A 288358-nucleotide genomic window follows, 5' to 3' on the forward strand; every position below is an offset into this window, starting at 1 on the left:
AAAAAACCATGCCGTACTGCATGGCAACTGAACCCATGGGTTTTTATTCACGTTTTTATTCAGAAACATAGAGAAGGGGTGGCACAGGCCGAGAGCTCTACCCATCTACCTGTGTTCCCTGAAAGGCTCTAAATCCAATCACACCAGTGAACCCACTGAATTCCTCGGAGAAAATGCAGGTTCCAGAGTTAGTGCAGAGAAAATGTAAAGTGAGCCCCAAACTAATTTCTAATACCAGAAAATAAGGAAATACTAAAAAACTGAGGCTGTCAAAAGGACATGGGAGCCCATTAAAGAAGCCTCTACAGGCTGAATCTGGGATAATTTGAATATGAAGTAAATATGAGTGTAGGGTATTTTGATCTATCGAATAGAAAAAAATCCATGCAGATAACTAATAAAGAAGAGGCAATATGTCCTTACAGTCGAAGACTAATAAATGTAACACAATGGAGTTTTAAAAACTGACTCAATTTGAATCAGAGGATTACTAGTGGATATTAAAGTCAATGGATGAAAATTTAATAAAAATTATAGTATGTATAGGGTTTCACGTGTCTAACCAGACAAAACTTATAAATCAGAAAGGGAAAAATGGCATCTTTACAGAAGAGAAGCCTGGTGAACACGAACTTAACTAATTGGGCATCAGCGATAAGAGCGCAACTGCATACTATGTGCTTCCAAATGTGAAGGATCGAGGACAAGTATCACTAACGCAGTGTTCTGCTGGAAATGCACAGCATGAACTGAATCCTGAGGAAACGGCACACAAACCCTCGTGAGGAGACAGCCTACTAAACTAGAGACCATCATGTACTTCTTTATAGATTGTTTAAATAAAGTCCACGTTTCCTGGGTTTTGATACTTTTCTGCATTTGTGCCAAGTACGTCCACTGGGGTAGTTTTCACAGGTGAAATTACTAATGAAAGTTATGTGCATTTTTATTTTACTAAATATTGTCCACTTGCTAACCATAGAGTTTTACAACAAGACTGATGCTGAACTGACTGTTTCCAAGTGAGATCTGTTTCTCTTGTTCTTCCTTTTGTGTAGGTAAGTGTGAGCAGAAAAAAACAGCCAAAGATTAGGAAAGAGGAATAACAGGAAAGGTATAACATGGCACAAACCTTGCAAAAAAGTAACTTTAGCATATAGTCCCAAAAGCAAAATGAGTGGGGAAAAGTGCCACATGACTTTAAGCTAAGGAAAAATAGAAAACTTTATTTTACGATTTTCCAACAGAAAACATCATCTACATCTCACCAAAATTGTTTTATACATTAAGTTAAACAATAGTTTCAAATGTGGGTAAATATGTCTTCAGTTGTAAAATTTCAGAGACAGGCTGTACTTTTTCCTGATAAAAGTCAAGACCAGTAAGAAGTTCCACATCTCGGACCCGGGCGACATGTGCTTTAAATCTTTCCTCAACCCAGAGGTCTTCAGTTGTATTTCCCTGAAGAAGAAAGAAAGAAAGAAACACAAGGCTGTTTTCCCACAAGACATAATCTTTCACTAACAGAAAGACATTTTATTACTTAGAAGGTGCCTTTTTTATTGCCTTAAATCTTCATTTGATACAAATTAAATTTAGTTGTTTAATAAAACAAAAAGTACGAAATATAAGAAACACAAGCCACCATAAAACTTAGCAATTTTTTTCTTTCTTTTTCTCTTTCTTGAGACAAGGTCTCACTATGTACTTCAGGCTGGCACTGAACTGTGTGGCTCAGGCTGGCCTGAAACTCGTGGCAATCCTCCTGCCTCAGCCTTACCCATGCCAGGATCACAGGCATGCACCATCACACCCAGTCCTGCTATTTTTATATTTACTTAGGTATACGTTTTTTAAAAAAATATGTGTAATATTACAGATGAAGTTAAGCCTCCAAAGTTTCTTGGTTCAGAGTCAAACATTACTCTGAATTGGTGTCAATCCAACGTTTTTAAAACTTTTAGCACACATCAGTATATAATATATAGTATTGGTTTATAAGTTTTCAACTTTACATAACTGCCATTATAAGTGGTATCTTCCATTTAGTTTTCATTGGCTTGTGTGTTTGTGATCTACCCACAGTGTTCTAGCTAGGTCCAGGGAGGTGGTTTTAAGCTCTAGTGTTCAATGCTCCCTTGTTTTACTGTAACAGCCAGTTGCTCCCCGCAGCCTACTGCAGGACTTTTGCTATTGGAGGACACTAAGGAGTAATTTGGCCCCTGCCTCACCCGTGAGAGCACAGAAGTCTAAGATACAAGAATGAAACTACATAAAGTGCACAGGACTAACTTTATCAGAGCTGAACCTTGCATTCCTCGAAGTGATGGTGACAGTGCCCCCTCACAGGCAGCTGATGACCCCCGGGACCCCAGACTTTGTCAAACTTCGGCTGTTAAGTAGCATTCTATGCCTGCATACATTTTATGACCCGAGTATTATTATAGCTCAGGATCTTTTCAGATATTTCTTGGGCATTTGACTCTTAACAAGTTTTTACTCTACAAAAGTTCCATCATTTAGATCCATGGTTTCTGTGACACCCTGTTCTCTGTTAATCTCCTGACAGTCCTACAGAAGGGCTGATTTTCAGTTAAATGTCCCTCCCACACACCTGCCGTGCCCAACGCAGCTATACCGCGACCACTTAAAGGAGACCCTCGGACCGAGTGCTCACTTCCGGTCTCCAGCAGCCCTGGGGCATCAAAGGAGATGCCCATGGCCTTGACAGAGCTGAGTGCAGCCTCCATCTCCCTGCCAAAAAGTCCTCATTCCTCCTTTTGTGTTTCTCTGAATTATCTGCATTTAAAACCTCTGATTGGTCTTTAAATTTCACTTTTCCTTTGGCTCTTGAATCCCATCAGTCACCAATTCTCCATTCTTCTCAGCCTTTTCCTGGTCTTCTCAATGCCGGGCCTTCTTCAGGGCCCAGCTCTACTCCACCTTACTTTACGTAACCTTTACTCACCATTCAAGCCAACCATCAAATCCTCTTAACGGGATTTCACAACTGAGCCCAAATTTGTGACATTTCCTAATTATTTTTATTTTTTGGTTTTTGAGACAAGGGTTTCACTGTGTAGTTCAGGCTGGCCTTGAACTCAGTGATCCTCCTACCTCAGCCTCCTGAGTTGTAAAATTATAGGCGTGCACCACCACACCTGGCTTTTCTTAATCTTTAAACTACTTCTTGTACTATGAACTGGCCCTTTTATATGCTTGTATCTCATTTATGTGGCAACATTGTATATGAACTTTTTTTCAGCACATAATGATTACACACCTTATGTGTAGTTGGTACATGTGCATAACTCGTCTTAATTCCTTTTTTCATCTCCTTAAGGGAAGGCACAATGTATGCTCTGTGTGTTCTAAAGAGTTCCTATCATGATATGTGCTTAATAAATACTCAACATATTTACTGAATGACTTCAATAAAATCCAACACCCAGTATATTTTTTCTATGAAAAATAAATTTTTAAGTTGCAGTAACCATTTACACATAAAGTTGCCTTGGTTCACAAAATTCTTGAGGTGGGCCAAGAATTTAGCTCAGTGGTCCTCCGCCTGCTTTGCAACCACAAGGACCTGAGTTCGATCCCCGGCACCAAAAAAAGAAAAAAAAATTTTTTTGAGGTGATCAAAAAGTGATCTTAGTTGAACCAATTTATCCCCCTGTACATGTGTGTGCACGTTCATGTGTGTTTGTGCATGTGTGTGCATAAGTGTAAAACAGTTCATGCTTCAAGTTGTTGGAATATTGACATTTACATATTCTTTCAGGAAATATTAATTCAATGCCAGCTTTGGGATAGAACCTTAAGATTTGCATCCAGAATAAAAAAATTAATGTCATAATCTCTTCCCTAGTGAGTATGAATAAAATACATAGAAATCAAATATATAAGAATGTATCCAGGTTTGGTGATGCATGCCTGTAATCCCAGCACTTGGGGGCTGAGGCAGGAGTATCATCATGCGTTTGAGGCCAGCCTGGGCTACATGGTGAGATGCTGTCTCAAAAAATAAAACAAAAGACACGCAGACATAAATACATGTTCACATATGCAGATACACTTTTGCTATTAATTGCACAGAGATCAGTCATTACAGATAGCCTCAAAGATGAAGTCACTTTTATTACAACTCTGTTGTGGAGCACTGACACAGCCAGTCCTACGGAAGCCCGCAGGAGCACCACATAGCCGTCCCTATGAAAGCCCACAGGGCTCTGCCTAGCCCTCCATCCCTGGCCACTCACCGGGCAGCTCTCCACGTTGGTGGGCCGGTGAGGGATGATGAAGGGCAGGACGTCCAGCTGGCCGGGGCAGCTGGCGGGCGCGGCGCTGCTGTCCTCACAGCTCGTCAGCACCACGAAGTAGTGCGTGGGGATCGGGACGCTGCTGCCGGCCACGTGTCTGCAAGTGAAATGGAGACGGGTCCTGTTGTGCTCTGGCTCACGGACTATAACTGTCTTCATGTAGTTTTAAAGAAATGCCAGGGTAAAAGAAAGTGATAGACAGGGAATACCAAGTTTTACCATGTTACTTCTTTTACTTTAACCAGCCAGTACAGAGATTTAGAACCGTAGAAATCTAAGCTTGGTCTTTCTAACATTGTGGGGAAATACTAGGATTTTTTCCCCCCAGTACAGGGCATCGAACTCTGGACCTTGAGCTTGCCAGGCAGGCACAGAGCCACTGAGCTGCAGCCCCAGCTGGAAACAAACAAAAAGGTATAGAATTCTGCCTCCTATGTTTCTTTTCTTTTTCTTTTTTGAGACAGGATTTCACTATGTAGCCCATGATGGCCTTGAACTTGTGGCGATCTTCCTGTCTCAGCCTCCCATGTGCTGGGATTAAAGGCACCACTACCATGCCTGGCTTCCGACGTGTCCTAGTTTTGTTGGTGTCATGCTTCACAGGGGACTTTCCTTATAGAGCAGGAACTGGGGTTAAGGGGCACTTGGAATCACGCCCTAGATGTTTGGGTGCCTAATCCTTTAACATCCTAGGGCTGAGAACCCTCAGACCCTGTGCTGTCAACTCTGTGGTGGTGGCGTGGGGAGAAAGCCAGATAACTGTAAGTAAGGCAGTGCTTCCATTTCAGACAACAAACACTAAAGTGCTTTTAAAAGTTTTCAGTGCAAAATATATGGAAAGGGGCCAAAGATTCAGCTCAGTAGTTCCGCTGCCTCCCTCGCAAGCCCAAGGTCCTGAGTTCGATCCCCAGGACCAAAAAAAAAAAGAAAAAAAAATATATATGGAAGGTATTAGTCTGAGTCCACTGAGAGGAACAAGAGCCCAAGTGGCAATATCATCACCAGGATTTGGAACATGGGCTGTCGAGGTTGATGCTGTGGAATTCAGACAAGTTCTTAACCTCTCCATCCTCCAAGTTCTCATCCTCGACTGGGGCAGTGCACCTGACCTATGGCTGCTCTGTAGATTAAATTTGGGTTTAAGTATTATTTGCCATTCTTGTGAAGTTTACTGAAGTAAACTCAGTCTAATTGTTTTCATTTATGATTGGACTGGTTGATGATGATACACTGAGAGTTCCCAATCTCCTTAACCTCCATAAAATCTTATTCTATCTTTACTCGTTAGTTTAGAAATTTTTCAAATAAAAGTTTTGCCAAACTTTGCCTGGAATTTTTTTTGCCCATTAGTTTAAAATTTTCCATGTAATATCTGTATCTATCTAAATATTTAAAAAGACTACGTTGAAAATAATCACCAATAACATCTGAATATTAATATATTGTATAATAGGGACAACACAGAGCTCATATTTAAAATATTGGGATTTCCCCTTGGGATAGCCGATTGCTGAGTCCAAAGGCCGGATTACTTACTCTGTAATTTCACTCGGAGCATCAAAATGGCCATCATAATTATAATCAAATATTGGTCCACTGACCACATTGACCCCATTTCTCTCCACTGCATATTTTATAAGAAGAACATTATGGAAGTAGTCCCACATTTCTAAAAATAAAACAATACTGTGTTAAAGATATCTACCTCTGGTGAACATGGAAATATCTTCTGTTATAGGCAGGTGCATTTACTAACATCAAATCCTACTTCAGTAGTTATCAGTGATGACTGGGTAATTCTACAAGTAGTCCATGGAACAAAAGTTAACTGCCATTAGCCGAGTGTGGTGGCACACACATGTACCTCAGCTCTTGGGAGGCTGAGGCAGGAGGATCACCTGAGTTTGGGACAGCCTGAAATCCATAATGAGTTCAAGGCCAGCGTGAACTACATAGTGAGACCTTGTCTCAAAAAAAACATAATTAAATTAATTACTTAATTATTAATAGTCATGTTGATGATAGCTTTTTGTTGCTATAGGGTCCATCTTCAAATTAGACTTAAGAATCTCTTTAGATTCCTTCCTAATGCAGAGTTGCCTGGGGACCAATGAGTGCTAAAAATGTACAGGACAGGTGTGCTGCCTTACTGATTTATACTCTGAGGACAAACATTCACCTTTCATTTACTTATGATGAATGGCAGTAAATTTTAGTTTTGTGAATAGCTTACTACAGTTAAATTAAGAGTTAAAAATTATCAAGATTCTAGCAAAAAATCAGATTTGATGCTGAAAAAAAAAAAATTGTGCCAGAAAACCTTCTGTATATTTAAAACATTAGAACAAAATGACTCGTAACATCAGGAGGAAACAGCAATCAAACATTTGGAAGTTCAGGGAGTCACGGGGAATTCAAGGTTAATAATTTAAATACATACTTACTTTTGAACTCTTCATACATAGGGACCAAATTACTCGTAATTAAAGCATCATATTGACCATCGGCAGTTTTACTGTTTGCTGCAGAACAAAAATATTTTATTAAATCTAGGTAAGAAAAAAAAGTCACACTGCATATAGGTCTGTTACTATTCCGTGTGGATTTAAGTTTATTTATAGTCAAAACACAGAAATACTGGGTACTTTCCAATACAGATCATGGCAATGCAGGCAGCTTTAAACATGGGTACTTGTAGTGGGCTGAATTGTGAGCCTCCAAAAGATTCATTCAAGTCCTCTTACCTGAGACTGCAAACTTGTTTGGAAATGGAGTCTGCAGATGTAGTTAAGAATCAGGATGAGACTGTTGTGGATTTAGAGTGAGTTCTAAACTGAATAACTGGTGTCCTCATAAGGAGAGGGAGATTTGAGAAAACACAGAGGGAGAACATTATGTGACGATGAAGGGAGAGATGCAAGTAGGAAATACCACATAAACCACTCAGTGCCGAGAGCCAGTGGGAGCTGGAAGAGGGAAGGAAAGATTCTCCACCATAGCTTTCAAAGACAGCATTGCCGCGTCAACACGCTGATTTTATTTTATTTGTTGATTGTTTCAGCTCCTTGATGTAGTGTCTTGTTCTACAGCTCAAGCTGGCCTTGAACTCACAACGTGGCCCAGGCTGGCCTCAAACTCACAGCAATCCTCTTGCCTCAGCCTCCTGAGTGCTGGAATTATAGGTGTGTGCTACCAAATGGACAATATTTGGATTTCAGATTTCCTACCTTCCAGAACTGTGAGAGAATATATTTCTGCTATTTTAAGTAAACAACTTGTGTTAATTTATTATAGCAGCCCCAGGAAACAAATACAAGGCTATATATAGATGTGCTTTTTTTTTTGGTACCAGGGATGGAACTTGGGTCCTTGTGCTTGCGCAGCAGGTAGCGAAACCACTGAGCTGAATCCCCAGCCCCTAAGGCTATATATAGATGAATAGTTACTGATTGTTCACAAAATAATAATGTTGTTATAAGTAGCTTCCAAAACAACATTTTCTTATGTAAATGAACTTCTACTCAATGAAGACTGCTGATGGAAATGTCATCTACCACAGTGAGTGTTAAGCAACTGTGCTATTAAATGTTTTTTAAAAGCTTTTATTTTGGTGAGAACACTTAGCACAAAATCTATGCTGAACAAATTTTTAAGTGTAGACAACTTTACTGTTGACTCTAGGTATGGACTAGTCCATTTTGTGTGGCTCTAATGAAATACTTGAAGCTGGACAGTTATAAAGAAAAGAAGTTATTCAGCTCACAGTGTTGGAGTTTCACAGTCCAAGATTCAGGCAGCCCCAGGTTTAAACCTAAACCTGGTCCCAGGATGGAGATAAATAGAAATGGTCTCTTGCAGAAGAAATCACATGGAGAGACAGGAAGCCAGAGACCTGGGGAGGGGTCAGTAGTGCTCTTTTTGTAACAACTCACTCGCTCCCAGACACCAGCATCAGTCTCTTCCAGGTCAGGACCTAATCACCTCCCACTAAGCCCCTCCTCTGAAAGGTCCCATCACCCCCTAACACTGCCACCTTGGAAACCCAGCCTCCAGCATGGGAGGTCCAGGGGGGCAGACCAGTCAAGCCATAGCAAGGTGCAGCATTATACAGAAAGTCTCTAGAGCTTGCTCATCACGCTTGACTGAAACTTCATGCCCAATGATAATAACTTGCTGTCGTCCCCTACCCCAGACCCTGAAAAACACCATTTCACTCTCTGATTCTATGAATTTGACTATTTTGGATGTGTCAGTATGCGACAATATGGATGAACCTCAAAGACATGATGCTAAGTGAAAATAAACCAGTCCTAGACAAATACCGTGTGATTCCATTTCTGTGAAGTAACTGTTGTAACATGTTTCATCTTTAAACTCGACCTGGGTGTTCTACCTAAAACTTACATGAGAGGCCAAGGCCAATGAGCAGGCACCAAAAGGCAAGGAGAATCAAAACTGTACGTCGTGTTCACAGTACAGACACTCCTCATTTAACGCCAGGCCAGAGTTCCGTTCCTGCAGAGAGTTTTTAAATAAATTGGCCGCTAAATGAGGAAATGCATGTCCTGTGTCCTTTACAATATTCAGAACAAAGAAGTGGCCAAAGGAAACTCCAACTTGATGACTTTGCTTTTCTTTGCATAACTCTTACCTGCAGTACTGTAATGTGTAACAGAACATAAAGCTATAGTACTGTACAGTACAGTACCACCAGCAAAAATGACAGGACTGTGTATCCAAAATACAGACGTTGAGGCTCCACAAACAAGATGCACATAAACATACCAAAAAAACCAAACAAACCAAAAAAAGACAGATTGAGAGCAGTGGGCAGTAAATTTGAACAGACTGTTCTAAATCCAAACAGTCGTTAGCAGGTAGCTCCTTAAAGGAGGAGTACCTGTCCTCAGACCCGGGTTAGACTATCCTGCTTTCTAAACTAGGCCCGGAAAGACGGAAGGGCTCCCAACATCTGTTGCAGATAAAAAGTAAGAATTTACTTCTCATTTCCATGTCTAGTACATAGAATTCAGAATGGGAAGTTTCATTTTATCCTTAATATTTTGAGGTAAGTTGTATAGTTATTTCATTTCCTAGTCATTGTAAACACAAGTATCATAGTGGAATGGCTGAAAGTTTACATGCAAATTTTAAAATTTTATTGATAAAATATTGCAACTTTTAAAGCTTTCTTCTATGATGTACATAAATTTGGGAGCCCCAGTTATACGAAGGTACTTAAATATTCATTTATTTACCCTAATTCTGCATCAGAAATTTAGAATTGATATTCTTTCAGTTAAGACTTTTCAATTAAGCCTTTTGAATCTCTAAAGTATAAATCTCTAAATTGATCATCTCTGGTCATGGCTTCAAGAAAGAAATGAGGCCATGTATCGAGTAAACTCATTCCCAAAAGCTGAATTTATTGAAAATCTTATAAAAATGTTATTTCCTGAGTTTTAGATGGTACTTCCTGAGTTTCAGAAAATCTATACTGGCTTTTATGTATTCCCAAGAGGGATCCTTTCTTAAAACAAAACACCCTGACTTGCTGCTTAATCCCCAGTTCAAAGCTGTTGAGCACAGCATGAACCATGGGGCCACAATTCCAGCGCCCCTGCTTTCCATGGAAACAGCTGGAATTCAATGCAGACCTTAGTTGGGGCAGTGGGGAGGGGAGTGTTTTTAGATGCTTGTGTTGCTCTCCGGAGACTTCAGTTTTAAAATTAAACCTAAACCTGCCTGTCTCTACACATCTGGGCCAGATTAGCGGTGCTGTGCGCTCCGGGGCAGCAGCAAGGGCCTCAGGAAGCCCACAGCCGGGAGCCTCGGTTGCTGGCTCAGCCCCGCGGGGCTCCGGAGGCGAGGATTTGTCCATGCCCGGGCTCACAGCCAGCTGACCGGGCCTTCTGAGCTGCTCTAGGAGCTCTACTCACCCGGCGGGTAGAGGAAGCCGTGGGTGACATTCCTGTCTGTTAAGTAGAGGGGACAGTTTTGGCTCTCGGAGGGAGCAACCCTGACATCAGCCCGCAGACAGTCTGGGAGCGTGGGAGGAAGAGGCGATGTGTCTCCCTGTGGAGAGAGAGCAAGGAGAGAAAATAATTACACCCACAGCCGCAGCGCACCCGGCTTCATGGTGTGTAACTTCCCCGGAGTGTTTTTCTCTTAACCTCTTCCTATTTTCTTAGTGAATCAAGTCTGCACAGCAATGGAAATGGGTGTAGCCACGCTTTCTTCTGAGGTTCTCTTCCGTTTAGGGGATGTGGGGGTTGGGGATCAAACAGGCTTGGCAAGGAATATTGCAGAATCAAACCTGGGGTGATGGGGCTGTTGCTAAACAACAAGGCCTTGTCAGGACCTAACTCAGGTGGAGACACAGGCTGCACATGCAAAAAAACGGTGAAGATAAAATATGAATAATCCATTTTACAAATGTAGATATGAACTTGCTATGTTACTGTTTAGCTGGGCAAGGATTTCTAATCAGCCTAAAATTAATTTCAAAAAGCTACAGTTGTCTAAACATTTTTGTATTTAAATAAATTCATAGCTATGCTTCATTCATTATGAAAGAGGAATTTTTAAATAACTTTCTTTGTAACTCTACTTGTAAATGCTAGTCACAATAACTGATTTACCTGGAACACCCTCTAAATGTGCTGCCTAGCCTCTGTATTTAAGGTACTTATGGATACATGGCTATCATATTTTGATTATGTAATCATGGGTCAGTGAACATTGTAGCTATTTGGTTCATTTTTTTTTCAGGGATTTTGATTTACATGCCTTCTACTGATCACAGTGGATTCTTGTTTTATTTAGTTTGATTTGGTCCTGTTTTCTGAGACAGGTTTCACTATGTAGTTCAGGCCTTGAGCTCACCGTGTAGCCCAGGCTGGATTTGAACTCACGGCAATCATCCTGCCTCAGCCTCCAAATGCTGGGATTGCAGGTATGCGCCACAACGCCTGTCCTGAATGGATATTTTTAAAACAAACATGAAATGGTATATTCAAAAAGAAATTAAACTAGGTTTGTTTTTCCTTTACGTACTCCACTGTGCTGAAAGCAAAAATGAGCTGTGTTGTCTAAGGTTTACAAGATCGACCCACAAAGCAAAGAGCAGCGTGTGTCGTCTGCTGTCCTCACAGGCAGGAGAGAGCCGTGCTGAGATCTAAAACCGGTGGGAGCTTGAGCCGAGCAGGCCCTGTGCGTCCCCTTCCCACGGTGCTCTACCCGGAACACGTCCCTACCTCACAGTAATGAAGTAAACTTCTCAGTGTGACTGAGCACACACCTCTATCTTTGCTCCCTTCTAAAAGCTCATGCACGCAACAGTAATAGTGAAGACACATAAGAGTGAACAGAAATACTCTGAAGTTGGAAACAGAGCAGCAAACGGTAATCTAATGGCATAGGCCATAAACGCTGGCCAGCAAGAGGATGGAAACACATGAAGACCTGGATTCCAACCGTGGAGGCTCCAGGCCCTAGAGCTGGCATCTTCTAAGAACAGAGAGTGTGGGATTGGAAACCAGAGGAGAGGTGAAAGTCTGCAGAAAAGGCTGGAGTGTTTACTCTCTAGAGTTTAAGCCAGAGAGACAACCAGAGTAAAGGACACAGGACACTGCAAAGAGCAGGTGTGCCATATTGGAAACCAGGGCCCAGCACTTGGGAGGCTGAGGCTGGAGAACTGCTGTGGGTTGCAGGCCAGCCTGAGCTACATAGCAAGACCTCATCTCAACACCTCCCAAAATTTGGTGATCGATGACATGGGAAATATATACACATGTCACATATATAATTATGTGTATATCACATCTAGGGAAGCATTTATCAAAGTATGCTAGATTTTTCTCTTTTGAAAAAGTCCTTTGATTTTATATTAAATGTGTAAAGTATCTACTCTAAAGAATTAGAATTCTTGGATTCATTTTCAATTTCCCATCTAGCAAGAGAAAAACTCATTTGCATCTTCCCACTGAGCATACCCAATAAAGCCTGTCTAGCTGTAACAGTTTTGAAGCAGAGGTTGTAGGAGCATGACTTCAAGTCATGGCTACTTCCCCGGAACTGTTGTGAGATAACAGAAATCAGAAAATGCACCAAACCCTCAGCAAAACAAAACTCCATAAAAGTTAAAGGCACAGACCAATTGGACCCATGCTCCAAAATGTGCTTATTTCAAGTCTGAAGTTTCAAACACAGAGCTGATTTACAGCATTTTTATGTGACTCTCAAAACATCCTTGTATGTAATTTTCTTGGACCACAACACATGAACGGAGTAATTTCTGAATTAGAAAGCAGAAAATTGCTAGAATTCCATCCTGTTGTGGGTGAGGGAGAAACAGACAATTAGTTTTGGGATCAGAGAAAGGATGGGATCTGTTGGTAACAAAGAAGTCAGTTTTTAAACAATCACAAAGAAGAATTGTACCAAACTCCTAGTCCCAACCCACTTAAAAATCTTTCAGGCTTTGGTTTCCACCAAAGCTCATAGCAATTCAGGAATGCAAGACAACAGAGGAAAATATTAAAAAGCATAAGCTTTCCCTTTAACTCTTCCACACAATCCCTAGTACCTGTCTGGACTTTGCAAAACAGAGACTTGAATAACGAGCGAGCCTGACCTTGAATGTGCCACCCTTTTCAAAAACAAAAACAAATTATTTTAAGGACTGTTGAAGTAAATCAGAAACAACTGAACACGGAGACAAAGTATATATTAAGGAAAGTAATGTTGCCAGCAGCCACACACATAAACCCAGGACACTGTAAAATATTTGCCCAGCTTGGGAAACCAGTAACAGTGCTTTTACCGCGGACCACAATTGAACCATTGTAAGCAGCAGAGCTGCCATTCAGATCACACACAGCTTTAATTAGTAGTGGGAAAATATGCTTATTTGCCTCCAAAATTCTTGAATTGGAACAAGCAGAGTAGAAAAACCGGATACAACCAATTACTTCCTTTCCATCAAACAAGGGTGACCCTTAGCAAGAGCATTAAGAGCTAGAGTTTGCAGTCAGTGTCTGGATCTAAAGTACTATGATTTTTCTCACCAAAACAGCTTCCTGATTACTTATTTACCCTTCTGGTTGGCAGCACAGCTTTGTCTTTAAAAATAACTGGCTGGGGTTAATTCCATTCAGTTAATTCCATTCCATTCAGTAAGCGTGTACTAATGGGCAGAAGACCCCCATCCCTGAAGAGGGGTTTGGACTGGCGTTTGGCAGACTTTAAACTTTAGTTTACATTTTCCTGATTGGTAATGAGGATGTATTACTGGATTCGTATCTTTTGACCATTTATTAACTAAGGGACTTGTCAGTCTCTTGTTTCTCGGTAGAAATTTATTACCTATTCTGGACCCTAATTTCTATTCTGCATATTCATCACTTGTCTCTTATATGCAATGCAAATATATTATCCCCTGCATAATGGTCACACATTAATGCTAATATATTCATATTAGTTTCCTCTGTAAGTTAGTTATTGTTCATGTGTTCTAAGAAATCTTTCTCTATTCCAAGGTCATAAACTATGCATAAAGGAAAATAAGGATTTGCCATTCATTAATAGGTCTATAAATGCACCAGCAATTAAATTTAGTGTATAGTGAGGGCCGGGGATTTAGCTCAGTGGTTCCACTGCCTGCCTTGCAAGTGCAAGGTCCCAAGTTCGGTCCCCTGTACCAAAACAAAAACAACAACAAAAAAATTTAGTGTATAGTGAGGTAGGGATCTAGTATTTTCTTGGTGAGTAGCCGACTGAGAGATTCTTCTTGATGAATTCCCATTGAGGGAAACGAAGTTTGCCAGACAGTAAGGGGAGACGAGGAGTCATGTTAGTGGATTCTCAAGCTCCATCAGGACAGACTGTGACGTTCTTAACACAGCTGGGCATGGGAGTCTGGCCCACCTTGTAGAGCGCCAGGTTCTTCAGGGAAGGGTTATGTCTCAGGGTGTCTCAGGCTCCTTGTGCCTTCCCCAGCACGAAGCATATAGTAAAATACTTGTTAAGTGATAAACACATAGCCCTTTATAGCCTAGTGACATCAGCTTTGAGACACTCGCCACACCCTTGAGGAATACCCATGTGACCCTCTGCACTTGCTGTTGCTTAAGTTTGAACTGTTCTTCCCTACTTGCCTTCCAACTGGCAAACTGGCCCACAAAACTCTCATTTTTCTAGGCAAAGCACAGTGTTCTTCTTTTGCACCTGTAAACCACATGTAAAAACCTTCATGTGACACCTGGAACATTCTCCTACAAGCAACAGGCCAATTCCCATGGTGATCTCTGCAGCCAAATTAAACTCAAGCCTCAGCCTATGAAGGAGGCCCACGTTTTTGCCCAGCCCGCCAGGAACCCTGGACCCGGGGGCTTACCGGCTTGGACACCGTGTATGAGCTCCACAGGGGCATCCGCAGCGCTTTTGCAAACCCGCTGATGTACTGCCTGTGGTACAGGAGGCAGTGGTCCTGGTTCTCCTGCATGACCCTGGGCCTCCCAAATGGCAGATTGGCTTCCATTGTCACTGTTACTAAAATCAGGATAACATAAAATAAATACGTGTGAAATGAGCGTGGCCTCTGCTCTTGGATGACTTGTACTGTCAGGTGTTCTGACAGATAGTCAACATACTTAACCTGTTTAAGATCTCACAACAGTGCTGTGAGGTAGGTGTCATAATCTAGCTGTACCGACGACAAAACTGAGCCTTAGATGAATAAGTTGGCCAAGCCAGGGGCTCAGCAAAGATCTGAAGCCTGTGCTTTGGCTCCACATGCTTTAGAACTCACAAATGTATCTGAAGAGACAAAGCCTCAGAGATCAGCAGGGTGTATTTTACAACAAAGATGACCTACTTTAGTAATCGTCACAGGAAGATACTGGAACTTCATAAAAGAGGCCCCACTGAGATCCCTTGTCCCTTCTGTCACGTGAGGGTAGAGGGAGAGGGTCACCCATGAGGAAGCAGGTCCTGCCAGACCGAGTCTACTAGCAACTTGACCTTGGCCCTCTCAGCCTCCAGAACTGTTGTTTATAAGTCACTTTGTTTATGGTGTTTGGTTATAGCAGCCTGAACAGATGATGACAATGTCTTATTATATTTATTTTTACTTTATGCTGCTATATGGATTTCACCAACTACAGGTTAGAAATATATATATTTTAGGGGCGGGGATTTAGCTCAGTGGTTCTGTGGCCTACGTTGTAAGCATAAGGTCCCGAGTTCGATCCCCAGTACCAAGAAAAAAAAAAAAGAAATATATATATTTTAGATTGCACCTGTAATGGGAATATAAAGTTTATGGGAAGATTGCATGAGTTATATGCAAATACTGCACGATTTTATATACACAACTTAAGCATCCTCAGATTTTAGTTTTCTCCAGGGGTCTCTGGACCCAGTCTTCTACAGACACCAAGGGTTAACTGTATTCCTATTTTATAAATGATGAAACTAAGGCATAGTGAGTTGAATCCAATAATACTTAAGCGCTAACAGGTAACACTAATATTGCTACAAGACAGGCACTATTGTAGATTCTGTCCATGGATTAACTTTTTAAGCATTACAACTATATGAAGTGGGTGCAGTTATTAAAGGAGATAAGGAGCGTGGAGCACAGCGAGGTTGCCTGGCTTGCCCCAGGATGGACAGCTAGGAAGCAGCACGGTAGACAGAGTTCAAACCCAGGTAGTTTGGTCTGTTCACATCTTAGAAAGGAAATCTGGGGCTGTAGAGGGGCACAACTGTTTCCAGAGATTGATTCTGACCCTGGGACTGCTGTAACTGCCCTCATGCTTTCTGCTCCTTGTTATAAGATCTGTGGGATTTCTCCTCTTGCACATTGGCAATAAAATCTTTAGGTTCAAAAGCCTCTGTGAACTTATTTTGGAAAAATGCCAAAAGGGTGAGATTACATCATATTAGTTCTAAATATTGAACATTAACATATTTTCTACTGCCTTACTTTCTTCTTGGGTGAGATTCAGCTTCTGATTGACGTGCTCTAGTTGAGTATTCTGTAAGATAAGAAGAAGGAAAGAAAGTCAAAGTAATAATACACATTAATGAGTGATCAAGATTATTTCTTTAGTAATCACATGAAGTGTTTTCTACAAGAGTCACAAAAGTCTCAACAGTTTCAGCATTGCTGAAAAGTTCAAGTCCAAAGTCTCTTCTGAGGCTCAAGGCAAACTTTTAGATATGAACAAAGAAACCAGACTAGTTTGGGTTTAAATTTTTATTCTGCCACTACTCAGAAAAAGAAATGGTGCTGTTCCTTTCATCTTCTTTCACATAGGAGTTTGCAAAAGTAGGATTAATAATACGGCAAAACGTTCTGACCACAGCTGGAATCAACACCTGAGTTAGGATGGTGTTATGTTTAAATTGAAAATGTTCCCCAAAGTCTCATGAGTTTGGAAGGTGACTGGGTCATGGGGGTGATGTTCATCAGTGGATTCATCCATTGATGAGGTCCGGAGCTGAATGTGCTGACAGGGGTAGGGCTTGGTTGGAGATGTGGGCCAGTTGAGTCACGATCTGGAAGGGTAGATTCTTGTCCCCAGCTGCTCCCCTTTGCTTTCTGATTCCTGGCTTCCATGGCAAGAGTAACTCTCTTCCACCATGAACTTTCACCATGTTGTTTCTGCCTTGGAGACTGCCAACCATGGACCCACTCCAATGAAGCTGTGAGCCAAACAGACTCCTCTTCCTTTAAGTCATTGGTGTTGGGTATTTTGTCCCAGTGTCAGGAAAGTGATTAACACAGAAAACTGGCACCAGGAGTGGGGCTGTTCCTGTAACTATACCTGATCATATGCTTCAGAAGCCTTTGAAACTGGTTTCTGAGAGGAATTTGGAAAGGTTTGGAGATGGTGGCTAGAGAATCTTAGAATGCTGTAAGCAGAGTAAAGCACAGATTGATGGGAGATTCTGGTCCACGGTTAGAAAAAATCAGAATACTGGTAAGAATGTGGGCAGCAGGGCTAGGGATTTAGCTCAGTAGTTCTGCCACCTGCCTTACAAGTGCAAAGTCCTGAGTTCAATCCCCTGTACGCCCCCCCCCCCCAATGCCTTTGGGCTGAGGATTTAGCTCAGTGGTTCTGCTGCCGGCCTTGCAAGGTCCTGAGTTTGATCCCCAGTACCAAAAAAAAAAAAAAAAAAAGAATGTGGGCAGCAAAGGCCAGCCTCATAAGGTTTTAGTTGAGAACAAGGACTACATTAAACGTTGGACTAGAGGCCATGTGTGTTACAACTCAGGCAGAACATTTTACTCTTGTCTTAAGGCTTTGTGTAGGCTGAATTTAAAGGCAGTGGTCTTACTAATCTGGTGGAGGAAATTTCAAGACAGCTCAATGTTCAGGCTGTGGCACGGATACTGATGCATAGATTTAGCTAGATCTACAATGAGAGTCAGGAGCAAAATGCAAAGCCAAATGATGTGAAGACTGACCAGAAAGGAACCACATGCCTGTATAGCTGGGGCAAAGGAGAGCATGGTTGCTGAAAAAAATAGCATAAAAAAGAATCCAAGTATTTTGCATCAAGATAATAAGAAAGATGGCTTGAAGGTATCTCAAAAATCAGCAAGACCTCCTTGGGCTACCCACTTGGGACCCCTCCTGCCCATCAGGAGCTTTCCTATCAATAAATATCTTCCCACTTAAAAAAAAAAATCACCAAGACCCCATGCATCACAGGTTTAAAGGTGCAAAAGAGTAAACCTTTCATTTGAGAAGAGAGCTGATGAAGAAAGGCAGCCTTGCTGAAGAAAATCTGCCTAAGTAATTGGTTCATGGGATTCATTTCACCATTACCATGCTCTGCCATCCAGGCACTCAGAGGCCATTACAGCTATAGTCTAAGAGGACCCAACTACCACTATTGACAGCAGACCTTGGTGTCATCTACTTGGTGCTGGTTTTTCAGACATGCAGAGTATAAGAGTTGTGGGATTATGGAGTTTTACATTCAGACTTCAGAAGAAGCCCTGGGAGGCCAGGCAGTGTGTCCCTGAATGGGCAATGCATGAAGCTGTGAGAGTGAAGCTAAAAGTGTGGTGGAGACCCAAGAAAATTAGAGATGCTAGCAGTGTGGGACATCTACCAAGGAATGTTTCAGGCAGGAAGAGGAGACAGTGCAAGGGAGAGGCTACGTGGGTAGCAACTAGCAACGTCATGGGGTGAAGCTGCCAAAGCCCTTTGAAATTTAATCTCACCACAACCTGGTTCAGGTGCTGGATATGAGAGCTACAAGATTAACAGTTGCCCTCCAAGGTTTAGGTCCCATTCCTGTCTATCCTATTTCTCCCTTTGGAATGGGAATTTGTAATTCTATGCATTATATCTCGGAAATATTTAACTATCTTTTTGATTTTTACAGGAGCTTACATCTAAAAGTTTGCCTTGAGTCTCAGAGAGGATGACTTTGGACTGGACTTTTAGTAATGCTGGAACTGTTAAGATTTTGGTGACTCTTAGATATGGACTAATTGCGTTGTGCACAATGAGATGGGATGGCTCTATGCAGGTGGGGGAGGGGATGTTATGATTTTTGCATCTAAAATGTCCCCCCCAAAATATGTGTTTGGAAGGTGATTGGATCATGGGGGTGCTATATTCATCAGTGGGTGCTCGCTTCCGCAGCACATATACTATATTCATCAGTGGTTTCATCCATTGATGAGTTTAGTAGCTAAATGTGCTGTTAGGTGGTAGGGCCTTGAAGAAGGCGGGTCAATGGGGTTGCGACCTGGAAGGCTGTATTCTTGTCTTTTGTTTCCTTTTTTTTTGGTACCAGGCATTGGACTCAGGACCTTGAGCTTGTGAGGCAGTTGGCAGAACCACTGAGCTAAATCCTCGGCTTTATCTTCTTGTCCTTTGTTCCTCCCCTTGCTCTCTGCTTCCTAGCCACCATGGCATGAGCAGATTTCTTCAACTATGATCTTCCACCATGCTATTTCCACCTTGGAGCCACAACCATGGACTTAGTCCACTGAAACTGTGAGCCAAATAAACCTCCCCTCTATGTTGGGGGCATCAGGTATTTTGTTTCAGTAGTGGGAGAATGATACATACAGATGGCTACATCCCAGGGCTTCCCAATGCTTTGCTATGCATACAAATTGCCCAAGGTTTGTTAAAGTGCAGATTCTAATTCAGTACACCCAGGGCAGGAGCTGAGATTCTGCATCTCCACCCAGCTTTCAAGAGATGAAGACCTCACTCTGAGCGGCCAGAGGCATTCTTTACTGAGAAAAAACCTGGGTCTGCTGTCAAGATGGACCAAGCTTCTATGACCTTGGGCAGCTTATCTAATTTCCAAGTCTTCCTTTGTTTCTTAAATGTGAAATAAAGGCCCACTTTATTTTACTTATTATTTAATGGCAGTTCCATTGAGGATATGGAGCAGTAGGAAGGAAGCTATGGGAGCATGAGGAACACAGGTAGGAACTGCACATCCCTACTTTGATCTTTGCTATGGATTTACCATTTTTGACAAGTTTCACTAGACTTTTGTCCCTTAAAACCTCTGTTGGTTGAATATCTATTAACACCTGGGTGTAATGTTATTTTTAGGATTAAAGAGTGTAAAGTCACCACCAACTCTTCCCAATAAGAAACCTCATTTTTGCATGCTGGAGCAGGTGTTTATTTGGCTCGACAACCACCTGTTCAACTCGGCATCAGATGTACCTGACATTCATGCTAGCTTCATGGTCTTCTGATAACTGGGTTCCAGTTTCATTCTGAAATCCTAACACCTCCCGGGTCCTCTGATCTCATGGTGCAGCTGCCTCTTCCCGCCCTGCAGATCCTCCCATTGAAACTGGGCTTTGTTCAGTCTCCTGGGATCTGAAGTCCTGCTTCTGAACTCGGCACAGGGCCTGATGTACTAGAAAGACCTGCCCAGCATCCACTGTTCATCAAACAGCCGTACCTGACAGTGATTCTCCACTGCCACCCAGGAATAACCGGAGCATCTACCCCTGCCTAACACCAGGTTCCGATCTCTTTGCCCTCTGTTATGCTGGCTCTAAATAGCTGAGCACAACCATCTATCAGGGTTTTAAAGGGTGAGAAGACTAGTTTAGGAAGGAAGTCAAAAAGAGTGCCAACATTAACATTTTGAACTGTTAAGGACACCTCACAATGGAATGAAAATTCCTTCCCAAACCATGCTTCCCAGTGAACAAAGCATATGCATACACATACCTGACAGTGTAGGCATTATAATCTCTACTTCCAGATAAAGTTCACAGAGGCCATGCATCTTTACTTAGTAAACATCTGGGCCAGGACACAAACCTGACTGCTGGCACTCTGCAGACAAACTCGCTTGCACCTTTACCTCCTTGTGGATGTGCAGAGCTGCTACTCACATTTTGCAGCTGAGGACAGGAACAGTTCAAGGTGTCCGTGGGCAGCGAGGCAGTAAAGCCACAGATGGACAACCTGGTCACTTCCTCTGGATGGGACGGGTGGTAGAAAGGCACCTTCAGGAGATGGTTCAGGCTGCCGTGGGTACCATTGTTCGGTGCAGGCTGAATTCGCAGAAGATCTGATTTAGAAAAATAAGTTCAAAGGAGCTTTAAATTAGAAGGCAACACCTCCTAGGCAGGAGATGGGGGAAAACAAACAGCTACTGCTGTTCCTTTAATAAACTCTGCTGTAATGCACTCAAGCACTGCACAAGCTGTTCAGCTCCCTGGCTTTCAGCTCAGTCTCTGCATCTAGTCTGTCTACTTGAGATATTCTGCACAGACGAGCCACGGGCACTCCATGAACTTCCTCAGTTCCCCCCAGAGAAAAGCTTCATTGCTTAATCACTTTGTTTAAGCATAGGATGGTTCTGCCAGTGTTGTGTGCACACCTGTAATTCCCGTACTTGGGAGGCTGAGAAAGGAGGATCGCCCGCCATCAGTTCAAGGTCAGCCTGGGCTACATGGTGAGTTCAAGCCTAGCCTCAACTACACAGTGAGACCCTGTCTCAAAAAAAAACAAACATGTTGTGTTTTTACCCATGTTTATCCTATTTTGAAAAGTTGGAAGTTTTTCTAAATTTTCTTAAATTTAACTATCATATAGCAATGAAGAGAAAACCTGGGTTTCTGAAGATCTAGTATATTATTCCTAGTAAAACAAAAGGAATTCATTCTTTTGAAAATTATCTACCCTCGCTTGTGAATGTATTCATGTATACTTACCACACATTAAATTATAGACTTCAATATTTTCAAATGGTTCAGCTTCCATTTTCTCTTTAAAGCTGGGTCCATGTGCCAAAAAGATAGCCTAGGAGACAATGGTCGTGTTGTCACTCAATGACATCGACACTCACAGGTAAGTGCAGAACAGACAGTTTCCCCGTGATGACTCTGCTACCAGTATCTTAGGCCTTCGGAGAGATTTCTCTCCAGATTGAAAATGATTTTTAAATCATTTCCCTGTGATGTCCCAGTTCCACTCAGTACGCCACATGCTGTGTTTATTTCTGTCTCTAGCTGCTTCATCAGACTAGGGGGACAGAGTGGACCGGACCGTCCACACCACTATCAATCATCCTACCGCATCTGGACCATCAGTGAGGGTTCCGATACCACCTATACCCTTGCAAACGTTTCATTTCATTGCTCAAACATGTTTTGCACAACTTCCTTTTCATTTTGTATAAAGAGACCTAAGTTTGGGGTTTTTTTGTTGTTGTTGTTGCTGCTGTTCTGTTTTTTTTGAGATAGGGTCTCAGTATATATAGAGTCTTGAACTCACTATCTAGCCCAGGCTGGCATCAAACTTGTGGCAATCCTCCTGCCTCAGCCTCCCAAATGCATGCATGAGTCACCATGCCTGCTGAGACCTGAGTATTTAGATTTGTATTTACTTAATTAACACACACTTTATATTATTTATAATAAGTCTAATTATTTGAGATTGTAATCAACTGGAAAAAAACTATCAAACATAGATAAGCATTCTTCTTTGTTAACAGGCTCATATAAATTTTTTTCTCCAAGAAAATAAGTAATGAACTGGAGGCATAGGTTATTTCTTACAGTTATGAATTTAATTGTCACATAGCACACTAATGGAAAAATCTGTTTCTAGAGAATTTTCAAATCTTTACAAAAATATATAATTCACCATGACAATGCTAAGGGGCAGTGTGTTCAGGAAGAGCCTAATATCCATTCTTCTATTTGTGTGCGTGTGATGAACGGAACTAGGTAAGACCATGGATTGCAGACAGCAGAAAGCTCTGCCTGAGGCAGCATCAGTGCATCTCCCTCGTGGGCTTTTCTGTATATTTTCCTCCTTCTCAAACTCCTGGTCTTTCCCTCTTCCTTGCCTGAGCCTCTGTGTCCAGCTGTCCTTGCCAGTAACCCTTTTCTCAACACCTCCAAATAGAAGCACCCCACATCCAGTACTTGGTCTTCTTCAACCTACACTCCATCCCTGAGGACCTCACCCATTTCCATGGATTTTAAATAGGTTCTAAGGAGATCCTGGAAGATGGCAGAGTGGTGAACAGCAGAGAAACACCCTCTTCAAGATTTTGAGTCCAGATGTTGGAAAATAGCAATGTGAGGAAGAGAAGGAAGGAAGTTGGGTCCCCAGGACCCAGAAAAAATGTGAAGCGAGAATGAAGCCCATTGGGAGAGTGAAGAGTCCTCAGCTCAGAAGAGGGAGGTGGCAAGCGGTGCTTTCCCTGAGCCCTCACTCACTGCAGGGGAGGCTTGAAACTGCAGACCCACAGTGACTACTGGTGACCCTAGAGGCTTCCATGGAAGAATATTACAGAGCAGTAAATGCAGTGCACTGCAGTAGCTAGTGAGTTATTTGGGTTCAGACAGCCCCCAGAAGAGGACAATTGGCTGATCACCATCTTGGAGAAGGACCCTTCTCACTGAGCTAAGAACTCAGAGCAAGCTGGCTCCATAAGGGTGAGGTGGAACCGAGTTCAAGTCAGCAAGAGATCAAGGAGCCAAGTTCAAGCCAGCAGGAGGCACACAAAGTGTTGCAGGATGAACAAAATAGGTTCCAGCCTCACAGCCAGAAACCAACATGAACTTCAGAGGAACTAAAGGTGCAGGCTTGCTGCGATTATCCACTACCCCACCAGAAGAGTATGGTTGGCTTGCATGATTAATCAACACGGATCTGGGCTCTGATGGCCCACTCTGTGTACCAGTGACAGCAGACACACCCTGAAGTGCTGGACTTTTTTTTTATTTTCTTTTTTTTGTTTTGTTTTACTTGTTTTCTTGATTCTTCTTGTTTTTATATGAATATGAACATTGTTTCTAGATTTTTGTTGTTGTTCTGCTCTTGTTTTTATTTCTTCCTTCTATTTCCCTCTTGTCTTTTTCACTAGTTTCCCAAGTTTTTGTAATCTTCCTTAGTCTTCCAACCTTGCTTTTAATCTCTTCTTCTTTTTCTATTTCTCTTTTTTTTCCCCTAACTTCTTTTAAATTTTCTCCCCCGAGGGTATAATCACCATGTTGAGGACATCTTATACAATTTACTGTAGACAATTTTCTGCTTTTAGATTTTGTTATATAATCATAAATCTAGTTCATACAGTTGAAGGTGGCAAATTAATAGTTACCACAGTTTGTCATTTTCGAGGCTGTATTTGATACTATAGTTATTGCTGATTGTACTACTTTAGCCAAGGTGATATAATTGTTCTAATCAGTTAGTTGTTCTTCCTAGTACGCCAAAACTGAGACTGCCTAAAAATCATAAATAATACTATAGCCCAGTGCCAAAGAACAAAGGGCTATGGGAAATAGGCAGCAGCTTCTCATCCCCAATAAGTTGAAGAGGTAGGATCTTGCAACAAACTCAAAACCCAAAAGCCAACTACACCTTGAGAAGAAGTAGTCATTCCTACGGGCTCTAAAGGATAGCAATAAAGTTACTTGCCATGAGCAATTTATAAGCATCGACCCAGGAATGAAACTAAAAACAGAAAATGAGAAGACACGGAAGCAAGATGAAACCCCAGGGTTCCAGCTCACCAAAGGCAAATGCAGGGGGCAATGTGGAACAAGGTGAAAGCCACCCTCCTGGACTCTCTGAAGTGGTAACAGCAGAAGTGAAAAAGCAGATGAATGAGACTCCAGAAAAAAATCAAATAAATAATTTCTCAGATAACTACAGAGATAGTGACAATAATGAAAGACATGGTTAGTGACTCCAGAGCAGATATAGATTTAAAAAAAAGAGAGAAGCTTGGGAAAATGATGGAAACCATGAATGCACAAAATAGGAAAGAAATGGAATCCATGTAACATTCAAACAGATATCCAGGAGATTAAAAATTCCATTAAAAGTATATGCAGTAGAATTAGCCAATGTGAGCACAGAATTATCAGATATAGAAGACAGGATTGTGGTTAGCAAACATGAAAAGAAAGATTTCTTAAAAATAGCAAGGGACCAAGCTGGGGATGGTCATGCCTGTAATCCCAGCACTCGGGAGGCTGAGGCAGGAAGATTGCCCCAAGTTCAAGGCCAGCCTGGGCTACATAGTGAGCTCAGGGATAGCCTGAATTACAGAGCAAGACCCTGACTACACACACACACACACACACACACAGCAAGGGACCATGAGAAATCAATTCAATAGCTGCTAGACAATGCAAAGAAGAATGACATAAGATTAATTGAAGTCAATGAAAAAGCAGGAAATAGCGCAAATGACATAGTAAAATCAGTTCACAGAAGTAATGGCAGAAAACTTCCCAAGCAGGGAAAAAGAATTTGACATACAGATAAGTGAGGCATGCAACTAATTAGCCACACACACAAAAAAACCTACACCAAGGTATAATAGTCAAGATTCCAGATATTCAACAAAGGAACAGAATATTAAAACAAACAAATCACCTATAAAGGAAAGCCAATGAGAATCACAACAGACTTCTCAGTATAAATCCTCAAGTCAAGGAGAGCATGGAGTGAAGTATTTCACGCCTTAAAAGAAAATAATCTTCATCTCAGATTGATGTACCTGCAGAACTATCTTTTATGATTGATGGAGAAATAGGATATCTCCATGGGAAAGAACACCTGAAGAAATTCATGACCACCAAACCAGTTCTACAAAATGTTACGAAGGACATTCTGGAAAGAGATAATGAGAACTACAACTCCATAAATCCCAACAGAATGAATCTACCAGACAAGGCAAGCAATTAAACAAAGGGGGGAAAAGGGAACTAATAACAGGAAAATAACATGACAAGAATAGTCAATACATGTACATATATCAGTTATAACCACAAATGGTCTCACTTCACCAATCAACAGAAATAGACTGGCAGAATAGATCAAGAAGCAAGATCCAAAAATATGCTCTATACAAGAAATGTTTAATTAAAAAAGAAATTCATAGACTGAAAGTCAAAGGATGGAAAAAAATACATGCCACAGCAAACTGGAAAAAAGAAAGGATAGTTATTCTATTTGCAAATAAAGTGGATTTCAAGCCAAGACTGATTAAGAGAGACAAAGAAGGTCACTATAGCCTTGTAAAGGGAACAATCCAAGAGGTAGAGCTATCATAAATATATATGTACCAAATACCAGCACACCCAACTATACAAAACAAGTATTAATGAACATGAAAAATCAAATACACACTAATACAACTGTGATGGGGGACCTCAATACCCCACTGTCACAAATAGACAGATCAACTAGACAAAAAAAATCAACAAATATCAGAACTGAACCAAACTTTTGGGCAACTGGACTTAGTAGATGTCTATAGAGTGTTCCAGCCCAGAACATCAGAGCATGCATTCTTCTCAGTTGAAAACAGGACATTCTCCAAAACAGTTCTCATACTCACTCATAGAACATGCTTAACTAAATGCAAAGGAAATGAAATTATGCCATGCATATTATCAGACCATAGTGTAATGAAATTAGAAATCAATGGCAAAAGAAGCCAAAAAACTTCATAAACACATGGAAATTAAATAACACCCTCCAGAACAACCAATGGGTCACAGATAAAATTAAAAAAGAAAAGAGACAGTTTCTACAATTAAATGATGATGCCAATACAACATATCAGAACTTACAGGATGCAGTGAAAGCAGTCCTATAAGGGGAATTTATAGTGGTGAATTCTTTTATCAGAAAAACAGTGAGCTCAAATAAACAACATAACACTGAATCTCAAGCTTCTAGAAAAAGGAGAGTAACTCAAACCCAAAGCTTGTACGAGGGAAGAAATGATAAAGATCATAGCAGAAATTAATGCAATGGAGACTAGGAAAACAATACAAAGAATCACTGAAGAGTTGATTCTTTGAAAGATTAAATACAACTGACAAACCTTTAGTAAACCTTATCAAAAAAGGAAATGGCTCAAATCCATGCAATTAGGAATGAAAAGGGAGAAATCACAATAGTTCCTGCAGAAATCCAGAAAATCAATACCTACCTTGAGAACTTGTATTCTAATAAGATGGAAAATACACAACAAATGGCACAGGTTCCTAGATGCATAATTGCTAAGGCTGAATCAAGATTGAAAAATTCTAAATAAACCAGTATCAGCCAATGAAATTGAATATGTAATTAAAAACCTACCAACAAGGACAAGCCCAGGTCCTGATGGATTCACTGCTGAATTCCACAAGAAATTTAGAGGAGACCTCATGCCACTACTTCTCAAACTCTTTAATGAAAGTGAAACGGAAGCAATACTCCCAAATTCATTTCTGGAAGCAAGCATCACCCTGATACCAAAACCAGAATAAGGATCCAACCAAAAAAGAACACTACAGGCCAATCTCCCTAATGAACACAGACACAAAAATTCTCAGTAAGATATTGGTAAACAGAATGCGGCAAATCATCAAGAAGATTATACACCATGACCAAGTAGGATTCATCCCAAGGATGCAGGGATGGTTCAACTTACACAAATCAACAAATGTAATACACCATAATGACAGAGCCAAGGACAAAAACCATATGACCATTTCAATAGATGCAGAAAAAGTATTTGACAAGGTCCAACACTCATTCATGCTAAAAACCCTACAGAAAATTGGAATAGATGGTCTTTTATCTCAACCTGATTAAGGCTATCTATGAAAAACCAACAGCCAACATCATTCTAAATGGTCAAAAACTGAAATCTTTCACACTAAAATCAGGAACAAGACAAGGATGTCCACTATCACAGCTTTTATTTGATATAGTTCTGGAAACACTAGCCAGGGCAATTAGACAAGAGAAAGAAAAAAGGAATAAAAATAGGAAAGGAAGAAGTAAAATTATCATTATTTGTGGATGACATGAAACTCCACATAAAAGACCACAGAAACTCCACCAAAAGATTACTAGGTTTAGTAAACAAATTCAGTAGCATAACTGGATACAAAGTCAACATTCAAAAATCAAGAGCATTCCTGTACATGAATAACACACTCACTGAGAGAGAAATTAGGGAAACCCCACCTTTCATGATAGCATCAAAAAACTGGAATATCTAGGAATCAATCTAATGAAGGAAGTAAAAGACATTTACATTGAAAATTTCAGTACTCTGAAAAACAAGATTGAACAGCAGATCAGAAAATGGAAAGATAACCCTTGTTCTGGGGTAGGAAGAACCGACATAGTGAAATGGTCATACTTCCAAAATTGTTTTACAAATTTAATTCAATCCCGATCAAAATTCCAACAGCATATCTCAAAGAATTAGAAAAAACAATTAGAAAAAACAATCCTAAAATTCATTTGGAACCAGAAGAGACCTAAATAGCAAAGGCAATTCGGGGCAACAAAGGCAAGGCAAGGGGCATCACAACCCGACTTGAAACTATACTACAAAGCTACTATAATAAAAAGAGCATGATACTGGCAAAGAAACAGACCTGAGGATCAATGAAACAGATTAGAAGATGCAGAAACAACTCCAGATATACTCAGCCACCTCCTCTTTGACAAAGGAGCCAAACATGTTCACTGGAGGAAAGATAGCCTCTTTAATAAATAGTACTGGTAAAATTGGGTTTCCACATGCTGGAGATTAAAATTGGACCCTATGTCTCACCATGCACTAAACTAAAATTGAAATGGAACAAAAATTTAAATATTAAAACGGAAACACTAAATCTGCTGGAAGATAGAATAGGTAGAATTCTTAAAGACACTGGTGTAGGCTGACTTTAAAACAAAACCCCAATCACACAGGAACTATCACAAAGAATCAACAACTGGGATCTCATCTTATTAGAAAGCTTTTGTACAGCAAAAGAAACCACCAAAAGAGTGAAGAGACAACCCACAGAGCGGGAAAAAATTTTTGCCAGCTGTTCCTCAGACAAAGAACTAATATCTAGAAAATATAAAGAACTAAAAAAATCAGACCCCCCCAAATCTAAAATGATAGACACTTCTCAGATAAAATAGAAATGACAAATAAATATATGAAAGATGGAAATTAAAATGCTGAGATTCCATCTCAGTCCAGAAAGAATGGCTATTATCAAGAAATCAATCACTAACAAATGCCGGTGGGGCTCTGGGGAAAAAGGAACCCTTCTCCACTGTTGGTGGGAGTGCAGACTGATGCAACCACTGTGGAAATCAGTGTGGAGATTCCTCAAAAAATTAAAACTAGAGGTTCCATTTGACTTAGATATTCCTCTTTGTAGTGTCTTCCCCAAAGAATTAAAAACTATTATATCATAGTGATATATCCATACCTATAATTATAGAGGTGCAGCTTGTAATAGCTAAATCTTGGAAACAGCCCTAATGTCCATCAACCAATGAATGGATAAAGAAGATATGATTTGTTTCTACAATGGAGTACTACTCTGCCATAAAGAAGGATAAGCTTGAGACATTTCTAGGTAAATGGGTGTACCTCGAGACCATACTCTTAAGTGAAATAAATTGGATACATATGTTTAAATACCACATTGTTTCTCTGGTGTGAGAAACTAAAACTGTAAATAAGAACCAAAATGTATAATAGATATTGGGAAATGAGATGAAAATGTTCATTTTTTTTTTTTGTACCAAGGATCGAACTCAGGACCTTGTGCTTGTGAGGCAGGCAGCAGAACCACTGAGCTAAACTCCTGGCCCAAGATGAAAATGTTCAAATGAGAAGGGAAACAAGGTAGAGGGAAGGGGGAAAGGAAGGAAGAATAAGGATAAGAAAAAAATAGAAGGAAAAAATGGAAACAAAGCTTTTTGTAATAAGGAGGGGAAGAGGAGTCTAAGGGAGGGAGGAATGGGAAAAAAACAAGCAAGATACATCATGTACAGGTGCAAATTCCCTATGATGAATGTGATCCTCACCTGTATCTAAAATGTACCAATAAAAAAATAGTTTCCAAGATTCAGGTTTTATTCTCGGGACAGACTCCCTGCAGTGCCCAGGCAGCATCTGCATGTGCTGTGTAACAAACACTCCCTGTCCACACGCAGCTGCACCCCACCCTCATCCTGCAGTCACTGAGTCTGCTGTGGGACACTGAGCCCCTGGATATTTGCAAGGCTACATCTGTCGCCCTCCCCAGGCCCTTCCGCCCTATTTAAAGTTGTACGCTGCCCCCAGGCCACACACAGATGACCAACTGCCCTCACTCCCTCCACTTTTCTCTTAATCTCCTTCAGCTCTTCGTCTAACATACCACCTCCCGCATTCTTTGTGGTCCCCTCTGACACTGCAGTTCTCTGAGGGCAGAGGTATTTGTTTTCTGCACAGATTATCCAAGAGTTTTGACATCGTTTATCTTGCTGCTCAATAAGGATCTGTTTTCAAACCAGTGGTTTGATAGGGCAGGTGTAATCCCCTCTGGGAAGGCTGAGGCAGGAGGATCACCGTGTGTTCGAGGCCAGCCCTGTGCTACACTGTATGACCTTGTCTCAAAAAAGTGAAACAGGGGCCGAGGATTTAGCTCAGTGGTTTCGCTGCCTGCTGCGCAAGCACAAGGACCCAAGTTCGATCCCCGGTACCAAAAAAAAAAAAAAGTAAAACAAAAAATGTTACAAGCCAGCAGTTCCTTGCCTCCATGCTTTTAAAGTCGTTGTCATAGCCGTGGGTGCCGCCTCCGCAGGACGTGCTGCCTCGGGACCTGTGGAGAGAAGACGTCACTGGGCACCTGGCTCGGGGGAGCCTGCTCCCACACAAGTTCCTGCGGGTCCTCAGGGAGCTGCTTTCGCCAACAGCAGCATGAATGTGTTCTCAGACTCAGCTCAGCACCGCAAGGGCTGCACGCTTGGCAGGGCCGAAAGAGAGGGTGGGGGTTCCGGGTTCTGTCCACAGGACCCAAGCCTCCCTCGGCTCCCGGACTTGCACAGAGGAGAAACAGCAGGAGCTTGAAGCTGAGGAAGGAGCGCTTGCTCCCAGCGAGCCCGCCTCCCTCCACCATGCCCGCAGGACTAAGGAGCTTGGGTAACCCGAGACTTTACGGGTCTCCGTGCGTTCGGAATACACATTTGAAACTGGGAAACAGTCTGGATTCGTATTTTACAGCAGAAATGTAAATATAAAAGAAATGCAATATAAAACAGGAATAGAGAATACACAGGGTGGCTGGGCGTGGTGGCACACGCCTGTCATCCCAGCACTGCTGAGCGGGGAGGTCGAGGCAGGAGGATTGCTGAGAGTTCGAGGCCAGCCTAAGCTATATGCCAAGATCCTGTCTCAAAAAACAGAACTATATATATATAATTCCTACTGCACACACACTCAGTTTTGCAAGGTTACTGGAGTTATCCGATTGAAGTTAACTAAGATTTAAATTCTGCACCATAAGCTGGAGCGCTCGCTCATTGGAAGGAAGTATTTTGGACAAAATTTTCTAAACTTGGTCCTATATTTTAAATTCTATTTCGAGGGAAAAGACTCATTATTTGTCATATTTCCATCTCCTAAACCACCCATTAAAGAAAAGTAGTAAATAATGCAAACTTTCAGGCAGAAGCAAAGCGGAAACCACCACCTGCAGAAGGGCTGCTCTGCAAGCGGAGCCAGGGGGTCGCTGTGAGTCCGAGGCCAGGAAGGACGACACGGCCAGACCCTGTCTCAGAACAGCAGCAAAGAACAGGACAGCGCACAAGGGCGGGGCACAACCCTTCCTTCTGCAGCCGCAGCTGAAAACCTCACAGTTGGGCCCCCCTTCCCGACGTCTGTTTACATATCATACACCTAAAGTTCCAGCACACCTATGTCTGTTATGATAATTATTATAATTTTGGTTTTTGCAGACAAGGTCTCCCTGTGTAGCCCAGGCTGGCCTCGAACTTGCACTGATCCTCCTGCCTCAGCCTCCCGCAGCTGGGATAACAGGCGTGCGCCACCACGGCGCGGCTCCCGAGGAGGGGGCCACTGCCACCTAGTGACGGCGGGCGGAACTGCAGGGAAACGGGGCGCCCACCGGGCCTGCACGTAGGGGGCAGAGCGGACCGCAGTTAAACGCCGCGTGTGAAGTACACGCAAGCCACGAAGAAATCAGGCGCAAAATAAAAGACGGATAACAGCACACAGGGAGGTGGACCTTCAGCGCATGGGAAGAGGACCGCGAGAGGGAGGGGAGAAATGTAAAAGCGGACACAGACACGCGGTGTGCATGTACCGACTCCCCACGCCGGCTGTGACCACGACGCACCGCACACGAGTACTGACACAGATGAAAACCGCAAAGTGGGACTGCCAGGCGCGCTGCCCACACCTGTAATCCTCGCGCCCGGGAGGCTGAGGCAGGAGGATCGCTGCGAGTTTGAGAGGTCAGGCTGGAAAAGGCCCGAGATCTGACCTCCTGTCGCTACGCCGCGCGCGGACAATGAACTGGCCCGGGGCCTTCGCGTGGGCCAAGTGAGCTCGTCCGCGACCCCGGCCCGAGGACACACGCGGGCCCTGGGACTCCCTGCGGGCTCCGGGCGGCCCTGCGTCCGGCTGCGGGGACGCAGGATGGGCTCCTTTCCCTGCGAACACGGTTTTCATACGGGCTCAGTGATCAGCATGAATTACGATTGGAAATGGTCATAGAGATCAACGTTATGACTAATCGGCTGGCTTGGTCTTAACCACCGTAAAGCAGCTCTTTGTTTTTGAGCCAGGGTCTCACAGTGGAGCCCAGGCTGGCCTCAGACTGGCAGTGATCCTCCTGCCTCAGCCTCCGAAGGGCCGGGATGACAAGAGTCCACCACCACAGAGGATCCAGGGCTCTTTTACGAAAACCAGGAAGACGACGAAGTGCTTAACGAGCTGCGTGATGAGCCAGTCTCCCAGCTGGAGATAACTCGGCCCGACCTCGCGTCCGGGCTGGGAAAGGGCGCACCAACGTCCAGACGGGCGTGGTGGTCGCCTCCTCCTCGCTAGCTCGGGAAGATGGGGCTGCCACGGCGCCACCCACCACGGCACCGAAGGCGGGGAGCGGGGAGAGCGCCAGGGGGCGCTGAGGGCGCCTGCAGGCCCAGGGCGGGGAGCAGGGGCGGGACACCGACCTGGCCGCCAGCCACTGGCGCTGCACCAGCAGCTGCGCCCGGTCGATGCGCACGTTCCTGGCGAAGTGCAGGCGCTTGGGCAGATCCGGGCTCAGGTAGGGCTTGAAGTGCTGGTTGGGTCTTCGGCACTGGAGAAAGAAAGGGTGAATATTTCTCCGGTGAATTCAAACTCTTCATCTTGAGACAGTTTACAAAGCACTTTTTTAAAATAAAGGGATTTCAGCTCAACTAATAAAATGGGAATATTAAACCTATTACTGAGGATCGCTGCGAGTTCGAGGCCAGCCTGGACTACATAGTGAGACTGTCTCAAAAAAACAAACACCCTATTATTAACACGCTCAGATTCTCTATATTTTATTGTTGCAACAATAATTAGGTTGGAAATAAAATTTTATTTAAATCATGATTAGGTGTTTGCTGGTTTATTCCTGAATATATATCTGAAGCCACTGTAAATCTGCCCTCTCTTCTTGGTAGAAAATAGATGTCTACAGTTAGACTGCAAACACAACTGTTGAGCCTAAATTATATGGAAAGCAAACACATTAGCAGGTATAGTAAAAAATTAAAAATCAGTTTAGTTGACCAAAAATCTCTCCCCAACTGACAATTTATCTTTTTAAATAACTATTGGTTTAGTTTTTAAATCAAGTCAATAGCTTTTGAAACCTTCCTATTTGAAAAATTCACAGGTTTCACAAATTGGAGCAGAAAAAATTTTTTTCTTTTGTTTTCTGAGACAAGGTCTCACTATGTGTCCAGGGTGACCCCAAATTCATAAGAGTTCTCCTGCCTCAGCCTCTCAAATGCTGGAATTACAGGCGTACACCACAACACCAGTTTTATGAAATTTTATTTCTGTAATACTCAGTACTTTAAATATATGGCATATGTTAAAATTGTACAAATGCAAATCACATTGGTATCTATTAATGGCAAAGAAAAACGAGGATATGAGAAACAGGAGGATGCTTTCTCTTGTGACCTCTCTGAGAAACAAGGGGAAGAAATAAACACCAGGGAACATGGCAAAGGGAGGTTTCTGCTCTTTCAGTTTCTCATATATTTCTGAAAAGTACAATATCTCATCTGGATTAGAAATCCAAGTCACACTATCTCAAACTCACCTAATATAAGAAAAATGAGAAACTGCAAAACGCAACTTACAAAACAACATTTAAGAGCAGTATAGACTGCGCCAGCCTCGCCAGCGCAAGGTCCTGAGTTTGATCCCCGGTAGGAGAGAGGGAGATTCGGAAAGAGCAGTCAGCATTGTACTGGCCTCCTGCCACTTTTCTCCTTGCCCATTTTGATATGTTTTCAGCTTCTTATTTTCCTACTCCTCCATTCACCCTACACCCTTCTTAACCTGTATTCGTCGGACTTCCAGGGGCTGGGCCTGCAGCGCCCCAGGTGGAAGGGGACGCAAGGAACCTGGAACAGCGCTCTCCTCCCGGAAGGTGTAGGTAAAGCAGGACCAAAGGAAGCTGGGTGTAGTGTCAAAGGCTGAAGAAGTACGAGGTTGTTATTTGCATTTGAGAACTGAGATGAGGAAAACAGACTTGAGAGGAAATTTTGGTCACATCTCAGGAGGCTGAGGCAGGGGGGTCGCCATGAATTCGAGGCCAGCCTGCACTACATAGTGAGAGCCTGTCTCAAATAAACAAAACAAAAGAATAAAGTCGGTGCTGACGCCTTTGATGCAGCCAGGATACTGTGGGACTCAAAGAGCGGCCAGCTTGGCCCGGCTGGTGTCCAGTCCGTTCGTCCTTCTTCCTCTCAGGCCCGCAAGACAGCGCCCCCGTGTGGACAATGGGCGCTTCGCGACGCGGAGCGCTCCGGAGTCCCCGCAGGTGTGGAAGTTTTTGTCTGAGGTCCCACGTCACACAATTTCCCTAGTCCGTGCTGTTCAGTCCCCTGTACTCCTGAGATTATCGGAGATCTGTTCCTTGACCACCAGAAGCCCAGCTGGCCGGTGGCAGGCGGCGAGGGGTCAGCGGGAAACGCGGCGCGGCCAAGGGGCTGGGATGCCCGGCCCCGCTCCAGCAGCCGGGCGCTGCACACGCGCTTCACCGCTAGGGGGCGACGGAGCCGCGCGGTCCGGGCGGAGGGAAGGAGGGGAGCTGGGCGCCCAGGCCCTGCTGAGGCCTCGCCCGCCGCCATCGCTCCGAGGAGTTCGAGCCCCAGCACCACGGAAACCCGGCCCACCGGAAGCACCCACCGTGCGGGAGCCGGCTGGGCCCCTCCCAGAGTGGCGACCCGCGCTCTGAAAAGGACCCTTCGAGCTCCCTGGAAATTTCCCTGCACCTGTACTTACAAACCAGGATGTGGGAACAAATCAAAAGCAATTGTAGGATTGGGTGTGGTGGTGCATGGCTCCCCTGTCATGCCAGCACTCAGGAGGCTGAGGCAGGAAGATCTCAAGTTTGAGCACAGCCTGGACAACTGGGTGACTTTGCAAGAGCCTATCTCAACAATGAATGGATGAATGAAATGATTTTAAAAGGCTGGGCCAGCATGGTGAAGCATGCCTGTGATCCCGCACTCAGGAGGCTGAAGCAAGAGGATCACATGTTCAAGGCCAGCCTGATCTACATGGTGAGACCCTGTGTCAAAAAATCAAAAAAAAAAGTTTTAAATAAAAAATAAATAAAAGGCTGGGCAAGTGGCTCAGTATGAAGACCTTGTGTTCAAAGCCAGCTACCACCCCTCAGAAAGGCAGTTATATTATACTGAGGGAAAAGACATTCTCTTTCCGACCTGTTAAAAAAGATCTAAGCTCTGCACTCGCTGTGAGTGCTGAGACACGTCCAGCACAGTCACGTAGCAAGGACCTGGCCAGCAATGGAAATGAGGAGTCAGCGCCTTGGTGACCCCAAGCTGCTCCCCAGGATGGGCTGGATGCAAAATCAAACTGAGACGAAACCAACTCCTGTGCTTGCTGCCGGAGATTCTCAAAAGGATTTACAAGGACGGCAGACACAGAGCCACACAATGTACCTTTCCCAAATCCAGGTTAAGGTCACTACACTAACTGGGGCAGATTGAGGAGACTGTAATACTTACACTGAGGTTTCTGACAATTTCTTCAGAATTAACTGTTCAGAAGAAAAAAGAAAGAAAGCAATCACAACTGCGAAAACTGGGAACAATGCAGGCAAATGTCACACATCCTTTAATTTACTGGTTGACTTAAACAAAAGTGACTGCAAACAAAGAATTACTGTGGTGTTTCAGAACAGAGTAACAGATACTACATGTTGTGCCACATGCCTCTAATCCCAGCTACTCAGGAGGCTGAGGCAGGAGGACTGCAAGTTCCAGGCAGCCTGGGCAATTTAACAAGACCTTATCTCAAAATAAATACATAAACTAAAAGGGTTGGGGTTGCAGGTCGGTGGTAGAGCACTCCCCTAGCATGCTCGAGTCCCTGGGTTTGAGTCCCAGTACCACAAAGGAAAAAAAGAGAATATACTTTATCCAAACAGTATTAAATAGATGTAATAGACTGATTGTGTGTAAACTGGGAATATTATTGGCTTTTGTAGTCTTCACAGAAAAGTCAGAGAGGGCTGATGAGCTCGCCTGCCCTCAGAATCAGGGAGTTAGGGTCGACATGTTCAGTATCCCCAGACCCCTTCACTCGGGGTTCCGTACTCACAGCTGTGGAAGTCCTGTGGTATATTCCGAGCCCGGATGCGGGGAGCGGGCCCCTGATACATGTAGAAGTTGATTGTGGAGAAATAATCCGACATGTACTCCACCTTGTCACAGTAGGTCTGGTCCATTCCTGAATGGAAAGAGACACAGGTAGAAGAACAGGAAGAAGCCCCCACCCAAAAGCCAGGCATGGTGGCGCTCGCCTGTCATCCCTGCACTTGCAGGCTGGGTCAGGATCGAAAGTTCAAGCACAGCATAGGTAACTTAGCAACTTGCAAAGACCCGGTCTCAAAATAATGAACAGAACGGGATTTAGCTCAGTGGTTCTGGCGCCTGCCTCACAAGTGCAAGGTCCCAAGTTCGATCCCCAGTACCAAAAAAAATAAAAAGATCAGGAAAAGTATTGTAAACAGCTAAGTAGTTAAAAATATTACAGCAGCCAGACAGGGCTGGCCCTCGAAGAAGTTGATGCAGAAGACAAGAACACATCACAACTGTGGCTGGAGGCTCAGTCTTCCCAGGAAAGTTGGGCCTCGAGACAAAAAACTGACTGCATCCACACACTTCCCTGGGGATGAACAGCAGTGGGTGATTTCTAAACAGGCATCAATCACCTTGGGTGGGGACAGAAGTCCCCCGGCCCATTCCTTCCCAGGAAACCCTTGTTCATCCCGTGCTCTCCTGCTCCGTGACTTGCTTCCCCGTCCCATCCCCATTTACTCAAGAGGGGCCGAAGTGAAGCGCCAATAGTCCTAATCTTACTGGTTGACCAGTTTGCCCCACCTCATACCCACCTTGTGGATCAGTATTACCTAGGCATGATGCTTCTAATCTTATTAGTTGACTGTAGTTTTCTACCTCCTCGAACCCGCCTCACCTCGTGGCTTTGCTCAACAAAACACGCTTGAGAAGCGGGGTCCCCGGGCAACCCACTTTCCAGACCCCCTTCTGTCTCCCTTAGGTGGAAGCTGTCCTTCTCTCAATAAATTCTTCCTACTCTTAACCTCCGTTGTTCCGAGAATTCACTCTTCGACTTGAGAGAACACGACACCCAGCAGGCTGGGAGTTGTAACATTTGCCTTACATTCTTTGTAGGTCCACAGATCAGACGCCCCGTATCACCAGGACTGGGAATATCACTCAGTGCTACGTTGGGAAGGCGCTGGGTGCTCAATCCCGGGACCTCAGACAGGAAAAATGGTGGCGGCACGGTGTCAGGGCGCCACTTAACGAGTTCGTTCCCACTTATTTTTATGACTTCCTGTGTGCGCACAAAGTGACTCCACCCCTCGTGCCGTAACACGCCTCCACTCCTGGCTGTCACCCCGCCCTCCGACTCTCCTCTCAGTCCCCGTCCCTGTGAGAAAGCACTGTCCACCCTCTTTGCTTTTCCTCTGGTTCGTACTCCGGGTTCCTCCTATCCTCCACCCAGCAGGTGGAGCTCCTGCCTGCCTCCTCTCTGCGTCTCGGTCTGAGGGTCCATGGGATGCACACTTGGCTCTGGGGTCTGGGGCACGGGGACAGGAGACACAGTCCGGCCTCAGCCTGGCTCTGAGTGTCGCCCTCGAGCGGGGCCGGGACAGGGCCAGGCTGACCCTGCATGGAAAACACTTTGACTCGCTTTTAACGTCCAGGTTAACTGAACTCAAGAGCTATCTTAGGGAGATGCGTGGAGACAGGGACTTTACAGACAAAAGACAATAATTAAAGACACATTTACTGACAAAACTTAAAAAAATATGCAGCCAAGTGTGGTGGCACTTGCCTATGATCCCAGCACTCAGAGGCTGAGGCAGTAGGACTGCTGCAAGTCCAAGGGCAGCCTGGGCTACACAGGAAGACCCTGTCTCAAAAAAGCCACACAGAGCCTGGCCAAGCTTGCCAACATGATAATTGGTAGCCAACCACCTGCTGAAAAGAAGGCCCGAAAAGCATTTAGACTGAAGAGCAACCCAGGAGCATCCCTGTTCATTACTATCAGCCCCACTCGCATGGAAAATGAAGCATAAATGGGTAGACTGTCAGAAATGTTAAATAGTGAAACTAAAAATTCTAACAGTCCTCTTTTTTCATCATCCACCACAAAATTCACTTTACAAGGGCCGGGGACTTAGCTCAGTGATTTCGCTGCCTGCTACGCAAGCGCAAGGACCTAAGTTCGATCCCTGGTACCAAAAAAAACAAATTCACTTTACAAGTTCAAGAGCTCCTGGGTCTAGAAATATACTTTGGAAAATATCACAATCATCGGTCGTGGTGGCGCTGGCCTGTAATCCCAGCACTCAGGAGGCTGAGGCAGGAGCACTGCTTCAAGTCCAAGCTCAGCCTGGTGTACACAGTGAGGCCCTGTCTCAAGAACCAACAAAATGATGGCCCTAAGAAGCAGCATACCGTGGTCGGCCAACAGGATCAGGTTGACGCAGTTGTGCAGGTTCCGCTGTGCCAGCCCTTCCATCAGCATCCCAAAGGCCCTGTCCACCAGCTGCAGGGCCTGGATCACCTGCACAGGGGTGGGGAAGGGCAGAGTGTTTCAGTCGGCCCCGTCATCAAACGGGGCTCCTGGGACCATGGGGACCCAGAGTTAAAGGAGCACTCTGTGTGGCCCGGAAATTCTGCTCCGCAAATTGTCCTCAGGGAGTGCTTGGGGTGCGAATGAAGGCATCGTGACATGCACCACATGCTAATTCACGGTTTGCATCCCGGGAAAAATGAGGCACGACTTGACTGTGACTCTACTGCCCTTCCAGAACACCTGGAAAAGAGCAAAGGTACGGGAAATGCTCGCCGCTCAATGCCGACCCTGAGCAAAAGAAAGGCCAGGCGCTCGGCCCACCCCGGAGGCAGCTGGCAGTGCGCTCCAGCATACGGAGGGCTCTTCGAGAACACAAAGCGCACACAGGAAACTGAAGAAAACACACCAGGGTACCAGGAACAGCGCCCATGTCTCAACAGTGAATTACAGCCCGTGTTTACTCTGCGGCTTATGTTCATTATGTGTTTAAATTTTTCTAAAAAATAAATAAATAAAGTTTTCTACACTTTATCCAATAGTCCCCTGCGCTGACTCAAAGTTTAGGTCAATTTCACTGATGAATAGAAAAGTCTAATAGCAGATTAGGAAAAATGTTTAATGTCTCCTAATATCGTTCTAGTAATGACTGCCTTTTTTGCATTTGTTTTGTTTTGTTTTTGAGGCAGGGTCTCGCTATGTAGTTTGGGCTGGCCTTAAACTCACGGAGCCCAGGCTACACAACTCTTTGCCTCGAACTCCGAGCAACCCTCCTGCCTCAGCCTTCTGTGTGCTGGGATCACAGGCCTGCACCACCATAGCCGCAGGATTTCTTCAGTGCTCTGAACTCTTCCCTGCCCGCAGGAGCATCGCCAACATTTCAGTCTGTTCCCAGCTTTCTTTTCTCCCACCCTTTCATTCCTTCTAAGATGCAAAGACTCTCTTGCTGGTGTGAATAGCAGCTGAATGCGATCGACTCGTGGACGCCATTATTTAGGGTCACTCTCGACCAGTGAGGACGCCCTGTGGCTTGTCCATCCTGAGTGCCAGAGCACCATGGGAAAACGCTTGTCAAGCTAGAAGCCTCCTCCAGCTTCCATCATCCAGACCCTAACACCCCCACTTCCCCACTTCATAACAGGTAAAACTGTAACAGAGTGGCCTAGGTCATGAATGAAGAAAGCAGTATTTAAACTCACTCCAACAAAAATGGGCCTGGGAGGGGAATAACTCTGTGTGAAGCAGTAACATATTAAATCACGTTATAAGGAATTCGGGACCCTGTGTGAGTAGGAAGCCAGTGCACCTACAGGCAGCTTTGCCTGAGCATGGCGATCGGCACATGGCATATATACGTACGTACGTATGTACAATGAATGTATGTGTATGTGTCTACTGAGACAGCCTGGCTATGTCATTGAGGCTGCCCTTGAACTCTCAAAGATCCTCCTGCCTCAGCCTCCCAAGCATGTAGTGTTGGTGTTTCCAGCATATATGAACCAAGAGCACCACTTTGGAAGGTTCAGTAAGTGACCATCAAATAAATGTTTATCAAAGGACTCAAGCGGTGCCTAGGGAGTCCTTCCGAGAATTTTAACCAGTTCGTGGTTTAAAAGGACTTCTTGAGCCTGGTTATTCTGACCGGTCACGTATCCATCGAACTCGTTCGTGCTCAGTAGGAAGAGCACCGTGGCCGCCTGCGGGTCAGGGCGAAATGCGTTTCTGTGATCCCAAACTCACCCGGGCACTGACGGGTCCACTGTTGTGGCCGGCGGAGTCAGGCTCCTCCACGTAGATGGTGTAGAAGCTGGGTCTGGGGCGGAGACAGAGGGGGAGAGGCCTGCAGCAGGCCGAGGGGCCTCCCGTCCCCGCAGGCTCTGCAGCCGCCTGTGCAGCCGGCCAGGCTTCCCGACGCCTCTCCGTCTGCCCTGCTGCTGTGCCGGGTCCGCTGCATCCCCGCAACCTGGCCCCCTATCCTTCCAGGGGCCCTGGCCCCAGCCTGACCCTGGCCCAGGGCCGCACCTCTGGCTCCTGGAGCACCCTGGCCCCCGAAGCACGCGTCAGTGCCCTGTGATGACTCTGCCTGCCACAGCCTCCCCCTGAGCACTGGCTGTCTCCGCAGTTAGCAGTGTTACTGCTCCTCACGAGCAACAGCTCTCAGGAATAACTCCTGAAAAGATCCCCTTAAAAGGCAGTTCCAGCGGGTGCAGTGGCTCACACCTGAAATCCCAGATCAGGGGAGGCTGAGGCAGGAGGATCACTGAGAGTCTGAGGCCGCACTGGGCTACACAGTGAGTTCAAGGCTGGCCTGAGCTGCATAGTGAGATCCTATCTCAAAAAACAAAAAGGCATTGCCGAGTTTTTTTCAAAAACTGTCCCTGGCAATCGGAATTGCATTTCTTACCCCGTCCCCGCCAGGCCCGACCTCTCTGCCCTGGGGGCCGTGGGTTACCTCTCCGCCTTGGGCAGGTCCAGCCACCTCAGCAGTGTGGCGATCCTCTCCTCATAGGGGACGGAGCTAAGGAGAAGAGTCAAATGCTGTTTGCGAGCCGATGAAATGAGGAGCGATTCCATTCTGTCCCAGCCCCAGGCAGCCTCGGGGGCTCCTGATACTCGTGGGGTCCCACAGTCCACCCCAGCGTGTCCTCCACCCTCTCCAGGCACAGGGACAGGCCGGGCCGGGGACGTCACCCTCGCTCTGCACTGTTTACTCCAGTGGGATTTACACGCCTTCCGCATCTACTGCTCTACACCCCATTTGTTTGAAACTGAATTCCCAGGGAGCAAACAAAAGATTACAGCTCAGTGGAGGAAGACAAGCAGCAAACAATGGACTAACACATAGATTCTAGCGAGTTCCATAGGCCGTGGTGGCGCATGCCTATGATCCCAGCACTCAGGAGGCCGAGGCAGGAGGATTGCCGTGAGTTCAAGGCCAGCCCGGGCTACACCTCGAGATGCTGTCTCACAAAATCAAAACACCAAGTCCTACTCATTCCCGCCTACATGGAGCCAGATCTGAAAGTTGCCTACCCGTTGTAATCCCGGTACAGGGTAGGAAAGGAACTATTGATGGCCACATCTGATCCAGGCCAGTAGTAGGAGGCAGCTTTTAACCCTTGGTACATCGCTGTCAGCCAGATCTGGAAGAAGGGAGAACTGAGGTTAAGCAGAAGGAGCAGGGTAACAGGTGTGCGGGGTCATAGTGCAACCTTCTGGGAACAATTTTCGCTGCAAAATTTGTTGCAATTATTATGATTTGTCTTTGTGGCAGTTAACATGTATAATTACCCAAATACCTGCCTCCAAAATAAAGAAGCGTAGTAAGGTAATAAGAAGCAAGTTCATTTTTTTCCAAACTGGTAAAATTATGCAGTTCTCCTTTCCCTTTAAAAGAACTGCAACCGGGGATGGTGGAAGATGTCTATAATCATGGCATAGTGGGAGGCTGAGGGAGGAGGAGTACAAATCGCAGGCCGGCCTGGGCAGTTTAGCAACTTAGTGAGACCCTGTCTCAAAATAAAAATACATACATACATACATAAGTAATTAAAATAAATTGAAGGGAAACGAACAGATAATCTTTCTATGTGCTTTGCTGTTTGTTGGTTGGTAGTTTCTTTTGAGACACAGTCTTGCTATATAACCCAGGCTGGCCTTGAACTCACAATGATCCTCCTGCCTCAGCCTCCCAAGTGCTGGGATCACAGAAGTGTGCCACCACGCCCGGCTCAGACTGATCTGTTTCTAATGCATCACCCAAGTTTCACAGGAGACCATTTGGATGAACAATCATCTAAAAAAATTCAAAGTTTACTGCCAAATCACGGAGATACAGCTTCACACCCCAACCCATGGCAACCAGCAGAGTGAAGTCAAACTCAAGGTGGGGGGGCCACTCACCGGCTGCCCACTCCACCAGGCGGGGTTGAACTTCTCCTTCGAAGACAGCGAGAAATTCTTGTTGAGAATCACGTCATACATGTTGTTGTCAATGATGCCGTGGGATTCTGGGTACAGCCCCTAAGTGTTGGTTTCAAAACAGATTAAGATAAAGTAACTCTGGGAAAACACGTACTGAAGTGAAGGCGGGCTTGGAAGGATGCCACACCTAGGAAGGAAGCAGATGGGGATGGGTGTCCGTCTGTATAAAATGCTGGCTCTGGGCCCAAAGGCCGGGAGGTAGGGAGAGACTCGGGCGGTCTGTACTGCTCTTCTTAGAGAATAAGGTGGATGCTTAGCGATTGTCACTGAAGTTTCCACATTGCAGTGGTGATTAACCATTATTAAATTAGCCATATTACAAAAATTTATTAGATAGAAGCATTTATTCATTAATTTATTTACTTTCTTTTTAGCTTTTGAGACAGAGTCTCACAATGTATTCCAGCCAGGCTGGCCTCAAACTCATGGTGATCCCCTGCCTCTGCCTCCCAAGTGCTGGGATCACAGGTGTGCGGCACCACATCCAGCTGAGATGTAAATTATTTCATTAATGAGTTCATTTATGAAATGGAAGTCTTTATCAACTCAAATAATCCTAAAAATACCAGGGAAGGAACAAAATTTCCACCCCAAAGTTGTTCTCTTGAATAGTCTACTATTCCCAGCAGGCCTCGGTTAAGTCAAAGGCATTTTGCATGGAAGAGTTTGTCTTGGCCGCTCACAAATGTGAATGACCTAATGTTAGGACCCTCATTCATGTTAAGGCCTCATGGCCCTTTATTGGCCTCTGGTACCCTGGCCTTCCTGGCCTGAATCGAGCCATGAACCAATGCGGTGTGTGCTTCTGACCCAAGCCTGTCTATGTGACGCAGCCACTTCCTGTCTGTGACCCATCTGTTTTTCCCGGCCACTTCCTGTCTGGGGCCTGACTGTCTCCCCACTGGACCAACAACTCACCGTGACGATAGTATAATGATTTGGGAATGTCTTGGTGGGATACATAGCTCTCATGTATTTTGAATGAATTCCACATGTTTCTGCAACAAAACAGGATGAGTAATTAGAAAGTTATTTCTAAGTCAGGAGCATTTTGGATAACTAAAACTCTGAACATGAAAATCTTCCAGAAAAACGGAAAACTAACAAGAGTGGATTACAGATAGAAGGAAGGTGAAATTTTAACCCCTCAACTTCTTCTACTGCAAGGAAGGTCAGTTTTTGGGAGAGGAGTATGCTAAATCAAAGCCTATAAACATTTTCTGTAGAGCCAGATGATATATGTTATATTTTAGTACCTTTAGATGCAAACAAATGAGCATGGCTGTGTTCTAATAAAACTTTATTGATAGACATGAAACTTGAAGTCATATAATTTTCACTCCTTAAAAGACATTCTTTTTAAAACCATTTAAAACATAGGACAATTGGTACTACACGGCCAGCCATACAAAATCAAGCAGAATCGGGTGTGGTGGCACGCACCTGTAATCCCAGTGCTTAGGACGCCAAGGCAGAAGGGTCGCTGTGAGTTCGAGGCCAGCCTGGGCTACATAGTGAGTTCAAGGCCAGGCTAAACTACATAGTGAGATCCTGTCTCAAAACCAAAAACAAAAACAATCAAGGAGAATGGGCAGGGTTTGGCCTGTGGCTACAGTATTTGTTTCTCAGCTGTTGGATCCTGTATGTAAATCATCCAATACCACAAAAATCAACAGAACTGGCCAGGTAACTGAAACTTATTTGACTTCTTCAACTACATGAGCTGAGTCACACAGTCACACTTACAAAATGCTTATTGTGTTCAGTTCAGTTCCCATTTGATCTCTGAATTCCCTGTAACTTGTTGTGGATTTGGCATTCATCTTGCTCTCATTGTTCTGCTGTTTTCCACCTGCGCCACAGGGCAGAGCTTCCAGAGCACATTCCTATTTCCTCTTCACAGTAAAGTACTTTAGAAAGAAATTTCCCATACCCAAATCTCACTGCCTCTACCTTGGAAAGAAAGCTTCCCCGTGATAAATTCTATTTAGCGTAAAACAAAAAGTACAATTAATTGTTGGAAACAAGGAATGTTTTTCCCAAATAGAGACAGGGTTGGTCTCTTTCCCAGCCTCTATTCAGTTTCCAGTATGTTCCAGTAACTTCTTCCTCTGCGACCTTCTAGGCCATAGCAAGCACAGGACATGGGACCCTTTGGTGGGAGGTGGAGGGAAGGGAGATCCACACAATCTACATTTATTTGTTTAGTTTAGTTTTGTTTTTTTGTTTTTGTACCAGGGAATCAAACCCGGGACCTTGCACTTTTGAGGCAGGCAGTGGTACCACTGAGCTAAATCCCTGGCCTGTTTTGTTTTTTGAGACAGGGTCTCGCTATATATATATAGTTCAGGCTGGCCTTGAACTCACTATGCAGCCCAGGCTGGACTCAAACTTGAGGTGATCCTCCTGCCTCCGCTTCCCAAGTGCTTAGGTGTGCACCGCCACACCCAACAAAGCAATCTACATTTTGAATGAGCACCCCAGATGATTCAAATACAATTAAGTTTAAAAACTACTCTCAGACTTGATTCACAAAGGATAATTTAAATTAAAATAACCTTTATTTTTCTTTTTGAGTCAATAACATCTATAAATAATTCATGTCCTCAATCAGGAAAAAAATGCTTAAGTCTGCTAAGAAGTCATTTATAGAAAAAGAGGCAGCCCTGTCTTGAGGGCTCACATTCTGTATCTTTGAGTATCTACTTTTGAAATTCTGCTTAGTAAATCTCTTTATGCATCTTACTGACATGTGCGAAAATTATCTGCAACCTGTCCCATGAGTGGGGTGAGGAAAGGCTCCCCATCTCTGCTGGGGGCTCCCTGGACGCTGGGCAGACCTGTCCTTTGGCGAGCCAGCCAGGATCACAGATGCATCAGGACTGTGACCTCGTCAAGCCCAGCCCAAGGTTTTTCAGTTTGTTTCTCACCACTTCCCCAACCCTGTGCGCTCTTATTCCTCTCTCTCTTGCTCTCTCTCTCACTCTGTCTCTCGCTCCCTCTCTTGCTGTCTCTCCAGCTCTGCAGCTTGGGTTTTTTCCTTTTCAGCAGCTACAGACTCCTCAGTCTCCAGAAAATGAGTGCTTACACAAACAAGCACCCAGGTACGAAGGCCTGGTTCCTTCTCATCAGAACTGGGGGGAGAAGCACCCTGGGACAAGTTCTGGCCTCACTAGGTGTCCCCTTGGAAGTAAAACTTGTTCACAGAGAGACAGAGAACAGATCACCTGGTGTATCAGGCTTTCTCACACACTGCTGGACAGACTGGTCCTAAGCCACAGTGGGGGAACCGGCCTCTGGACCACCCTGAGGAAGCGACCTCTGCAATCACACACACAAATCAGTAGGTCTTTCACATTTTAGATGAAAGGTGACCCTCCACACTGCTCTTTTTCTGTTTTGTTTTTTGAGACAGGGTCTCACTATGTATTCCAGGCTGGCCTTGAACTCACTATGAAGCCCAAGCTGTTCTTGAAGTTGCAGCGATCCTCCTGCCTCAGCCTCCCCAGTGCTGGGATTACAGGTGTGCACCACCACACCGAGCTCCACACTGCTCTTTAAATTATCTTTCTCTCTCCCTCCTTCACCTCTCTCACTCTCAAACTAAAGGGCATAAGCTCAGTCCATCTAATGCCACAGCTCCCCTTTTTGGGTGGCTGGGATATGTCCCAAGCCATGCACATTCAAATTTAGATGAAAATTTATTTACATAATTTAACATTTTAGCCAGATGTGGTGGCACACTCCTATAATTCCAGCACTCAGGAGGCTGAGGCAGCAGAATCATCTCGAATTTAAGGCCAACCTGGGCTACATAGTGAGACCCCAACTCAAAAAAAATTTTTTTATAATTAGAGGTAACCTATTAAGTTATTTTACACTAAAATGAAAAATTGAATATATTTTTAGAGAGATAATATAACTTGATGGTCTTGGTATAATAATGTCATCATAATTATTATCTTCAAATGCTGTGTCTGGTCTTTTTGTCTTTGTTTCGCCTGCCTCTTGCAAAACTTCGTAACCGCGGTGTGTGAACACATTACAGCAACGATGGCGAACCTTTTAGCGCGTCGGATGATAACAAACACCCCGTTGCAGCACGCGTGCCATGGCTTTGGCAGCCCTGCAAATGAGACCTCTGACAGAGGAACGAGCAGTGTGCTGAGATGGCGACCACCACCTCCAGCACAGAGAGAAGGGGCCGCCGACTCCCCGTGTTACGCTGACCGCCACTGAGGGAAGTGGCAGCTGCCCTCTGGTCACATTTCGCATTTCAGAGTGCCTGATACCCAGAAAGGGTTGTAAGAGTTAGGATTAAGACCTACTTACTGCTCAAGGTCAAAGCTGACACAACTGACCTCCCCAGTGTTCAACAACTGAGGCTTGGAGAGCAAAGCTAAGGTAAAAGGGCTACAAATGCCCAGTGTTCCAGCCCTGGGCCTCCAAGGACAGTTGGGACCCCGGCACACAGGCACCCTCTGACAGTACCCTGCCGCTGGGGTGAGTCACAATTTAGGAGAGAAGGCAAAGCCCAGAACCCTGGCCCCAGGAGAAACTGATTCAAAGGTTTCCAAGAGTGTTTTTTGGTAAAACATCTCAGATCACCCACGTAAAAACAAACAAGACAAAAAACCTGGGCTGGGCCTTTGTCCTATGAAATGGGCCCTCCTTCACCCCGGAGATGAGGCATTCTCTTTCTACCCATGGTGGGGCCCTCACTTGCCTCCTGTAACCAAGGCCACACTTGCTACAGATTCGCAAATGCACAGATTTCTACCACCAAAGCCACAGAACGACTCCCAGCTCCGGACTACCACGCGCCCCTTTCTCTAGGGCCTGCACTTTGAGTGGGTACTTTTAAAATTCTGCCTCCTAAATCCCTGCATGCCTGATTTTTTTTTTAATGTGATCTAATCCACTATAGAATTAAAAGAATTTAAGTGGGCAAAAAAGTCAGACAAGGAACAGAAATATAATGTCAGTTTCTGTTTTTATTTCCCTGAAAGATACGTGGGAAACTCATTAAATGTCCAAAGCCACAGGCCAGAGAATAAAATGCAGCTGTGTTGCCGGCATTGTGCAAAAGACACCGCCCTCAGAAGCCAGGCAGGACACACCTGCGACTCCCCAAACCCCACTTCCGGTCGTCTGCACCTGAACCAGGCTGGAGCCAGCCCTTCTCCAGCGCTTAGAGGGCTGAGCTACAATGGCACAGAACTCTCTGGAGAAAATCAAGCAAATCAAGAAGGCCGCTTCTCACAGGAAAAGCAAGGAGACAGGGAAGAGATTATGCTTGTTTGTCTTTACTATCTACCTGGTAATGTGTGGTTCTGAGATGTTTACCATGGGCACAATTTACTTCCAGAGAGCCATCATTTTAGTTTCTGTCGTTGCTGTTGTTTTTGAGACAGGGTCTCCCCATGTAGTGCAGGCTCACCCTGAACTCACAGCAATCTTCCTGCCTCAGCTTCCCAAGTCTCGGGATTACAGGCCTATGCTACCACACCCAGCAAGCAGATTTTCTTAACAGAAACTTTGCCAGCCAGAAAGAAATGGGATAATATGTTCAAAGTGCTGAAAGACAAATTTCTTTAAAAAAAAATTTTATTCCAAAATAAATAAATAAATAAATAAATTTTATTTTAGCCCATTCCCCCCTCAAGCCTGAAAGACAAAATTTTTTAACTGCCAACTAAGAATACTCACTGTTGGGTATGGTGGCACACACCTGTAATCCCAGCACTCAGGAGGCTGAGGCAGGAGAATCACCATGAATTCAAGACCAGCCTGGGCTACAAAGTGAGTTCAAGGCCAGTCTGAACTACATAGTGAGACCCTGTCTCAAAAAACAAACAAAAAAACAAAACAGAACAACATCCAAGTACTCGCCAACAGCAGGGATGCAGTTGAGATCTGAGGACTTGGATAGGCTGAGAGCACAGGAATGAAAAAGGAGAGTTTCCGTCAAACGGTATCCAAAAGAGAGCAGGGGTGGCTAAGCTTATGTGAGAAAAAACAAACTTTAAGCCAACAACTCTCAAAGCCGATCACGAAGGACACTGTATGACGACAGAAGTGTCAATCCACCAGGAAGATAAAACAATGATAAATATACATCATAGAGGCGTCTCGAATCAGAGCCCTGAATACATAAAACCACTACAGATGGAAAGGAAAAATAGACAGCAATGCAGGACTAGCAGGAGACTTCAGTGTCCTGCTTCCCATAATGGGGAGAAGAGCCAGACAGGAAATCAATGAAGCAACAGTGGACTGGCAGGTGTGGTGGTCCCAGCACACCAGAGGCTGGAGCAGGAGGACTGCAAATTCGAGCCAACCCAGGCAACTTGGCAACTTAGTCTCAAAATAAAAAATATAAAAGGAGCCTGGGGATGTAGCTCAACAGGAACAAAAACCCAAAACAACAGCAAACAGTAGACATGAACAACACTATAGAACAAACAGACATATCAGAGCATTCGGCCACCCCTATACACACGTTTTTCTCACATGCACACAGAACGTGCTTCAGGATAGATCACATATTAAACAAGTCCTCGAAAATGTAAGGAAGATGGCTCCTCTGCAAAAGGGAAGGGGACCAAGAGGTGGAGGGAGGAGGCGAGAGGAAGGAGAAAGAAAGGTCTGAAAAAGAATGAAGACGAGCTACATCCATGCTCCAGCTCCCACGATGAATGCAATCACTGTGTGCTGCAAACACGGGCCCAGAGAAGACAAGCTAGACAGGGCTGGGGATTTAGCTCAGTGGTGCCACGCCTGCCTGGCCAGCACAAGGTCCTAAGTTCGATCCCTGGTACCAACAAAAAAGAAAAGAAAAGAAAAAATATATCCTTCAAAAAGGAATTTAAGAAAACTGGAATCATACGAGGTATCTTCTCTAACTACAAGCGAGTGAAACTGGAAATCTGTGTATTAGAAGGACAACTGGGAAATTTACAAATACATAGAAAATAACACATTTTTGAACAACCAGCGGGGCAAAGAAGAAATTAAAGGGAAATGTAAAAACATCTTGAGACCAGACAAATGAAAATGAGAACACAGGATGCCAAAATTTACAAGATGCAACAAAAGTTGTACTAAGAAGGAAGTTGAGAAGAGTTAAGCGCTTAAACTTCCTAAGAAGAAAGATTTCAAATAAACAACCTAAGTTTCTAGCTCAAGTACCTAAAAAGAAGGGCTGGATGTAATGGCACACACCTGTAGTCCTAGCACTATGAAGGCTGAGGCAGGAGAATCACCGTGAGTTTGAGGCTACCCTAAACTACATAGTGAAACCCAGTCTCAAAAAAACACCCTGCTCCCACAAAAAAGTAACTACAATGAGAACAACAAGCCAAACCCAAAATTCTAAAAGGAAGGAAACAATAAAGATTGAAGATCAAAATTAGAAAGTAGAAAACAAGTCTACAAAATTGGGAGTTGGTTTTTCTAAAAGGCAATCAAAGGCTTTAATTATATCAAGATAAAAACTAAAAGACTCAAATTAATAAAATCAGAAAAAGAAATATGACAGCTGATACTGCAGAAAATAAAATGGATCTGAAACTAAAATGAATAATTACACACAAACAAATGGAAAATCCATGACTGCAATTCATGGAAAGATACAATCTATAAGACTGAGTCATGAAGAAATAGAAAGTCTAAACAGATTTATAACAAATGAGTGGACTGAATCAATAATCTAAAACCTCCCAACAACCAGGCATGCTGGCACATGCCTCTAACCCCAGCTCTATGGGAGGCTGAGGCAGGGAGATTGCAAATTTGAGTCCATCCTGAGCAACTCAGCAAGCCTCCAAATAAAAAATAATAAAGGGCTGAGGATATGAGGATATAGCTCTGTGCAAAGAAAGAAAGAGAGAGAGAGAGAAGGAAGGAAGGAAGGAAGGAAGGAAGGAAGGAAGGAAGGAAGGAAGGGCGGGGGAGGAAGAGAAAGAAACTTTTAAAGAAAAGCCCAGGACCAGATGGCTTCACTGGCAAAGTTAACAAACACTTAAAGAACTATTGTCAACTCTTGTAAACTCTTCCAGAGCATGGAACATGAGAGCACTTCCAAGCCCATCTCACGAAGAGCATTACCCTGATATGAAAGCCATATGGACACCACAAAAAGAGAGCACTTTAGGCCAATACCCCTCATGAAAACAGATGTCAGACTCCTCAGTAAAAGACTGGCAAACGGAATTCCACAGAATATCAGAAATACTGTACATGAAATTGAGTGGGATTTGTCCCTGGGATGCAAACATGGCTCGACATATGAAAACCAATTCATGTAACACACCACATGAATGGAATGGAGAGTAAAAATTACAGTAATCTCACTGCATGCAGAAAAAGCCTTTGATAAAATTCAACATTTTCATGTAAAAGCTCTCAGCAATCTAGGAATAGAGGGAAATTACCTCAACATGTTAGTCTATATGTGCAACCCCTCGGCCAGCATCCTGCTCAGTGGTCACAAAGAGCAAGCTTCCCACTAAGATCAGAAATGAGGCAAGGACATCCAGCCTCTCTACATCTAAAATGCACAGTTGGGCCAGCCTGTACCACACCAAGACCCTGTCTTGAAAAAGAAAAAAAATTCCTCAAAGTTGCAGGATACAAAATTAACATGAAAACCAGAAGTTTCTATGCACTAATAATGAACTATCCAGGGGCCAGGGATTTAGCTCAGTGGTGCCACTGCCTGCCTTGAAAGCACAAGGTCCCAAGTTTGATCTCTGGTACCAAAAAAAAAAAAAAAAGAACTATCCCAAAGGGAGTTCAGGAGAATTATCCCATTTATACTACTATCAAAAAGAATAAAATGCTTGGGAATAAATTTTATTAAGGAAGTGAAAGACTTGTCCACTGAAAACTGTAAAATATTGGGGAGAAAGAAACAAATGGAAAGACATTTGGTGCTCATGGGCTGGAAGACATATAATGTTAAAATGCTCATCCTACCCAAAGCTATCTATCTATAAGATTCAATACAATCCGTATCAAAATTATAAGGGTATTTTTTACAGAAATAGGAAAAATTCAAAAATTCATAGGGAACCACTAGAGGCCTCAAATAGCCAAAGCAATCTAGAAAAAGACCAAAGCTGGAAGCTTCACACGTCTGGACTTCAAAATGCATTTCAAAGCTACAATAGTTGAAACAGTGGGGTACAGTGTCAGCATAGACAGACGCATAGACAGACACACAGACCAATGAAGCTGCAGAGCGCCTAGATGTGAACCCAGGTGCACGTGGCCCCCAGCAAGGGCAGAAACACACACAGGACGCACGGTGTCCGCAATAAGCCGTAAGAAAACTGCAGATGTTCCCACGCAGGAGAATTAAACGGAAACCCTTATCTCATACTGTGTGAACACAACTCAAGTCAGAGTCGCAGATTTAAGTGTTGAGATGTAAAACTGTGAGACCCCTACAAGGAAACTTAGGGGAAGCTCACGACGTTGATCTTGACCTGTGCTCTACACAGCACAGCAGAGCAAAGATCAGCAGAGTGGAAAGACGACTACGGGCGGGAGAAATATCTGCAATTCACATCCGGTAAAGGTTAACAGCTAATACAGATGAGGAACGCTTGCAATACAATACCAAAAACTAACAGTCATATTTTAAAAGGGGCAAGCCAGGCGTGGCGGAGCATGCTTGTAATCTCAGCACTCTGGGAGGCTGAGGAAGGAGGACTGCAGGTAATTTAGCAATGCAACAAGACCCTGTCTCAAAATAAAAATAAGAAAACGGGACGTGAAGGGGCCGGAGACTGCGCGGTCCCGGCGCCCCTCGGCCTTCACTCGGCCCCGGGACCCGAAGGGACCGCTCTGGGTTGACGGCCTGAGCCCGCCAAGGCTTTGGGGCGCTCGGGTACCTTCTCCGGGCGCAGAAGCAGTGGGGTCTGGAGGAATCGCCATTGCGCTCTAAGTCCTCTCCTTCAGGGAGGTCCCAGCAAGCTCCAGATGTCTCGGAGGCCTGCAGCGCCCATTCCGCCGGACCCCAGGATCCGCCGAGGGCGGCCCATTCCGGCCCGCGCAGGCAGGGCGGGTGCCAGGCATTGGGACGCGGCTGGGACTGGCCGATCATTCCTTTCCCGGAAGCCTACCCCAGTCGGACCGTGGGGGTCGTCTCCCCACCCTGAGTACTAACCTTTCGCCCTTGCGCCTTCCAGACGCAGCGCTCCCCGGGGTTGGTAACAGTTCTGCTAGCCGTCCTCGTGGGTGTGGCTTCCACTTGAGGCTGACCGCTCGGTGCAGCTCGAAGCTGGGAAGTGGGCCACAGCGGCGGGCCTGGGCAGGCCCAGGCCAGGCTCCCGAATATGTGGACTTGGCTACAGAGCGGCCCTAGCCGCACCGTGCCTCTGCCCAGGAGTCCAGGAGCGGGGAATCGGGCTGCTGCGCCCCGGCGAGGCCGTGCCTGTTCAGGACAGCTGATTCCTAAGACAGCTGGGAAAGCTTCGACCCACTCCCCAGGGTGTGTCTTCCTCCACAGGTACTTTAGGAGCACCCTGGAGATGGCATAATGTCTCCATTAAAGGATTTTTCAGTTAGTGGAGACGTGGAGGTAGTGGAAGAGATGCGGGGTGCATCACAACCTCTAGAAATTTGCTGAATGATCTTGAGTAAATCGTTTCTCCGAGTCTCTTGATTCTTGGCTCAGTATAAGGGGTCCGAATTTTATTAGCCTCAAAATGTACTCCCATGATTCCTGTCTCCTCTAAATAGATTTTAAGTCCTTACCTAGTTTGTGAAAATGTTTTAATTAACAGAATTTTCTCAGTATTTTTCTCCCATGTGACCCTTGTTGCTGCTAGGCTATACGCTTAACACAAGAAGGTGTTTGTTATTGCACCAAATATATTTAGCCCCTTTCAGTCCCAAATGGCAACCAGAGCCAGAACAGCTGGTCTAGATGCTGTCTTAGCAGGCTCCTGTGAAGATGCTGTCACACTGGCAAATCATCAAGTCTTTGTAGTTGGTATTCTGCCAGCCAGAGGATAATCTGGAGACACGCTGGGGTGAAGTGTATTATTTGTGAAGCACTGTGGATCTGGTTGCTGAAAGTGATTCAGCAGCAAATTTGGAATTAGTTTTAGGGTTGTCTAGTTCTGGCATCTAAAGGAAGTGCTCACTCTAGATGGAGCCTTATACACTTTCTTTTCCACCTCCAAAATTGTTTTCAAGGCCTTAATGAATATGCAGAGGCTTAAGGAAATATACAGTAATGTGCCTTAGTTAAAAAAAAAAAAAAAAGAAAGAAAGAAAGTGGCTGGTGAGCAGCTCAGTGTGAAGGCCCTGGGTTCAATCCCCAGCTACCTTCAACCTACCCAAATTGTTCTGTTGCTTGGTTTTTTGAGACAGGGTCTCACTCTGTAGCCCAGGCTGGCCTCCAACTTGCAGTGATCCTCCTGCCTCAGCCTCTCAGAGGACTGGGATGACAGGTGTACACCACCAGGCCCAGCTCCAAATACCTGCTGACAGATGAGCTGACACTATAACAGCGGTGATAACGTGGGACACACATTTATCATTTGGCCTCTAAAAAGGAGGAAATCTTGTAATATGTAACAATGTGGATAACCCTTAGCTAAGACATTACACTAAGTGAAAGGAGCCAGAAAGAGACACACAAATATTGCAGGATTCCAGCCATATACGGTGTCTAAAAGTCAGATCTGTCAAAGCAGAATACAGGATGGTGGTAGCCAGGGACTGGGTGACGTGGAAAATCATTAACTAGTGGGCAGAAAAATTTGGTTTCGTAAACTGAGTAAGTCCTAGAGAACCGCTGTGCGAGCCTGCAGGTACAGATAACAATTCTGTACTACACTTTTGCTTTTGTTTTTGTTTGGAGACAAGGTCTCACCACGTTGCCCAGGCTAGCCTTGGACTCGCAGTGACCCTCCTGCCTCAGCTTCCTAGCACCACAGGTGTGCGACACCATGCCAGACAACGATACTGTGTTGTACACTTAGGTTCCCAAGAAGGTCTATCTCATGTCAAGTGTCGTTATGAAGACAGAACAGAAGGCAAAGCAGACGGCCCCGGGCGTGGAAATGCCAGGCCTGCTGTCTCATCCTCGTCGCGCACATGCTGTCCGTCGGCTGCTGCCCATCTTGTTTTATCCACCAAACAGTGTTTCACTTCGCTTTCCCCAAGCCTGGCTTCTCACCCAGGCCACCTCCCTCTGTCTGCCTGGACAGAGCCCTGGTCCTAGCCTGGGCCCTTCCACGTCTCCTACACCTTTCAGAGGCCTCACCGACGTGTCCAGGCCCAGCACTCCTGAGAGCACTGTGGCTCAGCCGGGCAGGAAGGGGCTGCCACCCCGGCCACCAGAGCCCTGACACCCGCTCACACCTGCTCTCACTGGGACCCGGGCATAACAAGGAAGTTAGTGGACCCAGTAGGCGCGGGTAGTTAGTTGTGCATTTACGCACTTGAGCATAGAGGTGATGCTCGTCTGACTAATAGAACTATTTTAAACATCAGAACCAGACAGCTGTTGATGGTACAATCTGTTTTCATTCATGTCATTTCCAATTCTCAACTGGATGAGAAAACCAAATAATTCCACCTGAGAAAGGATTCAGCTCAGCCTGGCTGGTTCAATTCCCTATGGACTTGGGACTTGACAGCCAAGATATCCAAGATATTGAGGTAACTAAATAGAAACAGAGAGGTATTGGTTACTTTTCCTGCCCAGCATCACGCAGCAGAAAGAGGCACGTCCTGGGTTTGGAAAATTCTCAATCTCTTTGCTGAAGACCAGCCTTAAGGGGAAAGGAGAGGCTGAGGACAGTGCACCTTGTATTGCAGGGAAAGTACAGTAATTATCTTTTACAGTCGTGGCAATTTTAGAGCTGGAATTAACAGAAGGAAACATTAGAGCTAATCTTATTCTTTGTTGTTTTTGTGGGAGTTTTTTGAGATAAGGTCTCACCATGTAGTTCGGGGTGGCCTTGAACTCACATTGATTCTCCTGCTTCAGCCTCCTGAGTGCTGGGATCACAGGTGTGAGCTACCACCCCTGGCTTCTACTCTTTTTGTTTCATGAGAAAACTCAGGCCCAAAAAAGTCAGTCAACTTAGAGTTAAACAGCTGGGGGGTTTTTTCAGCTGTTTTTCAGTAATTTGGAAACAAATTTAAAAGAATATCAGTAAAATTATCATAGAGCTGGGCATGGTGGCACATGCCTGTGATCCCAGAACTCTAGAGGCTGAGGTAGGAGGATCGCCATGAGTTCGAGGCCAGCCTGGGCTACATAGCAAGACCCTGTCTCAAAACAAAAAAAGGATCATTGGCATAAAGAGATTCCCATAGGACAGGTATTATAACCAAATATGAAACAAATCAAAATACATAAACAAAAAGATAAACCAGCTGCCAAAAAAAGGAGGAGTCAACAGTTATGAAAATCCTATCCCTACTGAAAATCCACAGGCATCACATGGTAAAATCATCATGAACTTGAAAGAGCCGGGGCTACAAAAAGCACTAATGCTGGAGGTGAGAAGGAACATTGGCTCGGCTCGGCTCCCCGAGCACTGGGGCTGCGCACGCTGGAGGCAGCACTTACTCAGCTTGTTGATGTTCGGCAGCAAAAGGCTCCACGTGTCCAGGTACTCAGCTCGGAAGCCGTCCATGGAGAATAAGATCACCGGGGGCAGGTCAAACCTGGAAGAAGCAACCAAAATGCAGTCATGATTTGGATTTTCCGAAGATACACTTCGCTGCACTGCTTACAATTTTCTAATCAGAAAATGCCTGGATCAAGGAACACCTGTTGAATTCTACCACCTTTTGAATGGAATTATGGAATGGAATCTAGAAACTCTTTTATGTGATGTCTTATGATTCTAAAGTCCTATGTGTTTCAACTTAGTATCCCAACACCTGAGGATATGAATATATATCTCAAAAGCACCTCAACTGCTTTTTAAATTAATATTTAAGGTAAAATGATAAAAGGTAAATTTTGTGTTGTAGCCCGAGATTGTCTTTTTTAAATTTAGTATTAGCTGAATGTGGTGGCACACACACTTGTAATCCTAGCACTCAGGAGGCTGAGGCAGGAGGATTGCCCCAAGTTCAAGGCCAGCCTGAACCATACATGAGATGGAATTTAGAAATCAGTTATGGATGTTATATTATTCTAATAGTATGCCAGCATCTAAGGATATGGATATATACCTCAAAAGCATTTTACTTTCTTTTTACATTGGTTCTTTAAAGGTAACTTTTGCATTGTAGTCAGACTGTCTTTTTGCACTTTGGGGGTTTTACCTGTAGTCTGCATACATGTGTGTGCTCACACAATGCATACCTGATGCGTTTTTACCAACTGAACCCTGCCTTGTTTCCATCACCAAGCACAACAGACCTCACCACCCCTTAGGAGCCCCCTGGGGTCCCCTACGGTCACTCAACCCTGTCTAACCTCAACCAGAACGAGCAGTGTCTGGACTTCTAACAGCTTTGATTAGTTTTGCCTGCCTTTGTGCTGATGTAAATATGTAAATTATATGCAAATCAAACATGCAAATTGAACCACAGCAGGGCAGTGTCTTGAGCCTGGCTCCCTGGACTTGCACTGGGTGGGAGGTGAGTCCCTCTCATTGATGCACATACATCACATCTTCGGGCATCCTAGAAACACTAGTAATGATAAGCCACAGCTTGCTCTTTCCATTCTTGACAGATGTTTGGGGTTTTTTTTTCAACTTGAGGCTATTATGAATAACAGCTATGTACACAGTTGCTTTATTTTAAATTCCAAATACAGCATATGCAAATGAGTATGCCAAAGAAGTTATTTTTGACTCTGTGCCCAAGCAGTTGTATTACCTAAACTTTTGAACAAAAACAGATTTTTCTAAGAAATTTGATTAGAGTGGAGCTGTTAAAATTCTGGAAAACTACCCAAAAGTGATTAAAAAAAATTCTGAATGCTGATGCCAGCTTATAATACGAAAATGGTGTGTGTTTTCCAGGGTGCTCGAGTAAAGCTAGAAAAAACACGGGTGTTCCTGTCTAATGGCACACTGCAAAAGGAACTGCGAAGGAGGGGCCCACCCAGCTTCCCAGAGCATATTTATTGTAGAGCCATTCATTTCACAAACATATGAGTCAGACATTGTGCTGGATGCTGAGAACGAGAAAACAAAGGAGTCACAGTGGAATCTAGGAATGGAAAGTGAAAAGTAAACAGGCATAGTTAAGGGCTACCTTTGAGTGTAGAGTTCTATTCAAATGTACAGAAGGAGAAGGACATCAGACAGTCTTTGTAGGTGACAGCAGGCTCAGCTGGAGGTGTGACTAAATTCTACAGAGCAATGTACCCAGCACTTGGGAGGCTGTGGCAAGAGGATCTCTGAGTTTAAGGCCAGCCTGGGCTACACAGTGAGACTCTTGTCTGTTATGGCTTGTGTCTAGATGTCCCAACAAAGCCTCATGGGGTCATAGATGAGACTTTTCGGAGGTAGCTGAGTCTAGGGTGTGTGATGCTGGGATTGAGTGTGAGTGCTACCCGCCCTACAGTTGGGTAGCCTGGATAAGATATTAGACAGAAAGAGGCTTGTCAGGAGATGTTTGTCACTCGCTTGTTGCTTATTGCTGCTGCTGCTTATCTTCTGCTCTGCGGTGCCCCTCTGCCACGATGCCCTGCCGTGGAGCCAGCCAACTATGGACTGACACCTCTACAACTGTGAGCCATAAACCTTTCCTCCTTTGACTTATGGGTGTTGAGTATTCTGTCTCAGCAACAAGAACGGTAACTAAGACACTGTCTCAAGAAGCCAAAACAGAGCAATGGAAATAAGGTGGAAAGAAATTGGGACTCATGTTTTAATCAGGGAAAGACATTGTGCCAAAGCCCCTGTGTGATACCTCCAATAACATTTATGAGTCTCAAAACCATTGGGTCAGGTCGAAAAAGCCAGACTCAGGAGAACACATAGAAATTCTGAAACAGAAACCAACAGTGGTCAGAATCTGAACAGTGGTTGCTTTGGAGAGTAGAAAGTAGAAAGAGAATGGGGGCCCCTTTTGGGGTGGTATAAATATTCTGTATCCTGGAAATAGTCTGTCCATAGGCTGCAGGTCTATGAGTTTCCACTTCTCATTATGCTATATATTTGAGATTCAAGCATTACAGTATGGACTATATCTCAGTCAAAAAATGAAAAATCAAGGTGGCATGAAATGCAGTATGTAGGAAATTCATGACAAAATTAAAGAGGCCTGGAGCAATTACTTATTTTTTCATAGTCATTAGCATAATTCTTATTTTAAAATTTATATTTAATATTTATAGATATGCCATCATAATATCCTTGCAGCTTAAAGACAAGATCACCTATCTATGGATCCAATACTATACTTTTTGTTTTGTTTTGTTTTTGTGTTTTGGTACCGGGGATCGAACTTGGGACCTTGCGCTTTCGAGGTCTAAGCCGAGCACTGAGCTAAATCCTCGGCCAACTACACATTTTTTTTAAGGCAGTGTCTCACTGTGTAGTTCAGGCTGGCCTCAAACTCCCAGCTATCCTCTTGCCTCAGCCTCCGGTGTGCTAGATTACAAGTGTGTGCCGGCACACCTTACATCTCTTTCTTAAAGGCCCCCTGCCTCTCCAAGTGCTCTGCCTGGCCCTTCAGAGCACATTTTGTACTCTGCTACCATGGAGATCCTTGTAGTTAAAACATCCTTAGTTATGTCCTTTGTCCACATTCCTAAAGATTAAATCTCCTGCTCTGAGAATAAGTTGTCACAGGAGTCACAGTTCCCTGCTGACGGTCCCTATCAATTTAATCTTGTGATTGAGATGGGTGGCTGGTACTTCATACAAATCATCATGCAGTGCTTATTTCTGGAGTTAAAATGCTATCTTGTTTTTTTCTCTGATTGCTGGTACGGTTGGACACCGGATCACGATATTTTTATTGCCTGTGATGAAAGTTGAATAAAAGCACTCAAGGTGCCAAAAACTGTCATCTCACACCTCATATTCTGTGTTATCATTGGCAAAAAGTAAAGTAACAAACAAACAAAAAAGTAAAGTAACAACCGCATGGAAGCCAGATACTGATAACACCTTCAGGTAACCGATGAAATAGGAGAGGGGACCAAGTAACTTTTTTAAAAAAAAAAAACTAAATATTAAATTTTAATCTGCTGGAAGATAAAGTAAGTTAGGTTTGTACTAGTTTATATTCCCAGCGTCAAAGAAGAAGGGTTACTTTTTCTCCCACAGCCTTGCCAGCATTTGTTGCTGATTTCTTGACGGCCAGTCTTTCTGCAGTAGGATGGAATCTCAGTGTTGTTTTTATTTGTGTTTCTCTAATGGCCAGAGATGTTGAACACTTTTTCATGTATTTATTGACCATCTGTACTTCTGAGAAGTGTCTGTTCATTTCAGTTGCCCATTTTTTAGACTGGATCTTTTATTCTGGGGGGGTCTTGTGTTTTTGAGTTCTTTATATATTCTAGATATTAGTCCTCTGTGCAAGAAATAGCTGGCAAAAAACTTTTCCCATTTTGTAGGTTGTTTCTTCACTCTGTTGGTTGTTTCTTTTACTGTGCAGAAGCTTTTTTCATTTGATGTGATCCCATTTGTTGATTCTTGGTGTTATGCCTTGTGCCACAAGAGGTTTTCTCCAGAAAGTCCTTGCCTAGGCCTATGTCTTCAAGAGCTGTACTGTGTTTCACTGGACCACTGGACAGCACAGTCAAGTTCTCTGCTTCAATTTCCTCATCTGCAACCTTGGCCATCACGTCTCCTGCGGCATGCCCAAGCCCCTGTACATGTTCTGGTTTTCATAGCAGCTGCCACACTTGACAAAGCTATATAACTTATTTTTATGGTTTGCCGTCTGCTTTGTCTTTCAAGAATAAAAATCCCCCGAATGGACCAAGTAACTCTTTATTGTCCCCTGGCAGGAAGGGCAGGGCTGGGCTACTGGTGCACATCTGGCTGCCGTAAGGCCCCAGGCTCCTTTCTACACTGTGATGTTGAGCGAAATAGCAAAGCAGCCGGGGTGACAGCACCCACCAGAGGCAAAGGATCTGAATTTCGAGGCCAGTCCGACCTACCTACCTAGCAAGTTCAAGGCCAGCCAAGATTACAGAGGGAGAACCTGTCTAAAAACTACAAGCAAGCAAAAGCTGCCCAGCAAGAGAGCTGCATGTAATATAACATCTCCAGAAATTGTTCCCAGTGAACACGGCCAACACTGGGCAGAATCATGGTACAAGTGGCACACAGGGCTTGAGGGTATGCGTGAGGCCTGTCGCCAGGGGTCACAGGGACTGAGGGAGATGCCTGGTGTGCCACGCCCCATTCCTCACCAGTGCCCTGTCTGGTCTTGGCTTACTTCAAGGGTGCTATCACATTTAGATCTAGATGCCCCCTACAGCCGCCAGCCAGGATGGGCAGGACCTCCGGGAGGTGACTTGCTCGGGAGTGGGGGCCTAGCCGGAAGAGGAGGGGCACTGGGAGCTGACCCGGAAGAACATGTCTCCCGGACAGTCTGCTTCCGGTTCGCCACGCCCTGAGCAGCTTTTCCTCCGCCGGGCTCCGGGCTCCGGAGCTCTGCTGTCCCCGCTGGGAGCCACCTGACTATGGACTGAAAGGTGAGCTACAATAAAGCTCTCCTTCCCTAAGGTACAGCTATTGGATATTTTGTCCCAGAGCCATCCTGCAGTCTTGCTCTCAGCCATCTGGATTTGCCGAGCTCTTAACACGAACCTCAGTGAAAACCTTTCTGCTCCCCGCTGTCTCCTCCCGCTCCCCACAGGAGGGAAGTCTTGGGGACCCCTCCAGTACAGGGTCACAGGCTCCGACTGTCACTCGAGGGGGTGCCAGACCAGAGACGCTCAGACCGGCTGCCTCAGCTGTCAGACTGTGACCTGGGGCGAGGGTTTGTGCTTGGCTTTCCTTAGATGGCTTTCATTACCAGGGGACAGTGGCAGTCCAGCCACGGGGCTGCTTCAGAGCGCTTAATAGCGTAACATGCTAGCTGGCTGTTGTGTAAAGATCATATTGGTTCATGACAAGAACCACACAGGCGTCAGCTATTCTTATTTGGGGGCTGGGAATTGAACCCAGGGCCTTGCCCATGCTACATCTACATCCTGCCATTGAGCTGCATCCCAGTCCACCTGGAACTGTAACTGTGCCACTGTCAAAGATGAATTGAGGGCAACTTGTGTATGACCCGGAGAAAAGGCCGCCTGACCCTGTGGTGTTTGGTTCTGGGCACATCTTACGAGGTCTAAATGTCAGGTTCCATCTAACAAAACAAGCACCTGAAGAAAAATCCCACTAGGAAAAACATGAACAATTTTGTCAGCTCCTGCTCTGTATTATGCACAAGGACTCAAATTAGCCAGTGCTCCAAATGAAACTTAGAGAAATGACCAGTGTGAAGCCAGGACTCGAGGTCACACATCTTTCACTCTAAATCTGGAGTGGGCAGCTGGATCTGTGTATTGGGGAAAACCAAACAGCACTGTACAAAACAAAATACTGCTGGGCATGCACCAGTAATCCCAGCACTCATGAGGCAGAGGCAGGAGGATGGCCATGAGTTCGAGGCCAGCCTGGACTACATAGTGAAACCCTGTCTCACAAAAACCGAAACCAAAACAATAAAGCAAACAAAAGCGTGTTCTCTTTGAATCCACAAGGATTCTAATCCTGTGCTAACTACTTGTGTCAAAGTGTCAGAGAGTGGTGGGAATCCCACCCTCCCCCCTACACCGCAGCCCCATGTGCAGCTGTGGAAATGGCACTCAGTCCCCCGAAACCCCGGGCTCACCCTTCGGGACACTGCGGCTGCTGGGCCATCGTGCAGGCTTCTTTCACCCAGGGGGTCTCTCCTGCAAGCAGAGGATCACAGCCTTTAGCCTGGAGTCCCACAAGAGAGCAGAGTTCAGGGCACATGCTCTTCCTGAGCAGCTGACTGATTCTTCCACGACACGGTACAGTGCTGAGTCACATGATAGAAGGGCAGGGCCGCTAATGACTTGCAGACACCAGAGTACCAGGAGCCAAGGAAAACTTCTGGTCAATAGCATTGTTCCCTCTCCGCCCTTAAGGACAGTGTTTTCCCAAGTGCTAAAATACATGGGTCTAATAAATATAGATATTTAGCCTGTAATCCCGGGGCCTGGAAGGCTGATGTAGGAGGATCAAAAATTCCAGCTCAGCCTGGGCAATTTAACCACTTAGCAAGATCCTGTCTCCAAATAAAAAATTCAAGCCAAGCGTGGTGGCACAGGCCTGTAGTCCCAGAAATCAAGAGACTGAGGCAGGAGGATTGCTGTGAGATCATGCCCAGCCTGGGCTATGTAGCAGGACCCTGCCTCAAAAAAAAAATTTAAAACAGGGTTGGGGAGCCCCGGGTTTCATCCCCAGTACTGCAAAACAAATATACAAACAAAGATAGATATACAATCTGAATAAGAAAGGAAACCATGGAAAGTAGAAATAGTGATATCAAACGGGGAAACTTCAGCAAATGGTTAAAATCTTAACAAAACATTCTTGCTTCATAGGTGTTTCTCTTTCTAGAATATTCTAGCTAAATAATGAAGGAGAAATGACAAGATGTCTGTCATCATTTACAGTACAGCCTTCATGGATCTAGGAGTGATTACCAGTGACTAACACCCCCAAAGCCGCAAGCCAAAAGGATGGGACAGAGTTACATCCTGCTACGAAGGATACTTGCAAAACAAAAATGAATAAATAACATCAGAATCTCAACAGTCTTCGGGATCTAATTACTAATTTCCAGGAAATATATGGGATGATACATTGCTAAATCATAAAGGATGCAATTAGCAAAACCTAGCTGGAAAACTCTATAGGACAGATGACCTCCTTTCTCCAATGATAAATTACAAAGAGCGAAAAAGAGGAAGGGAACATACATATTTAGAAGATTTAAACTATTTTAGCCACTTGCAATAAGTCACATCTATTTGGATCCTATTTCAATTTTTGTTTGATTGTTGCAGGGTCTTGCTGTGTAGCCTAGGGTGGGCTTGAACTCAAAATGATCCTCCTGCCTCAGCCTCCCAAGTGCTAGGATTACAGGTATGTGCTATCTTTCCCAGCTTTTTTTCTTTTCTTGAAACAGGGCCTCACTATGTAGTCCAGGGTGGCCTTGAACTCCTGGCAATGCTCCTGCCTCTGCTTCCCAAGTGGTGGGATTATAGTTATGTGCCATTGTGCATGGCACTTTTTTTGTTTTGGTACTGAGGATCGAACTCTGGACCTTGTGCTTGTGAGGCAGGCAGTGGAACCACTGAGCTAAACCCCGGGCCAGTCTTTTAAATAATATTGTATGGGGCCAGGGATTTAGCAAGTACTTTAAGTTGCCCAGGCTGGGCCTGAACTCAAGATCCTCCTGCCTCAGCCTCCCAAGTGCTGGGCTTACAGGTGTGCACACCATGCCTGGGTGGGAAGTTCTACTGTCAGCATGACAGGGCTGGCCATGAATTGCTAAGTGCTGAATAAGTGATGAACAGATATGTGGGGAAAAAAACCATACTATTCTATGTCTGCATGTAGTAAAAATTTATCAAAAAGTTTTAAAAGTTTTGAATTTAACAAAATATAAAAGTGACTGGCTAGTTTCTTACAAAAATATGATTCAAATTCCCTTGAAACTACTCTCTGAAGATTCAAGTAACAAAAGTCATTTAACATTTTTAAATTTAAAGAATTGAATTTTTTTAGAGAGAACATTTTCCTTTATGTTTAAAATAAACTGAAATGATTAAAGTAACTGCATTGTACTGAGTGCTAATGCTCAACTTCAACCCTACTTATAAAAATTACTCTTAGGGCCGGGGATTTAGCTCATTGGTTTCATCGCCTGCTGCGCAAGTACAAGGACCCAAGTTCGATCCCCGGAACCAGAAAAACAAAAAACAAAAAAAATTACTCTTTTCTGTTAGATTCAAGCGCGCTCTCTCTCTCTCTCTCTCTCTCTCTCTCTCTCTCTCTCTCTCTCTCTCTCTCTCTCTCTCTATTATATATTGGTAACGGGGATCGAACTCAGGACCTTGCGCTTGCGAGGCAGGTGGCAGAACAACTGAGCTAATTCCCTGGGCCCAAATTCCAGCAATACTGTGCAATAAATTCAGTGGAAAACTTACAAAGTGACTTTAATGACAAAATTATCAGTCTTGCTACAAAAAGTCAAAGTTATAAAACTGGAACAGAAGAATGGAAACTACAGAAGACAAGTAGTATGATCAGTGAAATTAGAAAAATAAGCAAATTAAACTTATGCTTACTTTTGTGAACTTTCAGGAATTTTTAATGACATGATATTCAATATTGAATACTTACTATTTTTAAAAGAAATTACTGCATCAGGCTATTTCCTAATAAACTTTTTAACTGACTTTTAATTATACTTTACATTAAAACTGATTCATCTATTAGTAGGAAAATTATTTTCTTGTAATCCCAACACTGGGGAGGCGGAGGCAGGAGGATCCAGGAGGATCGCTGCAAGTTCAAGGCCAGCCTGAACTACACAATGAATTCAAGGCCAGCCTGAACTACAGCAATACTCTGAAAAAACAAAACAAAAATTTTATATTCTAATAGAGTGTGGTTAATGTTTCTAGTATAACATTTTCCTCATTTCAAAAGTCAGAATTTTTAGAAGTATCAGTTTATTTATCTGGTTGAGTGTGGTATTTGAAAAAGCAATCAGTAATTTGAAGAAATTTCGTGGCTAGTATGTGCATTTTTTCATATATTTCATCAGATGTTGAGGGATCAGTGATTTAAAAAAAGAATTTCACGGGCCGGGGATTTAGCTCAGTGGTTCCAGCGCCTGCCTCGCAAGTGCAAGGTCCAGAGTTCGATCCCTGGTACCAAAAAAAAAAAAAAAAAAAAAATTGACAAGAATAAAAAAAGAATTTCACCCAGCTTTCAGGAGGCTGAGGCAAGAGGATTGCCAACAGTTTGAGGCCTGCTTGAACAACAAGTGAGACCCCGTCTCAAAACAACAAAATAAATGAATGAATTTGAAGAGCGTATGCAACCAGGGGCTGGAGAACTTGAACTCTTCCTGAGCCTGTGCAGTTCTCGGAGGCTCCTCAGCCCTGGATCCAGGCAGGGCAGTTGATTTGCGCATGCGCTGGTCGTGAGCTAGCCCTCGGTGTGCTCGGTCCGGGTCTCAGACCACAGGTCCATCTGGCGCGGTCACCGGACTCGAAGGTCAGACGTGGGCCTGGCTGCCCTCCTGTCTGTCTGCACGGTTCGCTCCTACATATGCACACCCACCACGGCCTCCTCGCCCAGCCGCGCCCTCATCACCCCTCTCCCTGGCTCAGGAGCAGCCCGGAGGACCCTAGGAAGCTCCGGCCCTGGCACATGCACACCTCTCACCTTGGCATGTGCTCCGGTAGTCGGTGCAGCAGTCCCCGCGCTGCACGCAGTCGTCCGCGCATGAGCACAGGCTGCGCTCCACGCGCCTCTCGCCGCAGCGAAACAGGCTGCAGGTCCATAGCCGAGCTGCAAAAGTGCTCCGTCAGTTCTGAACATTTGATGCATTTTCAGTGTGCAGTAAACAAAACACAAATGTCATGCATGTCTCCTGTATTATTATAAGACAGTGACATTCTCTGCATTGAGAAATGAAGGCATATACGAAGCAAGCAATCTGTGATTGGTCTCCTGAGCATGGGTGGCAGAGAAACGCTGTTCAAAGCTGCACAACCGGCCCAGCCCTCGGGCCGCTCTGAGTTCAGAGAGGCCCCGATCAGGGTCCTTTTCTCGCTCCAGGGCTCCACCTCGTTGTCCCTGGCTCTCAGTCCTCGTTCTCACCCAGCAGCAGCTTTGCCCAGTCTCCTGCAACCAGAGCCTCAAACCTGCCTCTGGGCTCCGCTCAGGCCTTGGAGTCAGCATGACAGCGCTTAAATGCCACTGCTAAAAGTGGCAATAAAAGTGGGATGCCGTGGTACACACCTGTGATCCCAACACTGGGGAGGCTGAGGCAGGAGGGTTGCCACAAGTTCCAGGCCAGCCTGGACTACAGTGAGACCCTGTCTCAAAAATTAAATTTCAGGTCGTGGCAAGAGGCTGGAGTAAATTTGCTTCCTCCTGCCACCTGCTATGTAGGAGACCGTGATTGATTAAAGTCCACCTCAGCAGCCAAACTCATTGGACTGGCGAGTGTTGTTTTCCTTGTGCAGAGTTCTGCCTTGCCCCCAAGATTTGGGGAGACAAAATAGAGCGAATACAGTTTGCTGGCTCTAGCGGGTCGTCTCTAACGGCCTTTTCAGGAAACATCAACGACTCCGCTGTTCCATCTCCATGAGCCTGACCACTCCCCGCCCCTGCCCCGGACACTTCGGTATTAAATACTGGAAACGGCCGGGTTTGCCCAGAGGTCAGTGGGCCAGGTGCTGTGCACCGCGGGCAGGGATGCGCAGAGGGAGGGCTGTGCAGAGACCAGGACCTGGGCGAGGGGAGTTTGGAGCTGTGTTACTGAGGCAGGGGGCAGACAGCAGGGAGCGCTCCTGGCCTGGGCGCGCAGCAGGCAGCTGCCCTCCTGGCCCTGGAGACAGAACATCCTGCTCTGCCTGCTTCCTCCTCGAAGTGGGATCCCACCCTTACCTATTTCCTTAACATCCTGACAGCCTAAAAATAAGCTCTGGGTCCAGTGGAATTTGTATTCCAAGTTTTCTTGAAAAATCTCCACTGGTCTCTGAAGGACTCCGACTGGCGCCATCCTGATCAGAGAGCCCTCTAATGGCCCTCTCAGCACAGCCCCGCCTGGGGACTCCACAGGGTCAGCCCGCTACTGAGAGCAGCCGCCACACCCTGTGCTTCCCGAGCCTCCTTGGGCAGCCATCACCACTTGTGCCCTCTCCTCTGGAGCCTTGCTCCTGGCAGGGAGCCACAGCCCCTCTCCCTGAGCGCCCCCTGCCGGTGACCCTACAGACGACGCCACGGCCCATCAGAGCACCTGGTCTGGCCTCTAAAGCCAGAGCGGTCCCTCTCGGGTTTGTTCTGCAGTAAACCTGTCCTGTAGAGCTCGTACCTGTTTCTTCTTCCTAACAATCTCCATAGTGATTGGACAAGTTTACCCTCCCACCAACAATGGTCTTATCATCAGCATTGCAGAATGTTGCTCTCTTTTGTAGCTCAGGCTGGCCTTGAACTCCTGGAGATCCTCCAGACTCAGCCTCCCTCATGGTGGTATCACAGGCGTGCACCACTAAGCCTGGCACTGCAGATTTAAGCCCCTCTGGTAGCCCGGCCGGGTTGTCTACATCTGGGCGCCCGTGAGTTCTCCAGCTCCCCTCCTCAGCTGACTGGGGAAAAGCCCAGCCGGTTACCACCCCGGCCACTCCCCAAAGTCTAGGCTGGAACTCGCTGTCCTTGCCATCCCCGGGCCCTGCCCGCCCTGTTCTCGAAGGTGTACGTCCCTACCCAGTACTGGCCCACTTCACTCCCGAGTGTTCTTAACCTCAAAGCTGAAGCAGAGGGGCTGCTGGGAGCCGGGCTCCCCTGGAGAGCTCTCCTGGGAGCTGCGGCCCGGTGGAGTGCACTTCCCACCTCATAAATCCTGCCTTTCTTATTCGGTTCCTCCTCCTACAGACTCAGTCCACTGCACAGGACCCGAGGGGCCTGGATATCGGGGAAAACAGTCCAGCTGCTTCCTAACTGAAGAGCACTAGATTATTGCCAGCAACCTGGTTCCTGGAACCACACAAGGACGTGCCCCACGCCTGACTGGACTTCCGCGTTGTGAGCTCACAGGTCTGTTACGGTGGCCCCAGGAAAGCAGCGTGTGTGCAGTTAAAAGCGCACACGCACGCGGGATGGCACAGCCGCTAAGGCCTACTTGGCTCCACACAGCTTTTCTCGAAGTCCCAGCAGCAGTCGCGGCGGCCTTCACAGCCCGCGTCGCAGCGGCAGCCCTCCTGGCCCCGGACGGCGGCGTCGAAGCATCTCTGCCTGCAGCTGCCTGCAAAACAAGGGCGGGCGGGCTGCGGGCAGCAGTCGCAGTCGCCGGGTGTTCGGAGGCGCCTGCGCAGTGCAGAGCCGCCTGGGTGACCCGCGACCGAGGGACTCGATGGTAGCAGGGGTTTTAAATTAGTGCTGCCAGGAAAGGCCAAGCTTGGGGGGCAGTAGGTGGGGCGCAGTGGCCGAGGGGCTGGGGTCAAAGGTCGGGACGGGGGGGGGACCGGAAGCGTTAAAGGATAAGCAGAAGGAAGCCGGCATGCAGCTGAGGCAGGAGGATCACTGGGAGTTCGAGGCCAGCCTGGGCTACCTAGTGAAACCCTGTCTCAGAGAGAAGAGAGAGAGAGAAAGAAAAAGAAAGAAAGAAGTAGCACGAAAGATGCTCTTGGAAAGCAGCTGAGACAGCAGTAATGAAAACTTCAGTCGAGCGTTGAGTCGGCAGAATTAAGGTCCCCGAGGGCATTCCACACCCTCATCCCCGAGGTCATGATGTTCTGGTCTTTTGTGGCAACCAGGCTGTGCCAATCGGATTTTATTTTATTTTATTTATTTATTTTTTTTTTTTTTTGGAGACAAACTCTCACTGTGTAGCCCAGGGTGGCCTCAAACTTGCAGGGAATCTCCTGCCTCAGCCTTCCCAGTGCTGGAATGATGAGCTTGTGTCACACACCGGGGTGAGACCGAACAGTTCTGACGGGGAATTAAGGTAAAGAGGGAGGGCCAGGGCTCGGAGAGTGTGGATACTTTCGATGCCAAGTGGCCGGACACCCTGTCAGCAGGGGTTACAGTCGCAGCCCAGCTGGGGCAGCAGAACGCCGGTGATCCGTTATCAGCGCTCGGACGGGTGACCGGGACCTCTCGGGCGGGCGAAGAGCAAAGCGCAGAAATGAGCGTGAAAACGGAGCCGGCACCGGGACCTCTTCACAGCTGAGCTGCAGGGCCGGGGGAGCTGGCAGGCGCGCGAGGCGTGGAGTGGGAGTTCCGGGGGCTCAAGGGGGAGGAGGAAGAGCGGGGCGTGGAAGAGGCGGACTGCGTGTACCTTGGTCTTCTGGTTTTCTCAGGCCAAGCCCCAAGCCTAATCCAAGCGTCACAATCACCAGCAAAGCCAGAAGAACCTTCGAGAAGGGAGGAAAGACGCTTTATAACTTTTTCAAAAGCAGAGTGAAAATAACCTACGTCTAGCCAGCCGTGCAGGAGGCCAGACGGAGGTGCATGACTCATTTAACGCCTGAAAGATCAGAGAGAAGGCTGGGAAATGTTTATTAGAGATCTCCAAATTCAGACACTGTCCTTCAACTACAGCTAGCTTAACCTAGGTGGAATTAAAATAGGAATTGGGCAGGGGATTTAGCTCAGTGGCACCACCTGGTTCACAAGCGCAAGGTCCTGAATTCGATCCCCAGTAGCCAAAAATAAAATAAAATAAAATAAAATAAAGAAAGTAGGAATGAAAACCATAGGAGTGCCAGGTATGATGGTGCATGCCTGCAGTCCCCGATACTCAGGAGGCTGAAGCAGGAGGATCACAACTTTTCGGGTAACCTACCAAGACTCTGCCTCAAAATTCAACTTTAAAAGGGCTGAGGATATAGGTCAGGAGTAAAGGGCCCCAAGGTTCAATCCCCAGTACCCAGGGGAGCCATTTACCTTTGCCCATTGATTTTGTTTTTTTCATTTTATTTTTAGATTGATTTATTTATTGGTTTTTGGAGACAGAATCTTGCTATGTAGCCCAGGCTGGCCTCCAACTCGGGTGGGCCTCCAACTCAGGGGTGACCCTCCTGCCTCAGCCTCCTCTGTGCTGGGATCACAGGCGTGCGCCACCACGCGCGGCTGTTTTTCTTTTTTTAACTGGGCATTTCTTTGGAGATCGTTTTCGTGTAGGCATCCGGCATTCAGCAGAGCTGTGAAATCCTTAGCTACCTAGGGCGCAGTTGTTTCCTTGTCCTCCGTCCGTCAGGGGGCAGCACTGAGCTGTGTCGCTCTGGTGCCAGTGCGCTGCGAACGCTTTCTCTGCGGACCAAGGTCCTTGTCTTGGACTTTGGACTACAACTTGATTAAGCCCCTGCGCCACCAGGTCCTTCTCCGATCCCCCCCCCAACGATATCCTTTGATAACTTCCAGGTGGCAGGGCTGGGAGGCGGCTAGTGCCATAAAGAGCAGCGACAGAAGACAGACGCACAGAGGACTTAGGCAAGGGTTTATAAAACCATTAACACCGTTGCCATAGCGCGGCGCGGTGGCACGAGTTTGTAATCCCAGCATCAGGAGGCTGAGGCAAGAGGGTTAGCCATGGGTTTGAGGCCAGCTTGGTTTACAGTGAGACCCTGTCTCCCAAAAACCAATTTTAAAATTCCCCAAAGGATAAGGAATAAACAAAAGATCTTGAGGGTTTATTCTATTTTTTAAAATCTTAAGTGTTTTATTTATTTATTTTGGTACCAGGGATCGAACTCGGGACCTTGCGCTTGCGAGGTAAGCGGCGGAACCGCTGAGCTAAATCCACCCCGCCCTTGAGGGTTTATTTTGCTTGTCAGGAGGCACAGCGCTTCACTCAGCGCTTCACCGACTCGTCTGAGCGATGCAGGAGAGCCTGGATAGCAATGTCTGCGATCCCGCTGAGGCAGGGGGAGCAGAAGTTCAAGTCCAGGCTCTGCCACTTAGCCATTTAGTGAGACCCTGTCTCAAAATGGCAAGGGCTGGGAATGTAGTTCAGTGAGAAGGCCAGGGTTAACCCCCAATACTTAAAATGAGAAGTGCTGAGAGAGGGGGAGGCGGACTCTGATGAGGCCACACAGGGCACGCGGGGGAGATGCAGCCCAGAATACAGCCGGTTTTGCATGGAGACGGGGAGGAACCAGGCAGGAGGCGTTGGAGATCCAGTGACAGCGACTCCGAAAGGACTTGGAGACGCCTCTGGGGAGCTAGGACTTCATAGCTCCAGGATACCGAGCAGCTACACCTTTTCAATCCCTAGCCAGCCTTTGGGAATGTTTATGGCTAAGGTACAATGAGAAGAAAGATAAATTGGCCGGGAGGGTGGTGCACGCCTGTGATCTCAGTATTCTGGAGGCTGAGGCAGGAGGAGTTCGAGGCAGTCTGAACTACATAGTGAGACCCTACAAAGTTTAAAGAAAGGAAGAAAGGAGAGGAGGGGGAGTTCAACAACTTACAAGCATTGGTATGCGACTCAGTGGGAGGAGGAAGAGGGGCTGACTGTTGGGGGTGGAGTAGGAGGTTTGGCTTCAGGAAAATGAAAGCAAAGCCAGAGCCTGAGGGATGGTTGGCTGCTGAGGAAACTGAGGCTGTGCACAGAGCCTCCCCATTGCCCCAGAAGTTTGATGGGGAGGGGAAAGAGCAATAAAATCAAAGACAGCTCTTGATTCTATTCTTTAGGACAGGGAGCTCACACCCCATAAAAGGACAAGAATGAGGGCCGGGGATTTAGCTCAGTGGTTCCGCCGCCCGCCTGGCAAGCTCAAGGTCCCGAGTTCGATCCCCGGTAACAATAAAAAAAAAAAAAAAAAAAAAAAAAAAGACAAGAATGAGGGAATAGGCAGAAGAGACTACCTTTGGAATTTAAGAAAAATAGGAAGAGTTCAAGGGCCGGGGATTTGGCTCAGTGGTTTCGCCGCCGGCTGCGCAAGCTCAAGGACCCGAGTTCGATCCCCGGTACCAAAAAAAAAAAAAAAAAAAAAAAGAGTTCAAAGAATATGAACTAGGGTGATTTGAATTTCTCACCCTCTGGCCTTAAAAGACTCATGCAACGGTACAGACTCGGGAGGTGGTCGTGGCCCGGCGGAGTGCGCTGCAGAGCCCGGTGGGGACCGGCAGTGACCTGTGGCCGCTCCCTTTTCCTCCCGGGAGTCCGGTGACAACAGCAGCGCTGTCCCAGGGACCGGGCTGCACAGGGGGAGCCTCCCGGAGACCCACAGCTGTACTCACCGCGGAGATCTGCCGGTACTTCTTCCCGCTGTCCTTGCCAACAGGCTCCTCCTCCGCTGATAGAGTCAGCCGAGAATCCATTGCCTGGCCCTCCACAAACCAGTTTGATAGGAAGCCAGCGGGTCTGGCTTTCCTCCTCTCTGCAGAGGAACTGCCCCAGCCGCACAGCTGTGCAGGGCTTAAATACTGCCCGGAGCAGCGCCTCTGTGATTGGGCCGGCCCGGAGGCACAGAAATGTGCTCAGCAGTGTCTCACCAAAGGGTCAAGGTCCGGTCCTGGTACAAGCGCACGACTCAATTCTTTGTCCCCGTATACTTTTTGGTTTGGTTTTGAGACAGGGCCTCCCTCTGTAGCCCAGGCTGGCCTCAAACTCACTGTGTAGCCCAGGTTAGTCTCCAACTCCTGGCAATCCTCCTGCCTCAGCCTCCTGAGTGCTGAGATGGCAGATCTGGCTCTCCTTATACTTTATAGTGAATGCTGATCAAGAATAATATAATCATCTAATTTTGATGTAACCTGATCATTTATATCTATCTTCTTTAAAAATAACCCCAACCAAGATATATCATGTAAAGGTACAAATTCCCAATGATGAATGTCATCATATTGTACACCTAAAATGTACCAATAAAATTAATGAACAACAACAACAAAAACCCCAAAACAAAAAGTCTTGCTACAAGGTGTTTCTACACTGGCATAGACTTCACGTCACAGTTGAAAGTTAACATATTTAAAAATGTGTTTTCTCTGAGCGTGGTGCTGCATGCCTGTAATGCATGAGCCAGCACTCAGGAGGCTGAGGCAGAAAGATCAAGTTTGAGACCAGCCTGGACTACATAATGAGATGATGTCTCAAAAAAAAAAAAAAAAAAGAGCCTTGCTTTACTATTTTAAGGATTCTTTTATTCTTTTTTATTTTTTTTTTTTTTGAGACAGGGTCTTCTATGTAGTTCAGCTGACCTTGAGCTCACTACGCAGCCCGGGCTGGCCTTGAACTCATGACAGTCCTCCTGCCTCAGCCTCCCATATTTTAAAAATTCTTAAACTGTCCTGAACCACTGTAAAGTGTCGAATTCTGAGACAGTCATGTCTTTCATTTTACAGTGTTCACAATTTAAGCCATGTTTTGATAGCGCACTTCAAAACTAACAGTATCCCTGCTAACCGTTTTAGTCTGAGTTACAGCTCTGGTGTAAATTGAGGGACTTAGTCCCCGGAAATCACATATTTATGAGGTGCCAGAACCAGAGCTAAAGCGCAAACCTTGTAACTGGCAATTCAAGGCAGTTTTCACTCACCCATAAAATTCCCTAATTTCTGATGTACATAGCCCCGGGGTTCCAATACTCAGTGCTGACAAGAGGGTAACATGTTTATGATGGTAAGAGATGACTTAATGCCAGTGTGCATCGGGCAGGGCATGGTGGTATTATAGATAGATGAGCCAGGTAGAAATATTACAGGCAGTCAGATAGGGCCAGGTCCTCGAGAGGGTCAGGACAAAGGTGAAACCCACCACAGCAGTCCAGAGACACATCGGCTGAAAACCATGATAAACACACGATGACCAGACCTGCATGCTTGCTCAGAACAAACACTGGGCCTAATGAGGTGTAGACAGACATCGGCCATCCTGCTGGGTGACCAGAGAGCTCTGGACCCACCACTTTCTGGGAGAATCCTTGTTCTTTCCATCCACGCTTGCTACGTGAGTGACTCGCTTCCCAGTTGGCCTGCCATTCCCTGAGGGACTGTCCTTGTAACCTTGTTGGATGCTCAGGGCTGCCGCCCACATTGTACCCATGTGGGTTCGGGTTTCACCCTATAAAGCTCCTCTGTGAAGTGGGGTCTTTAGCTACCCACTTGGGTCCCCCTCCTGCCCCTCAGGAGCTGTCCTATCAATACCTTCCTACTCTTAACCTCCCTTGTTCCTAGGACCCATTCTTCGATTTCTAGAGAAGAACTCGGCGTATCGTAGAGTTAATGGGTTGAGAGATAGACTGTTTCATGTTTCATCTCCGGTATTATTTCCTGTAACAGTGGCACACGCCTATGATCCCAGCACTTAGGAGGCTGAGGCTGGAGGATCACTGGGAGTTCGAGGCCAGCCTGGGCTCCATAGTGAGACCCTGTCTCAACCAAGACCAAGAGCACACAGAAAGAGCCGCCACTTCTGTCCTCTTTACTGAGACTGCACCGAGCTCTCACCAGGCCCAGTGAACAGAAAAGACGCCATGGCCCACAGGCTGCCAATGAGGCGGCTTTCTAAAACGCACACAGCCGAGCCACCCATGGCCCTGGCACCCATACACCTTCCTTTAAAAATTGTGTAGTCTTCTGGGGATGAGTGGGCCAGAAGGAAGGGAGGGGGGTAAAAGGATCAAGAAACCGTGTATCTCTGTGTAGCCAGCATGCTGGGCCGCACCGAGGAATGGACTGTAGAAGTTCCATGCATTTGTTTCCTTTGCACACGAGAAGCTGCTCCAAACTTGCTTGAGCCTAGAGCTCGAACCCCACCTCTCCTGGGTTCCGCCCAGAAGATGAGACAGAGATAAGGGGCGAGACAGAGATAAGGGGCCAGAGGCCAAGGTCCAGATTTATCCCAAAGGCAAAGGAGGGAGAGGTCCAGGTACAGGAGGAGGACAAACATGTCTGCTATTTCCTTGTGTCCCCGGCCACAGCTGTTTGCTGCCAAAAGATGACCGGAGGAGACAGGCATGGTGGCTGTGGGACTGCATAACTCTGTAATCATAAAACTCCCCTAGCCCCAACTGTGATTGAATGTGAGTAAATAGATAAAGATGCTTGCTAGTTCCTGGACACTAGATAAGATCTGTATCAGCCATAAGGTCCCAAAGTAAATTACTCAACTCTTTGTTCCGAAACTGATGTTCCAGACACCGCTATCTATAGAACAATCTACAAACATCTGCTGACCATCAGTATGTGTCAGCTGACCACTAACCTTTGTTCCTCTTCTGTAAATTTCACCTGTTAACTTCCCCTGCAACCCCCTATAAAAAGAGCCTCGGACTCTGGGCTAGTCGCCTCTCTAAGCTACTTTGCTTTGAGAGTGCCGTCTGGCCAGACTAAGGTCCGTTTTACTTTCCAACTTGTCCGGTGTGTTCCTTCCTGGGTGTTCTTCACTGCAGTCAGCTCCTCAGAACATTTGGTAAGACCCTGGGTTTTACAGTGGCCCACGCCTCAGGTCCCAGCATTCCGGAGGCTGAGGCAGGAGGATCGAAAGTTCAAGGTCAGCCTGGGCTACTTAGTGCGTTCAAGGCTGAACAACGGTAGGCAGGTAAGCTAGTTAGAAAATATTCGAAGGCAGTTAGGCAAGGCCCGGCCCTCAGCACTGAAGATAATTTCTGCCTGAGGCTCATTCACTGAAGGCCAAGTCTCCAGGAAAAGAGGAACTACTTCACACACACACACACACACACACACACACACACCCCTCCCCTAGGGATGAGCAGCAGTGATTGATATTCTAAATAGGCATCTCCCAGGGACCAAGACCTCCCCAGCCCCTCCCTTCCCAGAAAATCCTTGTTCATTCCATGCACACCTGCTACGTGATTTGCTTCCCCATTTGATCCCCTTTTAATCAATACTCCTATCTATACTCCTAATCTTATTAGTTGACCATAGTTTTTGTCCTACTTTGAGGTTTCCCATTGGATCGATATTACCTAATTGATGATACTTTTTGTTTGTTTGTTTGTTTTGTTTTTTTAAAACAATCTTGCCATGGAGCCCAGGCCCAAACTCACAGCGATCCTCCTGCCTCAGCCTCGTAGTGTTGGGATCACAGGCATGCGCCACCACACCCGGCAACACTACTAATCTTTTTTTTTTGTACTTCTAATCTTATTAGTCAACTATAGTTTTGTCCCACCTTGAACCCACCTCATCTCCTGGCTTTGCTCAATAAAACACCCTTGAAAAGTGGGGTCCTGAGGCAACCCACTTTCTAGACCTTCTTCTCTCTTAGACAGAAGCTGTCTTTCTCTCAATAAATTCTTTCCTCTCTTTCTTTTTTTTTTTTTGGTACCAGGAATCAAACTCAGGACCTTGTGCTTGGCCAGGCAGGCGCTGTGCCGTTGAGCCACATCCCCAGCCTCTTGTTTCTACTCTTAATTTAACCTCCATTGTTCCTGAGAGAGGAGACCACCCCTCCATATGGAATTGGGCAACTGTGGGACTGCATGATTCCAAAATCAGTTATTCCCCTAGCCTCTATTGTACTTGTAAATTAATGGTTAAAATGTGCTTGTTAGTTCTGGGATAATAAAATCTGTAACGAAACAAAGTTCCTAAGTAAAATTACTCAACCCCTTGTTTGTCTGGAGAACGAATGTTCCCGGGCCCACTACCTGTAGAACAATCCATCAATGTGTCTGCTGACCATCAGTACGAGACAGTTGACCACTAAGCTTTGTTCCTTTTTTCGTAAATCTACATGTTAACCTCCCCCTCAACCTCCTATAAAACAGCCTCGGATTCTGAGCTAGATGCCTCTTTAAGCTACTTTGCTTTGGGAGTGCCGTCTGGCCAGACTAATAAAGGTCTGTTTTATTTTCCAACTTGTCCGGTGTGTTCCTTCCCGGGTGTTCGTTGCTGCAGTCAGCTCCTTGGAGCATTTGGTAAGGCCCTCGGTCTTACACAACTATGGGTTAACTGTGTTATTAGGCAGCTATGGGTTAACTAGGTAACTATACTCTTTGCAGAATATACCTGAGCAGCCATGACAACTTCTATAATCTGTCACCAAAGGAGTGAAAAGGACTCAGAAAGTCCTGCCAGAACTCTTTGCTCTCCCCCTCTCTGCTGCTGCTCTGCTTTGTGTACAACCTGCTTGCCACATTCCCAGGGAAGAAAACTCCAATGGAATTAAGACTTGTAGATGTAAGAAGATATATAAGAAAGCGCAAAGTTAGATTGGGGGCTCTCTAGACTGACAGGAGTCACTCGCTGAGCTGCCGGCAACATTAAAGCTGCTTTTTGCTCCTATCTTTGTGTTAAAGAGTTATTTGTAGGGCCGGGGATTTAGCTCAGTGGTTTTGCTGCCTGCTGCGCAAGCGCAAGGACCCGAGTTGGATCCCCAGTACCAAAAAAAAAAAAAGTTATTTGTGGTGGGGTCCTCACTGTTTCCTGCTTCACTTCTAGAATTCATTTTTTGATTTTAGAGAACACAGACTCGGTGTGTCTGACATCTAGCAGGTTGAGAGTTGTATTATTTCCCTTACATTATTTGGAGGTCCATAGATCATACCCCCTGTATCAGAACTACATAGAGACCCTGTTTCAACAACAGCAATGAATTTCTGATAGGAACATGTACTAATGGTCTAGAGATGATATGGGGACCTCCAAATGATTCAGGGAAATATTTTAACTCCCAACCTGTTAGATATCCGATATACCGAGTTTGTGTTCTCTAAAATCCAAGAATGAATTCTAGGAACAACACGTTCAGAGTAAGAAATATTTTTTGAGGGAAAGACAGCTTCTGTCTAAGAGAGACAGAAAGGGACCTGGAAAGTGGATTGCACAAAAGCCCACTTCTCAAAGAAGTTTATAGAGCAAAATCGCAAGATGTGTACAAAATCAGGAGGTGGGCATAAAGTGGGACAAAACTATGGTCAACCAATAAGATCATAAATATAGTCACCTAGGTAATTTTGATCCAATGGGGAAGCAGGTCACGTAGCAAGTGTGCACCGGAAAGAGCAAAGATCTTTCCTGGAAGGCATAGGTTAAGGTCTTGGTCCCTCCTCAGGTGACTGATGGTTATGGGGAATACCAGTCCTTATGACTTATCCCTGAGGAAGTAGGTGGAGGCATTTTATCTTTGTTTTGAGGCCTGGCCTTCACAGAATGTGCCTCCACTCACAGTTGTGACATGTTCTCATCTTCTGCACTCACTTCTTTGAGGGCCTAAAATTGTTTGACAGCCTATAATATTTCTACCGAACTTAGCTGTCTATAATACTAATAAAAATAAAAATTTAAAAGAAGACTATTTCTGAAAATCACATCTAAACTCTTCTTATATTTCTCTTTTTTCTTTTTTGTTTTTGTTTTTTGAGATAGGATCTCACCATGTAGCCTGGGCTGGCCTCAACTCATGGCGATCCTCCTGCCTCAGCCCCACTGTTATGAGGCTCTTGAGTGCTGGAGAATCTTACAGAATCTTCCCGAGTTCTTGTTGTCCTGAACTAAGAATTGGTGAAGAGGAGAAAAGGGGGAGCAAGGTTTTGCATTTATTAAAAGGGTACTGAGTACAGAGTAGGCGGTGGACAGAGCTCCAGGGTTCCTGGAAGAATGGCCTCCGGCTAACCTCAAATCTAGGGCGTCCTATCCAAACTCTTCTTGGGCCGTGGATGTAGCTCAGTGGTGCTGTATGTGCCTCGAAAGTACAAAGTCCTGGGTTCAATTCCTGGTACCTGAAAAAACAAAAACAAACAAAAGAAAGCCTGCTTGCCTTTGTTGCCCAGAATTGCTTTTGCTATTATTCTAGGTCTCTTCTGGTTGCAAATGAATTTTAGAAATGTTTTCTTTAGTCCTGCAAGGCATGCTAATGGTATTTTGATTGGGATTGCATTATATCTGTATAACAATTTTGGAATTTTGAAATTTTCACAATGTAGGTTCTTCCTACCCAAGAACAGGGGTATTTTTCCATTTTCTGATAATCCTCTTTCATCTCCTTTTTCAGAGTACTGTAAGTTTCAATGTAAGGGTCCTTTACTTCCTTCGTTACATTGATTCTGGGATATTTCATGTTTGGGGATGCTATTTTGAAAGGTGTTGTTCCCCATGGATTTGAGTCTTTCTATTTTTTTGATAAGTTTGGCTAAGGGTTTGCCAATTTTATTTAATCTTTCAAAGAACTAACTCTTTGATTCATCAATTCTTTGTATTTTTTTTTGGTCTCTGTTGCATTAATTTATGCTCTGATCGTTATCATTTCCTCCCTTGTACAAGATGCACTTGACTTGCTCTTGTTTTTCTAGAAGCTTGAGGTTTAACATTAGGTTGTTTATTTGAGCTCACTGTTTTTCTGATATGGCAATTCACTGCTATAAATTTCCCTCATAGGACTGCTTTCTTTGCATCTCATAAGTTCTGGTATGTTGTATTGACATTATCATTTAATTACAGAAACTGTCTAATTTCTTCTTCTTCTTTTTTTTTTTTTTTTTGGTACCGGGGATCGAACTCAGGTCCTTGAGCTTGCGCAGCAGGCAGCGAAACCACTGAGCTAAATCCCCGGCCCTCTAATTTCTTCTTTAATTTCATCTGTGAACCATTGGTTGTTCAGGAGGATGTTATTTAATTTCCATGTGTTTATGAAGTTCTTGTGATATCTTTTGCCATTGATTTCCAATTTCATTGCACTATGGTCTGATAATGTGTATGGGATAATTTCAATTCCTTTGCATTTACTTAAGCATGTTCTATGAGCATGTTTGTGGTCTATTTTGGAGAATGTCCCATGTTCAGCTGAGAAGAATGTGTGTGCTGATGTTTTGGGTTGGAACACTGTATAGACATCTACTAAGTCCATTTGTTCAAAAGTTTGGTTCAGTTCCAATATTTCTTTGTTGACATTTTTGTCTAGTTGACCTGTCTGTTTCTGAAAGTGGGGTATTGAGGTCCTCTATAGAATTGTATTAATGCTTACTTGATTTTTCATGTCCATTAATATTTGTTGGTATAGTTGGGTGCGCTGGTATTTGGTGCATATATATTTAAGACTGTCATCTCTTCCTCTTGGATTGTTCCCTATACAAGGATGCAGTGACCTTGTCTCTTAATCAGTGTTGGCTTGAAAGCCACTTTAATTGCAAATAGAATAGCTACCCCTGCTTTTTTCCAGTTTCCTATCACATGTTCCATGTTTTGACTTTCAATGTATGAATTTCTTTGTTAATTAAATGTGTTTCTTGTATGCAGCATATTGTTGGATGTTGCTTCTTGATTCAGTCTGATTCTTTTGATTGGTGAATTATGACCATTAACATTGATGATTATAACTGATATGTATTGCTTTAGTCTTGTCATATTATTTGCCTGTTATTGCCCCCCCCCCTTTGCTTAAGTGCTTACTTTGCCTAGTGGATTCATTCTGTTGTGGTTCATGGAGTTATAGTTCTTGTTATCTCTTTCCAGAATGTTCTTCAAATATTTTGTAGAGCTGGTTTGGTGGTCATGAATTTGTTCAGGTGTTCTTTTTCATGGAGATATCTTATTTCTCCATCAATTATGAAACATAGTTTTGTGAGGTACATCAGTCTGGGTTGGAGGTTGTTTTCTTTTAGTGCTGGAAATATTTCACTCCATGCTCTCCTTAACTTGAAGTTTTGTGTTGAGAAGTCTGCTGTGATTCTGATGGGCTTTCCTTTATAGGTGATTTGTTTGTTTTCTCTAACAACTTTTAATATTCGTCCTTGTGTTGAATTTCCGGAATCTTGACTATTATATGTCTTGGTGTAGATTTTTTAAAATTGGAATTCTATGTACCTCACTTATCTATATGTCTAATTCTTTTTTCCTGCTTGGGAAGTTTTCTGCCATTACTTCTGTGAACAGGTTTTTTTATGTCATTTGCACTATCTCTTGATTTTTCATTGACTCTGATCAATCTTATGCTATTCATCTTTGCATCATCTAGCAGCTGTTGGATTGATTTTTCATGGTCCCCTGCTATTTAAGAAATGTTTCTTTTCATGATCACTAACTGCAATTCTGTCTTCTATATCTCCTATTCTCTCTTCATATAGTTTCATTCTCCTGCATATACTTTCAATGAATGTTTAATCTCCTGGATATCTATTTCATGGATTCCATTTCTTTCCTATGTTGAGTGTTCATAGTTTCCACCATTGCTTCTATTTTTTATCTGTATCTACTCTAGAGTCACTAACCATGTCTTTTATTAAGGTCACCATCTCTGTAGTTATCTGAGTTATTTCTGATTTGATTTTTTTCTAGCACCTCTTTCATCTTCTTTGTTACTTCCACTGTTACCACTTCAGAGAGTCCAGGTGGGTGGCTTTCCAGTTGTTCCACCTCATTGCCCCCAAGGTTTGCCTTTGATGAGGTGGAAGTGTATCTTGATTAAGTGTCTTCTAATTTTCTATTTTTTTTAAAGTTTCTGGGTTGATGCTTGTAAATTGTTTATGGCAAAGTTTCTGGGTTGATGCTTGTAAATTATTTATGGCAAGTGGCTTTATTCCTAGTCTTTAGAACCCTTAGGATATAAGTACTTTTCTTCCAGGTGTAGCTAGCTTTTGGGTTTTGAGTCTGTTGCAAGATCCTATCTCTTCAATTTATTGGGGATGAGAAGTTGCTGCCTATTTGGCCTAGCCCCTATTTCTTTGGCACTGGATTATAGTATTTTTTATAACCCTTAGGCAAACTCATTCTTGGCATACCAAGAAAAACTGATTAGAACAATTATGTCACTTTGGCTAAAGTAGTACAATCAGCAATAACAATATTATCAAATATAGCCTAGAAAATGACAATTTGCCACCTTTAACCATATGAACTAGATTTTTTGGTTATATAACAAAATCTAAATCAAACCAAAAAATTGTGTATAGTAAATATGTCCTCAGTATGGTGATTTTACCCTCAGAGGAGAAAATTTAAAAGAGGTTTGAAAGAGTGATATGGAAGAAGAGGAAGAGATTCAAAGTAAGGCTGGAGGACAAAGGAAGATAATGAAAACTTTGGGAAACTGGTGAAGACAGGAGGGAAAGAGAAAATGAACAAATAAAAGCAAGAACAGAACAGAACAACACCAAATTAGCAACAATGTTCACATTCATATAAACAAGAACAAACATCAAGAGAAAACAAAAAGAAAAAAGAAAAAAATGTCCACTTCAGGGTGTGTCACTGCTTTTACTGGTAGACAGAGTGGGCAGAGAGAGCCCAGATGTGAGTTGATTAATCCCAGTAAGCCAGTTGTAGATTTATGGTGGGGTAGTGGATAATCCAAGCAAGCCTGCATCTTTAGTTCCACTGAAGTTCAGGCTGGTTTCTGGCTGTGAGGCTGGAATCTGATTTGTTCAGCTACAACATTCCATGTGCCTCCTGCCAGCTTTAAGTCAGCCCCTTGACCTCCTGATGACTTGAACTCAGTTCCACCTCTCTTTGACACTAAGAACCTGCAGCTGCTCTGAGTTCTCAGCTCAGTTGGCCCTTCTCCAAGATGGCTAATGGCCAGTTACCCTCTCCTGGGGGATGTTTAAACCCGAATAACTCACCAGCCACTGCAGTGTACTTTGCCCACTGCTCTGTTCCACTGTTGCATTTCTCTGTGGAGGCCCCTGGAGTCGCTAGTAGTCACCATGTGTCTTCGTGTTCAAGCCACCCATCCCATGCAGTGAGTCAGGGCTCAGGGAGAAAGTGCCACCTGCTACCTCCTTCTTTGTTAAAGTCTCTTTGTTCTCCCCAAGGACTTCAGTTCTCACTTCAGATCCTTGCTGGTTCCCAGGGACCCACTTCCTTCCTCTTCTCTTCCTCACGTTGCTATATTCCAGCATCTGGACACCAAATCTTGGAAAGGCTCTTTTTCTACTGTTCACCACTCTGACCATGAAAACTATTTTAGAATTAGAAAACTCCATAGAGATTGTCAGCCCAGGATTTTAAAATTTTTTTCAGTACTGAGATGGAGCTCTACATCCAGGTTTGTTTGTTTGTTTTAATTTGGAGATCATGTCTGGCCAGGCCACTAAATTCTAAGGCTGGGCTGGATGTCCTCAGCCCAGTGCTGGCATCACAGGTGGGCACCACCTCCTGCAGCTTTGTTGTCCCTGTGAGTCTAACTGCTGAGCTTTAAAGGCCGAATATGGTCCCAGTGCCTTAGGCAAGCCCCAGCCCCTGCCAAGCAGACTCGAACATTTTCCAGATGAAGTCATCTGAGCAGCTTGGTCACCTCCATAAGGTCCCCCTGGCCAGTGCAGCTCAGAAGTGAGAAACCATGTCAGATAGCCCTATTGCTGTCCTAGCATAGGGATTTTATAAAACAAAGGTTAGGCTGATATCGAGAATGGCCTCAGGGCCGGGGATTTAGCTCAGTTGCGCTACGCCTGCCTCATAAGCCAAAAGTCCTGAGTTCGACCCTTGGGGGCAGGGGTTGGGGGAGGAGAAAAAGAAGAATGGCCTCAAAATTCTGGTATCCCTAGACACTTGGTTTTTGTATAATCACCTGTTCTATGCCTTCAATTTTTGTGGATTTTTGGGTTCTGATCTCCTATTTGTACTGAGGACACCCTTTCTACTCTGCCTAACTCTGGTTCCTAGGGCACTTACTTTTATCATCCCCTCTGTGATGGTTAATTTTTGTTGTTTTTGAGACAGACTCTCACTATGTAGTTCAAAATGGTCTTGACCTCATGGTGATTCTCCTGCCTCAGCCTCCTGAGTGCTGGGATTACATGTATACACCAGCAGGCCCAGCTAAATTTGTACTTTTAAAGCGACCTCAGATGGTTTCTAAGTTACTAAACTTGTATCCTAGCCTATCATGGAGATGCATCTCCATCTGCTAGGTCCTGAGGGAGCAACCTCAGGAGTTGGCCTGGGGAAAGACCAGGGTGACAGAGTAGCCATGTCACCACTAGCAAACATCTCGTCAGCTTTCCTGCTCTGGCATTTTCCCTCAGCCCTAGACACCAACTGCTTTTGAGTCTCTCAAGGTTTAGAAACTTGTTCCTAGCCTGGAGCGGTGGTGCATGCCTGTGATCTTAGCACTCAGGAGGCTGAGGCAGGAGGATTGCTTAGCTGTGAGTTGGAGGCCAGCCTGGGCTATAGGGTGATCAGGAAGCCCAGAGATGAAGAAAAGGCAGGGTGCTGTCTGGGAGAGGCAGTGGACCATGCACAAAGCAGGCCAAGCCGCTGGGCTCTGGCATGGGCAGGACGGACGTGGCTCCTCGGTGATTGGATCCAGGATGGGGCTGGGTGAGGACTGGCTGCCGGGCCTTGGTCAGCAAGACAAGCCAGGCCCAGGACGCTGGGCACGCACAGGGGCACGGCCACTGCCCTAGTGCGGAATGCAGGACCCAAGTTCTGGAGGCGAACTGGGAGGGACGTGGATAGCTCACGAGACAGAGCTGATGGGTTACTTCCAGACAAGGCAGGGCCCGAGACTGCGCATGCATGAGATAGTGGGCGGTGCCCGAGTGCGTGAAAAACGCCTTTAAAGTGAAAGGTGGAAAATCCCCTGTGGATGAGCACCGAGGCGGATCCGCAATCAGGCTGAGGACAGGAACTTGGTCTGCTGGCTGCTGCTGTAGGGCGACAGTTTCCCACTACACAATCAACATCTCCGCGGTTCTCGTGGGTCCCGGACCACTTTCCTACTGCGCCTCAAAGCAGAAATGTGCCCAGGTGTTAAAATTCCCGTAGCCAGGCAGGGGCGGTGGCGAAGGCCTGCCTTCGAGCCCAGGACTCCGGACTGAGGCAGGGGGGCCGTGTGGGTTCCAGGCCAGCCTGGGCTACGTGGTGAGATCCTGTCTCAAAAAAGTAAAATAAAACAAAATTGTAGAACTCCTCTCCTGCGCATTTCAAAATTCTGAAATAATTTTATTCCTAAACATTTTCCGGGTTTTTATGGTCTCTTCTTGTCTTTTCTTCTTGACAGTTTGCTGTGGTTCAACGTGCAGTGCTCGAGATTCAAGACCTCACAGCTGGAGTTGTCAGGAAGGGGGAAGCCAGATCAGTTGGCAAAGCCTCTTCACGCCCCATGGTCTTTGCTCTCTGGCGCATTTAATCTGGTCACCGAAGTGCAGATGGTGATTGGAGCCTGTGTCGCGGATGTCGTGCTCGTTGGCTGCGCTTCCACACCCCTGCCTGCCTCTGGCCTCCTGAGTCACCGGGGATCAGGTCAAGACGATCCGTGTTAGATTTCCACGTGCCGGGTTCACCCGAGCCCAATTAGGAAAAGCTCTGAATTTTGCCCGGGACCCCGGGTCCTGAGTGGGAAACTTCCCCGCAAAGGGCGCGGTGCAGAGCAAGGCCTGCCACACAAGAGACCGCCTCCTGAGAGACAGCGCACCAGATGCCGAGGGCTGGGGTTCGGCTGAGACCCCTGCCCCTCTCCTGCTGGTCCCGACACCGAGCTTCAAAGTCGCTGCACCTTCCCGTTTGGCAGGGTTGGCAGAACAGCTGCTCCAACGCTCTGAGCCCTGCGGCTGAGGTCCCGTTCTGAGCTCTTCTAGCTGACCCGGTGTCGCCCCCTGGTGCCTCAGGCCCAGGACACAGTTCCACCAGGGGCTGGGACGTCTCCGGGTCCTCTGCCGGGTGAGACCTGACTCTAGCTCGGCCCGCAGTGACCCCAACTCTTCCCAGCCCGCCTGCGTGGATGACGGGTTTTCCCTGCCCCGAGAGTTGGTTCCACTAATAACCGGAACGGGGGGCAACCTCCCGTCTGACCAGTTCGGCGGCCGTCCTGAGCACTGAGGCGGGTCTGTCCCCGGCCGCTCGGCTCAGGCAGCTTCAGCTGCGGGGGATCCACCTGGGGGGCGGTGGCTCCGATGGCGATATCACCAGCGCAGTCAGCGACGCCCTCGCTGCCGCTGTCCCCGACAGGGACAGGGGTCCCTCCTGGTTCGAGGTGGGGCCCGCGTGGAGTTTCACTCAGAGCACCTCAGTCCCCAGGCCGGGCAGCGCCTCGCCACAGCGCCTCCCCAGGGGGAAGGCTCGTGCTTTGGGTGTTCTAATGAGGGGAGTGAGACGGTCTTCTGTGTCAAGGTGATCCTCCTGCTTCAGCCTCCCTGGTGGTGGGACCACCACGCCCAGCCCGAGAAACAGACTCTTTTCAACCGACTACAATGTAGTGTGCGAGGTACTGCACGGTACGAGGTACTGCACGGTACGAGGTACTGCCGCGACCCGAAGAGACAAGAGGACACGATTTCCTCCAAGGAAAGGGATTCCGGAGGTCACCGAGGCGGCTGCCCGAGCTCTGAGCCGGAAGCGGACTTCCGGCTCCTCGGGCCAGGACAGGTTGGCACCAGTCAACGCCAGCCAGGAGGAAGAGCTTAGTGATGTCTGAGCTGTGACTCAGACCTGGCCCAGGGGAAGGACCTGCAGGTCCAGCCGGGAACCCGAGGAGCAGTGCCAGCCAGCGTGGTGGCACACACCTGTGATCCCAGCACTCTGGAGGCTGAGGCAGGAGGGTCATTCTGAGTTCGAGGCCAGCCTGGGCTACACAGTGAGACCCTGTCCCAAGAAACGGCCTCTACTCAAAAAAGTGTTACCTTAAAATAAATGGTCAGACAAGTCCAATAATCTATTCCCCCAGGCAACCAAGGTACTTGGTACTAAGGCATTATTAATTTTAGGCCTTAATATCAATTTTCTGTGATTATTGTCCCAAGTTACCACATATTTAGTGGCTTAAAGCAACCCAGATTTCTTACTTTACTGTGTGCTGACTATAAGATCTCGTTGCTAAATCCAGCATGTCGCAGGCCTGGAAAGTCCTGGAAAAACCCCCAGCCTATTCCTACTCTGGAAGCCCCTGGGGTCCTCACTTCTGGTATGGAAACCTCCCCTTCCTCTGGTTTTCTCCTGGCTCACAGCCTCCTGACTCCTCAGGGGAATGAACAGAGCAAGTGGCTTTGCCTGGTTTCCATGTTTGCGTTTTTTTTTTTTTAAAGACAGGGTCTCCCTGTGTAGCCCAGGCTGGCCTCAAACTCACAGTGATCCTCCTGCCTCAGCCTCCTGAGTGCTGGGATTACAGGCGTGCACCACCACGCCTAGGTGAGGAAAAGTTTATTTCAGCTTCTGGTTTCAGAGGGTTTGGCCCTTTGTACTTGGCACCATTACTTTTGGGGCTGGGGGAGGCGGCTCACATGGTAGGGAGTGGAAGAGAAGCTGAGGAGGGGCATTTTTTGGAGGGCTGTTCTGGCTTCAAACCCAGAGCCTCGAACATGCTAGACCAGCGCCCCATCACCGCACTGCACCCCAGCCCCCTTTCAAAAATTTAAGACAAGATTTGGCTAGGTGGCCCAGGCTTCTTTGAATCTGCCATCCTCCTGCCTCAGCCTCCCAAGTAGCTGAGATTACAGGTGTGTGGCTTCATGCCAGACTTTACTTTTATGATTTGCTCACTCTCTAAAATGACTGGACCTCTCACCAGAGATTCAGTTGTATAGGAAGACTATCATAGAGATCAAATGGAGAGAGAAAATCTTTATTTTGTTTGTAACGCCTTCAGAAAAGAAATTCAAACTTTTTAAATGTTTGGATTTTTTTTTTTTAAGACAGGGTCTCACTATGTAGTTCACAGTGGCCTCCAACTCTGGCGATCCTCCTGTCTCAGCCTCCTGAGTGCTGGGATCATAGGTGTGTGCCACCACGCCTGGGCTAAACCTAAATCTTTTTTTTAAAGTTAATTTTATTGGTACACTTTTGATATACATAAAGATCACATTCATTGTAGGGATACCTAAATCTTTGTTTTCTTCTTTTTTGGGACACGGTCTCACTATGTAGCCCAGGCAGTCCTTAAACTCCCAGTGATCCTCCTGCCTCAGCTTCCCGAGTGCTGGGCTCACAGGTGTGTGCCCCATACCTGGCAGAATACCTAAATCTTGAAGCTATGCTCCAGCACGAATTGGAATAGTCCGTCTCAGTTTCAGTAGCTCTTGTGTGGTGGTCGTGTGTGCACTGCAGTCCTTAGGAGACTCAGTTTCTGGCCAGAGAGGACTGAGTTCATCACCCTTGCACCTAGCAGCTCTGGGGCTCGGTGCATGCTCAGGAGTCTGCGGTGTCGAAATCCCTGGCATGGTACAGGCTTAGGAGCCCAGGACTCCTAGGCAGTCTCTCTGTGAGCTCAAGACAGCTCACTCCCCAAGAGGTACGTGTAGGTGTTGGAGGCTGGCAGTGACCATGATGTGTGAAGAAGAACACAACGCAATGCATAATAAAAAGCCCAACACCAACCAACGCAAACGTGGTTCAGCATGCCAATGTCCAGCAATTAAACTCACCCCACGAATGAAGGACAGACTCATTTATATCTCTTAAGAGAGGCAGAGAAAGCATTCCGCACATTCCCACGTGTGTTTATGAGTAAAATTCTTGGTGATGCAGCTCTTTCAGTCTGGTGGCAGCATCCACGAAGATAGAGCGGTCATAATGAAAAGCCTGCAGCAAGCATTGCATTTCATGGGAAAAGCCGTTTCCTCTTAGATCAAACACAAGGCACGAGTGAGTCCTGTTCAGCTTCAACACTGTACTGCTGAAGGTCCAAGGTGGTATAAGAGAGCATGAGATAGAAACAAAATTCAGGCCAGATGAGGTGGTGTACACCTGTAATCCTAGAACTCAGGAGGCTGAGGCAGGAGAATCTCTGCAAGTCTGAGGCCAGCCTGGGGCTACAGAGTGCATTCAAGGCCAGAATGGACTACACAGTGGGACCCTGTCTCAAATAACAAACAAAACAAAACAAAACACAAAACAGGTGGACGTAGGAAGAAGTAACTGTTTCCTTTGCAGATGATCATGACCGTGTACAGGGATTCTAAGGGATCTACAACAAAGTACGGGGCATTGAAAGGTGAATTTATCAAGGTGTCAGTTAGGGTTATACAAAAGTCAATTCTATTTCTAGATGCCAGCAAAAAACATTGCAAAATAGAATTTAAAAATACTATTTGAAATGGCATGGAAAAAGGATAAAATACATGTAAATAAATCTAACAAACCTATTCATGCTTGCAAGACCTGTATTCAGAAAACAAAATGTTGTTGAAAAAAGACCTAAATAAGTGGAGTGACCTACCAGGTTAATAAACTGAAAATTCAATGAAATTCAATGAAAATTCATTTGAAAAACTCAATTCCAAAAAAACCCAGTATTGATTCTAAAATTTATATGGAAATGTAAAAGACTTAGGATAGCCAATTTTGGCTGGCTTGAAAAAATATATATGAAAGCCAGGTGTGGTGACACATGCCTGTAATCCCAGCACTCAGGAGGCTGAGGCAGGAGGATCACTGCAAGTTCGAGGCCAGCCTACATAGTGAGTTCAAGGCCAGATGAACTACATTACGAGACCCTGTCTCAAAAAAAATTAATCCAAATGGATTGTAGACCTAAATAAACCTCAAAGCCAAAACTCTCAAATTTCTAGAAGAAAACACTGAAGGATAGCATCATAACCTTAGGGTAGTGCAAGATTTCTTAGGCTAGTAAAACAATAGCCATGACATTTTAAAAATAATTAACTGGACACAAAAGGATTAACATTTTCTACTGATCAAGGATAGCATCTAAAAAATGAGAAAGGAGGCCTGGAGAAAAACCATTACCATCATGAAAAACTTCAGTACAGAATGTGTTAGAGCTTCCGCAAATGAAAAACCTTATGAGAAACTGCAGGGTTAATAATGTGCAAAACCTTAAACAGTTCCATCATATAAACATCAAGAACAACTAATTAATGCTTATAAGAGTAGCATGTGTCTCATAGAGAGGCTGTTGGCTTGTGGGCTACAAAGTGGGGCATCAGTAACTTTCCAGGGTGATCAGAGTTTTTTTTTTTTTTTTTTTTTTTGAGACAGGGTCTCACTGTGTAGTTCAGGCTGCTCTTGGACTTTCTATGTAGCCCAGGCTGGCCTCGAACTCGCAGCGATCTTCCTGCCTCAGGCTCCTGAGTGCTAAGATTACAGGCGTGTGCCACCATGCCCAGTCAATGATTCTAATTAAAAATCGGTAACGATGCATGCGTTCCATTTTACTTATTGTTTTCCTATTTAATTCATGGAAAGCCTGCTGAATGTGCGTCCCCAGGAGGGGCACTGGGTTACAAGTGAACCCCAAATAGGAAGCAATTCCCGCTCCAGCCGGGAGGTGGCGCCCGGCAGTCGCTGGGACCGCGAGTGTCTTGGCGTCGCGGGTCTGCTTGGGGCGCTTCGGTCGTTTGCGGACAGTCCTTCCCCACCTGGAACCATCAGGCAGAGACACCAGTTTCCGGGGGGTTCGTAAAGTGCGCGCACGAGCCCTTCCCGGCTTCCGTCGGGCTCTCGTGTTTGTTTTCCGGGCTGTGTGGGGAAGGCGGCATCTCCGCCTTTCTGCCGGTTTCTTCCCGCGGCTGGGCCCGACTTGCCCCTGTCCCAGCACCGCGGAGACGTGGGGCGATGGTGCAGATGGAGACGCAGCTCCAGAGCATTTTCGAGGAGGTGGTGGTGAGTGCAGCTGCCGACGGTCGGGCGCGGGAGGCGCGGGGACAGCGGGTGACGACCCCGGCTCAGGCTCCGGCTTCTGTTTGGACGCCGAGCGAGGTGTGTGCGGCCCGGTGATCCTCGTCCTGCTGCCTGCAGACCCGCAGCACCTGTGCCGGGCCCAGCGGGGTCGTCGGTGTCTGCGCGGCCGAGCACGGCGACTCACTGTTCTCACCCCGCTGTTCTCGCTCGGATCCTTCACATGTTTGTGTTTTTGTTTTTGCAGAAAACAGAAATTATAGAAGAAGCGTTCCCTGGGTGAGTACATGCGTGGCCCACTGGTGTGTATTACGAGAGCCGATGTGAATTAGGTCTGTCAGGGACGGTTGAGATCCACTCTCGGGACTTGGATTACTTGCTTTTTAAAAATAACAAATAATGTGGTTTGTGTTTTGATAGAATGTTTATGGATACACCTGAAGATGAAAAAACAAAACTAATTAGCTGTTTGGGCGCCTTCAGACAGTTTTGGAGTGGGCTTTCTCAGGTGAGCACTTACATGCCTGTAATAGCTGGGTCAAATGGAGTCTCTAGTTTTAGTTTAGCTTTTTTTTTTTTTTGAGAAACCTGTACTGATTTCTATGATGTTTGTCCTAGTTTACATTTCCACCGACAAAGTAGAAGGATTCCTTTTTTCCCCACATCCTCGCCAGTGTTTGTTATTGTTTGTTTTCTTGATGGTAGCCATTCTTTCTGGAGTCAGATGAAATCTCAGTGTTGTTTTAATTTGCATTTCTCTGATAGCCAGAGATGTTGAACATTTCGTACTTATTGGCCCTTTGTATTTCTTCTTCTGAGAAACGTCTGTTCATTTCAGTTGTCTGTTTTAACATTTGGTCTTTTATTTGGGAGGGCTCTGATTTTTTTGAGTTCTTTATATATTCTAGATATTAGTCATCTGCTTGTGGAATAGCTGACCACAATTTTTTCCCATTCTGTAGGCTGTGTCTTCATTCTGTTGGTTGTTTCTTTTGCTATGTTGGTATGTTGAAGCTTTTTAATTTGATATGATCGCATTTGTTGATTCTCAGTATTATTTCTTGTGCCGTTGGGGTTCTGTTCCAAAAGTCCTTGCCCACGCCTATGTCTTCAAGAGTTTTACCTGTTTCATCTTTCAGCAGATTAAGTTTCTTATTTATTTATTTATTTTGGTACCAGGGATTGAACTCGGGACCTTGCGCTTGTGAGGCAGGTGACGGAACCATTAATCTAAATTCCCCGGCCCTAAGTGTTCCTGATTTAATATTTAGATCTTTGATCCACTTTGATTTTAGTTTAGTGCATAGAGATAAGGTTGTAGATTCAGTCTTCTGTGCGTGGAAAGCCAGTTTTCTCGGGACCGTTTGCTAGAGAGTCTGTCTTTCCTCCAGGGCGCAGTTCTGGCTGCTTTGTCAGAGATCAGGTGGCTGAGTGTGGCCGGAGTTGCTGCTGCATCCTCTCTTCTGTTCCACTGACCACATGACTGGGTATTTTGCCACTACTGTGCTGTTTTTATCAGAAAGTGGGAGATGTTTTTAAAAATCTCCCATAGTGCTGGGCATGGCAGTACAGGCTTGCAACCTGAGCACTCAGCAGGCTGAGGCAGTAAGATCACCATGACTTAGAGCCCTCCCTGGGCTACATAGTGAATTCAAGAACTGAACTACATAACAGGACCCTGTCTCAAAAAACAAACAAAAAACTAAACTAAAAATCTGACTCATGTTAGTTAATAAAAAATCATTTCATCCCTTTTGATTTACTTGAAACACTTCCAAACAACTGTTAAATTTTCTCATAAAAGTAATTTCATTTTTTACTCAATAAAAGCACATCATTGAATGAAAAATGACAATAGTACTGTAGTGAAGACACCACCATAAGGATTGAACATTCTATAAAGAGGATACACACCCAAGACAGATTACATAAAGGTACAAATTTCCAAAGATGATTGTCATTATACTGCATACCTAAAATGTACCAATAACATTAATAAAAAAAAAGAAAAGAGGATACACAGACACCGTAGTAAAAACGGGAGAAGAAACAGTAACCTTAGCAACAAAGAGACCAGAAAGAATGTCCGTGGAAAAGACTACGCTGTCTTTCAAGCGCTTGCTTTTCCGTTCGTACTACTGCAGGAAAACTAAGAGACTGGGGAGACCGAACCGGAGTGAGACAGGAGGATTTTATTCGTTGCACCATGACTCAGTTGGACTCTTGTCCAGGAGACCAAGTGAGCGCACAAAGGAAAAGGGCTCCCTTATGTAATCTTTGGTGCGAAGGAAGCAAGTTACAGAAATGAGAAGCGAAGTCAGGCGTTTCCGTGTCACCCCCTTATCTCAGCCTTGAAGAGAAACAGGCTGTGTTCCCAGGATGTCAGGATGTTACAAAACTAGTTCGCAGCCTTTAGCTGTGCATTTATCAGTCACAGGACAGGCGCTGCCTCCTCGGGAGGAGCTGTCGGAGATGGACTGCTCGGCCGACTCTCTCATTGCGCGGGAGGACGAGGGGGTGCGTTCCTAGGAGGGGGCGTCAGGAGGAGTCACCCGGCCCTGGCTGGGGAGGGTTTTGGGTCAGACGCTTGTCCTTTCTGAGAGTCTGCTGTATACATTGTCCTGTATGTAGGGGAATGACTTGTCTGTGAGCTGCTGGTGGTAAGATTTTCACTCTGACATGGATCCTAGAGGCAGTACATTCATTTCTTAAATCTTTGTTTAGAGGCGGCTGTGGGGGCACATGGCTGTAATCGCAGCGCTTGGGAGGCTGAGGCAGCAGGATTGTCACAAGTTTGAGGGCAACCTGAAGTACAGTGAGACCCTGTCTGGAAAAAAAATCAGTTGCAGGGTTTTAAGCATAATATAACAAATACTGAATCTGAACTGTTTTCATGTTGCTTTCTTAGAAATTATTTCCATCCATTTATGTTAATAGTAAAGTATTATTTACTTATTTATTTATTTTGCAGTACCAGGGATTGAACTCAGGACCTTATGCTTGCAAGGCAAGCTCAACACCTACTGAGCTAAATCCCTGGCCCTGTTTATTGTTTTTTTGAGACAAAGTCTCACCATGTAATTCAGGCTGGCCTTGAAGTCACTATATAGTCCAGGCTGGCCTCAAATTCATGGTGATCCTCCTGCCTCAGCCTCCCGAGTACCGAGATTGTAGACATGCACCACCACGCCCGTTGTCAGTGAAGTGTTGTGTAGTCTTAACTATATTGCTGGGTGTTAGTTACAGAAAGGTAACTTTAGACCTAACATAAAATCGTTCTCTAACTTTCCAGGAGTCTCATGAACAGTGCATCCAGTGGATTGTTAAATTCATCCATGGCCAGCACAGTCCGAAAAGAATTTCTTTTCTTTATGACTGCTTGGCAATGGCTGTTGAGACTGGTCTCCTGCCACCTAGGTATGTGTTTGTGTGCTTTTTTAATGGAGCCTGGGAAAATTCATATAATTAAATAAAAGTAAAATCTTCTAATGGGAGACAGTCCAGCAGAATCTTAAGCAAGTGTCCACTGCTGACCAGCTTTTGAACATTGTTGTCACCCAAATTCAGACCTCCGGGACCTTTGGCTGTTTTTATCACTTCAGTCTTTATTCCTCAGAGACAGGAAAACTTTCCTTACTGAACTTAACTGCAGCAGGCTGAAAATGTTTCTTTTTCTTTTTCTTTTTTTTTTCCTGGTAACGGGGATCGAATTTGAGACCTTGTGCTTGCCAGGCAGGCGGTGGAACCACTGAGCTAAATCCCTGGTTCATGAAAATATTTCTTAAGAAACAGATTGGGAAACAATTTAAACTCAGATACTTCTATACGTGACTGTATTTTTTTTTTTTTTTTTCGGTACCGGGGATTGAATTCGGGTCCTTTTGCTTGTGCAGCAGGCGGCGAAACCACTGAGCTAAATCCCCGGCCCTATAGGTGACTGTATTAACAAACCTTTATACTGTTTTGCATCATTTCTAATGGGGTAAAAGCTCTGTTTATTAGCGGTTTACATACTGCCACAATGGCAAAGAGACTGTAAGTTGCATAAATAGTACACTCGGGAGCATCCCACACTGTTGCCACCCAGGCACGTTTACCCATGGGATGAGCAAGCCAAAACAATTTTTTAAATACATTTTTGGGACTCTGCTGAGCTGGTTGTTGTGGAAGGATAGAAGAATGAAGATGAAAGTGAGGCTCGCTGAGTGACTGGGCCTAAGAGGCAGCTGTTTTCAGACTCCAGTGATTACAGCCGGCTGAGGTGAGGACTGGAGTGTGACCAAGGCTTCCGCGCTCCCCCTCGGTTGCTTCATCCGGGACCTGTGCACGGTTGTCAGCCGTCCCTACACGTGTCCTCCCCTTGGCCTGTGCTTTCTCAGCCTGCAGAAGGGCCTCGGCAGGAAGTCATCCTGCATCCTTTGCCGTAGGCTGAGGGCTGCCTGGATCTCAGGAGGAGGGAACATGGACCCTCTTTCTACCTTTTCAAGAGTCAGCGTCACATTTCAGAAGAGCATGTGGCATTGAAAAGCTTGGTGCAGCCACGTTGGAAGAGTACACTCTGCCTCCAGCAGATAGATGTTTAACCAGAAAGCTTTTCAGTAGTTTTCTTCCCAGTAAAAAGTTTCTAGTAAAAATATGTAATAAACTGTAATCCCACCACTCAGGAGGCTGAGACAGGAGGATCACTGTTAGCTCGAGGCCACCCTGGCCTAGTGAGTTCAAGACCAGCCTGAACTACATAGCAAGACCCTGTCTCAAAAACCCGAAAACCAGAAAAACAAAACAAAACACATAGTGAAGATCATTTAGTTCTACTTAATGTCTGACTTTTGTGCAGGTAAAAAGTGTAGACTGTAACACGTCCCTAAAAGTGTGGTCGGGCGTGCTAACTGTGAGATGGACTTGCTCTGATGAGCGCAGCTGCGGAGGATGCGCCAGTCTCTCTGCTCACTGACATGGGTGTCCCTCTTTTCCAGGATGGTCTGTGAGACCCTGATAAACTCCGACACTCTCGAATGGGAGCGAACACAGCTGTGGGCCTTAACATTTAAACTGGTTCGGAAAATAATTGGGGGAGTGGATTACAAGGTATTTTTTTCTATTTGCAAAAAGTAGTTGCTTGCAGACGTGACTGACTTTTCAGAGCGAATATCTTATTTTCAGGTGACAGAAACTGAGTGAAAGCATTTGTGTAATTTGTCTAATTTATGTTTTTGTTGTACAGGGGATTGAACTCAGGACCTTGCACTTTCGAGGCAGGTGGCGGCACCACTGAGCTAAATCCCCAGCCCTAATTTTTGATGTGTATTTCCTAAGGGAGGTTAAGATTTCTCAACTGTCCCCAAACCTCTGCTGTCCTCCCAATATTCTTTTTTTTTTTTTTTTTTTGTATCGGGGATCGAACTAGGGAACTTGCACTTGCAAGGCAGGCGCCATAACCACTGAGCTAAATCCCCGGCCCATCCTCCCAATATTCTTAAAGTACAGGTGGTCAATAAAGGAGGGAAGGCACAAAGCACGCTCCTTGTCTCGCACACCCCACGCCCCATGTGGCAGGGGCCCCTCAGTGAAGGCTCGAGAGGTGGGGTGTCTGACGGGGGGTGCAGACCTGCCTCACCAAGGCCTTGCTTTCCTGCAGGCTCATGTCCTTAACTTGTATCTTTAACATTCCACTCTTATTTTTTGTTTTATTTTGCTTTTTGAGACAGGGTCTTGCCTGTAGTCTAGGCTGGCTTTGAATCCAGTGTGGCCCAGGCTGGCTTGACCCTCCCAGCGATCCTCCTGCCTCAGCCTCCCGAGTGCTGGGATTCCAGGCATGCACCACCCTGCCAGCAGCACTCTGCTCTTGACCCAAACAACCTGCACCTGCGAGTTGGGCCCCTGGTCAGAGTTGCCAGTACCTGACCTTATGCCTTATGTCTGCATTTTCTCCAGTCTGAAGTGACTTAATGACTTAGCAGATACTTATTTAAACCGTGATTTAACTCATACTCGTATTCATTCTGAGGAGTTTTTTCTTTTTTCTTTTTTTTCCCTGGTATTGGGAATTGAACTCAAGACCTTGCGCTTGCCAGGCAGGTGCAATGCTGCTGAGCTACATGCTCAGCCTTCTGAGGAGCTTTTTCTGATTATTTTTTCTTCACTCCTACACAGTTTGTGCCTTCTACTTATTTGTGTGGTGCTGAATGAGTGGTATTCCATGTACCTGCCCTGTTTTTACAAGCTTGATCACATAGTTTAGACTCAGTAAATGCATGTTGAATACAATTTCTTGAGTGTGTCAGGAAATAAACGGGTGGAGATGATGAGCAGGCTAAGCTGGGGACCTGCTTGAAGGAGTACAGCGTGTGCTGGATGGAAGAGGAAGGGAGTTGGAACCCACTGAGGGCTGCGTGGGAACAGTCCTCCTCTGCCTCTGCGGAGAGCTTAGTGTAGCTGCCCACATTCTCATGTTTCCTTGTCCCGTTCAAATAAGTTTCTGCACATAGCACAAGGTAGGATTTTTGACCCTCGGAGCAGTAGAAACTCTTCTAATGTTTTGAGAGCCAAAAGAGTTTGGTGGAGTGTAGAAAGTTTAATTTCATTCTAAGTGGCTTTCTTTACTCGTATTGCCTGAAGTGAATTTAGGGTTCCATCCGGGAGCAGGACTCTTCTCTTGGGTGAGTGTTGGGATTGAAACGCTAGCTGACTTGAAAACTCCAAAGTGTGGCCTCAAAGGAGTGTGCATACTGAAAGCTTCGACTGTTTCGGCGAGCTTGGGGCATCGCTCTGTTTCAACCCGTGTCTTTTTTTCTTGGACCAGGGTGTTCGAGACCTCTTGAAAGCGATTCTGGAGAAAATCTTGACGATTCCTAATACAGTGAGCTCTGCTGTCGTACAGCAGCTTCTAGCAGCAAGAGAGGTATCTAGATGTGCTTCATTCAGATCCATTCCCACAGCCTCAAAAGGTCTGTAGGTTTAGTCAGGGCATGGTGGCGCCATGAGTTGGAGGCCAGCCTGGGCTACATAGTGAGACCCTGTCTCAAAAAACAAAACAAAGAAAAAAACAAAACAAAACAAAGATCTAGTTTTGCTTAGGTCTCTGCTCTTAAATATATAATATTTTGTGGAGTGTTTTATTTTTTCTACCAAAAAAGTCATTTATATTCTTAACGATGATCTTTCAATTTTATTGTTTTGTTTGTGCTGGGGATCAAACTCAGGACCTTGCGCTTGCAAGGCAGGTGGGGCACCACTGAGCTAAATCCCTGGCCCTCAATTTTATTGTATTTTAAAATGAAATTTTAATTTTCAATTTCTGGTTCTTAATAATGTAAACAACAATGTAAATATTAAAGTATTTTGAAACATTGTAAGACAGCCTATGAACCACTTTAAAATATTTCTGTTTTATAATTAATGTTGCAATAATTATTATTTTGGTCTATTGCTCTCTTAAATGAATGAATATTTAAAGCATTTTAAAGACATTAACTATCTACAGTCAATTCTATTTATTATCCTTCATTTTTAGACATGCTTAACATTCTTTAAAGAAATTCCTGTACGCTAATCTCCTTTTGTTTAATTGGCAAGAAAAATTATGTAACATATGTGTGTATATATGTTTACATACTCACTTTTTTTGTGGTGAAAACCCTTCAAATCTGTTCCCTTAGCAATTTTCAGGGATACAATATGGAATTATTAACTGTAGTCATTGTAATACAGTGGACCCTTGACTTACGAACTCGATTAGTTTCTGAGGGCTGGTTGTAACTCAGATTGGTTGTAAGTCAGTACAGCTGAGATCTGGATGTTTGCCTGGGTACAGGCTATAGATAACAAGCGGCAGATGAGTCTCCCACTAACCTAATTAACCAAGTTGTTTGTATGTCCGGCCAGTCGTAACTTGAGGGTCCACTGTACATAGTAGGTTTCTGAATTTATCCCTTCTGACTAATTAGCTGAAGTTGTGCCCTTTGATCAACATCTTCCCAGAAAAGCAGCCCTTCAGTTTTGAGCATTGATTCCGGTGTTGTTTCCCCTTGCATTTCAGGGGATGTAGGTGGCCTGGGGCGAGTGTTGTCCTTTGCTTTTTCCTAGGTTATTGCGTATATCCTAGAAAGAAACGCCTGCTTACTGCCAGCCTATTTTGCAGTTACAGAGATCCGGAAACTGTATCCTGAGGGAAAACTCCCACACTGGGTAAATTTTATATTTCAAAAAATTTAATAGAAACTTAAAAAATATTTATATTAATCTTGCTTAGATACTCATTTTATTTCATTTTATTTTATTTTTTATGGACTAGGGATTGATTGATTCTAAGGCTTTCTGTGCTTATATTAAAATGTTTACTTTTGTCTTTAGATAACATACACTTTTTGGTCATGATACGTTTCATTTCTCTCCCTGCCAGTCGAGACATGTTTCTGCCATCTGTTACTGCACAGCCTCCTCAGATGGCCGAGGACTCAGTGGTGTAACTGGGCTTTATTCAGGGATAGATGAGTTGAAAGGGAGTTTTCTGGAAGAAAGAAAAAGGGAACTAATCTCTTTGTGGTTACTGAATTACTGTCTGCTAGGCGTTATACTAAATCTTTTCATGTATTATCTGTGCACGTAGACGATCCCTCAATTCAGGGTATTTTTATACTTACCTCTTTTCTTTTTTCTTTCGTATTTTTAGTTACTTGGAAACCTAGTGTCGGACTTTGTGGATACCTTCAGACCCACAGCAAGGATAAACTCCATTTGTGGTAGGGTTATAACTATAATAAATAGTGCTTGGGTTTTGGTGATCTTTTTCTTTGGTTGATCTTTGAACACAGCACCTTTGCGCTAAGCCACATCCCTAGCCCTTTCCTTATTTTTTATTTTGAGACAGCATCTGGCTAAGTTGCCCAGCTAGAGCTGAGTTTGTGATCTTCCTGCCTCAGCCTCCCAGGGTACTGAGATAACAGGCGTGTGCCACCTCACCCAGCTCTGACTGTTGAACAGAGCGAAAGGATGATCTTTTATGCATGTCTTGGTGGCTTGTCATTAGGTAACGCTGCAGGAGTTTATTCTGAGGCTTGTTTTTAGGAGCTTTGTGAGCTGAGTGTAGGGAGGTGGAAACATCTGTGTGGAACTGTGGAACACGTCTAGGTTTTAGACAGAACCTTTCTAGGACGCTAGGACATGCGTTACCTGATGACTAGGAAGACATTTAAAGTCTCTGGGCAACTGGAAACCTCAGCAGACCTGGCCAAGGATGTGAGAATATCCCGTCCCTTCAGCTCATTCTGATTCACATCTTTGCTTTGCATTGTGCTTAGTTTTCCATTTTCTTGTATTTCATTTGATTCTCTGATCTTATAAAAATAGCCATGTGATTTGGCACTCTTTGCAATGTCCAAGTATACTGTTGAAATATTTCTAGAAATCTTGGTGGCCTCAGAAGTGTCTGGGAATAAAACCCGTTACTTACCCTCAAACCAAGTATCGAGCACTTCCTAGGAAGCTGCGCGATTCCAGACCCTGGAGCTGTAAAACGGAGCAGGCCCTGGACAGGTGTCCGTGCGGCCTCCAGCTTTGGAAACCAAGAGGATGGGTACTGGTGCCATCGCTGGGGCTGTGGGGGTGAAGCAGGCTTTGCGAAGGCTGATGTTGACTCAGCGTAGGACCCTAGAGCTTGCAGTGCCTGTGGACGGCTGAGTGTGGTATTCACGAGGTGGTCAGCTGTGCGAGCTGATGGTCTTGTGCTACAGCCAAGGCCGCCAGGACATCCTGCACAGAGCTGGTCACAGCGGCCCCGGCCTAGAGTTCCAATGTCTGCACGTGGCCACCTTGTCAGAACGCTAAGCTCTGTGGCCCTCGCAGTCTGCTGCACCTACTCAGCTCTGCCATTTTATTATACTGCAAGAGCAACTGGGCCCCAGTGAAACTTCACAGAGGCAGATGCAGCTAGACTGGCCAGTGCATTATAGTTTGCAGGTCTCGGCCATGGACCTGCAGACAGAATGCAACCTTTTTGAGTGTGGAAGCCCTGAACAAATTGATCTTCAGCCATCAGGATGAAATAAAATCAAAGAAAATTCCCATGCTTCAGTCTCGTTAGAACACTTTGAAAGCACTTTTAAACCAGTGCCTAGTTCAGCATATAGTTGTTAAGTATTTGTGGAGTGAATGGAGGGGTTGCCATTGCTGTGTTCACTTTTACTTAGACACATTTTTGCAATATGCACAGGTCGCTGCAGTCTGCTGCCAGTTGTAAATAACTCGGGTGCCATTTGTAATTCTTGGAAATTAGATCCTGCAACTCTTCGTTTTCCTTTGAAAGGCCTTTTGCCGTACGACAAGGTATGTTACCAGGGGGAGTGGAACTTCTGGTTCATGTGGAACTAGAGTGTGGGAAGTGTGACACACTGTGCCTTCGTGGTCTGCTGAAGTGAAGGTGTAAAAAAGGCGGTCGATCGTGTGTCGCCTTGCTCCGAAGTCCAGATGCACCTTGCTCCTTGCTCGGTGCTGTCATGAGTGTCCGTTCTTAGCGGCTCGCCTCTGGCCAAGTACTTGGAGATAGAGAATTCAGATTTTCAATCGACTCAGACCAAGGCCCCACATTCAAAAAGGGGTAGAGCAGAACTGGAACTAGTCTGATTCCGAATCCACACTCGTAATCCCTGTGCTGTCGAGTCATTTGTCCTCTCCTAATTTAGAAGTAATATTTATATTTTTCTCTTATAGGAGAGAGTTGGAAAACTCCCTCCCTCTTTAGATTTCTGAACATATAATTCCTTTCAGTGATGCTTAAAACTAATGGTATTGTATTGGGAGTCACGTTTTGACATTTAATTTTCAAGGGAAGGGGAAGTGCTATTGGGACCACAGAAATTTGGACGTTCCCTTTGAGGAGCAGCGCTCCTAGACTCTTGCATTAATCAGCAGTGTTGCTGACTGAACTACTACTTCTCGGGGTATAGTTGCTTTTTTTTTTTCCATTTTTAATTGGGACTTTGCTTTTGGTTTTTATTTTTTGAGACAGGATCTCTCTATGTATTCCAGGCTGGCCTTGAGCTTGCGAGGATCCTCCTGCCTCAGCCTCCCGAGTGCTGGGATCATAGGTGTGGGTCACCAAGCCCGGCTAATTGTGACTTTGGATCGTCTATAGAACCTTTATTCTTGTGTTTTTGGGTTTTTTTTAATTTTTATTTTTAATGAGTATATGTTTGCAGTACATAATATAGTCATACGTATTGCAACTTGATCCTTTTCTTACAAATGTATCCACATTAAATCAACTCTTGCTGTAAAGACTAGGTCAAACAGAACCTTGGTAATTCTGCTTTAAAATGACCCAAGGAACCTTTTAAACCAGTCCTTGAAGTGAATGCTATGTGCCTGTCCTCCTTCACAGATACTTCACTTTTTAAGTTAAGAAAGATGCAGAATCCTGAGACATTCTGGAAACTGGGCTGAATGGAGCGACTACAGCCAGATAAGAATCCATTTTAAAGAAAAAAGAAACTGAAGAAATTAGGGAGTAACTATTCCAAGGTTTTACCTCACCATTACAACGGGACAGTTTTCAAAGATGGTCTTAAAACTCAGTCCATGAAGCGCCTCTCCCTCCCTTTCTCTGGTATTTTTTATAAACTGCATTTGGTTATCAGAATTTGCAAGCTTGGAAACCTAGACTCTTGTGGAAAATTGACTTCGGTTTTCACAGAAAGAAAGCAGAAATCTCAATGAGGCTGCTTCTTTATCAGAGCCATTATCACCAAAACTTATATAAATGGACATCATGAGATTCTCAGCTTGAGAAATGTGTGCCTTTTATGTTTTCAGGGAGGTAGAGTAGGCAGTACGCTAGGGAAAGGGTTGAAGGACATGGCGCTAGAATCTTTATTTTCCCTTCTGTGTGTCCTTGAGTAACTTCCTCAGTTGTCAAGTTGTCATCAACAGATGAACTGTAAGCACCAAAATCCTGTAATTTTTTCCCACTAGATTCTGCCTACTGTGGGAAGGTAACAAATACCTTTAGAAGATTTTTAAGTCCAATTGAAAATAATCTGAATGAGCATATGTGTTTCTCTTGAAGCAATAATTTTTTTCATTTTCTTTAAAGGATCTGTTTGAACCCCAGACTGCTTTGTTGAGATATGTATTGGAGCAGCCTTATTCCAGGGATATGGTCTGCAATATGCTAGGTTTAAATAAGCAGGTACTGTATGCTGGAAACCTAGTGTAATCTGCATAGAATCTGCCTATTCTTTTCTCTTTTCTTTGCTGTAGCTGACTGAGCAAAACAGTTATGAACTCTTTGGTGACTTTTTTTGAAGTATGTAGTGTATCGAACAATGTATTATTTCTATCATTTATATCTTGTTTTAAGAGTGTTTAAAAAGGTGATATTTTTAAAGTTGGTTTATTTTGCATTGCTTTTTTTTCTATAAGGCCAGTGTCAAGTATACCTTTTGCCAGAGAAACCTACACATGACTGAACCATAATTTTTGCCCTTTTTTGCTGTTTGGGGTGTCTATTTTTATAACCCTGGTACCTTCAGCGTGGCCGCCTTGCTGATTTTTTTTTTTTCTTTTTTTGGTGTGTTTGTTTGCTTTTGGTGGTTTAACATGTGGGAGGGTTTGTGCTGACTCTGGGTTCCTTGAGGCTGGCCTCATAGTCACTGTTTTGTCTTTTCTTTTTTCTTCCTTTATTTTTGTTCTGTCCTGTCTTGTCCTGCCCACCCTCCAATGCTCTAGACCTTGAACATTGCTCAGGTACGTTCACAACCTTACTGTTGTATTGTGACTAACGATACGCTGGCCGCTTTGTAGCCACTGATTCCATTTAGAGAATACGTGTATGGTCGGGGCTTGAAATTGGCAGGACCATGCTGAGACCAAGGCCACTAAAAAACATTTCTTCTTGGGATATGAGAGTTATTTTTGGTGGATGGTTTTTGTTTTTTGTTTTTTGTGGTTTTTTTTTTTTTTTTTGGTGTTTGTTTTTTTATATTCTTTTTTTTTCCTTTTTCCTTTTTCTTTTTCTTTTTCTTTTTCTTTTTTTTTTTTAAGAAAGAGACAACACCTGGCACTCAGTTATGCCTGTCACTTTTTGATGGGTTCTTTTTCCTTCCCACTCCATTTTACTGTTTTCCTGCTTTAGGGCTAATGTTAGCCTGATGGAATTTGCAAGATGGAAAGATTCAGGGTAGCCTCTGTCTTTCCAGACTCCTAAAACAAAACCACAACAAAAATGCTTATGTTGCTTTGCCTGAAAACAAAAACAAATTAAAACAAAAAAAGAAAAGGAAAGCACTTGAATAGATATGCCGCTTGTAAAAATCGGAGTGGTAAACTTTATACAGGGAAGGCTTTTTTGGACCCGGGATTGACTGAGGAGCGTCTCATCTGTAGGTGACCCCACACCTCTGGACGCACGCCGGTCTCTGTCAGTCTTGCCGGATGTGTCCTCGTCAGCTGCGGCCCCCTGCGGAGGGGCGACACCACGGCCACACCTCGTCAGCCAAACTCTTGTGCACTCCCAAGTTGGTTCCAGGACTTTTCACCTTTGAGATTTTAAGCAAAATAGTGGTTCCAGTTCTTTTTGGTAAAAAATTTTTGAGCCCAACATATTAAAACAGACCAGCTTTTTGTTTTTAAAAAGACGTTCTTTTCTAGGTTATATAAAATAGCGTTCCTGTTTGCAATACTATAGTGAAGGTTGTGCCAGTGCTTCCATTTATAAAGCCCTATTTTTAAGGACATATAGCTTGGCCATAAAACTTGCTCAGTGTTGAAACTTTGCATGCCAAACTTCACCCCAGTAGCAATATCTCTTTTGTTATTTTAAGTATCTTCTTCTGAAAAATTGACCAAGTCTCCTTGTTTGGACAAGCCTCTGTACTTGTGACACTGAAACTGCTTCGCCACTAGAGTACCTGACAGTTACCCCTGTAGTCTACCACTTTAACGTCTTAAATACCTACCAAGTCATTAACTCTGACCAGCTTTCTCTTGGGTTAGAGGTAAGTATTCAGCTGCCTTTGGAAGAATGCTTCATGCGATGTCTCAACAGCAATTTTTCTTAGGAACCTTAAGTCATACTTGACTCAACTTTTTTTACAGTTTGGTGGAGAAATGTGCTCGTGGTCATTTGAGCTGCGAGTATCTTCCCCCAGATATCTTTAGCTGTCCACAGCTTTGCTTTTCTTCTGGGTGGCAGATCTTCTCAAAAAGGAAATTAACAAAAATAATTCCAAAAAGAATATTTCTGATTTGATCATTTCAATAACAAGTTTCAACCTAAAAAAAGTTTATGACTAAGACATAAATCCATAAAAAATAAAGTTTATAATGGAAATGCTGACAGAACATTAATAGTGGTTCCACTGTAGTGTAACATTGTCAAAAATTCACAGTTCATCAGTAATTGTTTTCATAGGAAACTGAGCAGGGGAACTCATAGATGGAAGATAATATGCTAAACTGATGATATGTTATTTTCACCTACTGGAAAGTAGATTTAAAAGATGAGAACATATAATATATGAAGCATATGATTAAAAATAACCAAATCATCTTACCACAACTTTTATCATTACAGAACTGTACTTTGTACTATACTTTCTTGTCTTTTCTCTAGCAATGCAATAATTTACTTGAAGCTTGAAACTTTTTAAGCTCTGTCATATTGCATTTTCCAGTAGGAATTGGGCTGTATTTTAAAATTCTAAATTGGTGACATTCAGGCCATGAATAGCCCAGGTCTGTGACCAACAAGGTGGAGTGTTGAACTTCAACTCACAGTGGAAAAATCTTTTATGTGTTTATATATGAGAGTTTGTATTGCTTTCTGCTGAATAAAAAATGCTGTTTAATACAAATCAGATACACTCCCCTGGCTCTTAGGCGGTGTGCATGAACTCTGGCTACCATGAGACAGTTTACTCCAAACTAATCACTCAGTTTCTCTTGAAAATAACTTCGAAAGTTCTTAACTGACATCAGGCTCTGGTTCTTATTGGAAGCTCCCATTGGTAAAGCAGAGAATTCATAAATGCCATTAAAAGAAATCTTTCCATCCCAAACTTAACCCAAATAGGTATTGCTTTAAAACTGATGTAGAGCACTGACACAGTGATTTGAATTAATGTCCAGCCCTCTTAGTGCAGTATGTTAAGTTTTCACTGCCAAAGTGGTACCAGGACTGCTTACATGCAAAATGTCCAGTGCCACTCAGTATAGGATATCGGATACTAAGAACGAAAACCACTGTCCTTTGCCAGTTGAAGTAGTAGTAGGAAGGAGTTGGGAGAACAAGTAAAGGTTGATGTTAATGTTTCCCTTAGTGACTTGTGCCTGATGTTTAGCTTTTACCAAAGCTGAAAATTCAAAACTGTGTTCAGTACAATTTGGGGTATGATACAGAAATAAAATTGTTAAAATACTGAGTTTAGATATTCTTGTTAAAACAGGCATTAACTAAATATACATATAGATATGATATAAACAAGAAAATTTCACTACATGTCAGTATTTTGCAGCCTTAAATTGACCGATGCCTTCAGAAAACAGGAGGTAAATAGCCAGAGGTCTGGCATTGCTGACCTGCAGAATAGCTTAGCCTAGTGACTGATAATTTTATTCATAGATTTTAAACTGCTTTACAAATATTCATTTGTTCCACTTTGTAAAACAATCTATGTGGTAAAGAGCCTTAATTTTAGGTATCTAGTTTTAATAATTGCAAATTAAAGCAAAAGGTATTTTTCCAAAGTAGCAGCTCAGATTGCTTTATATTGTAGACTTTTTTGATATTATCAAAACAAAGCAACATGTTTAATGCAGTCTTTAAATTTGGCTTGAGAAATATCCTTGGTTTTATCCAAAAACTCCCTGGGAAGTTTATAGTTAATCCTGATAGCTCTCCAGCTACCGTGACCTACCAGGGCTTTACCAGAAAAGTCGGGGAGAATCTTGAGTCGTGGCTGGCATACCCTGAAAAATCATCAGCTTTAACTGTAAGCTTCCCAGTTGTTCTTACCTTGTCAAGAGTTTAGTATTTTTGCTTTCCTCTTTAAATCATTAACCATTTGACCATCATGATATACTTGAAAAACAGGCGAAAACCTAGTTCTTTTTTAAAAAAAAAAATGTGGCTAAAACTAAAAAGGGAAACTTCAGAGTGATTCAGGTGCAGAATACTGGTTTTATTTAGTGTGCTCTTTTTTTTCTTCAAGTAAATCGATAGGTGACCGCCTAGGATGGAGAACTAGATTACAGATCAGTTAGTTGCCAAACTAGAAGCAAATTCTCATAAAAAATTCCTACTGGAAATCCTGGCTTTATTTCTTTTCACAAATTTTTCTGACTCTTGTATACTTTGAATGATCTCACTCTAAATTTGTGTTGTCTGACACATCTCTTAGGTTGTTGGTGGTTGGCAGAACTAGTGAATTTCAAGCCCTGTACACAGTAGTTTTGCATGCTGACTTCAGAAGTAGTCTGTAGTGTTGTCTGTTGCACTCTGCTCTGCTGCGTAACGACAGTTACACCCGGAGGAACAGTCCTGTAGTCCCTGGTGGTGTTAATATTGCTCTTTGTAAACCTGCAGTGTGGTTGGACTGTGATCATGGCATTGTGTTTGGGGAAGAATACGAAGCAACCATTGATGCTTCCTGTTTGGTTAGATGTTTGTTGTATCTGCATGTTTGAAGAAAGTGCAGCTATATCGGAGCTTTACGATTTGGAGCTGGCAAAGAGCATGCAAAAGGGGATGCGATCCATTATGTTTTGTTGATTTCCAAATTTGTCCCCATTTTGCACTTTTTTCTCTAAATTTAAAGAAATCATATCCCTTTTTCATGGCAAAAGAATGGTAATTACATCTAAAGTCCAGGGGAAAGCATCTATATTAGTAATTGTATTCACTGAAAGGCTTCCACCTGCCTGCTACTAAGTCATACATTTTTAAAGGAAAAATAAATGGCCTTTAAAAAGTGGCTTAACATATTTCTTTTGGTTAAAAAAGTATATATATTTTTAAAACACTTTTTAAAATCACAAACCTTTTTGCCTCTAGAAAGGGAAGTTGCATTTTCATTGTTAGTGTTTAAACTCAATTCTTTTTCTTGTTTTAGATTTTAAAATGATCTAATTTAAAATTAAAGCTGCATTATGTCTGCCTTCCGAGGGGAAAGAGCTGAGATTAACTTGGGAGATGAATTTTTTTGTTAATTGGGGAGGAAATTTTAATTTTAATAGGATTGTAACCACACATTGAAAAACAGCTACTTAGGTTTATCTCTGTAAATTTGTAGGTTGTTACTTTCCAATAAATAGATTGACATACTGTGTTATTTGTTCTCTCTTAGTTGAAACCTGGAAACTTAAGGTTTTCATCTTTTGAGCTCAGTTACAAAATTAATACTGTTTTTCCCATTTTTGTGACTTATAAAGTTATTTTTTTCCAAAGAATAAATAAAATTTTCCACTGTGTTGTGCCCTTTGTCAAATTGGAAGAGTGATGTCTGTTGTAGAAGTCAAAACTTACTGGGAAATCTGTTTTGTGGGAGACCTAAAAATGATTTTTTTCACGAAACTCCTCCTCTGTGCTAAGGTGACACGATGCAGCTTTAATAGACTGAAGCTAACCTTAACTTCCTGAGCTCAACCTCATTCCATGCTTCTCAGCCTGTTAGTACTTTAATGCCATTACTGGTGTTGCTCAGGCCCGCCGGGAGGCTTGTGGAATACTGTGTCCAATCTCTGCCCCACAGCACAAGCAGCGTTGCCCTGTGCTGGAGGACCAGCTGGTGGACCTGGTGGTGTATGCCATGGAGCGGTCCGAGACCGAAGAGAAGTTTGACGATGGGGGCACCAGCCAACTCCTGTGGCAGCATCTCTCCAGCCAGCTCATTTTCTTTGTGCTTTTCCAGTTTGCCAGCTTTCCACACATGGTCCTCTCTCTTCACCAGAAGGTATGTCCCACATCTTGTGGCCAGAGCCGCTTCACCTGTTGATTAGTGCGTTTTACACTGGTGCGGGCACCGCCTCATCATTTCAAAAGTGGCAGGAGTTTGGGCCAGGGATTTAGCTCAGTGGTGGTGCCATGTGCCTTGCAAGCTCAAGGTCCTGAGTTCAATTCCTGGTACCCCCCAAAAAGAGAAAGAAGTGGCAGGAGTTGGAGCCCTCGTTTTTGTCCTGTTCAGGACTTCCATGGTTTCTTATTTTTTTACTTTCTTGTTACTGGATTCAGTCATTCATTCTATATATTCACAGTTGAGGGACCAGGGGATACAACATGAAAATGCCCTATAGTACCCCAGGGAGCACCTCACTAGAGGGGAAGCTGTGTGTATAAACAGTTTGATTATAATGTAGTTGGCATTGTGGAAACATGTTTTCCTGGGTAGGCCTGGGAGGGAGTAGTCCCTAATAAAGACATCATGACTGGCTTTACGCTGATACATGAAGCATGTTGACGTTTGCCAAGAAGAGAAAATAGCAAAATATTTTCCTAGCAGTAAGATCATCATTTGGAGTGGGATGGAGATGTGTGGGAACTGGAAAGAAAAACACAAAGGAGGAAATGGTGGTGGTAGGAAGATAGGGAGGCAAGAAGAGACATGGAGAACTTAGGCAGTCTGTTTATTTGATGTGTTAAGGTTTGGTGGGTTTTTTTGGTACCGGGGATTGAACTCAGGACCTTGCACTTGGGAGGCAGGCGGGGGCACCACTGAGCTAAATCCCCGGCCCATTGCAATCTGTTTATTTATTGAGAGCTTCCATTTTCTTTTGGCAGCACTGAGGAGAAGAGTGGCTTCATTATATATAGGTTGTAAACTTTACTAAGGGCCCCGGAGAAAGATGGTAGAGTGGGTATGGATATAGGCAGCACCAGAGCCGAGGAAATGAGTGAGAGAGATCCTGCTGTGGGCCAGCAGGAGGTGCTGAAGGGCTAGTGCAGGAGGGAGAGGAAGAGCCCCGGAGGTCAGGGGTGCGAGGGCGGGTGAGGACCGGGTGACTGACAGCAGAGCATGGGACGGGTTTGCGCCGTGCTTCCTGTGTGGAGGACGAAAGCAAGGAGAAGGCTAAGCGCGAGTCAGCTTTCAGGAAGAGCTGGCTTTAGTCAGAAGGCTATGGATATCTTGAAGGGGAGCAAGCTGGATGTTGTGATGTCTGTGACTTCTCTCTGACATCGGTCATTGTATTGAGTGGAAAGCAGAAAGCGTTTTGTAAACACTGCTAAACTGCTTGAATCATCGCAGCCCTGGCCTCATCATTGGTTTCTCTTTAATCTCAGTAAACCAGGAAAAGTGTTTTATGATAACCAGTCCTTGAGGATTTTAAATTTTAAAAATTATATTCTTTTGGTATGATAAAGTATTTGTTTGGATGAGATATTTTTAGTAAGAACTGTCCCATATCAATCTTGGTTATTTTTGTCTTATTTTTCTTTATTTTGTGTGAGACAGGATCTGATCTCACTGTGTAGTTCAGGCTGGCTTTGAACTCACTGTGTAGCTCAGTATGGCCTTAGACTTGGGGCGATTGTCCTCAGCCTCAGCCTCCCGAGTCCTGGGATTACAGGGCTAGGCCACCAGGCCCAGTTGGATCTTGATTCTTATATGCACATGATCAGTTAAGTTATATTCTGAAACACTGAATTTTTCATATACATAGTTGTTTTGAGGAGTAGAAGAGAAACATGTATGTGTATGTATAATATTAATGTATGTATGTAAAATGATATAATTTAGCAGGCTTTATATGGTGTGTCCTATTTGAGAATAAGTAATTACTAAGCTCCAAAGTTAAATGCTACTTTCTGAGAACAAAAACCAGGTGTTAGCCAGCTTTTCATTGCTCTTGACAAAATACCTGAGACAAACAACTTGCAAGGATGGATGTGCTTGGCTCACTGTTTCAGAGGTTGCCGGCCGTGGCTCTTGGCTCTGTTGCTTTGGGCCTGTGGGGAGACAGTGCATCATAGCGGCCTCATGGCAGTGGACAGCTGTGGCTCTCGGGGGCGGGGCTGAGGCGGCAGGTGTGTGAGTGTGAGTGAGTGTGAGACCTGACTTCCCCCTCGAGGCCCACTCCGCGGGTCCATGGGCTCCCAACAGCGCTCTACTCAGGACCAAGACTTCAGCACAGGGGCTTTGGGCACATTTAAGATCCAGACTATAATGCCCGGAATTTCCTGTAAAAGGACAACTACACCCTTTGGCTTTCCGCAGCTGTTCGTCCATTGCTTCCCATCTCTTGCAGCTGGCGGGGCGTGGACTGATTAAAGGCAGAGACCATCTGATGTGGGTTCTCCTGCAGTTCATCTCGGGGAGCATTCAGAAAAACGCCCTCGCCGATTTCCTCCCTGTCATGAAGCTCTTTGATCTCCTGTACCCAGAGAAAGAGGTAAGTTTTACTGGTAGTTAACAGTGGGACGATAGAATTACTTCTGACCGTGTTTAAGGATTTCAGTGTGGATATTGTTAAAAATAAATAAATAAGCACTGGATCAGGGTGAGTTTTTTTTCCCATTTTGTGATTAACCCCATCACTTCTTGGGCAGTCTTTTTTACTAGTTTACTTATAAAGAGATTGAACTAGTTTATTTCCTTTTGTTTTAGTACCAGGAATCAAACTCAGGGCCTCGTGCTTGCCAGGCAGGTGCTGTGCCACTGAGCTACATCCCCGGCCCTAAACTATTCTTTCTACAGCTTATCCAAAATCACAGTGGGATCTACTGTGATGAACTCTTTGTCTAGTTCTAGGTCAGTCTACAGTCTTTGGAGGGACTAATACTGTTTGAACGATACACACTGTTGCATGGCCGAGACAAGTGTCTGTCAATACCTATTTCCGGTTTGTCCGGTGAACCTCAGTAGCCTTCCTCCCAGTGTTCTGTTATGTGAAGTATTTGATGAAAGTGTGGTTGAATATTTTGATGGTTGCCATTTTTTTCCCATTAAGTTTATTGGTTCATTTTAGGTATACAGTACAGTTACATTCCTCATTGGGATCTTGTACCTTTACATGACGTATCTTGCTTCTTATTTTTTCCTCATTCCCCTGCCCTCCCTTCCCTATTTAGAAAGACTGTTTCCATTTTTTTCCTTTTCTCGTATCTTTTTTTTTTCCCTTCTTTTCTTTTCCCTACCCCCCCTACTTCCACTTCTCCTTTAGACCTTTTCTTCCTGTTTCACTTTATCAGTTATGCACTTGGATCCTTATTTACACTTTCAGTTTCTCACACCAGAGAAACTCTTCGGTATTTACACATATGTGTCCTATTTATTTCACTTAAGAGTATGGCCTCAATGTGCATCCACTTAGCTATAAATGTCTTTAGTGTCTCGTTCTTTATGGCTGAGTAGTACTCCATTTTATAGAAAAAACACATCTTCTTTATCCAGTCTCCATGATGGGCAATTGGGCTGCTTCCAAGTTTTAGCTATTACAAATTGTGCTGCTATGAACATGGGGGCACATATATCGCTGTGGTATGATTCTTTTAATTCTTTTGGGACGACACCCAGCAGGGGAATAGCTGGGTCAGACGGGACCTCTAGTCCTAGTTGTTTGAGGTATCTCCATATGGTTGCCATTTTTTAAAGAAATATTTCTAATGGAAAACACACACAAAAAATAGAGTGGATAGAGCAGTAAACCTCCACAAATGCATCACCTAGAAATATTCTTGTTTCATTTCTCTCTCTCTTTTTGTTAATTATAGACAATTTTAAAGCAAATTCTAGGCATCCATATCCTTTCACCCGTTAATATTCAGTATGTTTAATGATAGTCACTTAGACTGCACATTCGTTAGATTTTGGGGGCTGGTACTGGGGATTTAAACCAGGGACTTCTTGCTGAGCTGCATCTCCTTCCTTTTTTATTTCTTTTGAGACAGGGTCTTGCCAAGGAGCTCATACTTGCGATTCTTCTGCCTAAGCCCCCCAGAGTGCTGGCATTACAGGCATGGTCCACCACATACTAGATTTTTATTTTCTTGGAAAGCAGATCACTTTTAAGAGGCAGGGGGAAAGATGAATGAATAGATAACAGCGTTGTAGCTAGGTCGGAGTAAGAAGTCCCAGTGGGATAACTAGAGAGAGCAATCAGGTATGTGTATCTCAGAAAACCTGAAGGAATGATGTTGAGTAATTTTGCTATAAAGAAGTGGTTGATGTTAGAAGAGGTAGCTACGTTTAACCTCACATGATGTATACGTGTATCAGAACCCTACGGGACCCCCTTAGTAGATGCAATTTTTGTGTTTTATATATCATTTTAAAGTAAATTTTATTTTTAAAACATTAGAAATTATATTTTCAATATATGTGGTATGATAAAAAATATGATGAATTTACAAAAAAAATTGTTACAGTAAGAAACATGATGGCATTCATTATCCTCAAAATATTTCTTGTTTTGAATGCACACACCCCATCATCCTACTGAGTGGCTCTGGAGGCTCTCTCCTGGGTGTCTTTAGTTGCACTGTGTGGCTGCCTCCATGTCCTACCCATTCAGAATGTTTCCCTTTCATGGTCATTTTGGCTTGGGGCAAGAACCCCAAGTTGTGTGGTACCAGATCCAGGCAGTAAAGTAGGTGAGGACATGCCAGAATGTTTTTATTTGACAGAAATTGCCACAAATGTTGGATCATCAAGGAATGATCAAAAATAGGGTGAATGTTTTAATTTTAAAAATTTGTTACAGTGAAAGACGCTTTGCTGTTAATGCTCCTTGAGATATTCTCCCTTGGTTTGGACACACTTATCCTAACATTGTTTTTTTTTTTTATCCTAACATTCTTGGCAATGTGTCTTTTCACTGTGCTGACTTTTTTAATTTTAAAATTCAGCATATTTTCGATTACTCCTGTATCACATTTAATAAGATTTCATACTAATGTCTTTAATTTTTTTTTTAATGTTAAGTGATTTTTGTTTGAGTATGCTCTGTGGTAGTAGGTTCTGTTACTTTGTTGGCAAGTCAAGCCAGGCCAGATGAAAGGTCTTGTAATTGTTTTAAAATTTTGTGGCTGCTACTGTATTATTTGTATTATAATATGTATATTGTATGATTTGTATTATTGAATAAAGAACCATTGGGGCTAGATTAAAATAGGATATTTAAAATATATATGTCAGAAAAGGATTACTGTCTTTCTTACAACATGCTAATTGCTGTTTTTTTAGTATATCCCAGTTCCTGATATTAACAAACCCCAGTCAACTCATGCCTTTGCAATGACTTGTATTTGGATTCATCTCAACAGAAAAGCCCAAAATGACAACTCCACGCTACAGATTCCAATCCCTCATTCGCTAAAACTTCACCATGAGTAAGTTATTTTTGCTTGATGGTTATCATTCTTGTTTAGTAAACAGAGGACGATAAACTAATATTGGTCTCAGTGTTTGTGAGGAGCCTGGAAAGGCCCCCACACTCACTGGATACGAGGCTGCGTATTGAATGTGTCTGTCAGAACCAGAGAATTAACCAGAAGCTGTATCAAGAAATGAGCAGATGAGCTAATCGTGCTTGCATCCATATGTATGTGTCTAGTTGGGGTTTTTTATTTAAAGACTGGTCTTTATCTGTTGTATTTTAAAGTGTAGTTGAGGGCCTTAACTTTTACTTACATGAAAATACATGAAATTTCTCAAGTGCTTAGGATTTGAGCTTGATGACAAAACATATTTCACTCTGGGCCACTGAGATTAGCTGAGCTGTTGGGGCTGTATGCGTCTGCCTAAGCGGTGAGGACCCAGGGGAGATGCCCTTCCCAGATAGCACTGGACTGCCGCCGAGGATGCTGGGAAGAGCTGAGCCCCCTCAGAGCTCCCGCCAGGCTCCTCAGATGAGACCATCATGTGGGCAGGGTCTCTCATCTGCTTTCGTCCTATGAGACAACCGTAACCTGTAACCTGTGAGGGTACCTATAATGAAGGCATATGCTGTATTTAAGCAGATAGACAATAAACAGAAGCCTAGTTCATGGATGTGTGAGTTATTTCCTCATTCTCTGAAACAGCCTAATATAGTGCTTGTATATTATATATACTTCGCAAAATATCCATTAATTTTTAACTTGTAATTATATTTTTTCTGAAACATTACCCAGCTTTTACACGTGTTTGCACTCTGTACTTCACATAAAACCTGTAATAGGAATAAAAATACGGTAGCATTAGTAAATACTTACATAAAGTTGAGCCTTTTAAAAATGCAAGTCAACAGGCCAGGGATTTAGCTCAGTGGTTTCGCTGCCTGCTGCTCGAGCTCAAGGACCTGAGTTTGATCCCCAGTACCAAAAAAAAAAAAACCTGCAAGTTAAGGCCAGCTGTGGTGGTGCATGGCTATAATCCCAGCACTTGGAGGAGGCTGAGGCAGGAGGGTTACTGAGGCCAGCCTGGGCTGCACAGTGAGTTCAAGCTCAGCCCGAACTACATAGGGAGACCCTGTCTCAAAAAATAAAGATTAAAATGCAAGTTTGAACTTTGTGGAAATTGTAGTCTTTGTTTAATGAATGTGAATTTTTAGGTTCCTCCAGCAAAGTCTTCGAAATAAAAGCTTGCAGATGAATGACTATAAAATTGCCCTGCTGTGTAATGCATACTCTACAAATTCAGAATGTTTCACGCTACCCATGGGTGCTCTGGTAGAAACTATTTATGGAAATGGAATTATGAGGATACCCCTCCCTGGAACGAGCTGTTTGGCTTCAGGGTCTATAACTCCCTTACCAATGAACCTTCTGGATTCCCTCACAGTTCATGCGAAAATGAGGTGTGTCCTTTTTATTTGGCTTCATGTCTGGGAATTGCTATTGGGATAGTATAAATTGGTTTCATGTTCATGCAAGTTTTATAGTCAGATACATTTAAAAATAATTAGATTTAGCCCGGGGATGTAGCACAGTGGCACTAAGCCTGCCTTGCAAGCACAAGGTCCTGAGTTCGATCCTTGGTACCAAAAAAAAATTAGATTTATTTTGTTATAAAGATGAATGTTGTTAATTTTACGATTCTACAATATACAAATGAAGAAAATAATTGCCATAAATTTTCATATGAAATACACATTATAAAATTTTTTTTTTAATATTTTCATTAAGTTTATTGGTACATATAAAATACAGTTACATTCCTCATTGGGATCTTGTACCCTTACATGGTGTATCTTAGTTCTTATTTTTTCCCCATTCCCCTGCCCTCCCTTCAGCCCCTCCACCCTTCCCTATTTACAAAGACTTTGTTTCCATTTCTCATATTTTTTCTTTTCCCTTCTTTCCTTTCCCCTACCCTTCCCACTTCCCCTACTCCTTTAGACCTTTTCTTCGTATTTCACATTATCAATTATACCATCTGAACCTTATTTACACTTTTAATTTTTAAACCAAATATACAAGTGTATCCTATTTATTTCACTTAAGAGTATGGCCTCATTGTGCACCCATTTAGCTATAAATGTCTCTAGCTTCTCGTTCTTTATGGCTGAGTGGTACTTCACTTTATTAAAAAACCACATTTTCTTTATCCAGTCTCCAGTTGATGGGCACTTGGGCTGTTTCCAAGCTTTAGCTATTACAAACTGTGCTGCTATAAAAATGAGTGCACATATATTGCTGTGATATGATTCTTTTAATTCTTTGGGGAAAATACCCAGCAGGGGAATAGCTGGGTCAAATGGGACCTCTAGTCCTAGGTCTTTGAGGAATCTCCATACTGACTTCCACAGTGGTTGCACCAGTCTACATTCCCACCAACAATGAAGAAGGGTTCCTTTCTCCCCACAGCCCCACCAGCGTTTGTTATTGGTTGATTTCATGATAGCAGCCATTCTTTTTGGGGTGAGGTGGAATCTCAGTGTTGTTTTCATCTGCATCTCTTGAATGACCAGTGAATAAAACTGTTTTATATATTGTTAGTCTTTTTCTTTTGGTACCAGGGATAGAACTCATATTTGTTAGTCTTTTTTAATATGGCTAGTATATGGATAGATATTTTGTGTTGGACAAACATATTTTTGTTTTGGACAAACATTTGTTATGATCATATTTCATGATTTCCTATAATAATCAGATACTTTTTCAGCGAATGTTTTTCAAGTATACTGTTTAATTTGCTGCACAGCTTTTTATGCATCTATACCTAGTGATTTAAACAGTTCCACATTGTTGAACGTGGAGATTTTTCAATGCCTGTGTATAGTAAAGATGACATTGAAGACTATCTTCATGGTAGCCTTTGCTAGACCCATAATTATATTTTCTTTTAAATTATTGTACTTCATATTTCTTAAATCACTTTCTGGAAGTAGAATTGCAGACTTCAGGAATGTGACATTATGTTGATCGCACACAGGGACACCTTCCACAGTGTCATCAGATTTTTCTAAAAGACAGCCTTCTGTTCGGTATGATTCTAGCACGTCCAGTGCCCAAGGAGCCGATGAGCGTGTAGAGGCCTGGCAGGTGTGGACAGGAGCCGCGTGTTTATGCACACAGCTATGTGGGCTGAGGCCAGCTGGAGAGGCTGGGCTTCTGTCTGGAAGTGGTGCTGCCCCTTGGGCTTCTTCTGCATTCTTACACGAATGCAGATAAATAGTTGTCGTGCTTCACCAGTCTTTGAAAAAGACCATACTTCAGATTTGTATTTCTAGTCTTTCAGCCTTTAAGTAGTGACTCAGACTTAAAGCAACACTGTTTCTGCCACAAGGAACACATCTGTGAGCCTTCAGGTGAGCATCAGGCCCAGCAAAGCTATGCCGTTGTTCATGGTCAGCACTTCGGCAGAATCAAATGTGTGCTGTACTCGTGTGTATGACAGATGTGGCAAAGGCTCGTTGAACCCTAGCACTTGGACATCAGCAGTGATTTATTAAATAATTCTGACAAAAGTGACTTAATTTCTCAAATATATTTAGTTACATATTTGAAAAACAGACTAAAGGCACTGAAGCATGTTCTTTGAAGTTGCACCCAAAGTTTGTTTTCCCATGACAGAGGGATTCCAGTGTGTGTTGAAAGCACCTCCACCCTCAACCAAGAGCTCCATAGAAAGCAGAGTTCAGCTTAGGTTGTGTGCTGCGTCATTACCAGTTGTTCACAGCGGGTTAAGTAGGTTAAATGAGTCAAGTCGATTTGAATCAGTTCGGTCTCATTTCACACTGAGTTACCTGTGAGTAGGTAACCACTGTATTTGTATAAAAAGCGTGAGTACTGTATTTATCATCTTCCCTTTTGTTTCTTCAGCCTTATTCACAGCATTGCAACCAGGGTGATCAAACTTGCTCATGCGAAGTCCAGTGTGGCACTGGCTCCAGCTCTGGTGGAAACCTATAGTCGTTTATTGGTCTATATGGAAATAGAGTCTTTGGGCATCAAAGGATTTATCAGTAAGACAACTTTCTGATGTTTATAACCATCAGTCTGTTCACTAAGCCAGCGAGTGCGCGTCCAGGTGCTAGGAATACAGCAGTGAACAAGTCATTGCTGCTGTGGGGCTTCCGTACTGATGAGGGGCAGACAGTAAAGCAAACGTGAACTGTGCACCTTGCAGGAGATGCATGCTACAGAGAAGAGGGGAGGAGGGCTGAGGTCAGGGGAGCGGCTGCATCCTTAAGGGCCTGGTGAGAGAAGGGTGAAGGGGAGGAGCTTGGGGTGCAGTGATCGGAACAGGCCCGGGCCTCAGCAGCAGTGCTGTGCTCGGTGAGTGCTGAGGTTGGGTGGCAGCAGGGAGGGAGCTTCCTGCTGCAGAAGATGCGTTACAATGCCTGTGAGATTTTAGCAGTTCTCAAGAATAGATTTTTTTCTAATGAAGTATTTTTCTGATCATGGTTTTTCACTAATAGAGTTTAATTTTAATTTTAACCACAGAAACTCTTCTTTCCAGATAATTGAGAGTTGAATGCAACTTTTTTGGGAGGGAGGAGAAAGCAAGGGAGGATGTGATCAGATATTTGTATTAAAAATTGACCCTCAGGCCAGGGATGTAGCTTAGTGGTATTAGTTTCTGACTTGCAGTGGGACACTGATCCTTTTAGAAAGTTGCTGTCTGTTCTTAATGTCGTCTAACTTGTCTTCTCTTTGTGGCTATTTTTAAGATCTTCCTTTTGTCTTTGGTGTTTTAAATTTCATTACCATATATCTTATTTGGAATTAACTGGACACCCTAAATCTGAGGATCTTTCTTCAGTTCTGGATAATTTTTGTCATTTTAATTCAATTATTTCCTATCTTTCATTCTATATATTTCTGGGCATTCAGAGTGCTTGCCTAGCATGTGTGTAGCCCTGGCTCAGTCCCTCCAGCACCTCCCCTGCAAAAACGAACCTTGTGCTTCTCAGAAAGTTGGGAATATCAGCTTTCTTAAAATAATTGAAGAGATACAATTGAGAAGTGAGGAAGGTTGCATACAGTAATTTTTCAGATCTTGTCTCATTTTCTCATTTTAGTTTTCCTGACTAATTTGAGACCCATTTGTCAAATTCCACAAAGAAAAACCAAACTTGGTGTAATGACGCATAGCTGTAAGTCCCCTAGGCAACAGTGGCAAACCTATGGCACGTGTGTCGCAGCGGGCTGTTTGTCATCACTGAAAGCTTTGAAAGGTTCGCCAGCAATGCCCTAGGGCCTCACGTGCTCCTCGGCAGGCAGGGCTTTTGGCAGGTGACTGGATTATGGGGCTTACAGTTGACTGGCTGTTAGGAGGGGGGTCTGGGTGGAAGAGGTGGTCCCTGCGGTGTCATGGGAGGGTTCCTCCCCCTCCCCATCTCCTCCTTGTTGTCTGCTTCCTGTCCTCTGGCATGTGAGCAGCTCTCCTCCACCGCGCCCCTCTGCCACATTGTTCTGCCCTGCAGCCAACCAACTGTGGAGTGAAACTTGAGCCAAAATAAATCTGTCCTCCTTTAATTTGTGGATGTTGAGTATTTTGTCCCAGTGACAAAAAAAAGGAACTGAGAGACTTGTTATGTAATTGGGACTTGGACTTTTCCCCTATAATTGAAGTAGAAAATAAGAGAAAATATAGAGAATATATATGTCCTTGCACGTGTGTGTATGTGTGTTCAAATCTTTACATACATTTTATGCAACGTGACTTTCTTCAGCTGTCTTATTTATTTATTTATTTATTTATTTTTTGTATTAAATTCTTTTATTGGTACATTGTAGGTATACAACACAATTACATTTCTCATTGGGAATTGTACCTTTACGTAATGCATCTTGGTTCTTATTTTTTCCCCATTCCTAGCCCTCCCTTCACACCCTCCACCCTTCCCTCTTTACAAAGACTTTATTTCCATTTTTTCCACTTCTCATCATTTTTTCCTTTCCCTTCTTTCCTTTCCCCTGCCCCTCCCACTACCCCTACCCCTTTGGATCTTTTCTTCCTATTTTACATTATTGATTATTCATTCTAATCATCGGTACATTTTAGGTATACAATATAATGACATTCATCATTGGAATTTGCACCATTACATAGTCTCTCTTCGTTCTTATTTTTCACCCTTGCCCAGCCCTCCCTTCAACCCCTCCAGTCCTCCCTATTTACAAAGATTTTGTTCCTATTTTTCCATTTTCTCATATTAATCCCATTCCCTTCTATCCTTTCCCCTAGCCCTCTCACTTCCTTCCCCTTTGCCCCTTTTCTTCCTATTTCACATTACCTATTATACATTTAGTCCTTATTTACACTTTTCAGTTTCTCACACCAGAGAAACTATTCGGTATTTATACATGTGTGTCCTATTTATTTCACTTAAGAATATCGCCTCAATGTGCATCCACTTAGCTATAAATGTGTCTAATTTCTCATTTTTTATGGCTGAGTAGTACTCCATTTTATAAAAAAACCACATTTTCTTTATCCAGTCTCCAGTTGATGGGCATTTCGGCTGTTTCCAAGTTTTAGCTATTACAAACTGTGCTGCTATGAACATGGGTGCACATACATCACTGTGGTATGATTCTTTTAATTCTTTGGGGAAGATCCCCAGCAGTGGAATAGCGGTGTCAAATGGGACTTCCAGTCCTAGTTCTTTGAGGTATCTCCATACTGATTTCCATAGTGCTTGCACCAGTCTACACTCCCACCAGCAGTGGAGCAGGGTTCCTCTTTCCCCACAGCCCTGCCAGCATTTGTTATTGGTTGATTTCATGATAGCAGCCATTCTTTCTGGAGTGAAGTGGAATCTCAGCGTTGTTTTCATTTGCATCTCTCGAATGACCAGTGATGTTGAACATTTTTTCATGTATTTATTTGCTATGTCTACGTCTTTGTGTGAGAAATGTCTGTTCATTTCAGATGCCCATTTTTGGATTGGGTCTTTAAATTTGGGAGGTCTGATCTTTTTAAGTTCTTTATAGATTGGAGATAATAGACCTTTGTCTGAGGAAGAGCAGGTGAAGATTTTTTCCCACATTGTGGATTGTCTCTTCACACTGCTGGTGGTTTCTCTTGCTGTGCAGAAGCTTTTTAATAAGAAGAGATCCCATTTGTTGATTGTTTGTGCTAGTTCACGGGCAACTGAGGTTTTGTTCATAAAATCTTTTCCTACACCGATGTCTTCAAGGGGTCTACCTAACCTCTGTTCCAACTGGTTCAGAGTTTCTATTTTAATATTTAGATCTTTAATCCATTTTGATTTTAGTTTAGTGCATGGTGAGAGATATAGGTCTAGTTTTAATGTTTGGCAAGTTGAAGCCCAATTTTTCCAGCACCATTTATTAAAGAGGCTATCTTTCCTCCAGTGAGGGTGTTTGGCTCCTTTGTCAAAGATGAGATGGCTGAGTGTGTCTGGTGTTGTTTCTGCATCTTCTAATCTGTTCCACTGGTCCTTAGGTCTGTTTCTTTGCCAGTACCATGCTGTTTTTATCACAGTAGCTTTGTAGTATAGTTGCAGGTTGGGGATTGTGATACCCCCTGCCATGTCTCTGTTACCTAGAATTGCTTTTGCTATTCTGGGTCTCTTCTTGTTCCAAATGAATTTGTGGATTGTTTTCTCGAGGTCTATGAAGTATGCTGCTGGGATCTCAATTGGAATTGCATTAAATCTGTATAGCAGTTTGGGAAGTATGGCCATTTTCACTGTATTAATCCTTCCTACCCAGGAGCAGGGGATGTCTGTCCATTTTCTGATATCATCTTCAATCTCTCTTTTCAGAGTGCCATAGTTTTCAGAGAAGAGGTCTTTGATTTCTTTCATTAGGATGATTCCTAGGTATTTCAGTTTTTTGGATGCTATTGTGAAAGGAATCATTTGCCCTATTTCTCTCTCGGTGAGTCTGTCATTGGTGTAGAGGAAAGCTATTGATTTTTGTGTGTTGACCTTGTAACCAGCTACTTTAATGAATGTGGTTATTAAGTCTAGAAGACTTTTGGTGGAGTTCTTGGGGTCTTCTATATAGAGTATCATGTCATCTGCAAATAATGACAATTTGTCTTATTTATTTTTAATTTTTTAAAATAAATTTTATTTTAATTTTATCCCACCCCCCCCCAAGTCCTCTCCCCTCCCTATGTACAAAAGCTTTGACTCCATATTTTCCTTGTATTTTCTTTCAGCTGTCTTGCAATGTGTAACTTGTAATGACTGGTGTCTTAAATTGTGCGTTCTTTCAGGTCAGCTCTTGCCAACGGTTTTCAAGTCTCACGCCTGGGGCATCCTGCACACGCTCCTTGAGATGTTCAGCTACCGGATGCACCACATCCAGCCGCACTACAGAGTGCAGCTGCTCAGCCACCTCCACACTCTGGCTGCCGTGGCGCAAACCAACCAGAACCAGCTCCACCTCTGGTGAGGGTGAAGCTGTGGTGGAGCTGGGGGACTCAACCCTCACCTCACCAGTTTCTTACTCACTCGCTGTAAAACTTCTTTGCTTCTGAAATACTGTATTTTTATGATACAGTAGGAGTGGAGTCCAGTCCGTTCATTGATAATTGAGTACTTAGGATCTTTGGACTAAGAATTAGTACTTCTAACTTAGCATGTAGAATTTAGATAATGGTAGCTTATCATTCTTATTTGCTTTAAGTAAAAATATATTTTATGTGTTAAAAAATGTAACTTGAAATGCTCTATGTCTGGGTGAAAGTGTTTAATCCTACTGGCCACAGACTTTCCTTGCTCATTCTCACACAGTAGAAATTTTTTTTTAATCAAAGAAGGGAAGCTTAAATGTTTTTACATTTTAATACCCCTAAAATTCGATTTAATTCCTAATTCTGAAGCTTCACATGCGTGCATTTCTTTTGCTTGCCCCCGTAGTGTGGAGAGCACTGCGCTCAGGCTGATAACGGCACTGGGGAGCTCTGAGGTCCAGCCACAGTTCACGCGCTTCCTCAGTGACCCCAAAACCGTGCTGTCCGCGGAGTCCGAGGAGCTGAACCGAGCCTTGATCCTGACGCTGGCCCGGGCCACTCACGTGACAGGTACGGTTTCTCTGCAGCCAGCAACGGCCACGGAGATGGTGTGCTCCGATTCTGCTGATGACTGGACAACGTGCTGAAGACCCGCTTCCCAGTTACTTTGCTCTAGGACATCATCATTCTGAGTTGAACTTTGCTTTTTTGATTTCCTACCTGCTTTACACTCTTTAAAAAAATGAAGTTTCCAAAGAGTTTCTGTAAATGGAGATGCTTTAAAATATTTATTTTTCAATTTTTTTTCAGTACCAGAGATCAAACTTGGGACCTTGTACTTGTGAGGCAGGCTCAGCGCCACTGAGCTAAATCCCTGGCCCTTAAAATATTTATTAATTCGTTTTAAAAAATCAGTTCCATTACATGTTAGCATAAATAACTTTTTTATGAAAAAAGTATTGTCTAAAAACTTCAATGAGAAGAGATGCCATTGTTTTACATTTTTACCTTGGTCTTTAATGTTTAGTGGTAAGGGAGATAACTGCTTCTTATATCTGTCTGCTTCTATGTTTAACCCGTTGCAGTACTGTCAGTATTATTTTAGTTACAGCAAATGAAGAAAATATGGCCTCTCCTAGGTCTGGCAAAGGGAGGAGTATTTTAATAGCCTTTTTAGGTAATTCTGAGTGTTCTTTGATTCACCCCAAAGTTTCTGGAAGGTCACAGCAGTGTGAAATCCAAACTCCATCAGTGAACTTTGTATACTTTGTTACATAATAATCTATTGATTTATTCTGTATGTTGAATGGATTTTGTAATCCATGTATAATTTTTAGCTTTGTGAATTGGTTTTTTGGAAAATATTGGTTCACTGAGTTTTATAGTTCTAGCAGATGTTGCCACTTTTCATTTTATGATATCAAAATATTACATTTGTTAATATCACTACAAATTTAATAAAATCACTAAGTTTTGGAAAGCTGTCTCATTCATGGTGGGTACAATTTTTTTTACTGGTTCTTCATTTTTTTTTTTTTTCATTACCAGCACTCAGGACCTTGTGCTTGCCAGGCAGGCACAGTGCCAACTGAGCTAAATCCTGGCTGGGTGGTTTTTTTTTTTTTTTTTTTGCAGTACTGGGGATGGATTGAACTCAGCACCTTGCACTTGCCAGGCAGGTGCAACACCGCTGAGCTACATCTCCAGCCCTTCAACTTTTAATTTGCATTTGAAACAACAAGTTTTATCACTGGTAAAATATACTTTTTTTTTTTTTCCTTAAAGTGACAGTATCATTTTGTTAATTTTCAAGAAAATGTTTGCTCAATGGATACTTCTGAATAATTACAGTTTTCTATCAGATGCGCTTTCAAGTAAAATTAAATCACACACACACACAAAGCAGTTGATTTGACCCAGTGCTCAAACACTTGCACGACCATGAGTGCTTTCCTCAGGACACTGTACTGTGGGACACTTCATGCCTGCTTCCCTTTTGCCACACAGAATAGTAAAGATAGATGGTAGTTTTCACGGGTTCACCAGTGCCATTGTCTTTATTTTTAATTGACACATGGGAATTATACGTATTTGTTGGATGTTATGTGCTATTCCAGTACATTTGTGCAGTCTGTACCATTCAGATCAGGCTCAGCATGTTTATCTCCTTAAACATTTGCCATTTCTTTGTGGGTCCTGCCAGCTTTTGTGCAATGTACAATACCATGTCAGTGAGATCGTAAGTAAAGTAGACACTTGATTTTCAGTGAGAATGTAAGATGGAGAGTATAATGGTTATAGTATAATCTGATGCCATTGGATTTGTACTAAGAGCCAACACTTTCACTACTGTGGCTTTGATCCATTAGTGTATATGTCAACACAGTGAAAGAGCCAGTGATATCTTGGTAGTGTTATTTGGGCAGTTTTAACTTTATTGAATCCCTGAAAGGTCATCGAGGACCCCCAGAAATCAGTGGACCATACTTTGAGAACTGTTGTTGGAAAAAATAGATTTTGAACTTAGCAACCTCAAACACATTTATGTATATTATTTTGCATAAGTAAACTTCTTTGATTTAGAGACTTGTGTTTGTGAATAGTGTTTCAATCAGCAGAAAAGACATCTGCCTTCTCAGTTCCATTCTTTTGGCTCAGTAAAGAGCTAGTAAATCATTGCCCAGAGGGAATTAATTGAGTAGTAGTGGTCAGTCTATACCACTGTTCTACCTGTGGTACTCAAAAACCTAAGAGAGAGAAGCAGTTCTAATTCCCAGTGTCTTCTGTTGTCTCTTTTTTAGTTATTTCTGTTTCCTAACAGGATAAACCCAAATCACTCATAAACTAAGAAAATGTAAGTCCTAATTAGGTTGAACGTAGCTAAGTGGCAGTGAATGTACTGCAGTCAAACTTTCTGAGTGTACATCTTTTCTTTCTGTATAATAACAATATATTTGATGAGTTGTGGGTATGATCATTTATATCTGGATTACATCTGTCTGTTTATGTTTAGATTTTTTTACAGGCTCTGATTCAATTCAGGGAACGTGGTGTAAAGATATACTTCAAACCATCATGAGTTTTACTCCTCACAATTGGGCTTCCCACACCCTTAGCTGTTTTCCAGGCCCACTGCAGGTAATTCTGTCCGTATTGGATACATAGGAAACCTTTCTTCCTGTTTAGTTACATTCTGGAGAGTTAGTTTTGGTGACATACAGAGAATATTACTTTTCATTTCTATTTTAAAAACAGCTGGGCATGGTGGTGCACACCTGTAATCCCAGCACTGGGGAGGCTGAGGCAGGAGGGTCTCCATAAGTTCGAGGCCAGCCTGGGCTACATAGTGAGCTCAAGGCCAGCCTGAACTAATAGGGAGACCCTGTCTCAAAAAAACAAAAAGAACAAAAAATTGCTGTTGCTTCCAAAATCTCTTTAGTTGTTTCTCATCTGACTCTAAAGCTGGACAGGTTTCTTAACTTGAATTTCTTATGTTTCATCTGAATTTACACTTTTATAACCTCACAAGAATTAACGCATGATGTGGAAAGTTCTCTCAGAACTGAAATGGAGGGGAAGCTTCACGGGCTTCACGAGCGCATACATGTTGTACTTCACTGAATTTTTAATCACACAGCACGACTATAGAACTGGCTTCTGCTTTCAGAGGAAATGCAGACCCAACGAGCATCCGTTCTCTGTACTGTCTGGTAGTAAGGGAGTGGTTCTCGAGCTCGTCAGTCACCTGGATGGCTCGCTGAGCATGGAATTGCTGGGGTCCAGCCACAGCTTCTGGTTCAGAAGGTCTGGGGTGGGGCTTGAGAATCTGTATATTTGTTTTGTTTTGTTTTTTGCAAGACCTCGGTTGATGCTAATACTGCTGTTCTGAGGGCCACACTGTGAGAACCACTGGTCCAATTAATGAATTACCCTATAGTGACCCTGAACTGTGTAACCAAAGGGCAAAGGGTAGATATATTACTCCTCCCAACACACCCCTAAGAGTAGCAGGAAATGATTGCAGGAACTTTGAATTCATGCTCGTCTGGAGGTTTGTTTAGGAAATCTAGAAAAAGGATGTTTAGAGTTGCTAACTGCTCCTGCCTGTGTATTTCCAAGTCGGGACACAGAGGTTCAAACCTTATTTGCTGACTTGCTTAGGGTCACTTCATTTGTTGATGTCAGAACTAAATCTAGAAGTGGTTTCTTAGCTCCATGTCAAACGTTTTTATTTATCTGATGAAGTAAACTTTTGTCCTCTGGTTAGGCATTCTTCAAACAAAATAATGTACCTCAAGAAAGCCGTTTTAATCTGAAGAAAAATGTGGAAGAGGAATATAGGAAGTGGAAGTCAATGACCAATGAAAATGATATCATTACCCACTTTTCCATCCAAGGCTCTCCTCCTCTCTTCCTCTGTCTCCTCTGGAAAATGCTCTTGGAAACAGACCATATTAACCAGATCGGCTACAGGTGAGCCAGACCCTCGCTGCACATTCACTTGGTGACCATGTATCCCTGCAGCAATAGAGCTCTTTGCTCTCTGCTTTCCAGGGTATTAGAGAGAATCGGAGCCAGGGCCTTGGTAGCCCATGTGAGAACCTTTGCAGATTTCCTGGTGTATGAGTTCTCTACATCAGCGGGAGGTCAGCAACTCAATAAATGCATTGAAATTCTTAATGACATGGTGTGGAAGTACAACATTGTTACGCTGGATAGATTAATTCTCTGCCTGGTAAGAATACCTGTGTTTCTAGCTTTGTTATTCTTTTTTGGATCTAAGCGTGTGATTGATTGACCTTACACTGGTCTGTGCTATAGTGCTTCAAAGGATTTAATGGATTTATACTAAAATCCAGCATTGCTGTACGTGTTTCTTCATTCATTAAGTATTAAATATTTAGTGTCCTGTGCACAGACAGTGCAGAGGTAAATAAAACAGATTTAGTCCTGGCCTTGTCAGGCTCTGAAAGGTGAACCCTTAGACTCCAAGTTGATTTCCAGAGGCTCCAGCAAGGGTAGGAGGGAGTGAAGCCTGAGTGCTTCTCTCAACCACTCCATATAGGCCATGTGTTCTATATCTCCCAACTGAAGTCTGTTTCAGGCAAATGTTTAAGAAAAGATATCAAATCAGGCTGGAAAATGGTGCATTTTTAAAAATGTTGTAGTGGTGATATTTGGCGTGATTTAGTTCCCTAACCTTTTCTTCTTAGTTGTGGGACATAGATATGAAGGTAGTTACAATCTTAGCGGAAATAAGGTGGGTCCATAAACCAAAAAAATTAAAGGCTAAGATAGGGGTATAGGGAAAATTTTACCAAGAAGCAAGGAGACATCACATCTACTTAGGTGATAGATTGTGAAAGGTAGATTAGATTTCAGAAAATAAAGCTGGACATTTGTGGCAAAAGGGATGGTGAGCCAGAATAGCTAAGAAGGGGTCAGATGAACTTGGAGAATCCTGAATGGTGATGGCTTGGCATAGACTGAGCATCTAGGGAAATTCTTATGATAGTGAGGTCTTACTTTATTGACATTTAGACTACCAAATGGCTGCATGATTTTGCATGGAGTGGGAATTTTCATTTCTTTGTTCTGTTCTCTAAAGGCTATGCGTAGTCATGAAGGAAATGAAGCCCAGGTTTGTTACTTCATCATTCAGTTGCTTTTACTCAAACCAAATGACTTCAGAAATCGAGTAAGTGACTTTGTGAAGGAAAACTCCCCGGAGCACTGGCTGCAGAATGACTGGCACACCAAGCACATGAATTACCACAAGGTGCGGATCCTAGGTCTTGCCTCCCATCCTCCTTGGACAGCCACGCTTAGCTCTTTGGCTAATCTTGGCCGTTTTTTCTGTAATTCTACTGTATTCTCTCTGGCCTGTGTGGAAGCAAATTAGCTCTCAATTAATGAAGTAGGAGCAGATTGAAACTGCAATTTTAGTAGACGAGGTACTTACGATATAAAACGGAGAAAGGTTTAATAAAGTGTAACCTAAAGTGTCTCCATGCAGGGACTCGGGTGACAGCTCAGTGGTGGAGTGTGCTTTGCATGAGCCAGGCCCTGGCACCAATCCCTCACACCAGAAAAAAGAGAAAAGTTTGTGTATGAAAAAGATCCAAATAGTATTTTCACTTTTATTTTGCTGTTTTAAGAGAATAAAATAGTATGCCCTACACACTTATTCTCTTGTCATTTACACAGAAATATCCTGAGAAGCTGTACTTTGAGGGCCTGGCAGAGCAGGTGGATCCTCCCGTGCAGATCCAGTCTCCCTACCTGCCCATCTACTTTGGAAACGTGTGTCTCCGGTTCCTGCCTGTCTTCGATATAGTGATCCACAGATTTTTAGAGTTACTTCCAGTGTCCAAATCGCTGGAAACTTTGCTGGATCACCTAGGGGGCTTATATAAATTTCATGGTGAGTTTTTTCAAATTTTAATCCCGCCTAATCGCTATGGCCATGTGGTGATAGTGGTTTTAACATTTTTGCTTTAAATATTTTAAAAAGAGTTTTGAAGATAAGTGCTATGAGATGATGTCATAATTCTAAAAAATATCAGTTCAAAAAATATCAGCTCAAATCAAATTTTACTGTAAACTAAACATATTTTGGCAGACCTCTGAGATGAATAGGATTTGAACTTTGATGCATGTAAGAATAGAAGGGATCATTTGGGAAAAACTACAGATAGAAAAACCCCAGGCATATTTGAAGGAGAATTGACTCATTGGGCTGAATTGAGTTTGTTTGTTTGTTTCTGGGAATTTGTAGAAGTAAAATTGGAAAGAGATTTCAGTTGACTAAAATTACCTTACATGCCAGATTCGATGTTACAGCTTTCAGGTAATGGTCACCTGGAAGTATTTAGTAAGATGATGGCAAGCTTTATTTTAGAAAGTTAAGACCAGTTGTAGTTCACAGTACATTTTGGAAATCAAAGACCTGTCAAAAGTTCAGGTGTATGATTAGCTTTGAAACAGGGACACTGGCACTGAAGTGAGAAGAAGGGACGAATGGCCAAGGAAGAAGGAGCAGGACTCACTTGGCTAGTAGGAGAATACAGAAAGAAAACGTCAGAGGTGACTGTTAAGTCTGAAGCATGCTACCTGGAGAATGACTTGGTCAGTGAGAGATGTGGGGGTCTTGGAGGAGCCCTGAGGGGGACAAAAAGTATTTTTCTAGTGGGCGGTTTTGTTTCTTTTTCCTTACCAGGGGTCGAACTCACGACCTTTTGCTTGTGGGGCGGGTGCAGTGCCACTGGGCTACATCTCTGGCCCTCTAGCGGGCGATTTTAATTGTGTAGTTTTTTCAGTTTTGTTTTGTTTTAAATTAAAGTTTTGTTTCTACTGGTACATGTTTGTAGTACATGATTGCATTCCCCGTAGGGAGTTGGTACAAGTACATAACATATATTAATTTTTTCCTAATTCCCTTCTCCCTCCATCTCTTGGTCTCCTTCCATTTTTGCAAAAGACTTCCTATTATTGATCTTGTAGTTTGTTCTGTATGGTATTTATATTTTGGGTTTAATATTTGCATTAGGTGATGCATGCACAGTGGAGAATGGCATACGATGAAAAGTTCTTCCCTGTCTGCCACTTAATCTGCTTCATTCTCTGTAGGCAGCAACTTTTATCAGTTTTTGTGTATCTTCTCCCAGACACTCTGTGGTTGTTTTTCACCCAATACAATCCAGTAATGTTTCCCACCTGTATCTTGTATGGAGATGAAGTTTGTACAGTAAGGGCTGCCTCAGACATGCAGTAATTTACTTTCCCCGTCCTCTGTTTATGACTGTCTTCGTCTTCTCTAATCTTTTGCTCGTGTAAAGAAGACTACAGCAATGTCCCATGGTATGTTTTGGATTTTTGCAGGATAATTTCCAGACGTGGAGTTGCTCGTGCAGAGCATGAGCATCCTTAAATACCAAGCTATATGCATTATTTGGAGCCTTCTCCCTGTATTAAGAGTAGAAGATTCATGGTATGCAGCTGTCCAGCTCATGAAGTAGCTTGATAATATTCTGAGCCTACTTTTCAGTAATCTTTAAAGCAGATGATAACATTTTTCACAGGTATCATTAACTCAGTAAACATTTTGTGTTCTGCTTTTGTTCTTGACAGACCGCCCAGTGACTTATCTGTATAACACGCTGCACTATTATGAAAGGTACCTGAGAAATCGTGACCATCTCAAACGGAAACTTGTCCATGCGATCATCGGCTCACTCAAGGATAACCGACCGCAGGGCTGGTGTCTGAGCGACACTTACCTGAAGAATGTTATGAACCCACGAGAGGACAATCCGTGGGTCCCAGATGATTCCTACTATTGCAAGCTGATTGGCAGACTCGTAGATAATATCCTTCAAATTGTGACTTTTTGCACACTCTCCAATAATGGCAGTGGTTTTAGTCAATGTTATTTGATTGGCACTCTGAGTTTTTAGCAGTAGTTTTACTTTTATATCTGTAAAAGTTTTGAAATCTTAAATTTGCAGCAGCATGCCAGATAAGTTGAAATTCTTTCCATTAATTTTTATATTTAAAAAAATTTTATGGGAGCTTTGTTTCAAAGAAAAAGGAAATCCTATTTCCAAATCTATCTGTGTGTCTGTCTCTCTCTCTCTCTTATATATATATATATTTTTTTTTTTATATATATATATGCTGTATTGTCTGTTTAGTAGTAGAGAACATAGAGACTTGTTGCTTTAAATATATCCTTGAATACTTTAAAAGATTAATATGAATAGGCACTAACCAAACAATTTTTAGTGAAAAAGCTGTTCTATTGGTGTTTTTTTTTTTTTTGTGGTACCAGGGATCAAACTCGGGACTTTGTGCCAGGCGGCAGAACCACTGAGCTAAATCCCTGCTGGTATTTGTATTTCTTCATTTTGATTTCATGTTTTCATTTATCAGCACACTGTATGTTAATATGTCTTTGCACCATACCACTATTTAACAGAGAAATTTCATTTAAATGAGCATGCTTTATTTTGCTAAACAAAGGAATTTATTTCCCAAGGTAAAATAATTACTCATTATAAAGTAATATTCATGTTATGTTACTGTGTAGCTATTGAAAAAATAGGCTAACGAGGCCTGGGGATATCTTGGTCATCCATGATTGCTGTCGGTACATCTAGGCCATGCCAGACCTACCTGTACGTGATTTAGCAGTTCAGCTGATAAGCAAATGAGATGCTGACATGTGAAACATTTGGAAATCTATAAAGGATTAGCCAAATGTCATTCATCTCAGAATACTCAGGTGTTACTGCCTTAATTGTCTTCACCGATGGCTGGCAAGTCTCCTGGTCCCTTCCCAAACTGTGACTGGAGATTCAACGAGTTTCCCAACCCAGCTGCCCATGCTCTGCATGTGACTTGTGTGGAGCTCATGGCCTTGGCGGTTTCTGGCAAGGATGTTGGGAATGCGCTTCTGAATGTGGTCCTGAAGAGGTGAGTATCCTGCTCGTGCAGGAAGACTGTTTGGAGAGAGAGTGAGAGTTACTTAGAACCGTAAGATGAGGCTGCTGCACCGGGGGTAATTGCATCTTCTGGCTTCCAGTCTCGTCCTTGTGACGTGGCTGTGAGGGAATGAGCCCTGGCCAGGTTCAGAAGACCTGTGCTTGTTCACACTCCTGCTTATTACCGGCTTGGTAGATCATTTCGGGGTAATCCTGACTTGTCTCAAGATTCTCCAGGACTGGAGATACAGCTCTGCGATAGAGCACTTGTGATCCCTGGGTTCAGTTCCCAGCACTGCCCCCACAAAAATCTTTAAGAACAGTATAAGCTAGGGTGTAATGATTGAGGCAGAAGTGTAAATAAGTACAGATAATCTTTCCAATCTAGCAACTGTTGTTAAAGGATACCCTCCCCTCAGAAAAGCCTTATTGACTTTGTGTATATTAAATTTTTATTTTTAAAAATTGTACTTTTTTAGAGTAGATAACTGTCAATTTCTGAATTATAGATGTTTTCAAAATAAAGTCCGTTGTCGACCATGTAAAATGATTTCATAATTTCGCCTTCGTGTTTTTTCATTCATTTGCAGTCAGCCTTTAGTGCCCAGAGAGAACATTACGGCCTGGATGAATGCAATTGGCTTGATCATCACTGCCCTCCCGGTGAGTAAATAATGCGAATTCAAACTTAGTGATGAAATGCAGGCAGCCCTCCCCTGCTGACCAAAGGAAAAAGATGCATGGAGGATGAGCTTACACAAGGACATCGTGCAAATTAAGGAAGTGGTTTATACTTTTGAAGTTTTTCATATTTTTCCTGCTTAAAAAATCTCCAGTGACTGCGTTTGCCTTTGTCAGATTGAAATATATATACCTTCCTTGCAGATTTCTGAACCCTCCGCTGTCCAGCTCCCTGATCCAAGCTTAGTTTGACACCATAACGTGATCTACTTTTGCCCATTTAGTGTGGCACCTAGGCCTTTTCTCGGTTAAATGATGCCTGTTGAGACAGGTGTTAGGTCTCTGACAGGTCATTGATGAGACAGCAGGCCCAAACCTTCCCCCCCTCACTCCTCCAGACGCACAGGTGTCTGGCCAGCATTGTGCAGTTGGATCTCTGAATAGTGTTGTCTCACACAGTGCTCTTTAAATTTGTCTAATCATGCAGCTCTGTGAATGATGTTTTTCTTTCCACACCATCTAAATACAAACGTGTATTTCTGAATTTTGTACATACCTACTGCTGTCTGTACAGTAACTCTTGGCAACGGGTATCAGTTTATTGCATGGTACAGATAGATAGTAAGCCAGGTAGACTCGTGTGTGGAGCCTAGTAACTGACAGGATGGACGAGAGAGGGCTGTGTGCTCCTAGGCTTTGGGGTGAACACGAGATAAGCGGTCTTCTCACCAGGATTTCTTCTGATCGCAAAGGAGCCGTACTGGATCGTGCTGCATGACAGGATCGTGAGCGTGATCAGCAGCAGCAGCCTGACGTCAGAGACAGAGTGGGTGGGCTACCCGTTCCGCCTCTTCGACTTCACTGCCTGCCACCAGTCCTACTCGGAGATGAGCTGCAGCTACACGCTGGCGCTGGCACACGCTGTGTGGCACCACTCGAGCATCGGGCAGCTCTCCCTCATTCCAAAGTAAGTGCCGCAGGTGCTCACACCTGACTTCTTCCTAGCTTTTATTCTGGTTTTTGGAAGTTTCATTTACAGACAGAGTATGTATCTCATGAGAACAGTTTGCAGTGTTTAAGTAGTTAGTGTTTAATCAGAAATCTTTTACTTCAGTATTGTTTTAAAAAATTTATTTGTATGTGTAAGTAATAATATGGCATCTAGTTAAGGAGGTTTAGTCAATACATGGTGTTTCCAGAATGTACCCAAAAAGTTGCCTGTTGAACTGAAAAACTGATTTTTCTGCTTATGTTTTTCTGCTCAACTTATTTTCTGCTTATGTTTCTTGACCACAAAATTGGTATTAGATTCAAATTTCTTGAAAACAGCACTTACATTAGATTGTTCTCTTTTTCTTCTATCATTAAATACTTGTGCTATTAAGAATGACTTAAATTAAGTAATTTAAATAAATCAAGTGAAAGGGAGAATCAGAAATGTGCAATTACTTAAATATTGTTACAAAAATTAAAAGGAACTTTAAAATCACAAGTTTTGGAAACACTTTTATAAATACCGTATTAGCAAAATTCAAAGAATTCAACTGATTTGACAAGAGATTTGTTTTTAACTGCACAATTTAGGTTTCTCACTGAAGTCCTTATTCCTATAGTGAAGACTGAATTCCAGTTGCTTTATGTCTACCATCTGGTAGGACCGTTTTTGCAGAGATTTCAGCAGGAGAGAACTCGATGTATGATAGAGGTAAAATACAGTCGGGATAAGTTTTGAAGGACCTGTTAAGTTTTTCAAGCTGCAGGTCACCATTAGTAAGGAGATCAGCATGGGGGGAATCTTAAGAGCAGCTTTAGGGAGTTTGTTGTGGGCTGTGTTAGACCAGAGGTGCAGGAGGAAATGCAGTCATTGAGTTCAAGGAGAAGAAATTAAGGATGCAGAAGTACCTGAAAATTTATAGTGCAGACGAGTTGATTAAAGTCGTGGGACTGGATGAAGTCAGTCATTTCTAACCACATATAGAGAAAAGGGAAATGAGCCAGGAATAGAAGCTTGAAATCCTGAGGTGCCAGATGGAATGTGGGATCCCTGGCGTGCAGTTACCCCAGAAGCTGGGAGGCGGTGTCTAGAAAGGGGAGAGTCCGTCTCAGGGTGAAGGAAATGACTGAGCCCGCCAAGGTGCATTCTCTAGCACTTCGGGCTCCGTGGCAACCACAAGCTTTCCTGACCTGGGGCTGTCCAGCAAACATGCCGCCCCCACATGCTGATGTGGTGTTGCCTGCTGCATCGTGCTGGATGACTCGGGCCTTTGAATGATTTTATGTTGTCTGTTGACTAGATTGGTGTGGCATTTTATGACATGCTGCTGAACGTAGACCAGTGTAGCACCCATTTAAACTACATGGATCCCATCTGTGACTTCCTGTATCACATGAAGTATATGTTTACCGGTGACAGTGTAAAAGAGCAAGTAAGTTAAATTCATACATTTATTTTTTAATGGTGCTTGACTTACAAAGTTCGAACATGTGGTGATAAACTTTTTGTTTGGATGAGTTTGTTTTTTTTTGAGGGAGAGAGAGAAGGGTTGATTATCAGACTGTATAAGACTGCAGGGGGACTGTTATATCTAGTAATAAAGTAAATGCATGTTCTAATTTCTCACACTTTTCCTTTTTGATATCTGCAATAGTATATCTGAAAAAGACTGGTGTCTTTTATTAGTTAATAGTAATAGTTGTTAATTACTTAATAGTAGTCTCCCTAGGGAGAGAGAATGTGTGGCCACTAAGAAGCCCAGAGAGCTGTGATGAGATTGAAGGGGTCCCACTTCCCCCACGGACTTGGGCACACTGAAGGGACTTTGCGCAGAGTGCAGCATGACCAGGAGACTGAGGCCAGGCTGGTTGGGTGACAGACTCATGACACAGGGAATGCTTCCCTGGAGAAAAGTCCTAGTGAGTTGTTCATGTCTTCACTATTTGGAGGGTTTCCATTTGGAGTAAGCCTTAGTTTGTTGTGTCATAGGAGGGCATAAGAACTCTGGTGCAGTAAAGGGCTTCATGTTCTGACAGCGTGTGGAGAAGCACTTCTTACAGTATTGGCGGACGGGAGAGATCCCCAGGTCATGGCGGCACTTCCTGGTGTGGGAACAGAACTGGGGCCCATACTCAAGTGATACTTCTTACTGTGTTGGAAAGGAAGATAAACTGCTGTGTAACTGTTTGGATCTTGGTCTTCTGGGTTCTTTCCTTGGAGCTGGAGTGTGGAGAACATTGACTCCTTTACGCCTCTGGAGAAAAAAAGTGGACATGTTCTGTCAGAGAGAGAGAGGGAGGGAGGGGGCGAGCATGTGTCTCTGGTGTTTTGTTAAAACAGAATGTGGAGAGAACCAAGAAAGCAATGCTTAAAAAAAAAAAATATATATATACACACACACACACACACACACACACACATGTACCTATATACGTGTGTGTGTGTGTGTGTGTGTATATTTATATTTATATTTATACTTGGCCCTAAGGAGCTTTGACACAAATACAGAAAGGAAAATTATTGATGGGCTGATCTTTCCTCCTAAGGTCAAAGAGCATTTGAATAAAGCTGAGGAAGCTGTGAAACCACTTGAGATACTTATTTCCTTAAACTACTTGTTTATCTGTTATTTAGCTTGAATTCCAACTAAAAATCAAAACAAGAAAATAACTTTGTAGACAAATGATGTTGCAGACATGAGTGATTCAAGGACCTTGACATGTAATTACACTTCCTGCTTCTGTGAAGATGACATTTTTTTTTTTTTTTGGTACCGGGGATCGAACTCAGGTCCTCATGCTTGCACAGCAGGCTGTGAAACCACTGAGCTCAATCCCCGGCCCGAAGATGACATTTTAAGGGATGATCAAATTGTTGGATGTAGAAAGTTTCCAACGTAAATTTTGCTAGCTTTCAGTAGTGCATGGCTGGCTTGGCGGGCAGGGGTTTTTGTGATTGTGTGTATATAAGATATACACGTGTGTATGCGTGTGTGTATGCGTGTGTGTGTGTGTGTACACACGAACACATGTCCACCCTGGTGTAAGACAGACAGCATTGTCTCTCTGTTAACAGCCAGGCCATGCACAGCAGCTTCTCATCCCTCCCCGTGCACTTACTGTTTGACTGCATAGGTGCTTTTCCGCTTTCTTTAAAGATGAGAAGTTGAAGTTCTCTGGTTCAAGTAATTTTTTTATTTTCGTTTCCTAGGTAGAGAAGATTATCTGTAATTTAAAACCAGCTTTAAAGCTTCGTCTGCGATTCATCACGCACATCAGCAAGATGGAGCCAGCCGCGGTGCCCCCACAGGCCCTGAGCAGCGGGTCCCCTGCGCCGCAGTCCACCCCGGTGCCCACGCCCCTACCGGGAGCGCAGTGAAGCTGGGAGCAGGGTGAGGGCGGAAGCACAAGGACTCCCCTTCCTCCATTCAATCTGAACGCGATCACGCTGTGAGCCGTGCTAGAGACAGCAGTGATGCTCAGGTTGTTTTATTTTGATTCAGTTGTTGAATCTCTTGCCACCTGTAATTCCCATCTCCCCAGCTCTGCGTTGTGTCTAAGACACCAGATGAGCTCCTTGTTTGGTGTTCGTGCTCACAGTAATGAAAACGCTCCCCTGGGACACAGGTGTCTGTAGTCGATGACGACTTACTGGGCGCCCAGTCTCCCACCCCCATTTTAACCATTGTTTTTTATTATGCACAACATACTTGGTCTTCAAGTATATTATTTTAAAGATGCAACACATACAAAGTAGTCATCACAATGCCTTTTATACGTAAATCTTTGGCATAGCTTCACAATAGAGATTTTTATCACTTGAACAACTGTAGATTGCATTGCATTGCAGGACCAATAAGGTTTCATATTTTTTTTAAATGGCTTGAAATTTTTATTGTAAATTTCCAAAAAAGTAGTCTAATGTTTTTATCAAGGTAGGTTGGCAGTTTTTTGTCTTTGCTTGGAACTTACTCTCTGAATTGAGTTGGAATCCATGTAAGAAAATAACGTATCTGCAAATGCTTAAATTTAAATAAAATGCTTCAATGGTTGATTCTCCAATCTGTTTTTAAAAATTAATTAATTGTGCATGTTGACACTTGGCAGATGATATGTGTCTTTGAATTTTTATAATCTCAGATTTTTAAATATTTATATTTTTAAATACAATGTACATTTTTGTTCTTTGGAGTTTATTAGATGTTGAGAGACATATTGTTAATTTTAAGGGGAAATGGCATTGTGCAAAACATGACAAGTGGTGAAGTCTGTTGCCTGAATAAACTGTATGATTTTTTAATGACCCGATTTGTGCAGGCTGCGTGCTGAATGGCAGGGCACTGGGTGGATCCATGTTTTACACTAGTTGGTGACTGACACTGGCCTAGGAATTCAAAGTTACTGATTTTTTTAAAAAGGATTAACCAATTGCACTTAAAATTCTTCTAAATACATTCCTCCTAGACGTTTATTTTCCTTAGAGTTCACATTATTCCACTCTCTAAGTCTTTTATTTCCAATATAAGACAAGCTTAAAATTTATATAATGGTAAAATTAATTTTTCTAGACTAACATTATTTTTAGTATTCTCCAGAAATTTTATAATAGAAAAGATTCCAAATATCCTTTTTAACAAACTCCCAATGTAGTCTTGTTGCCTTGTGGAATCTATTGCTTTACTTTGAGTGGTTTTTTTGTGGGGTTTTTTTGTTGTTGTTGTTCTTTAGTTTTTTGAGACAAGGTCTCACTGCCTCATTGCCTCACTGTTGCTGGCCCTGAACTCACAGTATAGCCTAGGCTGGCCTTGAACTCGCACAATCCTCCAGCCTCTGCCTCCTGAGCGCTGGGATTATAGGTGTGCACCACCACATCCAGTTTATTGATTTCTTTGAGATCTTAGAATGGCAGTCATTGTGACACCATTGTTACACTATTATACAAACAGAATAAAGGAGATGAAAATCATTATCACCACTTTTTCAAGGACATATATATTCCAATTAACTTACTAAAAATTAAATTTTCCCTCTCTAGCTTACAAAAATAGGAATCTTTCTATCCCTAAGCTTTTTGAAAGACTAATCAGAGGAATACAATAGTAACTTTGAGTTTAGAATATAGCTGAGGGAAGAAAATGCGTTTATATTCATTGTATCCTAAAAAGACATTTAATTAGTGACTTTACAGCAGCTCTGTCCAGTCCAGCTTTGTGCAGTGATAGAAACGTTCTGTACCTATGCAACACAGCAGTTAGTAGCTGCACACTGCCATTAGACATTTGAAATGTGGAACTGAGTTAAATTTTACTAAAAATTACACGTCGCTACTGTACTAGACAGTGTACTACTTGAAGGATAAGTCATAATTATCTAGAAGCATTTCGATAAAATATAATACAAGAGCAAGAGAAACTAATTAGGTTTAAAATTCTGGATTACATGTGAAAAATTAAGAGAGTAGAGGCCCTTTTTTTTTTTTTTTTTTTTTTTGAGACCGGGTCTCACTGTGTAGTGTTGGCTGACCTTGAACTCACTGTGTGGCCCAGGCTGGCCCTCCTGCCTCAGCCCCCCAGTCCTGGGATCAGACATGTGCCTCCACACCCGGTGAAGCTCTTTAACACAGAGCTGTGAAAGCAGCACAATAAAAACCTGTCAGTGGAGCCTGCTTCATTCCAGAGTTCGCACGGGTCCTGTGTGAGTCGGGGGAGGGTTGAGAGCTGCTTTCTTCTTTTGACCTAGTTATTCTCTTCTTTTTTTCAGTACCAGGGATCAAACTCAGGACCTTGCACTTGCCAGGCAGGTGCTGGTACCAGTGAGCTACATCCCCAGCCCCATAGTTAGATTTTTCCACTTTCCTCTGTCTACTCCTGAGCCGGGGGTGTCTGTAGGACACTCAGGGATTTTAGCTGATGAGACGCACTGTAGTAGCAGTGAATGAAAGGTGGGATGTTTGGAAGCCATAGATAATTTTAAGTGAAATTCCAGTCTTAATTAGCAGGTTTTAGAAATAAAATATCAGTTTGATTTCCCCAGCTCCTGAATAGATTTTCAGGAATAGCTTGTCCTTCTCATAAGCTTATCTGAATAGCAGTCTGCTTCCAGCATCAACAATACCATGTTTAAGGGTTAGAAAAAGTAAAACTAAGATCATCTGGTGTCAGTAAAGTTGGAGATTGCCTGAGCCTATGATTATCCATTTCACAGATAAGGGAATGAGAGCTAGAGTTTTAATAGCTTCATCAAGACCTTACATTGTTTGGAGGGTGATGATTTTATGTACTGTAAATCTTTATATAGTCTTGGGCTGTGCGTGTGTGTGTGTGTGTGTGTGTGTGTCTTGTATGTATCTAGAAACACATAGACAATCAAATCTTATAAATGAGTTTTTTACAAAAATCACATGTTTTAGCTGGGCATGGTGGCACATAGCTGTAATCCCAGCACTTGGGAGGCTGAGGCAGGAGGATTGCCACAAGTTCAAGGTCAGCCTGAGCTACATATAGAGACTCTGTCTCCAAAAAAAAAAAAATCTTTTGAATAGCATGAACACAGGGTACCATTCCAGGTTGGGTAGCCTTCTTTTCTTTTCCTTTTTTTTTGGTACCGGGGATCGAACTCAGGACCTTGTGCTTGCAAGGAAAGCACCAGAACCAGTGAGCTAAATCCCCGGCCCTGGTAGCCTTATTTTCTAATATCAGGAAACCCCCTCTGTGTGTGTGTGGCGGGGGGGGCACTTCTCTTTGTGTGTATGTGCTTTAAAGGCCAGCACATTTTTAATTGGAAATTAATGTATGTTTCTTTATTGAAGGGTAAGTTTTTGCCAAAAGAGGAAACATAAACTTTTTAATGTCACAAAAATTAGAATTGCCAAATCTTAAACTTCATGCCAACAGGAAATTGGTAGAATTTATGTCTCGAGTGGACACGGAGCCACCCTCAGAGTTGGGCCACCCTGGGGCTCAGAGGAGCCACATGGAGTCGGCGACTGCCACACAAAGACCCTGAGAGTCAAGCCATGTCCCGAATGTAGTGGTTTATCGAGCGTTTTCCACATTCACAGCAAGACAGGGCGCCCAGGTGCAGGATCTGCCTTCCCCCGGTCAGCACCAGCACGGGGACAACTCAGGGCGACCCAGGGACCGCACGGGCAGAGCCAGTCACAGGCAGCTCTGCCCAAGCAGCACCCGGGGCCCATCCACTTCCTGCCGCGGGCAGTTTGGTACAAACATGCTAGTCTCACAGTGGCAGGAATACACTTTTAGAAAACATTTCTCCTGAGTTTCTCAAGACAAGTTTGGCATGCGGGCCCTGTGGTTATCACACCATCCGGTCACCACACAAGTTGTCACAGGCAAGGGGTTGAAGCTCGCCACACTGTCAAGCTGGCTTAGATTCAGTTTTAAACCAGACAGAAGCCTCCGGTGGCTTTTGTCCTGCTCACATCGTCACACCAATTGGGAGAACATCTTTCGGAAAGAACTCATCTTTGGGAGCATAATTACAGGCTTCAGTGAATGACCATGCTTGCTAATTGTGCCATTAGCTGTGAGGCTGTGATGTCTCCACATTTACTTAGGCGGCGAAAGGTAGTCCTTGGTAGAGTCATGGTTACCCTCACGAGCAACTCCAAAGCAAGCCAGAGTCACTGCCACCGCCGTGTTGACTGTGCGAGTGACTTCCTCTGGCGTCTTGCCCAGAACAGGGTTTACCTCCATGATGTCCAGCCCTGAGAGCAGACCTGCAAACCAACCAACACACAGTGAGACTGTGATTTCTGGACTGGATCACATGTTAAGATCAGTACAGACTGACTTCAAGGTTGCCTCGTAGCTGTTGGGCTACTGCATCATGTGACTGGTGTCTGGACCTGTCCACTGGGGCTTGGTGTTCAAATCAGGGAGCCATGAGTACCTACCTACAGGCCAAGACTTGCTTCTCGGTGCCTCTAGTTCTTACCCACCTGTCTTGTAAATCTCTTCTGTGATGTAGATGCCTTCTCTATGAGACAGACCTCCCACAACAGGCGTGCCCGTAGCAGGTGTGATGGAAGGGTCCAGCCCATCAACGTCAAAACTCAGGTGAATTGGCCTTTTCTTTCTTTTAAGGAGTGGGACAGGATTAAAATTGGTGGTGTAATATTTGGTAGAAAAATACAGTTGTCCTGCTTTGTAAAAGGTAATGACAGTGGAGTTCCAGGGTTTCCCTTGGGCTTCCTTAATTCCTGACGTGGGCTGGTTCCCCTAGCACATCCTCTGTTGCCCACCAGCATGCACACAGGGCACCGTACCTTCCTAGCAGGTAGGCCAGCGCTTCCTCCATCACCTTGCCGATGCCCAGTCTGTCCACCTCAGTCATTGAGAAATACTTAATACCCAGGGTTTTCACAATATGGCTATAAAAGAAGAGTTACAAAGACAATCTCCAGTTAGTAAGGCTGACCGTGCCCCACTGTTGCCGTCTACAAAAAGGCTGGTGTGAAGTATCTATTTAAGCTCTGTGAACTATGTGTATATGCATGTATATAGCACTGCTTACTTTAACAGCAAATCAACTCGGATATAAGTTGCCTGATATTTATATGTATGTAAATGTATATAAATACAGACACATACATTGACTTCTTGTTTACGGTGTTTTCTCATAGAGATTTTGGCCAATAAACACATCTAGTACACAAGAATGAAAAGGCAGGCAGACCCCACTGAGGGTTAAACTCACTGCTCCCCGGGGTCCACGTCTCTCAAGCCGATGTACACGATGTCCTTGGCCGACAGGCAGGGCGTCAGCCAGGAGAAGCCCGGGACGTCCGGCATCTGCAACGCAAGTGCGCATGTGTAGGAGGTCGCGTGCTGGATTGCGTGCATCTTACATTCAGAATGTAGGTTTGGAGCAAATCGTTTAAAGATCACAAAGTTAAGGAGGTAGGTGCCTGTCTCCGCTGGCAGAGCCCTTGGTGGTTTGAGCCTTACTAGTGCTGCCTGTGGCCCAGACCCTGCTTTTCCGGATTCGAACCCGAGGTTCAGCACAGCCTTCTCAGCACAGCCTTAATCCCCAGGATGCCTGGAGCACATGTGGGCAAGTGGGGCGAGACCCTGGGTTGCTCTTAACACCAAGCTATGATCACTGACGTCTGCTTGGTCCTGGAGCCAACTTTGGGTGACATTTTGCAGATTTATAAGCAAGCCCCTTGGTCATCAGCTCAAAAAAAAAAAGGTTATTTTGAGTGTGTTTCATAAGGAGGTTTGAATCCCTTTGAATCATCATGAGGGTCAGTGTGTTACAACTATAATAATTAAAAGTGATTTTTATTGATAGACTACAGTCTATCAATAAAAATTGTGAGCCACAGTGTTAAATCTTAATCTGGAAGTTTAAATCTTGGAGAACAGTTTCTAGGGAGAAATTCCTTCCTCTTATGATTTAAGATAGGTGCTTCTTACAGTGAAGATAGTAAATAATAAATCATTGTATCTGCCTTTAAACGCTTAAAAAGAGCCTGTGATGTAGCGGCAACACTGTAATAAAGAAGGAGCCTAAAAATCATAGTGCGGGGAGAGGTAGGGGCTGGAGGCCTGGTTCTGGCCCTTGCATCAACATATGCCTGACATGGGGTCTTGGGTAAGTTGGTCGATCTCTGAGTGCCTTCTAACTTGTTTATAAAGATTACTCTTTGCTGCACTCAAAGGGCCAGTTTAAAAAGTCGAAATGGCCAGGCATACTGGCGAAGACTTGGGAGTCTGAGGCGGGAGGATCACCGTAAATTCAAGGCCAGCCTGAACCCTGTCTCAAAAACAACAAAAGCGATGCTTCCTTCTTGCCCTGCAGCTCCTGAGCTTGCGCTAAATAACAGTGCCAGCCAGCTTTACCTTTCCCTTCAGCTCCTTCAGGAGGAAGGACACAGGCTGGCCGTGCATGTTCCCGGTCGTGGTGGTCATAGGAGTGTTGATATCCGTGTGGGCATCCACCCAGATGACACCGAGGTCCGGGTGGACCCTGGCGTGGCCAGAGATGGTGCCGATCGCCAGGCTGGAGAGAAAAGCTTGTGTGAACGTCAGGTTTTCAAAGCCATTGTGCACAGCAAGTACCAGGCCGCCTTAGTGGCCCAGGCTGCTCCAGGTCTGAGCAGCGGCTTCTGGGGCCACCATCAGACACTTCTAACAGCAGAGACCAGAGCCCAGGTTGCTGAGTGTTAAGTGACGTGACTATGGATCACAGGCTAACCACTTCCTACACTGTAGAAAATATCAGCCACACGGAAAGTCCCTGTCATGAGATGCTGTTCAATTCTCAGGGTTAGATCTGGCTCCTTTGCCGCTCCCGCATCTCTCTTGGTAAGTACTTAATTCGCTCAGGGATTTATGACAAAGTCCCTTGGATTTTCAAAAATGCAGCTCTCATTCTCACAGCCCCGAGCATCTCAGAAGTTCCTGGGGTCCAGCAGGTCTCGCTCTGAGGGGCTCCGGTCCTCTGCTGTAACCACTGCCGTCCTGCCCGGGTGCTGTGCCCCTCGGGGCTGGGTGTGTCCTCAGTGTCCCAGCTCCAAACAGGGTCCAGAACAGCAGAGCTAAGGGCTGCGCTGCATGGCACAGAAGTGATTAGACTGGATTTACCAGTACTGCAGGGGGAGGGGGACAGGAGACAGATGGGAGGGAGGGGACGAGGGAAAAATTCAGAGCAGGTATGGACCTGGGGCACCTCCCCATACCAATGTAATTGACGTGTAATGCAAACACGTACTAATAAAATAAGAAGTACAAAAAACAAAACAAAAATGATGTCTGTAGTCTCCCGCTTCTGAACATTTAAATATCATTCAAAGAATCATGAGCTCACCAGGTCTGGTGGCACACACCTGCAGTCCAGCACTGTCCAGGCTGAGGCAGGGCGATTGCTGGGATTCCAAAGCCAGCCTAGGCTACACAGTGGAACCATGTCTCAAAAAGCAAAAACAAAACAAAACAAAAAAACCAAAAAAAACAACTGAACCCAAACAAAACCAGAATCATGAAGTATCAGATTATCAAAGGGGGGGTGATCATGCCTCGAAGCCCAGGTGTTGACTATTGTTTAGGTTCCCTTCAGGTTTCTTCTTTTGGCTGCTTGCTACTCTTAAAATTTCCACTTTTAAATTTTTCCACTTAAAAAAGAATGTGGAAATTCTGAGCCCCACTCTCAAAGCTGCAGCTTTGCTGCCGAAGCCCTGGTCACACTTGGTCGTAGGAGACCAAAGTGAGGGACGAAGAAGCCTCTAGCAACACGACCCTGACAGCAGCGGAGAGAAGACTCTGCCACACCGTTTGTAATGGTGAAGATGGGAGAATAACGCAAGTATCTGACCATATGAGGATTACATCTATGTGTACATGTCATTCCTTGAAAAACTGCAGCAGTCTGGGGTTATGCGTATCCTATGAAGTAATAAGGAAATCTGTACTGTAGATTAAGAAGATAAAGGGTGTAATGAACACACACACACACACACACACACAGACATGATATTGTTAAACGAAATCATAAGTAAAGAAGATTCCATGAAGGAATTATGCCAGATTTTCAATTCTCATTGAAAAGCTTGTTAGAGAAGTGAAATTAGCACTGTTACTTTTTTCTTGTGTGTGGTGTGTGGTGTGTGTGTGTGTGTGTGCTTTCAGACATTTTACAATGGAAAGCACGTACTTTTAAATTGTTAACTAACCAAAGTAAGTTGTGTGTTTTATCAGTATTTGGGTAGAATAAGCTATGGGTTTCCTCAATGCCTATTTATTTAGAAATGTGAGCCTGTACCAAATATTGTGCTGACATCCATTCATTTGGCACATATTTTCTGCTACACTAAAGACACGGTATGACTTCAAATGGCGTTACGTTTGTTTCCATAGTAAAGTAGGCGACAGGTAGTATGTTCTATAAAGGTAGAGGAATCGCTTCTCGGCCTTTTGGCTAAGATCAAGTGTAGTATCTGTTCTTATCAGTATAAAGGTAGAGGGTTCAGTATAAAGTATCAGTTAGTGCTTTTCTATCTACACATCCTCTCTTCTGTGGTCTCGGTCACATTCCCTTTCCACCCATGTCCCTCCCGCCCCGGGACCCGGCCCCACACAACACCTGTGGTCTCCACCCAAGACCAGGCTGACTCTGCCGCTCTTCTGCACCTTGGCCACCATGTGTGCCAGCTCCTCGGTGGCTTTCCCCACAGTCCTGGGGTTCTTCATGATTCCAAAGGGAGCGTCATTAGGAACATCGGTGAAGGACAGGTCCCCGTAGTCCTGCACATCACACTCTAAGGTAAACAGAAGGTTTCCAGTTATTAAAACAGGTTGCAAAACGGTGGGTGTAAGACGATTCCAAACACAGAAACTCAGGATGTTTTCAAAGGCAGAAGCAAAGCGGAAGCTGGGGCAGACAGTAGACACCGTAAAGGGCGAGATTCTTGGGCCCAGCTCCTGGCCACCTTCCTCACCTGCTGGGCGCCCAGGCCTGTACTGCCTTGGTAGACCCAGTTAGATGGGATGCCAGGTTCAGGGCCAGTAACTTTCCGCTTTGGACCTAATCGGGACATCCTGCTTGTGTCTCTGCCCCTGACTGCTCCTGTGCTTTCTGTCTTTCTATAATGAGCACAGTTTGGTTCTTTAATAAATAGTTAATAGGCCCAAAAGAAAGTGCATTCATGTTTTCTCCATTGTCTGACTCTTAGTAATGAACAGTGCTTGGTTTTGGTGCAATCCATCACCCGCAAAAGGTGCGCGGCTTCTTTCTCTGGTGACCGCCTGCCTCGGGGTGCGGATATTCGGGTTAATGTGCTTAGCCCTGAGCCTTGCGCTTTACAGAATACAGGAAATAAAACCTGTATGCTTTTATAAGAAGAAAAACTTGCAGGTCACTCCATTCCTAAGAATATGGAGAATATGCCTCATAAAAGGCCCTGCCGAAGGCTTCAAAACTAGAGCTCCAGCCAGGAACAGTGGAACAGGCTTGTGGTCCCAGAGCTCTGGGAGGCTGAGGCAGGAGGGTCCCAGGTGTGAACCCAGCCTGGGCAATTTAGCAATTTAGTGAGACTGTCTCAAAATAAAACATGAAAAAAAAAAAAGGCTGGAAATGTAGCTAAGTAAGCAAGGCTCTGGGTTAAGTCCCCAGCACTACAAAGAATAAAAATAGAAAGGGGTGGGGAGGTATCTCAGTGTGAGGGGCCTGGGTTCAATCCTTAGTACTGCAGTAATAGTAATAGTAACAAGAAGGGTGGAGACGAAGCTCAATGTGAAGGCCTGGGTTCGATCCTCCGTACCGAAAAAACAGCAAAAACGAGTTTCCTGAAAACTGATAGAGGAGCAGTTTAGTGCTCTAAACTAAAGGGCTTTTGCACTGAGCCTCATCTCCAGCCCTTTTTCTCATTTTTTAAATTTTGAGACAGGGTCTCACTAAGCTGCTAAGTTGCCCAGTTGGACTGGAACTTTCGATCCTCCTGTTTCAGCCTCCTAGAGTGCTGGGGCTACAGGACTACACGCCCCACTTAGGAGGTCTAATTCTTTTCCATTAGAACTCACTCACTGTAAGTGCACAGATCAGTGAGTTTGGGGAATATCTACAGTCTTACAACCACTGCCCGACAGGCAGGATGGAAAACACTTCCATCCCTTATGGTCGGTTCCTGCCCCACCCCAGGAGCTGCGGCCTGGCTCTCTCCTGCCATGCTTTTGTCTCGCCAGAATTTCCCACAGATGGAATCACCCAGTAGGCAGCCTTTCGTGTCTGGCCTGTCACGGAGCATGGAGTCCGTGTCACTGGCCTGGTCCGTTGTACTGTTGAGTGCCACCCCACTGTATGGCAGGGCTACCTTTTGTGTGTCTGTCCACCACCGAATGGCACTTTTTTGTTTCCATTTTTTCTTATCATAAACACGGCCACTACGTATTTAAGTACAAGTCTTTACATGGATATTTGTTTTCTCTTGGGCAAATATCAGGAAGTAGAACTACTAGGTCAAAAGAAAAATAGATGTTTATTGAAGAAACTGCCAAAGTGCTTTCCAAAGTGACTGTGCCATTTTGTATTCCCGCTGGAAATCGAGGAGGGTTCCAGTTGTTCTCCAAGCGCGCTCTCCTGAGTAGGTGCTTCCTGTGGCCTGTTGTTTTTCATTTTCAATTCCCCAGTCCCTGTCCCACCCACCCGGCGCCACTCCCTGCACACATAGGTGCTTTTGTACAATAGTTTAGCTGGAAATACAATCCACCTGAGTCATGTCTCCAAACCACAATGCTTACTGACCTTTTGGATCATGGCCTGCTTTTTTTTTTTTTTTGGTACCAGGGGTTGAACTTGGGACCTTGCGCTTGCAAATCAGGTGGTGGAACCACTGAGCTAAATCCCTGGCCTGTGCCCTGCTTTTTACCAGAATGTGGGTGTAAAGGACAGCCAGCACCACAGTTCTGTGGTATAAACAGCACTTGAGATGGGGTCCCTGTTCCCAGAGGAGGGGGGAAGTCGGGCCAATCACCTCTCGATTTAAAAGTTACCTTGTTCTTTAAGTTTCTCCAGTAGACCAGCATATCTCAACGCCGAAGGGCCTTTTTCTACTCCTCCTCGAGGCTGAATGATCAGAAAAGAAAAAACTTCAGTCTGGGCCCTGACCATTTGAAGCACGCACTGAACACTGTTTTATCATTTAATCAGTTGCATTATAACTGTCATTGTTTCGCCAGGAATTCACACTCTCTCGGGTGATTTTCACAGTAAGGTAAATGGAATCACTCCTACGACCGACCGATAGAAGGAACAAGAATCACAGTTTCGTGGCTGTTCCTTGGCACATGGCTGACGGGTGGCAGACACTTGGGATCTCCTGGTTCTTTGGGTTCCAAAACCCGCACCCCTCTTCCCATCACACCACAATAACCCCATAATGAACCCTGGCAAATCGCTCTGCTAGACGGGGACAGGACAACGAAAAGCAGACAGCGGCTATCTGTGAGTTGCAAAGTAAGGCAACAATATGCAGACACAGAGTTCTAGTAACTGGCACAGCGCAGGTGCTAGACGTCATGGAGTGAAAACAGGTGCTTCTGACTGGGCTGGGGACAGTGTCCGTGGAGGCTGCCTCTCTGAGCTCGGTCTTGCAGCATGAACAAGTGGTCAGGGAAACAGGACAGGTGAGGGAGAAACTCTGCATAGCTGGGGGGCAGCATATATGAAGGCCCCAGAAGACAAACCCACATGCGAGTCCTCAAAGAAGAAAGCTAGGGACACAGGAAAAATCATCTCCTGGGAGACAAAAGCACAAACAAGACCAACCCAGAAAGCTGAAGTTCTGACCTGCTCAAGAAGCCATGACGAAGCTGCTGCTCCGCCTCCTGGCCCCGCCCTGGGCTGGTAGAGGTCTGAAGAAGCAGCTCAGCCCTGTGCCTTTCTGATTCTACTTCACATGCAGAAAGTTATTTATTTCTGTCAGATGAGAAGATTCACCAAAAGACATGTGTTTGTCACTAGGATCAGGACTGGGTGACTTGCCCTGGGTGTCAGGCAAATAGTCCATGTCAAATTCCTGTCCCTGGTGACAAGGGACCCCACATGCTCTGGCTGACACATTTTCTTCCTTTACTTCATTCTCTCTTTCTTGTTTCAGGTTTTGATTGGCACATGACATCTGACTTGTGTATGAAGTACTGTGTGAGGTCCTGGTCAGGTATACCCTGCGATAATCAACTCCAGGTGATCAGCATGTCTCACCTCAAACTTACTATTTCTTTGTTTTGGGGGCTGGGTGTTGGTGATCAAACTCAGGAGCTTGTGGTTGCCAGGTAGATGCTGTGCTGCTGAGCCACATTCCCAGTCCCTGACATTTCTTTACGGTGGATTAATTCAAATTTGTACTCACAGACCAATATCTTAGGAGTTGTAACGTCTCCCTATTTGGCCCTCAATAGAGTGCTACTTGGTTTATACTTTGCCTTTAGTTTTATGTCTGTTTTTGTCTTTTCTCTGTTGTCAGATTTCGGTCTAAACCTCTGCCCTCGGGACACCATATGGTGGAGAGTAGTTCTGCAGTCTCCAGCATTAACTGTTTGATAAAACCCTGTGGCCCCTTTGCCCTTTCCCCTTCAGAAGTCAGAACAAACTTCATAGATCCCTTAGGTGACCCTGTATTTGCTATTAAGACAGTCATAGAATTTCTCACGGATTTTCTAGCTTTCTTTTCTATTTATTTGGTTCAAACTGTTTCTCATGATTTTTTTTTTTTTTTTTTTTTTTCTGAGACAGGGTCTCGCTGCGTAGTCCAGGCTGGCCTTGAACTCACTATGTAGCCCAGGCTGGCCTTTGAAATTGTGGCGATCCTCCTGCCTCAGCTTCCTGAGTGCTGGGATTACAAGAGTGAACCACCAAGATTGGCTATGACCGATCGTTCCTCACTGCTTAGTGTATCTACCTACTTTGGACATTGCTTTGTGTGCTCCACAGAGTTTCTGTATATCCAAGAGAAAAATAACACTTGCCTCATTGTTTACTCACTGCCTTGCAAGGGCTCAGGCAGGGATTGGCAGTTCTTCCTCAGACTCAACATGTGGTCATTTACCCTCCATTCTCTTTCAACTGCAGCCTTTTTTTAAAGGTAGGGACAAATGCTTACAAGTTAGCCATTTTTTGCCTCTAATGTATGGCTTAACATAGAAAAATTTAACTCAAGGCTTACAATCATGAGATATTAATTTTTTTTTTTTGACACCGTGGTTCAGGCTGCCCTTGAACTCACTATGTAGTCTAGGCTGACCTTGAACTTGCAGGGATCCTCCTGCCTCAGCCTCCCAAGAGCTGGGATCATAGGTGTCCATAACGACAATTGGCTAATAACCTTCATTTTTATGGCCGTGTTTCAAGGGGAGAAGATGAGGGTGGGGTTACTGAGAGTGAAAATATATCAAGCTGTGTTTCAGCCCCTGAAGGGGCTGTCGCTTTCAGGGTTAGGGATTTGCTGAGGCCCAGGGGCCAGAGCATGTTTGGTCTCCCTGCCCCTCCTCTCCCTCCCCTCCCCCTGATCCCCTTATTTCCTTCTTCTTTTTGTTCAGTTTTTTTCATTTCTATCTGAACCATAATCTGTTCCAAGAATAGAGGAGCCTGTCGGGGATTTTGAAGAGAAACACAGGGCAGCAAATGGCCCTGTGTTCCAGGAGAGGTCTCTGTGAGCTCCCTGCGAAGGGAGAGAGTCCACACACCTTTCGGGCTTCCAGCTCGGAGCTCTCCCAATTTTGTGTTGCCATAAAAACTCAGAGTTCACAGAAAAAATTCAAAACTAAGAGGGGGAGAAAGTCCTGGGTTCTAAGCAACTGGGACCGGCCACTTTAAAAAAGAATCCCTCTCAGGGGGTTCAGCTTACATATTGTCTTCTTTGGGTTTTTCCCCTTCTTTCAGCACAGACCTGGTTGAAGTCTAAGGCATTCTGTCACCTCAGAATTGCCGGAATGAGTGTGCCCGGCAGAAAAAAAGACAATTTAAATATCACGGTCGGGTGTGGACTGGAACTTAGATGGCTTTAGGATGATCTTGGAGATTCATAAACTCATTTCCTGTCAGCGTGGCCCACATGCAGGATTTTGTTCCCCAGTCCAAGATAAATACATGAAAGATTCTACTTGAACTTTTATAAAATCATTAAAACCCCAAAAGAAGACGAGTCATTCACAAAGTCACACACAGCAATTGATATTTAAATTTACCAAATTAAAAGAAGTCTAAAGCTTGCCACTGATCCATGAAGACTTTCTAAGCATCCATTTCACAGTCAAGCAAAGGTGTTTTTAAAATTCTCTCTCCCTCTACATCCTCAGGAGACATCCAAACCAACAAGAGCAACAAAACCAGACAAGAAGCTGCAACGCTGAAAGGGAGCATTTCAATTCAAATAACATTTTCTTTTTCTGAAATGTGAGCAAACATTCAGTAGAGTTAAACCACACTGAGTGTGGCAGAGGTCAGGGGTGCTAAGCATGGGTGTGGGGGGAGATCATGGCAAGATAATGTCGCAAGATGGTAAGAAAACTTTAAAACACGGGCCCTTGGGCCAGATTACGTGAGGCAATTTAATTAACAAGACAGTAACAACTCACGTTTGGAAGTTCAAAAAGTCCCAGTCCATTCCGGACCTGGACCTTCCGAGCCAGGCTTAGCCAGGCTTTTTACTCACCTGACCTTTTGAGAAAGGGGCTCCGATGACCCCCACGGACTTCGACTTGGAACTCATGCTGCCTGAGGCTTGCCCGCTCCCCTGAGCTCTCTGGCCAGGGGCACCTCTGCAGCCTGCAGATGAAGACGCATTTTTTTTCCACTTAAAATGGGTTGAGCTTGTTTACTTTATTCTAATGAGAACAGCTGGCTCTGCCCACTAAAAGGCATGGCCTTCAACAGAAATCTTGCACATTCTTGGTGCATGGAATAAGCCTGATTTGTCTGAGCCTAGGTCTCTAATTAAGTGAGCATTATTCATGTTCCTGTTCACACCCATTTTTTTTTTTTTTTTTTTTTTGGTTACCGAGGATTGAACTCAGGTTCTTCCGCTTGTGGTGCAGTCTGCGGAACCACTGAGTTAAATCTCCGGCCCCTTTCACACCCTTTTCTGAAAAGCCAGTTGAATGACATTAATCCTCCTTAGACAAGTGGCAATTACGTGCGGTTTCATAACCACGGAAGAAAGGAGCCCAATGGCTCTGGTTGGGCAACCCCAGGGCCGGGTGCTTGCGTCCTCCAGGCTTGGAGTCTAGCAGGGGGCTGCAGAAAGGGGCTTGGCCTGAGCCCAGCCAGGGGCGCACACTCCCACCCAGCTCAGGTCCTGAGTTAGGGCTCACAGTCACACACCGCTAGGGGACATTATCAGGGAAAGCATGTTACTTCCTTTTTGATTATTATTTTAAAAAATCAGTCACTTCATTGATACCATTCTTGAAATGTAATGTGGAGGAAAGTAACATTTTAAAATCATAATACCATAATCAAGATATAAGGACAGCTAACACTGAGCTTTCTTCCTTCCTTCTTTGGGTTTTTGACACAGGGTCTTGCTATACAGTTCAGGCTGCCCTCAAACTCACAGAGGTCCTCCTGCCTCAGCCTCCTGAGTGCTGGGATTATAGACATGCACCGCCATGCCTAGCTAATACTGAGCTTTTATTAAAGACAGTGTATTACAGTAATGCTGCATACTCACATTTACTGAGGTGCAGTTCACATGAGCTAAACTGTGGAAACAGCCTCTATGCCCATCAATAGATGACTAGACAAAGGAAATGTGTGATAGATATGCAATGGAGTACAATTCAGCCATAAAGAAGAATGAAGTCAAGTCATCTGCAGGAAAATGGATGGAACTGGAGACCATAATGTTAATTAAGTGAAATAAGCTAGACTTGGATAAATACCACGTTTTCTCTTATATGAGGAATTTTTTAGTGAGATGTCAGGAAAGTAGAAGGTGGACTATTAGAGAGGAGGAAGGAATCATGGGAGAGGGAGAGGAGGAGGGCCTGTGTAACGGGGGACGGCAGCAATCAAAGTGTGTTACATGCACGTTACCCATATGCCAAAATGAAATCCGTTATTCTGTATTACTAATATTCACTAACACAAACGAAAGAAAAGAATGTTGTTCAGACAAGATTCTGGGTTGTATTTTGCTCAAGGGGAAAGAAAAGAATTTAGAAGAAATGTACCCAAGAACCTTCTCAACTTTAAAGCTGTATGATTGCAATTTTTTTTTCTTTTTTTTTTAGTATTTTCAGACAGGGTCTCACTATGTAGTTCAGGGTGGCCTCAAACTTATGGCCTCCTGGGTGCTGGGATTATAGGCGTGTACCACCCTGCCCCGCTAGTATGACTGAAATTTAAAAAAGAAACTCCTCCTCTGTCCTATTGAGGGAAGAAATACTGAGGATTATTTAAATACTATAAGGTAGAGATTTTGACTGCCATATCCTCATACCTAGAGCACAGCTGATAGGCACTGAATACATAGTTATTGAATGAATAAATGGGGAGACTGAGGTCTCACAGGATCAGGCTGATAGCATTGTTTTCCAAATGGGCTTCCTATGTTTTACTTGTGGATTTCCTCATATGTGGTATGGTCAAAATATACAGTGAATGTTTAAATTTTCAAAAAATTTACCATAGTAAAAGACACACTGCCATATCTTCCCTCAGGCTCCTGCCCTTCACTTTGAACACACTCATCCCATCGTTCTTGCCACTTTCTTGAGCAAGTCTGGAAGTCCTCTTTTGTGAGTGTCTTTCCAGAGGGTGATTAAAAATACAGCAGTGAATGCTGCTGCTGAGTGCTATCCAGTGGAAAAGCAGCTCATAAAGACATGATGGTGTTTCCTCATCCATGGTCCTCACTATCTGACAGCGTGTGACTTCTGGCTCTTCTTCAAAGCCAAATGACCATGCAGGGTTAATGTTTTAAACTGATCCAGAACATGGAAGCAACCTGGAGAGTGCAAAGACACAAAAAGTGACTTCTGGAACTGCTTAAGAAAGGGACAAGAATTATGGGATAAATATTTTCAAAGCAAGGATGAGTATTTTGCAAGGGATTTCTCCCAATGTGTCTCTTACTATAATAATTTTTAAGAATTTAAACATTCCCCTATATTTCAATAACATCTTATATATTCTAAATATTTTTTGTATAGTTTACCTGTTAACCTTTTATGGTTGACATTGCAAGTAACTTTTTTTAATCTATCGGAAGTCTGATAATTTTGTATATGTTATCATTCAAAATCCTTAATTCTAAAATAGTTGAATAATTTTGCCCTTCTACCTTGTGTTTTGGGAGCTTTAAGTCCTGCCCTCTCCCCAAACCACAAGTATTTACTTCTAAATTTTTCTTCTATTCGTTTTAAAGTTTTTATCTTTCACATTTAATTCTTCAGTCCACCTAAGCCAACTTTTATATATTATGTAAGTTTCAAATGTATTTTCCCCCTTTATCATCCGGCAGGTTCCTTATCAACACCCATAAAACAGTCCACTTGTGTTGTTATGGCTTCGATTACTATCTTCTTCCTACTCAGTTCCTCTTCATAAATGGGTCTGTGGTTGTGAAATTACTTCTGTGCCATTGACTTATTTACCTGAGCTGTCCCAGATCCATAAATTTTTTATTGTTATGGCTTTATGTTATATCTTATTGCTTGGAAAGAAGTAACAAATTTGCTATCGCTCAAATTTCATTGCCAGAACTTTTTTCTTTTGAAAAACTTTAGCATCCTAAAAGCCCTTTGCAGACCAAATGCAGAGTGCCTTTCTGTCATGTAAACCATTGGCCAAACCACTTTGATCCAAGTTAAACATACCATTTCTTGGCTGTAACGTCTTTCTTGGTCCCTATTGTTTAGGATGAAATCCTCATTTACCCCATTGGTTTCTTGTGTTATGTGGTTACTATTTCATTCAGATCATCAACCTTGTTACTCCCTTCAAGTCACCTTACAGCTTCCCTCTGACCTCCTTAAATGAAAACCCAGAACCCAGTCCTTACACCCAAATGTACGTGGAGTCATCTGGTCTGTCCAGCACAAGTTTGGCAGTACTTGCCTTCTCCAGCTCATGGTAAAAGTGTTGACCAAGGAATGACTTACTTAAGAGCTTCGTGGAATCCTACTGTCAACCTCAACCTGACATGCCACAGCTGCAGTCAGCACTCCTACTTCCACTCTGTTGACTAAGTCCCAGCTCAACCGCTCCATCCCGTCCATAAAGGAAACTCAGGACTTCCGTCAAGTGACTCTGTGAGATCTTGCTACATTTTGTGGTTACCTTTTGTCATCCACTGCTCTGACTTCCTTGTCGAAGGAGATAAGCTGCCTGTGGTGAGTTCCCTTTCTGGTGACCCCATGCTGACTTCTAAGGATAATACTTCCTTTTCATCATAAACACAAACTATCTTTTCAATCTCCAAAGCTGTCATCTCAGGACTCAGCAGACATTGTGTGTGTATAGGTGGGTGTCCACATTTCCAGCTCATTCTTCCATTTATCTTAGAGTATATGTACATACTGGGGATTTCCAAAGCTCTTCTAATAATGAAGACCTCTTAACCAATCCCCCACACACCTGGCCTTTTCCTGCAGATGAGATCACATCATATTTGACCTCGATCCCAACCACTAGAATGAGATCTAGTGCGCAGGACTCACTTCTTACTTTCCCATGGCTGCTCTAACAAAGTGGGTGGCTTCAAACAGCGGAACATAGTTCTCTTCTAGCTTGGAGGCTGGAGGTCTGAAATCAAGGCTTTGGCACACTCTCGCTCCCTTTGAAATCTATATGGGAATCTTTCTGGGCCTTTCCTAACTTCAGGTGGTTTTTTGGAAATCTTTGGGCTGCGTGGCTTGCAGCTGTGCATCTTGCTAGTCCTCCATATTCACATGGCTGTCTTTTTATGAGGACATGGCTAATATGTACTAAGGGCCTGCCCTGCTCCACTATGGCCTCCTCTTAATGAATTACATCTGCAACGACCCTAGTTCAAATAAAGCCACAGCTGGAGGTAGTGGTGTTTAAGACTTCAACATATATTTGGGGAGGATATGTTCAAACTCTAAGACACTTCAATTAATGCTTTTGAAATAATAAAAATGATACAAAGAGGCTAAATAAAAATGTTGTATGAAAAGAAAGACCAAAAAATGGCCACATCTCTTGTCCTCCATCTGTTTCTCTTTCTGATGCTCTAAACGGTGGCCCATTTGTCCACTAGGTTTTTGTCAGCCAGCAAATAGCCAGCACTCTTTTTAGGTGAAGCCCAGGATTCTTAGCACTTTTCTAGGGAGCTGAAAAAGTCACGAAAATTCACAGGGCTAAATGGCTAATGGGGTGATTCAGGGAATCATTTTCTTTGGTGTCTAGATTTCTCATCATTCCCTTCTTTATCACTTTACTCGCTCATACTTGAAGTAGTACTCGGCAGATACAGGCAAGAAGATGTCAAAGAGCAACATCCCCGAGCTCTTTATTGGCACAGGGAGCTCAATGCAATGCTCCTCGGGACCAGGTGACAGAGCAAGACCCGCCAAGGGAGCTTCACTCCCCTCGGTGCTGTGAGGCTTCCAGAGAGCTCACCCGGTGGCCAACAACACCCTCAAGGCCACCCCTGTGTCAGGGAACATATTTGTCTCATTTTGGAAGCTTCAGCTACAGGTTTCCCCCAAGAGTCTATAGACAGTGGAGGAAGAAGGTATAAATCACAGCTCATTGAAATCACTAGGTTCATAGTCACATGAGTTGTTTCTGAGTATTCCTAGAAATAATGTGGGTACTTAATAGTATCTTGAACTTGTGGGTAAGGGTTGGAGCCAAAAGCTACTGTGTATCACCTTTATTGGGATCTACATTACTGTAAGGTAAATGTGGCCTTGGACATAGAATTACAGACACAAAAAATAGCTGTGGCCACTGTGGTAAGCTAGTTTGTCCAAATTACATAGCTAACTGAGCCTAGAGCTAAGAATGAAATCCACATTCCTTAGGTCCTTCTAAGCTATTCCCCTCATGCCACCTTCTCCAAACCTATAAGACTTTTTCATTCTTACAGATGAGAACTAGTCTTTGGCTTTTAAAAGATTAAAGGGATCTTCAGAATCTTTCAGAAATGAAACTTGATGGGTAGTAAATCACACACGCTGAAACTTTGAAAAGGTCTACAGAAAACTGATCATTTCCTCTACCAAAACCCCAAAGGTCAAACCAAGTTTATATTTTATTTTTCCACATCTTTCTTTTGACTTGGTCTACTAAATGATGAATGTCCTACAAATCCAACTCTGAAAAATGAAACTACAATTAAGAGCAAACTTATTTTCTCTGAAGAATTTCAGTATATTTATTTGTTTTTTCTTCTTTTGGTACTGGGGATCGAACTCAGGATCTTGTGCTTGTGAGGCAGGGTGGTGACATCCTGGGCCCGATTGCGTATCTGTCTATTGACGCTTGATATAAATTTCTTCTAATTGCTAAAGCAAAACAAAAGTATTTATTTAGGGTGATGGTGGTTTTCTTGCAAAATAAAATATCTTGGCTCACTTTGTGGGAACCACTTTATTGAGTTTCTATTGAGACATTTCTGAAAAAAAATGGATTTGTCTAAATGTTTTTGAGATTTTTCTCTTTGACCTTCACATTCTATAAACTTAGGGTGATAGCTCAATATGAATTTCAATATATTCTTTTTGGATTTGAATCTGTAGATTAATATGTTTATCAGATTTTTAAAAAATTTCCAGTCATTTTTATGTGTTCAAGTGTCTTATATTCTGTGCTCATATTATTTCTTCTCCTTGTAGCACTAAAGGTAAAATGTTAGATGTATCTTTATTATCTTATCTCTTACTTTGTCTTCATGTTGCATTATGGATAATATTTTCCAGCATGTTTCCTGGTTCACTAATTCTTTCTTCAGTTAAATCTGTTTGATGAATTCTCAATTTCAATTACTATATTGTATTATTCATTTCTTGTATGGTTTCCTTTTCCTTGTAGCTATTAGCAAGTTTATTATTTATTTCTTTAAAAATAGGAGTCAGAAATCAATAATATTTTGTAAATAATTACGTTGTGTAGCGCTTTCTTCTTTGCTTTTTGCTATGTGAGATGTAAAATTATAATGTATATGGTCAATACCCTTAACTCAGAATCACCACATGAAATTGTCATGTCTCTTTAGTCACCTATTAATCTAGTATAGTTCATCGTTTTTTCCTTGACTTACACGAACTTCAGACTGTTTTGTCTGTCTGAGGTGTCCTTTGATAAGTCCAGGTTTTCATGTTCTCAAGAACACCACAAAAATGATATTGTGTACATCTCAGCGTCTCATGTTAGGGAAGTGTGTGATGTGGACTTGTCCCATATACTGTTGACCTTAACTTCGATCTCTTAGAGTGGTGTCTAACATGTTTCTCCACTCCAAATTTACTGTTTTTCCTCTTTGTAATCAATAAGTAGAGGGTGGGGAGTGAAACTTGAATATTATATGACTATCCAGTTTTTCATCACACCCTAATCCCTAGAACTTAGCCTATGTTGATGACTATCAATATGTTTGTTACTGTGATGTTTGCCAAATACTAATTGTCTATTACCATCATTGTTGTTTACATTTGTTAGTTAGAATTCCAACTAACGAAAGAAGAACCTTCATTTCTTTTACAATTATTTACTTATTCAATTATTTGCCTCACTATGGGCTTGCTTAACTCTATGGGATATAATTAATTACTAGCATTATTTATTTCGTTGCTCCTATTGTCCCAGACTTTGCCAGTCTTTTAAGTGGACTCCTGTACTACGCATTTACCCAGAAGCCTAGTCCTTTTTATTTGAAAATGGTACTGTGTGCCTATTGACATTGGGAAATCACTGTCTTTAGGTTCTTTCAAAACAGATGGAAGTATGTATGTACACTCATATACATACATGCATGTGTGCACATGCATACACATGATTCTTATTTCTGGATGCACCCGTATTTAATCCTTAGGCTCATATTGACCCTCCAATCTAGCACCACAGAATTGTTTCTAGCCTTTTGTCTTTCCTTACACATAGCTTCTTTTTTCTGTGAAAAATCTGATTTTCATTTTCAACAATTTATTTATATGTCATATGCATTTCTTCTAAAATTTCTCATCAGATCTTTTGTCTATCTTTTCTTCTTCTTTGTTTTTCCAAATTTGTAAGTTCCTTTATATTGAGCCCATTAACTCTTCTTTGCTCAAATGTAGTTTTTTCTGTACATTTTTGCTCTTGCCTTCTTTCACTCTCCACCCTCTACTAACTGATTACAAAGAGAAAAACAGTACATTTGGAGTGGAAAAACATGCTAGATACCACTTTAACTAAGTGATCTAAGTTAATGTACTTAAAAATAGTTTTTCTCTTTTTAGAAATGATGGACAAGGTTAGTACTTTGATTACAGTGATGGTATTAAGACCTATGCAAATGTCCACAGCCATCAAAATGTACACAATAAACATGTGCAACTTGGGCATATCATTTACATATCAATAAAGCTTTCCTCTTTATTTTGATTGAGACATTAGTTCATCAAATTCATCATCTGGTATTTACTTTCCTAAAAGTAAGAGAAGGTGGTCATGCACACTGATCAGTTGTATCTCACTATCTCCTGCAAGAGGTGATTGAATTGAGCTGGTTTTCACTTTTCACAGGAGACCAGTCCCTTCCTTTGGTTCAGGACAGGCAACTTATTTGACATAAGTGGAAGAAATCCACAGCTCACACTGGTTTAGAGGAAGGCCAGTCTACTTAGTAAAAAGTCTGACCTATGAAATTATTCGAGAAAATGTTGCCTTACGGTCTTCAAATAAAATAATAACTAAGGTAATGATAACTGTGAAGTAGTAGACACATAAGAGAGGCAAATCAATTACAAGCAAATGAAACTTTTAAAGTATTACTTCTTGTAAATTACCTTAACTAGGTTTAAGATTTTCATAAATATCATGTCACTTATATTCTAAGTTATTTAGCCAGTTTTTTAATCTACCAATTTTTCAATTGTATTAATTCTTTTTTTTTTTTTGGCAATACCAGGGATCAAACTCAGGACCTTGCACTTGCTAGGCAGGTGTGGTGCCACTGAGCTAAATCCCTGGCCCTCCAATTGTTCAATTGTAAACAAGCCCAGAAAATAACTATAAATGTTAAATGGGAAATAAATTATATATATAATAAATTATATAAATAAATGACATATATATATTTACATGATTGCATACATTTACTGATGATCTGCATACTCAGGTGAACTACTTAGAATTTTCAATGTAGCTTATTTTGTTGTTGATTTTAGTTATTAGAGGCCTATCAGAAATGTTGTGAAGGATTTTATACAAAAGCTCACTATATCATCTAGTCTTTGCCTATTTTAGGAGTTTTGTTCCCTCAATGTTATGTGAGTTCTAGTTTTAAAAATTAGGTTTTAAATTTTAAAAATTAGACCTTGATGTAACTCCTAACTACCTCATTTGACCCTCATAATTAAGGGATGATTTGAAGTGCATAAATTAGTATGAAGCAATTTCATGCTAATGAAATGGGAATACAGAGGCCAATGTTCTGTTGAGGAAAAGAGATGACAAAGCAGTGCCTAAAGTAATCTATGCTGTGTGGGATCATTTCAGAAAATTTTTGAAAGAATAATTCTCAAAAAGCATGTAACAGCTGACCTCATGTTCACCATCTTTCCTGCCTTATCATTACAACAATAACAAGTTAGGAAAATCTTGGAGAAACCCAATTACGCACAGGTGAGGAGCGATAATATTTTGAGATGGTAAATCTATTTTTCTTATATTTTCTCTTTCCCTTACTGTTAGCCCAGTGAGAATTAGAGGAAGGTGGTTTGGCAGAAAGTGTAACCAAGTCCTAAAGTCCTTGAAGTGGAGAAAGGATTTGGGGAAGTGTGTGGTATTTGAAGTCAGGATATGGGTCTGGACAAAGTGTTTGATCAGAAATGTAAAAGGAAAAGATTTCTTCCAAGAAAGCCCTGGGGATTCCTCAAAGATGTGGAGGCATGAGAACAGTGCTCTGGTTCCTGGGGCAAAGGTAATGAGACCCTTGAGGTCCTCGACTTTTCCCTTCCTGGTCACTTCTTGCAGCACCCAGAGGGCACAAGAGTGAGATGTGTTTTGGCTCATGTATGGGAAACAGCCAGAAAGGTTTCTGTCCCAATAAGAACTTGGCAGCAACTGAGGACCAGTGAGCCTACAGGAACTCTTACACTGAGTCACAGACACCTCCATGGCAACTCATGGGACCAACCACCCCACGTGAGTGACACCGTTTGCTCTGAAATCTGGCCTTGGACAAGGCTATGACCCAGCTCAGGATGGGCAGTGGAGAGAAACTGCAAAGGACTACTGGTGTTTTTCACCAGGTGAATGAAGGGCTAACACATAGGATTTAGGGGGAATTTTAGGACATGAAAGAAATTTTATTTTTGCAAACTTGCAACTTACTTACAGTAAGCTGTAATTCGAACATCGGACAGTTAAAATAAACCACCTTTATTTTTAAACACAGATTCAAACTATGTAAGAAAATAAAAAATATAGTAATTATTACAGTCTTGGAGCTTCCTGCTAAAATTTGAAGATCTATCCATCAGCCAACCTCTGAAGCTGTTAGATGCCAATCTTTCCCAAAGTCAAAGGCAAGCTAAAGGCAGGGGAGAGGGAAGCTATATTAGGGAAGCTACAAGAGATGTGAAGGGAGAAGATTTGTGTTGGACCTAGAGCTACAGCTTTGGGGGTTTTTTTGAGGACTCAGTCATTTCTTTGATAAATGATCAATGATAGTCAAAGGCAACATTTTACAAATTTTTACAGGTTACTTACACAGAAAGGTGGGTTTACTTTTGGTATATATGTGCATGCATATAAGATACTTTGATTATTTTTACATCTTCATTATCTTTTTTTATTAGTACATATTTGCAGTACATAATGATTAGGTTTTATAACCTCATCATCCCTCCCCCTTCTCCATCATCCTCTTCCTCTTCTTTAGTAGTGTCCATTCTACTTTCCTGTCACCTATCTCTTTGATTGTTCAAAAGTATATTACTCAATCTCTATGTTTTTGTGGTTTTGTGGTTTCTTTTGTTGTTGATTTTTAGTTTTATTCCTTTGTAATCTGATAGAATGCATGAGATTATTCCAGTTTTTGTATGTTTTTGTCAAGACTTTCTTTATGACCCTAAAAATGGCTTATTTTGGAGAAAGTCTGCAAACTGCTGAAAGGAATGCATATTTTGCTGTTGTTGGATGAACACTGTAGATGGCTGTTAAATCCATTTGTTCTATAGTGTAGTTTAACTGATTTTTTTTTGGTACCGGGATCGAACTCGGGTCCTTGTGCTTACAAGGTAGGCGGTGGAACCACTGAGCTAAATCCCCAGCCCTACTTTGGTTGTTCTTGTTGATATTCTTATCTAGATGACCTAAGTATGTGTGAGAGTGGAATATTGAAGTTACCCACAATAACCTATTAGGTTCTACCTATCCCTTTATGTCAAGTAGTGCTTTATGAACTTGAGTGCACTGACATTCGGTGCCTTTATAACTATGGTTGTCACATCTCCTGGGTGGACTGTTCCTTCTATAAATTTTTAGTGACCTTTTTTGTGTCTTCTGACTATAATTTGAAGTCAGCTTTGTCAGATATGAGTATATCTACTTCTACTTGCATTTAGATTCCAAAATCAAGAATTTCTGTTCTTTCACTGTCAGTCTGTGCATGTCTTTGCAGGTGAGCTGTGTTTCTTTCCTTTTTTCTTTCTTTATTAGTACAAATAATATACCATGCCAATAAATTTTTCAAATGGATAGAAGCATTAAAAATTACATTTTATAATTGTCAAGCAATGCATTTATGTGGTGGAAGAAGATATAAGAAATTTACAGAAACAAAAAAACTGAAACTATTGTAACTCCTAAAATAAGGAATTTACAAATTAAGAAATTACCAATGTTTCTTGGAAAATATGCTTTACTCATACTCTCAAATTCACTTTAATTGCTTGACATATAATTTAGTATTTTAAAAGACTGCAGCTAAATTATTTAATAATATTTATAAAATGTTACCACTCTGGAGAGACATGTTTCAACATGAATTGAAAACTAGGAAGAAATAACTTGATAGTTTTAATCATAATTTATGGTCAATTGATTAATGGATTAATAATTTAGTCAGCAATTTAGATGGTATAAAGACCAACAAAAGGAATATTCTGATAATTGCTCACTGTAAGATGCTGTCCATTTGTATACTAAGTCAAGAATCTGACAGTCAGTTCAGTGGGAGTACATTTTCATGTGTGCTATTGAAAAGAAAAAATAGGTATGCTATGTCAAGAGTTATCTTCTTTTAAATTTTTTTAAGAGCAGCTCAGTGATTTGGGGACTTACTACAGTACAGATAATACAGGGAAAAGTACAAAATAGCACTTTACCACCAATGCCAGTATTTATCACATTATAGTACTAACTATGGATATTATTAATTTTTATGTTATTTGCTTTTATTTAGACTATAAATCAAAGCCATTATCTTGAACTTGAGGTATATACACAATACAAAATAGCCTTCAGCAAAGATACTTTTTGTAGTAACATTACATTTCAAAATATTGGAAACAGTATCGGTGTTGATCTGTATTTTGACTTAATGGGACAAGAAGACAACAGTATCAAACAAGGGAGGGTTATACTGGTAATAAAGGTCTTAAAGTTCAAAATATCTTCTCCCTTTTTGCTTGCCACAGGCTACACAATGTCTCAAGAGGACTGATTATGAGAAAACCACCAATCACCACTTTAACAACACACTTCTGAAGGAACTAACGAGAAAGCAAATTGGAAGGTGAAATTTTATCCTCGTTCTCAAATAAATAGTCTTAGTTTTTTCTTCTTATAGAAAAAATTTTAATCAGTTTATTATATATACATACATATCATATATATAATTAATCTGCGCAACTGTCAAGTAGTCTAGCAATTTGTTTATACAAAGTCTACGAGGTCAGTAAAGACATCTAATCTTAAATCATGGCATCCATCCAAGTCCTTGGCATAATCCCTCACCAATAAGTGCACAGCATGCCTGCATGTGCCACTGGTGATCTTTAACAGCTCCAAAAACTGGGAGATTTCTGATAGAGTCATGCATTCTTTTTTTTTTTTTTTTTTTTAAGATAAGGTCTTGCCATGCAGTTCAGGCTGGCCTCGAACTCACTATGTACTCCAGGCTGGCCTTGAACTCATGGTGATCCTCTTCCCTCAGCCTCCTGAGTGCTGGGATTACAGGCATGTGTCACCATGCCCAGTGATTCATGCATTCTTTAACATCTCTTTATTAGCAAATATCAGCAATTCAGCTTTTCTTAAGTCCTCATGTACCAGTATTGTAAAGTTCTTCTCTGGTTACAGAAATCTTCCCTATCTGTACTAACCACAGCAACTATAATAAACTATATGCTAATATAGTAAGTGTTCCAGGAAGAATGAAGAGATTCTTGGCCACTAATATCTCATGTCACATGTTTGTATTATTAATCATTACCTCTTCTATATTACTTCCTATTGTAGGGGATGTTGTACAACTTAATTAATAAAGGATAGTAGTTTTCTCCTGCTTTGTCTAACACAACAATGATAACTTTGTGTTCTGGTCACAAACTGAATATGATAAAGTAAAACTGTTTTGAACAAAACCACTGAGCAATAACATGTAGACACTGAGGTAAAGCAGATGGAAGGAGAGGCTCACACCACGAGGAATTTATCTTCTTTTTAACATGAGTTGGTTGCCTCATAACACAAGTTGATTGCCTCCTATCAATTCTATGTCCTATAGAGTAAAGAGATCCACTTGGAATGTCCATTATTGTTCTCTCAGTCCACAGGACAGATGCTGGGATAAACCATGTGCTTATTCAATTATCATCCAATGAATAAACAAATAAATCACATCCTGGTGCTTGAAGAGTCTCCATATCCTGGTGAAGAAATTCCCATTCTCAGGCAGGAAACCTGTTCCAATCACCCGTGCTGCCTGGCCTCTCTTGGCTCAGGCTGTGGGGGACAGAGATGCACTGAAACCTCAGCCTCTGATGCTATCACTCACTGGCCACCAATTCACTTTCTGGAAACTGAGGGAGGCTAAAGCCCGGGCTGCCCTGCTGCCTTGAGGCCCTGCTGCCACCACCACCACGTTTGCCTGGCACACACACTGTCTGCAATGATTCTCATAGGCCACTGTCTTTCCTGTGAGGTGTGTTTTTGCAGGCAACATACAGTTGGGCCTTGCTTTTTTCCTTCAATCTGACAATTGGTGTCATTTAATTGCAGAACTAAGACCATTTATGTTCAATTATTATCAAAAGGAATTTTATTGCTTTCTAATGTTGGATTCATTCCTGATTCTCATTTGTTGATCTAATCTTCTAATGAGAGTCATTCTTTTTTGTGTTTTTGTGGTTGTGCTTGTCTTCTGTGTTTAGGATTCCCTTAAGTGACTTCTACAATGTTCACCTAGTGATACTTTACTTCGTGCTTATCTTGGAAAATATTTATTTGTTCTTTAACTCTGAACAATAACCTCCCAAAATATACTAATCTAGGTTGGCAGTTATTTTCTTTTAAGACTTGAAATACATCATTCCAAGCCCTCCTGGGCATAGAGCTTCTGTTGAGAAACCTGCTGCTATTATGATGGGCTTGGCATATAAGTGATTTGTCATTTCTCTCATAGCTCTTGATATTTTTTCTTCCTCCTGAATCTCTCACTTTTTGACAGTGATATATTGTGGAGGGTTTCTTTTCCAGTCATATTTATTTTGGGTTCTAAATGCCTCCAGTACCTGGATGTCCACCTTATTTCCCATATTTGGGATTTTTGGGGGCTACAATTTTACTGAATATGTGTTCCATGCCTCGAGCCTGAATTATTTCTTCTTCTTGAGAAAAATGAGTCTTAAATTTGCTCTTTTAATGCTGTCACAGAGCTCTTGTATATTGTTCATATTAAAAATAATGTATATTCTGTTCACATTCAAAAGAATATGTTTTTTTTCTTTATTACTATCTAAATGTTCTACTACATCTACCTTGCCTTCAAGCCCTAGTATTCTTTCTTCTTCATCAAGCCTACTGGTGAGAGTTTCAATTGAGGTTTTAAATTTGATTTATTGGGCTTTTCAATTCCAGAATTTGTTTGGTTCTTTTTTCAGGATCTCTATTTCTTTATTGAAATGTCTTCAATATCTTGCTTTGTCTTTCTTAATTCATTCAGCTGTTTATTTGTATCTTCTTTGAGTTTATTGATGACTTTAACAACCAATTTTTTATGTGTTCTTTGGCATTTCATCCACTTCAGTATGTACGGAATCAGTTATTAGAGAGTTATTAATTTCTGGAGGCACCTGGTTTCCTTGTTTTCTTATGTTTTTATGTTGAGATTTGTGCATTTGTTGGAATGGGTATCTTTTCAACTATTGTGTGGAGGTTTTTTTGTTTTGTTTTTTGTTTTTGTAATTGTCTTTCTTTTTATGATGCTCCCTGAGATCTGGTAGATCTCTTTGTGAGACGACCCACTCATCCTGTTCAAGGTGCCAGGCTCAGTTCTGATGTAGTCAGGATGTGCAAGGGGAATACATTTATTACAGGACACATCATTTATAGGGTTATTTTTATGATATTTACCCAAAGAGTCAAAAGCAGAGGAGTGTGAGAGAAGAGCCACACACTAGAGCTCCAAAGAATCCAGCCAAGGGCCAGGATCCCACAGCAATGTCCACACATGTCTAGCTCAAGGCCTAGAGTCAAAGGCAATGTCCTCCATGAGTCCAGCCAGTGGCCAAGAGCCCATGGCAATGTCTCATGCTTGTCAGTATTGAGGATCTGCACCTGGAAGGCCCAAAGGCCAGTGGTGGAAGCCAGAAAACCTACTCTGACAGAACGAAGGGTTTGTGACAACAGGCTGAGGGATCTACATTGGAGCCAGGAAGTGATGCTCATGGTGAAGATCAGAGCTCCCCTGATAAGAACAGTAGCCATTCCTAGCGACAGCAAGGCCCTGAGCTCCTTCTCCAATGAGAACAGCCAAGTTTGCGTTAGGAAAACCAGCTGCAGCAAGCTTCTTCAAGAAAATCAACAGCCTACAATCTTCCCCACCAGTTACCTTTTTATGCTACTGGCAACAGTCCTCAGGTGGGTCTTCCACACCTGGACTGTGCTGATTCAGTTCAGTTGGGCATTACAAGTTGACCATTATTTAATCCACCACACATTCCCAGGACTACTTTAAGGAGAGAATAGCTACCAGTAACACTGCCAACTACAAAGCGAAACATATATCAGCATATAATATAAACTTGTTTGAAAAGATTTTCACTATTTAAAGCAGGCAAATGACATTAGTAATAAAGAATAGACAAAAAAATTAAATATTAATGATAAATACATTATATATATATATATATGAAAAAAGGGAAAGTAAAGAGAGACAAAAGGTATGAGAAGAGAAGGGAAGGAAATGGGAAGGGAGGAAAGAGGAAGATTAAATCCAGTTAAAGAATCAACAGAAATTCATAAAATTAGACAATCCTATATTGAAGAGGATATTAGAAAATGGAAAGATATCCCTTGCTCTTGGGAGGAAGAACAAACAGAGTCAAAATTGCCATATGCCCAAAATTGTTATACAGATTTAATGCAATCCCAATCAAAATACCATTAGCATACCTCACAGAACTAGAGAAAACATTCCTAAAATTCATTTGGAACCAGAAGAGACCTAGAATAGCAAAAACAATTCTGGGCAACAAAGACAAGTCAGGGTGCATCACAATCCCTGACTTGAAGTTATACTACAGAGCTACTGTGATAAAAACAGCATGGTACTGGCAAAAAAGCATACCTGAGGATCAATGGAACAGACTAGAAGATGCAGAAACAACCTCAAACACACTTAGCCACCTTATATTTGACAAAGGGGCCAAACACATTCACTGGAAGTAAGATAGCCTCTTTAATAAGTGTTGCTGGAAAAATTGGCTTTCTACATGGCAAAGACTAAAACTAGACCCTTGTCTCTCAGCATGTACTAAACTAAAATAAAAATGGATCAAAGATCTAAATATTAAAACAGAAACACAAAATCTGCTCGAAGAGAGAATAAGGAGAACACTTGAGGCCATAGGGGTAGGCAAAGACTTCATGAACAAAACCCAGACTGCACAGGAAACCATACAAAGAATCAACAACTGGGACCTCATCCTATTAAATGGAGTATGACTCAGCCATAAAGAAGGATAAACTTAAGACATTTATAGCTAAATGAATGGACTTTGACACTTTACTCTTAAGTGAAGTAAATCAAACACACGTGTAAATATAGCATTGTCTCTCTGGTGTAAGAAACTGAAAGGGTAGGTAAATAAGGACCAACAGATAATGTGAAATAGGAAAACATTGTTCAAAAAGAATGAGGAACTGGAAAGTGAGGAGGGAGAAAAGAAAGAAGGGAAAAGAACAAAAGGAGAAAAGAAGGATAAAATGGAAACAAAGTTTTATAACTGAGGGGAGGGGGGTTGAAGGAAGGGGAGGAGACTGGGAGAAAAAGAGGAATCAAGATATACTATGTACAGTTACAAATTCCCTATGACAAATGTGATTGTTATGTATATTTTAAATTGTACCAATAAAATTAGTTTTTAAAAATTAGATAATCTTATGAAATAACTATTGATGTAGGAAAACATGACAAAACAACATGGAGCTATAGAACCACAGAAGCAAAAGCCAAACCAAACAACAACAAACTTAGGACCAATCTTTCTCATTGTGGAGACATTTAAAATGGAGATGTTCCCCCCTCCCCATCAGATTTCTAATATTGGACTCTGCCTGGTATAAAGAGTGTTGCAAAAAACCGTTTTTTGTACCAGGGATTGAACTGGGGACCCTGTGCTTTTGAGGCAAGCAGCAGCACCACTGAGCTAAATCCCAGCCCTTTGAAAACCTTTTTTTAGTTTGCAGCTCTCCTTCTCAATGTCAGTCCAAGTTGGCCAGACTATCTAGGGAAGCCCGTGGACCGATCTCAGCCCCTCTCTGTTTCCCAGGTGAGTGCTAAGGCAAAGTTGTCGGCAGAGAGGCTGGATTCGCCTTTGGTCTCTCAGTGGTTTGTACCTGGGAATGAGGGTATGAGATCTGTTGGAGGGCCCAGCAAACCTCTCACACAGTGAACCTGTGGACTGCTCCGGTTCGTTGGCCCCAGTTCCAAAGGACACCAATGCATGCTTCTGGAAGCACTCACGGCTGCTAAGTGTCACAGTATTCAAACCACCGCTTTTTGTTTTGTTTTGTAGCATTTCCCTCCTTCTGGCCAAGTGTAATCCCCACCAGCTGGGTTTCACAATACCCAGCAGCTGTATCTTTCTATCTCTCTGGGTCTCCCATGACCTGGCCGCTGGTCCACACCTTCCTCCCTCACATTCTTAGCTACTCTGTGTCACAATCACTGATCTCCTGGACCCAGGCTGACTCCTAGGGAGGTGCCTCTGTATTCCTGGCAAGAAGTGGCTGTTGCATCTTGGAGACAACAAAAAAGGTGGTGAGTGTTTCTGTTCTCTTGCTCAGTCATTCCGGACAATGGGAGCTTCTTTGGATGGCTCCCATCACAACACTGTTGAAAATCCCCTGGAAAATGCCGGGAATGAATGACCTCTTTCCCATCAGGAGACTCAGGGTCCAGTAGCTAAGTCTGCATTCATAAGAAGAGGCTAGGATTTTCTGTTCCAGCCCCCGTGAGGGAGATTCCCTGCCCTCACTGAGGTGCCAGGTGTCCAGTTCCACTTCTGCTCTTTCACTTGCTGTTCTACATACCAGTATCTCTGGGTTTCTCCTAACTTGTTCAAGTTGCAGTCCAGTGACTTCCGGCAGCCCCATCTCCTCAGACAGCCACACGTGCTGATGTGGGTGAATTCCCAAATCAACCGGAGCAACTTTTAAGTGTTGCTTGCCTGTAGTCCACCATGATCCACCCTCCACAAACTTATCTTTGGAAAAAGATTTGATTCTAAAATTAAAAACTCTTACAATAACTCCAGGCTGTTTTGTTGGAGTTAATAAATGGAATTATTTGATAGAATTGGACGATCTCTACTGTTTTCAGCAATTAGATTTTTTTTTTCCTTGAGTGGCTTTGCTTATTTTGGTATTTCTTAGATCATTTCACCTTCTAAATGAATATCTAATTTTGGATACATTTATTATCTGTCCTGGTTTTGAAAGTAAACTCCCTAAACACAGATTCCTCAATTTAAAAGAAGTAGATGAAAAAAATAACAAGTAAAAGAAGCAGGTGAGTTTTCCTCTTCGTTACACTGAGTTAAATTAGTACTTTAATGTGTCTTTGAATCTAACCATCATATATGGTTCTCCCACTCTCCAGAAGAACTGCCTCCCTTGTCTATGTGACGTGAAATAACTCAGACTTTATTATATTTGAATATCTGAGCTCAAGGAATAATACTTCATCTCGGATGGGAAAGTGGCCTATAGTTCTCCATTCTGGGGCAATTTCCAAACATTCTTCTTCTGTTATGATTGTGATATAAAATGTCCCCCCTGAAGGCTCATTGTATTGAAGGCTTGGTTGCTAACTCACAGGCTTTTGGGAAGCAACTGGACCACGAGGGTTGTACCTTTGTTGGGTGGAACAATCTATTGATGTGGCCATTACCTGAATAAGCTTGTTAAGAGGTGGGGCCTAACTGGATGAAGAGGATGGCTGAGGGTGTGAAGCTGAACTGCATATTTTTTCTCTGGCCCCTTCCTCTCAAACTCTCTCATGGTCTTTCTCTGATTCATGACTATTATGAGGTGGGCAGCTTTCCTTTGCCATACCTCTTCCTCCACTGTGATTTTCCTACCTTAGGAAGGTAGGAACCTTTTTTACCTCAGCCCCAACAGCAATGGAGCTGAGACAGATGAGAAGTGCCAGCCTCTCCCTTTTTTCCTGTGGGGTCTATGGTTTGGCCAGCAGCTGTCACATCCTTTCCCCTTGCTTCCCTTCACTCCTCTTTGGTCAGCTAGCCCTCCCTGGAGACTCCCTGCTTTTAGCTCTGCCATTTTTGCAGAAACAGCAATTGTTAATCAAGCAGCCATGTCTCTTGATTCTCTGTTGAACTGCACCATGGCAGCTGTGACTGTCCTCAAAATCTCATACTGACCCCAGGAGGTATCCACCCGATGGCAGTGGGCTTGAATCTGAATCAAGCAGTATCATTGAATTTGAACCAATCAGTAAGCTTGGATCAGAAGGCTTGAATTTAGACCAGTGTGGACCAATAGTTATGCTAGAATTTGGATCAACCACAGGCCTGCTGCAATTATATAAATAGCATTCCTCTCACACTTCTGAGGCTGATCAAGGGGGTCCCCCTTGAGCACTGAACTTCCTGTGCTACAGCACAAGCCCTGTCCAAATAATTATTTCTTGGCTAATGTGGGCTCAGAAGGTCCTGTAAATCCACTTAGGATTAGCCCAAGCAGAATGGATAAGATTTCTTTTTCAAAAAGAGATATAAACATGGGGGAGGTGTTAGTCCCAAAGAGCTTCAGAGACCAGCAGCTGAGTGTCAACTGGTGTCATCATCAGGAAGTGGCAGCAACTGGTAGGGCTTACCAGCATTGAGTTCCAAAAGAAGCAGTGATCAGCTTGGCAGATTGGCATTGACCAATTGTAGTGGCAGTAACTGGAAGGACTGACTGGCATTGACTGATGAGGAGGTCTAGCAGCTACACTGACCAGCAGCAGAAATCAGCAACCTAGGGTCCAGAGCTGTAACATGAAAGGCTGAGGACCATTAGTACTTAAAGCCCAGAACTGCTTGCTGAGCTGCACTTGGCCAGGTTGTCATTTCAATCCAAATTGAGCAAAAGAACCCTCAACTGATTGGTAACAGAGCCAGTTTATCATGGACTGAAACCTCTGAAAACATGAGCCAAAATAAACAGTTCCTAAGTGAAAACCATAAAATATTAGTGTTTCTCAGAGAAACAGAACCCATAGGAATTATATAGGTATATAAAAGAGATTTATTCTGAAGGACTGGATCACAAGATTATGGAGGCTCTGCCATGAACAAGCTGGAAGTCCTGGAAAGATAGTGATTGATGTAGGTTACATTTCCAGCTCAAAATCAAGGACTAAAGACCAAGGGAGCCAACACTCTAAGGCCTAGCCCAAGTATGAAAGCTGGAGAAACAGCAGCTTCAGTGTTCAAGGGCAGGAGAAAGTAGATGTCCCCATTCAAGGTAGGGAGAAAATCTGCCCTTCCTCCATCCTTTTTGTTCTAGTCATACTCACAATAAACTCCATACTGCCCCCCCACACTGATGGTGGCAGTATTCTTTACTCAGAATACTGACTCAAATGCTAATCATTTCATGAAACACTCTCACAGGCACACCCAAAGATAATGTTTCACAGGCCTATGGGCATTTCCCAGTCCGGTCAAGTTGTACGATTAACTATCACAATGGTAAAGAATCATAATGGGAAACTATTTGAGTCATAATCAGAATCTTTAGTCTAATTAAAGTTCTGAGAGTCATTTAAAAAACTTTAACAAATTGGGCATGGTGGCGCAGGCCAGTCATCTCAGCACTCGGAGGCTGAGGTAGAAGGGTCGAGGAGAGTTCAAGGCCAGCCTGGAATACATAGTGAGTTCAGGGCCAGCCTGAACTCCAAAAGGAGACCCTGCCTCAAAAATCAAACTAACAGCAACAACAAAACTAACAAATGTGATAATAATCTCTAGTGTTTGATTATTGTTTTGTAGTGTAAAGTGCATTATCAAGTTATTTATGACATTTGCTGTTTGATCATATACTCCCATTTTCTAAGGGACAAAAAGCTCAGAAGAGGCTCCCTAACTGTACAGGGCTGGTCTTCATTGGTGAAGCTGTTATTTTTAGTCCATGTGTTATTTCACCGAGTGATTTCAAAATATTTTGTTCCATGTGGTTATAGGTTTAATTTTATAAGAGCACCAAATATTATAAGCTATCACTCAAAAATATATTTATAAAAAGCAATTCAGTCTATTGGTTGTCCCAAGATTGTTATTTGGACAAAACCTATGTGCAGGTGCCTTTGTTAGCCAAGGTAGAATGGCTGTTGAGGATGGATTCACTTATTAAAGAAGAAACCTCACTATTTGATTGATATTAAGGTATTTTACTGAAACCTCCTTCAATCAGTGACACTTAATATCTTTATCTATTAATAGACAAATAATCAAAGACAAAGCAATCCACCTCTTCTATTTTTTATGTACGTATTATTCAGGGTTCATGTCAGCATCTTACAAAGCAACATCCTTGGACTCTATTTTATTTTTTTATTTTTTTTCCCCTCATTAAGTTTATTGGTACATTTTAGGTATAAAATACAGTTACATTCATTATTGGGATCTTGTACCATTACATGAGTATCTTGGCTCTTATTTTTTTCCCCCCATTTCCCTGCCCTCCCTTCCCTATTTGCAAAGACTTTGTTTCCATCTTTTTCCTTTTCTCATATTTTTTCTTTTCCCTTCTTTCCTTTCCCTTACCCCTCCCACTTCCCCCACTCCTTTAGACCTTTTCTTCCTAGTACACAATATCAATTATACATTTTTTAAATTACAATATCAAGATCTAGGAGACATTACCACAGATTTTACAGAATTTAAAAGGATATAGAAAACATATTACAAAATCATTTTTGAAATAAATTTGACAACTTCTAAGAAGTACCTTGGAAGACAAATTAATGAAACTAACTCTGGAGGAAATATAAAATTTGAATAGCACCTATTGAAGAAAGTATATTCCTAGCTTGAAAACCTACCTATATGACAACAACAGGCTCATATACATTTTAACTGATCAATTATATCAAACCTTTAAAGCAGAAAAAAGAAGAAACACTTCTCCCCTCATTTTAGGAAATCAACATTGTGCTAATCCTAAAACTGGATAAAGATAATAGAAGAAAAAGTATAAACATAGATAGAAATTTGTTGAACAAAACGAACTCTTAGAAGTCAGATCTGGCAGGATGTAGAAAGTGGTTTATTATGGGGATGGCAGTGTTGGTTCAGCATTGGAAGATCCACCCCCAAAAGTCATCATTTTAACAAAGGAAAGGAAAAAGCCATATGATCCTGTCACTAGTTGGAGAAAAAGTATTGAACTAAGTTCTACAGCTATTCATGGTAAAAGCTATCAGGAGACTAGAAGTAGAACAGAACCTTCTCAACAGATCAAAGACATGTACTCCATACTTCCAGCAAAAACACCTTATATGAATGGAGAAGATACAATGCTTTATCCCTAAGGTGGGGAACAAGGGCAGATATGCTTACTCTTCATCTGTCCATTAAACTTTGTTTTGTTTTGTTTTTGGTACCAGGGATCAAACTTGGGTCCTTGAGCTTGTGCAGCAGGTAGTGAAACCACTGAGCTAAATCCCCAGCCCTGTCCATTAAACTTTGAAACATAGGCCTAAACCAAAACAGTCTGGCAATAAAATGACACAATTAGGATAGGATTGGCAAGGTAGAAGCAAAATCTTTTTATGTAGATGAAATGATCATCTACAGAGAAAATACTAAGAAATCTCTAGGAGCCCCTAGAACTTGTAGTTGAATTCAGCAGGATTAGAAAATACAAGTTATATATAAAAATTCAGGTCTATGTATACTTGCTATAAATGAAGAATGGCTATTCAAATTTGAAAGTTATGTAGGAGTACAAAGGACCTAGAAAAGCAAAAAGAACAAGAAAAAAAACAGTGTTGGAAGATGTTTAATACCTAATTTGAAGACTTCCTTGAAAGCTGCAGTAATCAAGGCAGTGTTGGTGTAAGGAAAGACATATAGATCATTGGAATGAAACAGAGAATCTACAAATAGAATCATACATATATGGTCCACTGAGTTTTGAAAGATTATTTAACATTAACATTTTGTAGAATATAAACTCAATTCAAGAGCCAAGGAAAAGATAGTGTTTTTAGCAAGTGGCCCTAGAATACCTGGTTATATAGAAAATTAACCTCAACCCTTTATTTCCATACATAAAAATAACTTGAAAGGATCTATGAACCTAAATATGAAAGACTAAACCATAAAACTTTAAGAAGAAATTATAAGGGAAAATGTTCGTGAATTTAGGATAGGAAAGAACTTCCTAGGATACAAAAAACATGATGTATAAAAGAAAAAAGTTGTTAAATGAGATTCCATCAAAATGTAGAACTTTAAATGACATTGTTAAAATGAAAAGTAGTCCTTAAACAGACCATATTTACAATGCATATAACCTATGACCAGATTATATAAAGAACTCTTACAGCTCATTAATAGACAACCCAATTAAAAAGTAGACACAAGAAGATGATAAATAGCTGGTACAGCACAAGGAAAGATGTGCAACACTAGAATCAGAAAAATACTAATCAGTACAATAACAAGATTGAATTACACACTCATTAGGGAGATGAAGTTAAACTTTTTAAAAGCCTTGTCATGACTTTTTGTGGGATTCTCCCCCTTTGAATTTAATTTGTCACGCCCAATGGATTCATTCTGCTGGGCTTCCTGGGGTTGTGGTCTTCCTTGTCTTTTCCTAGGATATTGTCTAAAATTTTTTGGAGTGTTGGTTTGGTATTCATGAAGTTCCTAAGGTGCTCTTTGTCAAGAAAGTGCCTTATTTTTCCATCAATTTTGAAAGACAGTTTTGCAGGGTACATCAATCTGGGTTGGAGGCTGTTTTCTTTTAGGGCTTGAAATACATCACTCCAAGCTCTTCTTGCCTTGAGGGTTTGCCTTGAGAAGTCTGTTGTGATTCTGATGGGCTTTCCTTTGTATGTGATTTGTCTCTTTTCTCTCACTGCTTGTAGAATTTTGTTCTTCTGTTGGCTTTCTGGAATTCTAACTATTATATGCCTATGTGTAGATTTTTTGTTGATCAAGTCTATTTGGAGTCCTATATGCCTCACTTATCTATATGTCAAGTTCTTTTCTCCTGCTTGGGAAGTTTTCTGCCATCACTTCTGTGATCAGTTTTTTTATGTCATCTGCACTCTCTCCTGTTTTTTCATTGACCCCAATCATTCTTATGTTATTCTTCTTTGTATCATCTAGCAGCTGCTGGATTGATTTCTCATGGTCCCTTACAATTTTAAAGGAATTTTTATTTTCCTGGTCATTAATTGCAATCTTATCTTCTATATCTGAAATTCTGTCCTCACATTGGCTCATTCTGCTGTGTAGACTTTCAGTGAAGTTTTTAATCTCCTGGAAATCTGTTTGTATCTTTCATGGATTCCATTTGTTTCCTATGTTGGGATGCCATAATGTTCCTCAGCTCCTCTATTTTTTTTTTTTTAATACCAGGGCTCGAACTCGGGTCCTTGTGCTTGCACAGCAGGCGGAAAAAGCACTGAGCTAAATCCTCAGCCCAACTCCTCTATTTTTTTATCTGTGTCCTCTAGAATTTTTAATCATGTCTTGCACTATAAGCACAATTTCTGCTGTTATCTGAAAAATTATTTCTAATTTCATTTTTTCCAGATTTCTTTTGTTGCCAGTTCAGGGAGTCCAGGTGGTGGTTGAGTATCAGATTGTTCCATCTCCTTATCCTTTGGGGTTGTTGTAGGTGATCTGGCAGTCTGTTTTTGTGGCTTGTTTATGTGTCTTCTCATTTTCATGCGGTGGGGAGGGTGCTGCCGCCACCCATGCGGCTCACCTCCTTTGCCCTGGGAGTGGTGGAATGGTGGCCAGGGATCTTTCTCCTGGGTGCTGGGATTGGCTCACCTCCTCTGCCCTGGGAGTGGTGCAATGGCAACTGGGGAGCCTCCTCCTGGGCCCTCCTTGGACTCTATTTTCATTCAACACAGAGTCATCTTTTTATTATAACATGTTTGCAGTTTATATTTACATTCATCTTAAAAAGTAAGTATATGCACTTAACATATCCTAATTCTTTTAGTCCCTCTTCCCTTCCCCTCCCCTTCCCTCTTTCTGTTTCTAGATCCCCTTCCAAATTTTCCTTTGATTCTTTTTTAGTTCATGTTTGTGACACATGATCACAGTCATTGTGGGTAGTTAGTGTGTTTACAGATCTCAAGTCTTTTCATACCCCCTCCCCACTAGCACCCTCCATCTCTTGCTCCCCTTTCCAGTGGTGAAAGCTCTATCTTTTTGTTTCCTTTTTCTTTTATATTGCTCTTTACTTTGTTTAAACTTGGGATTTCTCATATGAGAGAAAACATATGGTATTTTGTATGAGACCAGATTGAAACCACACGAGCAGCCTTTAGATATTATTGATTTGGCTTATGAATTTGGCTACTGATTAAAACTATGACTCACTCCAAGGCCCCAGTGTAAATTGCTAATTGACCTTTGGACACCATATGGAGACAGATTTCCTAAGCTAACAGTCACAATTGAGGTCTTAATAATCAATGAGGTTGTGACATCTCTAATAGCAAGGAAACACTGTAGCTAAGGAATTATGACTCTGTGCAACCATTCTCTAAGAGCAAACATGAGCTAAGATAATGCCGGTGGCTCATTAGCTATGACATGCAAGATGGCACAGGTGGCTTGTTAACTGTGACCTGTTCCTTCACAAGTATTCCTAGTTACTCCCTTTTTCCAAGCCTAGCTCATTAGTGCATCAGTTCTGCTACCCCTTACATCTGCCTTCATGCCCCCATGCTATGTTGTATAATTACAAATACTGACTAATCCAGAGCCCATCATCTTGGCCAGGAGAGAACTAAAGATAAATTCCAGGGCCCTGAAGTAATAAACTATTATTCTTTATTCACCATTCCTTGTTCTTTGTATATTATTCTTTCATCCCCTGCAGCATTCTCATCAGGTGACTGGGCATTGAGTTGAGCTAACATCCTGACAGCAAATTGGTCAGTCTATCAACCCATTCAACTGGTACCCAAACAGGGACTTTTATGCATTTATGGCCAGATTGAAGAAGGTGACCTAGAAGGGAATCCATAGGAGAGGAGAGACAGCAGTGGACTTCGAGGAACTACAGGGATGCCCAAATGAGGGAGCCAGGTAAGAGCTCACCTCTGTGGAGAAATTCTTAGAATTCTTAGCTGGGAGTAAAACTTGAGGAAGATACATCAGCTGACAAAAACAGGTATATACAGCTGCTCTGCATTCGGTTAAAAGAGTCAGGAGCAAACACTCCAACCAATAGCCTGGCTAAGATCAAAATTAACCCTTGGTTCCCCCAGGCAGGCACTTTAGATTTGGAAATTTGGGAACAGATAAGAAAAAATCCTCTGCCTGCGCTCTTGTAATCCAAACATGCCCAGGAGAAACAAATAGCTGTAGACACTTTCTCAGCATGGAGCCTTGTAAAATTAGTGCTGGGGCTCCTGTGTGCTGTGACTGCTTTGGCTACAGCAGCTCCCCCTGAGAAGGGAGAGAAGGACCCTGAAAAAGAAAAAAGCAAAACCCTCTCATGGCCCACATGTCCAGAGATCCCTGAGGCTAGCAAAAACAATCCCTGGTTATTACATATCACAACTTGTCTGGCTGGTGATGCTGACAAAAGATTCCATCAGACCCTATTGTTTTCCTGTTACAGTTAGACAAGATATACATAAACACCAAAAAATAAAAATAAGGTTTTAAAAGAATTAAAGCAGAGTATGATACTCAAGATCTGAGCACAAAGACGACATGCTGTGTTAAAACCCCAAAGCCAGCAGCTACAGACTGCCTGCTCCATAGGGCACAACAAAGAAATGTGATCTGCTCAGCAGGACAGCCCCAGCCTGCAGCTAAACGACAAAAGCCAGAGAAGCTGCAACCACATCCTGCATCCTGTTGGGCAGGGGGAAATTACAGAAAAAGATAAATTACAAATTTAACTTTCTTATACATTACAAGTTCTTAAAATAGAATTACAGGGTTAATTTAAATTCAATGTTGTTTAAAGATCTACTACCAGCCAAGTTTGTTATAAAAGCTTTAAGTGGCTACAACCAAGTTCGTTCTAAAAGGTTCATAATAAGTGAGACAAAAAAATATTAAGGCTATAAATAAAAAGAGATATACTTTTTTTTGGTACTGGGGATTGAACTCTGGACCTTGAGCTTGTGAGGCAGGCGGCAGCACCTCTGAGCTAAATCCCCAGCTCAAGAGATATATTTTTGATGTAAAAAAAATTTTAAATGATAAAAGTTTTGTGTTGTTAGAAGGATAAAACAAGAGATAATAACAAGGCTAAAAAGCTTACATATGTCAAGAAAAAAAATGCAAAGGTGATTTATCAAAGAGAATATATATGTTTGATTGTTAGTTTGGTGAAAGTATATACATGGCTGCTTGTTACTTTGATAGAGCTCAAAGTGTTCTTAAAACAAAAGTACTTGAGAGAATGATTCACATCACAAAAGAAAAAAAGAGAGGCTTTAAAATCCAAGTGGTTCAGGTGCGAACAGCTGGCCCAGGCTAAAAGACAGGTGCTCCAGAGCTGCCAGCAGCCATGCACAGCCAATAACTTACAAGATCAAAATTGATTTGGTTGCTGGTGGTTCTCAACAAATATAAACAGCTCTTTTATCTCACATACATCATTTTAAAGACTAAAACATGAGTTTTATTGCATAGAATCCCCCAAAATGAATAATTGTCAAATGTGCCCAACAAACTTTAAAAGCACAACTTTAAAAATAGGAGTACAGCTACTTCCACAAGCTCAATTAAATCTTGTTATTTTCATTTTAAATTTGAAAACATTTAATATGAAAAGTAAATATACTCCATTCAAACTCCATTGGCAAAAGGACAAATCTACAGACATGCCCTCTATACAAATGTTATGAAAGGATATCACTTTTGTCTAACACCTTTGCCATATAATAAATCTATGCATCCTTGGGAACATGTAAAGAAACATGTTCAAGGGGCCATCCATCAGAACATTACTATTGATTTTGAGGCTCTCCAAAAAGAAGTTTTATCCATGTCCCAACAAACTCAGGATTTTGATGAGCAAATTCAGAATTGAGATCAATTTTCTAATGCTCTTAACCAACTAAATCTCTTTATCTTAAAGCATACTTTTGGCTTTATATTGGAATGCTTTGAGTCATTGGGATTCTTCTTCTGCTTTTATTAATAGTATGACATAGAGGAACCAAGACGGACCACCATCTAGATGCAATGCAGCCTCTACTTGCCCTGATTCAGCTTCTGCAACTTCAAAAACAGAAAGGAGGAACTGCAGGAGACCAGCTTGAAATGGCAGTAAGAAGGCTTTAAATATTATTAATTTGGCTTATGAATTCAGCTACTGATTAAAACTATAACTCATTCTAAGGCCTAAGTGTAAGTTGCTAATTGACCTTTGGATTGGTGTACGGAGATAGATTTCCCTATACCAAGGGTAACAACTGAGGTCTCAGTGATCAATGAAGTTGTGATGTCTCTAATAGCAAGGAAACATTGCAGCTGAGGAATTGTGACTCTGTCCAAACATCTCCAAGATCAAATGTTAGCTAAGATAACTCAGGTGGCTCTTAGCTATGACCTGAAAGATAGCACAGGTGCCTTGTTAACTGAGACCTCTCCTTCACAAGTAAGCATACATAGCTAATCCCCCTTTAACCAAGCCTGGCTCATTAGTGCATTAGTTCTGCTATTCCTTACATCTGCCTTCAAGCCCCCTTGCTGTGTTATATAATCATAAATACTGACTAATCCAGAGCCTATTGTCTTAGCCAGGGTGTTCAGTCAGGAGAGAGCTAAAGAAAAATTCCTGGCCCTCCATTCCCTGATCTTTGTACATTGTTTTTTCATCCCCTGCTGCATTCTTATCAGGTGACTGGGCAACCTCTGGTAATTGGTCAGGCCATCACCCTGACAACAAACTGTTCAGGGTGTCAACCTGAACAGTATTTAAAACTATGTGTCTGATTTATTTCATTTAACATTATGTTTTCAAGTTGCATCCATTTTCCCAGAGATGACTCAAGTTTATCCTTCTTTATAGCCCAGCAGTAGTCCATTATGTATGTATACACCATATTTCCTTTGTCCATTTTTCTGTTCATAGATATATAGGCTGCTTCCAAGATTTAGCTATCGTGAATTGTGCTGCTCTTAACATGGGTATGCATGTATCACTGTAATATGATGTTTTAACTTTTGAGGAGATACTTAGAGGGAGAATAGCTAGATCAATTGGAATTTCTAGGTTTAGCTTTTTTGAAGAATCTCCATACTGACTTCCATAGTGGGTATACTACTTTACATTCCCATCAACAGTGTAGAAGGGTTTCTTTTTCCCCACACCCTCTCCATCATTTGTTATTACTTGATGTTTTAACAATGGCTATTCTTTCTAGAGTAAGACAGAATCTCAATGTTGTTTTAATTTGCATTTCTGTAATGGCCAGTGATGCTGAATATTGTTGCCTGTGTTTATTGACTATATATACATCTTCTAAGGAGTGTCTATTCATTTCACTTGCCTACTTTTTTTTTTTCATTTTGGGCCTTTTATTCAGGGGGTCTAACCTTTTTGAATTCTTTATATATTCTAGCTATTACCCTTCTATTGAGGAGTTGTTTTCTGATTTTGCCAGAGACCTGAGGTTTATTTCCTTTTGCCCTTTTCCATTAGTGTTCCCTCTCTCCATGAAGGACACTGACAATCATAGGTAGGGTGCTTATTGTTCCATGTACCGCACCTCTGTTGTATGTGGAGCAATAAGTGGCTTATTAACTTATATTATGCTTTGACATGGTCTGTGTTGAGGAGAGCTTCTCTCCTGGTGTCTTGACAACTGCCAGGTCTGAGGGAAGGAGCACTGATGCATGGCTATGAAATTGTTCCCTGCTCTGTTTTCAGTTTCTTTGAGTCCCTGGGCTGGAGAAGGTGAATTTAAAAACAAGGGAATCTAAGATGATAAGGGGAAAAGGAAGTGGTCACATGATGACTTCCTCACACATTACAGCCTGAGGCATCATTTTATAAACATTCGTTCATCCCTTCCTCTCTTAATTGAATCAACAAATATTTATTCGGAATCCATTTTGTGCCAGGTGCTTCTACTCTGTTTTTAACATGAAAGCAATGTACACATGCAAACCAAGAGCAGACTTCTGAGGAACATGCTAGGAACCTGTACTTTTTAAAAGGTTTTATACCCTGGTCCTCAGATGGATGCTGGGTGGCCACTTCCTGATTGAAGAAAAGACATGGCATGGACTGCTGCTTCCTGGCCTAAATGAAAGTGATATTGGTTGAATTCTGAAGATGAGGCCACACCACAGAACTTTAATCATAACTTACAGGAAGATAAAGAGGATGTGACCATTAGACCAATAGAAATCTCAGGTTTCTCAGCAGGTGGACCACAAACCGAAACAGAGGCCAAAGCAAATGCTAATGAAGAGTGCTCTTCTGGAATTCTCTTAAATATGTGGAACAAATTTCCAAGAATTACACACAAAAAATTCTGAACAGAAACTTCAACCTCAAGATTCAGAGGGAGAAAGAGAAAATACTCCAGAAAAGATAAACTGAAGAATGAGAAAAAATTGCGTAGTTCTTAAATGAAACACAGTGGAGGAGCTTACTCAGGACTTTGGAGCCAATGATAGATTTGAACCCACTGTTAAAAAGAAGCAGGTTGACATGTCAGGGCTTGGAAAGAGGATAGACCAGGCTGTGGAGGAATGGGATGTTGAGAAGGCCGAGGAGCGCAGCAACCAGCTGAGAGCTTGGTGTAAAAAATTGCCAAAGCAATTGGCTGCCACAGTGTATAAAAGCCAAAAGGGAGGTTGAAAGCTCACAGACTGCTCAAAAAAAAAGAAGAAACTCACAGTGGGGTTTGAAGCAAAGAAGAAATGGGAAACAAAAAGCAACATGAGATACAGATAAGTGGGCAAAATTCTTCAAGACACAGGTAGACCTGTGTACTTAATTTAGGAAAAGATTTTTCTGGGTAGGTTAACTATGTCAGGAAATTGATAGAAGTTGAACAAAGTATGCATGAATCTTGGGAGATGATTATCAGCTCTTTTCAGTTTTTTTCTAAGGCGTTTATTCTGTTGAAGAGAATGAAATGAAGTATTTTGTTATTTATGTAAGAAATCTAAGCATACGTACAGGAAAAGAAGGTAGGATCTTATTTATTTGTATAGACCTACAGGATAAAATCAATTTTGCTTTTTATCTGTTTGGTATAGCATTAAAGTCCACAGGTCCATGTGCTTTCTCATCTATTCTTGGCATAGCTGAGTTTTTTCTGAAATTATGGGGATTTTTTTGTACTGGAGATTGAACTCAGGACTTTGTGCTTGTGAGGCAAGCATGGTGCCACTGAGCTAAATACCCGGCCCTGAAATTATGTTTTTAAGATTGGCTTTTGTTTAAAATGGATTAGTCATAAGTGCAAAAAAATCTGTTGATGCTACCTTTCCAAATGACTGTAATTACCTTAATGCTATAAAAACAATTATTGATTCTTTATTGGAAGCAGTGGCATTATTTCCTGTATAAAAGCAGTTGATTAATTTGTGTACCTTCAGAGGTAAAGATTACAAGGAAAGAGGCACAAAATATAGTAATTGGAGGCTCATTTAAATTCAGCTCTGTCTAGAATGTCTTTCTATATCTTTCAGTCATGTCAGTCTTTAAATTATGAGATGGTTCTTAGAAGAAAAACACTCATAAACTAAGGTAACTGAATCATCTAAGAATTGGTGTGTTTTTACTACCCTTCCCAGTTACTCCTTAAAAAAATTAAATGAAATATTTATTAATAAAGATAAGAAGAAAAAAAGGTTTTACATCGCAACATGAGTATCTCTAATGGGACTGACTGGGGATATTTATCATTTAAATAGTAAACTTTTAGTTATTTATTAGACGATTTGTCACTTTCCTCCTATTTTCCTTCCTGCTAATGGACCAAACTAGTATTTTTTTCCTGTTAAAAGTACATATGTGTGGGCCACGGATTCAGCTTGGTGGTTCCGGCGCTTGCCTCACAAGCGGAAGGTCCTGAGTTCGATCCTCAGTACCAAAAAAAAAAAAAGTAGGTATGTGCCCTTGTAAAATATGAAAACATTGAATGGAGGATGAAAATGTACATTATCCACAACCTATCTCCTCATATAAATATTGCTAATAGTCTGTTATATTACTTTCTAATATTTTATTTATTTTTATTTTTATATTTTGTATATCCTTTTATTGGTACATTTTAGGTGTGCAATATAATGATATTCATCATTGGAAATTTGCACCTTTACATACTCTCTTGGTTATTATTTTTTTCCCCTTCCCCTGCCCACCTTTCAACCCCTCCATCCCTCCCTATTTACAAAGACTTTATTTCCATTTTTTCATTTTCTCATATTAATTCCATTCCCTTCTTTCCTTTCCCCTACCCCTCCCACTTCCCCCTCCTCTTTGCCCCTTTTCTTCCTATTTCACATTATCTATTATACCTTTTAGTTCTTATTTACACTTTGTTTCTCACACTAGAGAAACTATTCGGTATTTACACATGTGTGTCCTATTTATTTCACTTGAGAGTATCACCTCAATGTGCATCCATTTAGCAATAAATGTCTCTAATTTCTCATTTTTGATGGCTGAGTAGTACTCCATTTTATAAAAAAAAACCCCACATTTTCTTTATCCAGTCTCCAACTAATGGGCATTTGGGCTGATTCCAAGTTTTAGCTATTACAAACTATGCTGCTATGAAGATGGGTGCACATATATCACTATGGTATGATTCTTTTAATTCTTTGGGGAAGACACCCAGAAGGGGGATAGCTGGGTTGAGTAGGACCTCTAAGCCTAGTTCTTTGAGGCATCTCCATACTGATTTCCACAGTGGGTGCATCAGTCTACACTTCCACCAGCAGAGGAGCAGTGTTCTTGGGGTCTTCTATGTAGAGTATCATGTCATCTGCAAATAATGACAATTTGACTTCTTTTTTTTTTTTTTGTACCGGGGATTGAACTGGGGTCCTTCCACTTGTGAGGCAGGCAGCGGAACCACTGAGCTAAATCCCCAACCTGACAATTTGCCTTCTTCATTTCCTATCCTTCTTCCTTTTATTTCTTTCTCTTGTCTAATTGCTGTGGCTAATGTTTCCAAAACTCTATTGAACAAGAGTGGTGATAGTGGACATCCTTGTCTTGTTCCTGATTTTAGTGTGAAGGATTTCAGTTTTTGACCATTTAGTATGATATTGGCAGTTGATTTTTCATAGATGGCTTTTATCAGATTGAGGTAGAGACCATCTATTCTGATTTTTTGTAGGGTTTTTATCATAAATGCGTGTTGGATTTTGTCAAATGCATTTTCTGCGTCTATTGAGATGATCATATGGTTTTTGTCCTTGGCTCTATTGATATAGTGTATTACATTGATTGATTTGCATATGTTGAACCATCCCTGCATCCCTGTGATGAATCCCACTTGGTTGGGGTGTATGATCTTCTTGATGATCTTCTGAATTCTACTTGCCAGTATCCTAGTAAGGATTTTTGCATCTATGTTCATTAGTGAGATTGGCCTATAGTTCTCTTTTTCAGTTGGGTCTTTCTCCGCTTTAGGGATCAAGGTAATGCTTGCTTCCAGGAATGAATTTGGGAGTATTGCTTCCCTTTCAATTTCATTGAAGTGTTTCAACAGGAGTGGCAGCAGTTCCTCTCTAAATGTCTTGTAGAATTCAGCGGTGAAGCAATCAGGACCCGGGCTTTTCTTGGTTGGCAAGTTTTTAATTACATTTTCAATTTCATTGATTGATATTGGGTTGTTTAGAATTGTTAGCTCTTCTTCATTCAACTTTGGTAACTCATACGTGTCTAGGAATCTGTCCATTTCTTCTGTGTTTTCCATCTTATCGGCATATAGGTTCTGGAAGTAGGTATTGATGATCTTCTGGATTTCTGCTGGATCTGTTAAGACTTCACATTTTTCATTACTAATTGACTGGATTTGGACCTTTTCTTTCCTTTTTCTGATAAGGTTGGCTAAGGGTTTGTCAATTTTGTTGATTCTTTCAAAGAACCAACTCTTGGCTTCGTTGATTTTTTTGTATTGTTTTCTTAGTCTCCATTGCATTGATTTCTGCCCTGATCTTTATAATTTCCTCACTTGTATGAGCTTTGGGGTTGTCCTGCTCTTCTTGTTCTAGAAGCTTGAGGTTCAGCATCAGGCTGTTTAATTGGGCTCACTCTGTTTTCCTAATATGATTATTCACTGCTATGAATTTCCCTCATAAGACCGCTTTCATTGTGACCCATAGATTCTGATATGTTGTATTGTCATTGTCATTTATTTGAAGGAACTGTCTGATTTCTTCTTTAATTTCCTCTGTGACCCATTGGTTATTCAGAAGTGTGTTGTTCAATTTCCATGTGTTTATGAAGTTTTTGCTGCTTTTGATCTCCAATTTCATTGCAGTATGGTCTGATAATGTACAGGGGATAACTTCAATTCCTTTGCACTTACCTAAATATGTTCTATGAGTGAGTATGTGGTCTATTTTGGAGAATGGCCCATGTGCAGCTGAAAAGACTGTGTATTCTGATTTTGTGGGGTGAAACACTCTGTAAACATCTGTTAGGTTCATATCTTCAATAGTTTGATTGAGTTCTATATTTCATTGCTTGTTTTTTTTCTTGTTGATCTATTTGTGACAATGGGGCATTGAGGTCCCCTACTACTATTGTATTAGTGCTTATATGGTTTTTCATGTCCATTAGTATTTGTTTTATATAGTTGAGTGCAGTAGTGTTTGGAGCATAGATTTTTTTTTTTTTTTTGGTACCAGGGATCGAACTCGGGTCCTTCTGCTTGTGAGGCAGGTGGCAGAACCACTGAGCTAAATCCCCAGCCTGTTTCATTATTTTCTCATAAAAATGGACCCATACAATCCAACATGGTAGTTAGAAGTTTATAAATTATGCATGAGTCAAATTCACAACATAAGAAGGTGAAACAGGTTTATGGTTATAATGCACAATTATGTCTAATTATACTGTAAAATTCTGTCTATCTCATGTGAGCCTGAATAAGTCAATTAACCTGTGGGGCTGAATGATTTCTAACCTCTTCTTTGTAAACTTATAAAGCAGTTCTGGCTTCTAAGAATAACTGGATAGATACAAAAACTCTTTATAAAACTTTGCATCTAATGCTTAGTTTTAGACAACACAGTATGACCATTTTGTTATAAGCTATTATAACTTTTCATACCTGATTGCTCTTGATGGTGTTAAGTAGCAAGTAGGTACCAGAATTCTGTTTTGCCTAAATCTTTCCCTTCCCACAAACTATTGTAATGTTAGCATCATGTCACTGAGCAGAGTGAAGATTTGACTAATGTCTTTGTTCTCTCTTTTTAATAAAGACAAATCACATTAATCAGGCCTCAAGTGGGCATTTTCTTACTTATAAAATGTTAGCTTTTCTGCAGTTTCCTAAAGGAAGCACATGATTCTTAGAGCAGCATTTTACCCCGTGTGACTTGAACACAGTAATGGATAATGGTGGTGCGCCTGGGCTAATCCATTCCACAGGCTCTTGTGTAACTGCCAAGATGAATCCTGCATGGTTGAGAGGATCTTACCAGGTTAAAACAGAGGCAGCTTTCATGTGGACAGGAAACAGGGAAGAGAGGACAATTTTGTCGCGAATTTCTCAAATATGTGAAATGTTCAGTTACAAAACTTGGGCATTCTGTCGAGTCTTTGCTCGTGGTACAGTAATTTATAGAAGCATGATGTAAATATTAGAATTCCATATCATAGTAGAGTGGAACCTTTTATAATAAGGTAAAAAGGCCATAGGTGGAGAGAGGGAGGGTGGGAGAGATATTTACTAAAAGCCACTCTCTTGGGCAGGGAAATATCTTTTATCTGACTTCAGTGACCCCTCATAGGTGGATATTCTAAAGGGCAGTGACTTGCAAAGATTGTTTCTCCTGTGAATCGAAAACCTAGAAACTCTTCAACGATTTCTCCATTAGTTGTGAAATAGATGTGTTTCACAGAAACTATTAGCAGAGTGGCCAATTAGTAACAAAAATTGATCTGTTTGTCACAAAGGACAGCATTTGGAAGATGAAAGCCTCCACCCCAAGAATGGATTTTCGATTTCTTAGCTTCTAGGTTTATAGAGTACATATAGAGACTGTACTTTCACTTTTCCATTTAAAAAGCCAGCAACTCTACAGGAAAAATTAATTGACAGGAAAGCAAAATTGGAGGCTCTTGCTCTGAAAAAGGCAATGGGTGGGGGTGGGGTAGGAGCCAACACCCCGGGTCCCTGAGACAGAGGCAGGGCTGTCCGTAACCGTGGACGTCATGTGTGTTGGGAGCCACAGATGCAAACAGAATTTCCTCCTCTTGGACATATGAATGTTTGTCCAGAACCAGCAAGCTCCTCTCCAGAGTTTAAACCAAGGGGTCCCAACCATGCCTGCATGACAGTCTCCTGGAAAGGTTTTATGAAACATCCATGACTGGACTCTCATGCCATGCCAAATAAACCAGAAACTGCGGACAAGGACTGAGCATGGCATGTTCTGACCTGTCAGTGGATCTAAGACCCGGCAGAGTTACCTGGAGGGCTTGTTGAAAGCCGGGCTCTACTCCACACTCACACCAGCTTTTGCATAGGGCAGGTGCTCTAACTTTGCTGAATTAATATCACAACGTTTGAATCTGAAAGGAACACTTCTCTAGTACAGAGCTGACTAATGGAAACTGAGCACTGCTCCATCGCCCTTGGGCCTGAACTTGTCTTTCATAAGTAGCTGCCACGAGGGCAGGGCTCCACTCTCTCCACATTTGATGTTGTTGCTTCGCTTTTCTTAGGTGGTGGTTGAGATGGAGTCTCTAGATGCTGCCCAGGGCGTCTCTCTTCCCACCTCAGCCTCTCAAGCAGCTGAGATCCCAGGCGTGTTCTACCACATTGGGCTTTCATCAGATTCATAAGAGGGCCCCATGACCTGGACATGTTACAAGGCACTTTTCTGAGAATTAAATGTCATTTTCCTCTAGGTTTTAGTGTCCATTAATAAAGAAAAGAAGTATTCCTTTATGCCCCTTTTTCAGTATTCATAAGCACAGAAAACATTCCACTTTGTTAAAAATATAATAAACCAGGCACTAAAGCACTCGCCCCTTCATCAAAGAGCCTTTTTGTAAGTGAAAGTCCATCTTGTTTGGTTTTATTTTGAATAGAATTTGTTGCAATTTGAAAAATATAGGGAGAGATTGTCAGTTCTTCAGAGCAAGGCATCCTGGCTACCCTTAAGGCCTATGAGGGAGAGGCCCACAGTAATTGGTTGAAAGCTGAGTGATATTGGTAACATATATTACTCAGTTTTGAAAAACCACACAAGAATAATAATAAAATATTACCTTTATGAAGCTCTGTAGTAAATGAATTGGAAAAGTTTTCTGGATTGTTTTTCAAATAAATTTGTGTTTTTCTTCCTCCCAACCAAATCCTGGCTTTCAAGACTCAAAGAGTCACCTTTTACAAGACAAAATCTTTGAACTAAACATATTGTGCTTTGATAAGAGTATAGCAATTATTTGTAATTAGATTTTCTTTTTACATGATGTTTGGCTCTTATGAGCTAGTAACTGGATTGTAATATCTCTCTCTCACTGTCATGCCGTATGAAACGGTGTAGTAAGTTTATAACAATTAGGAAAAGAGAGAGCTGGGAATTTAGCTCAGTGGCACCACACCTGCCTTGCAAGTGCAAGGTCCTGAGTTTGATTCCCCAGTACCAAAAAAAAAAAGGAACAGAGAGGAGAGTTCAGAAGGGAGCCTCCAACTAATGGCCATCTTCCCCAAGGTAAATTTTTTCTTGTTGTTTTGCTTTTCTCTGTAGCTCTTCTGTGCCGAGCACTTCTCATATTCACATACAACTTAATTTAGAGAAATTATCTTTTGAGCTCTCAGTCCCATGCACGGTCCATTGAAGGTCCTAGGTTCCTATTGATTAGTGTTGGTCCAATGGCACCTATTCACCAGGAGACCCCTACAGTCTCTCTCTCCCCCCTTCTGTCTTTTTTTCTCTTTATAAAGAATTTATAGAGTTTTGAGACTTAAAAAAATTTTTTTTTGCAATACATCATAGATATTTTCCAATGTAAACCAAGATCTGCCTTATTTTTTTTGGGAAACTGCATCTTATTGCACAGCATGGGTTCACAGAATTTACCTTTTTAAAAATGAGTTCTCTATGGAATTAATATGAGAAAATGAAAAAATGGAAACAAAGTCTTTGTAAATAGGGAGGGATGGAGGGGTTGAAGGGAGGGCAGGGGAAGGGGGAAACAATAAGAACCAAGAGAGACTATGTAAAGGTGCAAATTTCCAATGATGAATGTCATTACATTGTATACCTAAAGTGTGCCAATAAAATTAAGTTTTAAAAAGTGAGTCCAGCCGGGGATTTAGCTCAGTGGTTCTGCCCCCTGCCTTGCAAGCGCAAGGATTCGCGTTCAATCCCTGGTACCAAACTCCCCCCCCAAAAACAAAAATGAGTCCACTAGGGATGAATATTTAGGGTGTCCCAGTTTTTTCCCATGATAAACATAGCAATGGACATCCACCTAAGTACAGCTTTATGCCCTTGCTCTTTGGAGGATTATTGTGCCTATCACTACAGTTTTCCTCCCTTTAGCCCTAGCAGTCCAAAGCCCTGGATATGATCTATGTTTGCCATGTAGCAGATATAGAAACTTGGGGAAATTACTTAAGTTCATTTTTGCAAGATGGAAATACCAATCACTTTCTTGCCTCTCTCACAGTGTCGATGCCAAGGGGCGGTGATGAATGAGAGCATGCTTAAAAACTGCACCACCATACAAATGCAAGCTGCTATTATCTTATCAGTGTTTCATATTCTTTTTGTAATATACTGCATACATTCACTTTAGTTCCTCACGGCCACGTCCTACGCTCTGCATCCAGCAAATTCTCACTGAATGAAACTGAATGCTACTAGCATTTCTCAGATTTTGGTTCGTGGACTACCAGCAACAAGTCACCTGATGTACTCATGTTAGAGGCTGATTCCTGGGGCCCTGGCCTTCTCTACCTAATGAATCAGGTAGAGTAAGGGTGAGGTAGGGGCCTTGATTCTGGTTTGGTTTTTTCCTCAATTTGCCTAGCGATTATGATGGAGGTGAAGGTTTGAGAACCGCTGGACTGGGCTGACATCGTCATTGCTCACCCTCGTTGTGTCAGTTCACCTTGATTATCTTCTTGACTGGGTTCAGAGACCCCTGGAGAGGCCATTGGATTGTGAGGGCACAGGCTCATCACAGGGTCACTAGACTGATGAGCTCAGAGCTAAACAGGCCCAGTCGGTGGAAGCAGGCATGGTGGCAGGAACTTGGGGATTCTATCTGGTGCCTGCCCACTTCCTCTCTGGCTCTTCCCCGGTGCCCTGCTTCCCAGATGTCATCAGATGAGCACCCTTCCTCCTCTGTGCCCTCTGCCTTGATGTTCCTACCTTGAGCAAGCTAATCACGCTCTGAAACTGAGCTAAAATAAACCTCTCCCTCTTCCTTTAAGTTGTAGGTGTCAGGTATTTTGTCCCAGCAATGAGAAAGCTCACCAAAGCACTGACTGAGAGCTCCCTGGTAGGAAAATGCAACACCACCTTTTGGCCAGAAGATACACAGGTTTAATTCAGGAAACTGTCTCTTGCGCATTTTCCTGACACGAGTCCCATTTTAGTATCCTTGGAGAACCATCTCAGAATGTCAGACTGTTCAAATAGACAATAAGTTCTTTGCAAAGCAGTTTCCCAAGAGGGTCTTCTTGCCAAGTTTGAGGGTTGTGTGGATGTCTAGATTTGGCTAAGAAAGTTACCTGCCAGGGTTGCCGACAGTCAAACTGAATGTGGGCAGAATGTCTCCGAGGAAGTAGGAAACTAGGGCAGCTCATTCTGGGCAATGGGGGCCACGAATAATGCACTCAGAGAGTACGGTTTCCATTCATGTAGCTATCCTCGTGTTAATATTTGCAGTTGCTTTAGTATGTAAAAAATGAAGGGAGAATAAGAAGGGGCACATAAAAATATCAAACATAGCACATTTTGACATTACATTCTCAAAGAATGGAGGATATATGCCAGCAGAGAGGGACAAAGAGGATGACTACTCCCAAGACCAGGTGGTAAGACTAGCTCACATTTTGGGAGCTTGCTTGGTGGCAAAGCTGTGTACAATGTGCTACAGGTATTATCAGAATACACTTCACTAATTTTCCGATAATACCAAGTTTTTAATAAAATTAAATTTGGGACAAAGTCAAGGACACATGAACAAACACTCCAGATGAGCCAGCAGGTGGAGTCTGAGACACTGGATTGTCCTAGAGGTCATTAGCTTCTGTTCTATAATGTCATCTGCCAGACAACTTTATTGGCTAAGGTTATAATGTGTGAGCCACTGGCATAGCACGTGAAGGGTAAGGCACTCTTGGGAAAGAAGAACAAACAAATTTGGAACATCTAGTGCTGTTTGACATTGTCACCTGTGAGGCTGATGACAGCATCTGGTGTCCCTGTCCAAATCAAGGAGCATAAATGTCAGACAACATTTCAAATCTCCCTGTTTGCATAGTCTGTGATATAAGGCCCCTTGTTGAAGGTGGACTCCCTGTCTCATAAAATCTCTTATAAATAAAAATGTATGTTAACTCAAAAAACCAGCTTGGTCTCTACAGATTAGGGATAGCAATCAAGAGAAGAAAATCCAAAGGCATGAGGCTCATTGAGCCAATCAGGGGACTCTACATTTGGGAACGTTCCTGCCCTAGGAGAAGGGTTAGTGGCTAGAGAGAGGACCCATGGAGACCATCTGAGATCATCTATGAGCTGTATAAGAGCAAAAGATAAGGAGAAAGAATTAAGACCCTGGTTATTAGCCATATCCGGGTCACATCAGGTTTTCCTTGGATCCGAACCTGTGTGTTCAATGATAGTTGAACATCCAAGTCTTCGGTGTACCCCACGCCTCATAAGCAGCTCCTCTTCCTGCTGCCTTTTCTTGAATTTATCCAGATTAACTGCAGTTCCTTTGACATCAAAGGTGGAGTCACTAGTGGGATGTGGGGTTCCCAGTCCCCAGAATCCTCGGTTCCCAAGCTCTGACCCTACTAGGGGTTCAGAGTATACCCAAGTATGCTCTGCATTGCTGCTCTCTGAGAGCCAGTGTTGTTCTTTCCAGTAGCCCACATAATTGGGCGAGTACCGGGGCTGTGCCTTCTCAATGGAATGCATTATAAGAACAAAATAATTGAAAAAAAGATTTAAACTTTTTCAATAGTAATATTGGTTTTTAAAAGTGTTTTTTCTGAGGAAGCAAAGATGGCAGAGTAGTAAACAGCAGCAAATCAGCATCTCTGAGATTTAGAGTCCTGTCTTGGAGAAGAAAAGAAGGAGGGAGGTGTTTCCCTAGGACTCAGGAAGGATCTGAAGGGAGAATTGGAGCCCACGGGGAAAGTGAAGAGGCACACCTCAATGCAGAAAAAGGGGGCAAAATGTACTTTCTGCCTGACTCCCAGTTTGTGGCATGAGAGAGAAGGCTCAAATCTGCAGAGACACAGTGAGAGTGGCTGACTCCAGAGGCCTCCAGGGAGAAATGCACCAGTGAAACAGAGCAGTGGATGTTGTAAGCTACAACAGCTAGTGAATGACTCTACTCCAAGCATTTCCTGGAGAAGGAGCTTGAGCAGATGCCATTTTAGGAAGGGGCCAACTGAGCCTGGAATTTGGAGCAGCTGTGGATTGGCTTCCTCTCAGGGCTCCCAGTGATTGGGTGAGGTGCAACCGCAGGAGACATCCAGGGTCAGAGAGCTGAGGTCAGGCCAGTAAGAGACACCCAGTGTGTTGTAGGCTGAACATCTCAGGCCCCAACCCTATAAGCAGAGGCCAGCATCAGCCTGAACTTCTGTGGAGTTGAAAACACCAGAACCAGCACCCTACCCTAATCCTTCTGCAGGCTTACTGGGATTATCCAGCATGGATCTGGGCTCTGTCTGCCTCCTTTGTCTACCAGGGACAGCAGAGACACATCCTGAATTGGACACTACCACAGAACTGTAGACCTCAGAAGATAATCTCTCTCTTTTTTCCTTTGCTTTTGCTTTTTGTTTTTTGTTTTGTTTTGCTTTTTCTTGATGTTTTTTAATGAGTGCACATATTGTTTTTAGTTTTTTTGGTTTTGTTCAGTTCTTGTTTTTGTCTTTTCCTTCTTTCCCTCTGTCTTCACTAGTTTTCCAAAGCCTGGGTAAACTTCCTTTGTCCTTCAGCCTTGCTTCTTATCTCTTTCTTTTCTTTTATTTCTCTTGTTTTTCCTCTTATCCCTTTTAAATTTTTTCCCCTGAGGGTAAAATTTCTCTATTGAGGGAATATTTACTGTATATAATTTTCTCTCTCTCTCTCTCTCTCTCTGTGTGTGTGTGTGTGTGTGTGTGTGTGTGTGTGTGTGTGTGTATTTTAGTACCAGGGATCGAATTCAGGTCCTTGGGTTTTGGAGGCAGGCAGTGGAACCACTTAGCTAAATCCCTGGCTGTACATAATTTTCTGATTTGTTTTAGATTTTGTTAAGTTTTGTTATAAATCTTGTGTACCCATGGTTTAAGGTGACAAATTAACAGTTGCCACAGTTTGTCATTTTCTAGGATATAATTGATGCTATTGTTATTACTGATTGTACTACTTTAGCCAGGGTGACATAGTTACTGTGATCCACAACTGTATTCCTTGTATACTAATACTTAGATTGTCTGGGGGTCATGAACAATACCATAGTCCAGCATCAAAGAACTGGGTGCTAAGCCACATAGGCAGCAACTTCTCATCCCTAATAAGCTGAAGAGGCAGGATCTTGGGACAGACTCAAAAGACAAAAGCCAGCTACACCTAGAAGACATCTCTGAAAAGTAGTCATTTCCTAAGGAGGCCTCAATGTTGTGCCAAGCAAGCTGATAAATCACCAAACACTGGGACCAACAACAAAGTTAAACTGAAAGGAATTTATTCACATGTGTGGACTCCACTCCCTAAGCAAAGTGAAGCCCTGAGTCCAGGAACAGCACAGTTTTTATAGGGTTGTAACAGCATAGCTTTTATAGGTGTTATTTAAAGAAGAGAAGTTCAAGGGGAGGTTAACATGTTTTTTTGACTAGTTGCAAAATATTTTTCACCACAGCTATCTTGCTGCCTTGTCAGGTTAGGGTAATTCACAGGAAAGGGAGGCACCAGGCACCATCCCTTTCTGAGAAGTGATGAAGCAAGTACAGAAGCAGAACAAGCAGTTACAAAAATGCACTCTGTAAGAGGAGGGGTATGAGGGAAGTTCATCTTCAGGCCAAGATGGCATTTCTTAGGTTCATTTTGGTCTCACATTCCCCACTGATTTTTTTGTACAGAATCAAACCTTTTATTCATCATCTCATCTCTACATATTCTCCTTCTTCAGGCAATGGTTTATACATCTGGCTTAATAACATGATTTTCACATTGTCTATTTGTTTGGACACATACCTGGTTATGACCTTTAGTATGCAGCAACATGATAACAAATGCACAACCACAATTAATGACTAAACAAAACTCAGACAGATTAAGTGATTGTGTCAGCTGAATCTAAACATTACCAACAAAGTCTAATTGTCTTTGGGGTAATATTGCCAATGTTTCAGAAAATAATGACTTAAAAATAATAATCATAACAAATGTTGAATTATGGGTCAATATAGCAAACATCATTTGTCCCTTTTCAGTCTTAGCTTTTTGTTGCCTGGTTGACTGATGATCTTTCATTTGACCTCCAGGGTGTCTTCAGGAGCTGCTTTAATGTGACAGTGATGTATCCATGGTGTCTTTCTCGTGATCTTCACAGCAGGTGGCATTGTCAAGATCACCTGGAAAGGCCCTTTTAAATGTGGCTCCAGAGCCTTAGATGAATGTCTCTTTACCAGTACCAGATCTCCAGGCTGAAATTTATGATGGGTAACATCAGGTTGAAGGGCCGGCCTGGCCTCCTGAACTCAATTCTGTAGCTTCTGTTGGATTACCTGGAGGGCCTTTAAAGAGTTTAACAGTATGATTTTCACATTCTGATACATTTTCCAAATTTACCCTGGGCAGTAAGGGAGGTGGTCTCCTGAACATGATTTCATAAGGAGTTAATTTTTCTATATAAGGAGGGCACCTAGCCTGCAAGAGGGTCAGTGGGATGAGGTCCTCCAGTTTCTAAAACAAACTTAGTTAATGTCTCTTTTAAGGAACGATTCATCCTTTCCACTTGCCCTGAACTTTGTGGATGATTGGTACAATGAAGTTTCTAATCAATGTTAAGGGCCTTGGCCACCAATTGGGATACCTTAGCCATGAAGGCCGGGCCATTGTCGGACCCCAGAGCACAGGGGAGGCCAAATCAGAGGATGAGCTCCTGTAACAACTTTTTACTGACTATTGTAGCTGTCTCTCCTTTAGTTGGGAAGGCTTCTACCCATCCAGAGTAAGTATCTACCCAAACCAACAGGTACCTGTATCCACGGCTGGGCTTGACTTCAGTAAAATCCAATTCCCAAAATTCCCTGGGATGCTCTCCTCGGAGTCAGGTTCCCTCGCCTCTGAGCATTGCCTTGGCATTTACCTGGGCACATGTCTGGCACCGGGTGCAAACATCCTGGACCATGGCAGCCAGCTTAGGAGTTAAAAACCTGGAACTTATCAGTTGTCTGAGTTTCTTTTCTTCTAGGTGAGTAAACTGGTGTATCTGCTGAATTAGCTGTCTGCCAAGAGCCTGAGGCAAGCAGACTTGGCCGTCGGGATGGCTCCACCATCCTTTTTTATCTTGTATAGCTCCCACCTGGGCATTTTGTTTTTCTTCCTCTGATGAATAATGTGGCTTAGCTGGCAGCTCAGGAAAAGCTTTAAGGGGCAGGGTGGGGGCCATCCCCACTGGTTTTCTGGTAGCCAGTCTAGTAGCTAGGTCAGGCTTCTGATTTCCTATGGCCTCCAGTGTGTCAGACCTCTGATGGCCCTTGCAGTGCATTATAGCCACTGATTTAGGCTTCCATACAGCTTCTAGTAAAGCTAGGATCTCATGTTTATTTTTGATGTGTTTACCTCCTGACGTGAGCAGGCCTCATTGTTTATATAACTCTCCATGAACATGCACAGTTGTGAAGGCATACCGACTATCCATTATAGATATTATTCCCTTCACCCAGATTTAAGGCCTGAGTGAGAGCCATCAGCTCTGCTCACTGGGCTGAAGTTCCAGATCCCAGAGCAGCAGCCCACCTCGTCACTCCCTGGCCATCCACCAATGCTGCCCCTGCATACCTGACTCCTTGCTCAATGAAGCTGCTTCCATCTGTGAAGAATGTCTCCTCAGAGTCTTTTAGGGGCACATCCTTCAAATCAGGTCTGGTCGAGGTTATGTCTTGGAGGGTCTCCTGGCCATCATGCAGTGGAATTGTCGGGTCTGAGGCAGGCAGCAGGGTCACAGGTTTTAAGGTAGTGGCCTCTGTGAACTTGATCCAGGGCTGGTCAATCAGGAGCGCCTGGTACTGAGTCAGTCTGGTGTTTGATATCCATCACTCAGAGCCTCCTCACATCGTGGAGGAGGCTGCATGTGGCGCACTGATCGTGAACCCCTGACCCAAGCTTAGCTTGTTTGCCTCCTTAATGAGGAGGGCTGTTGCTGCGATGGCTCTGAGGCAGGGTGGTCAGGCAGTGGCCACAGGATCAAGCCTTTTGGACAAATAAGCCACAGATCTTTTCCAGGGTTCTAAAGTTTGAGTAAGGACCCCTTTTGCCACTCCGTCTTTCTCAGCCATGAATAATTGGAAAGGTTTTCCAATGTCTGGGAGGGCCAAAGCTGGTCCCTGAACAAGGGCTTGTTTCAGGGTCTCAAATGCCCTCTGTTCGGTCTCTGTCCACACTAAGGGTGTGTTTCCTCTGGCTGTGGCTGCATATTGGGGCTTTGTGATCTCCACAAACCCTATAATCCAGAGTCGACAGTAACCAGCAGTTTCCAAAATCTCTCACACCTGTCTCTTTGTGGTGGGTGTTGGGATCTGTAATATAGTTTGTTTCCATCTCTGAGACAGTCATCGGGTGCCCCTGTCAATCTCATACCCAAGGTAAGTGACCTGGGAGGCACAGATCTGGGCCTTTCTGGCTGACACTCAGTATCCCAATTTTTGTAACAATCCCAACAAGTCCTTAGTACCTGCCATGCAGGTGTCCTGATCATCAGCCGCTACTAGGAGGTCATCTACATACTGGAGAAGAGTCACTTCAGGATGAGATGCTCTGAACGGAGCCAAGTCCTTATTTAGAGCCTCATCAAACAGGGTGGGAGCATTTTTGAACCCTTGTGGCAATCTTGTCCAGGTCAGCTGTCCTGAGTACCCTCCTTTGGGATCCACCCATTCGAAGGCAAAAAGGGGCTGACTCACCTTGGCCAATGGCAGACTGAAGAAGGCATCTTTGAGGTCCAGCACAGTGTAGACTTGTTGTTGCAGGGGCAGGAGGCTCAGCAGGGTGTAGGGATTTGGTACAGTGGGGTGTACAGTCTCAGTTCTTTTGTTTACCTCTTGGAGGTCTTGGACAGGCCTGTAGTCAGAAGTACCAGGCTTTTGGACAGACAGGAGTGGGGTGTTCCATGGCGGTTGGCATAGCCTTAGGATTCCAGCATCCAGGAGTTGGTTGATGTGTGTCCAAATCCTTTCTCTTGCCTCCTTTTTGATGGGATACTGTCGAACAGAAACGGGCTGGGCATTGGATTTTAGACTGACCTCTATAGGAACTTGATGGCTTGCTAATCCAGGGGGATTTGTTTCAGCCCACACAAGGGGAAACTTCATCTGTAGACCACCAATCTGCCCAGCTCACTTGTCCTCTGGCTCAGAGAGCATCAGGTATTCAGAAGCCAATGGGCGAGTCACCATAACTTTGACAGTCCCCTGTGGGATGCCTAGTTTTAGGTCTGCCTTTTCCTCTGCAAAGGTAATTGTTATACTCAATTTTCTTAGCAGGTCCCTACCAAGCAAGGGGTATGGACACTCTGGAATCACCAAAAAGGAGTGGGTCACTTGCCTGTGACCCAAGTCTACCATTCATGCAGTTGTCCATTTAAAACCTTGAACTCCCTTGCTGGTAGCCCCCTGTACCAAAGTCTTTTGTGTTGTCAATTTTCCTAAAGGTTTTGTTAGTACCGAATGGGCTGCCCCATATCTACTAGGAAACTGGTTGTAGTGCCCCTGACTTTTACTTTTACCATAGGCTCGCAGGGGCTCAGTTTGAATGAGCCCTGACTTCCCTATTCCATTTCTTCAAAGGTCAGGACCTCCTGCATCTTTTTCTGGTTCTGTCCCTCTTTTTCCTTCTTGAGGGGGCACTTATTTTTCCAATGTCCAGTCTGTTTGCAATAGGCACATTGGTCCCTTCTGAGCCTAGGCCGCAGGGGTCACTCCGACTTAGATCTCCCAGTCTGCTTGCTTGTCTCATAGTTTTTGAGAGCAGCAATAGTAACTTTTTTTAGCTGCTTGGCAATTTTCTCTTCCGGGGAGTCCTGGTTGTCAAAAACCTTTTGAGCTATACTCAGGAGCTTGGACCTGTTTTTTCCCTCAAATCCTTCCAATCTCTGAAGTTTTTTTGTCTAATATCTAGGGCTGACTGTGACACAAAGGCCAGATTTATTGAGGCTGTGTTTTCTGGAGCATCAGGATTAATGGGTGGATAGACCCGATATGCCTCTAGAAGGTGCTCCAAGAAAGCCGAGGGAGACTCCGTCTTATCCTGTTTTACTTCACTCGCCTTAGTCAGATTAGTCGGCTTCCTAGCCACTTGGTGGAGTCCCTGCAAAAGGTGCTGGTGGTAACTGGCCAGATCTCTTCTACCTGCATCAGTGTTGGGGTCCCAGTCCAGCCGGTGGGTCAGCACCTCAGCCTCTGCTTTCTGCAGATAAACCGGAGTGCTAGGACCAAGGTCTGGGTTTAGTCCCAGGGCCACCTTAACAGCCTCTTGCAAAATCTGGTCTCACTCCTCTGTAGTAGAGGGTGTGAAGCAGCTGTTGGCAGTTGTCCCAAGTGGGCTGATGAGTATGGAAAATAGACTCTAAAAGATGAATTAAAGCCTGGGGTTTTTCTGAAAAAGGAGCAACTTGATTTTTCCAATTATAAAGGTCACTAGTAGTGAAAGGAACATAGATGAATCCCCCACCTGGTTCAACTTGTTTCAAAGGAAGGACAGTGGACGTTACCTGGCTGGTTGCCCCCTGAGACTCATAGGACTGTCCTGACTGGGTGTGAGGAGGGGATAGGGAATCAGGCGGCACAGAGGGGACAGAGGAATCACAGGGGGTAGAATCAGAGGGAGAGTCGGGGTCTTCTTCAGGCCCTTCCCTGTGAGCCCAATAAGGGGGTGGGCAAGGCCAGAAGTCATCCTCATCCTGCGGGGCCTGAAAAACCTTATGCTTTGGAAGGGGCTTGGTGACAAGAACAACTGATTGTCCTCACCTGTTGTGAAACTTATCTTCCACAAACCTCCTGTGTCTCAATCCCAGGCAATCAAGGGAGGGAGGAGGGTCTTTTATGAGGTCCATCCATACATCAATATAAGGAAACTGGTCAGGATGGCGAGGCCCTCCCTTTCCTGTGACCCTGTTCCAAACCTGCTGGGTAGTCTGAATGTTGAAACTTCCCACACCTGGCCATCCCACCCCAAATTATGGCCACTCTAATTGACATAGGGCCTGTAGTCTTCCTTTTGAGAACTCGATGCCATAGTCATCTGCTTTCTGTGGGGTATAAATTTGAGAGAAATGTTGTAAAACACACTTAAGGGGGGTTGAGAGGGTAGATTGTCCGGATCCCATGATCTGTTGACAAGTGGAGGCAAAAAGGCACACAGAGCAAGCTGACAAACAACAGAAAACAGATGCACAAATATTTAGACAAACTATACCCATAAATATTTAGACAAACCAGACCCAGGGGTAAACTGACTAGAAGGCTTCCCATTGTCATGATGAAGCCCTGGGCGGGGGAATTACTGTTGCGTCTGACTTCCCTTTCACCTTCTTTTGGATCCACTGACTGAGAATCATAAGATTTTTACCTGACCTCTGAAGGTTTTCCAGATAAACTCCCCTCAGCTGGACCGACCCGAATTCTCTGCTCAAGAACAGAGCCCCCAGGGCCCTGATCAAATGGTCAGGGTGGCCTCCCCAGGGCTCCCGGACCACAGCAGCCTGAGACAGGGGCCATCTGCCGAACAGAAGTCACCGAGTGATGGTGATCTTGCTGGGGCCTCCAAAATTGTGCCAAGTAAGCCGATAAATCACCAAAACTGGGACCAACGACAAAGTTAAACTGAAAGGAATTTATTCATATGCGTGGACTCCACTCCCTAAGCAAAGTGAAGCCCTGAGTCCAGGAACAGCACAGTTTTTATAGGGTGTTGTAACAGCATAGCTTTTATAGGTGTTATTTAAAGAAGAGAAGTTCAAGGGGAGGTTAACATGTTTTTTTGACTAGTTGCAAAATAGTTTTCACCACAGCTATCTTGCTGCCTTGTTAGGTTAGGGCAATTCATGGGAAAGGGAGGCACCAGGCACCATCCCTTTCTGAGAAGCAGTGAAGCAAGTTTACAGAAGCAGAACAAGCAGTTACAAAAATGCACTCTGTAAGAGGAGGGGTATGAGGGAAGTTCATCTTCAGGCTAAGATGGCATTTCTTAGGTTTATCTTGGTCTCACACTCAATACTAGTAACAACGCTACCTACCATAAACAATTTATAAGCAGGCACTAAACTAAAATTGAAATGGATCAAAGATCTAAATATTGAAACAGAAACATTTAATCTGTTGGAAAATAAAATAGGTAAAACTCTTGAAGACATAGGTGTAGGGAAAGACTTTATGAACAAAACCTTTGTCACACAGGAAATATTATAAAGAATCAACAGCTAAAATCGCATCATATTAAAAAGCTTTTGCACAGCAAAAGAAACCACCAAATGAGTGAAGAGACAACCCATAGAATGGAAAAAATTTTTACCAGCTATTCCTCAGAAGAAGGACTAATATCTAGAATATACAAAGAAGTTAAAAAAAGACCCCACAAATTTAAAGACCCAATCTTAAATAGACACTTCTTAAATGAAGAAATACAAGCAGCAAACAAATATATGAAAGAATGTTCGACATCATGGATATTCAAGAAATGCAAATTAAAACAACACTGAGATTCCACCTCTACAGAAAGAATGGGTATCATCAACAAATCAACCAATAACAAATGCTGGCAAGGGTGTGGGGGGAAAAGGAACCTTTTTCCACTGTTTGTGGGAGTGTAAATTGGTACAACCAATATGGTAATCAATATGGAGATTTCTCAAAAAACTGAAACTAGAGGTTCCATTTGATCCAGTGATTCCCCTTTTTAGTATCTTCCTGAAAGAGTTAAAATCATCATACCACAGTGATATCATACATAGCCATGTTTATAACAGCACAGTTTGTAATAGCTAAATCTTGGAAACAGCCCAGATGGCCATCAATGGATGCATGGATAAAGAAAATGTGGTTTTTATATACAATGGAGAACTACTCTGCCACAAAGAAGAATAAACTTGAGACATTTTTAGGTAAATGGATGCACTTTGAGACCATACCTTTGAGTGAAATAAATCAGATACACATGTTTAAAAATCACATTGTTTCCCTTGTGTGAGAAATTGAAAAAGTAAATAAGGAGCAGAATGGGAAGTAGGAAGAAAATGTTCAAATGGGAAGGGGAACAAGGGAGGGTGAGAGGAAAGGGAAGGAAGGGAAAAGGAAAAAAAGAAAATAGAAGGAAAAAATGGAAACAAAGCTTTTGTAGATAAAGAGGGGAAGGAGAGTTGACAGGAGGAGAGGAGAATGGGGAAAAAAAGAAGAATCAAGATATATCATGTACAGGTACACATTCCATCTCATGAACGTTATTATTATGTACATCAAAAGTTTACTGACAAAATTAATTTTTAAAAAGTGTTTTTTATTATGTTGTAGGGTAAAATATAGAAAGATAAATGTATAAAATTAAAGAAGTTAAGTAAAAACACTTTAATGCTAGAACTAAATTGGAAATTCTCGATAGGTACTCCTGTTTTTAAAAAGCATACATTTTCTTACTCTGTCCACTGAGATTATATCCAGTACACAATGTCCCCACATTATCACTTCTCTCTCTTAGAACCAGGTTCCAGATCTTGTGTTCAAAAATGCAAACAAGGAGACTTTCAAAGATGAACGAAGTCCTGTAGAAAGCACTCAGGAGCCAGAACAAGAGCTCTTTTTGTTTTGGTACTGGAATCAAACTCAGGGTCTTGCACTTGCCAGGTAGGTGCTGCACCACTAAGCTGCATCCCCAGCTCAAGAATTCTTTCACTGACCACATTTGTGGCAATTTGAACAACCATTTGCACCCTCTGATTGCAGTTTATTGAAAGTCATTGAATTTGTAACAAAAAAATCTATAGTCCATAATGATACAAAAATAATCAGAGGGGAAAAAAGACCTTATTTTTCACTATTTGAGGGAGCTGTGAAACTAACTACACACTTTGAAATTTGTGAGCAGTGGGAAAGAACAAACCATTACTCTTACTTTTCAGAAGGACCATGTCACTGGATAACCTGGTGCCTCCGGTTGATGAAGATTGTCCCCAACAGCATATGTGAAAGACAGAGGTGGGAAATCACTTGCAACACTTTCTATTTAATTAAATTGTTGGGCCAGTCATGGTGGTGCATGCCTGCACTCCCAGGATTTGGCAGACTGAGAGGCAGGAGGATCACCATGAGTTTGAGGCCAACCTGGGCTATGTAGTGAGTTCAGGATGGCCTGAACTACACAGGGAGACCCCATCTCAAAGAAACAACCACACACAAAAATTATTGATTCATCAAAAAACTTGTGTCGACACCATTAGAGGAATGAGTGGTGGAGAGCTGAGCTCTGTGTGGGGCCACAGAAACCCCACTGAGATTGGTCTCTGGTTGCAAAGAAGGAGCCAAGATGTTGCCCCACCCCAGCGGCTTCTTTCTTTTTTTTTCTTGTATTGAATTCTTTTGTTGGTACATTGTAGGTATACAACATAATTACATTTCTCATTGGGAATTGTACCTTTACATAATGCATCTTGGTTCTTATTTTTTCCCCATTCCTAGCCCTCCCTTCACCCCCTCCACCCTTCCCTATTTACAAAGACTTTATTTCCATTTTTTCCATTTCTCATCATTTTTTCTTTCCCTTCTTTCCTTTCCCCTGCCCCTCCCACTACCCCTACCCCTTTGGACCTTTTCTTCCTATTTTACATTATCAATTATTCATTCTAATCATTGGTACATTTTAGGTATACAATATAATGACATTCCTCATTGGAAATTTGCACCTTTACATAGTCTCTCTTGGTTCTTATTTTTCACCCTTGCCCAGCCTTCCCTTCAACTCCTCCATCCCTCCCTATTTACAAAGGTTTTCTTTCTATTTTTCCATTTTCTTTCCTTTCCCCTAGCCCTCCCACTTCCTTCCCCTTTGCCCCTTTTCTTCCTATTTCACATGACCTATTATACATTTAGTCCTTATTTACACTTTCAGTTTCTCACACCAGAGAAACTATTTGGTATTTACACATGTGTTTCCTATTTATTTCACTTAAGAGTATTGCCTCAATGTGCATCCACTTAGCTATAAATGTCTCTAATTTCTCATTTTTTATGGCTGAGTAGTACTCCATTTTATGGCTGAGTAGTACTCCATTTTATGGCTTAGTAGTACACCACATTTTCTTATCCAGTCTCCAGTTGATGGGCATTTGGGCTGTTTCCAAGTTTTAGCTATCACAAACTGTGCTGCTATGAACGTGGGTGCACATATATCACTGTGGTATGATTCTTTTAATTCTTTGGGGAAGATCCCCAACAGTGAAATAGCGGGGTCAAATGGGACTTCCAGTCCTAGTTCTTTGAGGTATCTCCAGACTGATTTCCACAGTGCTTGCACCAGTCTACACTCCCACCAGCAGTGGAGCAGGGTTCCTCTTTCCCCACAGCCCCACCAGCATTTGTTATTGGTTGATTTCATGATAGCAGCCATTCTTTCTGGGGTGAGGTGGAATCTCAGCATTGTTTTCATTTGCATCTCTTGAATGACCAGTGATGTTGAACATTTTTTCATGTATTTATTTGCTATTTCTACTTCTTTATCTGAGAAATGTCTGTTCATTTCAGATGCCCATTTTTGGATTGGGTCTTTAAATTTGGGAGGTCTGATCTTTTTAAGTTCTTAATAGATTGGAGATAGTAGACCTTTGTCTGAGGAAGAGCAGGTGAAGATTGTTTCCCACATTGTGGGTTGTCTCTTCACACTGCTGGTGGTTTCTCTTGCTGTGCAGAAGCTTTTTAATAAGAAGAGATCCCACTTGTTGATTGTTTGTGCTAGGTCACGGGCAACTGAGGTTTTGTTCATAAAATCTTTTCCTACACCGATGTCTTCAAGGGTTCTACCTAACCTCTGTTCCAACTGGTTCAGCATTTCTGTTTTAATATTTAGATCTTTAATCCATTTTGATTTTAGTTTAGTGCATGGTGAGAGATATAGGTCTAGTTTTAATCTTTGGTAAGTTGAAGCCCAATTTTTCCAGCACCATTTATTAAAGAGGCTATCTTTCCTCCAGTGAGGGTGTTTGGCTCCTTTGTCAAAGAAGAGATGGCTGAGTGTGTCTGGTGTTGTTTCTGCATCTTCTAATCTGTTCCACTGGTCCTCAAGTCTGTTTCTTTGCCAGTACCATGCTGTTTTTATCACAGTACCTTTGCAGTAGACTTGCAGGTTGGGGATTATGATACCCCCTGCCATGTCTCTGTTACCTAGAATTGCTTTTGCTATTCTGGGTCTCTTCTTGTTCCAAATGAATTTGTGGATTGTTTTCTCAATGTCCATGAAGTATGCTGCTGGGATTTTAATTGGGATTGCATTAAATCTATACAGCAGTTTTGGAAGTATAGCCATTTTCACTAAGTTGATCCTTCCTATCCAGGAGCAGGGGATGTCTTTCCATTTTCTGATATCATCTTCAATCTCTCTTTTCAGAGTGCTATAGTTTTCAGAGAAGAGGTCTTTGATTTCTTTCGTTAGGTTGATTCCTAGGTATTTCAGTTTTTTGGATGCTATTGTGAAAGGAATTATTTGCCCTATTTCTCTCTCAGTGAGTCTGTCATTTGTGTAGAGGAAAGCTATTGATTTTTGTGTGTTGACCTTGTAACCAGCTACTTGACTGAATTTGGTTATTAAGTCTAGAAGACTTTTGGTGGAGTTCTTGGGGTCTTCTATATAGAGTATCATGTCATCTGCATCTAATGACAATTTGACTTCATTACCTATCTTTCTTCCTTTTATTTCTCTCTCTTGTCTAATTGCCATGGCTAATGTTTCCAGAACTATATTGAACAAGAGTGGTGATAGTGGACATCCTTGTCTTGTTCCTGATTTGAGTGTGAAGGATTTCAGTTTTTGACCATTTCGTATGATACTGGCTGTTGGTTTTTCATAGATGGCTTTTATCAGTTTGAGATAGAGACCATCTATTCCAATTTTTGTAGGGTTTTTATCATAAATGCATGTTGGATTTTGTGAAATGCTTTTTCTGCATCTATGGAGATGATCATATGGTTTTTGTTCTTGGCTCTATTGATATAGTGTATTACATTGATTGATTTGCATATATTGAACCATCCCTGCATCCCTGGGATGAATCCCACTTGATCAGGGTGTATGATCTTCTTGATGATCTTCTGCATTCTGTTTGCCAGTATCTTATTAAGGATTTTTGCATCTATGTTCATTAGTGAGATTGGCCTATAGTTCTCCTTTTTGGTTGGGTCTTTCTCTGCTTTGGGGATCAAGGTTATGCTTGCTTCCAGGAGTGAATTTGGGAGTATTGCTTCCCTTTTAATTTCACTGAAGAGTTTAAACAGTAGTGGCAGCAGTTCCTCTCTAAATGTCTTGTAGAATTCAGCAATGAAGCCATCAAGGCCTGGGCTTTTCTTAGTTGATAAGTTTTTAATTACAGTTTCAATTTCATTGGTTGATATTGAGTTGTTCAGAATTTTTAGGTCTTCTTCGTTCAACTTTGGTAATTCATATGTATCTAGGAATCTGTCCATTTCTTCTGTGTTGTCCATCTTATTGGCGTATAGGTTCTGGAAGTAGGTATTGATGATCCTCTGGATTTCTGCTGGGTCTGTTGTAATTTCACCCTTTTCATTCCTAATTGCATGGATTTGGGCCTTTTCTTTCCTTTTTCTGATAAGGTTAGCTAAAGGTTTGTCAATTACGTTGATTCTTTCGAAGAACCAACTCTTGGCCTCATTGATTTTTTGTATCATTCTCTTAGTCTCCATTGCATTGATTTCTGCTCTGATCTTTATAATTTCCTCCCTTGTATGAGCTTTGGGGTTGTCCTGCTCTTCTTTTTCTAGAAGCTTGAGGTGCAGCATCAAGTTGTTTAATTGGGCTCGTTCTGTTTTCCTAATATGCATATTCACTGCTATGAATTTCCCTCATAAGACAGCTTTCATTGTGTCCCATAGATTCCGATATGTCATATTGTCATTGTCACTTAATTGAAGGAACTGTCTGATTTCTTCTTTAATTTCCTCTGTGACCCATTGGTTATTCAGAAGTGTGTTGTTCAATTTCCACATGTATATAAAATTTGTCCCATTTCTTTTGCTATGGATCTCCAATTTCATTGCACTATGGTTTGATAATATACAGGGGATAACTTCAATTCCTTTGCACTTACTTAAACATGTTCTATGTGTGAGTTTGTGGTCTATTTTGGAGAACAACCCATGTGCAGCTGAAAACAATGTGTATTCTGATTTTGTGGGGTGGAAGACTCTATAAACATGTTAAGTTCATTTGTTCAAGAGTTCAATTGAGTTCGCGTATTTCATTACTTATTTTTAGTCTAGTTGATCTATTTGTGACAGTGGGACACTGACATCCCTCACTACAATTGTATTAATGCATATATGACTTTTCATGTCCTTTAGTATTTGTTTTATATAGTTGGGTGCACTAGGGTTTGGTGCATAGATATTTATGATTGTCATCTCTTCCTCTTGGATTCTTCCCTTTACAAGGATGTAGTGTCCTTCGTCTCTCTTAATCAGTGTTGTTTTGAAATCTACTTGATCTGCAAACAGGATAGCTACTCCTGCCTTTTTTTTTGGATTCCTTCACATGGAGTATTGTTTTCTACCCTTTAACTTTCAGTCTACGAGTTTCAGTTTGAATTAAGTGTGTTTCTTGTATGCAGCATATTGTTGGATTTTGCTTCTTGACCCATTCTGCCAGTCTATTTCTTTTGATTGGTGAAATGAGACCATTAACGTTGATGGTTATAACTGAAATATATTGACTTGTCATTGCCGTGACTTTTTCTTTTTGTTGGGTTCTCCTCCTTTACATTTAATTTCTTGTCATGCCAGATTGGTTCATTCTGCTTTGCTTCCTGGGGTTGCAATCCTCAATGTCTGTTCCTAGAATATTGTGTAAAATTCTTTGGAGTGCTGGTTTGGTATTCACAAAGTTCCTAAGGTGCTCTTTGTCATGAAAGTATCTTATTTCTCCATCAATTTTGAAAGATAGTTTTGCAGGGTACATCAATCTGGGTTGGAGGCTGTTTTCCTTTAGGGCTTGAAATACATCACTCCAAGCTCTTCTTGCCTTGAGGGTTTGCATTGAGAAGTCTGTTGTGATTCTGATGGGCTTTCCTTTGTATGTGATTTGTTTCTTTTCTCTCACTGCTTGTAGAATTTTATTCTTCTGTTGGATTTCTGGAATCCTAACTATTATATGCCTCTGTGTAGATTTTTTTGATTAAGGCTAGCTGGAGTCCTATATGCCTCACTTATCTGTATGTCAAGCTCTTTTCCCCTCCTTGAGAAGTTTTCTGCCATCAGTTCTGTGAACATTTTTTTTATGTCATCTCCACTCTCTCCTGTTTCTTCTTTGACTCCAGTCAGTCTTATGTTATTCTTTTTTGCATCATCTAGCAGCTGCTGGATTGATTTCTCATGTTCCCTTATAATTTTGAAGCAATTTTTCTTTTTCTGTTCATTAGTTGCAATCTTATCTTCTATATCTGAAATTCTGTCCTCACATTGGCTAATTCTGCTGTGTAGGCTTTCAATGGAATTTTTCATCTCCTGGAAATCTATTTGCATCTGTTTTATGGATTCCATTTGTTTCCTATGTTGGAATTCCATCATGTTCCTGAGCTCCTCTCTAGATTTATTAATCATGTCTTGCACTAGGAGCACAATTTCTCCTGTTATCTGAGAAATTATTTCTGATTTCATTTTTTCCAGATCCCCTTTTGTTGCCAGTTCAGTGGGTCCAGGTGTTTGAGTATCAGAGTGTTCCATCTCATTTCCCTTTGGGGTTGCTGTAGGTGATCTGGAAGTCTGGTTTTGAGACTTATTTATGTGTTTTCTCATTTTGACTGGGGGGGGCGTGCAGAGGGAGTGCTGTTGGTGCTGCACAGCTCACCTCCTCTGAGCTGGGAGAGGTGGGACAGGAGCCAGGAGTGGCGGGAGGGATGGTGGCCCAGAAGCCCCTTCCTCTGGGCCGGGAATCAATCCTAAATATTTTAAAAATAACATTTCCTCTTATATGGAAAGCCCCAAATATAAAGAAGTTAGAGAGCAAAATAAAAAGTATATCACAGGAAACCAGGAGGAGGATCTTTTGGAAAAGAGAAAGGGGTCAAGAGATGGAGGGAAAGAAGGGGAATGGCACGGAAAGGGATGAAGATGTGTCGTGTATGTGCACCAACCCCCCATGAGGAATGTAAGCACCATGTACCACAACACGCATCAATAAAACACACTGTTTTCAATGTGCAAAATGCTACCATGCCTACAAAGGAAATTCTCTCATTTTAAAAATATGTGACTGAAATCTTGATGCCCAGAAGTTATTCTAATGATTCTTCATGAAACAAATATTTGACATATTCTGTGTGATTAAAATTTTTCTCATTGAGTTATCTTTTCTGTAACAGAATATCAATTGCATTATAATATGGAGTTGTCACATCTCTGGAAAGTTTTCATTGTTCACCCTAAAGCTCAAGCCTGCGTTAGGTGTGCTGTTTCAGCTGACAGTAACAAGCCTCTTGAGTCATTGATAGCAGTTGCAGTGTATTAGAAATGTGTTCTTTCACAGTTCTTGCGGGGACAAGTTCAAGATCAAGGTATGAACACCACTGGCTCCTTCTGAGGGCCATGAGAATCTGCTCCAAGCTGCTCCTTAGCCTCTGATGGTTTGCCTTCAATCTTGGGGTTCCTGGGCTTGAGAAGCATCACCCCAACTCCTGGTTTCACCTTCTCAAATTTCCCCTTTGAGGACACTAGATGTATTTGATTAGAGTTTATCTGGATGACCTCATTTTAACTTGATGACCTCCGTAAATATCTTATCCCCAAATAAGGCCACATTCTGAAGTACTGGGGGTGGGGTTAGCGTTTTGATGTATGGACTTTGGGAGCATCCATTCCTAACTGTGGAAGAGTGAAGTACACAGTTGTGATGTCAACCCATGGTCGAGTCGTCTAAGGGAGTCACAGCCATGCAAGCCTTGGTAGCTATGCACAGGGCTAGGGATCTATCTTTTCTGCTTTGATGAGCACAGCACTGCTGCTATTACTAGTTATCCTGTGAGATTTCCTGAAGGAGGAAAAACTCTCAGAACAGTGTGCTCCACGTGAAGCACCAACAGTGCCCTTAGCCTTGTGCCAGCCGTGCCCAGTGACGAGCATGACTCACAGGAAAGGCAAGGACCAACCCTTTCCTGGCCCTCACTGGATGTCTACATTTTCCCTTTCCCCCAAATTACAGGAATCCATTGGAAGGAATTTTTATGTGTTAGAAGATTATTTTTGTGAATTTGATCTTAAGAAATGTCTTTATTCAGAAAAGAGGTTTCTGTTCACTGGTATGGCATGAGTCTTGTTCATTTCTATATTTTTGTTACTTACACTTTGGAAATAAAAAACAAAGAAGAAAGGGCTGGGCGTGGTGGCACATGCCTGTAACCCCAGCTCTGGGGAAGCTGAGGCAAGAACACTGCAGGTTTGAGCCCAGCCTGGGCAACCTAGCAATAAGTGAGACCGTGTCTCAAAATAAAGCATAAGAAACAAAGAAGATAAAATAACAACATCATCTAGTGACTGCATCTTTTAGAATTAGAAATCAAAGTGTACTATATAAACACCTGTAGTGGCTCTCAAACTTCGTTATTGAAACCTACACCACAAGGCGGCGCCAGATTAACGTAAAATGGGCTGCCCCACAAAACAAGGAACCTGGAAGTTAACTTTAGTGTGTAATTTAACCCAACATAAACTTTAGGTGTTGTTTTTTTCAGAGCTGAGAAATTGCCAGTATTTAACAATTAAAGAATCTTTTTCATAGTCTGCATAAAACCTAACCTCCTTTCACATCTGAGAACAAAACAGTTTCTCTGAATCCCTCAACACACACACATACACACATCCGTCAATTGCTCCAAAACTACACTGAGGTCCCATATTTGCAGGCCTTTTATTACCATGTCATATATTTTATTAATTAGAAGGACTTGCCAAAGTAGATGAAATAAAGTTTGTTGACCATGCAGTATGCCTGTCCAAAGGTCATGCATTACACGCTTGCTGAATTTAAATCTGCAATTGTGTTGTGGCTAACACACAGAACATTCTGTCGCGCTGGCCCCTGCTAACACTACACTCCCACATCCCACAGGCCTGACCACAAAGGCACTGTCACGCTTGCAAGACAAACATGTGACCAGCTCCTGATCCCTGTTGGTGAGATGGACTCCCCCAGCTCTGCCCTTCTCTGTGACTATCAAGACCTCTTATGTGAGCTGTGGAGTGGCAGAACCCAAGTTATATCTGGAATTCTTCCTTTAAGGGAGCGTGGGAAACCCAACTGTTTTACAGAACAAGAAGGCACTGTGAGGTAGATTTTAAATGGACCAATCCAGAGAATCTCGGTGTTTTTTGTTTTCTATTTGGTTTAGTTTTCTATAATTATTAAAGCTTCTGTATACATTATTACTCAAAAGTCAATGTTATTTCTAACAATACTGGTGAGGAGGTTGGAATATGCAGAGATTCAATAATATGTCGCCATGTTTAGGGTCTGTTTGAAATTATGTATCTTGAACATTTTTGAAACTATACTTGTTTTCAAACTATTTAATTGCCTATTTTGAAACTACACACCCTGAATATTTTGGCAAATAATCAAATTTAGTGATATCTTGTTGAGTATTTCTTTACACAGGAGTCAAATTGTACCTTAAATAGATTAAATGCAGAATTTGAAACACTGAGGAAGACATTGGCTTCTTGGGTTATTGCTTTCAATTTTCCTTTTTCCCAGGAGTATTTGACCCCTCACAAAAAGCTGGAAAACTGTGTCCTCTAGTACCTTGGACTCTAAAATTCAACTGGAACTTCTCTTATCCTAGAATAATTCAAAATATAACAGAAGCAGGAACATCAAATGGATGATTACTGTTGAACCCAGTGAGAGAGAACCAACCAGAGACCGATATTAAATCCACACAGGAGTTTATTACTGGCCAGGACCAGAGCTGAGCATCAGACTCCAGCCTCAACTGGGGGTTGACAAACATGTTTTATACACCTTTGAGGCCAACAGTTTCTAGGCCCCCCTATGGGATAGAACTAGTAAAGCAAGCAAAAGGTACAGAAGCAGAACGTCCTGCTGTTAGAACATTTGTGAAACAATAGTTGATTAATTGTCATTTCTAAAGAGACTTTCTAAGGGGAGGAGGTTTTTAAGCTTCCTCCTTCTGAGTTCATCTAGAGGGCAGGCAGGTGGGTCAAGCAGCAATATGGAGTCTGTCTTGATAACTAGGGTCTTTCAGTTACCACCTTCTCACTGGGCCCATTATTTAACAGTTCCCCAGGTCCTACTTAACGTGGCCCATTATGTCAGCCTATGACCTTTCACAAAGCTCATGGAAGATGCTCCAACATGAGAAAGAACTGTGGGTACAAGCAAGAGAGAAACTGGAGTAGACGTGGGTTTCTTTTATATGTTAAACAATTTCCCATATCTTTGCTTTGCAGATCTGACTGCTGCTCTATAATTTCCATTATATCACAGATTGGAGGTAATATTGGGTTTGCAGAACACAGTGAAGTTAAAATTTATTGTAATAGCTCAAATCTCTACTCCTGAAACCCGTTGCTAACCCATCATTCTTCCTTTGAAAACAAACAAATGTTCTGGGGCCTTTATGATGCCTCTGACCTTTGTGCTAGGCTCTTCACATACACTGTTTATTTAGCTCTTACTTGAAAGGGGTAAGGAGTCTAAATTAGTTAAGAAAAACAAACAAACAAAACAAAACAAAACAAACCCACCACCACCAGGCATAGAATTATGAACCCAATCTTTTCAATCACTCAGGATGTTCCACTGAGCAGAAAGATTTGATTTAAAAGCCATTCTCACCCTTCTCCAGGTTTAGTGCAATGAACAATTCATTTACCTCTGTCAGTCAGTTTCCTACCAAGGAGCACAGTATGAAACAAATGACTTGAGCACAGTGACTTCACAATTTAGAAAGGTGGGGATGGGTGTTAAGGATCCAATGCGGGGCAGAGCATTGCTCAGAGGCCAGTAGCTGTGGGTGGGAGAGGAGAGCTGCTGCCCACTGGAAGCGGCAGATGGGAAGATGCACTTAGCAGAGCCTGGATCTGGCAGCTACAGAGAGATGGGCAGTGCTGGGCACTAGGTCTTCCCTAGAAAGAGCATGAATTAGCAGTGGGCTGGTGAGGCACTGACTGGGGGAACACATGCCCTAATTTTACTTTCCTCTGTCCTTTGACAGCCTGTTGCTATGTCTCACTGGCTGAATTTAGAGACAGAATCAAGAGATAAAGAAAATGTATCACTCAGCCACAAGGAAGATAACTAGGGTTATCTTCATTTGTAGGAAAATCGATGGATCTTGAGACCACCATTCTAAGTGAAATAAATCAGACACAGAGGGTTAAATATTGCATAGTTTCTCTAATAAGGGACATCCAAAATATAAATGACATAAAGAGCAAAATAAAAGAGAGGTGGTGGGAAACAGGAAGGTAGACTCTGTGGAGATGGGAGGGGGACCCAGGAAAAAGGGAGAAGAGAAGACAGTGTGGGTCAAGAGGAGTAAAAAACGATCAGGATGTGACATGTCTATGTACCAATTCCACAGGATGAATGTCATTATTTTGTACTGCAAATGCATATGAATAAGAAAAGAATCATCAAGGAAGTCTGCTGGGCACTGAGGCAGTCACAGGCCGCAGAGCCAGAGTAGAGAGCATACCTGGAGAGGAGGAAGGGAGCTGACAGCCATGGCTTCTAATCTGTGATTGCCTGGCAATTCTTAGATGCCCTCTACTTCAATCCTCACAAAATCTTACAAAGTAAAGATTGTTTTCTGCAATTTACATCTGAGAAAACTGATGGTCCAATCTATTAGAGATATACCATGTTTGTTACCATATGTAAACATAATAATACATCACAGAAAAACATCCAAAAACATACCACTAAACATGCACTAGAAAAATTTAATTTCCAATGATAATAAAATGTTTTAGCAATCTTTCCATACAAGAGAACTTCTTTAAATTGGTAATGAAAAAATATTTAAATCTGTAGCAAATATCCTATTTGATGGTGGGAATGTAGAAATAACTTTAAAATAAAGTTGTCCTCTCTGTTGCTTATGTTTAATCATGTAATGGAAGCCTGAGCTATTAAAAGTCTTAATTTACAGAGGACAAAAGTATAGAAAATACATAAGGATTGCTGTATCTTCTAATATTTCTGTATTGGAAACTTAATCCCCAGTGTAGCAGTATTTGGAGGTGGGACCTACGGAGGGTGTTAGGATGTAAATGAACTAATGCCATCATAAAAAGGGCTCATGGGAGTGGCCATTCTGCTTTCATTCTCTGGCCATATGGGGACCCAGCATTAATCCTCTCCTGGCTTCTTCTCTTCCCCAGGTGAGGCTGCAGTAAGAGGACTCAGCATATGCCACTGACTTGGCCTTGGCCTTTCAAGCCTCCCAAACAGTAAGAAATAAATTTCTGTTCTTTATAAATTACACATTTTGCACTATTTTGTTATAGTAGCACAGAATGGACTATGACAAGAAATTAACAAAAATTCCATAGAAAACACAAGAAAATCTATAAGCAACTTGTAAGGTCTAAGCAGTGTTCAAGAAGATTGTTAGATAAAAGAATACTATACAAAACTTCACTGTGTTTTCATATGCTAGCAACAGAGAGAATATGTGCTTTTAAAAAATAAGAAATCTAGAAATTATAGTGATACAAGCATACCCATGTCTATAGCAGCACAATTCATAATATCTAAATCTTGGAAGCAGCCTATATGTCCATCAACAGATGAATGGATAAAGAAAATTTGATATTTACTTACAATGGGGCATGAAGAAAGATAAACTTGCATTGTTTGTAGGAAAATGGGTGCACCTTGAGACCATAATGTTCAGTGAAATAAAGCAGAGAAACAAGTTTAAATATGGTATGGTTTCTTTCACATGAGAAACTCAGATTATAAAAAGCAAAAATAAAAGATAGATAATAAGATAAAGGGAGATAGATCTTTCTAAAGTGGGAAGGAGACCAAGTGATGGAGGGAGGGGGAGGGAGGAAAAGGGAGGGGGATGAAGAAAGGAATTAAGATGTGTTGTGTACATGTACCAACTCCACACAAGGAATGTAAACATTATATACTACAAACATGTGCTGATAAAAAAGAGATCTAGAATAAACCTAATAAAATATGTGTGATTTGTGGGTAAACAATTATAAAGTTTCCTGAAAGATGTTAAAGAAGACTTGAAGGAAAAGATGTTCATGGTCATATTTGGGTTCAGAAAATATAAAATCTCTTTCAGATTAATCTCTAAATTCAACATAATTCTAATAAGAATGCCAAGAGTTTGGTAGAACTTGAAAGTCCAACATAAAACAACATTAGAGAAACAAAGAATTCAGAATACCAAAATAATACCAGATAAGATCAATATATACCTGATCAGATACCAAGACTTAATATAAAACTGTAATAATTGAGACAATGTAATAAATAAATGGAAGAAAAGTGATAGCTGAGATACAGCATCATACAAATTTGGCTACTGAGTATATGACAGAGAGTGGTACTAATCAGTGGGGTAAAAGGGGTAGGACAATTAGTTGTCCATACAAAAAATATGAAATTCAGTCCTCATCTTAGACCATCCACATATATCATCTGTAGGTGCCTTAATCACCTAATTTTGAAATAAAATTAAACATTTCAGAAGAATAAATCTTTGTGGCTTTGAGGTAACATGAGTTTTCTTAAATGAGATACAAAATGCATTTTCCTTTAGAAAAAGATGATAAATTTGCATAAAAATTAGTGGCATTTGCCTGGTAAAAGATAATATAAACAGAGGGAAAAGATGGGCTATAAACTGGGAAAAGATATTTGCAACTTGTACAACTGACTTATCAGTAAGATAAAGGACAAAGAATCAAATGACAAAAGATACAAAGAGGAAATTAAAAAGAAACTAGTATGTGTAACTAACAAAACATTACTAGTCAGAATATGCAAAGAACTTTTATAATCATTAATTTCTCTGGTTTCATCAAACACAACACAAAAAAGAATAGACTATGAAGGAAAAGATTGATATATTTAATTATGTTTGAATTAACTTTTGCTTAACAGTAAACATCATAAATAAAGTGAACTGAGAGCCTACAGCCTTCAAGGTAAATAATAATATATGATTGACAGGGTATTAAGATTGGAGAAGACACGAAACAAGGAGATCTCTCACCCACTGATTAAGATTTCTAATTGGTATCACTTTGAAGATCAGTTTGGCAGTATGTAGTAAAATTGAAGATGCTTCTACTCTTCAACCTAGCAATTTCTACACAGAGTCTTCAGAAAAACAGTCATTTGTACCCAAGAGAATATGGACAAGAGTATGATTGCAGCATTGTTTGCAGCAGTGACAAACTTGAAAACAGTACAGTTCACCAATAAGGGAGTGAATAAATAAATTGGAAGTTTTATACACAGGATATTATAGAGCAATGCTAATGAATGAGCTAGACTTTTAGGTATAAGCCTGGGTAAACCTTGAAAGAAAGCATGCCAAGCAAATTGCAGAAGGACATGTATGGGATGACATTATTTTATACAGTTTAAGAGCTAGCACCATACTCTGCATCTTTAGGCCTGGTATCAATATACGTAGTCAAGGTGCAAGGTGATGCATGGGAAGGCTCCACACCTGATTCAAGATGGTGGTTACTTCTGGAGAACCTGGTTTTGGGATGACACTAAGATCAGGAAGCAGTATGGATGGTGCTCCAGATATATTGGTAAAATTTGATTTCTTGAGCTGGGTGATGGATATATGGGTCTGTGTTCAATTGTGGTCCATTTCTTTGTGCATGTGTGAAAATTTTTAGTATGAAAAATAAGTCAATTAAATAAGAAAGTAAAACGTGGGTATCACTGCTCCCAGTGCAGAGGAGGTGAGCCCCCGGGGCACCAGCAGCACTGCTCCCACCCCCACAGTCATAAACAAGTCTCAAAACCAGACTTACAGATCACCTACAGCAACCCCAAACAGAAAAGATATGGAACACTCTGATACTTACTCAACCACCCAGACTCCCTGATTTGGCAACAAAACAGGATCTGGAAAAAGTGAAACCAGAAATAATTTCTCAGATAACAACAGAGATTGTGCTCATAGTGCAAGACATGATTAATAAATCTAGAGAGGAGCTGAGGAACATGATGGAATACCAACATAGGAAATAAATGAAATCCATAAAACAGATGCAAACAGATTTCCAGGAGATGAAAAACTCCATTGAAAGTTTACACAGCAGAATAAGGCAATGTAGGATAGAATTTCAGATATAGAAGATAAGATTGCAATTAGTGACCAGGAAAAGAAAAATTGCTTTAAAATTGTAAGGGACCACAAGAAATCCATCCAGCAGCTGCTAGATGATGCAAAGAAGAATAACATAAACCTGATTGGAGTCAATGAAGAAACAGGAGAGTGCAGACGACATAAAAAAAACTGTTCACAGAAGTAATGGCAGAAGACTTCTGAAGGAGGTGAAAAGAACTTGACATACAGATAAGTGAGGCAAACAGGACTCCAACTAGTCTTAATCAAAAAAAATCTACACATAGGCATATAATTGTTAAGATTCCAGAAACACAACAGAAGAACAAAGTTCTACAAGCAGCGAGAGAAAAGAAACAAATCACATACAAAGGAAAGCCCATCAGAATCACAACAGACTTCTCAATGCAAACAAACCACCAAGGCAAGAAGAGCTTGGAGTGATGTATTCCAAGCCCTAAAAGAAAACAGCCTCCAACCCAGATTGATGTAGCCTTCAAAACTATCTTTCAAAATTGATGGAGAGGCAGAAAAGCTCAGCCGGTCCCAGCACCCGGAAGGAAGCTCCCCGCCTCCATCCCAGGCTCCTAGGACAGAGGAGGTGAGCTGGTCCAAGCACCTGGAAGGAAGGTCCCTGCCTCCATCCCAGGCTCCTAGGGCAGAGAAGCTCAGCTGGTCCCAGCACCTGGAAGGAAGCTCCCTGCCTCTATCCCAGGCTCCTAAGGCAGAGAAGGTGAGCTGGTCCCAGCACCCAGAAGGAAGCTTGCCTGCTGCCATCCCAGGCTCCTAGGGCAGAGAGGCTCAGCTGGTCCCAGCACCTGGAAGGAAGCTCCCCGCCTCCATCCCAGGCTCCTAGGGCAGAGAAGCTCAGCTGGTCCCAGCACCTGGGAGGAAGCTCCCCTGCTGCCATCCCAGGCTTCTAGAGCAGAGAAGGTGAGCCAGTCCCAGCACCCAGAAGGAAGCTCCCCCACTGCCATCCCCAGCTCCTAGGGCAGAGAAGCTGAGCCGGTCCCAGAACCTGGAAGGAAGCTCCCCCGCTGCCATCCCAAGCTCCTAAGGCAGAGAAAGTGAGCCACATGGGTGCCAGAAGCACCCCTCCCATGGAAATGAGGAGACACATAAGCAAGTCTCAAAAACAGACTTCTGGATCACCTACAGCAACCCCAAAGGGAAATGAGATGGAACAATCTGATACTCAACCACCTGGACTATCTGAACTGGCAACAAAAGAGGATCTGGGAAAAATGAAATCAGAAATAATTACTCAGATAACAGCAAAGATTTTGCTCATGGTGCAAGACATGATTAATAAATCTAGAGAGGACACAGATAAAAAAATAGAGGATCTGAGGAACATGATAGAATTCCAACATAGGAAACAAATGGAATCCATAGAACAGATACAAACAGATTTCCAAGAGATTAAAAACTCCATTGAAAGTCTGCGCAGCAGAATGAACCAATATGAGGATAGAATTTCACATATGGAAGATAAGATTGCAATTAGTGAGGAGGAAAAGAAAAATTGCTTTAAAATTTTAAGGGAACATGAGAAATCAATCCAGCAGCTGCTAGACCATGCAAAGAAGAATAACATAGGACTGATTGGAGTCAATGAAGAAACAGGAGAGAGTGCAGATGACATAAAAAACTGTTCACAGAAGTGATGGCAGAAAACTTCCCAAGGAGGGGAAAAGAACTTGACATACAGATAAGTGAGGCATATGGGACTCCAGCTAGCCTTAATCAAAAAAATCTACACAGAGGCATATAATAGTTAGGATTCCAGAAATCCAACAGAAGAATAAAATTCTACAAGCAGTGAGAGAAAAGAAACAAATCACATACAAAGGAAAGCCCATCAGAATCACAACAGACTTCTCAATGCAAACCCTCAAGGCAAGAAGAGCTTGGAGTGATGTATTTCAAGCCCTAAAGGAAAACAGCCTCCAACCTAGATGGATGTACCCTGCAAAACTATCTTTCAAAATTGATGGAGAAATAAAATACTTTCATGACAAAGAGCACCTCAGGAACTTCATGAATACCAAACCGGCACTCCAAAAAATTTTAGACAATACCCTAGGAAAAGACAATGAGGATCACAACCCCAGGAAGCCCAGCAGAATGAATCTATTGGGTGTGACAAATTAAATGCAAAGGGGGAGGATCCAACAAAAAGAAAAAGTCATGACAAGGCTTTTAAAACTTTTAACTTCATCTCCCTAATGAGTATATAATTCAATCTTATTATTGTACTGATTAGTATTTTTCTGATTCTAGAGTTGCACACCATTCCTTGTGCTATACTGGCTATTTATCATCTTCTTACATCTACATTTTACTTGGGTTGTCTATTAATGAGCTCCAAGAATTCTTTATATATTCTGGTCATAGGTTATATGTACTGTAAATATGGTCTGTTTAAGAAATACTTTTCATTTTAATGATGTCATTTAAAGTTCTAAATTTTGATGGAATCCCATTTATCAATTTTTTTTATACATCATGTTTTTTGTATCCTAGGTAGGTCTTGCCTACCCTGAATTCATAAATATTTTCCCTTATAATTTCTTCTTAAAGTTTTATACTTTTAGGCTTTCTTATTTAGGTTCATAGATCCCTTCAAGTTATTTTCATGTATGAAAAAAAGGGTTGAGGTTAATTTTTTATATACAGATACCAGGTGTTCTAGTGCCGTTTGCTGAAAACACTATCTCTTCCTTGGCTCTTGAATTGAGTTTACATTCTATAAAATGCTAATGTTATATAATCTTTCAAAACTCAGTGGACCATATATGTGTGGTTCTATTTCTAGATTCTCTGTTTTATTCCAATGATCTATATGTCTTTCCTTATACCAACACTGCCTTGATTACTGTAGCTTCAGAGGAGGTCTTAAAATTAGGTACTAAACGTCTTCCAACACTCTTTTTGTTTCTGTTTTCAACTTTTTTAGGTCCTTGTATTCCTACATAACTTTTCAATTTCAATATCCAATTCTTCATTTATAGCAAGTGCACACAGACCTGAATTTTTATATATACCTTGTGTTTTCTAATCCTGCTAAATTCAAGTACAAGTTCTAGGGGCTCCTAGAGATTTCTTAGTATTTTCTCTGTAGATGATCATTTCATCTACATACAAAGATTTTGCTTCTGCCATGCCAATCCTTTCCTAGATGTGTCATTTTATTGCCAGACTATTTTGGTGGGGACTAGGTTTCAGAGTTTAATGGACAGATAAAGAGTAAGCATATCTGTCCTTGTTCCCCACCTTAAGGAGAAAGCATTGTATCTTCTCCATTTATATAAGGCATTCTCACTGGAAGTATGGAGTACATGTCTTTAATCTGTTGAGAAGGTTCTGTTCTACTTCTAGGCTCCTGATAGCTTTTACCATGAACAGCTGTAGAATTTAGTCCAATACTTTTTCTCCAACTAGTGACAGGATTATATGGCTTTTTCCTTTCCTCTGTTTAAATGATGACTTTTGGGGGTGGATCTTCCAATGCTGAACCAACACTGCCATCCCTATAACAAAACTACTTTCTACATCCTGCCAGATCAGACTTCCAATAGTTTGTTTTGTTAAACAAATTTCTATCTATGTTCATACTTTTTTCTTCTATTATCTTTATCCAGTTTTAGGATTAGCACAATGTTGAGTTCCTAAAATGAGGGGAGAAGTGTTCCTTCTTTTTTCTGCTTTAAATGTTTGATATAATTTATCAGTTAAAATGTATATGAGCCTGCTGTTGTCATATAGGTAGGTTTTCAAGCTAGGAATATACTTTCTTTAATAGGTGCTATTCAAATTTTATATTTCCTCCAGAGTTAGTTTCATTAATTTGTCTTCCAAGATACTTCTTAGAAGTTGTCAAATTTATTTCAAAAAAGATTTTTGAAATATGCTTTCTATATCCTTTTAAATTCTGTAAAATCTGTGGTAATGTCTCCTAGATCTTAATACTGTAATTAAAAAAATGTATACCTGATATTGTGTAACAGGAAGAAAAGGTCTAAAAGAGCAGGGTAATTGGGAGGGGTAGGGGAAGGGAAAAAAGGGAAAGGGAAAAATATGAAAAGAGGAAAAAAAATGGAAACAAGGTCTTTGCAAATAGGGAAGGGTGGAGGGGGTGAAGGGAGGGCAAGGGAAGGGAAAAAAAAAAGAACCAAGATACTCATGTAAAGGTACAAGATCCCAATGATGAATGTAACTGTATTTTATACCAAAAATGTACCAATAAACTTAATGGGGAAAAATTGATGGAGAAATAAGATACTTTCATGAGAAAGAGCACCTTAGGAACTTCATGAATACCAACCAGCACTCCAAAATATTGTAGGCAATATCCTAGGAAAAGACAATGAGCATCACAACCCCAGGAAGCCCAGCAGAATGAATCAGTCAAGGATGATAAGAAATTAAGTGCAAAGGGGGAGAATCCAACAAGAAGAAAAAGTCATAACAATGATAAGTCAATACATATCAGTTGTAACCATCAATGTTAATGGTCTCAATTCACCAATCAAAAGAAATAGACTGGCAGAATGGGTCAAGAAGCAAATTCCAACAATATGCTGCATACAAGAAACACACTTAATTTAAAAAGAAACTTATAGACTGAAAGTTAAAGGGTGGAAAACAATATTCCATGTGACAGGAACTGGAAAAAAAGCAGGAGTAACTATCCTCTTTGCAGATCAAGTGGATTGCAAACCAACACTGATTATGAGAGACAAAGAAGGATACTACATCCTTGTAAAGGGAACAATCCAAGAGGAAGAGATGACAATCATAAATACATATGCACCAAATGCTAGTGCGCCAAACTATGTAAAACAAATACTAATGGACATGAAAAGCCATATATGCACTAATACAATAGTAGTGGGGGACCTCAATTCCCCACTGTCACAAAAAGATAGATCAACTAGACAAAAAATAAGCAATGAAATACTAGAATTTAATCAAACTCTTGAACACATGAACTTAACAGATGTTTACAGAGTATTCCACCCCACAAAATCAGAATACACATTCTTTTCAGCTGCACATGGGTCATTCTCCAAAATAGACCACATATTAATTCATAGAACATGTTTAAATAAGTGCAGAGGAATTGGAGTTATCCCCTATATATTATCAGACCACAGTGTGATGAAATTGGAGATGAATAGCAAAAAACCCCACAAAAATTTCATAAACACATGGAAATTGAACAACACACTTCTGAATAACCAATGGGTTACAGAGGAAATTAAAGAAGAAATCAGACACTTCCTTCAATTAAATGGCAATGACAATACAACATATTGGAATCCATGGGACACAATGAAAGCAGTCTTGTGAGGGAAATTCATAGCAGTGAATACACATATTAGGAAAACAGAACGAGCCCAATTAAACAACCTGATGGTGAACCTCAAGCTTCCAGAAAAAGAAGAGCAGGACAACCCCAAAGCTCGTACAAGGGAGGAAATTATAAAGATCAGAGGAGAAATGAATGCAATTGAGACTAAGAGAATGATACAAAAAGTCAATGAAGCCAAGAGTTGGTTCTTCAAAAGAAACAACAAAATTGACAAACCCTTAGCCAACCTTATCAGAAAAAGGAAAGAAAAGGTCCAAATTCATGCAATTAGGAATGAAAAGGGTGAAATTGCAATGGACCCAGCAGAAATCCAGAGGATCATCAATACCTACTTCAAGAACCTATATGGCAATAAGACGGAAAACACTGAAGAAATGGACAGATTCCTAGATACATATTAATTACCAAAGTTGATCGAAGAAGACCTAAAAATTCTAGACAACCCAATATCAATCAATGAAATTGAAAATATAATTAAAAACTTACCAACTAAGAAATGCTCAGGTCCTGATGGCTTCACTATAGACACTGAATGTCTTCTACAAGTCATTTAGAGAGAAACTACTGCCACTACTGTTGAAACACTTCAATGAAATTGAAAGGGAAGCAATACTCCAGAATTCATTCCTGGAAGCAAGCATTACCTTGATCCCCAAAGTGGAGAAAGACCCAACCGAAAAAGAGAACTATAGGGCAATCTCATTAATGAATATAGATGCAAAAATCCTTACTAGGATACTGGCAAGTAGAATGCAGAAGATCATCAAGAAGATCATACACCCCAACCAAGTGGGATTCATCCCAGGGATGCAGGGATGGTTCAACATATGCAAGCGAATCAATGTAATACACTATATCAATAGAGCCAAGGGCAAAAACCATATGATCATATCAATAGATGAAGAAAAAGCATTTGACAAAATCCAACATGCATTTATGATAAAAACCCTAGAAAAAATTGGAATAAATGGTGTCTACCTCAATCTGATAAAAGCCATCTATGAAAAATCAACAGCCAATATCATACTAAATGGTCAAAAACTGAAATCCTTCACACTAAAATCAGTACCAAGACAAGGATGTCCACTATCACCACTCTTGTTCAATATAGTTTTGGAAACATTAGCCACAGCAATTAAACAAGAGAAAGAAATAAAAGGAAGAAAGATAGGAAATGAAGAAGTCCAATTGTCATTATTTGCAGATGCCATGATACTCTATATAGAAGACCCCAAGAACTCTACCAGAAGTCTTCTAGACTTAATAACCAAATTCAGTAGGGTAGCTGGATACAAGGTCAACACACAAAAATCAATAGCTTTCCTCTACAGGAACAACAGACTCACTGAGAGAGAAATAGGGCAAATAATTCCTTTCACAATAGCATCCAAAAAACTGAAATACCTAGGAATCAACCTAACGAAAGAAATCAAAGACCTCTTCTCTGAAAACTATAGCACTCTGAAAAGAGAGATTGAAGATGATATCAGAAAATGGAAAGACATCCCCTGCTCCTGGACAGGAAGCATCAACTTAGTGAAAATGGCTATATTTCCAAAACTGCTGTATAGATTTAATGCAATCCCAATTAAAATCCCAGCAGCATACTTCATGGACATTGAGAAAACAATCCACAAATTCATTTGGAACAAGAAGAGACCCAGACTAGCAAAAGCAATTCTAGGTAACAGAGACATGGCAGGGGGTATCACAACCCTTAACTTGAAACTATACTACAAAGGCACTATGATAAAAACAGCATGGTACTGGCAAAGAAACAGACCTGAGGACCAGTGAAACAGATTAGAGGCTGCAGAAACTACTCCAGACACACTCAGCCACCTCATCTTTGACAAAGGAGCCAAACACCCTCACTGGAGGAAAGATAGCCTCTTTAATAAATGGTGTTGGAGAAATTGGGTTTCAATTTGCCAAAGACTAAAACTAGACCTATATCTCTCACCATGCACTAAACTAAAATAAAAATGGATTAAAGATCTAAATATTAAAATATAAGTGCTGAACCAGCTGGAACAGATGTTAGGTAGAACTCTTGAAGACATTGGTGTAGGAAAAGATTTTATGAACAAAACCTCAGTTGCCCATGAACTAGCACAAACAATCAACAAGTGGGATCTCTTCCTACTAAAAAGCTTCTGCACAGCAAGAGAAACCACCATCAGGGTGAAGAAACAACCCATAATGTGGGAAAAATTTTCACCTGCTGTTCCTCAGACAAAGGTCTACTGTCTAGAATCTATAAAGAATTAAAAAAAAAAATCAGACTTCCCAAATTTAAAGACCCAATCCAAAAATGGGCATCTGAAATGAACAGACATTTCTCAGACAAAGAAGTAGAAATAGCAAAGAAAATATGAAAAAATGTTCAACATCACTGGTCATTTGAGAGATGCAAATGAAAACAATGTTGAGATTCTGCCTCACTCCAGAAAGAATGGCTGCTGTTATGAAATCAACCAATAACAAGTGCTGGTGGGGCTGTGGGGAAAGAGGAACCCTGCTCCACTGCTGGTGGGAGTGTAGACTGTTGTAACCACTGTGGAAATCAGTATGGAGATACCTTAAAGAACTAGGACTGGAAGGCCCATTTGATCCAGCTATTCCCCTGCTGGGTATCTTCCTCAAAGAATTTTAAAAAATCATACCACAGTGATATATGGGCACCCATGTTCATAGCAGCACAATTTGTAATAGCTAAAACTTGGAAGCAGCCCAACTGCCCATCAACTGAAGACTGGATAAAGAAAATGTGGATTTTTAATAAAATGGAGTACTATTCAGCCATAAAAAATGAGAAATTAGAGACATATATAGTTAAATCGATGCACATTGAGGCGATACTTTTAAGTGAAATAAATAGGGCACACATGTGTAAATCCTAGATAGTTTCTCTGGTGTGAGAAACTGAAAGTGTAAATAAGGACTAAAAGGTATAATAGATAATGTGAAATAGGAAGGAAATGGGCAAAGGGGAAGGGGAATGGGAGGGGTAGGGGAAAGGAAAGAAGGGAATGGAAGTAATATGAGAAAATCAAAAAATGGAAACAAAGTCTTTGTAAATAGGGAGGGATGGAGGGGATGAAGGGAGGGCAGGGGAAGGGGGAAAACTAAGAACCAAGAGAGATTATGTAAAGGTGCAAACTTCCAATCATAAATGTCATTATATTGTGTACCTAAAATGTAACAATGAAATAAAATTTTAAAAAAAAGAAAGTAAAAGGTGGAATAATGAAGAGGTAATTACTCAAGTAATTAAAGCACAGAGTATACAGACTCTAAAGCATAACAGATCTGGTCTTGAACCCCAGCATTTATACTTTCAAATCCTCTAACCATGGCTGAGCAATAATATCACTGGCCTTCACATGCTCAGTCACAGTATTTGCAATATCTGTGCCAGGCCACACGTATCTTCTCTATGCAATATTTGGAATATGGCAAACTTGCTATCTGTGGTTAAGCCTTGCTGATTTTTCAGAGTGCCTGGTGTTTGTTCGTTTGTTTTCCTCCAACCACAGGTCCTATGCTCATGCCATGTACTTCATAGTGCTCATCTGACTGGGTAATTATGCACTTATGTGGACAACTGTTTGATTAATATGCACCTCACTGCTAGGCTGTAAGTTCCGTGAGATCAGAAGTCAGTGTTATTTTTGCACAGCTCTGTATCTCCAGCACTTGGTAAATGTCCTGGCTCCTGGAATATTTTGATTGAATAAATGAATGAATAGTCATTATTCAATAAATAATTGCTAATATTATTTTGTGGTTTGATTAAGGCTCAGAGGTAGTAAATGTGAGAGTTGGGTTTCACAACCATCTGAAGGAGACCAAAATCCCTTTCCATGGGCTGACACTGTGCAGCTGCGGCACCAGACACCACAGGAGCTTGGAAGAGAAATGTCTTCCCCTGAGGATCTCTACGGGATGTGGTTTTGCACCATGGGGAATGTTTGCCAATATCTGAAGGTGTGTTTGAATGTCCTGACTGTGGAAAGAAGCTGGCTTCTGGCCTCTAGTTGACAGAGGCCAGGGATGCTTCATTTTGATTTTCTCCCAACCCAAGAGTCGCTGTGTCTTCCACCCGTACAGTGGTGGCTGCTAGTGGGCAAAGCCCAATGTAACACAGTCCCCTGGAGCATTAGCATGTGTGGTGACACAAGGAGGTGGAACAGGCCTCTGGAGAAAATCAGGTCTAAGAGAAACAGCGTTGCAGTGACCTCCAGTGTACTGTTTAGGATCCAGTCTGGATGAAGATGTTTTGATTCTATACAGTGATGAAGTGAGTTTTGCCATCAGCGAAGTTAATAACCCAAGATATCTGGCAAAGGACTAGAAATGTCTTGGTTTAATAAATTATTCACTTGTAGCACTTCTGCTATATGTTCTATGTGTCACTTACCCAGAAATCAAATAAGAGTGGGCTTTTTACTAACAAGAATGAGACCTTCACTCTGCCTCCACCTTAGAAGCCAGCAAATTATTCAATCTTTTAATCCTCGGGTTCTTCATTTTAAAAATAGGGCTAGGGGCAATACATCCCCCATTAGATTATTGTAGAGATCAATGATAATGGACATAAATAGGCAGATCACCATGCTTAACACATACTCAGTGCTCAATAATAACTATCTTATCATTATTAGCAATCCCAGCCAGCTCTGCACATCTTCCCTAGCCCTAGAAAAATCTGAAAAATGATAAGACGTGATATAAAATATAATTAAATAATGTGGACCTTTTTATTTTCCATAAACTTTCCTGGAGCACATTTTATTGCATGAATTAAAGGAAGATGCTTCCTTACCAATATATTTTGAAATATTACAGGAAAACAACCCACTGATTGGAATTAATACAATGCCTTCCCCCCCCCCAGTTTAGCTGGTTTGTCACTTGACAAGTTACAAACTCTTCAGTATTGTGACAAACTGAGATTTAGAATTAAGTGTGAAACAAACTGCAGATATAAAGAGATATTGGTAATTGGCTGTGTTTGTATGAGAGGAAATGAGGGAGTACTTGCTGGCCATATCACTTTATTTTAATATACTAATTTGAACTTTACAGATTCTAAGGTCATGTAGGTCATGTACCTGAATATAAGCTCCTAGGTTGTCAGTGTCCTGAGGGAAGGAAGGATATTTTTGCTTATCTTTGTGTTTCTGGCACATAATTTTACACCTAGCAGATAGTGGATTTCTGTTACTTGTTAAGGGAACAAAATAGTTTCTTAAACTGAAATAATCATACAGGCCTTGGATGACTGCATGAACTATTAAATAAGAGCTTCATGAAACTTATGTTTATGAATTTTAAAGCCAAAACTTAATATGCCATTTATGACCCCTGGTTTTATTACAATAAAAATTAAGACAAAGATTAGATGGAATGAAACTGAAAAGTCTATAACGCATGCCTAATGGTCTGAATAAGACCAAGGACAGAGTGTCGCCATAGTGACAATAGTAGGGCTGTTATGCACAGAGTCAGTGTTAGTGTGTAAGAGGAGGTTATTTGACACAAAAGTGGATGCAAGTACTTCTCAACTCAGGTAGAGGGGCTGCATGAAGATTTACAGGGAAGCTAGGCCACAACTGAGCAGGCTGCCAATGGTGGAGAGGTGAGAACAACAAGCGAAAACACCTTCACAGCACAAAGAAATTGAAGATGCATTTTAATAATCTGAAAGCAGAGAACAATAGGTGACAATATGACAAAGAGCTAAGTTATTCTATGGACCTGTTAAGAAATGGGCAAAATTGGTTTCTCAACCAAGATCCTCATGCTAACCTTTTTAAAAAACAAAACAGAACTGTAATTATACCTATTTAACATGGTTTCACCTACAGTTTTCCAAATGTACCTTGTCTAGCACCCTTGTTTTGTTGTGGCAACATGCATTAACATTTCTGGCACAATTGTTTTGAATCCTATTTTGAAAACTGCTATTGTTCAACAACCCAAGAAAATTAACCATACATACAGCTCTGGTGGGAGTGAGGATAGAAGGGCTCACAAAAGTAGAGAACAATTCCCACAGAAACACAGTGAAGAAGGCAGGTGGGAAGGTGGAAAGAGTGGCCTAGAAAATGGCAGCGGTTGACCTAACGCAGTGAGGTAGTGGGGAGCCATTGTCAAAGATCCTGTTTTCGTATTTATGTCCTCTGATCTTTTCATGTTCTTCCACTGGTTGTACTCTTCTACTTATGATCTTTAAAGTAATTGTAGAGTCATAAAAAAGTTAACAACGATATTACAGTTTTCCCTACTATTTATCACCTTATCATCTTACTTAATGCACTTCAAAAAAAATTTTATGTCCTGCCCTTAATCACTTCTTCTGGAAGTCATGCTTTCTAACAGCTTGCTGTCCTCCTCCCTCTGGTTTTTACTGATGTGACACCAGCCACCTCAATGATACGACAGATAAGAGGATTGTTGAAGAATGTCTGTAGTAGTTGACACTGGGGCATTTCCCTGCTGCACCCACCTCAGGCTTAATAAAGGAGCCCCAAGAGAATACTTCATGGAGAAGAAGTTCTGGCTGGAAGGAGCCTGGGCCTTTACTGCCCAGTGGAGTGTTTGCTGTGGCCCAGAAACTTGCCATCCTGCCCTTAACTAGAGACACATGGCCCCTGCCCCATTGTAAAAATCACAGTTTATTGGAAGAACCTGACAAGTTCCCATGAAACTGAGGATGTGGGAGGTGAAACAGAAACTGGTTGCATTAAGCTGTGATGGAGGGGCAGAGAGTGGGCTGTGACTGAGGGAACAGACTGTAATTGCAGGGACAGAGGAAGGATGCATGGTTTCTGAGCTTGGGTCCATGATCCTCAGCAGAGAAGCCAGACCATGGTAATTTTGGAAAGCCCAGACCTCCGAGGACTGCCTGTTGTGGCAAAAAGGTACCAAGGAATTATGTGGAGTGCACCACTGGGTGGGCAAGAGATGAGAGAGAGATGGTAGGAGCCAGCATCATGGAAGGGTGGAAGGTGGAGGCCATTGCTGGGAGCAGAGAAACTATACAAATCCTGTAAGTGTCAATAGTTTCCATTCTACTATGGCAGGAGAACATTCATTGGACAGCCTTGGTGGAGAGAGCAACACCAGCTAAATTAAAAGAAATTAAATGAAAAGCCTTTGAATCTTCATCCCCTTTCCGTAGTTTCATCCTAGAGAAGTCAGGAGTAGCAGATTAGGAGAGAAAGTATAGAAGAGTGTTCTAGGCTGCATTGTGTCCCCACCTTCCCCCTCAATATTATCTCAGAAGGTAAATGTATCTGGGGACGGCTAGTTGAGGTGATGCCATTAGGGTGGGCCCTCCTCCAGGATGACTGGTGTCCTCACAAGGAGAAAAGCCTGGGACACTGTGGGAAATGGTAGAATTCAGCTATCTAGTTGTAAGAATTGAACACAAGAAGTTTCTTAACTGAGAAAATTAAGTCATTTCTGGGAAATTCCACAAGTCTGTTAAAAGAATGCCAGAAAACTTTAAGAGACCTCGTGAAAGTTTCACGGGAGAAAAACAGGTTTTCCTAGTTTTCTTATTTACCATTTCCTGGGATCAGAGGACCAGGACCCAATGACTCTACCGGTGGTGAGGGAGATACGACTCACTATGCACATCTGTGATGTTTGTGGTGGGCCGGTGGGCTTGATTTTGGCTGAAATCGTCCTGCTCTCTTGATACTATTTGATAAGAAGAGGGCTGTGGTGTGCTCTTTGATGTATGGGATTGGTGAACGGAAACAGGGGATTTGTGAATTCTACTGTAGCTTTTATGAGTCACTTAAAGTCATTTGTCACCAGAAGTTAAAATCAGAAAGACGATAGCCAGAATAACTAAGCTGCTTTTCTACATGTATAAAAGCCTTACTACTTCCCTTTGTGATTGTTGAACAGTGTCAGAGGAATTAAACTGCTGTTCGTCCCCCCAATCTGTCTCCTTTTCTTTCTTTAAAAGTCAGTGCTTTCTGGGGTCTCAGGTCTCCCTCTAGAGAGACCACCAACAGGACAGAGACACAAGGGGAGGAAGAAATGGCTGTGGACAAACCAGCGAGTAAGGCCTCAGAGGACATTAACTCCGCAAACCCCTTGATCTTGACCTCCAGCATCCAACATTGTGAGAAATTCCATTTCTGTTGCCTCTATCCTCCAGTCTGTGGTTCTTTCTTAAGGCATCCCAAAACAAAGAGCAAGATGAAGGAGGCAGCCAACATCTGCCACAGAATCCAATGTGGTATAGATGCTTGATGAATCTTAGTTCTCTTGTCCAGGAAAAACAAGCAATAGAACAGGAGGGTCTAAAGTACAACAATGCTGTGGGAATGAAGGTCGAGGTGGCAGAGACTGGTTGTAAAGAGAAAAGAGAAGGGTGAAATAGATCTGGTGACGGTTGAGTCTGACAGTAGCCAAACTGGCACCACTGCAGAAGTTAGGAGTCTCATGAGAATACAAGCATAGCACGGATGAGGATAAGAGGATGATTTGGACAAATTCAGAGGACTTTAGGGCATCATGTACTTGGGACAGGGAGCTCCAGCTGTGCTGATGATTTATTGTCATTGCTGGACAAGACTATAATGATACATTATATGTATAAATATATGATCATTATCTGACTTAGATGAAATATTGGGGAAAGTTTTATTTTCTCTGCACTAAAATTAAGTGAGATATATGTTATGATCCCAGAGGAATCTGAAACCAAGAAATTACTCTTCTATAATAATCTGTAGCTGTTGAAGCCTGGAACCAAACCTTGGACTCCTAATTCAGTCTCAGGTGTCCTCCCTAAATTATAAAAAGGGTGGCAGACCAGTTGCTTCCCCAGTGACTTAAAAATCGCTTTCTGCCCATCAATAATCTGTCTTTGCTTCAAGAAGAGAGAGATTCCATTTCATAATGTGGAAATACTTAGTGCTGACTGGAGAAGAACTATCATTAAATAACAAGAAATTTGAGGCATTTGATTCTTAAAACATAACTTTCTAAGTAATTTTTTCTTAGAAGTCAAAAGCTTCAATTTGACAGCAGTCAGGGCAGGTTATATCCACCTAAGTGCCATTAAAATATGCTCATTTTATTCCTTTCTGTCCTTTATGCTTGATTTACTCTAAACATCTTTAAATTATTCATTATACTGCAGGGAGATCACACAAAATGACTGTCATTTTACCAACAAATGTGAAGGTCTAGATGAAATTGCTGCTTTTCTAAGAAGTATAAGTTTAAAAAATTGAAAAATAAATTGAAAACCTGAATAGACCAATAATCACCAAAAAATTTAAGTGTGTTATCAAAGATTTACTTCTAAAAAATGTGTACTGCCCCGGTGAGTTAACAGGTATGTCCTTTCTATCTGACCTTCAAAGCATAGAGGGCTCCTATGTTATGTAAATTATTGCTGAATATGAAAAGATGGAACTCTTTCCAGTTTATTTTAGAAAACTATCAATTTCATATACCAAATCTGATATAGATAGCACAAAAATAAAACATACATCATTTTAGAAAACTAGCATATTTCTTATGCCAAATCTGATATAGATAGCACAAAAATAGAACATAGATGAATTTAATGTCTGAATATGGTGGTTTCTTAAGCAATGAGACTTTCATAGAATTTCTGTGCCAAATAATCCAAAATTTCTTACTTTTTCCTCATAAACTCTGCATTCCCATGCTCAGATGTGAAAGAAAGTTAAAGGAGCAGGAAGTGAATTTGAAACTTACGAAAAGCCCGAGGCAGAAGGTAAAATGTGATTGTAAATGAATTCAGAGGAGTTTAGAAATGACTTGCAAATTATTAAAACAAAGCTTTCAGTATGACCGTGTTTTGTGGAATATCAGCACACAACATTAAAACTCATGATTACCAGTCAATGCGCTGTCTACAGACCCAGATTTTTTGGAACACGACACTCTCCACTTCAGCTCATTTTGTTTGCATTCAGAGGATGACTCTCCATCCCCAGTTCAGCCTGATACAATATAGTCAAGTCAGTGACTGTTCCTTAATCTCATCTAAGACAATCTATTCTTTCTATATCATGCTTAGAAAATGTGATTCAGTGGCGAGTGGGTGGCAATACCAACAAAGCTGACTCGAAATTAAAAGACGAAGATTGTTGAACTTTGGTAGGAAAGCATTCAAGATCAGACCAATATGCTCTGGCTACAAGCTCTCTTGCAATATAACTTGTCATCTTGCCACTGAAAGGTGGGATCTGTTTTCCCTGCCTTCAATCTAGGTTGACTATGTGACCCGTTTCTTTTTGAACTTTTTACTTGAAAATAAGTTTGTCTCATGGAAGAGTTGTAAACATAAAACAATGGGTTACTTTCACCCAGATCTCCCTAAAGGTAACAGATTCCAAAACCAAGGTACATTTTGTGGTATAGTTTGCTCAGTGGTGCTGCATCATTTCTAGTGCTGAGCTTCCATGCAGTAAAGAATGCCAGGAAGTTACATGGAGAAGCCTCCTTAAGCCCCCAACCAACAACCCCGATGGAACTCCCACATGGTAGCTACCACCAAGTGCCAGAAATGTGAGTAAGGCCATTTGGCCCTCCCAGCCACCGTAGCACACCACCTCAGCATGCAGAAGAACCTGGACAATCCATAGAGATTTTAAGTTGTCATTGCTTTACGCCACCACATTTTGGAGTCATTTGCTATATCCCCATAGGTAACTGAAACACTAGCTCGATAAATTACTTCAATATTTATACTGTGTGCTTAAAACAAAAATAAAAATGAAAACCAAAAACCAAAACCAAACCCTAATTCATGCAAGCTGGTTTACCAGAAAGAGAAAAGGATACAGAAAGACAGTTTTCATAAGCAATGTTCTGTCCTTCTAGTCTCTCTTATTGTCAGACTAAATATAAAGCAAAGATGCTATTAAGTGACAACCCCTCAGCTATAGCAATAGAAACTTCTAGAATTAATATGACTAATGAAGAAAGGCCAATAAAAAGCCTTCTAATTTGATGTGAATTAAATATGTAAATGTTAACTTATTCAGAAATCATATATAAAAAAGAATCTATAGGCACCTGTATTAATGAGGTTAGTCACACAGTTCCTCTAAGTTAAACTGTGAAACTAATTAATAGTTTAAAAATGTCAATTAACAGAATCTTTAGAGAATTTTTCCTCTGTTGTCTACCTTAGAAGCCAACAAGTTTTTCTGTTAAGAGCCAAGGAGCCTAGGGTTTGTAGGCCAAGAACTAAAATAAAGGACATTAGTAAGGTACTTATAATAATAATGATAATAATTTTTATTGATAAAATTGAAAGTATATTAACAATTGAGTAATCTTTCTTTCTTTGCAGTACCGGGGAAGCCATCCTAGAGATGTTCAACCACCGAGCAACATCTCTGGCCCTGTATTTTATTCTCTTTTGAGACAGGATCTTGCTAAGTTGCCCAGGCTGGCCTCAAACTTGTTACCTTCTTTCCTCAGCCTCTTGAGTAGCTACGATTACAGGTAAGTGCCACTGCACTAAGATTTTTGTCATGCAGATCTACTAAAAAGAAGAATTAAAAAAAAAAAGAAAAAGAAAAAGAAAATTTTTTTTGTGTGTGGGTAACTTTATAATTGGCATTCAAACGTCAAAACTATTCTTAGCTAATGGGTTGTATAAAAACAGACAAATGAAATAACATCAAATGGCCCAATGTAAAAAAATCAATGTTCCAAAAGTAGAGGAGAGTGAAGCAGAAGAAATATCGTAAAATACAGTGGCTGGAAATTTTCAGAAACTGATGAAGGACATACAGCCACAGATTTAAGAGTTTTATATAATGTAAGAAATAGAGAGAGAGAGAACACTTGCAGCAAGGACAGGCTTTACTGAGATAAAGACCTGACAGGGGCCGCTGGCTCCCAAGTGCCAGAACAGCAGCTCTCTTACACAGTGGGGGTTTATAAGGGGCAGCAGAGAACGAGGAAGCTGGAATCTTCTGGGATCAGGTCATCTATCTTAGTTCGTGGTCACTGGTCCATTTCGTGTTTGCCTGTTTCCCTATCCTTCTGGAGCCTGGTCTGGAATGGTCTATTCTATAAACAGGACTGAAGCCAGGACAGGTAATTAGGGGTACTCATACTTTTACAAAGCTAAAACAATGTGGGGCAGGGTGAGAAGTCGTGGGAAGATGTCCTTCAGACTTTCCCTTACAGCTAACCCCAAGTAGCATAAGGAGAAAGAGCCCCATTAAGCACATCACAGATCAGCAGAGAACAAAAGCTGAGAGAATTCCAGGCCAGCAGAACTAGTGAGATTCTAATGACAGTTCTTTGGGCTGAAGTCATCTCAGACAGAAGTATAGATCTTTGGGAATGAATAAAAAGCACTGGAAAGAAAAATACAAGCAAATATAAACATTTTTATTAAAATTTGATTGAGAAAAAAAATCTTTTCAATAAATGATGTTGAAATGAAAGCAGTGGTATGTACCTGTGATCCCAGTGACATGAGAGGCTGAGGATCACAAGTTCGAGGCCAGGGGGGCAATTTAGTAAGATCCCACCTCAAAAAAAAAAAAGATGTTGCCCCAACTGGGTATCTGTAAAGAAAAAAAGTTGAGCTTTTTTCACACCATAGACAAAAATTAATTTGAAACATCTTGGACCTTAATGTTAAAACTAAAACTAGAGAGTTTCAAGAAGAAAACGAATATTTTTTGACACTGAGATAGGCAAAAAATTATCAGGTAAGGCACTAGAAGAATAATCACCAAGGAATCCCAATTACGAGTAGGATTTCAGCAAATTTTATATTTCCATAAGATCTTCTAGCACTACTTTAATTTTTCAGGTTTCATAAGCAGACATTGCCAGGTGTGGTAGTGGATACCTTATAATCCCAGCTCTTGGGAGGCCAAGCCAGGAGGGTTGCCATGAGTTCGAGGCCAGACTGGGCTACACAGTGAAACCAGTTTCAAACATAAATTAATTAAATTTAAAAAGTATGTCATAGGTCTCAACTTGGACTTAGATGTTATCCTATGTCTTCATGGCCGTAGCTATGATTTAGCGACAAATATTCTCATTATTCAATCCTGTATTGTTGTGCTCTCTTTATTTCCTTGCAATTCTGCTTGTAAATCGGCCTTTCCTGTTCTGGGCTCATTTCTGTCTTGCAACAACCTGCTCGTTGCTATCAACATTCTGTCTTGAAATCTTTCTAATTCCACAGGTCCATTAGGTACATTTTCTGCCTCCCAAGGTATAGAAGATGGTAATTTATCTCACTGTTTTGCCAGTACACAACACAGATTGTAAGTTTTCCAGCTGCCTACCCTGAGGTTCATATCACCCACTTCCTAGTCCCAGTGAGAATACTGCATGGGTGAGGTGCTTTCACAGGTAACGTCACACTTGTGGTATCAATGTCTGAATCCATCCATTCTTACCATATAGTAAACTCAAGATCCCAGTGCCTTACAATGAACATTTACTGTCATCTCCGCAGGTCTGTCTGTTGCTGTAGTTCAGCTCATTTAGGATGGGCTTTGCTATGCCAAGCTGAAATCCATTTCTAGTTCAGTTTACTTCTTTTACCATATTTTCATTCTCAGTCTTCTAAAAAGGGCTACCAGCTACCTGGAGTGTGCACTTTCTATGGTAATTAGAAGAAACACATGTGAAGACTTTCCTTGGATCACATACGTTGACGTCCCCATGGCCAGATAAGGTCACATGGCCAGCTCCAAAGTCAACAGGGTGGTGAAGTAGATTCCACCACCAAGACAAAGTGGAGAGGGCCAGTTCCCTAAAGGAATGGGTGGACGAACTGGAAAAGTTATCCACTCTCCAAAAACAAGGGGAACAATTTAAATTAGAATATACTAACTCCATTTCCAATAAAATCAGAAACAAGATCAGTGATAACCGTTGTCAGCAATAATAGCTAATGTAGGGTAATAAGACAGCAATGTTAGCCAGTGCAGCATGTGAAAATGTGACCCATTATCTGAGTAAAAAACAGGTGATAAAATGAGCTGAGTCAGACAAAGTCATATTCAGTGAATAAAAGGGCCAAATCGGCATTGAAATCTTTGTACCTCAAATCTTACTTACTACTGTTTTTTTTTTTGTTTAACCATTCTAGGCACACTAGATTAGTGATGACCCTTTACCAAACTTAGTTTTCAATTCAAGTTGTTTTTCTGAAGACTACTTACCAAATTCCCTTGGAGTGGTTTGTAAAGCCGTAAGGAAGGCATCTCTGGATTCTGAAATCCCTGAGCAGAGTAACACCTTCAAATTCCAAAGCAAGATGTTCCCCCAGCTTTACATATAATTCCAGAAATACATAGGATGCTTAGAGGGCTCTATTCAGACTCAAAAATTGGGTACAGGAAGTGTAGGGGAGAAGGAGACAGAACATGTTTTTGTTTTGGGGGGAGAGAGGGAGAGAGAGAGAGAGAGAGAGAGTTCATTACAACTTTACAAAAGTTGTTTTTTTTTAAAACAGGTTCTAAAAAGCCTTCGAAGCTAAAGTTCATGACAAGTATTGGAATGTGCACTGATGAATCTTTAGGAAAGAGGAGATAACAGAGACTTGAGAATTCTCACATGGCCACACCTAGACTGTCTTCATGCTGCTAACAAAGGACACCACTTACTTTTATGAATGAGTCACCCTCGTGGGGCTTCTGCTATCCTCTGGCCCCTTTCATTTCTCCTTGTTAATTTCTAGTATCTGGAAATAAGGTAATAAATTAAAAATGGCTCAAAGCTCCCCTACCAGTCACACTTTGCTTTTAAACAATTGTGAAACATTAACACTCAGGTCATTCAGCTGCAAAGCCACCAGGAGGCAACAACCCACTGCCATGCTGCCCCTACCCAGATGCAGCCCAAAGCTTGGAAGCTCATTTCACATTCCATCCCTGCCCTCCCTTCAGCACTCCCTTTGGATTCCTGAGAGCCAGAAACCTGCCACATTTACTCAAGCAAGTAGGCTCTATATATAGAGGGCATTTGAGAACTGAAATCATCACCCTGAATCATGAGTGTAGCTTTTCCTCCAGGGCCCCCTTAACTACAGGAAGTTATTTTTGAGAGCTGCACAAGGCGTCAGGGCAAAGCAAAGAGAACATAGTACTTGGAGGGCAAAGAGGAGCATAATATAGAGACAAAATCGACCAATGAAATGTGAAAAGGAGGGCAGTCTTCCGACTGTGTAGGACTCAGTGGTCGATCAAGCAAATGTCTCCGCAGACCCACTTTATAAGACCCAGAGAAGTGAGATGGAAACCAGTTGAATTGTGTATGTTGCAATTTTACAATATTACCTCACCTTTGCCTCACATGGAAATTGTGCTCTCTAATGCATTTCACTGGAGTCAAACAAGACTTTATTCCTGAGCTTATTTTGTTTTTATTTGACCACCATAGCCAGCATCTGGGAGCTCACGCTACTTCTTACAGTCCTGATTTACCATCTTGTTTAGACAGAAAACTCAGAGAGAAATATATATGTACCAGAAAATATCAAGAGAAGCAAAATGAGTCGCTGGGAGAACCACATCCTTCAAAGTTGCTTGTGATGGTGTAATTATTTCCTTGATGTTTAAGCATATTTCAACTCTGCAAAGATTTAGAATTGATTACAGAAATGTGTATGTGAATCAAAACACAGTATTGCTATTTGTAATATTGTACATTAAAAAAATATTTATACATTTGTTAAATTTCCAAGAATTTGGCCAGAGTAGCACATCAGCTTTGTATATCAAATTTAAAATGTGTAACTGAATAACTTAGACTTGTGATTTTAAAATGAAATCTTACTAAGTTTACACTTTGAAAGCTTTCTGTCCTCCTTGCTCAGCCTCCCAGATTGTTGGTGTTATAGATACGAGCCACCGCATCTGGCTAGTTTTTTGTATTTTTTAAAGTATTTTTATTTTTATTTTTTTGGCTAAGTCATACAGTTTATGTGCTTAGAAAAAAATTATATAGAACATAAATATATATATATATATAATTTATGAATGAATTTAACATATTTGAAGACATTTCACTAAGTTTCCAAAACAGAACCAAACACTCTTGAAACCCAGGATTTTTCCTAATTTAAGCTCCCTACAAAAGGAGCTCCGCATGCCATCATTTGCTAAGAACTATTTTTATTCTTCCTCTCTTGAGGACTTGTCTGAACTGTTTTAAGAAGTATGACAGGTCACTGCCAGGGGCAAGAAAAAAAGGAAATTCTCTTGTAACAAGGTGAAAGGAGTCTGCTAATTACCAGCCAAGGAGATGAGCTCAGCAGTTTCTGCCCGGAAAAGCACCAGTACTGTCAGTGTGAGCAGCTTGGTGTTCCCCACACCTACTCTGCTCCTTCAGCTCAGGGTGGAGCCCTCTGCACGGGGCCTCTGGGTGGTCACCTGAGGGCAGAAAGACCAGGTCTTCTCTTGTGAGTGACAGACAGCAGCAGTATAAACCTTTCACCCTGGAGCACACAGGGCTTTCCCCCTCCACTCCCGAGATACCGAAGGGAGCAAAAGAAATTCCCTCGAAAGAATAAGGAAATAAGAAATTGTTACAAGAATCATCAAACGGGGACAGCAAAAAAATGGTTATGAGGAAAAGACTGATTTTTACAAATTCTTACTCCTTAAACCTACAGCACTCACTTTTGTGACTCAGTATGATGTGTGTTCCTGTGGTTTGCAGATGACATTGTAATAGATCTGAGAGGTCCAAAGGAGGTGGACCCTCTCATCAAGGAGCCTGCAATGTGGAAAACATGATGCACACCTGCAACAGGAGGCTCAGGTGGAGATGTGCAGGTTATTACAACAGGATTAGGTTAAGTGTAGTAATGCTGAGAACAGTGTCCATGGAGAGACCCACCTGATTTACATTTCAAAGGTGGGAGTTCAGAAGGGGTGAACTGAAACACAAAGGAAGAGTGTAAGTTTTAGGTGTCAGAAGTCAGATATTTTTTTTTCTTTTAGAAGTCAGATATTTTTATTTCAAGAATGTCCTGTAATTATTTTAAATTCTTTTATACAATATGAGTAAATGTATAACTATATATAAATTTTAGAACATATAGAATGGATAAAAGGAAGAATGGAGATGGATGCATGAGGGAGAGAGAGAGACAGAGATTGATTTTATATAAACACTTCCAAATGAAGTCCTCATCACAGTTTCTAACATACAGATATGCTGGTAATACCAACTACTATTGTGATTTCCAGGATGCATCCCTGACTTTATAAGCACTGGGTTTCATCAAAGGCCCCACAATGGCATCTAAATCTGCAGCAAAATCTCCAGTTGACAGGAGACTGGCTGAGGGAGAACTTACACAGAGTCCCAGTTCCATTAGCTGGAGCCCTGAGTCTAGGAAGAGACAGGCTTGGGTTTGGAGCCAGGGTAGCCAGACTCGGAGGCCACATGGTTGGCCGTTTCTCCATAAACTTGACTGCTCCTCGGAATACAAGTGCCTCAGTCACATCCCTCTTCCATGTCTTTGTCCCCATTCTGTCCTGGGCAAGTAACCACCTTTGCTCTCTCCCACTGCTCCTTTTTCCTGTCCCTAACTTATTATTCTTTCTCTTATCAGGCCCAGTCAAACTTCTTCAGAGAACAATCTATCCTGATTTGATTTCCTTCCATTTTTCTTTTATCTGCTTCAGTCTAATTCTGTGCTCTTTATTACCCACCCTGGTCCTGTTTATTTATAATAATAATAATTATTATTATTTGCTTTTTAAAAAGTATTTTTGTAAGTACTTGTGTTTAAGTACATAGTGATTACATTCATCATGGGGAGTTGGTGTATGTACATTACACATCTCAATTCTTTTTTCATTCTCTTCCCCCTCTTTCCCCCCTCCTTCCTTCATCTCTTGGTCCCTTTCCCTTTTGCAAAAGATCTATTTCCTTGTTTCCTATTACCTGTCTTTTCTTTTGCTCTTTACTTACACTTTGGGTTTCTCATATTAAAGAAATCATGTGACACTTAAGTTTGTGCGTCTGATTTATTTCACTTAACACTATGGTCTCAAGGTACATTCATTTTCCTACAAATGACTGAAATTTATCCCCCACTTATGTGTACACTTTGGTCTTTCTCTTAACATTGGAGACTCTTGGTGTGATGGTTAAGCTTAATTGTCAACCTGAGTGTATTAAGAAACTCCTCGAGAGTTAAGTGGGTTGAGGGAGTGCTGTACTCCTGAGTAGATTCACCCACTGATGTTCATAGCTGAAAATGCTGTTAGAAGGTGTGGCCCAGTTGCAGGTGGGTCACTGGGGCTGTCGAGAGCCTTTCTTGCTGGTGCTCTTCCCTTATGCTCTGTTTTTTGGCTGCCATCATAAAGTGAGCAGCTTTGCTCCACTGTGCCCTTCTACCATGGTGTTCCTGCCTTGGAACCAGCTGACCATGGATGGAATCTTTTGAAACTGTAAACCAAATAAAACCTCTCCTCCTGTAAGCTGCAGGTGTTGGGCATTTGATCCCAGTAGCAGAAACCTGACTAATACACCTGGCTCCCTTTACTTTCAGAGGACACCCTTTATAGCTTCCTCTCTGATGTCACTCCCATTCCAGGTCATTTTATTGGACCTACCCTACCATTCTTGTGTGCTTCCAGAAATGTGAAGATATACACCCAATCTGTGGTATTTATTAAGACATGCCTCTTTTCTTCTATTTCCTCTAGATTCTTCCACTAATTTTCCTCTATACTTCACTTTTCAATGTTGAGCTCAGGCTACCATGATTCTATTGACATGTGGATATGCTTCTATTCTCTTTGGCAAAGATACTCACTCTCAGGATCACTGGCACAGGATGACTGAGTATTAGATGATACTTTCATGTCACCAGCTACATGTCAACCTTCTCCTATTTCCTTCACTTGTATCTTTAATATTCATTTCCTCAGATTTTTCACTTTTTACAAAACATTGTCAATGTGGTAGATCTATGATATTGTCTAAGCAGATCCCCCTCCTGTTCTGGGAAATCACCCTGTCCCATGGTGTGGTGATGCCAGAATTTGCCATCTTCTTACAGATATACCACTCTGCCACAGTTGACTGGTGCAGGGGAGGCACCTGATCTCTACTTGGGCCAGTTTACTTTCTAACCAAAATTGAGAAACAGTAACAATCCTTCTTGCTAGGGGATGAATTACATTAAGAGTATGTCTTTAATTTCCTCAAATTTGTGAGTTTTGTAGTTTTCCTCTGTTATCAATTTCTGGTGGTGATTGCAAACTTGTAAAATGTATTGAGATTTATTTTGTGTTCTAACATATGGTCCTTCCCATATGTCTCATTTCCCATGAATGTGTTCTATGTGCACTAGAGAAAGATACCTATTTGAGTGGTTTGGGGGTGAGAAATCTTACATATGTCTTTTAGGTCTAGTTTGTTTATAGTTTCTTTGATTTCCTTATCTTTTTTCTAATCATTCTGCTAACTATAAAAAGCAAGGTATGAAAGTATCCAAGTATTGTTGTAGAACAGTCTATTTCTCCCTGTAATTCTACCAGATTTGTCTTATGTATTCTGAGGCTCTGTTGTTCAGTGATATCTTAGACTCTCTCATCACTGGGAGGAAATATCCAGTTCCCAAAACTTAAAGGAGGAGTGGTTTGTTTGGACTCACCATTTTTAGAGGTTTATATCCATAGTCAGCTGGCTCCAAGGCAGAAGGAACATGGCAGAAAGGCCTTGGCAGAGGAAATCTGTTCACGTCATGGTGGTCAGGGAGCACAGGAGAGAAAAAGAGAAGCCAGGGAGAGAGATAGACCCTTCCAGGTCACACCCCCAGTGACCCACATCTAGTCAGGCCCCATTTTCCAACAGCATACTCAGCTTACTTACTAGTGGTTGAATTCACTGGAGAGTATGGCATCCTCAAGATTAATCATCTTCCAAAAGCCCAACCTCAAAGTGCATGCAAGTTTTTGAAGGATATTCCAGATCCAAACCAAAACATTCCATCCCTGGCCCTTTAGAGATTCATGCACATCTCTTTATGCAAAATACATTTAATCAGTCTCTAAGAGTCACCAAAATTTTAAGAGATCCATTGCTGGAAGGTCCAAGTCCAAAGTCCTCTGAGACTCAGGGCAAACTCTTAGCTGTGAGTCCCTGTAAAAAATCTAAAAGAAATTTATATATTGCAGACATACAATAGCACAGGGTAAATAGTCTTATCATAAAAGGGAAGAATAAGGGATAGAAAGAACAGAACCAAAGAATTACTGAAACTCAATAGGAAAAACATTAAATTCTGTAATTCCATGTCTGCTGCTAGAGCAAACTGTGGCCAAATGTGAGCTCCAAAAGGGTGGTTCCACTCCTATGCCATTTTGTAGGTTGAAGCCCTCATGACTACTTTCTTGGGATGGCTTCACTCACTGCCTATGGCTTTCCTGAGATGTTCTGTGTTCCTGGCTTCTCCAACTTCCTGAGGTTTCCACTATACCTTTGACTTCACAGTAATCACTTTTTACACTGTCTTCTCAAGGGCTCACAGCCTGGCTTCCCAGGTCTTCTTCTGAAGTCTGGGTGGAAGCCTCCATGACCCCCACAGTTTTTGCATTCTACATGCCAATAAAACCATGTAGATGACACAGGTCTGCCACCAACACCAGCAGTAGACAGGTTCCCTTAGATCATGGCTGCAGAGGCTTCCCAGTGTCTAGATAGCTGAACATTGTGAACCAAATACTGGAAACCAATTCCCTATGTGGCTCTTCTCTAGCTCGGTGCCTTGGGACTGTCTTCTCAAAACAAAGCCTTTTACTTGTACCTTTAAGTTTTTGAAGATGAGATCTTGATGATTCCTGAGATGCCCTCCAGGCATCTTTCCTATTGTCCCGATCCAAAGTACTTGGCTTCTTTTTCTTTTTTTAAATGGCAGCAACATTTACTTGAAAAAGTAAAAGTGAAGAGTAAGAGAGAAATTGGGTCTGCAGAGTGAAACTGGGCCAAGTAAAAGAGAAAAAAAGCAAGATAAAAGTACACACTGGAGGACACAGGCAGGGTATTCTGAAGAAAGCCATGTTAACCACTTGGCTTCTTTCTAATACTAATCATTTCAGCAACCATGCTCTCCGTAGCCAAAACTTTATAGGCCCCAACTTTGCAGGTGCTTCCTTTTTAACCAACATCAACTTTTTCAAATTTTTCAACTCTCACTTTTGGTCCTGACTCTTATAATAGATATGGCTAAAGGCTGCCAGAAGTACCCCTGCCACAGCATGAATACTGGGTTTTCTTGAAATTTCCTCTGCCAGATTAATTAGTTTGTTTCCCTTAATCTCAGTCTTCAGCAAAGTCTCAGGACTTGGGCAAAATGTAAGCAAAATTTCAACCAGAACATAACACACATGGTCTCAAGTCCAACTGCCAATGGAATTCTTGTTCACAGTTGAAACCTCCTGAGCTTGACCTTTACCATCTCCATTTTTATCAGCATTCTGGTCTTCTGAGCTCTTACTAGTATCACACAACCATTGTACACAACATTTTAGAGCTTCTCTATTTTACATATCCAAACCTTTTCAAACTCCTCTCATGAACCAGTTCCAAAGACTTCTTAACCACATGCTCAGGTATATTTACAGCAATGACCTCATCTTGGTAGCAAATTCTGCCTTAGTCACTTTGTCATCACTGGGACAAAATACCCAACACATGCAATGTAAGGAGAGGTTTATTTGGCTCATGGTTTTTAGAGGTTTAAGTCTATAGTCAGCTGGTTCCAAGGCAGAAATGGCATGGTGGAAGAAGGGCTTAGGCAGAGAAAAGCTGTGCATGTTACGGTTCCTGGGAAGCAGAGAGCAAAGGAAGGACCTGGGAGGGGAGATACATCATTTTAGGTTATACCCTCTGTGGCCTGACTAACCAGGTCCCATCTTCCAACAGCACATCCAGCTTAAACTCACCAGTGGATGAATCCAGACACATTTAGTGCTGCACGATCCAATTACCTTCCAAAAGGCCTACTTCTGAGCTCATGAGTTTGGAGGAACACTCTAGATCCAAACCACAATAGGTATATATGTAATTTATTTGCTTAATAATGAAGGTTCTCTTTTTTTCATTCAGATACTTTAAGGAAACATAGCTTTTACCCAAAGATGCTCAGGAATTCTAATAATAGATTCCGTGGCCAAATGTTTTACAGTTTAATATTTAACCTAGAATTTAGGATTTGTAAAGTAGTTGCTACAATATAAAGTTTAGAAGCTTTGGTACAGTTAATGAATTCACATAAAGGGATACAGAAATATTTTTAAATTGCTAAAAAAATGATTAAGACAATGAGATGTATTTTTAACAAAATTGAAGCAGAAATCATTTACAGGAACCCATGCAGAACTTTTTCCTTTGTGAAAAATGTTGTAATATGCAATTTAAATATAAACAAAGCATTCTTTGTAAGCAATTATGTTCATAGTAATTGAATTTTATATATGTAAATAGTTGTTGTGATGTTTTTTGGTAATTCATAACCCAAAAGTTGAACCTTGTGTAAAGTATGTAAAAAGTGCATCTTATAGTTTTATTTCATTAAAAATTTTTTTTTTGTTTCCAGGCAGCAAAGTCAAAATTGCCATGCTCTGTGCCTTTGCACCTTCCTTAGAGTGTCTTCCCTTGAAGTTAATCCCAGTGCCCAGATGTGAGACCTGCTATTTCTTTAAAGAATATAAAAGATTAATTCCCAGTGCTGTTGAAGGTTTAAAGCAGCTTTATATAAAAATCAAGTGTCCTACTTGATGTTTAAGTATGGGCCATATTCTGATGCTACAAAGAGGTAGAAATAATCCCAGGGTTCTCATTTATAAATTATGCATTGGTCCGACTTGTTTCTATTTACTACCCCTGCTCAGTACATAATATCTCCACTGGAAAATGCATTTTCCATTCCCTGGAACATCCAGAGAGTAAGGGAGGGCTAAAAAAAGAGAGAATAGCCCAATTGTTCCCTTTTCTATCACAACCTCTCCCTAAAGCATGTATGAGAGAGAGAGAGAGAGAGAGAGAGAGAGACAGACAGACAGACAGACAGACAGAGACAGAGATCATTTCTAGTTACCTTTCACAGGAAGAGAAATTGCACCAGAAATAGGATAGAGGGCTGTGGCTCAGGTTCCCGTCACTATGTAAGAGGGTGGGTAGAGAACTGGGAGTGGGCTGCTCTGGCAAAGAAAGAAGTGGGTCAATGTGAGGAGAGCACAGGTAGCCTGAATTCTCCAGGGCATTGCTAAGCTGGAGCTGAACTGCATGGCTAATAAGCAGATAGACACGGAGAGCAAGAGGAGAGGGAGCACACGCTAAACCAGTGATGGGTAGGGGGAGAGGCAGGGATGGCCCAAACCTATGTATAGGTTTGGAAGAATGGACATCTGTATCGCACTTTAAGCTTATGCGTGCTTTCTTCTTCATTATGCCATTTATTTTCAGGCAACTGAATTATGTAAGGGGCAGATGATATCTCTTTGCCTAAATAATGCAATTATCTCCACTTATTTGTACTAGAGAAGAAATTGAGGCTTCCTTATGATCTAAATTTTCTGAAATACATGCCTCTCAGAGTTGTATTATTTCCATCTTCACCTCACCCAGACCTATTGAGGCTGGAGCTGAGTGTGTGACAGAGAGAGATGGCTGGCCTTATAGGTTGTTTGCAAGAAAATGTAGCTTTCTTTAAACGTGATGGGAAGAATATGGTTAAATTTCTGATTTAGAATGAGATGAGCAAACTATGATCTGTGGGCCAGATCTGGCCTGTAGCCCATTTTATAGTTTTATTGAGTCACATCTGTGACCATTTAGTCACATGTTCTCTGTGGCCGATGTTGTGCTACAACAGTAGATTGAAGTAGTTGCAGCAGAGATCAGGGTCTGGAAGTCTGAAACAATTATTATCTGACCCTTTACAGAAAGTTTGTCAACTTCTGTCTTAGAAAGATCAGTCTGACTGCAACATTTATTGGAAAGAACTAAGATAAGAGACAGGAAGCCCATCAGTCTCAGTGAGAAAAGATGGGAGTCTGGAGACAGCTTGGAACAATGGCTATGAAGGGACATGCCCAGGTTTCCAAGATGCCACGGTGAAGGCCAGAGAAGACTTGGTGATTATATTTGTGAGTTGAGAAAATGAAAAGACAGGAATAGTTCCCATTATGCTATAATTTTTAAGGTGGGAATGAGGGCATAAGATTAGATACCTCATCCCTAGAGAGAATGCAGAATGACAGACAAGGCTTCTGGGAGAACCACAAAGAACACAGATGTACAAAGGCTGGGTGAGTCCGGGGTTCTCAGAGGAGACACGGAGCTCTCTGACAGGTGAGAGGACAGTCAAGGGTCAGCAGTATCAAAGACAACTCCAGATGAAGGTGGGGACTCAACATTGCCGTTGGATTTGTCTCTTGAAGGAGCAATTTCTGGGGACAGGTCAGGGGCACACACTAGACTCTGGTGGGTGGAGGAATGCCTGAGAAGTGAGGAAGTGGAAAGCAAAGTAGACACAGCACTTCCAAAATGGAAAAAAGATGCAGATAGCAAGGTGGCTGAGGGAGACCCAGGACTGAGTAAGGATTGACCCAGGATTGTTTGCTTTTTAATAAAGCAGCTCTGTGGGTAAGGTTAATTAATGAGGACAGAGAAGCTGCAGATACAGTATGGAGGGTGACTGTGGAAGAAGCAGAAGAATCTAGAACAAGTAGAAAATAAGACCATGTATTGTGAGTGAAGAAGGGAGCTGTAGAATTGATGGTTTAGTCATTCAAAATAATAGAGAAGAGAAAGATAATGGGAAATCCAGAATTTCCAGTCAATAGCAATGGGCTAGCTGGAGATCTGTGAGTTGCATGATTTTTCTCCTACTGATTGAAAAGGTTCAGTACAAAGCTTAACACAAAATTCTAGAAATGAGAATTTGCAAGAAGTCAGAAGTCCATCTGAGAGAAAGTGATAGCTAAAGATTTTAGGACAAGGATCATCTATCTATTCTACCATTTCTGTGAATATTCTAACTTTTGGTTTAATCAAATTAGGGTTCCAAAAGACTACACATGTCTCACATGTAGCAATTTAGCCCCTCATAGACATGTCTTCATTAAGTGCCATTTTTAATCTTACAATTTCCTCTACTCTAGACAATGAACCCCAACTCTACCTTGGTCTTAAGATGCATCAAGCCTAGGATTCTTAAGATTTCTAAGATTTGGTTGAGTTTGAGTCTATCTGGAGGGGTGATGGGGAAGAATCTAGGAGTTTTTTATGTGAGCTTTTAGAGGAGCCAGATGGGAAACACCTCTTAAGGGATGAAAGAATCTATTAGCAACATCTTGAATATTGATACAAGCAAAGTTCATCAATTGTTATTTTACAAATTCTCTATAAACACAAGGTATCAGAATTATTGATTATATAAATTGAGGGCTCGCTTCTTAGGAGTCAAGCACTGTTCTAGGTCTTTGACCTAAATGGTCCCAATTAATCCAGCAACATTTTAAGGAAGTACCGACATTCCTTGTTTAATGACTGAGTTACAGCCATGTGAATAGTTCATTAAATGGATTGGTCCCTAAACAAGGAACAGTATGTCCATTACAATATTCAGAACAAGGAAATGGTCAAAAGAAACTCCAACTTGATAACTTTGCTTTTATTTGCATAACTCTTACATGTAGCGCTATAATGTGTAACAGAACACAAAAGTACAGTATTGTACTACACAGCACAATCAGGAAAAATTACAGTACCAAATAAACAAATTGTACGGTACAAAAAAAGACATTAAAGCTCTAAAAACAAGATGTAAAGAAAAAAAGATGGGTCCTAAGTTCAAATGGGTCATAAATCCAAACAGTCGTTAAACAGGTAAGTCGTTAAATGAGAAATATCCGTATTACTATTGTTCCCCTTTAATAGATGAAGAACTTGATACTTGAGGCCCTAAGTATCTTCCTTGAGATCACATGGCTTGTTAGAAGCACCAGGATTTACACTGTTGAAGGCAAAACTACCCTTGATGCCTCTTAGATGGAAGGAACAACCCACAGTCAGATGTACAGGAACATTCTGAAAATTTCTACAATTCAGCTTGTTTCTATTTTAGGTCTCATCCTAGAACTTCTTTGTGTATTTAACCCAAGTCATTTCAAGGCTTTTACTTCTTCTATATAGTTTATTTTAATTTTAATTTTTTTGGTACCAGGGATTGAACTCAAGACCTTGTGGTTGTGAGGCAGGTGGTGGCACCACTGAGCTAAATCCCTGGCTCTTCTATATAGTTTATATCTAGATGCTCCTCCAAAGTCTCATATGCTTAAATGTGAGGATTTTGTTTTGACTTTTTTTTGGGACCAGGAATCGAACTCAAGGCCTCATCAGGCAGACACTGTGCTGCTGAGCTACATCCCTGGCCTATCAAAGGTGAGCATTTGGGAAGGCGACTGGATTATGGGGGTGATATAGCTGATTTGCAATTAGAAGGGAGGTTCTGGTTGGAGGAAGTAGGTTACTGTGGGGGTGACCTGGAAGGATGCATCTCCTTTCCTCACTGTTCCCTTGACTCTGCTTCCTGGACGCCATGTCGTGAGCGGCTGTTCTCCTGCCAGGCCCCTCTGCCACCGTCTCCTGCCTTGGACCCAGCCAACTATGGACTGAAACCCTTACAATATTTGAGGCAAAATAAAGCTCTCCTTCCTAATTCATGGGTGTTGGGTATTTGTGACCCAGTGACAAGGAAGGTGACTCAGATGCCTTTCATCCCATTGTGCCAGTTAATGACAGTGTTTGGTGGCTTACATGTCTCCCAGGCTTTGGAAGCTCCTGGATCTTAGTAATCTGTCCACACTAGATATTACTAGGACAGCTGTTGTCAACCCATTCAATGTGGCCCCTAGGCCATAAGCCAAACTTTTATCAGTAAGATATAACCATTTCATTTACCCTCACAGTAGTTTGGAATGTAGAATTAGATTGCCTTTGGCCAGGGTCATACTCTAGAGTTCCACACCAGCCCTGTTAATTTTCCATGTACACCAGCCCGAACCTGCCTCTCACACTTATGGTACTCACCAGAAACCTGGACACAATGATCGATGATCCTGTCTAGAGAGGCCACAGAGACTTTGCCTCCGAGGTCTCACCGTAGAAGGTGAGCTCTTAGTCTCATCTGCTCCTGAGCAGTCTTTTGACCTCTCTAGAATTCCACCAGGTGGCAGAGCACAAGGTTTCCATCTCTCTCTACAGTCCTGAGCCCTGGAGAACATTTTTCATCTTGATGAATCCTTTGGTCCCCATGCTTATAAAGTTGACTTAGCCTTGACCCACACATTTTCTTCTCCCTGCAGGGCTTAGGATTTGGAAAATAAAACCTGAATTTCTAAGTTTATCCCATCCTTTCATCTCTAGAGGCAGACTTAGGCACCGTTTCAACAGAGGGTACAGGGAGGTGGAAGGGCAGAATAACGTAGGATAAGAAAATCCTAAAATGGTATTTTGCCACTTTGACTTCCGTGGAAGATAAATTCCACTTGAGTATAAGGGACAAAGTACAGAAAAAGATCCTTGGGCGATTTGGGTGAGCACTCTAGTGACATCCTCTGGCACCAGCCCTCCGATCGAAAGAAGAGAATATGTAAACCACAGCAAAGTAGACTGAATGTCCAAGAGAGTTAGATGCTGAAAAAGAATTGTGCATTCACAGCCTCCTCACCCAAGAGGGCTTGTACAAACCTCTTTCCCACACATGTGTGGTAGCATGCCGAGGGCCTTCCCATTTGCCTGGGAAAGCACTCTCTGGTGGCATGAGATCACAGAGTGCTGACACCATTTCATTCACGGTCCTCTCTATAAAATGTGCTATTTTGACCACATCCAAGTTTTCCTGGGGGAGCCACTTCCTTTTTACATTTCAGGTCAACTTTCTGTCTCTTCTGACCCAAGATGGCAGCTGTTGGTTACAGGGTTCTTGCCTGTAAGTAAGTTCCAGAGATCTAATGTATGGCATGGTGACTATGGTTGATAACAATGTGTATGCTTGAAATTTGCAAAGAGAGTAGAATTTAGGTACTTGCAACACACACACACACACACACACACGCACGCACACACACACACACACACACGGTAACTATGTGAAGTGATAAATATGTTAACTAACTTGATTGTGGCAATCATTTCACTGTATATTTATATGTCCAGACATCACTTTGAACATCTTGACTATGTATATAATTTTTATTTGTCATTTATACCCAAATAAAGTTGGTGAGGGAACAGGTATATGGAGAGTTTAACATGGCATTTTTTAGGTCTATTTTTATCTAAGTGTAGCTTTAGAAAGTTGCAACTCATGAGTCTCTAGTCTCCAGTCCTTTCCCTGAGATGTTTTCTGCTGAAAACAAGTGACAATTGCTATTTCTTCTACAAATATATACTATTAAAAGGCCTAGTTTAGCTTTCATTTTAAGACAGTGCTCCTTGTACTAAGTTGTACGTGAAAATACAGTGGTCCTGGGGTGGCTGCAGGGCATTTGTTCTAGGACACCTTCAAGATACCCAAGTCTGTGGAGCTCCATCCCTTGTATAAAATGGCATAGTACCTGCACACATTGTCCTGTATACTTTAAATTGTCTCTAGATTACTGATAAGACCTAATACAATGCCTAAATATCACTTCATTCTCATGAATTCAACATTATATTTGGAATACGGACAATTCAAGTTTTGTTTTTTGGAACTTTTTGGATTTTTTTCGTTGTTGTTGTATATTTACCGTCCACAATTGGCCAAGTTTGAAGATGTGGAAACTTTGGACACAGAGAGCTTCCTGTCTTCCAGGCCCATAGCCTAGGCTCAGAAGAATAGATCTTAGAGACTGGAGGCCCCCGAAGTGGGCTGTGTGCGAGTGTTGGGATAGGTAGAAGGTATGACAGAGAAGGTGAGGGTCTAGGTGGGTAAGCAGAGTTTAGCTGCCTGGCAATGCAAGGTTAGAGACCGGAAGGGGTATGAAAGAGAACTGAGGTCCTAGGTAACAACAGATGATACAGGAAGCAGGACCACATGCTGAGCCGCGTTAGTCATGGGTGGAGAATCATGAATAGGGGTAAGAGCCTCTGGGCGGTAGATCTCACAAACACCATTCTATCCAGCCTTTCCTAGCCACTGGAGCTCTGCTATGTACTTTCCCTACACATTCATTTCCTGAAGAAATAATTATCATGAGAGTTACCTGAGCTCCATGTAAGTGCTTCGGCTCAGGTTTGAACCCCAGTCCGTCCAAGTGCATTAAAATCCTGAACATCTTCCAACACAAGGCTGAGGGTGTAGATCTGAGAGTTCTCAGGTACTGACCTGTCCAAGCCTCCCCTACAGCTTGCAGTGTTTCTCAAAATACAACCTGTGGAACCCCTCAGCAAGAATAATCACTCTGCAGCCTGTAAAAATATGAACTCTAGGGATGCTTCACCTAGATTCTAATTTAGAAAGTCTGGAATAGATCTCAAGAATTTTAATTTTTCTTTGAACTCTTGATCCAAGATGGACAATGTTCCACTCTCCTGACCACAGGAGAGATAAGCCTCGTGAGACATGAGCCTGATGGGTGTCTCAGTTATTGTTCTTGTTGTTGCGACACAGTACCTGACGCCTGCAACTTGAAGGAGAAGAGGTTTATTTTGGCTCATGCTTCAGTAGTCTCAGTCCTTAGCTGGTCCCCAGGCCCTGAGGCAGGACCATATGGCAGAGGGATGTGGAGGCAGGAAGCTGTCCATGTCATGGTAGGCGGGAAGCAGAGAGAGAGAAAGAGTGGAGTGAGACTCTGGGGAGGAGATAAACCCTCCTAGGCCATTCTCCCAGAGACCTGCCTCTTTTGACCAGGCCCACAGCCCACCAGCAAGTCAGCTACAAGCTCCATAATCCAGTCACCTTTCAAAACCCCACCTCTGAGCACATGAGACTCTTGGGGGGACATCTAAATATAAACCATGACACAGGGCCAATGGATGTCCTCGCTAGGATTAACATTCTTAGAGAAGGAATATTCTTTCTGCTGAGACTGCTAAGCTTTGAGAATATGACCTAGACTGTCTGGGATTTGTCTTTCTATAGTGTAGAAAGCAGCTTCCTTAGAACTTTGCAAATCAGAAGTAAAGACATCAAATTTTGAGTCCCTGGATACAGTAACTTCGGAAGATCTCTTGGCCATGTTGTCCAGGCTGGCCTTGAATTCATGAACTCAAGCAATCCTTTTGCCTCAGCCACCTCATTAGCCAGAGCTAGAGTCATGGACCACTTCTCTCCGCTGCTTTTTAAAAACTTTATATACACTTGAACTGTTTAGTGCCACTTCTGCCCAGGTGGCCTGACGTGAGACCAGAAGTTTTACATGAGTGCAGTGTGAATCACCAGCAAAATGAACTTCTAGCCTCATAAAGATCACCCTTAGGCTCCAGGGTAAGAGGGTCTAACTTGCATGTTGTTTTTCTTACACTTCCTGATTTTTCACACTATTCTCTGCTGTTTTGTCCACTTCTATGCCTTCAATTACCATGATGACCCAAACATTAATTTCTTTGCCTATGTTGTTCTATTGTGGCTTTTTGTCAATAGTTCAAATGCCCGCTGGACATTTCCATTTGGCTATCCCCCGGCACCTCAGATCAAACAGTTACGTACGTGCATGAATGGCTTCCCCCCATGTAGGATTCATTTCTTTTTCCTTTCTTGGTACTGGGGATCGAACTTGGGTCCTTGCGCTTGTGCAGCAGGCTACGAAACCACTGAGCTAAATCCCTGGCAGGATTCATTTCTTGTTCCCCTCATCTCTGTATAAGGTGTTGACATTCTTCTAGCTCCAAAGCTCTTCTTAACACTTCTCTTTCCACCACAATCCCTATCCTTCTACTACTACATGAAGTTGGATCTACCATCTGCGCTCTAAAATATAGCACACAAAACCATTCATAATTGGACCATTGTTTAGCTAGATTGTTCCATTTTGTCCAGTCTGTCCTTGGATTTTATGGTCTAGCCATGTTAAAGCAGGGTCCATACTCTCTTTCACCTTCCTATAAGTCAATCCAACTGTCTGGAACTCTCTCTTCTTACTATGTTGCCCAGGCTGATTTGTCTCCAGGGCTCAAATCACCCTCCCCAGTAGCTGGTACTACAGATGTATGCCACCATGTAATCATGGACCCATCGTGGCTTCCACTATTCCATCATCTCACAGTTCCTTACTCATTCCCTGTTGTCACACTGTTTAGTGTGTTTAGTTTCTTATTCATCTTTCTGAGAGATAGAAAATTTATATAAATGGAAAATATGTTAAAGATGGAAAAAAGAAATAATTTCTTCTGAATTTTTAAGTTTAATAAATATAATCATCCATGGTGAGATTTTTTTAGATGGGTAAAATTACCATGAAATTCATCTAGAATAAGTGGCTGCACACCAAAGGCACAGGTGCCGCAGTGGGCTGTTGGTATCAATGAAAGCTCTGAAAGTTTTGCCATCGCTAATCTAGATGAATAACAGCAAAATAGCTTAAAATTGCAACGATAAGAAGAAATGAAAGGTCAGCCTTATTAGATAGCTAAACCTGTTGGAAACCTATAAATGTCAGAATGCCGCTTAAATACTTCAGTGGCTTTCATTGCATTCAGATAAAAACTGTAGCACAGTCCTCTCTGAATTGCATTTACTTGGTGGAGTACAATTCCCACCCAGAATCCTACCTACAGTAAGGCAGTCTGGGAAAGACAGTGCTAGCTTTCAGGCTATTCAGAAAAAGAAGGCAAAGGAGGTGGGGCTGAATGCTGAGTGCAAAGTAGCCACATCTATCACAACTCATCTGCAGACTTGAAAGGACTGGATTAACTTTGCTATAGCTTCTTTTGAGGACATCTCCCCCACCCCAACAACCATTCACCAAATACAAGCTTCATGAGGATGTCTGTTTTGTTCATGATTATATCCATAGTGCCAAGCAGGGTCCATATCTATTGAGATGCTCAATAAGTGGTTATGGCTCATGTCTAGATGACCCCCAAGCCTCATGAGCTCATAGGTGGGGTTTTGGAGAATGAATGGATCATGGGTGATACTGGTCGTGTGTGTGTGATACTGGATTTAGTCCATTGATTGGTTTAGCGTAGTTCTGGTTGTGGGTTATGGATTTGCTGAAGAGGGAAGCCCTACCCTGGGTGTGGGTGGCACCAACTAATAGGCTTGCAGCCTGGATGAAATAAAAAGAGAAAGAACGAAAGCTCACCGCTTCCTGCCTGTCCTGCCATGGACTGTTTCTGCCCTGCAACACCCTGCTTTGAAGCCAGCTGACTAAGGACTGAAATCTCTGCAAACTGTGAGCCAAAATAACCTTTTTCTCCTTTAAGTTGTGGGTGTCAGGTATTTTGTCTCAACAATGAGAAAGTAACTAAGACAAAGTGTGTGATTAAAATTTAAATAAAAGAGACCTCACTGTATTTTGCACCAGTAGACCCATACCTTCTGCCAGTGACCCATCTTGAATAGCATATCTTAAAAGAAGCAATGATAAGCCAGACTGAATTACAAGATCGAGCTGCTGTGGATAGGTACCAGGTCCTGTGAGGGATGGAATGGGAGATATTTCACCTGAAGACAGAAACTCCAGCAAATGGGAGTTCTGACCTCCAAAATTCTGAAAGTCTATTACACTGAAAAGGAACGGAATGATTTTGTTGCACCAGAGAATAGGACCAGACCAATGTGTGGCCGCTCTCAGGGGTCAGACAGGAAGAACCACTGCTGCATGCTGTCACAGGGGGTGGCCAGTGGCTTCCCTGGGAAACAGCCCTGCTTGGGGACGGTGCCTATGCCACTATGGCTTCAGAGGGTAGAGGAAGATGTGACAGAATGACTTCTGAGCCCTTGAGGTTCTTAAGCTAAACTAGAAGTGAGCATATTTCCTCCAAATCTTGTTAAAATGCCTCATTATGCAAATGTTAATGTTTCACTTCTTCAGACCAAAATGAGTTAGTCATGCTCTGAAACCCAAAGCTGTCAGAAACTCTCAAGCTACACCGTGTCTGAGCTGCAGATGCAGTCAGACAGTGGGCTATCTGTCATCTCCCGCTTCTGGTCACCCTACACTGAGTCACCTGGGTCATCATCCAGCCTTGCAATTGGTCTTCACACATTGTTAGCAACGCATTTGCAATCACACTCATTTCCTATCCCCCCCCCCCCCTTTCCTGGTAGGAAGCTGATTTTATTCTCCTCACCTTAAAAGCAAGTAAAAGCGCAAGACACTTGAAGTCATTTTCACAAGGTTACTGAAAATTAAATGGAGACCCAGGGAGAGAGCATGATGTCTAATTCCCCAGCCACGCCATCCTGCTGCTGCTCCGCAGGAGGCCTGGGCTGACAGACTCAGGAGAATGCAGTGATGGCATTAGTTCTACTTTGTGGTTCATGCTTTTGAAAGGGAAAAGCAACAACTATATATGTTTTTTAATTTTAGAGAAATAGAACTGGGAACATAATTGTTTGAGAGGATGCTTACTTTGTAGTACTATAATGCCTGGGTTCTAATGACTCTTTCTTCATAAACCTCTAGGGTCATAACGCCTCACGAGGAAGACTTTGAATAAATCCACGTGCAAGCAATAGTTTGGTGGAGAAGTCATTTTTATTCATTCTCCATGTTCTGCCTTAACTATGATGGAAAGGAATAAAGAATGCTCAACAGAAGGGGACTTATGTGAAGGGCCACTTTCAGTTTGTAGCTATAAGTGCACTTCCATCTGCCCATTCATGAATTATTCAACCAACACGAAACAGCACTGTTTGGGGTTGGTTGTTTATAAGTGGTGAAATTGAAATGCACTCTCTCAAGCTTTCTGTATCCTCAATTTCCTGAAATAATTAAAAAACGGAAACTGTATCAGTACAGTACCTCCAAACAGGCAAATCTGGCCGAGGGCTGTTTATCATCACCCACTCTGCAGAGATTTTTAAGCTTTTCCAAGAAAACGGAAGGAAATTGCTTTTCAAGGAAAATGAACGTAAAAAAAATCCATTCAATTCAACCCAACACTCAGACCCTTACCTTAAGTAATTTCCCTTGGAGGAAGAAAAGTAATCGATGCATTCTTGGACATGTTTAAACTGCCCTGACCATGCTTGGGAGAGTGGAGAGAGGCAATGAGCCAGAGGGAAGAATGGAGAAGCAATGTTAGGTCCGGGATCTCTCCCTTCACAGGTAGCACAGCACCACCAGAGCAACTGTGGCGTGGCAGGGAACTGTGCCTCTCACCTCAAAATGCAAGTTAAAATGTTTGTGGGTTAGGTGTGCATCTCACCCAAGTAAAGTGAAAATCACGGGCTGGTGATACAGCTCAGCAGGAAGGCACTTTGCCTAGCATGCCTGAGGTTCTGGGTTTGATCCCCAGTACCACAAAAAGACAAAGAGCAGGAAGGGGCGGGGGGAAGGGGGAGGGAGGGGAGGCGGAGAGGGAGGAGAGAAAGAAGAAAACTTTTCTGGAATGCATAACTCCAGTCTAAAAAAAAAATCAGAATGTTAGATATCTGTAGTCACAAAAAATGCAATCAAAAGTTTCTTTTATTAGCCTTTTCCAAGACTCAGGGACAGAATTTTATATATTGTGACATTTGACTACTCAGAGTGTGGAAACATCTCATAAGAAAATCAGAGTTAAATCACAAATAGATATATGTTGAAGAGCAATTTATTAAGATATTAATGTTGTGGGGGCTGTTTGTTGTTTTTCTTTGATTCTTTTGCTTGCTTTCAATTCATTTGTTTGCTCTTTGAAAATCAGAAAGAATGAAAAATATTTGTCCTTCCCCACACAACTCCAGCCCTGGTGACAACCAAGGAGTAAAGTCCTGAAGATCGGTGGCTTCCTTTTCCCCTAAGGCAGAAATAAAGAATTTTGAAAATGTGTGTCTTGTGTGAGATGGCCGATAAGGAGTGAAGAGTTGGGTGGCTGAGTGTGCCAGAGCGGCCTGTGCTGGCGCTGACGGGGAGTCTTCCCTCATACCCAGGGAGTGGGATGGCGGAAGCAAGGGGCCGATGAGTCGTCAGCACCGTGAGGAGGCGGCAGGAGCCCTGGGGAGGGGTCTATCTAGTGCGCCTGTACAGATGCCCATGCCCCTTGTGGATAGAGCAGTGCAGCCATCTAGCCGCTGTGTGCTGCCACAAGGAGCAAACACCAGGGGACTCTTCACAGAGGTCCTGGCCTAAATTCCACTCCTTGGACCTTTGAATAGCCTGTGTGGGCCTGGAAAGAAGCAGATGTAGTAATTAGTGAGACAGAATGTCCCACCATGACAGCATACCACATTTTATTGAAAGGGTGACCCAGTTTGCATCCTCACTTGTGAATTAAAATGTTTGTTAATTGTTGCTGCTGCTGCGTGCGCGTTTCCATATTAGCAGGACACTGCAATGCGAACGTCCATTTTTAACACTGATTCAGTAGCTTAGAACTAGAAACACTATGAAGAACTATGTTTCTACTTAGAAATGGAAAAATTGTTACCCATGGTAGACAGATAATTTGACTGGCTTTCAAAGATTCAATTAATTTAAAATGTTTACAACGGAAGATATTACTACAGTACTGGTAATTCAATATAGGAGGGAGGGGTTAGGGAAATTTTTAAATTTTTTCCTTGTCATGAATCCTGGCATTTAAGGAAAAACACTGTGGCTAAAGTGGGCCCAGCCAGGAGAAAGAGGGGTTGGAGCGACAGTCACACACATTTTTAGTCACAGCAAGGTTTGTAGATTCATTCTGAGGGTGCGGGGAGCGCCTAGCCTCAGTTCCTCCCCAGACAGTGGTCAGTAGGAGGCCTCTTCTCTCTGCTGAGGAGCACACAGATGCCCTCCCAACTGCAGCCAAGGAGGCCACCACTCCCAGGTTTGGACTGTGGGTGTCACCCCCCCGAACCAGATGATTCTCCTGCACCCTAACCTCAGAACCCTCCCAAGGGCCTGCTTTCTTCCAGTAGGGGCTGGAAGAAACTTTTCAGTGAAACTTTCCCTGCATGTATGGATGGGAGGGTTAGTTAACTGCCGGAAGCTGGAATCAGATGGCCAGTTAGGTTTTAAATTCAGTCTTCCAAAGCCTTAAATGTCCTAATGAAGGATGGAATGGATGAGGGCATGAGGAAGGTCACCCCAGAAGGACATAGTGTCCCTGTGAACACCAGGAAAACGGGTTTCTGGGAGAGGCAGGTAATGAATGTGCAGGTTGCCTGGAAAGGTCACGTGGCTTGGGCCCCAGAGGCCAGACTCGCTTCCTACCCTTTCTGTCTTCCACAGTTGCTCCTGTAAAGCCTCCTTTTCTGTTGATCCAACCCATACCCTTCCAAGTGGGTGAACTGCTATTGTATTTTTTCTTTCTAATTTGAGGTCTCTCTTGGGAAATTAGCTACAGACTTCAGCCCTGCTCTGACAGGGCTCTGGGGCACTAGGTCATGGATGTTTATCCTGTGTGCCTTTCACAAGATTCTTCTTCATCCCGGTGAACACTCTGAAGTCTAAGCAGCTGACTCATGAGGTAGGAGATTGGGGTAGGGCAAAGAGGCTGGCCAAGTGGGCCTGACCTGGCAACTGCGGAGGTCCTGGACATGGGCAGAACATCTGGCACCAGAGAACGCTGTCTTCCGTTCTTTTGGCACAAGATCAAGCAGGTTTTTGATAGGATGGCCTAGAACTGATGTCAGAATGGAGGGTATAAAAGACAGCAGCCATTGACCTTGTGGCTGCTCTGAGTCTTTTCACCGGCCTAATCTGTGCTCTGCGGAGTGCATTTCTTTCCCTACCTTTAATGTAACCTTTAATATCTTTAATAAATGTAAAACTTCACTATTTTGCTTCCTGTCCAATTCTTTGTTTAGGACAAGAACCTGGGAAGGATCCCTAGAAGAACACAGCACCCCAGGACTCTGCTAACTCAGAGACCAGGTGCCCCCCTCACAGGGAACTTGCTGTTACCTGCAGCATCCTTGCAGCAGCTTTGTGAATTGCGTGCTGTTTATCCTTAGCCACTGTCTCAGAGAGCCCTGATGGAGGGAGACTTTATGTTCAGATGCATTTGTCATGAGGGACATAGAGGAAACAACACAACAGAATACAGAAATAATGGAAGTACTACTTACAGATATGGGAGAGGTGAATAGATGCAACTCACAGGGCCAGTGGGAAGTGGATGCCATCAAGGACAAGAGTGAAATATCAAGCATCTGTTGCTTGAATAATAGCAGTCATTTTAGTAATATTGAGTGTGGAGGACGGGGAACTGATGTGTGGGACCACGGCTCCAAGTCTGTAATAATCCCTCCTAAGATGCTCTTTTTTTTCCTCAGACTTGAAAACAGGAAAAAAATTGGGCTATCAAATGGAGAATCAGTGAGGATAATCACTCTTCCATTACATTTTTAATATAATGTTTTTATGTACCATGTAATATAATCATTTTAATGATACATAATTATATAGAATATGTAATATGGCCCTATTTAAATCACACTGGACCACGTAAACCTCTTAGGTGGGAGTTCATAGGGTCTCATTTTACCAAGCTGATTTGTAAGTGCCAAAAATTACTTCAATTTTAATTATTACTGAATGTCACAACGTTTGTGCCTAATGTCAAGGATATTACCAGTATGAGAATTTAGAGAAGGCTTCAGTTAAAACAAGGCGTACCCATTCTTCTCTACTTTGTATTTGATTATGATCTCAAGATTATAGAGGCAAAGTGTGTAAATTTAGTAGGATCTCCAGGTATAACAATACAGAAATACCTTGACTCATGAACGCTTTTGTTTGAGAACAGTTGGGTTCCCCAACGAAGTGTTCAGGCAAAATTTTGCTTCCATTCATGAAGCCTGCATTGGCTGACAGACATGACTGTGGCCTTCTACCCACACAAAGAGGAATGTGGCCATCTTCCCCTGAGTCGTGGAACAAATTCAGTTGTGAACTGTGGTACCACTGTAATTTGAATCCTGGCACTGATTAAACCCATGAAGTTTTCTGAATTGGTATGTTTTACCGATTGCTAAACTTAAGTTAGAATCTATATTATGGAAACCCAGGCTGGCTAGTACCGTGTTTTTATTGTTAGTTAAGTGTCGAAGCCCAACCGACCTCCACTGCTGCTTGACAAAGTTCCAGCTGGGGGAAAGAAAGGGTGGAGCACATGGTACCCTCATGTTTTATTTTTTCTGGCCATAATGTTTATAATTGTTACTCTGATCACAGGAGTCATTGTGTTTGTGACTAACAACAAACTCTCCATGAGGCAAATTGGTAATGATATATTGAAATCTGATCTGGCTCACAAGTCCCAAATTCCAGTTTCTCTTAGTTCTATTGCCACATCCATTCCTAAAGAAACCCCTCCTAAAACCCCCTCTGTTTCCCCCACTACTATGACTCCCCCTCTTATTGCTGACATTCTTTTTACTAAACGGGTCTTATGAAGAGATTGGAAGGACAGGCTTTAGATGTAAGAAATAGTGGAAAATGGGAAATAGAAAGAACGTTAAGACAGGTAAATGCATTAAGGAGACAAGTTACTCAATATTTCTCAAAGTGCTGTAAATATCTCCTGCTCATGGACAATGAACCCAAATGACATTTAGTTAAGACGAATAGAGGTAAAGAAAAATAGAGAGCTAATAGCAAACTATATTAACCATTGTGCAGTTTCTCAAGGGCCAGCTGGTGACCACAAGTTTAACACTTAGTTGATTAAATCTTGCTTGTACCCCCGCTGATATAAAGATTTTGATTAAGTTACTTTCTGTTCTGTTTAGGTGTGGGTAAATAAGGGGACAATTGTAATTTTTAAATATGTATTCATGATGTTCAATGAAATGAAACAGCTTAGAGGAATTGTACTTTGTTTAGCAAAAAAATAACCTTTACTTCAATAGAAATTGCTAAGGCAACTTAAAATGTAAACATGTTCCGCCCAATGCCTCCCAGCTATTGCTTAAAGATATAAAAATAAATCAGACCCTGAGATTTCTCAGAGGGAACCTGAACATTGCTTGTGAAGGTTCTTTTCTCATTGCCGGCCCAGGACATCTCCCCTTCCCACCCTACATCGACTGCACATCCACTGCAGCTGGTCTGCGGCAGTTAAGTTTCTTTTTTCTTTTTATGACAGTTTCGTGAGATAAGTTGCCCAGGCTGGTCTTGAACTCCTGGCTCAAGTGATCCTCCTACTTCTGCTTCAAGAGTAGTTGGCATTTCAGACACATGCTTTAATTTTTTTAGTATATAAATTTAGCAAATACATTTTGAATTTCCAATTGGATCAGATTATGGAAATTTATTTTAGTATAGTTATATATTATATATACAGTTACAAAAATTATTTATTGCACATTTATATTGAGTGCATATGTAAGTATATGTAATTTATTTCATTGCCTTATTCCCATATCTAGAAGTTTGTTTTTAATCTGGGACTGTCAGTACTCAAAGTCTGAAGTTTCTCGGTTTAAAATTTTTTTCCTGGACTTGTAGCTTCCTAAAAGGGCAGTCAATCTCTCTTTCTTTCTTCCTTTCTTTTTTCTTTCTTTCTCTCTTTCTTTCTTTTTCTTTCTCTTCTTCTTCTCCCTCTCCCTCTCCCCCCGTCTTTCTCTCTTTTTTTTTTTTGGTACCGGGGATCGAACTCGGGTCCTTGCGCTTGCGCAGCAGGTGGCAAAACCACTGAGCTAAATCCCCGGCCCCGTCTGTATTTCTCTTTAGTTTTGTGCTAACTTTCGCTGGCTGATACCCAGGATGTCAAGACCTGTGGCCTCCTTTACCGTCCCTGTTGGCCACCTCCCTCTCTTCCCTATTCCAATCCATCCCATTAGGGGAAGGGACAAACAACAAGAAAAACCAAGCAAAGAGACACCACAGGGATCAGAACCTGGCAGCACCCTTGCTGGGCTCCTGGACTTTCCTTTGGCCATGCAGTTTACACAGCCTCAGGTGAGTGCTAATGCTGCTTTCCCATGCCCAGAGTCACCTGGCTGCAAAGAGAGGACAAGGGGGCTTGGTTTCATTTCTGCTCCATAGGATGCAGTGGCATTTGGGGAAGGAACGGGGAAGGAATGGGGAGATGCTGTGAAGGAGATTTTACCCTTGGCACTGGAAGTTTCTTCCCAAAGCATTTGAAACCAAACATAATTTGCCCTCATACAATTTTAATTTCTGAGGGTGACCCTACTGCATGAATAATTCAAGTTCTTTCTGATAGCATGGCTTTGATCCCAATTTTTATGGAAAAAAGTATCCCCAGACTCTTATATTAAGGAAGCAGAGCTCACTTCCCTCTCTGGCTTTGGTACTCAGGAGTTTGTGTCCTAGACCCCCCTCCAGCTGCCCTGCCCATGGACTTCAGGACCCTCAGCCCCACAGGGCAGGGGCAAAGCCACCACCTCCACTCCGAGGCTCACAGTATGTGGCCAAGAGTTGTCTGAAGCCACTAAGTTTTGAGCACATTCACTTAAACTCCTTAAGGACAAGGGGTCAACTTGATTCATGTTTTTCTTGGAAAGGGTGGGCATAGAGTGAGGACAATAAAACTCTTTCATTCTTATACAAAACTGTGTGTTGAGTGTGTATTATATGTTCCTACCACCCAGCCATCAACCCATAAATGAACAAGTTTTCACACTGAAAATGTGTCACGATATGTATTTGCTTTTGACATTCATTTTGTTACACAGATAGGCCCATAGGTTATAAAACAGGCAGCATCTAATTTAATTTTGAGTGCAAATAAGTAGTAAGCAAAAAGTTGCTAACTCATAAAGAGAAGTCATGGCCTGTGTCATTCACAAGCAGTTAGCAAGTAGAATGTACACTAGTTAAATTGAGACAGGTAGAAAAATTGAGGGATATCAACATTTATGAAGCCCCTGGATGCTTAACAGATACAAAACAAAGTCCGTATATAGGAGGCCCTTAATAGTTACAATACACTACAAAGAATCACTTACTATTCATAGCGTCTCACTCTACCCTCCCACTGGTGACACCTTGTGGCCCCATGTGTCCACTGTGCAAGGAACATAAGTCAAACTTGTGGCTTGTATCTTTTCCACTGCTTTTCATTGTGGTTTATATTGAATTCAGGAGCCATATGACTTGAGTCTTTTGTTCCATGCTCTCTGGGGTAGCTTGCCTTGCTGGGGAGTGCACTTGGGAGTTGGCACTAGCAGCAAGGTAATTTTTCATATGGCACAAGGGGAAAGATGCAAGAACAGGTCCACTCCACAGAAGAGTCAACGAATAGCTCCCAAGACTTCCTTTGTCTTGAGGACCATTTACCCTGCATTTGCTTCCTTCTTCTCTCCAGGCTCTCTCTCTCCCTTTCTTTGGTCCACTCAGAACTATTTTTTCTGCTGGCTGCAGAGACAGCTGCAGGTACGACTCTCCATGGGTGGCATCTCCCTGTGTCCTAGAATCCTAGCAAGAGCCTGATTTCTTCCAACCAGGATCTGAAGAGCCTGATGATTAACTGAAGCTTCCCCTGTCCCTACTGATTGGAGAATTATTAGCAGCTTGCAGCCAGAACAAAAATGATGACTCAGGTTTTGGATCCATTCCCCTGATGCCTAAAATTCCCTAAATGAATGTATTGTGAAATCCAGAAAAGAGCAGGATGAAAAGAGGCGCTTCTGAAATGTGAGGCTCTGATGTTACCTCACACATGTAGCAATGGTGCTTCTCGTTGAAGAGTGTTGAGAAGACCGTAGCAGGCTGTTAGACCCCATCTCGGGGAAGGTAGCACCAACCTCTCCAATGTAACAGCCTACGCCATTTGGAACAAAGTCGGCAGGAACTTCACTCAGCATGTCTCTATCCAGCTGTCACGTGTTTGAACGAGCAGGCACTGTCAGTCAGCACACCTGCATAAGAGAACCTAAATAACACGTCCACCAATGGAAGGGCAAATTATAAAGAAAACACAGCCACAGAGCCAGATTCAAGGAAGGGAACATCACCGGGATCCCTGAAGACCCCTGCACACCACAGCACAGCACCTTCACATTCCCGGAGGTGAATGCTGGCCCTTTCGCCTGTCTGATGCATTATTCAGTCCATATATTGAGTTCTTAGCTTCAGTTATTAAAATTTTCAGCACTGGAACTGATCTTTAAAACATATGCTTCTATTCTTTCACTGGAATGCTCCATCACATCATGTAATTTCTTGAACTTACTAACCACAGATAATTTAGTCTCTGGGCCCAAGGTCTCCCCAAAATCTAGCTCTTCTGTGGGTCAGTTTGTATTTTCTGGTTTTTCTCTTGGCCTTCAGCCATTCCACTTTATTTCCTGTTATGCTTGATCATTTTTGATTGTCAGACATTCGGTATGAAAAACCCTAAACATTTAAGGCTCTCACTGGTGCTTTTCTTTCCAGTAAACAAGTCAGGTGGAGACTGATCACCTGAACCTACCCATGGGTTTAGCACTGCCCAGCTGAGCTGCAGACATTGGAAGGTGCCTATTTCCTGCTTCCCCTGCTCCCAGCACATAGCCCTTTTTAGGTCCCAGCTGCAAGTATAGTGCTTTCTCTCTGATGGATTACACATCCACTTTTTTTGTCCTGTGATCTGCTCAGCTGGTAAACATTTTCCTAAAATGTGCAGCTTCTCAGAGTTGCTCATTTGGCAAATGCCATAAGAGGTAGAACCAAGTGAAGCTTGCTTCCTGTTACTGTGTTTTTTCCTCTCTGGGGTTTTGGTTCCCAAACCATGGATGCCCTAGACCAGAGACCCAGTGCTTCAAAATAGCTATTTACTAATATTCTATTCAGCATTTTTATTTGCTATTGCAAGTAGTTTTTGTCAGACAAAAGCTGACGGAGTATTTTAATAAATTAGTATTGCTATTTGTGATATATCATGATTTTTTCAACATAGAAATTTTTTGGTGTTAAATTATAGTTTTCATGGTGAAATATACTTCTGTTGTACCCTAAGCCATTATGTCATAGTTTTGTCCTCACTGAGGTTGGAGTAAGGGTAAAAGCAAAAATAGCAGAAAGCTTTTTTCAGCAATCGGTGCTCCTGTCTATGGCAGGTTTACTTTCTGAATGGCACCCAGTGAGGTGCTTCCACCACTGTTAGATGTGAAGCTTCCACCAGCCTCCCTGCCAGCAGGGAGAGCCCAGTCAACCCTTATCCTACAGCTTTTTATTATGATTAGGTTTGCTAATATACTCTCTGGTGAAAGCCTGAAGCTCCTTTTTCTTTCTTTCTTTTTTTTTTTTTTGACTGCGGATGGAACTCGGAACCTTGTGCTTGCGAAGCATGAAGCAAAACCACTGAGCTAAATCCCCGGCCCCTGAAGGTATTTTTTGCTAACTACAGTGGGATTTTGAAACCAAGAATTAGGAATGGCTTTGAATCTATCCAGTACCTCATTTGAAACTAACAAAGTGCTCAAGAAATGCCTCACTAATATTTTCCTGAGCAACAAAAGGTTTGATGGTTCTTAAGGCATGTTTTTTCCCAAATCACCACTAGGTGCTGTATTGTCACTTTCTGACGGCTGGGATAAATACCCAATGTCCTCAAATTAAAGAAGGAGAGTTTTATTTTGGCTCTTGGTTTTAGAGGGTTCAGTCTATGGTTGGCTGACTCCAAGGCAGAAACACCATGGTGGAAGGGCATAGTAGAGGAAAGCTAAGAAACAGAGCAGCTAAGAAACAGGGAGAGAAAGGAGGAGGCAGGGAGAACAGCAAACCCTTTCCAGGTTACACCCGTAGCGTCCCACCTGTTCTGATCAGGCCCCACCCATATGCTAACAGCACATTCAGCCAGGAACTCAGCAGTGGATTAATCAGCTGGTGAATATAATACCCCATGATCCAATCAACTTCAAAAAGCCCCACCTCTGAACACATGAGACTTTTGGAGGACATTTAGATCTAAATCATAACAGATGCTAAAGGACTATGACATTTAATTGATACTTTCAGTTTTCAAAGGAGATAAAAGCACTACATCTGCCATTCTGCACTCTCCACCATCTCCCTGGCCCCCTAAATTGTTTTCTGGCATGTAAAGCCATTCTCATGTGAAGCAGGTAGTTGTACTATTGGGAGCACTCCAAAACTAAATCATTTGCACCAAAATCCTTCTTACTTTAATAAACTACCTGTCATCACACTAGTTTCATCTAAAGTTTTAAAACACTTGTGGCATGGATTATGAAATAACATTTAGATTGAAAATGTGTACATTTTAAAGGAAAATGTACATATTTTATAAGTATACCCTACTGATTAAAACTAAAGGAAGGACAACTTTATGCAGTCACCGGCACAGTTGCAGGGTGTAAGCAATCTATCTTTTTGTTTGCTTATCATGTTGCTCTGCCTTTTTTTCCATTGTGTTTGAAGCATAAATGAAATAACAATACGAAAATCTATTTCTTTTATCCTTCAATTCTGACAAGATGCCAAAGCTATAATACTGCTCATTTAACCAATCATGCAAATTTCCTAAGTTTTAAAATGCCAAAAATAAATCAGAGAACAACTGAAATTTGCACATAATGCATGCTCTACGAATATATGTTGATTTACATTTTAAAGACAAAGCTATATTTGAGGGATGCACTTTTGCAGGATTTTCTTTGCAGTGGTTTTTGACAGGCTAAATATAGAAACCAAAACAGTCTCAATTTGAGAGGCTATTTTGTTTTGTTTTGTTTTTCTTTTATTTTTCTAAGTAGGAAAAATATATTGAGAGAAAGATAGTTTCTGTCTAAGAAAGACAGGAGGAGGACCCGAAAGTGGGTTGCCCACTCACCCAACTTCTCAAAGGTGTTTTATGGGACAAAGCCATGAGGTGAGGCAGGTTCAAGGTGGGACAAAACTGTAGTCAACTGGTGAGATTACAAGTACCGTCGCTTAGGTAATACTGATCCAATGAGAAATCACAAGGTGGACAAAACTATGAACAACCAATAAGATTATGACAAGTATAGTCACTTAGGTAATATTGATTAAATTGGGATCCAGTGGGGAAACAAGTCATGTAGCAAGCGTACAAGGAATAAGCAAGGATTTTTGGTATTAAAGGGTGGGTCAGGGATCTTTCTTGGAAGATCTTAGTCCCCCAACCAGGTGATTGATACCTATTTAGAATATCAGTCACCTCTATTTATCCTATATGGGTGTGGTAGTTTCTCTTCTTTTGCAATGCTGGCCTTCACTGAATATGTCTTGATTGTCCTCCATGTTGGCTCCTTGACTAGCCTCCATGTTGATTCCTCATGGGTGGGCCCTGTCTAACGGCCTACAAGATATCTAATTAACTTACCTATCTACAACATTCCCCCCTCTGAAGAGGTACCCTAACTGCTGTGAGGGGGGCAAAGTGTGGAGACCATTCTGGCTACTTCTGGCTGAAGAAGGTCATAGTTGTGATCAGCAGTCATAGTTATTCTACAGAGGGTCTATCTAAAGGCCCTCAATAGGTACCAGACATTGTCATCTTGGGTAGGCATATGGCTTTGAGTCTGGAGGAGACAAAGGCAAAGAAACAGTTAAGAATACATGGGCCACATAATAAGGTCAGCAGGATTGCTATGAATATAGCCAACAAGCATTTCCACCAGGAGGAACTAGTAATAGCCTCCCACAAAGAGGAGAGGGTCCCAGGAACTTCAGAATCCAACATAGATGTCGTATCATAATTTAGCATTACGAGCTGTTTACAAAGTCAATCTGGTGGATCCTGGTAAAAGAAGTCTAGAACATTTGTCATTGGTTCCATTTGTATGATTGCTTGGAGTTTGGCAGCCTCTATGCAAAAATAAACAAAACTTTTAAGAAATGTATAATTTAAGCATGAGCACACTAGAATGGAAGGGCAGGTTGGGAAGAGAGTAACACTTAGAAATTGAAATAGTGATTGTGATCTGCTGGCTCTTAGATGCTCATTGATAGAGGTTATCTATAAGTCTGATATTTTGTCATAAGTCTTTCCAATCTTAGCTATAAGAAGATGGAGACAATTTGAAGGACAAATTTAGCTAAGAAATTTAAAACTCTAGTTGAGCTCCTATAGATTCTACTGTAGTTTTTCATAATGATCCATAACTGTGGTCAGCTACTTGGAGCCCCTTTTTTATATCTAGCTTTATTACTATGACATTATTTTTATACCTCTTTTGGTTATTCTTTTCTGCTGGGTGTTTAAGACCAAGTTAAGGGGAGACCTGTGTCAATGAATATGAACCTATTGCTATCTATCAAGGTCAGTTAAGTCTCCTCAGGCATTACTTTGGAACCATGCATAGAGCCTCTCAGCTCCTCTGTCAGTGTCAGTCATCAGGATAGGTCACAGCCTTGCTTGACCATGTTGCTTTCAGTGAAAGTGTGGGAGACTTTTCCCTCTTGGTGACCCTTCTTTGGTACATGGTACCTTTGTCCTCTGGTGCCCGGCAGTCTCCCTGCTCAGGAGGTTTGGTGACTTTTCAAACATGTAGAATCCCATAGAAAAGGTTCCCTCATGTCCTGGATTCTTTGTTGACCTTCAGGGGCTAGGGCCAAAATATTGGCTGTCCTCTTATTCCATTTACCTTTCTAGTTTTGGTCTCCAAACTTTAGTTGTTCAACTACCAGAAGAGAAGATCAGTGACATTAGTAGTGCAATAGGAGCAGTGAGCTTAGCTATTACAATTTTATGTGGACATTAAGCACTTTTAAAGTATAAAGCACAGTGAGAGGGATGTTATTTCTTACAAACCATGGTTGTTTTAGTAGTTGGATCCCTGCAGAGTGTTAATAGACAACAGTTATACATTATATAGAGAAACTTAAGATCAAGAGCCATATATAGTATTTTAGAATGACAATCATGATGGCATTATCTTTGTAACACATGTCCATCTTAGTATGGAATAGTCTGTTAGTCAAACACTGCCATCTGATCACAAGACATTAAATGACAAAGAAATTCTTATTTAACATACATATCAGCCTATAAATATACCTTAGAAGGTCTCTAATTTTAGTGTGTGACATTGTTTGGACTGTTTGACATCTGAGCATCTCTAAGTGAGGTGACACATATAACATATACATCACATAAGTTCTTAAGAAAAACTATTATTTGACTGGTTATCCCATGCTGACTTGACATGTACCTCTTATCACAAGTAGCTGGGGCACAAGAGAAAGGCAGATACCTGAGTCAAAAAAGATCTTTACCATAAATAATATCTTAGAAGACTTGTACACCCAGAAGGCATGAATGTACATAGTACACCATGAAATAACAAATATCACAGAGAGGTGAACATTCCAGGCTGCTGTACCACTGCCCCCTGCACTGAGTAGCAGAGCTGACTCAGTGCAGAGGAGGTGAACTTTCCAGGTGGTGTACAACTGTCCCAAGCACCAAGGAGGTGAGCTATGCAGGCGACAGCAACACACATTCCCCACACCCATTGAAATGAGAAGACACACAAACAAGTCTCAAAACCAGACTTCCAGATCACCTAAAGCAAACCCAAAGGGAAATGAGATAGAACAATCTGATACTCAACCACCTGGACTCCCTGAACTGGCACAAAAGAGGATATGGAGAAAATGAAATCAGAAATAATTTCTCAGGTAACAGCAGAGATTGTGCTAATAGTGCAAGACATGATTAATAAATCTAGGAGGATCTGAGGAACATAATGGAATCCCAAAATAGGAAACAAATGGAATCCATAAAACAGATGCAAACAGATTTCCAGGAGATTAAAAACTCAATTGAAAGTCTATGCAGCAGAATGAGCCAATGTGAAGACAGAATTTCAGATATAGAAGATAAGATTGCAATTAGTGAACAGGAAAAGAAAAATTGCTTTAAAATTGAAAGGGACCATGAGTAATCAATCCAGCAGCTGCTAGACCATGCAAAGAAGAATAACATAAGACTGGTTAGAGTTAATGAAGAAACAGGAGAGAGTGCAGATGACATAAAAAAACTGTTCACAGAAGTGATGGCAGAAAACTTCCCAAGCAGGAGAAAAGAACTTGACATACAGATAAGTGAGGCATATAGGACTCCAACTAGCCTTGATCAAAAAAAATCTACACATAGGCATACAATTGTTAAGATTCCAGAAACTCAACAGAAGAACAAAGTTCTACAAGCAGTTAGAGGAAAGAAACAAATCACATACAAAGGAAAGCCCATCAGAATCACAGTAGACTTCCCAATGCAAACCCTCAAGGCAAGAAGAGCTTGGAGTGATGTGTATCAAGCCCTAAAAGAAAACAGCCTCCAACCCAGATTGATGTACCCTGCAAAACTATCTTTCAAAATTGATGGTGAAATAAGATACTTTCATGACGAAGAGCACCTTAAGAACTTCATAAATACCAAACCAGCACTCCAAAAACTTTTAGACAATACCCTAGGAAAAGACAAAAAGGATCACAACTCCAGAAAGCACAACCGAAAGAATCCATCTGGCATGACAAGAAATTCAATGCAAAGGGGAAGAATCCAACAAAAAGAAAAAGTCGTGACAATGATAAGTCAATATGTATTAGTTATAACCATCAATGTTAATGATCTCAATTCACCAATCAAAAGAAATAGACTGGCAGAATGGGTCAAGAAGCAAGATCCAACAATATGCTACATACAAGAAACACACTTCATTCAAAAAGAAACTCATAGACTGAAAGTTAAAGGGTGGAAAATAATACTCCATAAGACAGGAACCTGAAAAAAAGCAGTAGTAGCTATCCTCTCTGCAGATCAAGTGGATTTCAAACCCACACTGATTAAGAGAGACAAAGAAGGACACTACATCCTTGTAAAGGGAACAATCCAAGAAGAAGAGATGACAATCATAAATATCTATGCACCAAATACTAGTGCACTTAACTATATGAAACAAATACTAACGGACATGAAAAATCATATAAGCAGTAATACAATAGTAGTGGAGGACCTCAATACCCCACTGTCACAAATAGATAAATCAACTAGACAAAAAATAAGTAATGAAATATTAGAACTCAATCAAACTCTTGAACAAATGAACTTAAAAGATGAAAACAGAGTGTTCCAAACCACCAAATCAGAATACAAATTCTTTTCAGCTGCACGTGGGTCATTCTCCAAAATAGACCACATACTCACTTATAAAACATATTTCGGTAAGTGCAAAGGAATTGAAGTTATCCCCTGTATGTTATCAGACCACAGTGTGATGAAATTGGAGATCAACAGCAAAAGAAACTGCAAAAACTTCATAAAAACATGGAAATTGAACAACATACTTCCGAATAACCAATGGATCACAGAGGAAATTAAAGAAGAAATCAGACAGTTCCTTCAAATAAATGACAATGACAATACAACATATCAGAATCTATGGGACACAATGAAAGCAGTCTTACGAGGGAAATTCATAGCAGTGAATACTCATATTAGGAAAACAGAGCATGCCCAATTAAACAACCTGATGCTGAAACTCAAGCTTCTAGAAAAAGAGGAGCAGGACAAACCCGAAGCTCATACAAGGTAGGAAATTATAAAGATCAGAGCAGAAATCAATGCAATGGAGACTAAGAGAATGATACAAAAAATCAATGAAGCCAAGAGTTGGTTCTTTGAAAGAATAAACAAAATTGACAAACCCATAGCCAACCTTATAAGAAAAAGGAAAGAAAAAGCTCAAATCCAGGCAATTAGTAATGAAAAAGGTGAAGTCACAACAGATCCAGCAGAAATACGGAGAATCATCCAATACATACTTCAAGAACCTATATGCCAATAAGATGGAAAACACAGAAGAAATGGACAGATTCCTATGTATGCATGAATTACCAAAGTTGAACAAAGAAAACCAAAAAATTCTAAACAACTGAATATCAATCAATGAAATTAAAAAGCATAATTAAAAACTTACCAACTAAGAAAAGCCTGGGTCCTGATGGCTTCACTGCTGAATTCTACAAGACATTTAGAGAAGAACTACTGCCACTACTGTTTAACCTCTTCAATGAAATTGAAAGGGAAGCAATACTCTCAAATTCATTCCTGGAAGCAAGCATCACCTTGATCCCCAAAGCAGAGAAAGACCCAACTGAAAAAGGGGACTATAGACCACTCTCACTAATGAACATAGACGCAAAAATCCTTAATAAGATACTGGCAAATAGAATGCAGAAAATCATCAAAAAGATCATACACCCTGATCAAGTGGGATTCATCCCAGGGATGCAGGGATGGTTCAATATATGAAAATCAATCAGTGTAATACACTGTATCAATAGAGCCAAGGACAAAAACCATATGATTATCTCCATAGATGCAGAAAAAGCATTTGACAAAATCCAACATGCATTTATGATAAAAACCCTACAAAAAAATGGAAGTCGGTCTCTACCTCAATCTGATAAAAGCTATCTATGAAAAACCAACAGCCAATATCATACCAAATGGTCAAAAACTGAAATCCTTCACACCCAAATCAGGAACAAGACAAGGATGTCCACTATCACCATTCTTGTTCAATATAGTTCTGGAAACATTAGCCATGGCAATTAGACAAGAGAGAGAAATAAAAGGAAGAAAGATAGGAAATGAAGAAGTCCAATTGTCATTATTTGCCGATGACATGATACTCTATATAGAAGACCCCAAGAACTCCACCAAAAGTCTTCTAGACTTAATAACCAAATTCAATCAAGTAGCTGGTTACAAGATCAACACACAGAAATCAATAGCTTTCCTCTACACCAATGACAGACTCACCGAGAGAGAAATAGGGCAAATGATTCCTTTCACAATAGCATCCAAAAAACTGAAATACCTAGGAATCAACCTAATGAAAGAAATCAAAGATCTCTTCTCTGAAAACTATAGCACTCTGAAGAGAGAGATTGAGGATGATATCAGAAAATGGACAAACATCCCCTGTTCCTGGGTAGGGAGGATCAACATAGTGAAAATGGCCATACTCCCAAAACTGCTATATAGGTTCAGTGCAATCCCAATTGAAATCCCAGCAGCATACTTCATGGACCTCAAGGAAACAATCCAAAAATTCATTTGGAACAAGAAGAGACCCAGAATAGCAAAAGCAATTCTAGGTAACAGAGACATGGAAAGGGGTATTATAGCCCCCAAGTTGAAACTATACTAGAAAGCTACTGTGATTTAAAAGGCATGGTACTGGGAAAGAAACAGACCTGAGGACCAGTGAAACAGTTTAGAAGATGCAGAAACAACCCCAGACACACACAGCCACCTCATCTTTGACAAAGGAGCCAAACAGCTTCACTGGAGGAAACAGCCTCTTTAATAAATGGTGCTGAAAATAATTGGGTTTTGACTTGCCAAAGATTAAAACTAGACCTATATCTCTCACCATGCACTAAAGTAAAATCAAAATGGATTAAAGATTTAAATATTAAATAGAAGTGCTGAACTGGCTGGAATAGCAGTTAGGTAGAACTCTTGAAGATATTGGTGTAGGAAAAGATTTTATGAACAAAACCTCAGTTGCTCATGAACTAGCACAAACAATCAACAAGTGGGATCTCTTCTTATTAAAAAGCTTCTCGAGGAGACCGTGAGGATACCCCCCTGGGCAGGCACACCGGCTGCCAGTTTGGCCTTGTGGGCAAACGTGGGTAGCTGTGCCCTGCTCTGTCCAGCTTTCCCCACCCACTTGCATCCAGGAGATGGTGAGCCCCCCCCCAAGGCCCACAGGCCGCTAGCTTGGCTGCACAGTGGTCTATAACAACAGCCCCCACCCCCTGACCTCTTGGCTCTGCAGCAACCTGGTTCCACACACACCACAGAGGCACAAGGGGACATAAAGGCTATTGTCCTGAGTTGCAGAGGTGAACAGCAGAGAGAGACCCTCTTTCAGGCTCCCTGATGAAAACTGAAGCCCACTGGAAAAGTGAAGATAATCTCTCCAATATAGGCACACCAGACCACCATACTTGGTAAGTTGGAGGGATCATCAGCTCCCATTTGATCCTGAACTATTTTTAGGGGAAAAACAGCTGGAACCTGTAGTAGAGCCTTGCGGAGTTTGGCCTTGTGGGAGGGTGGGGAGCTCAACTTGGGTCTTGTAGCCAGAAGTCTGTCTGAATCTCACAGGTCTGTGACTGGCTTACTGGGACTCATTGACTTATAACTGACAGTACCACAAACAAAAATGAAAAGACATTTAAGCAAGTCACAAACCCAGGCTTCCACCCCACAAAAGGCAATTTCTGGGGAAAATGAGGTGGAAAAGTCTTATAATCAACCACTTGGATACCCTGAACTGATAGCACAGGAAGTAACAAAACAGATGAATGAGGCTCTAGAAAAATTCAAAGCAGAAATAATCTCCCAGAGGACTACAGAGATGGTGAACAGAATGAAAGATATAATTACAGGCTCTAGAACAGAAACAGATAAAAAAATAGATGAGCTCAGAAATATTCTGGAAGCCATGAATGCCCAGCATAAGAAAGAAATGGAATCCATGACACAGATTCAAACAGATATTCAGGAGATTAAAAACTCCATTGAAAGCATGCATAGCAGATTGAGGGAATCTGAAGATAGAATATCAGATATAGAAGACAAGATTGCGGTTAAGGACCGTGAAAACAGAGATTTCTTAAAAATAGTAAGGGACCATGATAAATCAATTCCGCAGCTCCTAGATGATGCAAGGAAGAGTAACATACGCCTGATAGGAGTCCATGAAAAAACAGGAGAAAATACAATTGACATAAAAAAAACTGTTCACAGAAGTAATAGTAGAAAACTTCCCAGATAGAGGTGGAGAATTGGACAGTCAGACAAGTGGGGCATATAGAAATCCAATTAGTCATGATCAAAAAAAAATCTATGCATAGACACGTAATAATTAAGATCCGAGAAACCCAACAGAAGAATAAAACCCTACAGACAGTTAGAGAAAAGAAACAAATCACCTATAAAGGAAAGCCTATGAGAATCATGGCAGATTTTTCAACACAAACCCTTAAGTCATGCAGAGCATGGAGTGAAGTATTTCAAGCCTTAAAAGAAAATAACTTCCAACCTAGACTGCTGTATCCTGCAAAATTATCTTTCAAAATCAATGGGGAAATTAGATACTTTCATGGCAAAGAATACCTGAGAAATTTCATGAACACCAAACAGAGCACTCCAAACAATCCTGAGTAATATCCTAGAAAAAGACAATGAAGATCACAACTCCATGAGGCCCAACAGAGGGAAGCCACCAGGCAAGGAACTAAAGCAAAAAACTAAAGCAAAAGGAAAAAAACAAAAAACACCCCAAGAAATAAAAGAATCACCAATAGTAAAACATCATGACAAGGATGAGTCAATATCAATTATAACTATCAATGTTAATGGTCTCAATTCACCAATCAAAAGAAATAGACTGACAAAATGGATTAAGAAGCAAAATCCATCAATATGCTGTATACAAGAAACACACCTAACTCAAAAAGAAGTTCATAGACTGAAAGTAAAAGGATGGAAAACAGTTCTCCATGCCACAGGAACCCAGATAAAAGCAGGGGTAGCAATTCCATTTGCAGACAAACTAGATTTCAAACCAAAACTAATTAAGAGCGGCAAAGATGGTCACTACATCCTTGTGAAGGGAACAGTCCAAGAGGAAGAGATGACAATCATAAATATATATGCACCAAATATGAAAGCCCCCAACTATACAAAACAAATATTAATGGACATGAAAAACCAAATAAGCTCTAATACTATTGTAGTGGGGGATATCAATACCACTTTATCACAATTAGACAGATCATCTAGACAAAAAATTAACAATGAAATTCTAGAATTGAACCAAGCTATTGAACAAATGAACACAATAGATGTTTACAGAGTGTTCCACCCCACAAAATCAGAATACACATTCTTTTTGGCCGCACATGGGTCATTCTCTAAAATAGACCACATGCTAGCTCATAGGACATGTCTAAATCAATGTAAAAGAATTGAAGTTACCCCCTGTATATTTTCTGACCACAGCACAATAAAATTGGAGATCAGTGACATAAGAAACTGCAAAACTCCCACAAAAACATGGAAATTAAATAACACTCTTCTGAACAACCAGTGGGTCACAGAGGAAATTAAAGAAGAAATTAGACAGTTTCTACAAGTAAATGATAATACCAGTACAACATACAGGCATCTATGGGACACAATGAAAACATTTCTATGTGAGAAATTCATAGCAGTCAATGCCCATATTAAGAGAAGAGAGAGAACTCAAATAAATAATCTAATGCAGAACCTCAAGCTCATAGAAAATGAAGAGCATAACAAATCCAAAGCTCATACAAGAAAGGAAATTATAAAGATCAGAGCAGAAATCAATGCAATGGAGACTAAGAGAATGATACAAAAAGTCAATGAATCAAAGAGTTGGTTTTTCAAAAGAATAAATAAAATCAATAAACCCTTAGCCAACCTTATCAAAAAAAGGAAAGAAAAGGCTCAAATACATGCAATCAAGAATGAAAAAGTGAAGTCACAACAGATCCAGGAGAAATCCAAAGCATCATCAGTACTTACTTTGAGAACCTGTACTCTAATAAAATGGAAAACACAGAAGAAATGGACAGATTCCTAGATACATACGAATTACCAAAGTTATATGAAGAAGACATAGAAATTCTAAATACCCCAATTACAATGAGTGAAATTGAAAATGTAATAAAAAATTTACCGACAAAGAAAAGCCCAGGTCCTGATGACTTCACTGCTGAATTCTACAAGACATTTAAAGAAGAACTAATGCCATTACTCTTTAAACTCATGAAGGAAATTGAAAGGGAAGCAAAGCTTCCAAATTCATTCCTGGAAGCAAGTATTACTTTGATTCCAAAACCAGGGAAAGACCCAACTGAAAAAGAGAACTACAGGCCAATCTCCCTAATGAATATTGATGCAAAAATCCTCAAAAAGATACTGGCAAACAGACTGCAGAGGATCATCAAGAAGATCATACACCTTTACCAAGTCGGATTTATCCCAGGGATGCAAGGATGGTTCAACATTTGTAAATCAATCAATGTAATACACTATATTAACAGAGTCAAAGACAAAAACCATATGATCATCTGAATAGATGCAGAAAAGCCATTCGACAAAATCCAACACCCATTCATAATAAAAACCCTACAGAAAATTGGAATAGGTCTTTATCTCAACTTGATTAAGGCTATCTATGAAAAACCAACACCCAACATCATACTAAATGGTCAAAAACTGAAAACTTTCATGCTAAAATCAGGAACAAGACAAGGATGCCCACTAACACCGCTCCTGTTCAATATAGTTCTGGAAACATTAGCCACAGCAATTAGAAAAGAGAAATAGATAAAAGGAATAAAGATAGGAAAGGAAGAAGTTAAACTGTCATTATTTGCTGATGATATGATACTTTACATAGCAGACCCAAAATACTCTGTCAAAAGACTTCTAGACTTCATTGACAATCAGTAGAGTAGATGGATATGTCAACACTCAAAAAACAATAGCCTTTTCACATACAAATAATAGGCTCACAGAGAGAGAAATTAGGAAAACAATTCCTTTTACAATAGCTTCCAAAACAGTGAAATATCTAGGAGTCAATCTAACAAAGAAACCAAATGACCTCTACATTGAAAACTGTAGCACTTTGAAAAGGGAGATTGACGAGGATATAAGAAAATGGAAAGACATCCCTTGCTCCTGGGTAGGAAGAACCAATATAGTGAAAATGGCCATACTTCCAAAACTATTATATTGGTTTAATGCAATCCTGATTGAAATTCCAACAATATATTTCACAGAACGAAAGAAAACAACCCAAAAATTCATTTAGAACCAGAAGAGGCCTAGAATAGCAAAAGAAATTTTAGGCAACAGAGATATGGCTGGGGGTATCACAATCCCCAACTTGAAATTATACTACAAAGCTACTGTGATAAAAGCAGCATGGTATTGACAAAGAAACAGACCTGAGCATTAGTGGAATAGATTAGAAGATAAAGAAACAACTACAGATATGCTCAGCCACCTCACCTTTGACAAAGGAGTCAATCATCCTCATTGGAGGAAAGATAGCTTATTTAATAAATGGTGTTGGAGAAATTGGATTTCAACCTGCCGAAGACTAAACCTTGATCCATGCCTATCACCATGGACTAAATTAAGATCAAAGTGGATTAAAGATTTAAATATTACAACAGAAACACTAAATTTGCTGGAAGATAAGTTAAGTAGAACTCTTGAAGATATGTGGTATAGGAAAAGACTTTATGAACAAAACCTCAGTGGCATGGGAACTAGCAGAAAGAATCAACAACTGGGATTTCATCTTATTAAAAAGCTTCTGCACTGCAAGAGAAACCACCAACAGAGCTAAGAGACAACATACAATGTGGGAAAAAATTTTCAGCAACTGTACCTTAGACAAAGGACTACTATCTAGAATATATAAAGAACTGAAAAAAATCAGACTCCCTCCAAATTCAAAGACCCAATTCAAAAATGAGCATCTGAAATGAACAGACATTTCTCAGACAAAGAAGTAAAAGCAGCAAATAAATATATGAAAAAATGTTCAACATCACTGGTCATTCGAGAGATGCAGATGAAAACAACACTGAGATTCCACCTCACTCCAGAAAGAATTGCTGCTATTAAGAAATCATCTAATAACAAATGCTGGCAGGGGTGTGGGAAGAAAGGACCCCTTCTCCATTGTTGATGGGAGTGCAGACTGGTGCAACCACTGTGGAAATCAGTATGGAGATATCTCAAAGAACTAGCCTTAGAGGTCCCATTTGACCCAGCTATCCCCCTTCTGGGTATCTTCACAAAAGAATTAAAAGAATCTTACCACAGTGATATATGCCCACCCATGTTTATAGCTGCACAGTTCGTAATAGCAAAAGCTTGGAAACAGACCAAGTGGCCATCAACTGGAAAGTGGATAATGAAAATGTGGGGTTTTTAAAAATAAAATGGAATACTACTCAGCCATAAAGAATGAGAAACTAGAGACATTTATAGCTAAATGGATGGATAGTGAGGCCATCCTCTTAAGTGAAATAAATAGGACACATATGTGTAAATACTGAATAGTTTCTCTAGTGTGAGAAACTGAAAGTCTAATTAAGGATACACATGGATGTAATGGCCTAATAACATATTTCTTGGATTGTGCTTCCATCACGTGTCATATGACTGTATAGAAATTTAAATTAGGGAAAAGTTTGGCTTATGTGGAGTCTGCTAACTAACTGGAGTGCTTTTCCAGATTATTATTTGTTCAGTGTTGGTTTTGGGGAACTTTCTGAAACAAATCACATCCTCTGGTTTCTTGTTGGTGCTTGAGATGCTTTTTTTAAGTTATGTGGAATAATGTTTAAGTGCCTTTCAGTTTTCTTTTGGTTGAGTTCTACTGTATTTGAATATTATTGTAGTTTTTTTGCCTTGTATTGTTCTTCTTTGAATGGTTTTAATTTTCTGTGTGTGTGTGTGTGTGTGACAATAAAGTTATTTTTTTAAAAAAAGCTTCTGCACAGCAAGAGAAACCACCAGCAAGGTGAAGAGACAATTCACAGTGTTGGAAAAAATTTTCACCTGCTGTTCCTCAGACAAAGGTCTACTGTTTAGAATCCATAAAGAACTTAAAAAAAATCAGACCTCCCAAATTTAAAGACCCAATCCAAAAATGGGCTCTGAAATGAACAGACATTTCTCAGACAATGAATTAGAAATAGCAAATAAACATATGAAAAAATGTTCAACATCACTGGTCATTTGAGAGATGCAAATGAAAACAATGCTGAGATTCCACCTCACCTCTGAAAAACTGGCTGCCATCATGAAATCAACCAATAACAAGTGCTAGCAGGGGTGTGGGGAGAAAGGAAGCCTTCTCCATTGTTGGTGGGAGTGAATACTGGTGCAACCACTGTGGAAATCAGTATGGAGATATGTCAAGGAACTAGGACTGGAAGTCCCATTTGACCCAGCTATTCCACTGCTGGGAATCTTCCTCAAAGCATTAAAAGAATCATACCACAGTGATATATGTGCACCCATATTCATAGCAGCACAGTTTTTAATAGTCAAAACTTGGAAACAGCACAAATGCTCATCAATTGGAGACTGGATAAAGAAAATGTGGTTTTTTAGTAAAATGGAGTACTACTCAGCTTTAAAAATGAGAAATTAGAGACATTTATGGCTAAATGGATGCACATTGAGATGATACTCTTAAGTGAAATAAACAGGACACACATGTGTAAATACCGAATAGTTTCTCTAGTGTGAAAAACTGAAAGTGTAAATAAGGACTAAAAGGTATAATAGATAATGTGAAATAGGAAGAAAAGGAGCAAAGGGAAAGGGGAAGTGCGAGGGGTAGGGGAAAGGAAAGAAGGGAATGGAATTAATATGAGAAAATGAAAAAAATGGAAACAAAGTCTTTCTAGATAGGGAGGGGTGGAGGGGTTGAAGGGAGGATAGGGGAAGGGGGAAAAATCAGAACCAAGAGAGTTTATGTAAAGGTGCAAATTTCCAATGAGGAATGTCATTATATTGTATACCTAAAATGAACCAATAAAATCAATTTTTAAAAAATAACAAGTATCAGTTATGTGAAAACTTTTGTCCCTTAATTTAGTTTTGTACCAAGAGTGTTTTTAATAAAACCTCATTGTTTTCCCACAGAAATATTAGCTCTTTGACCATTACTAATGTATACATATCACAATATGTTTAGCAATCTATTTCCCATAAGGCTATGGAAATTATTTGGCTTCCCGTTGTGAACAAAGGCTGGAATAAAATTTTCCTGGCAGCTTCTCCTTTATTTACCAAGGGGAGTCCTGTCAAGTAGTTTTCCTAAGCTCAAGAGTCTTCAATTACCTTAAGAAATTTTTAGATGACCTATGAGAGTCAGATCATTACAATTAACACATTATTTTTTACCAATGAAAGATTCCCAAGTTATTATACATAGATAACAATATGTACTGTATTTTAAAAACCAGTCTTGACATCATATGTATTATCTGGCAATGTGGGGAAAGCATGTCTTTAGTGAGATTTATCTATAAGGCAACTTCAGTTAAAGGTAAACATCTTTTTAAAAAAGCCAAAAGGCCAGAAAAGAAGAAAAAAAATTGTTGAGTTCAAGAAAAACAGCTGTATGTGTTATAACAAATTGAATGGTCAGACAAACAAACACATGCATAAGATGACTTGTTTATCAAACAGAGCACACTCAGGTATATTTGGCCAAGTTGAATTATAATAACTCTTTTATAATTTTTAGGTTTGTAACTATAAGTAAGACAAGTCAGAACTTTTGTAGGTCAATTAACATAGCCAAATGCAACATATTCAAAACAAGAATAAAATTTTTTTTTTGTATATTCTCTTATTGGTACATTTTAGGTATGCAACACAATTACATTTCTCATTGGGAATTGTACCTTTACATAATGCATCTTGGTTCTTATTTTTTCCCCATTCCTAGCCCTCCCTTCACCCTCTCCACCCTTCCCTACTTACAAAGGCTTTATTTCCATTTTTTCCATTTCTCATCATTTTTTCCTTTCCCTTCTTTCCTTTCCCTATGCCTCCCACTACCCCTCCCCCTTTGGACCTTTTCTTCCTATTTTACATTATTGATTATTCATTCTAATCATTGGTACATTTTAGGTATACAATATAATGACATTCATCATTGGAAATTTGCACCTTTACATAGTCTCTCTTGGTTCTTGTTTTTCACCCTTGCCCAGCCTTCCCTTCAACCCCTCCATTCCTCCCTATTTACAAAGATTTTGTTCCTATTTTTCCATTTTCTCATATTAATCCCATTCCCTTCTATCCTTTCCCTTAGCCCTCCCGCTTCCTTCCCCTTTGCCCTTTTTCTTCCTATTTCACATGACCTATTATACATTTAGTCCTTATTTAAACTTTCAGTTTCTCACACCAGAGAAACTATTGGTATTTACACATGTGTGTCCTGTTTATTTCACTTAAGAGTATTGCCTCAATGTGCATCCACTTAGCTATAAATGTATCTAATTTCTCATTTTTTATGGCTGAGTAGTACTCCATTTTATAAAAAAACCACATTTTTTTTTATCCAGTCTCCAGTTGATGGGCATTTGGGCTGTTTCCAAGTTTTAGCTATTACAAACTGTGCTGCTATGAACATGGGTGCACATATATCACTGTGGTATGATTCTTCTAATTCTTTGGGGAAGATCCCCAGCAGTGGAATAGCGGGGTCAAATGGGATTTCCAGTGCTAGTTCTTTGAGGTATCTCCATACTGATTTCCACAGTGCTTGCACAAGTCTACACTCCCACCAGCAGTGGAGCAGGGTTCCTCTTTCCCCACAGCCCCACCAGCATTTGTTATTGGTTGATTTCATGATAGCAGCCATTCTTTCTGGAGTGAAGTGGAATCTCAACATTGTTTTCATTTGCATCTCTCGAATGACCAGTGACGGTGAACATTTTTTCATGTATTTATTTGCTATTTCTACTTCTTTGTCTGAGAAATGTCTGTTCATTTCAGATGCCCATTTTTGGATTGGGTCTTTAAATTTGGGAGGTCTGATCTTTTGAAGTTCTTTATAGATTCGAGATAGTAGACCTTTGTCTGAGGAAGAGCAGGTGAAGATTTTTTCCCACATTGTGGATTGTCTCTTCACACTGCTGGTGGTTTCTCTTGCTGTGCAGAAGCTTTTTAATAAGAAGAGATCCCATTTGTTGATTGTTTGTGCTAGTTCACGGGCAACTGAGGTTTTGTTCATAAAATCTTTTCCTACACCAATGTCTTCAAGGGTTCTACCTAACCTCTGTTCCAACTGGTTCAGAGTTTCTATTTTAATATTTAGATCTTTAATCCATTTTGATTTTAGTTGAGTGCATGGTGAGATATGCAGGTCTAGTTTTAATCTTTGGCAAGTTGAAGCCCAATTTTTCCAGCACCATTTATTAAAGAGGATATCTTTCCTCCAGTGAGGGTGTTTGGCTCCTTTATCGAAAATGAGATGGCTGAGTGTGTCTGGCATTGTTTATGCATCTTCTAATCTGTTCCACTGGTCCTCAGGTCTCTTTCTTTGCCAGTACCATGCTGTTTTTATCATTGTACCTTTGCAGTAGAGTTGCAGGTTGGGGATTGTGATACCCCCTGCCATGTCTCTGTTACCTAGAATTGCTTTTGCTATTCTGGGTCTCTTCTTGTTCCAAGTGAATTTTTGGATGGTTTACTCAATGTCCATGAAGTATGCTGCTAGGATCTCAATTGGAATTGCATTAAATCTATATAGCAGTTTTGGAAGTATGGCCATTTTCACTATATTAATCCTTCCTACCCAGGAGCAGGGGATGTCTGTCCATTTTCTGATATCATCTTCAATCTCTCTTTTCAGAGTGCCATAGTTTTCAGAGAAGAGATCTTTGATTTCTTTCATTAGGTTGATTCCTAGGTATTTCAGTTTTTTTTGGACGCTATTGTGAAAGGAATTGTTTGCCCTATTTCTTCAGTGAGTCTGTCATTTGTGTAGAGAAAGCTATTGATTTTTGTATGTTGACCTTGTAACCAGCTACTTGACTGAATTTGGTTATTAAGCCTAGAAGACTTTTGGTGGAGTTCTTGGGGTCTTCTATACAGAGTATCATGTCATCTGCAAATAATGACAATTGGACTTCTTCATTTCCTTTCTTCCTTTTATTTCTCTTTCTTGTCTAATTGCCATGGCTAATGTTTCCAGAACTATATTGAACAAGAGTGGTGATAGTGGACATCCTTGTCTTGTTCCTGATTTAAGTGTGAAGGATTTCAGTTTTTGACCATTTAGTATGATATTGGCTATTGGTTTTTCATAGATGGCTTCTATCAGTTTGAGGTAGAGACCATCTATTCCAATTTTTTGTAGGGTTTTTATCATAAATGCATGTTGGATTTTGTCAAATGCTTTTTCTGCGTCTATTGAGATAATCATATGGTTTTTGTCCTTGCTTCTATTGATATAATGTATGACATTGGTTGATTTTCGTATATTGAACCATCCCTGCATCCCTGGGATGAATCCCAGTTGATCAGGGTGTATGATCTTCTTGATGATCTTCTGCATTCTGTTTGCCATTATCTTATTAAGGATTTTTGTATCTATGTTCATTAGTGAGATTGGCCTATAGTTCTCCTTTTCGGTTGGGTCTTTCTCTGCTTTGGGGATCAAGGTGATGCTTGCTTCCAGGAATGAATTTGAGAGTATTGCTTCCCTTTCAATTTCATTGATGAGGTTAAACAGTAGTGGCAGCAGTTCCTCTCTAAATGTCTTGTAGAATTCAGCAATGAAGCCATCAGGGCCCGGGATTTTCTTAGTTGATAAGTTTTTAGTTACATTTTCAATTTCATTGGTTGATATTGGGTCATTCGGAGTTTTTAGGTCTTCTTCGTTCAACTTTTGTAATTCATATGTATCTAGGAATCTGACCATTTCTTCTGTGTTGTCCATCTTATTGGCGTATAGGTTCTGGAAGTAGGTATTGATGATCCTCTGGATTTCTGCTGGGTCTGTTGTAATTTCACCCTTTTCATTCCTAATTGCATGGATTTGGGCCTTTTCTTTCCTTTTTCTGATAAGGTTGGCTAAGGGTTTTTTCAATTATGTTGATTCTTTCGAGAACCAACCAGTAGTGAAGAAGGGTTCCTTTCTCCCCTCAACCCCGCCAGCATTTGTTATTGGTTGATTTCATGATAGCAGCCATTCTTTCTGGGGTGAGGTGGAATCTCAGAGTTGTTTTCATCTGCATCTCTCAAATGACCAGTGATGATGAACATTTTTTCATATGTTTATTTGCTGCTTTTATTTCTTTGTCTGAGAAAAGTCTGTGCATTTCAGATGCCTATTTTTGAATTGAATCTTTATATTTGGGGGGGTCTGATTTTTTTGAGTTCTTTATATATTCTAGATGTTACACCCAGCGAGAGAGAACCAATCAGAGACCGATATTAAATCCCCACAGGAGTTTAGTATCCGGCTCCCCTACACCGGATGATCAAGGCGGTGCGCGCCCGCGCTCCCCATCCATGTAGGCCCTTGGTCGCCGGAGCCGTTGAGGCCGGGAGGCGGGGGACGTTGGCCGAGCGGAGGGTGGAGGAGCGCGGATGGGCGCCGAGGCGCACGCAGCTCTAGGCGAGGTTACCGGGCGGCGCAGGGACGCGGCCAGACCTCAGCGGGACTGGGCTTGGCGCAGCCTGGGTCCAGAGAACAGCGGACGAGTCGCCCGAGCCTGCCGGGCGCTCGGGACCTGTGAGTGAGTGGCGGCGGCCGCCAGGCGTGAGGGAAGCGGGGGGCGATGACGCAGGCCCGGCCCGAGCCGCGGGGTCGCAGTGACGGGGCCGCGGCGGCCGAGCGCCGCGGCCGGGACTGGGGGATTCGTGGACAGAGGAGCGAGCGAGCCCGGCCTGAGTCACCGAGGTCCCGGACGCGCTCTGGCGGTGGCCAGGCCGGGGTGCGCACGGGGAAAAGGCCCTACTCGTCGCGCGCAGGGCGCCGGCCTGGTGGCGCGGACCAGGCCCTGGGAGGCTGGGTGGAGAGTGGCCGGCCCGGCGCCTCTCCTTGTCCGGCGACCCCGCGGGACGCCCGGCCTCGCTCGCCTTTTCTCCCCCAGCCCGCTCGAGTCGCGCTTGTTGCCGGGGGTTGTTTTTTGCAGCCGGACGCCGCTTTTTGCCGCCAGACGCGTGCTCTTCGGCAGCCCCGGGCTCATGCGCTGCCTCCGGCTTTCCGGTCCGCGGCGTTCTGGTTCCCCGCTCGCTTTGTGGCGCTGAT

At 42.1% G+C, this 288358-nt stretch overlaps 5 protein-coding genes, 1 long non-coding RNA gene and 2 pseudogenes across 13 annotated transcripts in view; 6 read left to right on the plus strand and 2 right to left on the minus strand.

Annotated features, from left to right (window-relative positions):
* Positions 1–1206: 1206 nt before the first annotated feature.
* Positions 1207–73146, minus strand: Enpp3 (ectonucleotide pyrophosphatase/phosphodiesterase 3). The gene is made up of 25 exons (XM_004845995.4): positions 72962–73146; positions 70056–70131; positions 68898–69020; positions 66434–66559; positions 62835–62895; positions 56596–56693; positions 43914–43993; positions 42915–43034; positions 42045–42154; positions 41464–41529; positions 40752–40824; positions 38894–39002; positions 36504–36632; positions 35909–35940; positions 32840–32967; positions 30399–30465; positions 21553–21640; positions 20728–20906; positions 16312–16363; positions 14719–14873; positions 10262–10397; positions 6767–6844; positions 5859–5991; positions 4263–4419; positions 1207–1461 (listed from the first exon to the last, which is right to left on the minus strand). The coding sequence occupies exons 1-25, from the start codon at positions 73040–73042 to the stop codon at positions 1291–1293; spliced, it is 2628 nt and encodes an 875-aa protein (XP_004846052.1). The 5' UTR covers positions 73043–73146; the 3' UTR covers positions 1207–1290.
* LOC147824248 (uncharacterized) lies at positions 61559–68774 on the plus strand. The gene is made up of 3 exons (XR_015442543.1): positions 61559–61647; positions 64039–64117; positions 68651–68774. It is a non-coding gene; the product is annotated as an uncharacterized LOC147824248 (long non-coding RNA).
* A 17840-nt stretch (positions 73147–90986) lies between the features above and the next one.
* Positions 90987–138504, plus strand: Med23 (mediator complex subunit 23). Of its 3 annotated transcripts, XM_004845993.4 has the most exons (30): positions 90987–91183; positions 91446–91477; positions 91619–91706; positions 94491–94615; positions 96175–96286; positions 98001–98099; positions 99284–99385; positions 99870–99939; positions 101409–101521; positions 103287–103382; positions 103922–103939; positions 108943–109143; positions 111434–111577; positions 114370–114515; positions 115718–115963; positions 118431–118573; positions 122806–122980; positions 123452–123615; positions 126059–126183; positions 127313–127518; positions 127600–127780; positions 128654–128824; positions 129253–129469; positions 131176–131412; positions 132354–132519; positions 133118–133190; positions 133961–134175; positions 134793–134913; positions 135503–135634; positions 137413–138504. In XM_004845993.4, exons 1-30 carry the CDS (start codon positions 91136–91138, stop codon positions 137578–137580), a joined length of 4134 nt encoding a protein of 1377 aa, XP_004846050.1. In that variant the 5' UTR covers positions 90987–91135; the 3' UTR covers positions 137581–138504. The 3 variants fall into 3 exon arrangements, with proteins under 3 accessions (XP_004846050.1, XP_004846051.1, XP_087046237.1); XM_004845994.4 differs by lacking the exon at positions 103922–103939 and having other exon boundaries at positions 90988–91183; XM_087190111.1 differs by lacking the exons at positions 90987–91183; positions 91446–91477; positions 91619–91706 and adding an exon at positions 95092–95131 and having other exon boundaries at positions 94502–94615.
* A 2467-nt stretch (positions 138505–140971) lies between these two features.
* On the minus strand, positions 140972–152657 carry Arg1 (arginase 1). Its single transcript, XM_004845992.4, has 8 exons — positions 152371–152657; positions 148712–148784; positions 146307–146481; positions 144068–144227; positions 142920–143014; positions 142489–142593; positions 142162–142298; positions 140972–141939 (listed from the first exon to the last, which is right to left on the minus strand). Exons 1-8 carry the CDS (start codon positions 152425–152427, stop codon positions 141770–141772), a joined length of 972 nt encoding a protein of 323 aa, XP_004846049.1. The 5' UTR covers positions 152428–152657; the 3' UTR covers positions 140972–141769.
* LOC147824249 (U2 spliceosomal RNA) lies at positions 146122–146234 on the plus strand (annotated as a pseudogene).
* A 28466-nt stretch (positions 152658–181123) lies between the features above and the next one.
* Positions 181124–246893, plus strand: LOC101703004 (protein FAM204A pseudogene; annotated as a pseudogene). Its single transcript, XR_015442545.1, has 8 exons — positions 181124–183997; positions 204149–204294; positions 204570–204645; positions 216070–216138; positions 228204–228393; positions 234118–234181; positions 235769–235923; positions 238916–246893. The product of XR_015442545.1 is annotated as a protein FAM204A pseudogene (transcript).
* Positions 246894–287306: 40413 nt separating this feature from the next.
* Positions 287307–288358, plus strand: part of LOC147824250 (uncharacterized) — an 18229-nt gene continuing 17177 nt past the window's right edge. Inside the window, exon 1 of one of the 5 annotated variants that reach the window (XR_015442547.1) lies at positions 287307–287843. The gene's annotated coding sequence lies outside the window, so the exon portion shown is untranslated. The remainder of the gene's footprint in view (positions 287844–288358) is intronic. The other 4 variants (XR_015442546.1, XR_015442549.1, XM_087190113.1 and 1 more) reach the window with 4 other exon arrangements.
* The window catches only part of LOC147824251 (uncharacterized), a 6952-nt gene continuing 6466 nt past the window's right edge, over positions 287873–288358 (plus strand). Inside the window, exon 1 of the mRNA XM_087190112.1 lies at positions 287873–288358. This exon is cut by the window's right edge and continues 213 nt beyond it. Coding sequence (XP_087046238.1) covers positions 287886–288358 — 473 coding nt within the window. The 5' untranslated portion in view covers positions 287873–287885.

The sequence above is a fragment of the Heterocephalus glaber genome, unplaced genomic scaffold (genome assembly GCF_053883595.1).
Source record: "Heterocephalus glaber isolate CG9 unplaced genomic scaffold, H.glaber_assembly_v1.0 deba00001550, whole genome shotgun sequence".
Taxonomy (NCBI): Eukaryota; Metazoa; Chordata; class Mammalia; order Rodentia; family Bathyergidae; genus Heterocephalus; species Heterocephalus glaber.

What these genes read in the sequence shown, in the direction of transcription:
- Enpp3 (XM_004845995.4), bottom strand. Translation starts at nt 73,042, where the DNA reads ATGGATTCTCGGCTGACTCTATCAGCGGAGGAGGAGCCTGTTGGCAAG. An exon ending in CCTGGTGGAGTGGGCAGCCG is followed by an intron (nt 42,155 to 42,914) that starts GTGAGTGGCCCC and finishes CCCTTCTTCCAG; the next exon opens with ATCTGGCTGACAGCGATGTA. An exon ending in ACGACTTTAAAAGCATGGAG is followed by an intron (nt 21,641 to 30,398) that starts GCAAGGAACTGC and finishes ATTGTCTCCTAG; the next exon opens with GCTATCTTTTTGGCACATGG.
- Med23 (XM_004845993.4), top strand. Translation starts at nt 91,136, where the DNA reads ATGGTGCAGATGGAGACGCAGCTCCAGAGCATTTTCGAGGAGGTGGTG. An exon ending in GCATTTTCGAGGAGGTGGTG is followed by an intron (nt 91,184 to 91,445) that starts GTGAGTGCAGCT and finishes TTGTTTTTGCAG; the next exon opens with AAAACAGAAATTATAGAAGA. An exon ending in GGGCATCAAAGGATTTATCA is followed by an intron (nt 118,574 to 122,805) that starts GTAAGACAACTT and finishes GCGTTCTTTCAG; the next exon opens with GTCAGCTCTTGCCAACGGTT.
- Arg1 (XM_004845992.4), bottom strand. Translation starts at nt 152,427, where the DNA reads ATGAGTTCCAAGTCGAAGTCCGTGGGGGTCATCGGAGCCCCTTTCTCA. An exon ending in CCCCTTTCTCAAAAGGTCAG is followed by an intron (nt 148,785 to 152,370) that starts GTGAGTAAAAAG and finishes CTGATCATTCAG; the next exon opens with CCTCGAGGAGGAGTAGAAAA. An exon ending in CTGGCCTACCTGCTAGGAAG is followed by an intron (nt 142,299 to 142,488) that starts GTACGGTGCCCT and finishes ACTCCTTAAAAG; the next exon opens with AAAGAAAAGGCCAATTCACC.